The sequence below is a fragment of the Microcaecilia unicolor genome, chromosome 1 (genome assembly GCF_901765095.1).
Source record: "Microcaecilia unicolor chromosome 1, aMicUni1.1, whole genome shotgun sequence".
In the NCBI taxonomy this organism is placed as follows: Eukaryota; Metazoa; Chordata; class Amphibia; order Gymnophiona; family Siphonopidae; genus Microcaecilia; species Microcaecilia unicolor.
The window spans coordinates 698,418,139-698,689,860 of NC_044031.1; the positions used below are offsets into that span (position 1 = coordinate 698,418,139).

At 43.8% G+C, this 271,722-nt stretch overlaps 1 protein-coding gene across 1 annotated transcript; it reads right to left on the reverse strand.

The window, feature by feature from the left end:
- Window positions 1-7,277: 7,277 nt before the first annotated feature.
- On the reverse strand, window positions 7,278-239,616 carry TJP1 (tight junction protein 1). Its single transcript, XM_030191641.1, has 27 exons — window positions 239,500-239,616; window positions 239,115-239,239; window positions 226,325-226,427; window positions 204,232-204,508; window positions 181,865-181,968; window positions 178,586-178,754; window positions 177,800-177,944; window positions 160,643-160,785; window positions 151,583-151,688; window positions 151,080-151,230; window positions 147,602-147,710; window positions 145,601-145,820; window positions 139,480-139,664; window positions 138,334-138,429; window positions 124,247-124,329; window positions 112,202-112,412; window positions 111,286-111,386; window positions 91,987-92,340; window positions 90,909-91,151; window positions 88,160-89,053; window positions 84,909-85,003; window positions 68,263-68,487; window positions 54,325-54,488; window positions 51,308-51,788; window positions 45,004-45,221; window positions 35,179-35,283; window positions 7,278-8,772 (listed from the first exon to the last, which is right to left on the reverse strand). Exons 1-27 carry the CDS (start codon window positions 239,614-239,616, stop codon window positions 8,678-8,680), a joined length of 5,319 nt encoding a protein of 1,772 aa, XP_030047501.1. The 3' UTR covers window positions 7,278-8,677.
- Between the last annotated feature and the right edge of the window lie 32,106 nt (window positions 239,617-271,722).

Consider the following 271,722-nt stretch of genomic DNA (forward strand, 5'->3'; position numbering starts at 1 on the left):
GCTCCAATTGTGTGTGTTCAAGTGGTAATTGGTAGAGTGTAGTATGTTACGCTGTTATCAAGCATAGTGAAATAAGTTTTGCTGTGCTTGGCTAGTGCTCCAATAACATTGGCATATCATAGTGTGATGTAGGTTGTCTTGGAAAATCTGATGATATTGAAAAGACGGGTTAAATCTATAGTTATTGTGAATGGTACTATAACCCAACCAAAGCATGCTGCTGTTCTAGTGTGGGCAAGACTTAATTTGTGGTAACCAATGCGGTATCTAGTAATTTATTCACGAGTTGGTAAAGTTTATGCATGTCTTTGTAATCTGGCCCTATTTTGGTTTTATAATAAGACCTTTTGGTTTATCTTATTGCATATTTGTATTTTCTTTGCATTTGTTTCCATGCGTTGAGTGTGTGTACATCTTTTATTTTTGCCCATGCTTGTTTAAGCCTCCTGGCTTGTGTTTTTAGTTTTTTCAGTTCTTCATTATACCATGGTATCGAGTTGTTTTACATGAGGTTCTTGTTTGTAGTGGTGCTATTTTGTCTAATATGCTCCTGAATCTGATATCCCAGTTTAGGAGATAGTGTATCGAGTCCGTTTGTGTTGTCCATTCGTTGTTGTATTATCTGTTGCCAAAATATTTCCGGGTCTACTTGGCCTCTCGTGGTGTAGGCTGTGCATTCATGTATATGGTATGAGCCTTTCTTTTGCCATTGTAGGGATAGGTTTAACTTGTGGTGGTCTGACCATGGTATGTCAGTCCATTTTGTATCTAATAGTATAAGGTTCTGGTCAGAAGACAATTTGTCTTCACCTTTGCCGCCACCAGTTGTCTGCACATAAGCTTTCTTGTCTATGGGTTCTGTACTGCTTCAGTAGTGCAGTCCCGGTCATGCTCCACTCACAGTTCCTCTTCATTCTTCTTCATTTTCTCACCTCACTCTGTCTGACTGCAGTACCATTCCTGTGCTTGTTACCACTCGGAAAGCATCTCGCCTCTCTACCCATCTCTCTACGGCTACTCTACCTGGCCACCACCCCAGCGCTTTTCAGCGGCTTACTTTGCACCGCAGTTCCACCCCCAAGCAAAGTCATCTTCAGTATATCTGTTGTACTGACATTCATCCGGATCCGTACCTCTCCATCAAAGTGGGCTACATTAATGCACGGTCTGCGGTCAACAAGACGGAAACTATCTCCGACTGGCTCACCACTGATGAACTTGACCTTCTCTTTATCACGGAAACGTGGATACGTGACTCTAAGGACCCTATTCTCCTAGACCTCTGCCCCCCTGGCTTCAAAATCGTGCACTGGACCAGGCCGGGGAAAAGAGGTGGGGGCCTTGCTGTGATTTATCACTCGGGCCTCCGAGTTGACTCTCTGGCTGAATCCATATCGCCTAGTCTCGAGATCGCTTCCATCAAGGTCCACAGCAGCTCTCTACAAGATAGTCTCTGTTGCATTCTGTTCTACAGGCCACCAAACAATTGGGCTGCCAGTCAGGCGGATTTCATGGACTTTCTCTCCACTTCCTGCACCAATTATTCCAGCATCCTTGTTCTTGGCGACGTGAACCTCGATTTAGAAAATCAGCACTCTCCCAGCGCTTTCCAATGCCTGAGCTTCCTCAAACTCCTGGATCTTCATTATCCTGATCTGCACCCAACACACTTAAAAGGCCATACCCTTGATCTGCTTGCCTACAAGCTCCTCAATGACTCTGTCCTCAGTGTAGCTAATCCTGTATGGTCAGCTGTCCCTTGGTCTGATCACTACCAACTAAGGTTTGCACTCCGCTGGCGGAAGAATTGCCATCCACTTCCCTTACCGCCTACCACTTACTATACAAGGGGGGAGGGTGACCTCAAATCATTTTGGGAGCAAATTTATGGGTGTGCCTGGCATGCAAACGCAGACTCCTTTGATTACCTCACTCGTTGGGAGAGCCGGTGTCAATACATCTTAGATGGGCTTGCACCTTTGCAACTTAAATCCTCCTTTCACTGCAAATCTAAAGCTTGGTTTACTCTTGACCTTTAAGCGCTAAAACAACAGACTAGGAGACTGGAAAAGGCTTGGTATAAATCTAAAGGCAATCACACCTTATCAGCTTGGAAGCTCTCACTTCGCACTTACAAATATGCAATCAAACAGGCCAAAAGAGCTTTCTACCAGAAAAAAATTCAAACGGCTATGTTGGATGCACGGAAGCTCTACCGTCAGCTGAATTCCTTACTTGACACTACCCCAGTTACTTCTCCAAGTGAGAGCATGCCATCAGCGATCCAGTTGGCCAACCATTTCAGGGACAAAATCCTTCTACTTCGGAGCTCGCTCCCTCTAAGCTCCTCTAGTGCTGCTGCCTTCCTTCACAGCCTTACGCCCACACATGGCCCTTGCCCAGCTGATCGTCATTGGTCCACCTTTGAGCCAGTCACCACAGAGAGGGTCTCTCTGGCCCTTCGCAAATTTTCACATATGCACTGCAAGCTGGATTGCTGCCCTAACTACCTGCTACAATTGGCGCTGGAATGTTTTGTTGATGATTTTACATCCTATCTTAACTACATGCCCCAGCGCGGGCGCTTCCCCGTGGATCACGGCCATATTCTCCTGACACCAATCCTGAAGGACCCGAAATGTGAGCCTAGTATTATTCATAACTACCGCCCTGTTGCTACTATACCATTGCTCGTCAAGACTATGGAAAACTTGGTGAATTTTCAGCTTGCTGATTATTTGGACAAATTTTCGATTCTTCATGCCTCCCAGTCTGGATTCTGACCTCACCACAGTACCGAGATAGTACCAGTTACTCTCCTGTCCAACTTTAGAAAAGAGCTGTCTTTTGGTAAAAACATCTTACTTCAGCTTGATATGTCGAGCGCATTCGACATGGTTGACCACAATCTCCTCCTCATGTTACTAGCTGAAAATGGTGTTGGCAGTACTGTCTTGGATTGGTTCCGGGAATTTCTGTCTTGCCGATCCTATTGGGTCAAAGTCCAGTCCTCTATTTCACCTTCCTGGAAATCTCGTTGTGGGGATCCTCAAGGCTCACCCCTTTCGCCTACCCTGTTCAACATCATGCTGATACCTCTAGCAATAGCCCTTCACAACCATGGCCTGAATCCCTAAATCTATGCTGACTATGTACATCCCCTTTCAGTCTTCCATAGCTGAAATCTCAGCGGAAATTCAGGACAGTCTAGCCATCCTGGTCAATTGGGCTAACACATTCAAGTTTAAGCTTAATCGGGAAAAAACGCAGTGCCTCATCCTCTCCTCCCAGTTCAACAAGTCTATACCGGGCACGGTTACTGCACAGAACTTCTCCATTCCTGTCGCAGCAAGTTTGAAACTCCTTGGGTCATTCTGGATCCCCACTTGGCTCTTTAACTTCAAGTCTCGTCAATTATGAAGCGAATGTACCTGTCCATGAAGTCCCTCAGGCGTATTAAGCAGTCCCTACCATTTGCCCTATTCAGGACACTTATCCATTCCCTCGTCTTGAGCTATTTCGACTACTGCAATGAAATTACACCGGTTGTAAGGAGCATGCCCTTAAGAAACTCCAGACAGTGCAGAACACGGCGGCGAAGCTACTATTTGGCAAATCTCGATTTGAGGCAGCAACGCCCCTTAGTGAGAAGCTCCGCTGGCTCCCGATCAAAGAGCGGATTGAATTCAAAGTCTGTGCTCTTACCCACAAGATTATATACGGGGACGCTCCAGCCTACATGTTCAGCCTGGTCGACCTCCCACCCAGAAATTCTGTGCAGTCATCCCGCACCTATCTCAATCTCCACTATCCTAACTGTAGGAACTTAAGATACAAGCTGCTCTTTGCCTCTTCATTTTGCTTCCAGTGTCCCCGTTATTCGAATGCTCTGCCATCAGCGTTAAAAGAGACCACTGATCACAGTCTATTCAAGAAATCCCTGAAGACCTACCTATGTGATCGATCACTCTCCTCAGCTGCTTGATCTTCTGCATTTCCGCCTTCCTTTCCCCTTATCTACTTTATCCTCTGCTTTGCACTACTGCTATTATGTTGTACTTTTCTCCTAACATTGTACGCCACATAAGAGCCTGCCTTGGTGGGAATATGTGGGATATAAATGTTCGCAATAAATAAATAAGGTCAAGTGTGTGCCCTTTGACATGGGTTGCTTGCATATGTGGCCACTTAAGGCCCCATAGTTGGAGGAATTCCATGCATTCACGTGCATTGGTAGAGTTGGGGTCTTCTAGGTGTAGGTTTATGTTCATTATGAGCAGATTGGAGTTAGATACACAAGTGTTTGTTATGAAGTCCATGAAGTGTGATTGGCAATCGTACCAGTTACCTGGAGGTCTATAAAATAGTACACAGTTTAGGTGATCAAGCAAGGTTGTATGGTGGATGCTGAGGCAATTTCAAGTTGGGGTGTTATGGCCCCGGCTACGGTTTCTACGGTGAAGTGAGATCTATGAATTATTGCTATACCTCCTCCTCTTTTTTCTTTCCATGTCCAGTGAGTGATTTTGTAGCCTGGGGGGGCATAGATCTAGAATTATGGGGTCCTTTTGATCATGGATCCATGTTTTGGTTATGAGTAAAGGTCAAGGTTGTCTGCCGTGATCCAATCTGTTATGGTTGTTGCTTTAACTGCTGATCTGGCTATGTATCCCACTAACTTTTTGGTATGGGTCATCTGTGTTTGGCGTTGTGTTGATTTTTGTTAGTTGTCTATTCTCTTGTAGTTTGGGTTTGTTATGGCTTTTCTTTCCTTTGTGTTGATTTTGTCCTCTTGGTGGAGGTCTTCCATTAATTTGGTTGTTATTATTTTGTTGGGATGTATTGAGTCTGGACAGTCTGTTGAAATTGTGTGCTGTGGGTGTGATGCTGGTTTCTGTGAGAGGGGAAGTTAATGTAAAGTGGATCAGGGATAGGGAGTAAATTATTAGGAGCAATTTGACAGTGTTCAATGTGTTCGCTTTGGGCTACTAGATGACCTCTTTGATGGTTGTTTTGCTGGCTTTGTCCTTAGGATATTATCTATGGAGGTCAGAAGTGGCTCCGAGGTTCTATTATATAATCATCTAAATTTTGACATGGTAATAAGTAGCCTGCAAATTGGTGGGAAAACGTGGGATACAAATAAACAAATAAAATAAATAAATTATGTTGTTGAGCAGGTTAATTAGTTAGGAATGATTAATTTGCTACTCACAGTTAGGTGTTCAGGTGTTTTCCTATAGATCTGAGTTTACTCACAGTAAGATGTTCCGCAGTTTTTATGGCTCTGATAGGAAGCGTTGTTTCGGTGATTTGACGTAGATGTCTGGTGGAGAGGTGGCCTGTTGATCCCGCTGAGCCAGTTAAGTAATTCCAGCTAAGTGTTCGGCACGTGTAGGTTTATTATCGCCAAGCCTCAGTTCCACGAAGAAAGTCCTCTATGGACGTTGAAATCTTCAGCTCAATGTGCTGCGGCGGCTAAGAAGGCGAACAGAATGTTGAGTATTATTAGAAAAGGGATGGAAACCAAGCATGAGGATGTTATAATGCCGTTATATCGCTCCATGGTGCGACCACACCTGGAGTATTGTGTTCAGTTCTGGTCGCCTCATCTCAAAAAAGATATAAAGGAATTGGAGAAGGTGCAGAGAAGAGCGACAAAAATGATAAAAGGGATGGGACAACTACCCTATGAGGAGAGGTTAAGACGGCTAGGACTGTTTAGCCTGGAGAGAAGGCGGCTGAGAGGTGATATGATAGAGGTTTACAAAATAATGAGCGGGATAGAGCGGACAGATGTGAAGCATTTGTTTACGCTTTCTAACAATAATAGAACCAGGGGACACAAGATGAAATTAGAATGTGGTAGGTTTAAAACAAATCAGAGAAAAGTTTTTCTTTACTCAGCGCGTAGTTAGACTCTGGAACTCATTGCCGGAGCAGGTAGTGACGGCAACTGGCCTTGCTGAGTTTAAAGGGGGGTCTGGACAGATTTCTGAAGGAAAAGTCCTTTGATCGTTATTAAATTTTTGTTTTTTTGCCAGGTTCTTGGGGCCTGGATTGGCCACTGTTGGAGACAGAGTGCTGGGCTTGATAGACCTTTGGTCTTTTCCCAGCGTGGCAGTGCTTATGTACCTTAGATTCTCCTTATTTATTATCTTGCCATCACTCCTTCTCAGCACTCGGTTTGAGGCTCCAGCTCGTGAGGTCTCAACCGCGCGCTCCAGTGCGTTCCTAGGCCTGGGTGAGGCCCCAACTCCTCACTTCTCCTGGTTGGGCGGCCGAGCGAGGGTCTCTAACTCCCGTGCACTCCCGACCGGGGCGATGTCTCGATGCTGGCTTCCTGTCGACTGGACGGTCGAACGCCGACATCCCTCGCTGCGTGTCCATTTTGGGTCCAAGACCTTACTGCCAGCCATTGACCTAGCGGTAAAGAATCCAGGTGGTAATGACCTATGCGTGTCAAATGCCACTTGGCTCGCGCCCGTTATGCGTGCCAGAAAATAAAAAATAGTTTTTGGACGCGCACCAAAATTGAAATTACCGCAAGGGCAATGCTGTAACTCCAATTTGGCATGTGTTTGGCATGCGTGGGCACCGACGCGGCTTAGTAAAAGGACCCCACAGTTCATATCTAGCTCTCCCACATTTGCATGTCTATCTGCAAAGCTATATAATCATCTAAATAAAATCAAAATAATAATTTGGAACACAAGAGACACAATCTACCACCTTGATATTGTAACAGCTGTAGTAACTTTACAATAACCCTCCACAACAAACCCACATACACTACTGCATTTATCATTTCAACAGCAGATATAAAACCAAAAGCTCACCTATGCTGTGCAAGTTAGTTACATAATCATTTGTGATGTCTGTACTAAAGCAGCACATTAGAAAAAGAAGTATTTAAAGGAATTTGAAAACTGCCCAAATTTTGACATGGTAATAAGTAGCGGTTCTCACATCTGTCCTTGGGGACCACCAGCCAGTCAGGTTTTCAGGAATTCCCTAATGAATATGCATGAGAAATTTGAATGCCTATCACTCCCTACTGACTTATGTGCAGCATACTCAGTAGTCATGGGCAAAGAAGGTTTCATCAAGCAAGATGACAAACTTCTCCCAAACAACGGAAATGAATTACAAAATAAAATTCCAACAGAGAACGAGAAACTGGTAAGGGATTCTACACAAAGAAGTATAAGTTTTAAAAAGCCCGAAGTCCACTTAAGTACAATCAAAATATTTTATTAAAAAGAAAAATACTGGAATCCTCCATTTTAAAAACAGCTTTATTCTGTATATTTAGAAATGTGTAATTTTTTTTAATAACTGCAAAGAAAAAAATAATCAGTCACATGTGAATAGCTAGGAACTGATTAAACAGAACACAGTGGTATTTCATCTAAACAGAAACAGTGCCAATGTGCCATAATAAACTATTAGTAAAAAAATACATTTTAGGGCACATAGTACAGCATCTTATCACAAATTACAGTAGGGATACTTCAAGATTCTAATCAAACTAGAGAATTCTGAATAATGCAGCACTTAAAAAGATAAACTTTTGTGCATGTACTTTTATGTATTGTAGAAATGCTGCTTTATTGCTGATGTTATAAAGTTCAAGGCTCAAAAGGTATATGAGAATACAAAGATATCCTTAAGAAACTTTGCTTTTGTTTTTATACAAAAAGTAAGCTTAAAAAAGTTAATTTACAAACCAAGAACAAAAGTGGTATGCACGCTTTATATACAGGCATTCTTGTAACATTCTAGAAATTTTCAATGCATAGCAGGAAACATACCATCATTTTCCTCTGCTTCTCTTCTGGTTAATAAAACAAACATGTTCTCTCCCCCCCCCCCCTCAGTCAATAAGTTCACAGACTCAGTTTCTCAGTCTGCCTCATGATTTATCATCTAGATTAACACAAAAGCTGTAAAAATGTAGTAGCACAGAGAATTCTGAGTACTAAGACTATTAAAACATGAGGGTAAGGCATCCCTGCTGGTTAATATGTCTGGAGTAGTGTAGTTAATTTACAAATCCACAGAGGCTACTGAACCATAGACTTATCACACTTACTTTCCTTACCAAAGGATCAGTGGCTTGAAATAGAAAAAAAAAAAAAAACAAACCCACAGCATTTTCACATAATGGAATATGTGCTCATAACCATCTTCTAGGAAAGAGTATAATTTTTTGTTAGTAGTTTGTATTACTCTTTGCCCAAAAACCATTTTGACATGTAAAGAGACATTTTAAAAAAGTGTGTAATTTTTTAAAATAAAAATTATGAACTTGCTTATCTTTACTCACAAAAGCACCACAGAATATCTGTTCCACTTAGGGCTATAGACCATGTTTGTTTATTTAACTTTTAGATTTCCCTATTATGTATATGCTGCTGGTCCCTTATGAAAAGAGGAACACAAGTGAATTGCCATTATTAAAAAAGTAAAATAAATCCCACCCTACATTCCCAGTCTGTGGCATATATTCTGACCATGGTTCAAAAGTCTACACACTTGCAATGGTAAGTTCAAGCAAAATGCTTAATTATGAGTCCAATTATAACTTAAAGAACACTTAATACTTGATAAATGGTTCTGTTTAACAGGTAAAGTCCAACCCATTTTCACATTATTGACTCAGCAAGTTCCAGGATTAAAAATGGTCAATCAGGACTGAGACACAATTCGCTCCAACCAGATAGTTTGGATCCCCAGGTAGAGACTTGTGCTGCCAGTGCTTAGGGTCACCTGTGGGGAGAAGAACCAGAGCTCCGCGTTACATATGTATTTTTAGTGTTGATTGCATCTTGACAAGGTATCTCAATAGAAACAAATATATAAAACAAGAAAAGTGAAGATAGTACAACATGTTACCTTACTGTCTCATTTCTGATGGAAGAGTCATATGAAAAGGGACTGAATGTAGATCATGTTATATATAAGTACAAGTATTGCCATACTGGACAGACCGAAGGTCCATCAAGACCAGCCTCCTGTTTCCAACAGTGGACAATCCAGGTCACAAGTACCTGGCAAGGTCCCAAAACAGTACAATTTATGCTGCTTATACTAAAAATAAGCAGTGGATTTTCCCCAAGTCCATTATAACAGTGGTCTATGGACTTTTCCTTTAGGAAACCATTCAAACCTTTTTTCAACCCCACTAAGCTAACCGCTTTTACTACATTCTCTGGCAGCAAATTCCAGAGTTTAATTACATGTTGAGTGAAGAAATATTTTCTCTGATTCATTTTAAATTTACTACTTTGTAGCTTCATCGCATGCCCCCTAGTCCTAGTATTTTTGGAAAGAGTAAACAAGTGATTCACGTCTACCCGTTCCATTCCACTCATTATTTTATAAACCTCTATCATATCTCCTCTCAGCCATCTTTTCTCCAAGCTGAAGAGCCCTAGACGCTTCAGCCTTTCCTCATAGGGAAGTCGTCCCATCCCCTTTACCATTTTTGTCACCCTTCTCTGTGCCTTTTTAAATTCCACTATATCTTTTCTGAGATGATGTGATCAGAATTGAACACAATATTCGAGGTGCAGTCATCCAATATGTAATTTATATAATTTCATTATGTTTGCGTTATAAACCACTTAACAGCCAAGTTTGATAAACAAAATATTTTTCTACAAGTACAAAAAAAAACCCATTTCCTTCTGCATTTTAATTCTTGCCACTAAAATGTACTCCTAGAATCACAAATGGGTGGTCAAAATGCTAATGGCCCTGTTTAAAAAGCCAAACTATATGGCATGCTAGCATTTTTAGCGAACACTAAAAATTAGCATGCGCTAGTGCTAGAGACACCCATAGGAATATATGGGTGTCTCTAGCATTAGTGCATGCTAAAAACGCTAGCGCACCTTAGTAAACAGGGTCCTAAATGTAATCCATTATAAACTACAAAAAACAATATAAAGGATTACTTCAACTATGCTTCAAATACATTGAACTATTTTTGTGGACTTGGATGGTTTCTTTTCAAATGTGAGGCAGACACTTGCAATTCAGCAACCTAGATTCTCATCAGTCCATTATTTTACATAAATAAAATACGTTCTTTCCAATAATTAAAACTTCCAAGTCTCTTAAACATAACACTTAGCTTTAGCAGAATAAATCTTGTTACTTTATGTTGTCACACTTTGAACAAATGATGCAATAATCCAATGTCTTTCTGATCAGAGCTTGAAACATATAATGCATTAGCCCAACACAGCGCTAAGTTTTATTGTCATAGCTGCATCAGGGAAATTTAGTCATTCAACTTCAACACTCTTCTCAGCATACAATGTCCCATCATCTTTTCAAAGTTTGACAGCATAAAGTAAGAAAGATTTATTCTCCCACTAAAGCTAAGAGTTATGTTATTAAGAGACTTGGCAGTTCTAGTTATTAGGAAGAAGGTATTTTATTTATGTAAAACTAGTAAAAAAGGCCCGTTTCCGTTAGAAATGAAACGGGCGCTAGCAAGGTTTTCCTTGGAGTTTATGTTTCAGAAAGAGCGTGTGTGAGAGATGGAGCGTGTGTGTCAGAGAGAGAATGTAAGAGAGAGAGACAGAGTGTATGTGTTTGTGCGAGAGAGAGAGTGTGTGAGAGACAGTGTTTGTGTTTCTGTGTGACACTGTGTGAGAGAGAGGGACAAAGACAGTGAGTGTGTGAGTGAGAGTGTATGTGGCAGACAGAGAATGAGTGACTGCGTGTGTGGTGTGAGGAACCCCCTCACCCCCTCCCTCTCCCCTGCCCCCTTGCAGCCAGGCATGTGCAGCGACCCTCCTCTCCCCGTGTTCCCCCTGCAGCCACCCATGCCCATCAACCCTCCACTCCCCCTGCTACGTCCTTCCTGTCTCCCCTGCTCTCCCTGCAGCCACCCATGTGGTCTCAGGCCCCCCCCCCTCAGCATCCCTCCTGTCCCCCTGCAGGCACGCATGTGCAGCGTCCCTCCTCTCTCCCCTGTCTCCCCTGCAGCCGGCCATGTCCAGCAACCCTTCTGTCCCCCTGCCCCCCCTGCAGCTACCCATGTCCAGCGACCCTCCTCTCCTGTGCAGCCACCCATGTCTGAGGACACTCCTCTCCTTTTTCCGTTTCTCCCCTGTGGCCAGCCATGGCCATCGACCCACCTGTCCCCTCTGATGACCACCATGTGTGTTTATGTGTGTGTGTTTGCGTGTGTGTTTATGTGTGTTTGCGTGTGTGTGTTTGCATGTGTGTGTTTGTGTGTTTGTTTGTATTTGTGTGTGTGTGTGGGGGGGGTTGCGGGTGGCTTTTGTGGTCGTGTGGTTGGGGAGTTTGCCAGCAGTCTGTAGCGATTCCTAGGCAGGGGGAGGAGTACGGAAACACCCCCCCTGCCTGGGTCGTTGTTTGTTGGAGGGGGTTGCCAGTTGGTAGGGGTGCCTTTGTGGATCCCTTTACTCTGTGTGTTCCACCCTCGAGGGTGGGGCAGAGAGACATGGTGAGTTGGATGGCTTCACCACCATGAACTTACGAACTGTTTAGGGATTTTGCAGATGGCTTCAGCAGGTTGTCTTCAGAATGTTGAGGTAGCGTTTTATGTACAGATGGGGCGTGGCTGAGGGCGGGTCTATGAGTGAGGGTGACTGGTCCTAGCCTATGAAGACTACAGGATTTTTGTGCTTCTCTGCCTTGGAGTGAGCTTCTCTGCCTTGCAGTGAGCTTCAGAACGTTCAAGGTGGGATTTATTAATGTAGATGACAGACTGATGAGGATCTAGGATGCTGAATTGCAAGTGTCTGCCTCACATTTGAAAAGAAATCATCCACTATTCTGATGGTCCACAAAAATATTTCAATGTATTTGTAGCAAAGCTGAAGTAATCCTTTATATTGTTTTTTTTCTCCTAGAAACACAGCATCTCCCCACCCCTAAAAATACTACAAACACAAAAACCAACTTAGTTTAAGAATGAAATCCTGCTGCAGTTTCCAGGAAAGCTTCGACTGTCATTTCACAGATCTGTTAGGTCACTTATCCTATTAAACTAACAAGTTAATATTCCTTATAGAAAAAGCTTATTTACCCACTCAGATTAGAAAGGCGTCCACAGTGAATCCCAATACCAGAGGGTCAGAGATATTACAAAAAACCAGAACTGTGTGTTTGAAAAGGTTGGGTTTGGGAGGTCAGACAGTGGTAAATAGGCACATAAGTATATAATAGGGTATGACTGCATTATCCATTTCACTATAACATACATGAACTTCTGAAAAAGATGCGGAACACGCAGAGTCCAAGGTAGTATCAGTCTTTAGATGAAAAGTCAGAACATACAACCTAGAACAGAGGAGGAATGGGGAGCCGTGATACAAAAGGTATTCTACTATATAAATGAAGAGTGACTGACGTGCCGCGCATGCGCAGAACAGCGCGGCATGTCACAGGTCTCTCCTGATGCCCCCTCCAGCACGAGTCTCCCGACCACATCGCTCACAAGAACAGCCTGGGGCGGGGCGGTGCAGGGATGCGATGCCTGGGGCCTTCAGTGGTGTTGGGTTGAGGTGGGCGGCGGTTCCCATCGTGCAGATTGATGACGGGAGTTGGGGGGATTGGGATCACTGGGGGTTTTGAGGCGTTGGTACAGAGACAGAGGGGGGGAAGCCCAAAAGCTTGGGGAGTGTTCTGGGGCTCTGATTGGCCCTGCGTTGGTGTCTGACGTCGACATGATGACGTCAGACACATGTTTCGACGCAGGGCCCGGGAAATCCATTCTTTTAAAGGAACCGGCTCCTTTTAAGGAGTAGAGCCGGTTCTGAAGAGAGAAAAGGTCCGGCGTGGGACCGGAGGATGTGGGAGAAGTGCTCCAGCTCTGTGTACACAGTAGTGCTGCTCCCAAGGTTCTCTGTGTCAGTCACAGCTCTGCGAGAGGGAGAAAAGAGGCGCCGGTATTCGAGAGGAGGGTCTGCATGGGAGCTTGCTGTGGTTTCTGACTATGGATGTTGTTGAGCTGCGTTCATAACCCCTCCTACACCCCCGGGTCTATTCCTTCACCCCGCACCTAGAGGCTGTCTCGGCACTGCGTGCAGGGAGAGGGCTTCTTTGCAACTGTTCGGGGGAAGGTCGCAAGCTTTGGTCACGGTATGCATGAGGTAACTGCGTACATTACTCAACCTGTGTATGCAGTTAATCTCATTCACTGAGAATAGCCACCGGAATGGATTTCGGAAGCTCTGTTCGAGCCACAGATTAGAAATGCGTGATTTATGGAGGAGGGATTCGTGCAATAGTAAGCATAGCAGTTAACTTTTCAGAACGATTTGGGGGGGGGGGGGGGGTGCTAACAAAATGGAAATCACCCTTCCCTGGACACAGTCAACGAGGTTGCTCAGTTTGAAGGGGTGGGGGTGCTTGACCACACACAGAGTTGATTCCTATGATAGCAAGTACTGTAGTTATGACCAAAGGTTTATGATGCTGTAGTACTTGGAACGGTTGGTACAGATTTGAGGGAAAATGATTTGTCACACTCTCTCTCTCAGACAGATGCGCACGCGCACACACACACAAACACACACCATATTAGAACAATAAAAAACTGCCTATAATCTATGAAAGTTACATTAGGAGTCTTTATGTATTAAGCAAGTTAATGTGAGAGGAACCTGTATGATAAGTGTCTGTAAAGCTTTGAGTTGTACTTTGTGGTTTCCCTCAATAAAGCTTCTTGTTAAAATTTAAAAAAAAAACCTGCCTATAAGGAGCAACTGACCCTCCACTGTCAGAGGGACTCCTACCAGCTGTCTCTCTCTCTCACACATATACACACTCTTTCTCTGTCTCTCTCTGAACTCACTTTCACACTCTCTCTCTGACAGACTCTGTCTCTCTCTCACACACACACTCTCTGTCTCTCTCTCACACACACACTCTCTGTCTCTCTCACGCACACACACTCTCTCTGTCTCTCTCTCTTTCACACAGACGCACAACACACACACATATACACACTCTCTCTCTGAACTCACACTTCACACACACACTCACTCTCTACTCACTGTCAGTCTCTCTTTCACACAGATGCATACACACACATATATACACTCTCACTCTCTCTACATTTCAGAAACAAAACAACTTGCCCGTTGTAACGGGCTTTACGGCTTGTTTATAAATAAATGAATATTATCCAAAGAAGGGTATAATGTAAAACAGAAAACATGAAATGATGCATCAAGCAGGTTTACTTAAAAGCAACACCAGGAAATATTTTTTGACAGAAAGGGTGATGAATACCTGAAGAAGATAAACACAATGATGGAATTCAAAAATGATTGGAATAAAAACAGAGGATTCTTAAATAGCAACATAAAATACAACATAAAGAAATTCCACCCAAAGCAAAGTTAAATGACTTTCTGCACTGCATAAAAGGCACAGGGTTGGGGAGTAACCTGCAGAAAACAGCAGTTAAAATCTTAACTGCTTTACTGGACAGACCATGCTAGTTTTTACCTGTTGCCATTTACTAGCTCACTACATTGCAAGTTTAAGCTGCAATGTCGTGGCAGGAAGCAAAATAAATCCTTGTCCACATCTCAGCAGCATGCCAGTCCACTTGCATAATGGTAAAATTATGTATCATACCTGATAATTTTCTTTCCATTAATCATAGCTGATCAATCCATAGACTGGTGGGTTGTGTCCATCTACCAGCAGGTGGAGATAGAGAGCAAACTTTTGCCTCCCTATATGTGGTCATGTGCTGCCGGAAACTCCTCAGTATGTCGATATCAAAGCTCCATCCGCAGGACTCAGCACTTAGAGAATTACACCCACAAAGGGACACTCTGCCCAGCTCACCACCGCCGAAACGGGGGAGGGGAATTAACCCAGCTCATCCCCACACAAGTGGGGGAGGGGAATCCGTCCAGCTCATCCCCGCGGAGCGGGGGAGGGACACCACCCCGCCGATGCGGGGGGATCTGGCTTATCCTGCAACCGCAACCGCGGGAGGAGCTGACTGACCCTAACACCGCCGAAGCGGGAGGGGTACAAAGCTGCCCTACAGCCGCACGAAGCGGGAGGGAGTGCCGGCAGAATTTAAGTCTCAATCCAGCCCCGTAAAACGGAGGGGAGAGGAATGCAGCAGCTCACTGTAACACAAACTCGTCTCAACTCTTGAAGAATCCAAGTAAAAAAACTTGAACACGAAGTCCTCCTGAAGTAACTGAAGACTAAACTTGAACCTAAAATTCAACCAGAATATAAACAGTACAGATATCTGGGAGGGGCTATGGATTGATCAGCTATGATTAATGGAAAGAAAATTATCAGGTATGATACATAATTTTACCTTCCATATCATCATGCTGATCAATCCATAGACTGGTGGGATGTACCGAAGCAGTACTCACCCAGGGCGGGACATTGAAATCCCTGACCTCAACACTGAAGCTCCAAACCGGGCCTCCGCCCGAGCAGCCACAGTCAAGCGGTAATGCTTGGAGAATGTATGGGCCGATGCCCAAGTTGCCGCCTTGCATATCTCTGCCAAGGAGACGTACCCGGCCTCTGCCATCGAGGCCGCCTGAGCTCTAGTGGAGTGAGCCTTCAGCTGGATAGGCGGCACCTTCCCCGCGGCCACATAAGCCGCTGCAATGGCTTCCTTGACCCATCTTGCCACTGTAGGCTTAGCAGCCTGCAGACCCTTACGAGGACCTGCAAACAGGACAAACAGATGATCCGATTTCCGGAAATCATTGGTCACTTCCAAGTATCTGATGATAACTCGTCTCACATCCAGATATTTGAGAGCAGAGAATTCCTCTGGGTAGTCCTCCCTACGAAAGGAAGGGAGACAGAGCTGCTGATTCACATGGAAGCGAGAAACAATCTTGGGCAGGAAGGAAGGCACTGTGCGAATAGTCACTCCTGCCTCAGTGAATTGCAGAAAAGGCTCTCGACATGAGAGTGCCTGGAGCTCGGAAACTCTTCTGGCTGAAGTGATAGCCACCAAAAAGACTGCTTTCTACGTCAGGTCTTTCAGAGATGCCCTCGACAAGGGTTCAAAAGGCGGCTTCTGCAAGGCTCTTAGTACCAGGTTGAGATTCCACGCAGGCACCACAGAGTGCAATGGAGGGCGCAGGTGATTAACTCCCTTGAGAAAGCGCACCACATCTGGCTGCGAAGCCAGGGAAGCACCCTTCAGGCGGCCCCTGAAGCAAGCCAGAGCCGCTACCTGGACTTTAAGGGAACTGAGCGACAGGCCTTTCTCCAGACCTTCTTGCAGGAACGCCAACACTGAAGAAATTGGAGCAGTGAAGGGAGAAAGTGCGCCCGCTTCACACCACGCTGCAAAGGTACGCCAAACCCTGGCGTAAGCCGTAGAACTAGAGCGCTTCCTCGCTCTCGGCATAGTGGCGATGACCTTGTCTGAGAAGCCCTTCTTTCTCAGACGCTGCCGCTCAATAGCCAGGCCGTAAGACCAAAGGGGGAGGGATCCTCCATCACCACGGGACCCTGATGTAATAGGCCCTGCTCCACTGGCAGCCGCAGAGGATCGTCGACTGAGAGCCTGATCAAGTCCGCATACCAGGGACGTCTGGGCCAATCCGGACCCACCAGGATTATCCGGCCTGGATGCTTTGCCACCCGGTCTAGCACCCTGCCCAACATGGGCCAGGGCGGGAACACATAGAGAAGCTCTTGTGTCGGCCACTGTTGGAGAAGAGCATCTACTCCCAGGGATCAAGGGTCCCGTCCTCTGCTGAATAAGCGCGGCACTTGGCAATTGGCCGATGACGCCATCAGATCTAGGCTCGGCTGGCCCCAGCGCTTCGTGATGTCCAAGAACGCCTGAGCAGATAGCTGCCACTCTCCGGGCTCCAAGGTATAGCGACTGAGAAAGTCCGCCTTGACACTCATGACTCCGGCAATGTGGGCCGCTGACAGCTGTTCCAGGTTCGCTTCCGCCCACTGGCATAGATTCATGGCCTCCTTGGCTAGAGGGGCGCTCTTGGTACCTCCCTGGGGGTGACATAGGCCACAGCCGTGGCATTGTCCGACAGGACCCGTACTGGCTTCAACGCCAGTACCGGGATGAACTCCAAAAGCGCCAACCGAATGGCTCTGAGTTCCAGGAGGTTGATAGACCACTTTGCCTCTGCAGGAGACCAGAGCCCCTGCGCTGTCCTTCCCAAGCAGTGGGCTCCCCAGCCCGACAAAGAGGCGTCCGTCATGACGACAATACACTCCGGGGTCACCAGAGGCATTCCTGCAGACAACTTGTCTGTCTGCGTCCACCAGCTCAGCGCCTTGCGCACTGCTGGGTCCAAGGGAAGGCGCACAGCATAATCCTCCGACATCAGAGTCCAGCGCTGCAGCAGAGAGTGTTGTAGTGGTCTCATATGAGCCCTGGCCCAGGGCACTACTTCCATCGTGGCCGTCATAGAGCCCAACAGCTGCACATAGTCCCAAGCCCGAAGAGGAGAGGCTAGTAGGAACTGGTCCACCTGAGCCTGAAGTTTGACAATCCGATTGTCTGGCAGGAACACTCTGCCCACTTGGGTGTCGAATCGAACTCCCAGATACTCCAGGGACTGAGTTGGGCACAGCTGGCTTTTCTCCCAGTTGATGATCCACCCCAGGGAGCTCAAAAGAGCAACCACCCGGTTCACAGCTTTGCCGCACTCTGCATAAGAGGGGGCTCGGATCAACCAGTCGTCCAGATAAGGATGGACTTGTACTCCTTCCTTCCTCAGGAAGGCTGCGATGGCCACCATTACTTTGGAGAAGGTCCGCGGAGCAGTAGCCAACCCGAACGGGAGGGCTCTGAACTGGAAGTGTCGGCCCAGGACTGCAAAACGCAGAAAGCGTTGATGAGGAGGCCAGATGGGAATATGCAAGTACGCTTCCTTGATGTCCAAGGATGCCAGGTACTCCCCTGCCTTCACTGCCGCTATAACAGAGCGGAGAGTCTCCATGCGAAAGTGCCGAACTTTCAAGGCCCGATTGACCCCTTTGAGGTCGAGGATAGGCCGTACAGAACCTCCTTTCTTTGGTACCACAAAGTAAATGGAGTAACGCCCCTTGCCAAGCTGATTTTCTGGCACCAGAACGACCGCACCCAGGCGGATCAGATTGTCCAAGGTCTGCTGCACTGCCACAGCTTTGACCGGAGACTTGCAGGGAGAGAGTACAAACCCGTCTCTTAAGGGTCGGCAGAACTCTAGCTTGTAGCCGTCTCTGATGACTTCCAGCACCCAAGCGTCTGAAGTTATTGTGGTCCACTCGCCCAGAAACGAGGACAGCCGTCCTCCAATCTGCACTGGGGCGTGGACCAAGGCCCCGTCATTGGGTATGAGACCCTGGGGGAGGACCAGAGGGAGCACCTCCGGGACGGCGGTCTCTGCGAAAGGAATGCTGCTTGGGGGAGAAGTTCCTCTTGAAGGAAGAGGGGGCAGAGGAGCCCGACCTGCCCGGGCGGTACCGACGGGCTTCCTGAAACCGTCCTCTGGAGGTACCGGGGCGAGTACTAGCCCGAGCCCTGACCTCTGGTAACTTCTTGCCCTTAGACGTGCCGAGATCGGTCACGATTTTGTCCAGCTCGACCCCAAAGAGCAGCTTGCCTTTAAAAGGCAATCTAGCCAGGCGGGATTTAGAGGCGTGGTCAGCAGACCAATGCTTCAGCCAAAGCCACCGCCGCGCAGAGCTTGTCTGAGCCATGCCTTTAGCTGAGGCCCTCAAGACATCATACAGCAAGTCTGCCAAATAGGCTAAGCCCGATTCCAGGGCCGGCCAATCAGCCCTCAAGGAATGATCCGAGGGGGAAGCCCGCTGCACCATAGTCAGGCACGCCCTGGCCACATAGGAGCCGCAAACTGAGGCCTGCAAACTTAAAGCAGCTGCCTCAAAGGACGACCTTAAGGCCGCCTCCAATCTTCTGTCTTGGGCGTCCTTTAGGGCCGTGCCACCTTCCACCGGCAACGCCGTTTTCTTAGTCACCGCAGTGATTAAAGAATCCACGGTAGGCCACAGATAGGCCTCACGTTCACTTTCAGGCAAAGGATAGAGGCGGGACATAGCCCTAGCCACTTTAAGGCTCGCTTCCGGGACATCCCATTGAGCCGAAACTAAGGTGTGCATGGCATCATGCACGTGGAAGGTTCTAGGCGGGCGCTTCGTCCCCAGCATAATGGCAGAGCCAACAGGGGCTGAGGGAGAGACGTCCTCCGGAGAGGAAATCTTCAAAATGCCCATGGCCTGCACTAACAGGTTGGGCAAATCCTCTGAGCTAAAGAGCCGCGCTGCAGAGGGGTCATCCGCTCCATCCGAGCGGGGATCCGTCTCCTCCAAGGAATCCGCAAAGGACCGTTGGGAGAACTCAGATACGCTGCCCTCATCTACATCGGAGGAGACAAAGTCCTCCAAGGCCTGGGAATCAACCCGAGGGCGTTTACCTCCGGGGGCCTCAACCGCTTTACCAGACGAGGGAGCAGGGGCAGCGTTTTGCATAAGGAAGGCCTGATGCAGCAGCAAAACAAACTCGGGGGAGAAACCCCCCAGACTGTGCACTTCCGCAGCCTGGGCTACAGCCCTAGACGCACCCTCAACCGGCGCTCGCAAGAGCGGGGGAGAAACATGCTGCGCATCCAAGATGGCGTCCGGCACGACACTCCGCGAAGGAGCCGTGCGGGAAGAACGGCGCTTAACTTTAGCCGCTTTTGTGCCGTCGCCCAAATTAAGGGCGTTCATGGCATTAATGTCTCCTACCTCAAGGGCGGCCCAAGAAGAAGCCGTCCGAGCCGCGTGGCCGGCCAAGATGGCGGAGGCGAGCAGCGGGGGATGGGCATTTATGGCGGGAAAAACCGCCACACCGGAGGAAGGACCGGGACACTCATCGGTCACGAAACTGTCACCCAACAAGGGCGAATCAGACTTTAAGACCCCCGCATCCCCTCTAGAAGCGCCCAAGCGATCCGGGGAGCGACTCTTTGCGCCCTCGCCCTCCGACGCCATAGGCCACGTGGAGATCAATCGGGGAACCCCCTGCCCGCTATAAAAAGGTAAAAACTACCTGCTTTACGCTCCGAGCTGTAACGACCTGGTGTCCCAGTGAGTAGCTGCAATAAACGTTTAAATAAACGTCGAAATAAACGCCTTTAAGGACGTTCAAAAATTATTATTATTATTTTTTTAACGGAGCCAGCGGGAGGGGGGAGAAAAGGAGGGACCTGGCGCCACCAGGTTTGCACTTGCTCAAGAAGAGCCCTCAACCCCAGGCACTCAACAAAACCTAAAAATTAGGCTTGGAGGCCTAGCCAGAGCTGCTGCTGTGTGTGACCACCACCTGCTGAGATAGAGAACATACTGAGGAGTTTCCGGCAGCACATGACCACATATAGGGAGGCAAAAGTTTGCTCTCTTATCTCCACCTGCTGGTAGATGGACACAACCCACCAGTCTATGGATTGATCAGCATGATGATATGGAAGTTTTCAATATTTATTCAACTTGCTTTGATGGGATATAATAGGAGTTGGGGGGGGGGGGTGGGGGGAGAGAATAGACTGTAATCAAACTCATTAAAAAGAAAGTATGAATGATGCTAATTTCCACATTAACGTACAACACTAACTATACTATAGTCAAATGTTCCTTTTCTCAAGTCAGTATTGTATGGCAATGATTAACACCAACAGAGTAACAACAAGGCTAAGGCTACTGGCCAATAGACAAAGTCATGTGTTGCAAACAAAGGCTCCAGTTCTGCACCATCCTCTGAGCAGGGCTCTACACAAAGCATCCCCACTAGTCATATAATTATATAGGAGGGAATCTACCTTCACAAACGTCATCTATTTGGACCACTTGTGCTGTCCATCACAATCATCCATATTAGGAAAGAGACCAATGAGTTCAGAAACCCTGCTCATTTGCCATTATGCCTGATCTCTACAGATAGTCAAGTCTCGATTATCCGACCTAAACTGAACTGACCCATTGTTGGATAAATGAAAAGTCGGATAATACAGAAAACAATGATAACCCCTCAAACAATGCAGAAATAAAGGCAGCAAAAGAGGGTCCCGGCTCACAACAGTGGTAAAGTAGGATCCCAGGTTCAAAAAATAGAAAGAGAAGCCATGTGATGTCACTGGGGGTCTGTCAGATATACCAGATGATCACATCAGTGAAGGTCAGATAAGCAAGACTGAACTGTATATAGATCAGCCATATTGATAACTATACTACCGTGTTTCCCCGAAAATAAGACACTGTCTTATATTAAATTTTGCTCCCCAAGACCTGCTAGGTCTTATTTTCAGGGAAACATCGGGGTCACTCCCCCCCCCCCCCCCCCCCCCCCCGAGATCGCCGGCTCCCCTCCTCGATCGGTGGCTCCCCCTGCCCTCAGTCGCTCCCGGAAGTAACTAACCTCTTAAATGCTTCCTTTCACCATTCATCTTCGCACTCGCCGCAAGCAGCAGGGCAGGCCACTCCTTCCTTCCGTGTCCCGCCCTCGCCTGACGTAACGTAACGTCAGACGAGGGCGGGACACGGAAGGAAGAAGTGGCCAGCCCTGCTGCTTGCGGCGAGTGCGAAGGTGAAAGGAAGCGGTTAAGAGGTTGGTTCCGGGAGTGACTGAGGGCGGGGGGAGCCGCTGATCGAGGGGGGGAGCCGGCGATCTCGGGTGGGGGGGTGACCCCGATGTTTCCCCGAAAAATAAGGCCTCCCCTGCTAGGTCTTATTTTCGGGGGATGCCTTATATTTTCAAATTTAAGCAAGACCTCTACTAGGTCTTACTTTCGGAGGATGTCCTATTTTCGGGGAAACACGGTATATACAAACAAAAGGACACATCTGAAGACAGAACACTGAGGATTACCACTCACTATTCCTGCCCACTTTCCTAAAAGCTGATAAGGTCGCCCATGAAATATGAGTAGTAGTTATTTCAGTTGTAACTTGAAAGGCTAACAAGATATGGTCCCTTTAAATGGCTATTATTCACCACACTAGCAAATTGCACCCATCACATATTCAATGCCCGCAGAACCAAGGGCCCGATGTACAAAGCTTACCGTGCTTGCAATGTTTGCTTTAGACCAGTTGTAGCCAGTCTAAAGCAAATGTTATTTAGCATCTAATGCACAAAGGGGTTCTGTGTCCCTTTTACAATTTGCTGTAGCAGCTACCAATGCAAGTGTATTACAACAAGCTCATCAGTATTAAAATGAGCATTCTGAGCAATGCACAGACATTTCCGTGTCTGAGCGCCTACCTTTAACATGCAAAACTTTACCACAGGTCTGGAGCTGTCATTATGGGAAGCAGTCTGCTTGCACTATACAGTGCAAGCGGACTGGACCCCCGATACCCTTGCCGCCAAAATTATTAGGTGTCCTTGGTATTCCGGTAGACGCCTTCCTGAACTCCCCCTTCCAAAACCTTGCAAAACTCCCTGGTGGTCTAGTGGACACCCCCCTGCACCAAGCAAAAAATCCCTGGTGGTCCAGTGGGCCCACCCCTCTCAATCCCCCCCCCCCCTACCAAAAAACCTTCATGGTGGTCTACTGAATCCCAACCCCACCACAAACTTTGACCGTTGGAGACAGAAGCAACGCCTACTCCCTCTTGCTTCTGGGCCCACCCTTGTCAAAACAACAGCACCCAGCCCCTGCTCAGTGTAACCTGGGATGCACTGGGAAGGGGTTAAGTATCATAACATGGGGAAAAAAAACCCTCCCTTGTATGGTGCTAAGCCCTTCCCAGTGCATTTCAGGATGAACTGGGCAGGGGTTGGGCGCTGCCATTTTGACCAGGGCAGGCCCAGAGGCAGGAGGGAGTAGGAGTTACTCCTGCCATCCTGTCTCCACTGTCAAGATATGTGGAGGGGAGGGGTCAATAGACCAGTGTTTCCCAAGTCAGTCCTGGAGTATCCCCTTGCCCAGTCAGGTTTTCAAGGTATCCACAATGAACATGCATGAAAGATTTGTGTACAATGGAGACAGTGTATGCAAATCAATCTCATGTATATGCATTGTAGATATTCTGAAAACCTGACTGGCAAGGAAGTACTCCTGGACCGACTTGGGAAACAATACACTAGATGAGGTATGACCACCGAAGGTGGAGGGACCCTCAAAACCTACGTAAGAGTAGTATAGCAAAAAAGTAGTAGGATGGTCTGGCTCTTTCAATAACCCAGGGAGATGTATGTAGTTACAAAGTCTTTATTAATGGTCATCAAATGACTCGACACAGCAGCCGTGTTTCGGTGCTTGTGTGCCTGCCTCAGGAGTCTTGTGATGTTCCAAAAGGATACAAGAGAAAAACAAATTTTCTTGTGTAATAAAATAATGGGATTTCAACAATCCAAATCAGTCGGAAAAGGTACTTCCAAAGCCTGCAGCGGCCAAGTTTGTACTCGTTGCTGATTTTGCCGCTGCAGGCTTTGGAAGTACCTTTTCCCGACTGATTTGGATTGTTGAAATCCCATTATTTTATTACACAAGAAAATTTGTTTTTCTCTTGTATCCTTTTGGAACATCACAAGACTCCTGAGGCAGGCACACAAGCACCGAAACACGGCTGCTATGTCGAGTCATTTGATGACCATTAATAAAGACTTCGTAACTACATACATCTCTCTGGGTTATTGAAAGAGCCAGACCAAACACTATACTAGAGCACCATGGAGATTTTTTGCTTGCCTGCAGCAGGGGTCAGGAGGGAGTCCACTAGATCACAAGGGATTTTTTGATTCTGGCAGGGGGCCAGCTGGACCACCAGGTAGCTTTGCAAGGTTTTAAAGGGAGGGGTCAGGAAGGGATCTGTTGAACCACCAGAAGTTCTGAGAGAAGAGGACATTTCTGTGGGTAAGTGACGTTATTTCATTCTGTGCTTGGTAACTTAAAGATTGGGTTTTTAAAAGGAATTGAAGGATATTGATAAACATAGAATTAAAAAAAAAAAACAAGCAAACTTTAGTAGCTAGTCTCCATACCCTTTCCCCCGTAGTTTTGGAACTTGAATTTTCTGTCAGAGCATTAACAGATAGTCTCTAGAAGGAACAGTAGGGCCTAGTTCGGTCCTCATTCCCACCCACCCTCCCCAACTCTTCATTTATAGTCAACTATTCTAATCAGGACAACAAGAAGGGAGTTTTTCATTAGAGTTTTAATTACATTTAAATAGTTTCTGAGAAGCAAGCACTAAATAAATTACAAATTACACCAATCTTAAGACACTTTATTATTCATCTGATATCTCTAGTACCTCAAGAATACAAATCAAGGTAAGGTATACACAAAAAGTAGCACATATGAGTTTATCTTGTTGGGCAGACTGGATGGACCATGCAGGTCTTTTTCTGCTGTCATCTACTACTAAGAAGTTTTTATTTATTTATTTGTTGCATTTGTATCCCACGTTTTCCCACCTATTTGCAGACTCAATGTGGCTAACAAGCACCAATCAAGAGTAAATAAACAATTGGTTACATAAATAACAAGTGTAACATAATGGATATAATCAATTCAATAAATCAGAAAACAGATTATCAAGTGAGTAGTGATGTGTTGGAGTTCCTATTAATAATTATTATGTAAGTCTTGTTAAAAAGCAAAGTCTTTAATGATTTTCTAAAGTTGATAAGGTCATGAATATTTTTCAAATCTAGTGGTAATGCATTCCACAGCTGCGTGCTAATGTAAGAAAAGCCATCTTACATTACAATTTAATTTAACAACTCTATAATACTAAGATGCAGACAGTAGTCCAACAACTAAAGGGGTGCTATCTAGTCTTTTGCATTGAGTGCCACATGTATTACTATAAGTACATAAGTATTGCCACACTGGAAGAGATCAAAGGTCCCTCAAGCCCAGCATCCTGTTTTCAACAGTGGCCAATCCAGGTCACAAATACCCAGCAAGATCCCAAAAAAGTTCAACATATTTTATGCTGCTTATCCCAGAAATAAGCAGTGTATTTTCCCCCAAATCATTTTAACAGTGGTCTATTGATGAGAGGTCATATGTGTGTGCTCGATGCAAAGAGCTCCTAGCTCTCAGAGAACGAGTCCATTCTCTTGAGACTAGAACAGCAGACTTGGAGGAGCTGAGGGAGACAGAGAGGTACATAGAGGAGGCCTAAAGGGACATTGTAGAGAAGTCACACCTCCAATCTAGCAGCCCTTGTGCTGCCTTAGAGAAGGGAGGTCTTCTAAAAGGAGAGCATCACTCTGGTGCAGGAAGTAATCCTGTAGACAGGACCAGCACACCAGGGGATACAATATCCTCTCGCACCGAGAATGTGCCTCCAGGAGCTACTGCCCAGGAGGAAAGGGTTAGGATGGCTGTTGTAGTTGGTGATTCAATTATTAGGCATGTAGATAACTGGGTGGCTGGTGGACATGAGGATCGCCTGGTCACTTGCCTTCCTAGTGCGAAGGTGGCGGACCTCACGCGTCACCTAGATAGGATTCTACATAGTGCTGGGGAGGAGCCGCATGTCTTGGTACATGTGGGTACCAATGATATAGGAAAATGTGGGAGAGAGGTTCTGGGAGCCAAATTTAGGCTCTTACATAGAAAGCTCAAATACAGAACCTCTACAGTAGTATTTTCTGAAGTGCTACCCATTCCATGCGCAGGGCTCAAGAGACAGGCAGAGCTCTGAAGTCTCAAGACATGGATGAGGCGATGGTGCAGAGAGGAGAGTTTTAGATTTGTAAGGAACTGGGCAACATTCGGGGCAAGAGGAAGCCTATTCCGGAAGGATGTGCTCCACCTTAACCAGGGTGAGACCAGGCTGCTGGCATCAGCATTTAAAAAGGAGATAGAGCAGCTTTTAAACTAGAACCTGGGGGGAAGGCCAACAGTTGTTCAAAAACGCACGGCTCAGAACAAGGTAGCTTTCAAAAATATTGCCAAAACAGGGAAGATAAGGTATCCCGATAGTGAGGTTGCAAAAGAGACCATAGTAGATCAGGTGTTCTTAAATAAAAATCTAACAAAAGACTGCAAATTAACACTGTCAACTAATGAGCAAGATGTAAATAAGAACAACAGTTTGAAATGTCTATATGCAAATGCTAGAAGCCTAAGAAATAAGATGGGAGAGTTAGAATATATTGCACTAAATGAAAAATTAGAAATAATAGGCATCTCTGAGACCTGGTGGAAGGAGGATAACCAGTGGGACACTGTCATACCAGGGTACAAATTTATCGTAGTGATAGGGTGGATTGAAATGGTGAAGGGGTAGCATTGTACGTTAAGGAGGGCCTTGAACCAAATAGATTGAAAATTATGCAGGAAATAAAACACATCTTGAAATTCCTATGGATTGAAATGCCATGTATAAAGGGGAAAAGGATAGTAATAGGAGTGTACTACCGTCCGCCTGGCCAGGATGAACAGACGGATGTAGAAATGTTATCCGAAATTAGGGAGGCTAACAAACTGGTCAACACAATAATAATGGGTGATTTCAATTACCTAGATTTTGACTGGGTAAATGTAACATCAGGCCATGCTAGGGAGGTAAAATTCTTTGATGAAATCAAGGACTGCTTTATGGAGCAGCTGGTATAGAAGCCAACAAGAGAAGGAAAAATTCTAGACCTAGTCCATAGTGGAGCGCATGATCTGGTGCTGGGCCGCTTGATAACTGTGATCATAATATGATAAGATTTGATATTGGCTTTGCAGTAAGTACAAAAAGGAGACTATGATAAAATGAGAAGAACAGTAAAAAAAAAAAAAAAAACACAGAGGGGCAGCTGCGAAGGTCAAAAATTTACATCAGGCATGGATGTTGTTCAAAAATACCATCCTCGAAGTCCAGGCCAAATATATTCTGTGCATTAAAAAAGGAGGAAGGAAGACCAAACGACAGTCAGCAAGGTTAAAAAGTGAGGTGAAGGAAGCTATTAGAGCTAAAAGAAAATCCTTCAGAAAATGGAAGAAGGATCTGACTGAAAACAATAAGAAACAGCATAAGGAATGTCAAGTCAAATGCAAAGCGCTGATAAAGAAGGCAAAGGGAGACTGAAAAAAAAAAAAAAAGATTGTGTTGGAGGCAAAAACGCATAGTAAAAACTTTTCTAGATATATTAAAAGCAAGAAGCTGGCAAAAGAATCGGTTGCACCACTAGGCGAGGGGCAAAGATGGCATTTAGGGAAGACAAAGCCATAGCTGAGAGATTAAATGAATTATTTGCTTCGGTCTTCACAGAGAAAGATTTGGGAGACATACCGGTGACAGAAATGGCATTCAAAGCTGACGAGTCAGAGAAACTGAATAAAATTTCTACAAACCTTGAGAATGTAATGGCACAATTTGACAAATTCAAGAGTAGCAAATCTTCTGGACTGGATGGAATTCATCCCAGAGTACTGATAGAATTGAAAAATGAACTTGCAGAACTATTGTTAATTATAAGTAATTTATCTTTAAAAATCAAGCATGGTTCTGGAAGATTGGAGGGTGTCCGATGTAATGTCAATTTTTATAAAAAGGTTCCAGAGCAGATCTGGGAAATTATAGACCGGTGAGGGTGACAGTGGTGCCGGCCAAAATGGTAGAGATTATTCTAAAGAACAAATTTACAGAGCATATTCAAAAGCATCGATTAATGAGAAGAAGCCAACATGGATTTAGTGAAGGGAAATCTTGCCTCACTAATCTATTACATTTCTTTGAAGTAGTGAACAAACACGTGGATAAAGGTGAGTCGGTCGATATTGTGCATTTGGATTTTCAAAAGGCATTTGATAAAGTACCTCATGAAAGACTCCAGAGGAAATTGGAGGGTCATGGGATAGGAGGTAGTGTCCTATTGTGGATGAAAAACTGGTTAAACGGGAGAAACGCCAAAGGCGGGGGGCGTGGCAAGATGGCAGCCTGATCCTCGTTGCTGAGCGGTCTTAGTTCTCTGGCGTTTTCTTCTTACAATTTCTTCTTTTTCGATGCCTCATACCAAGAGGAAGGGGATGGTAAAAGGCCAATCGCCGCTGGCCAGAACTTCATCTCCAGTCCAGCAGACACTAGACTGATACGCGACGAGCCGCTCACTAACAGCTGGGACGAGCCCCACTGAGAGCATCGACGGAGCAGTGTCGCCCTCCTGGGGTCAGAAACAACTATCATCCCCGGAACTTATTCCACCACCATGTCCTGCGATTTTTAGGAGTGAAGCAGGAGGCCTAGCTGAAACAGAATCAGTCAACAGCAGGGCCCAAGTCGGCGCTGCAGCACCCAAACTCACAGAGAAAGTAAATCAGGAGTCTTGAGCTCCCGTGATGGCCACATTGGAGTCCATTTGGAAGGCAATTCAGGACCTAACTGAGGCCAAGATGCACTAAAGACTCGTTAAAGCCCTTCCCTTACCGATTCCCTTAGCAAATCGGTAAGGAACGGGCATGCATTAAGGAAAGGGAATGCAAATGAGCTGCTCGTTGTGGCTCACTTGCATTCTCTATTCCATCATTAAACAGTCGGCCAATCGGCAGGTCGAGCATGCGCAGAGCAGCCAAGCGTTATGGTCAGTATTCTCAATGGAGAAGGGTACATAGTAGGGTTCCCCAGAGGTCTGTGCTGGGACTTCTGCTTTTAAACATATTTATAAATGATCTAGAGATGGGATTAATTAAGGAGGTAATTAAATTTACTGACAACACAGTTATTCAAAGCTGTTAAATCGTGATAGGATTGTGAAAAATTACAAGAGGACCTTACGAGACTGGGACACTGGGCATCTAAATGACAGATGATGTTTAATGTGACCAAGTGCAAATTATAGCTAAGAAGGGCATATGTGGTTCCTTTGCACAAGAGTGGAAGTAAGGAGGTGGTTGGGAATTACAGACCTGTCAGTCTGACCTCGGTGGTGAGTAAGCTAATGGAAATGCTTCTAAAGAGGAGGATTGTGACTATCTTGAACTACATGGAATGCGGGACCCGAGGCAGCATGGCTTCACTAGTGGCAGGTCGTGCCAGATGAATCTGTCTTCTTCGACTGGGTGACCAAACAATTGGATGTGGGAGGGGCGCTTGATGTGGTATACTTGGATTTCAGCAAATACTTTGACATGGTTCTGCACAGGCAACTGATAAATTAAGTATTCTCGGTATGAGACCTAGAGTAACGGATTGGGTTAAAAATTGGTTGAATGGTAGGATACAGAGGGTAGTGGTAAATGGAGCTTGCTCTGAAGAAAAGGATGTCGTCAGCGGAGTACCGCAGGGATTGGTCCTAGGGCCGGCTCTTTTTAACATCTTTGTGAGCGATATTGCAAAAGGGCTGCCTGTTAAGGTTTGTCTCTTTGCAGATGATACTAAACTCTGCAACAGGGTGGACACCCTGGAGGGTGTGAATGACATGAGGAAGGACCTAGCAAAACTGGAGGAATAAATCGATATTTGGCAACTAAGGTTTAATCCCAAAAAAATGCAGGGTCATGCACTTGGGTTGCAAGAATCTGAGGGAACGGTACAGTATAGGGGTGAAGTGCTTCAGTGTGCGAAGGAAGAGCAGGACTTGGGGGTGATTGTGTCTGATGACCTTAAAGCTTCCAAACAGGTAGAAAAAGCAACGGTTAAAGCCAGAAGGATGCTTGGGTGCATAAAGAGAGGTATGACCAGCAGGAAAAAGGAGGTGCTAGTGCCGTGGTACAAGTCTCTAGTGAGGCCTCATTTGGAGTACTGTGTGCAGTTCTGGAGATCACACCTACGGAAAGATATAAACAGGATGGAGTCGGTCCAGAGGGCGGCTACAAAATTAGTAAGCGTCTTGAACGCAAAAATTATAAGGCAGGCTTACAAACCTCAACATGTATACGCTGGGAGAGAGGAGACATGATAGAGATGTTTAAATATCTCAAGGGCATTTATGTATAGGAAGAGAGCCTTTTTCAAATGAAGGAGTGCTCTGGAATGAGGGGGCATATGACGAAGTTAAGAGGGAATACGGCTTAGGAGTAATCTAAGGAAGTACTATTTCACAGAAAGGGTGGTGGAGGCGTGGAATGGCTTCCCGGTGGAGGTTGTGGAGTCGAGGGCTGTTCCAGAATTTAAAAAGGCATGGGATAAGCATGTGGGATTGCTTAGGCACAGGAAGAATTGGTTACAGAGGATGGGCAGACTGGATGGGTCATATGGCCTTTATCTGCCGTCATGTTTCTATGATTTGTACTACATTCATCAGCCTTAACTAGGACAGACGCTAGCTGCTCTTGAGCTTGTGTAGGAACAGCCAGTGAGAAGGCTTGTGCCTTACAAAAGATGGTCTGCATATATTTTACCATAAAAAGCAGGCAAACATAGTTCATGGAAATACTTTTCCATACGATCCATCAAATGAGAATCCTTTTTTTTTTTGTTGTTGTTACATTTGTACCCCGCGCTTTCCCACTCATGGCAGGCTCAGTGCAGGGACTATTAGAAAAACCTCTGTTTTTTGGCTTTCTGAATGGCTGCTTCCACAACCACTGAAGATTGAGATAGATGGACCTTGTTAAACCCCCCCCCCCCCCCCCCCCCAAAACAGGAATTATTTTTGTATTTTTCTGCCACATAGCCAGGAATTGATACAACAGATAAATTATATTATTACCTTATGCCTATATGGTAACATATTGTGCTTATATTGTACAATTCTGGAGACCACACCTTCAACAAGGAACACAATAAAGTCAGTCCAGAGGGCAGCTACTAACACAGTCAGTGGTCTTCATCAAAGAGTATAGGGACAGACTTAAAGATCTTAGTATGTATACTTTGGAAGAAAGGTGGAAGGGGGGAGATTTAAATACCTATGTGGCATAAATGCACGGGAGGAAAGTCTCTTAACTGAAAGGAAACTCTGGAACAAGGGGGCATTGGATGAAGGTGAAAGGGGATAGACTTAGAAGTAACCTGACATAATACTTCTTCATGGAGAGGGTGGTGAATTCATGGAATGGCCTCCTGGTAGAAGTCATGGAGACGAAAACAGTATCTGAAATCAAGCGAGCTTGGGACAAGTACATAGGATTTCTAAGTAAGTGGTAGGGAAAGTAGATGGCATAGATAGGAAGACTGAATAGGCCATATGGTCTTTAACTGCCTACATTGTTCTCTAAGTACATAGTTATTCACAGGACTGCATGATACAAATCTGGTATTACATTATTCATGTCCAAGGACTTAGAACATAATAAGTATTGTCATACTGGACAGACCAAATGGTCCATCAAGTCCAGTATCCTGATTTCAACAGTGGCCAATCTAGGTCACAAGTACTAAATAATGTCCCAAATGTCTTGATGCATGGGAAAAGTTCTCCCTGAAGATCTGGTGCCTTTTACCAAAAGGTCAACCTTGCGAACCTCGGGAGTTGGATTTGGATGTTCCTCAAAATGCAGAGTGGAGGAAACCAAGGAGATAAGCTCCTGTAAGTCCTCCTTATGAAATATCCTAGCCAAAGGAGGATCTTCTCCCTGGGGAAAGGGATCTTCAGCCGGATCCGTAAGAACCTGGTCCTCCCAAAACTCCTATGCAACACCTTCTTCCTCTTCTAGGAAGGGCACATCCTGATCCTGGTCAAACAATGAATCCACTTGAGAATCCCAGCATCTACTACTTACTACTTAACATTTCTAGAGCGCTACTAGGGTTACGCAGCGCTGTACAATTTAACAAAGAGAGACAGTCCCTGCTCAAAGAGCTTACAATCTAATAGACAAGTGAACGGTCGGTCCGATAGGGGCAGTCAAATTGGGGCAGTCTGGATTCACTGAACGGTAAGGGTTAGGTGCCGAACGCAGCATTGAAGAGGTCTTTTAGAAGAAGGAAAAGACCTGGAGGACTCCCCTGCAACTTCTGCCCCAAAACCAGACTTCTTCATCAGGAACGCCTGGTACATCTGGAGGACAAACTCAGGGGGAACCCCCCCCCCCCCCCCACTCCTGAGTCCCTCCAGACACAGCTTCTGCCTTCTTCTGCCCTCCAGAAGGCTGAGAATCAGAGGAGAGCTCCTGTGCTGAAGAAACTACAGCTGCAGGCAAGATGGCGACCTTCCGCATCAAACTCGACGAACATGGAAGATCTGAAGCAGAAACAGAGGGCGCTGAAGCAGATGCGACGGACCGGGAAGACAAAGAAGCAGGCGGAATCACTGATGCCGACGGAGGAAGAGGCACAGAAGAGACGTCTTGCGCCATACAAAACTTGCAGGAACTCCCCGGCACTGACAAACAACGCAGTGCTTTAGTTTCTCTGCCATAGCAGAGCACTCCCTGCCCTCAAAAGATTTTTTTTAAAGACGCAGCCGCCACTGCGAAAAACGCGAGGGAAAAGAGGAAGGTTAGCCCGAAGTAACTTGCTCGTTCAGGCCTCGGGGCACAATATTCTCTTTTTTTTTTTAAGCAACAGCTGAGAAGAAAAAAACCACAAAAAATAAATAAAGCCGAACGGAGCTACCTGCTCGTTAGCACTCTGGAGAGAGAAAGGCTTCTCCTCTTTTCTTTTTAAAGAAGTATGGCTGCCTCTCCCAAAGGCAATACACCTTTTCACCAAAAGGGTAGCCCTTCCCAATAAGAAAAGGGAGATGGGGAGGAAGGGGGGGGGGGGGGGGTGAGGGACCCGGGGACACCCGAGTTTAACACCCCAGAGGCTGGAGAGGAAAATAAATTCCTATTTGCCAAGCCTCTAAATTAGACTCCCCAGGCACAGAAGGAATATTATTATTATCTTTTAAATGAGAGAATGAAAGAGATAGAGAGACTAATGGGCTCACCTCATACCCTGCTGTAGACTGAGAAAATACTGAGGCTAGGGTCACATAGCCAGGGCTCTTATTGGCTCTCTAGAGTCAGAACTTTCTCTGTCTCCACCTGTTGGAAGACGTGCACGACCCATCAGTCCAATCCTGGGCCAGTCCGGAGGGATGCTAAGGAAGATGAGAAAACATCTTCCATACAGAAGTGTTATTCACTTTCAGTCCTTGAGGACAGAAAACAGGTCATGGTTTTAGGTCATCCTTAATGAAATTCCAGGAGACAGTATACATGCAAATCTCTCTCATTAATATTCATTAAGAATATCCTGAAAACAGATCCTGTTTGCAGCCCTCGAGGGCTGCTAGTGAATACAGCTGCCATGCAGTAACTTGACACCTTTGACCATTGTGCCAGCCTACCTTTCAAGAACTATCACTGTGGATGTTCCTTTTATTTCTAATTCTTTCCATGTTTTAGCATTATGGGTTAGATTCTATATATGGTGCCTTAAAAATTGGCGCAGAAAAAAAATACGCCTAGGCGTATTCTGTAAACTATGCCTAAAGTTAGGTGCAGTTCATATAATATGCCTACTGCCCGTCCACAAAACTAAATTTAGTCGCGGGCATCTATGCCTATATTAGGCGCAGACTGGGTGTATTCTATAACAACGCACAGCTTTTGTTTTTTTTAGACATGCCCATGAATCACCTATGGCCATGCCCCCTTTCCAAATATGTGCCTTCAAATTTACGTACAGTACTTTAAAGAATTCACTTAGACAGCTGTGTGTGTAAATTCTAATTAATGCCAGTCAATAATTACTTGCTAAGTGGCAATTATCAGCACTGACTGACTTAACGTAATTACGTTGTGCGCACTAAGAATATGACCTGATTTGCGAACACAACTGAAGTTACACTATATAGAATCTGGCGGTATGAGGCTTATCCTGCCCGTACTCAACAAGAGCTGGAATCAAGCCTTCACTGCAACTAGGATTGTTGTACTTATTCTATCTCTCTATTCCCCCCCAAAACATAGCACCCTTCTTTTTCTTCATATGGATCCCTTGGGCTAACCTGCAGCTCTGGCGCAGGAAGTTTGGTCTTGGCTCCTTCCCACATTTACCCGCAGTACTGCTGTAAGTCCTCTTTTTGTGGGCAGCCCAGGACAGGGGCAGTCTTCACCACGGCAGAGGCAGTGCTGGCTGGAGGCTTACTGAGTGAGCGTTGGGACACTGCGTTATTCCAGGGGGCTGTAGAAATTCTTGTGTATTGGACGCTGTGGAGGCCAGTCCATGGCAGACACTGTTCAGGGCCTGTTATGCAAACGCCCTGGAACTTTCCCCTACTGAGCAGCACGTTAAGTCCATGCTGCTCATTAGCATCAGATTTTTTTTTTGAGCATCGCTCATTATTTCCACCTTGGTAGTTTTTACAGAGATGAAAATAGTGAGTTCTTTCCAGGCACTTTTATGCATCGGCCCCTAATTCAGCTCAGTCACTGCTACAGCAGCCCTCATTAGGGTGTCAGATATTTGTGCTCTTTCGGTAACTCTGCAATCATGGACCCTAAATACAGTCACTAGGTGTTGCCACTGCATGATGAATGGCACTGAACCCTACCCTGCTGGCCAGGATAGATGAAAACCTAATCTGGGAATTGAACCCAAGTTCTCTGAACCACTAGGCCAGGCTAAAACCTTACTTCTGTTCTGCATATGGGCCCCAACCAAAGCAACTGGCAACCTTCTCCTATATTCCTAATTAAATTGAAATATACAGAAGAAAAAAAAAAAAGAAATTACCATATTTATTTGTTGTCTTCAAAGGGTATAAATCTAAATATGGCTAATTCAATGATTCATACAGTCAAACAACAACACACCTCTCCACAAAACAAAACTGGAATCTCACAGAAAAAAAAATCAAATGCTTTTTCATGGCATGCATTAACATTTCTAACCTCAATATAATCTTATTAGATTTATTCAGTGGCTATTCAAAAGTCTGATTTGCATATATTCATCACAGATGAGAAATATCTTATGATATAATTTGCAATATAGTAATTTTTGAACGTAACGTATTTTAACAGTAATTTAAAAATGTGTACAAATGCTTCTCTACATTGTAGCCACATAATTATTAAGGGAAAAAGGTTAACATCAATTTCATCTTGAAGTTGTAAACCTTTACTTTAAGTATCATGGCTATGTGAGCAAGGCATGCATGAAAAAAAACCCATTTGAAAGCAAGATAGAGAATATGACATGAAAATGCAGTGATTTGTCATTTATAACATGCAATGAATGTAATTCCAACTCAAATCACGATAGCACCAAAAGCCCCAAAAGGACAGATGAAGGACATCATACCCGACGAGGAGTCGGATGATTTTAGAGCAAAAGACCAACCATCAGGAGTCATAGACGCACAGTGTGGTAAGCGCAGCTCCACAGGCTTCAGGAATTTTAATCCGTGGGGTCCACACATTACTAAAGGGCTCAGCAGGGTTTCACCTACAAGGAGGAACAAAACGTTCATCAATAAAATGTGTTATCTTCATCAACTAATGCCAAAACATTAGTATTGTGCAATTTCAGTTTTGATTCTTTTCAAATGTGATGAATTCTCTTTTTAAACATCTGTTAAGAACATGTCTAAAATAACATCCAGAGTTCTGCTTGGTGTCATGCTTAAAAAAACAACCACAACCAAACAACAACAAAAAAAAACTTTGCCAGTTTTAACCCCATAGTAAATGCAATCCAGCACTTGGATAAAATCCTTGTAGGCAGTACTGTCAAATATACATAAACTTTAAACTTAATGACACCGTAGCATCCTGTTGAAAATTTTAGCAACAAGAAATGTTTTAGCTGCTTTGGATCAAAGTAACATTAATAAAAATATTAGCTAAAATTGAGAGTTCTCAAAAAGAACTGACCCTTAAAGTCATAACATATGACCACATCTGCAAAATTATTTTCTGTTCTGTGAAAGTTTCTGTTCTGTAATGGAGCAGAATTCTTTTACTCCATTACAGCACTGTGATGTTCCTCAAGATAGAACTGAGGCGGAAGAAAAAGCAATGGAGGTGGAACAAAAAGATATGAAGGTACCCAAAGACAAAAAACACCCCCAAATCACAAATGTTGAAACACATACCAGAAAATGTAGATGGAAAGCGATGACCACAAATGCTCGCAGTCTAAGCAATAAAGTTCATGACCTTCAAGCCCTGATGTTGGAGGCAGACTTAGACATTGTTGCAATCACGGAGACGTGGCTAAATGGTTCCCATGAATGGGATGCAAACATACCGGGCTATAATCTATTTAGGAAGGATAGAGAGGGTCGAAAAGTTGGAGGAGTAGCTCTGTATGTGAGAAATGACAGAGGCAACTGAATTGTCAGGGACCTGGGGAAAGGAAGAAGCGATATGGATCACCTTAAAAAGAGATGATAAAACCTCTGTACACATGGGTGTTGTCTACAGACCTCCGACACAATTGGATGATCTAGATAAAGATCTGGTCACAGATATCCATAAGTTGGGAAAGAAGAGAGAGGTGCTGTTGCTGGGAGATTTCAATCTGCCGGATGTAGATTGTTAAGTTCCATCTGCGGAATCGGAAAGAAGTAGAGAGATTGTGGATGATTTTCAAAGTGCTCTGCTCAGACAAATGGTGACAGAACCCACGAGGGAGGGAGCGACACTGGATCTGGTGCTCACAAATGGGGATAGTGTGTCAAATGTCCGAGTGGGTGCCCACCTGGGCAGCAGTGACCAAACGGTTTGGTTTGATATGACGGCTAAAGTGGAGGGCAGCCACTCAAAAATCAAAGTCCTGGATTTCAAGCATGCTGACTTTAGTAAAATGGGGGAATACCTGAGGAAAGAGCTGATGGGATGGGAGGATGAACGAGAAGTGGAAGGACAGTGGTCCAAGCTGAAAGAAGCTATAAATAAGGCCACAAACCTTTATGTAAGGAGAGTAAATAAAAGCAAGAGAAAAAGGAAACCGATATGGTTCTCCAAACAAGTGGCTGAGAATATAAAGGCTAAAGAGTTGGCGTCCCTGAAATATAGAAAAACTCAAGAAGAGAAACATGGGGAGGAATACCGGATGAAGCTGAAAGAAGCCAAGAGAGAGATACGTCTGGCGAAAGCACATGCGAAAGAACAAATGGCTAGAAATGTAAGGAGGGGTGACAAAAATTTCTTCAGCTATATTAGTGAAAGGAGGAAGACTAAAAAGGGAATTGTGAGACTGAAAGATGCTGCGAACCGCTATGTAGATAATGATGAAGAAAAAGCAAATTTGCTAGATACTTTTGTTCTGTTTTCACAGAAGAAAATCCAGGAGCAGGACCGCGATTGACTGGTAAAAGTACGTGAGAATGGAGTGGATATACAGTGGTGGAAATAAGTATTTGATCCCTTGCTGATTTTGTAAGTTTGCCCACTGACAAAGACATGAGCAGCCCATAATTGAAGGGTAGGTTATTGGTAACAGTGAGAGATAGCACATCACAAATTAAATCCGGAAAATCACATTGTGGAAAGTATATGAATTTATTTGCATTCTGCAGAGGGAAATAAGTATTTAATCCCTCTGGCAAACAAGACCTAATACTTGGTGGCAAAACCCTTGTTGGCAAGCACAGCGGTCAGACGTCTTCTGTAGTTGATGATGAGGTTTGCACACATGTCAGGAGGAATTTTGGTCCACTCCTCTTTGCAGATCATCTCTAAATCATTAAGAGTTCTGGCCTGTCGCTTGGCAACTCGCAGCTTCAGCTCCCTCCATAAGTTTTCAATGGGATTAAGGTCTGGTGACTGGCTAGGCCACTCCATGACCCTAATGTGCTTCTTCCTGAGCCACTCCTTTGTTGCCTTGGCTGTATGTTTGGGTCATTGTCGTGCTGGAAGACCCAGCCACGACCCATTTTTAAGGCCCTGGCGGAGGGAAGGAGGTTGTCACTCAGAATTGTACGGTACATGGCCCCATCCATTCTCCCATTGATGCGGTGAAGTAGTCCTGTGCCCTTAGCAGAGAAACACCCCCAAAACATAACATTTCCACCTCCATGCTTGACAGTGGGGACGGTGTTCTTTGGGTCATAGGCAGCATTTCTCTTCCTCCAAACACGGCGAGTTGAGTTCATGCCAAAGAGCTCAATTTTTGTCTCATCTGACCACAGCACCTTCTCCCAATCACTCTCGGCATCATCCAGGTGTTCACTGGCAAACTTCAGGCAGCTGGGACCACTGTCACCACGAAAACCATTGGTAACACATTACGACATAACAGATTGCAATCCTGCAGTGCCCGCAAGGTCCCCCTGCTCCGGAAGGCACATGTGACGGCCCGGAGCAGGGGGACCTTGCGGGCACTGCAGGATTGCAATCCGTTATGTCGTAATGTGTTACCAATGGTTTTCGTGGTGACAGTGGTCCCAGCTGCCTTGAGATCATTGACAAGTTCCCCCCTTGTAGTTGTAGGCTGATTTCTAACCTTCCTCATGATCAAGGATACCCCACGAGGTGAGATTTTGCGTGGAGCCCCAGATCTTTGTCGATTGACAGTCATTTTGTACTTCTTCCATTTTCTTACTATGGCACCAACAGTTGTCTCCTTCTCGCCCAGCGTCTTACTGATGGTTTTGTAGCCCATTCCAGCCTTGTGCAGGTGTATGATCTTGTCCCTGACATCCTTAGACAGCTCCTTGCTCTTGGCCATTTTGTAGAGGTTAGAGTCTGACTGATTCACTGAGTCTGTGGACAGGTGTCTTTCATACAGGTGACCATTGCCGACAGCTGTCTGTCATGCAGGTAACGAGTTGATTTGGAGCATCTACCTGGTCTGTAGGGGCCAGATCTCTTACTGGTTGGTGGGGGATCAAATACTTATTTCCCTCTGCAGAATGCAAATAAATTCATATACTTTCCACAATGTGATTTTCCGGATTTAATTTGTGATGTGCTATCTCTCACTGTTACCAATAACCTACCCTTCAATTATGGGCTGCTCATGTCTTTGTCAGTGGGCAAACTTACAAAATCAGCAAGGGATCAAATACTTATTTCCACCACTGTAGCACCGTTCACGGAAGAGAGTGTGTATGAACAACTTAAAAATCTAAAGGTGGCCAAACAGTGGGACCTGCTGGGATCCACCCCAGGATACTGAGGGAGCTCAGAGAGGTTCTGGCGGGTCCTCTTAAAGATTTGTTTAATAAATCCTTAGAGACGGGAGAGGTTCCGTGGGATTGGAGAACGGTGGAGGTGGTCCCTCTTCACAAAAGTGGTGATAGGGAAGAAGCCGGAAACTACAGGCCGGTAAGCCGCACTTCGATTATTGGAAAAGCAATGGAAGCGATGCTGAAGGAAAGGATAGTGAATTTCCTAGAAGCAAATAAGTTGCAAGATCCGAGACAACATGGTTTCACCAAAGGGAAATTGTGCCAAACAAATCACATTGAATTCTTTGACTGGGTGACCGGAGAATTAAATCAAGGACATGCTATGGACATAATCTACTTAGATTTCAGCAAAGCTTTTGACACAGTTCCCCACAGGAAGCTCTTGAATAAACTAGACAGGCTGAAGATAGGACCCGAAGTGGTGAACTGGATTAGGAACTGGTTAACGGGCAGACGCCAGAGGGTGGTGGTAAATGGAGTTCGCTCGGAGGAGGGAAAGGTGAGTAGTGGAGTGCCTCAGGGATTGGTGCTGGGGCCGATTCTATTCAATATATTTGTGAGTGACATTGCTGAAGGGTTACAAGGTAAAGTTTGCCTTTTTGCCGATGACACCAAGATTTGCAACAGAGTGGACACCCCGGAGGGAGTAGAAAACATGAAAAAAGATCTGCGGAAGCTAGAAGAATGGTCTAACGTTTGGCAATTAAAATTCAATGCAAAAAAATGCAAAGTGATGTACTTAGGGAGTAGAAATCCAAGGGAGACGTATGTGTTAGGCGGGGAGAGTCTGATAGGTACGGACGGGGAGAGGGATCTTGGGGTGATAGTATCTGAAGAACTGAAGGCGACGGAAACAGTGTGACAAGGCGGTGGCCGTAGCTAGAAGGTTGCTAGGCTGTATAGAGAGAGATGTGACCAGCAAAAGAAAAGAGGTTTTAATACCCCTGTATAAGACGTTGGTGAGGCCCCACCTGGAGTATTGTGTTCAGTTTTGGAGGTCGTATCTTGCGAAGGATGTTAAAAAAATGGAAGCGGTGCAAAGAAAAGCTACAAGAATGGTATGGGATTTGCGTTACAAGACGTATGAGGAGAGACTTGTTGACCTGAACATGTATACCCTGGAGGAAAGGAGAAACAGGGGTGATATGATACAGATGTTCAAATATTTGAAAGGTATTAATTCGCAAACGAACATTTCCGGAGATGGGAAGGCGGTAGAACTAGAGGACATGAAATGAGATTGAAGCAGGGCAGACTCAAGAAAAATGTCAAGAAGTATTTTTTCACGGACAGAGTGGTGGATGCTTGGAATAGATGAAAACGGTAATGGAATTCAAACATGCGTGGGATAAACATAAAGGAATCCTGCTCAGAAGGAAGGGATCCCCAGAAACTTAGCCGAGATTGGGAGGAAGAGCCGGTGGTGGGAGGCGGGGCTAGTGCTGGGCAGACTTATACGGTCTGTGCCCTGACAATTGCAGATACAAATCAAGATAAGGTACACACAAAAAGTAGCACACGTGAAATTATCTTGTTGGGCAGACTGGATGGACCGTGCAGGTCTTTTTCTGCCGTCATCTACTATGTTACTATGTTCTGTCTTTCTTTGCAAATGCTAGGGACAGCCACACCCTCTGATCACAAAACAAAAGCTACTAAATAATATATATCAGAATCTTCATTTGACTCTTACACAAATGACACTAAGAGGAGCATTTTCGATATGACGCACAAGTCTGACTTTGGACGTTTTGCACAAAATATCCAAAATCCGAATAGAAAAGAAGGTCATTTTTGAAAAATAGAAAACGTCTTTTTTTTTTTTTTAAATACTATTTTGCACAAGGTTTTGTGCTTTGTATGGTTTTTTTTGTTTGTTTTTTTACCATTTTCAGAAAAAAAAAGTTCAAGTGAAAAATATAGAAAATCAAGCCATGGGGATGTAGGAGGGGGCAAGCATTCTTAGTAGACTGGTCCTTCAGACATCCTAGGACAGCAATGGGACTCCCAGGTACACATCTCACCACTGCTCCCTTATCTTGTCTGCTGAGCCCCCCAAAATACACTACCCCCTACTGTACACCACAACAGTTCTTATGGGTGAAGGGGGCACCTATATGTGGGTACAGTGGGTTTCTGGTGAGCTTTGGAGGGCTCAGAGTTTCCAATGGGCATAGGTCCACCTGTCTACAGTCCAGTGCACCCAGCACTAGACTATTCCAGGGACCTGCATGCTGCTCTAATGGAACTGAGTATAACATATGAGGCTGGCATAGAGACTGGTAAGTGATGTTTTTAATCATTTGTTGGGGGTAGGGGGGTCAGTGACCACTGGGGGAGTAAGGGAAGGTCATCCCTGATTCCCTTCAGTGATCATCTGGTCATTCAGGGCACCTTTTTGTGCCTTAGTCTTTCCAAAAACAAAGTTTAGCTCAAAATGTCAGTTTCAGTCCTGGACAGTTTTGTTTTGTTCCATTCCATTATGGCTGAAAAAAGTCCTAGGAACACCCGAATGTCGCTCTTAACACTCCTCTGACATGCCCACTTGAGATCTGGATGCATTGCAGATGAACAGCATAGAAAACATCTAAACAATAGGTTTCAAAAATACTGATTTGGATGTTTTTGTGAGAAAAGTGTCCAAACCCCGTTTTATGCCACTTTTTAGATGTTTTTCTCTTTCGAAAATGAGCCAAGTGAGATAAGCTGCACCTTTACTGTATCTCTTAAAAAGAAATCCTGTACAATCTCAACTGCATATGATGGTTTTTAACCTTTAAAAGACTTCTAGCCCTATTATAAAAAAATCTGTGCAAATCTAAGTCTCTTATAAAAAAACTGCAAATCTAAGTCTCATCACCAGCTGTTAGCATTGTTTAACCACTAAAACTCTTTCCAAGGTGCTATGAATGTTGTCCTGCATCATTACCAATCAAGAATTAGAAATCTGACTGACTGTAGAGTTACTGAGGGAGACCTGGTACAGGGTCTCCCAGCTGATAATAGTCTTGCCTTGGATATCCAAATCCAGATTGATCTTTGGAAGGGCAGATTGAAAGACTGAAAGAGAAGCTCAGCTACTGCACAAGACTTGCTACCTTGACTCAAATATACTGGGTTCTAGAGGGCACCTTTGTCTGTCGCTCCTTCCAAAGTGCTGCAACAATAACTGTTCAGGTGCAGGGGAGATGGTTATAAATGAAAACTCATGACACTACTGCCTAGAAGCCAATTCCAACTGATATGAAAACCTAAAGAAGAGCATACTGACTAGCAAACTTCCCCACCAAAATAAAGGGAAAGTCATCCATTAAAGAAATGTGAGAACCAGTCAGAGTTGGTGCCAGCAGTTTCAAAAATGGCAGAGCAATACTGTGCTAAGAACTACCTTAGGCTGCTGCTAAAATCATCAACAATTTAGTGTCAAAACAGCAAAGTGTGCCTTTCTCAATGATGAACATAATGCCAATCCAAGATGACAAGGGATTTGAAAAGGAATTAAGGTTTTCAACAAAAGAATGAATGCTAAAGATTTTAGCTGAGATAGCACCAATACATACGAAGACCAGAATGGATAGAAAAAATTGTAAATGGTTTGATGATTAACTTTTAAAATGGAAGCGAGACTGTAGAAGACTAGAACGTCAGTGGAACAAAACCAGAACAGCTGAGAATAGATTAAGTTGGAGAAAAGTTGTTAATAGCTATAAAAGGCTGTTAAAATCTAAAAGAAAAGATTACTAAAATATAATAGGCACTAAGGTTCCTGATGTGAAAGTTTTATTTCATTTATTGAATTCCTTTTTAGATACTCAGCCAATACAGGCTCAGGTATCTGATAAACTGCCTCTGGCTTCTCAAATGGCAAACTTGAGAGATTAGATTTTGAATATTAGATCTCAGTTCAACAATTCATCACTTTTAGGAGTTTTGTGAAAGTGTACCTTCTTTGATACAGACCACTGGTCTTGTTAGTTCGGCAGATAGAGTTTGGTTTGAATTCAAACCTTTTACCTGGGATCTATTCAATACTCAGAAATATAGTTGCTCCTACTGTTGTGTGGACATCTGTCCTCCTTGTATTATGAAATTGGCATCAAAGGTTTTTAGGTTACATCAATTTGATTGGATACAATCACAACTAAAATTGGGATAGTTTCCATTAGATCTAGGGGAAATTATAGTCACTCCAATCCCTAAAGATAAAAATATGGCTTCCATCCCATTGTTTACAAAATTAATGGACTGGTGGCGAATCAATTATCAACATACTTGGATTTACATGGTATTCTGCACATAATCAGGATTTCATCCATTGTTTAGTATGTAGACAGTTGCAGGAGCATTAATGATATTCACTCTTGCTTCATAGGAAAAACATGCTCTTCTCTTGCAGTTCAATCCCTTGAATCACAACATTCTGCTGATGATTCTAGCAGATATGGAAACTGGAAGGGCATACAAATGGTTCAAGGGCTTTTGAATGGAAAATCATACAGAATTAAAATGAAGGTTAGTTTAAGGGTGGAAAAATCCGTGCCGAGTACCTCTTTTAATGTGTTTCTATATTCTTTGGGTGTTAAATTTGAAAGAAATTATTATGTATATTTATGCAGATGATATATCCATTTTAATACCCATTGGGAATTTGGATTCTGAATTGTCAAGGGTTCAGAAGGGTGTGAATATAATAGAAAAAATGGATGAGTCAAATTAAAACAACACAGACAAAACAAACATTTTTTTTTAAATATAAAGTTCTGTGTGGCCTATTACCTGCTTATTTTAAGGTAGTGATATTAAGAAGAATTTTAGAAAGGGAAATACATTTTTTTTGCTTTCCCAAAGGGTATGAAAACGATAAAACATTTTGATTATTTTGTGGCATTTCAAGCTACTAGACGTGGGAAAGACATTTCACCTATAATTAGTTGGCCTGCCTCATATGGTGAATTTATTTATTGAAATATTAAAACTTTTTCATGTAGGAAATAGGTTTTAACTGCTGCATAATTTTAAGATTGATAAGGCTTTTTAAAATTTTGATCTGTTGTAAATTCTGAACATGACCACTCATTTCTTTTTGTTAACCACTTTGAACTGTAAGGCCTAAGTGGGATACAAGCTTTGTTATTAATAAACTCCCTTATAACACTTGTTCATTCTACAAGACAAGTGGCTCCTCCTGAAGTTGCTCAATATGTTTGTGAGCGATACTGAAAGAGTAGAAAAAAAAAATCATCCATTTGATGACATGAAGACGAGCATTAAAAAGGACACCCTCAGGAAGCAAAAGAAATGAGATGCTATCTAAACTATCTAGAAGACTGGTTGAATGTTTGGCAAAGAAATGAAGAATTATGCACTCAGGGTGCAGAAATCCAAGGAGTTGTATATGACCTAAGGGGTGGGGTGAAAGAGAGAAAGCAAATGGTACAGACCAGTAAAAAGACATCAGTGTCTGATGACATCAAATATACCTAAACTATGTGAAAAGGTGATAACCAAAGCAAGAGGAATGCTAGGCTGCACGGAGGGAGGCAAAATTAGAAGGGGGGTGGAAAGAATGATAATGCCCCTGTACACATTGTTGGTAAGATTGCATAGGCAGAATATTGTGTCCATTTTGGAGGCTACATTGCAATAAAGATATATAGAGACTATTTTGAAGTTAAAACTTTTGGGTGACATGTTGGATTTGGATTTAGTTCATGGCTTGTTACATTCAGGTACAGTAAAACCAGTTCTTCTACAGCTGCTAAAGATTGATGGATAGAAGTGAAGATCTACTTTTGGAGACCTGTACTGTTGTCAAAAGATACTAACAACAACAAAAAATCCATATTTACTCATTACACCAGTATCAATGAAAACACCTCTTCCCTCCCTGCCCATTGCAGAGATGTACTGTGCAGAGAATCATATGTGTTTCCAAAAAATCAATGAAAAATTATAATTTAAATATGAAACTAGAACTTATAGAAAATGGCAAATGCAATAATAAATGTGGTAGCATTAATAGTTTTTACCTTTCTCTTTATCTAAGGGTGGGAGGATACTGTTATCTCTGCAGACCTTGAAGTAGATTTCTTGCTCTATTCCATCAGGGATAGCTCCTTGCGGGATAATGATACTAACTCCAGTCTCAATGGAGCTTAAAACACCACCATTGCTGTTAAAAACTCCTCTTGCTGTGGCTACAACAGTGTGACCATCATCATCGTCGTCATCTTCCAAAGCAGAAGGGCTAAGATATTAAAGGAATACTTAATTAATAAACATTTCAACAATACCCAAGACCAGGGCTTGGGACTAGGGGGTGCCAAATGGGCAGCTGCCCTTAGTATGCAATAGGAGGGTGTTGCCTGATGTCCTTTAACTCCCTACTTCCTTCTCTCCCTCAGTTCTTCAGCCTCCCTTGTCCCTCCCAGACTCCCTACTTCCCATAATTCTTTACCCTCCCTGTCCTCCCAGGATGCCATGGTTTACCCCCACTCAATCCCACATGTGCTGTGCGTCCACAAAGACTGGCAGCAAAAGACACGTTTAGTAGGTCATCTGCTGCCTGAAGACAAAATCTCACCATAAAGGCTGTGAGATTTAGTCTCAGACAACAGATGACTTCAGATAAATGAGCCTCCTGCTGCCAGTCAATAGGGATGAATGGGGTGGGGGGGGGGGGGTTATGTGTAGGTAATCTCACAGTGGTATGTTCATCATGTGAGGATGGAAGGGTGGAGAATCAAGGGAAGGAGGAAGTTAGGGGAAAGAGCTTGGGAAGAACAAGCCAGGGTTGTGGGGGGTGGGAAAAGCATTTGGAGGGAAGAATGGTGCTAGAAGGAGCAAAGAGCATTAGGAAGGGAAAAACTGCTGTAGAAGGGGGTGTAATGTCCTCTGGAGGGGTTAAGTGTGTCTGGAAGGAGGTGCTGACAAGGGTGAATAGCATTCAAAGAGGGAGATGTAGAAAGGGACACAGCGTTTGGAAGGAGGAAGGGAACAGGTACAAAGAGGTGTAGAATGTCTATAGAGAGGAAAGGTGCAAGTGCAAAGGCAGAAAGCATCTTGAATGATTATTTAATATTGGAAAAAAAATCCATCAAGTACTTTTAAATAGTATCTGGTCTATTACTGTAAGATAGTCTGTCCAAACTAAACTACTCAACTAAATATTGCCTTGTTAGGAACAATTCATGAATAATGTATTTAAATAAGTACACATTCCAAAACAAGTCTGAAGTCACCCAGTCCTTCTGTTTTATTACTCTTCCACTGAAAATGGAATATATGCATGGCCCTAGGTTCTAAGCATTTTTCTCCACAGACCTAAAGTGGGAGAAACATTTACAGAAACATAGTAAATGACAGCTGATAAAGACCTGCATAGTCCATCCAGTCTGCCCATCAAGGCAGTCAGAACTGCACCTGCCACTCTGCAAGTTACACTCCTTCATGATTGAACACTGGCATCACAATCAGGGCAGCTGGCAATTTTTTTTTTACCATGCCTATCACCATATAGACAATTCTATTTAATGTCACAGTATCATAAAACCACGCATTAGTATGAAGAGTGGTTTTATTATGGCCTAACATGATCATTTTCATTGTTAATAATGATTAAACCAAAAATCCAGCCATATTACTAATACTGTACTCTCTAATTTCAACCTTAAGCTGCCTTTCCCTCCCCCAAAGAGAAACAAAAACCCACACAGGTGATATAAATTACGCAAACTTGATCCTGTCCTGTCTTTTGCCATTTTTGGTACAGGCTGTAGAAATTTGCCTGGCATTGGCCTTACTGCCCAACTATTCAAACTATTGGAGCTGCCATCAAAGCGCACTCTATGGGGGCTTCTTAAATTCATCCTAAGGACGCTGCAAACAGTTGTATTTAACAGGGTAAGGGGGAAGGATGAGGGAGAGGGGGAAGGAGAGAGAAGAGTGTCTGCAAAGAAGAAGATTAGGAGGGCAATTGTGTCAGAAATAAGAAGGTGTGAAAGAAAAAGAACCTTTGGAGATGGAGCAAGGGGATACGAAGAGGGGAAAACTGTCTAAAGAGGAACTGATATAGGGTATGAAGGTTCTGGAGGGACTAGTAAGGAACAGATAGACTATAACAGGACAGGGCACTGAGGAAGCATCTGGAAGCAGAAGGAAAGTCTTACTGTTCCCGAGTTAACACTTTTTGTTTTTTGTATGGCGAGTTGTAATGTGAAACCTTAGCTTAATTATAGAACTGAAGGTACACTCTGAGCTACTAGGTCCAAACAGTAAGCTCCACAGCCTCAGACTGGAATTCATAGTTACCACAACCCAATCCAATGGGTCTAAAAGAACCTCTCTCAAACGGTGGTGTGGGACTAACCACCATTAGTTGATCCTGACGAACCGCTGGCAGGGGAAGCCAATCTTTGAACTAGTGAGACTACTGGAACAGGAAAGCCCACTTCTGAGACTGCATGTGGGGCCCTTGACTATGAACAACCTCCCGGGTTGAGGTCATGTTCCAAGAAACTACAGGAGGTCCCAAACTCTTGGAGCTGGGAGCACAGAGAAGGCCTGGAGCTAAGACCAAAGCTTGCTCACTTGGGGGTCTGGAAGAAGAATGACTCTAGATGAATAACAAATTGAACTCCCAGATACCTGATGACCTGAACTGGTTCCACCTGACTCTTGGCTCAGTAGGCAGGAAACCATCCGATCCCTTCCTTATGAAAAAACCCTGCAGCCCTGACCATTACACCCTAGTAAAGGTCCAAGGGGTTGTGGCCAGTCAAATGGAGTGCTCTGAGCTCAAAAGTGCCCCGTTAGGGCACAAATGCAGAAAACACTCATGAGCATTCAGAACAGCAATGTGGAACTATGCCTCTGAAACATCGAGACCAGAAACTCCTTGGGACACACCACAGAGATCACAAACTGAAGTCTCCTTTCAGAAATGCACGACCCGCAAGAAAGTGTTGAGCCCCTTGAGATCCAGAAACAGGCTGCAAAATCATCCCCCCACCCTTTCCAGGAAAAACTGGCGTTGACAGTTTCCCCGAGTAAGAAGGTGACTGAAGTTTCCTTTATTGTGAATTGCTAAGCCCTGCCCTGCACAGTAAGGGGGCACCAGAAAGGCTACAAAGAGGTTTTGCAAACATGCACAGCCAACCTGAACCACCTGCAAGATCCAATGATTGGCAGTAATGGGAATCCACTCCTGGTGAAACAGGTAAAGCCTGCTTCTAGCTGGTTCCACTGTGGAGGGGACTCCCTGAATTTCACAGCTGTTGGTTGATAAGGAGCCTCAACCTCATGACCTTCTTGCCCCAAAAAGGCAGGCCTTCATTTTGTGCCTCAACAGGAGTCCACTCCTGGTGAAACAGGTAAAGCCTGCTTCAAACCGATTCCACTGTGAAGACTCCCTGAATTTCACGGCTGTTTGCTCAAAAGGAGCCTCAACCTCATGGCCTTCTTGCCCCAAAAAGGTCAGGCCTTCATTTTGTGCTTCAGCTGGTTCACGGAGACTTTTCACTAGAATAGGGATGGCCCCGATCTCTAGACCAAACTCTCCCAGCAGATATCCTAAAGAATCCTGCCCTGACCTCCAGGAGTTGCTGAGGCCTGATTACTCTCAGGTCCTTAATCTTCTACCAATCTTTGTTAAAGAGCAGATGCAATAGAAGAAGCACCAGCTAGTCAACTTCTAAGCAATAGCTAATCATAAGCCATCTACCATGCTCAAAGGCCAGTGAGTGTAAACAGATGCGAATGGGGTAGCTGCTGCGGACTCCAGCCCTGAAGAGGGGAAAGGCCTTCAGAAGCCCCTCTGACTCCAGTTCTGAAGAGGGGAAAAGGCCTTCAGAGGCCCCTTCAGGCCCTCTAAAATACAGTCTGCCATAACCAAGGGAATCTCAAGAGCTGCCAACAACTGGTCTATGAGAGAGACGACAATTGCTCTAATAAATCAAGCACACTACTGGGGACACTGAGGCCTTGTCAAGAGAAACCTCTCCAGACTCGAGCCCCACTGAGGAATTCCTTCTGGGAAATACAATTTGCCCCCCCCCCCCAAATATCCTCCAACAAGGAAGAGGACAAGAGGATAATGGATAGACCAGCTGTATCTATGCCCTCAGGGGATCAAGGCTGCCTTATCTGAGGGCTAGAGGTACCTGGGATCTCTGGGACCTAACCCATGGGACTGCTGTGCCTCTGGAGCCCTGAGAGTGCTTACCTAAGGCACTCAGTAAAAAGGATTAAAAAAAAAAAAAAAGAGTCCCTATCAGGACCAACGGGCCCCTCAATGACCCCAAGCCCAGCAAAAGGAAAAGTCTACCCATCTCAGGCTACATGCTTAAAATGTGGCCCGCAGACAAAATGGCTGATCCCACCAAAATTATCGTAGTCATAGTGGGAATGGAAACCTCCTCAAAGGTGTGCTCTGTCCCCTGTGAAAGACGTAGATGCTCCCTTCACCTTCCCTATGCAATGGAACACTATCCCCACTGCACACATGACAAAAGGATTCCGCCCCTATGCGTGTGTGTGCATGCATTGGGATGGGGCGGGGGGAATAATTCTGAATATCTGCCCATCCTGGTTTTGCCCCAAGTGCTATTCCAAAAACCATTCAAGCTTTCACTTCAGTTCTTTGAGGAAGTCACACAAATGAAAAGTTGTGTGCAGATGAAAGAAGAATGAGAGACACAGACACCTCAAAAGATATAAAAGCACAAGAGAAACTTGTTTAGGAACATAGGACCATAGTATGAGGTTGAAAGAGGATAAACTCATCATCATTAAACAAACACCAAACAGAAAAAAAACTGGGATAATTTAAATTTAGCTCATACCTTTCCTCAGTAGTTTAAAGGAAGCTACATTCATGTATAATAGGTATATTCCTATTCCCAGATGGCTTACAATCAAAGTTTCTACTGCAATGAAGGATTAAGAAACCTGTTCAAGATCATAAGGCATGGCAGTGGGTTTTGAAGATGATTCTCACCCTGCTGCTCTAAACCATTAGACTGCTCCTCCATTCCCTTTATGTTGCTACAGAATGGGTGTTGAACGCATGGAACAATTTCCCAATGAAAGAAGTGGAAGCAAAGAGTACTGGAACGTAAGCAGCAACAGCAGTGGTAGTTAAGCGAAAGGAAAGTTGAAATATGCATAATTTAAGGTCCTACACCATGCTGAATATCACTTATCCATTGACATCTATACAAATTTATTTTAACTAGTCTTTGGATGGAAACAAGCTACTGCTGCATAAGTGAAAGTGTCTGACCAGAAGCATTTACCTGGCTTATTATGAACATAAGTGAATTCTCCATATTGCCGAAGATACTTGCATACAAATCACACCCTAAATTTCATATCTGATAGCTCACATATAGGTCAACATGGTCAGCATCTCACCTTCCCCTCCCTATCCCCTTGGAATCAAGAATCATCTCCTGTGGTCTTCCCCTGGTCCTGCCCCCCCCCCCCCCCCCAAACAAATATGGTTACTTTCCTCTATACCTCTTCTAGTGTGGGGCCTTCCTCTGTAGGCCCACACTTGGGTGCACTGCTTGTTTCTGCCCTCTGCCTGATAGAAAATTCATCATGGGAGCTCTAGTGATACATTTCCTGTTGAACAAAGGGTGTAATGTGACAGCACATTTGAGCACAAACTGTTGGAGGAAGACCCTGTGCAGAAAAACAGATTTGGAGTGCTGGGAAGAGGTATGAAGGAAAGCGGCAGCATAGGGAAGGCTGTTGCCCAGGAAGGGGGGGGGGGGGGGGGGCGGGGTGGCGATGACCTATACACGAGTATATTTTTACTTTTATTTATGCTTGCTAGACTGTTCTAGCCACCAGGGTGGAACAGAGCGGTGTACAGACTAAAATAAAGAAAAATAATCTTATTTCTAATTTTATTTTAGTGAAGGAGATCAAGTATTTGAAGTGCATGAGAAGTCCTGTTAACACAGACACTTCAGATTTCTTAAAGCTGTAAACAGATTGTGTTGAGTATGACACAACTGTGGCAGCACTGCTTGGGTAGATATATACTACAATCAGCTAGAAGTAGGTTTTAACTACAGTGCATTATCAATATGAACATCTTAGTCCAAATAAAGCAGACAAATCTTTGTACAGCAAGACTCTCAGAATACACAGTAGAATAAAATTCCAACTCTAAAATTATATATTGCTTAAATATAAAATGCAAAAAATAAAAAGTAAACACCTGTCCACATTTAACATTTCTAGAAAATAAATTGTGACACATGTCACACTAACTCTGTTTTGCTTAATAAGTAGCATCACTCTTAAAAGCATACAGTCTTTTACCTGACAGGAATGGCTTTAGGCACTGTAGTAACATTATTTGGCTGATATTTAGGCTTGCTGTCAGCTTGCATGGAAAAGGAATCCATTCTTCCGTCAAACTCAGGCGGCTGGGCTGAACTGTTTGTTTTTAAAATAGGGTGAGGCAAATTCTGAGGCTTTGTTGGCAGCTCTGTTTTAACTGGTGATTCATTTGGCAAGAGATTGTGGTTGAATTTGGGACTTTCAAATTTGCGCTCAAATGGCCGGGCAGAACTAGTATAAGGTTTTGGTGTAAACCGGTTAAAAGAAGGGGCAACTGTTTTCTGCATCTGTTCATTTCCATTAACTGGACCTTTCTCAGGAAGAGTTTTTTGAGTATAGAAGTTGCTTTGTACTGTGTCCTCTCTGTTTGTAGATCTGAACATTGCTGGTTTACTCTGGGGTGGTGGTGGTTCAGGCTTGGACACAGCAGTATTCTGGATTTCTTTAGAGAATGAATTTACTGTAAAAACAAACAAAATAATCACCACTTTTGTGTATGGAACCAACTGATACATAAATATACTTTCTTCCAAAATACGGCCTCTACTGTGCAGCTCAATATAGCATCAACTGTCAGTTCCAGTTACATCTGTGGAGAAACACTGGTAGCGTATGGCAGTGAATGATGGATAAATACATGCTATTAAAGCAAGTTTGTAAACTACTGTAGGCCTCACTTTATTAATATGTATGAAAGCATACCTGTTACATATGCTCTCTGAAGGGCAACAGTTCAGCAGGGCCGGCGTTTGGGTGGGGGGAGGGGGGCAAACAGGGCAGTTGCCCTGGGCCCCACAGCCCGGGCATTTTTTCCTCTTCTCCCCACAACAGTCCATCTCTTCCTCACTTCCCTTCACCTTCCTGATCTTCTTTAAAAATGTATTTACCTTCTCGTAGGGCCCCCGCACAGCAACCATCCTCTCTGCTGCGATCCACCCCCCTCTGATGCAATTTCCTGTTTCTCTGCCCGGGCAGATTGCAACAGAGAAGGAAAGCTTCAGAGCAGCCAGAGGCAGCTTGTGAGGTTGGATGCTGCATCGGGGGCCCTCTGAGAAGGAAAATAAAAATTGTAAAGATCGCAAGATGAGGGAAAGAGAGGAGGAGACGGACCCCGATGGGAAGAAGGGTAAGATGCCCGAACTGTGTAGTAACAATGCAGGTGGGGAGATCGGGTGAGGGGGAAGGGAGGAGAGGGGATCAGGGTCCCCCTCCTTAATTTCTGCCCTGGGCCCTAGCATGCTTAAAATCGGCCCTGCAGTTCAGTCACAAGTGAGTTATGTGGCCATGTATTTCACTTGGTGCTACAAATTTTCAGCATTTTCTGAAAAAAGCTAGAATTCTCCTGTGTGTGAATAGAGGTCTAAAATGACTAGAATGTATTCCGTTGTAAATTGCTCCAAGTCTGCAGCTCTGTTGCTTCTCACAGTTCAATATTTCCCAAAAAGAGATGGAAAGGCTTGAGAGACAAGGAAGCATAACATATGCAGAAAAAATCTCCAGTCCTTCTCCATCTCCTCTAGGAAAGTTCAAGAATTGATTTGGCTCAGTACCATCCCCCAAATTCTATAAATGGCACTTAAAATTGCACAGGCAATTTTGGGCACGCACCCAATTTGCATGTAGTTTAAATGAATAGTGAGTCAATTGGCACCGATAATTGGGTCCTATCATTGGTGCTAATTAGCATTAAAATTTACACACACATTTTTAGGCACTAGGATCTGCGTGTAAATTTTATGCGCAGCTCCAAAAATGGACTGCAGCTATGGGAGGGTCATGAGCAGATCAGGAGTGTTCCCGCAATATATGTGGGCTGTTATAGAATAAGGGGGATCTGTGCCTAATTTAGGCACAAGGCTTTACACCAGGGTTAGCTGGTATAAATCCTTGCATCTAAAGTTGGGTGTGGTTCTTAGCACTAAGCGCTATTCTATAAACGGCACCTAATTTTGAGCACCATTTACAGAGTAGTGTTTAGGACTGTTTTTCTTTGGTGCAGATTTTTCAGTGCCATTTATATAATTTAGTCCCATATACGATCACATTATTGACTTGTTCAATACAGATAACCTGCTTAACTTCAGAGGAGAAAGAAAATGTAATACTGCGAAAACCACATCATTAAGGGTTAATTTTCTAACAGCCTACATAAATCTGCAAGTTACAAATTACTTCATGTTAGCAATTTAATTTCCTCCTCCTAACAAGTTTAGTACTAGAAAGAAAAGCCTAAGAAGTTACAAAAAAACCCCAAAATAAACAACACCACATTAATATACTAAGAATAGTTTGTCATGCAAATGGATTTAAATTAACTTTGGGATGGATTTTCAAAGAGATTTAAACAGGCAGAAGAGGCTCCTGCCCGCTTAAACCCCAATCAGTAGGCCATCCCCAGATATTCAGCGGCACTCAACTGCACAGAACCACCAACTATCCCCTCTGACCACCGCAGTAACGTGCAGTTAGTGCTGGGGTGATCCATGGATGTAGTCGAGGAGTGAGCAGCTATGCAGGGACTAACGATATTTACTGCCAGTGTCCACATAGGTAACAGGCAAGTAGTTCTGCACAAAAAAAAGTCCTTACTTTGCCCGTTATCTATGCGGGTGTCAGCACTGAATATCGTCCAGTATCCACATAACTTCTGGGTCCATGGCTAACCCAGATATTCAATGCTGGTAATGAGACATGGCTCAGTATTCAATAATCAAGAAGGAGGTTCAGCCTTTAGCGGTTTTGCTTTTATGTTACATCTAGATGTGGAACAATTTATAGGCTGTATAGGTTGGTTCAAAGAAAAATTCAATAAAGTAAAAAAAAAAAAAAAAAAAAAACCTACCACCGTTGCGGGCTGAATATAGAGTTAATTTTTTTTTTCATCAGCATTGTTAGAGCTACCAGAAAGAATTTTCACTCTGTACAGCTTTTAAAATAAACGACAGAACTGTGTAATATTAATCAAAATACTTAGAACACATTCAGAAAAATTGTACCTTCAGAAAGTGGTTGCTTGTGGTGTACAGGGAGGGAAACTGTATTGTTCACCATAACCTGAGAAGACTGGTTATACTGAGATGGAGGAGGAGTAACTTGAGAAACCACTTCGTAACGTTTTTCACCTGTGAGCCTATCCACAATTTCAGTGTCCGTCTTTCCCCTGTGTGAAATTTAAGAAATTTATGTTTAAATGCCGCAGTTTCAAATTCCACAAACAAATTTTATACTTCATCTTCAAAGCCCTGTGCTGGTATGTCCATAATATGTTCTTTTAAACATTAAGTACAAGAACCACAAAGTACAAAACAGAATCTAACAAGATATTAGTAAAACAAAGTAGATGAAAAAGAATTGAAGGCAGATGACATTTTGGCTGTACCTTTCAGCATCTACTTTTCAGGTTTAATTCCTGATGATTTTGCCTTGTTTTCCAGTGAAAAGAAAACCAATTACTATTGGTGTGGACATTCAGTGTCATGATGGAATCTCTGCTGAGATTTTTTAACAATGTGCCAATTAGTAATGTTGGCACTAATGCAGGAGCTCTCAAAAGGTAAAATTATGTATCATACCTGATAATTTTCTTTCCATTAATCATAGCTGATCAATCCATAGACTGGTGGGTTGTGTCCATCTACCAGCAGGTGGAGATAGAGAGCAATCCTTTTGCCTCCCTATATGTGGTCATGTGCTGCCGGAAACTCCTCAGTATGTCGATATCCAAGCTCCATCCGCAGGACTCAGCACTTAGAGAATTACACCCACAAAGGGACACTCTGCCCAGCTCACCACCGCCGAAACAGGGGAGGGGAATTAACCCAGCTCATCCCCACACAAGTGGGGGAGGGGAATCTGTCCAGCTCATCCCCGCGGAGCGGGGGAGGGACACCACCCCGCCGATGCGGGGGGATCTGGCTTATCCTGCAACCGCAACCGCGGGAGGAGCTGACTGACCCTAACAGCGCCGAAGTGGGAGGGGTACAAAGCTGCCCTACAGCCGCACGAAGCGGGAGGGAGCGCCGGCAGAATTTATGTCTCAATCCAGCCCCGTAAAACGGAGGGGAGAGGAATGCAGCAGCTCACTGTAACACAAACTCGTCTCAACTCTTGAAGAATCCAATTGAAAAAACTTGAACACGAAGTCCTCCTGAACAGGAACTGAAGACTAAACTTGAATCTGAAATGCAACCCGAATATAAACAGTACAGATATCTGGGAGGGGCTATGGATTGATCAGCTATGATTAATGGAAAGAAAATTATCAGGTATGATACATAATTTTACCTTCCATATCATCATGCTGATCAATCCATAGACTGGTGGGATGCACCGAAGCAGTACTCACCCAGGGCGGGACATTGAAATCCCTGACCGCAACACTGAAGCACCAAACCGGGCCTCCGCCCGAGCAGCCACAGTCAAGCGGTAATGCCTGGAGAAGGTATGGGCCGATGCCCAAGTTGCCGCCTTGCAAATCTCTTCCAAGGAGACGGACCCGGCCTCTGCCATCGAGGCCGCCTGAGCTCTAGTGGAGTGAGCCTTCAGCTGGATAGGTGGCACCTTCCCCGCGGCCACATAAGCCGCTGCAATGGCTTCCTTGACCCATCTTGCCACTGTAGGCTTAGCAGCCTGCACACCCTTACGAGGACCTGCAAACAGGACAAACAGATGATCCGATTTCCGGAAATCATTGGTCACTTCCAAGTATCTGATGATGACTCGTCTCACATCCAGATATTTGAGAGCAGAGTATTCCTCTGGGTAGTCCTCCCTACGAAAGGAAGGGAGACAGAGCTGCTGATTCACATGGAAGCGAGAAACAATCTTGGGCAGGAAGGAAGGCACTGTGCGAATAGTCACTCCTGCCTCAGTGAACTGCAGAAAAGGCTCTCGACATGAGAGTGCCTGGAGCTCGGAAACTCTTCTGGCTGAAGTGATAGCCACCAAAAAGACTGCTTTCTACGTCAGGTCTTTCAGAGATGCCCTCGACAAGGGTTCAAAAGGCGGCTTCTGCAAGGCTCTTAGCACCAGGTTGAGATTCCACGCAGGCACCACTGAGTGCAGAGGAGAGCGCAGGTGATTATCTCCCTTGAGAAAACGTACCACATCTGGCTGCGAAGCCAGGGAAGCACCCTTCAGGCGGCCCCTGAAGCAAGCCAGAGCCGCTACCTGGACTTTAAGGGAACTGAGCGACAGGCCTTTCTCCAGACCTTCTTGCAGGAACGCCAGCACTGAAGAAATTGGAGCAGTGAAGGGAGAAAGTGAGCCTGCTTCACACCACGCTGCAAAGGTACGCCAAACCCTGGCGTAAGCAGTAGAAGTAGAGCGCTTCCTCGCTCTCAGCATAGTGGCGATGACCTTGTCTGAGAAGCCCTTCTTCCTCAGACGCTGCCGCTCAATAGCCAGGCCGTAAGACCAAAGGGGGAGGGATCCTCCATCACCACGGGACCCTGATGCAACAGGCCCTGCTCCACTGGCAGCCGCAGAGGGTCGTCCACTGAGAGCCTGATCAAGTCCGCATACCAGGGATGTCTGGGCCAGTCCGGACCCACCAGGATTATCCGGCCCGGATGCTTTGCCACCCGGTCTAGTACCCTGCCCTGCTGAGATAGAGAACATACTGAGGAGTTTCCGGCAGCACATGACCACATAAAGGGAGGCAAAAGGATTGCTCTCTATCTCCACCTGCTGGTAGATGGACACAACCCACCAGTCTATGGATTGATCAGCATGATGATATGGAAGCAACAATTTGATACCTGATGTACAAACAATGTCATCTGGTCCTAAAATGCAAAACGCATCAGCCTCATCAGCTTTATGTGCACAAAGTTGCATGTTAAAAATTTTCAAACAAATATATTTGCGTACCAATAGCATTTCAGCTAAAAGATACATTTTTGAAATGATTTGACAATAAAAGGACTCATTCAAATCATGCATAATATTTGCAAAACGTGGCCCACTTACAAAGTCAAGATAATTTTCTTAATTCCCATTTACTTTCAGTTGAAGATAAAATCATTTTACATGCACATAATGCTTGCGATGAACAACAGGTATGACACCTCAAAAACAGCCTCACATTAAAAGTCTTACCACTTTATGTTCCTTTTCAGGTAGTCATAGCTAGTGTAAGAGCCAAGAAATCTACATGATGGCAAAGCAAATGTGACAGAAGAATGGGAAAAAAGGTCATTCTATCTTAGGCAAATTATTTCTGTTAGCTTTGTTAAGTAACATTTAAACCCCCCTTCTCCGAAATAAAGTAAAATAAAAATCAAAGAAAGCTCCAAACACTTCCTGACAAGATGCTGGATGAAAAAGGGACAGCATATTATTAGTCATCATGTAACACAGCATATTTTAAAGCTGGGAATAATTTTATTCTATGAATTGTTTAACTCCCGAGATCAAAACCAGCAGCTTCAAATAAAGTTGCACCCTATTTCTTATCCTGGCAATGCCTGCTCTCTCTATGGAGTTCATTTATTTTCTAGTCTATACAGTATATATAACATTCAGGACAATGTCAGTGGATGTCAAACATGTATTTAGAATTTTCATGGAAGAGTCAATCGGACTGCTATAGAAGTTAATGTGGAGGGGCATTTTCGCTATGATGTCTAAATCAGATTTTGGACTGTTTGCTGAAAACATCCAAAAAACAAGTGGCAAACAATGATTTTCAAACCAGAAAAATGACTATCCTTTTTGTTTCCAAAATGGCCATTTCATAGCTGTTTTTTAAATCAGTGTGTCTATCTTTTTGGACCATTTTAGAAAAAGAAATTCTAGTTCACATGAAAAATGCACAAAAACAAGCCATTGGGATGTATGGGGGCCAGCATTCTTAGTAGACTGGCCACACAGACATCCCAGCAGAGCATTGGAGTACCCTACGGGGCATTGTAGTGGACTTCATGTAAAAGGTCCCAGATACTCATCCTACCGTTACCCCATTATACTGTATAATGAACTCTCCAAAATCCACCAAACACCTACTGGACCCAACTGTACACCACTACAACAGCCCTTCTAGCTACAGGTGTCACCTACACATGGGTACAGCAAGATTTTGGTGGGTTTTGACGAGCTCACACTTTCCACCACAAGTGTAACACAGTAGGATATGGGCTTGGGTCCCCTTCTCTACAGTCCACTGCACCAACCACTAGGCTACTCCAGGGACTTGCTTGCTGCTCTAATAGGTCTAGCCATAACATCTGAAACTGTCAGAGCCTAATATGTACCATTTCTTTCACATCTTTCGGAGCTGGGGTCAGTGACTATTGGAGGGGGGGGAAGAGTCATGCCTTAAATCCCTCCAGTAGTCACCTGGTCATTTGTGACTTAGTCGTGATTGAAACAGGTCTAGAGCAAATCTAACATTTTGCTCTGGTCATTTTTGCTTTGTTCCGTTATGGCAGAAAGATGTCCAAGTTTTGGGAGCACCTCCCACCCCCAAAATGCCTCCAACAAGCTCCCTTGTGATTTGGATGCACTGTATATGAACTGTACAGAAAAACATCTTTAAAAAGAGTTTCAAAAATAGTGGACGTTTTGGGGAAAAAAAAAGTCCATCTGTTGCTTTGCGCCACTTTTTGGACATTTTTCTATTTCAAGAATGAGCCCCATAATACAGCTTGAACTGATGTAATGAGAACTTTCCCATTAAACTATCCAGCTGTCATAAATGGTAGGATGTACGAACAATCACACATTCAGGCTTAGCATCTCTTCCATACTGGGGCGGCAGCAAAGTCACATAGTAAAATTTTTTTTAGGTGTATTAAAAGGAAGCCAGCAAAAGAATCGGTTGGATAACTAGATGACCGAGGGGTAAAAGGGGTGATCGGGGAAGACAAAGCCGTAGCAGACAGATTAAATGAATTCTTTGCTTCGGTCGTCACCGAAGGAAGATTTGGGAGAGATACTGGTGCCAGAAATCGTATTCAAAGCTGACGAGTCGGAGAAACTGAATGAAATCTCCATAGACCTAGAGGATGTAATGGGGCAATTTGACAAATTGAAGAGTAGCAAATCTCCTGGACCGGATGGTATTCATCCCAGAGTACTGATAGAACTGAAAAATGAGCTTGCGGAACTATTGTTAGTAGTATGTAATTTATCCTTAAAATCGAGCGTGGTACCGAAAGATTGGAGGGTGGCCAATGTAACGCCGATTTTTAAAAAAGGTTCCAGGGGAGATCTGGGAAATTATAGACCAGCGAGTCTTATGTCGGTGCCGGGAAAAATGGTAGAGACTATTATAAAGAACAAAATTACAGAGCATATTCAAAAGCATGGATTAATGAGACAAAGCCAACATGGATTTAGTGAAGGGAAATCTTGCCTCACCAATCTATTACATTTCTTTGAAGGGGTGAACAAACATGTGGATAAATGTGAGCAGGTTGATATTGCGTATCTGGATTGTCAGAAAGCATTTGACAAAGTACCTCATGAAAGACTCCAGAGGAAATTGGAGAGTAATGGGATAGGAGGTAGTGTCCTATTGTGGATTAAAAACTGGTTAAAAAATAGAAAACAGAGAGTTAAATGGTCAATATTCTCAATGGAGAAAGGCAGTTAGTGGGGTTCCCCAGCGGTCTGTGCTGGGACCGCTGCTTTTTAACATATTTATAAATGACCTAGAGATGGGAGTAACTAGTGAGGTAATTGAATTTGCTGACAACACAAAGTTATTCAAAGTAGTTAAATCGCGGGAGGATTGTGAAAAATTACAAGAGGACCTTACGAAACTGGGCATCTAAATGGCAGATGACATTTAATGTGAGCAAGTGCAAAGTGATGCATGTGGGAAAGAGGAACCTGAATTATAGCTACGTCACGCAGGGTTCCACTTTGGGAGTCACCGACCAAGAAACGGATCTAGGTGTCGTCGTTGACGATACGTTGAAACCTTCTGCTCAGTGTCCTGCGGCGGCTAAGAAAGCAAATAAATGTTAGGTATTATTAGGAAAGGAATGGATAACAAAAATGAGAACTTTATAATGCATTTGTATCGCTCCATGGTGCGACCGCACCTCGAATACTGTGTTCAATTCTGGTCGCCACATCTCAAAAAAGATATAGTGGAATTAGAAAAGGTGTAGAGAAGGGCGACGAAAATGATAAAGGGGATGGGACGACTTCCCTATGAGGAAAGGCTAAAGCGGCTAGGGCTCTTTAGCTTGGAGAAAAGACGGCTGAGGGGAGATATGATAGAGATCTATAAATTAATGAGTGGAGTGAAACGGGTAGACGTGAAGAATCTGTTTACGCTTTCCAAAAATACTAGGACAAGGGGGCATGCGATGAAGCTACAAAGTACTAAATTTAAAACGAATCGGAGAAAATATTTCTCCACTCAACGTGTAATTCAACTCTGGAATTCGTTGCCAGAAAATGTGGTAAAGGTGGTTAGCTTAGCAGAGTTTAAAAAAGATTTGGGCGGCTTCCTAAAGAAAAAGTCCATAAACCATTATTAAATTGGACTTGGGGAAAATCCGCTATTTCTGGGATAAGCAGCATAAAATGTTTTGTACTTTTTTGGGGATCTCGCCAGGTATTTGTGACCTGGATTGGCCACTGTTGGAAACAGGATGCTGGGCTTGATGGACCTTTGGTCTTTCCCAGTATGGAAATACTTATGTACTTATGTCTCTATTGTGTACTTTTTTGGAGGGTTTTTTTTCCATTTTTTCATTTGAGCTTTTACTTGGCGCACCTTTCCTGCAGTAACAAAACACTAGTCTCACAAGCCAGTTGTAATGTAATGGTTAGTAATTCAGGTGGCTAGCATTGTGAACTGCCATAGAGAAAGTCTCTGGCTCAGTTCCAGCGTTAGATCTTCCTGGTTCACCTTGGGATGCTATGAAAGCAATGTTCACAATTCCAAGAAGGTAGAGAGAGGGCCATGATCACTGCTCGAGGGTAGCACGTACTGGCCAGATTCACAGTCCATGAATGCATAGTTCTGGAAGGAGCCATGTGCATGGCTTCTGGCAAAGGACCTTTACTGCAGTGCCAAGATTTTGTTAAAGGGGAAGATAACATATTCCTGGACAGCTGTGAATGAAGTCTCATGGTATCAGAACCCAAATGATTCCAAATGAGACAAGTATAAAAGAGAATGAGGAAAAATATCAGGTGACGTTTTAACCAAACAGCTCAAACCTGGATGTTTAACATTATCTTAATACCTACAAAGCCCATACTGAAAATAAGTCAAAATTAGCTGTCAATGAGGGAAGAGACTCAACGTTTAGGGGCAACATATTTTTTGACATACCCTTGTAAATGTGTTATTAAGTATTTGGGAATTTAAAATGTTTTCTTTAGTCTGGAATATATTAGACCTTTTTTGGACCTTAAGATGATATCCAGCATAAGCTTATCTAGTTAGCTGGTATTGTATATTAAGGTTTAGACTATTGCAATTTGCTTCTTACAGGTCTCCCACTAAGCCATCTCTCTCCCCTTCAATCTGTTCAAAATTCTGCTAATGACTTATATTCCACCAGTGTCACTATGCTCATAATAGCCCTCTTCTCAAGTCACTTCACTGGCTCCCTACCGTTTCGGCATACAATTCAAACTCCTCTTACTGGCTTACAAGTGCATTCACTCTGCAGCTCCTCAGTACCTCTCCGCTCTTATCGTTCCCTACACTCCTCCCTGGGAACTCCATTCACTGGGTAAATCTCTCATCTGCACCATTCTCCTCCACTGCTAACTCCAGACTCCATTCCTTTTATCTTGCTGCATCATATGCCTGGAATAGACTTTCTGAGCTGCTACGTTAAGCTCCATCTCTGGCTGCTTTCAAATCTAGGCTATATTCCCACCTTAGTAATTCCCTTATACCTTATTTGTCCTGTTTGTCTATCCTAATTAGACTGTAACCTCTGTTGAGCAGGGACTGTCTCTTCAAGTCCAGTGTACAGTGCTGCATATGTCTAGTAGTGCTACAGAAACGATAAGTAGTAAGGCAGGATGAAAATCTGGTTAGGCCTTGTAGATTGCTACTACTACTACTACTATAAATCATTTCTATAGCGCTACCAGTCGTATGCAGTGCTTCACAATTGAACATGAAGAAGAGACAGTCCCTGCTCAAAAGAGCTTACAATCTAAATCAGGACAGACAGACAGGACACATAGGGAAAGGGACTACTGAAGAGAGGAAGACAAGATAAAGGTTACGAGCAAGTGACAAGTTAGGAGTCAAAAGCAGCATCAAAAAGGTAGGCCTTTAGCCCGGATTTGAAGGCGGCCAGGGATGGAGCTAGACGTAACGGCTCAGGAAGCCCATTCCAGGCATAAGGTGTGGCGAGACAAAAGGAACGGAGTTTGGAGTTAGCGATGGAGGAGAAGGATGCAATTAGGAGAGGTTTGCCTAGTGAACGGAGTTCTTGGGAAGGTGTAGGGAGAGATGAGGGTGGAGAGGTAGTGAGGGGCTGCAGAGTGAATGCACTTATAAGTCAATAAGAGGAGCTTGAATTTTATACGGAAACGGATAGGGAGCCAGTGAAGTGACTTCAGGAGAGGGCTGATATGGGCATAACGACTGGCAAAATATTAGTCGTGCAGCAGAATTTTGAATAGATTGAAGAGGAGAGAGGTGGCTGAGTGGAAGACCTGTGAGAAGCAAGTTGAAGTAATCTAAGCGAGAAGTGATGAGAGTGTGGATGAGGGTTCTGATAGCATGATCAGAAAGGAAAGGGCAAATTTTGGCGATATTATAAAGGAAGAAACGACAGGTTTTAGCAATCTGTTGAATATGTGCAGAGAAGGAGAGGGAGGAGTCCAAGATATATTTTTTTTCATATTAGTTACCTTTATTTATTTATTTTGGGTAATCTAATTCTGTGTTGCTGTAACAAGTATGTACTTGTGATTTATAGTTGAAAATATAAAAAAAAAAAAAATTAGCTGTCAATATGACCCACCTTCCACAATACAACTTTTAGGAGCCATCTTGAAAAACCTAGAAATCTGATTACCTATTGAAGATTTGGCTTTGATGGACTAATCATCCAAAAATTAAACTTGTGCACTGCTACAAAGTAACTCACCATTAAAAAAAAATGATATCCACAATAAAAAGTTTGCTAATGCCTCTTGCTTTAAGCCTGAATTACAAAGCAAACAAATCAAAAGTAACCTATAAGCTACCAACCCAACAGCTGCTCAATGGTGGTTATTCTTTACTCCTGGGATAATTCTGCACAGTGGAAAATTTTTATAGAATTTTCCTTCCAACAGAATCTTATATTTTCACATAAAGGGGCCCTGTTACTAAGCCACACTAAAAAGTGACTTATGCTATGTTTAGAATGTGGGTTTCCCACGCGCTGAGGCCACTTTTAGCATGGCTGTTAAATGGCCACAATTTCTTTTATTTTCAATAATGGCCACGCACTAGTTTCCCAATAAACGTGGGAGCCCTTACTACCACCTATTTACTAGGCAGCAAGGGCTCCCACGCTAAACCCACGCTAATTGGCAGCATGCAGCGATTTGCTGATTAGCGCAGGACATGCCTACTTTCCATCCCAAAACACAGTCCCATATTTAATAGTTTTTAGCACGGGATTGGTGTGTGCCGATCCCAGAACTATCACGGGACACCGGAGTGCAGCCCATGGTAGTGCCTTTTAGCGTTCAGTAATCACGTGTTGGTGCTTACTGACACTTAGTAAAAGGGTCACAAAATTTGGAAGCGCTTACCTGGGATGTTTGTGTTTATTTCAAAGCTTGTTATAGCACCCTTCATGGAGAGCATCAGAGCAATTTACATAGACAAAAATCCAAGAAGAAAAAAGTAGGAAAGGGAATAAATGATAGAGCAGTGACCACAGGAATAGCTTAATACCAAAGACATCTCTGCTAACCAGTCCCGCTAATATTTACTCCAAGGTTTGTGTACAGAAGTTAGCCTTCAACTCCAACAAACTGTCAATCCACACCCATCTTTCTCCACTCTTAGCAGTCTCTCCTGGTATAATCCCAAGCACATCTGATGCTGGCTTGCATGGCACAACTTTCAGTGGCCGAGCTATGTGGAAACTGCTTGCATGTATGTCTCGCGAAACAAACTGCAAATCTAGTGAAGTAAGAGAGAGCTCTTGTCTCAACAAGTTTGAGCTGTGTGGTATCAAGAGTGATTCTGGAGTTGCAAAGGAACGTTGGAAGGAACTGACTGGCTGGAGTGCAAGCTTGACAACAGGAGAACTGCAGAATAGCTGGATGTGGAGTAGAGACCAGCAAGTTAATTGGGAGGGCAGATTGGGAGGAGGAGAGAAAAATTGAGAATGTTTATATGCTTGAGGTGGGGGGGGGGGGGGGGGGGGGAGATAAGCTAGAGGGATAGTGACATGGTTAGGGCTTCTGCGGTTTCAGTATTTCAATTTGGTAATCCAGAGCCCCAAAAAGGAGTTCTGAACTAGCAGCTGCACCAGATTCTTGCAACTGCTATCATCTGCATCAACCACCAGACAGCTGTGTTCTCACATAGTGGCTGCAAAAATATTTTAGTACTACAGTGTAGTAAATTTAAAACAAATCGGAGAAAAATTTTCTTCACCCAACGTATAATTAAACTCTGGAATTCGTTGCCGGAGAAAGTGGTGAAGGAGGTTAGCTTAGCAGAGTTTAAAAAGGGGTTGGACGGTTTCCTAAAGGACAAGTCCATAAACCGCTACTAAATGGACTTGGAAAAAATCCACAACTCCAGGAATTACATGTATAGATTGTTTGTACGTTTGGGAAGCTTGCCAGGTGCCCTTGGCCTGGATTGGCCGCGGTCGTGGACAGGATGCTGGGCTCGATGGACCCTTGGTCTTTTCCCAGTATGGCATTACTTATGTACCTGCAACTGGGAGCTCCCAGTAGCTTCTGCAAATTGCAAAATTAAAGTCCCAGAAAATCAGAAGTCCTTGGTATAGACATGATTGCAATACTTCTGGGGAAATTCTGCACCAAAATCTTAATGCTGCATCTTTTTTTTTTTTTTTAAATTTGTAAGAAATATTTCTTTTTCTGTACTGTATTAAACAGATTATATTGAGTTATTTTGCAAATATAATTTCATAAACCATTTTGTGTGCCCTTACAAAATTTGGTCATGCCTACAGGTATGTGTAGTGCAAGACCGCACGTACCTTTACAGTATCAGTGCATAAAGGTGGTGGTTTATTGTTCATTAGTTATTTACTACTAGTAAAAAAGGCCTGTTTCTGACACAAATGAAACGGGCGCTAGCAAGGTGTGCCTCTGAGTGTGTATGTTTGAGAGAGTGTGTGCAAGTGACTGTGTGGGAGAGACAGAGTGAATGTGCGAGTGTGTGTGTGTGACTGTCTGTGTGAGAAAGACAGAGTGTGTGGCAGGAGCCCCCCCTCCGTCTCCCGGCCTCCTTCCCCCTCCCCCGTCTTCCTTCCTCCCCCCCCGTCTTCCCTCCCCCTTTCCCGTCCCCCTTCCAGCTTCAGGGTCGTGGCCTCCCCTACCTCCGCCTGTCATGGTCGTGGCCCCCTTCCTTCCTCCCTCCCACCCACGTTCAGGTTCCCACCCTCTCTCCCTCCTACTCCCACGGTCAGGCTGGCTCCCTCCCACCATCGTTCAGGCTGGCTCCCTGGCTACCTGTCTCCCTCCCTCCCACCCTTCAACGTTCAGGCTGCCTGCCTGCCTCCCTCCCTCCCACGTTGTTCCTGGATCGCTCCATGAAACGCTGATACCCTGTTTCTTCTTTTGTTCGCAACGCTCTTTTTGTTGGGATGCTCTGTTTTTGTTTGTTGCTCCGCTTCCGCGCCTGTGCCTTGTGTGTTTCACCACTCGAGAGGCTGGCTAGCTGTGTCCCTCCCTTCCCACCCTCCGACGTTCAGGCTGCCTGCCTGCCTGCCTCCCTCCCTCGCACATTGTGGCTGGCTTGGTCCGTCAAATGGTGATACCCTGGTTCTTCTTTTGTTGGCGACGCTGGTTTTGTCGGGATGCTTTTTTTTGTTGTTGCTCCGCCTCCGCGCCTGTGCCTTGTCCGTTTCGCCACTCGAGTGTCAGTGCTCCGCCCTCGACGTCATTACGTTGTGACGCGAGGGCGGGGCCGACACTCATGGGCAAACCGGATATCTATGCCACTTCAAGTTTCCGGCTTGAGGCTTCATTAGAACTTTGGAGGTGCGTTTTATATATAGAGATATTGCTTTATCAGGGATCAGGTCAAAGCAGTTACAATAAAAATTTGCATAAAATAACAAGAAAGGAATGCCATAAAATTAACACTAAGTCCACTCGACTAGTAAGGAAAAGGAAGGGCAAGGGAGGAAGGGAAGGGAACAGAAAGTGAGGGGAAAGAGAAAGGAGAAACTGCTCGAGTTCAGTCAGCGTCACAAGAACATTTAGGTACCAGAGATATAAAGACTCATAGGCCAGTTCGATGTAAAACATTTTTAGAGGAGTCTTAAATCTGATAAAAGATAACTCAGATTTAATGTATGAAGGCAGGGCATTTCAAAGCTTTGGGAAAGAACTTCTAGTGGACTCATAGTGAGCTTTTTTGGGTGCTGAGAGAAAAAGACGGTGGCTGTCAAGGGATCACAGAGAGCGACTGTAATTATACAGAATGACTAATGACAAATACGTGGGAATAACCTAAATGGGTAAGCCTTATATGCAAGGCATAAAATTTTGAACTCAATTTGAAGATGGATCGGCAACAGTGTAAAGAGATGGGGTAAAACATGGGGTAGAGACATGATTTATGCACTTAATTTATAAATTATGGGGGTAAAGCAATGGTTCCCAAACCTGGTCCTGGAGGCAGCCTAGCCAGTCAGGTTTCCAGGATACCCACAACAAATATTCATATGAGATCTGCATGCAGTGGAGGTAGTGCATGCAAATCTCTCTCAAGAATATTCATTGTGGATATCTCGATAATATGACTGGCTGAGGTTCCTCCAGGACCAGGTTTGGGAACCACTGGGGTACAGTATTTGCTGACATCTGTTCTTGAGCAGGCATTAACATCCATGCTTTCAACATAGGTGGCTGCTGGATCTGTACTAAGATTTTATAAACTCACATAGGCATCTATGTGCCTTTATAAAATTGTGCCAAAATAGCCACTTTTCTGCTCAGCCTAGGCACCCTGATATAAAATTAATCCCATTGTGCACAGATTGTAAATTTGGTGCTGAATTTTCCCAGTAATTCTTATAGTGAAAAATGTGCAAAGAAATCGGTCACCATGGCCTGTAATTTCTTCCCCTATTTCTTAATTTAATATTAAATTCTTACTACACAAAGCAAATTAAGGGGCACTTTTACTAAATTTCATTGAGTGCTAATACACACTTTATGCAGAAAAAAAGGCTTACCACAAAATACATTAAAACATTTTATGGTAGTTTGCAGTCAGCACGTGCTAACTCACGTGTTAAGCTATTTTTTTAATAAATATTTTTGTGCCTGAATGTGTCAGGGGCAGAGAACGGGTGTCAATCAGCTAGCATTAGCATTAACTTTTTTTCAGGTAATGCACACCAATGCGAACATTATTACACAACTTGATGAAAAAACATTGAAACACGGTTATAATACTGCCATGTTAGAAATGGGCTTAATGTGCAAGAAAATCCCGTGTTAAAACGCGATAAAACCATATTCTCCTGCAGCTTAGTAAAAGGGCCCCTAAGTGCTGCTAGGTTTACTTAACATTCATTAGCCAAATCCCTGATCCCTATCATGCCAATTAACATGTACTGCAGCTTGTGAGGAAATATCGTCCATTTAGGTTTATTTTTTTCTTTTTAATGAAGTTTGCTGGTATTTCATTTCTGTGGAGAACAAAAACAAACATACTAAATCTACACAAAGGTAGATTATTTTAATCCTAAACATCTGAAAAATCAAACTATAAATTAAACACTCACTTGGATGTGTAGTTTGCGAAGGTTAATGAACTCTGAGGAAGTGCTGGTTTGGCTGCCTCTGGGAGGTTGGCAGAAAGCTGAGATTTGGGTTTATTATCTAAATTTCTACGATCAAAGTAAGAGAGTTGTTTTCGATAGTACTCTTCATCTTCCTCTGGATCATAGTGATTTGAGCGCACAATATCTTCTGGTGGCTTTGTCTGAGGTTTCTGTGGTTCTGGTATCCTATATTAATTAAAAAGGTATTTTATTAATTTTGTTTGGTTAACCACAAAAGAATAAATCATATACATGAATATAAAATGGTCTCTTTCTTCATGAAATCAGTTTATTTTTTAAATGTATCTATTACAAACTAATTCATAGCATAAAACTGGAGACAATATAAAAAGTATGTTTGCCAATTAGTGACATTGTTACTTTTTGTATACCACTTTCATTTACCCTTGGTTATAGAAATCAGTATATAAATGTCAGATTATAAATAAATGTAATCCTTTCAAGAATCCACTACATTAAAAAACTGTAGTACTTTAATGTGTTAAGATGGTGTAGGTAAAGCGAAGATACATACCTGTAAGCAGGTATTCTCCGAGGACAGCAGGCTGATTGTTCTCATGAATGGGTCGACGTCCATGGCGGGCCCACAAACAGAAATCTTCCATAGCAACAAACTTTTGCCAGACCCTTCCAGTGCGCGGGCACATGCACCGTGCATGCGCGGCCATCTTCCCGCCCGTCGCGCAACAGTCCCGCTCAGTTAGATCAAAAAGCAATAACAAGGAAAAGGACAACACCAAAGGGGAGGTGGGCGGGTTTGTGAGAACAATCAGCCTGCTGTCCTCGGAAAATACCTACTACAGGTATGTATCTGCGCTTTCTCAGAGGACAAGCAGGCTGCTTGTTCTCACGACTGGGGTATCCCTAGCACCCAGGCTCACTCAAAACAACAAAGAGAGGTCAATTGGGCCTCGCAACGGCGAGGACTTAAGAACTGACCTACAAACTAGAACATCTAACTGAGAGTGCAGCCTGGAACAGAATAAAAAAGGGCCTAGGGGGGTGGAGTTGGATCCTAAACCCCAAACAGATTCTGCAGCACTGACTGCCTGAACAGACTGTCGCATCGGGTATCCTGCTGAAGGCAGTAGTGAGATGTGAATGTGTGGATTGATGACCATGTCGCAGCCTTGCAAATCTCTTCTATAGTGGCTGACTTCAAGTGGGCCACCGACACTGCCATGGCTCTTACACTATGAGCCGTGATATGACCCTCAAGAGTCAGCCCAGCTTGGGCGTAAGTGAAGGAAATGCAATCTGCTAGCCAATTGGAAATGGTGCGTTTCCCGACTGCGACTCCCCTTCTGTTGGGATCAAAAGCAGCAAACATTTGGGCAGACTGTCTGAAGGGGCTTGTCCGCTCCACATAAAAGGCCAATGCTGTCTTGCAGTCCAAGGTGTGCAACTGACGTTCAGCAGGGCGGGTATGAGGACGGGGAAAAAATGTTGGCAAGACAACTGACTGGTTCAGATGGAACTCCGACACCACCTTTGGCAACAACTTAGGGTGCGTGCGGAGGACTACTCTATTGTGATGAAACTTGAGATAAGGAGCATGCACTACCAAAGCTTGAAGCTCACTGACTCTACGAGCTGAAGTAACAGCCACCAAGAAAATGACCTTCCAAGTCAAGTACTTCAGATGGCAGGAATTCAGCTGGGTGAGAACACTGAGATCCCATGACACTGGTAGAGGTTAGACAGGGGGCTCTGAAAAAAGCAAACCTCTCATGAAGCGAACACCTAAAGGCTGTCCTGAGATCGGCTTACCTTCCACACGGTAATGGTATGCACTGTCCAGAGATAGGCTTACCATCTACACGTTGATGAAAAGCACTAATCGCACTAAGGTGAACTCTTACGGAGTTGGTCTTGAGACCAGACTCTGACAAGTGTAGAAGGTATTCAAGCAGGGTCTGTGTAGGACAAGAGCGAGGATCTAGGGCCTTGCTGTCACACCAGACGTCAAACCTGTTCCACTTAAAAGAATAACATTTCTTTGTGGAATCTTTCCTGGAAGCAAGCAAGACTCGTGAGACACCCTCAGAAAGACCCAAGGAAGCGAATTCTATGCTCTCAATATCCAGGCCATGAGAGCTAGAGACTGGAGGTTGGGATGTAGAAGCGCCCCCTCGTTCTGAGGGTTGGAAAACACTCCAATCTCCACGGTTCTTCGGAGGACAACTCCAGAAGAGGAGGGAACCAGATCTGACGTGGCCAGAAAGGAGCAACCAGAATCATGGTTCCGCAGTCCTGCTTGACTTTCAGCAAAGTCTTCTCCACCAGAGGTATGGGAGGATAAGCCTACAGAAGGCCCTTCCCCCAATGAAGGAGAAAGGCATCCAACGCTAGTCTATCGTGGGCCTGAAGTCTGGAACAAAAAAGAGGGACTTTATGATTGACCTGAGTAGCAAAAAGATCCACCAAGGGGGTGCCCCATGCTCGGAAGATCTTGTGGACAACGCCCATGTTTAGCGTCCACTCATGAGGTTGCATTATCCTGCTCAATCTGTCGGCCAGACTGTTGTTTACGCCTGCCAGATAAGTGGCTTGGAGAAACATGCCGTAACGGCGAGCTCAAAGCCACATCCTGACGGCTTCCTGACGCAGGGGGCGAGATCTGGTGCCCCCCTGTCTGTCTGAATTTGGATAATTTGGTTGGACAGTCGATCTCTGAAAGCCTTTAGAGCGTTCCAGACCGCTCGCAACTCCAGGAGATTGATCTGAAGATCCTTTTCCTGGAGGGACCAAACTCCTTGAGTGTGAAGCCCATCTACATGAGCTCCCCATCCCATGAGGGACGCATCCGTTGTCAGCACTTTTTGTGGCTGAGGAATTTGAAAGAACGTCCCAAGGTCAAATTGGATTGAATTGTCCACCACTGAAGGGAATTCTGAAAATCGGCAGACAGCTGGATTGCATCTTCTAGATCCCATGCAGCTTGATACCACTGGGAAGCTAGAGTCCATTGAACTGATCTCACGTGAAGACGGGCCCATGGGTGTCATATGGACTGTGGAGGCCATATGTCCTAGAAGTCTCAACATCTGCCGAGCTCTGATCTGCTGAGACGCCCTGGCCCTGGAAACTAGAGACAGAAGATTGTCTGCTCTTGCTTCTGGAAGATAGGTACGAGCTGTCTGCGAGTCCAGCAGAGCTCCTATAAATTCCAGTTTCTGAACAAGGAAAAGATGGGAAAATTTATTACAAACCCGAGTAGCTCCAGCAGTTGAATAGTCATCTGCATGGACTGCAGAGCTCCTGCCTCTGAGGTGTTCTTCACCAGCCAATCGTCGAGATAAGGGAACACATGCACTCCCAGTCTGCGTAGCGACGCTGCAACTACTGCCAGGCATTTTGTAAAGATCTTGGGCGCAGACGCCAGACCAAAGGGCACCACACAATACTGGAAGTGCTGTGCTCCCAGACGGAATCAAAGATACTTCCTTGTGAGCTGGAAGTATTGGGATGTGCGTATAAGCATCCTTTACTACTACTACATTTCTAAAGCGCTACTAGGGTTACGCAGCACTGTACAATTTAACATAGAAGGACAGTCCCTGCTCAAAGAGCTTACAATCTAAAGGACAAATAGGGGCAGTCTAGATTTCCTGAAAAGTATAAAGGTTAGGTGCCGAAAGCAACATTGAAGAGATGGGCTTTGAGCAAGGATTTGAAGATGGGTAGGAAGGGGGCTTGGCGTAAGGGCTCAGGAAGTTTATTCCAAGCATAGGGTGAGGCGAGGCAGAATGAGCGGAGCCCGGAGTTGGCGGTGGTGGAGAAGGGTACTGAGAGGAGGGATTTGTCCTGTGAGCGGAGGTTACGGGCGGGAACGTAAGGGGAAATGAGGGTAGAGAGGTAATGAGGGGCTGCAGACTGAGTGCATTTGTAGGTAAGAAGGAGAAGTTTGAACTGTATGCGGTATCTGATTGGAAGCCAGTGAAGTGACCTGAGAAGAGGGGTGATATGAGTATATCGGTTCAGGCGGAATATAAGACGTGCAGCAGAGTTCTGAACAGATTGAAGGGGGGATAGATGGCTAAGTGGGAGGCCAGTAAGGAGTAGGTTGCAGTAATCAAGGCGAGAGGTAATGAGAGCGTGGACGAGAGTACGTACGGGTGGTGTGCTCAGAGAGGAAAGGGCGAATTTTGCTGATGTTAAAGAGAAAGAAGCGACAGGTCTTGGCTATCTGCTGGATATGCGCAGAGAAGGAGAGGGAGGAGTCGAAGATGACTCCGAGGTTGCGGGCAGATGAAACGGGGAGCATGAGGGTGCCATCAACTGAGATAGAGAGTGGAGGAAGAGGAGAAGTGGGTTTTGGTGGGAAGACAATAAGCTCGGTCTTGGACATGTTCAGTTTCAGGTGGTGGTTGGACATCCATGCAGCAATGTCGGATAAGCAGGCCGATACTGATCCTTTAAGTCTAGAGAGCATAGCCAATCATTTTCCTGAATCATGGGAAGAAGGGTGCCCAAAGAAACCATCCTGAACTTTTCTCCGACTAGGAATTTGTTCAGGGCCCTTAGGTCTAGGATGGGACGCATCCCCCCGTTTTCTTTTGCACAAGGACGTACCTGGAATAGAACCCCAGCCCTTCTTGCCCTGGTGGAACGGGCTTGACCGCACTGGCGCTGAGAAGGGCGGAGAATTCCTCTGCAAGTACCTGCCTGTGCTGGAAGCTGAAGGACTGAGCTCCCGGTGGGCAATTTGGAGGTTTGGATATCAAATTGAGAGAGTATCCTAACTGGACTATTTGAAGAACCCACCGGTCGGAGGTTATGAGAGGCCACCTTTGGTGGAAAAACTTTAACCTCCCTCCGACTGGCAAGCCGTCCGGCATGGACACTTCTACAGCGGCTATGCTCATCTGGAGCCAGTCAAAAGTCCGTCCCTTGCTTTTGCTGGGGAGCTGCAGGGGCCTGCCCTGGCGCACACTGTTGACGAGAACGAGCGCGCTGGGGATGAGCCTGAGAAGGTTGTTGAGAAGGAGGATTGTACCTACGCTTGTTATAAGCATAGGGAGCATTCTTCCTTCCCTGGAAAAAAAACGTCTACCTGATGAGGTAGTAGCAGAAGGCGCCCGGTGGGAGAGATTGTCCATAGCGGTTTCCCGCTGAGTGATCTGATCAACCACTTGTTCAACTTTCTCACCAAAAATATTATCCCCCCGGCAAGGAACATCCGCAATCCGCTGCTGGACTCGATTGTCCAGGTCAGAGGCACGCAGCCATGAGAGTCTGCGCATCACTATACCTTGGGCAGCGTTTCTGGATGCAACATCAAAAAAATCGTAAGCACCCCTGGACAGGAATTTATGACACGCCTTCTGCTGCCTGACCACCTCCTGAAAAGACTTGGCCTGCTCCGGAGGGAGCTTATTGACCAAGTCCGCCAGTTGCTTCACCGCGTTCCTCAAGTGAATACTTGTGTAGAGCTGGTAAGACTGAATTTTAGCCACGAGCATAGAAGACTGATAGGCCTGTCTCCCAAAAGAGTCCAGTGTTCTAGATTCTCTCCCCAGGGGTGCCGAGGCAAAGTCTCTAGAACTCCCGGCTCTCTTGAGAGCAGAATCCACAACCATAGAGCCGTGAGGTAACTACGACTTCATCAACTCAGGTTCTCCGTGAATCCGATCTTGGGACTCAGCTTTCTTGGGAATGGTGGGATTACTTAGTGGTTTCATCCAGTTCCGCATAAGAGTCTCCTTGAGCACATTATGCAAAGGAACCGTGGATGACTCCTTAGGTGGCAACGGACAGTCAAGGACCTCGAGCATCTCAGGCCTGGGCTCATCCTCAGATACCACAGGGAAGGGAATAGCCACAGACATTTCCAGGACAAATGAAGAGAAAGAAAGACTCTCCGGGGGAGAAAGCTTTCTTTCTGGAGAAGGAGTAGGATCAGAGGGAAGACCACAAGACTCCTCAGAAGAGATATACCTGGGATCGTGCCCTTCATCCCACAAGGCATCATCATCGGTATCAGACAAGAATTCTTTAACTGCAGTCCGAAACCGGGCCCGACTCGACGCCGAGGAGGTGATGTCGAGAAGTCGACTCCCATGCCGGCGGCGATGAAGCTCCCTCCAGCGATGTCGACGGGGAGTCGACCTGGGTGGCAGCCGAGGCCGCAGGTGACACCGGCGTCGGAGACCTCACCACAGGCAGAGAGGCAGCTGCCGCTTCCATCGACGGTACGGAGGGCGCAAGCACGCCCCGCACCAGAGCAGACTGATGCAGCAACCCTTCCAGAAGACCTGGAAGAATGGCTCGGATGCGCTCGTCCAGAGTTGCTGTTGAGGAAGGCTGTGGGGTCGGCACCGGCACTGGCGTTCTTCCCGGCGTCGACGCTTAACGGGTGCCGAATCCCACGAAGCCCCGGAGCTCCCGGTACCGACGAGGAGGATGTGGAATCCACACACCTCCTCGGGGTCGGGTCTGAGAGTGGTCGGTCCCGGTGGGCCTGCACAGCAGGAGTCTTCGAGGCAGGTGGAGACCACTCGATGGCTGACTGCTCCCAGCGTGTGATGGTCTTCAAAGAGCCACTACCTGCGCTCCTGAAGTTGATGCAATCTCCAATGCCGATATCGACGACGACGACCTCGACGCCGAAGAACCAGGCGAAGCTCCAAAAAGACGATCCCAAAGAGCTTTTCTCAACGCCTGTGTCCGCTTTTTAAGGCTAAGACACAACTTACAGGCATCTGGGCGATGGTCGGACCCAAGGCACTGAAGACACCACGCGTGGAGGTCGGTATCTGAGATCGCCTGGTTGCACCGAGTACACTTCTTGAAGCCGCTGGGAGTCCTCGATGACATGGACGGAAAAATAGCAGCGGCGAAGTCAAAATTCTCGATTGTGCCAAAAGTAAAGGGCACAAAAATGAGAAACCGCGTATGCGCGGCAAGCAAAAGGAAACTTAAAAGGACAAAAACTAGGAAATAAAGGATTTTCATTTTTTTTTTTTTTTTTTAAGTGTGAAGGGAACAGGGCAAACAAAAGATAGGAGGAAAAAAACCTCGAAAAGCGAAGGCTCTTTTCGGGCCGAAACGAGAGAGACGAACAAGCAGTCACTCCCTAACCGCGGAAAAGAAACAACTGAGCGGGACTCTCGTGTGACGGGCAGGAACATGGCTGCGCATGCGCTCTGCGCGTGGCCGCACGCTGGAAGGCTCTGGCAAAAGTTTGTTGGTATGGAAGATTTCCATTTGTGGGCCCGTCGTGGACGTTGACCCAGTCGTGAGAAAAGCAGCCTGCTTGTTCTCAGAGAACATCTGTTTATTGCCCTTAACAACAAAAACCACCTGGTAGGTCAAAAGAAATATCTTTAATTTCTGTTATAAAATCCTACAGCATGCAAGGCTAATAAGTTTCTATTGCACTAATATTTCCCCATCAAAAGTTGGTAAGTCATATTGTTGTGGCTTGACACATGTATCCCTCCCCACACACCCCCCCCCCCCCCCCCACCCCACCTGCTTGCCTTTCTTCAGCATGTCCATTCTAATTGGGCACTTTCCCAGTAAAGAGAGCAGGAAAACACTTCTCAGGTGTTACTGATGACCCTACATAGACTGCAGATACTAGCAACTGAGAATATTTTTAAGAAGGACCATCCAGATCGTCTGGTAGCGCTATACAAATGCTAATAATAATAATAATAATTATTATTATTATAGGAACTGATAAAATAGGAACTGATCATACTCTGTTACACACCCCAACAATCGGAAGTTGTGAAATGTAGTTTAGTAATATTTTATAGGATGGGATCAACCTGGTACAATCAATGGTACTAAGCCGCGTAGACTACTGCAATGGAATTTAAGCGGGATGCAAGGAACAAACATTAAAGAAACTTCAGACCACTGAAAACACGGCAGCTAGGCTTATCTTTGGAAAAATGCGATTTGAAAGAGCAAAACCCCTCTGCGAAAAACTATACTGGCTCCCAATCAAAGAACGCATTGCTTTCAAAATCTGCACTCTGGTCCACAAAATTATCTATGGTGAAGCCCCGGGATACAAGACAGACTTGATCAACCTACCAACTACAAACACATCCGAATCTACACGAACGTACCTAAATCTGCACTACCCAAGCTGCAAAGGACTCAAATACAAATCAACCTACACATCCAATTTCTCCTACATAAGCACCTAACTGTGGAAAGCATTATCAAAAGCCTTGAAAACCACGTTTGACCACCTAAACTTCCAGAAAAAAACTAAAAACTAACCTGTTTAAAAAGGCATACCCTACCAATCCAACATAAATGCCTGATCTCTGCAACACAACAAACCTAAAATACGAAATGGACATAACACAAGTCTTCCGTTGAATGATTCCCGAATGTGGCTGTGCCACATGAACTTTTATCTTACTACAACATCACTTTGTATTTGTTTACACCGGAGTATGCAAACGCCTCTCCGGTACTATGTAAGCCACATTGAGCCTGCAAATAGGTGGGAAAATGTGGGATACAAAAGTAACAAATAAATAAATAAATGACTGAGAAGCATTCTCCAAGAGTAATGTTCTGCTTTGTTCATTTGGTAATGATATGTGAAGATATTAACAGAACCCCCTTGATACCTTGCACGTATCTTCTACAGAAGAATGTGTCTCCTTGGCTTATGAGAAGGGTATGTTTGGAAGAGATGATGGACTCTTAAGACTGATACAAAACACAATCATATGAAAAACAGATATCTGAAATGAGGTACTATGAGAGGACTTCTAGAGCAGGACAGAAGTTCACTAAGGGGCCCTTTTACTAAGGCGCGTTGGCGCCTATGGGCATCCGATGTGCGTCAATTTGGAACCACCACCCAGCTACCGTGTGCCCCAGGCAGTAATTCCATTTTATACATGTGTCTGATAAGCGCGGCAGAAAATATTTTTTATTTTCTACTGCGTGGCGCTAACTGGGCGGTAATCGGCAGTGTACATTCGCTGATTACCACCTGGTTAACGCGCAAGACCTTACCACTAAATCAATGGGTAGCGGTAAGGTCTCAGGCCCAAAATGGACACGCAACAATTTTTATTTTGCAGGCATGCTGAAAAATGGACTTGCGAGCGTCCAATACATGTGTCTACAATAGGGAAGGCCATTTTTCAGCGCACCTTAGTAAAAGGAAACCTCAGAAAGTTACCTTTACAGAGAAACTGTTACAAAGGGTCTCCCTGTTAGGAAGTAAGAAAAACCATGATAGTGTTCAGTTATCTGTGAATCAAGTCACAGTGACTAAAGAGGAAAGTTGAAAAAGGCCCTGTTGTCACACTGATGAAAATGTGGGAGAGGAAGGAGGTTCTAGGAGTCAAATTTAGGATCTTATGTAGAAAGCTAAAAATCCAGAACTTCCACGGTAGCATTTTCAGGTCTCCCCATTTCACATGCAAGACAAAAGAAATAGGCAGAGCTCCAAAGTCTCAATAAGTGGATGAGACGATGGTGCAGGGAGGAGGGGTTTAGATTTGTTAGGAATTGGGCAACAATCTGGTGAAAAGAGATTCTACTCCAAAGATTCTACTCCAAAAGGATGGACTCCATTTTAACCAGGATGGAGCCAGGCTGCTGGACTTACATTAAAAAATGAGACAGAGCAGCTTTTAAATTAGAAAGGGGTGGGGGAGGGAGCTAACAGTATCTCAGGAGCTTATGGTTTGGAGTGAGGTATCCTTGAAGGATACTACTGTAACAGGACATTTAGGGAATCCCAACAGAGAGGTTCCAACAAAGGTGAAAGAAAGCCAGCAGCATTCAAGGGTTGAACAGAGCAAAGGTTGCAAATTATCCCCGTCAACTTCTATGCAGCTTGTAGATGCAAAGAAAAAACACACTATGAAGTGTCTGTATACAAATACTAGAAACCTAAAAAATAAGATAGGAGAGCAGAGTATACAGCACTAAATGAAGAGGTAGATATAACAGGTATCTTAGAAATCTGGTGAAAGGAAGACAATCAATGGAACACTTACCAGGGTACAAATTATGTCGCAATGATAAGAGTGTATCAAATTGGAGGGGGGAGGTGCGCAATATGATAAAGGGAATTGAATCAAATAAATTAAAAATTCTGCTTGAAAGACAGCAACGTGGAATCCTTATGGATAGAAATTCCATGTGTGAAAGGAAAGAATATATATGTAGGGCTATACTACTGTCCGTCAGGCCAGAACAATCACAGAAGTAGATATGTTAACAGAAATTAGAACAGCTAGAAAATCTGGCAATATAATAATGGGTGATTTCAATTACCCCAATATTGACTGGTTAAATGTCACATCAGGAAGTGCTAGGGAGATAAAAGTCCTAAATGACTGCTTCTTGGAGTAACTGGTCCAAGAACAGACAGGAGGGGGAACTATTTTAGATCTAGCCCTTAGTGGAATGCAGGATTTAGTACAAGAGTTAACGTGTTGTGTCCGCTGGGAGATCATACATGATCAAATTTGATTTAATAATTGGAGTGATTTCAATTACCCCAATATAGTGAAGATACATACCTGTAAGCAGGTATTCTCCAAGGATAGCAGGCTGATTATTCTCACAACTGGGTCGTCGTCGGCGACGGCCCAGGAGACCGGCAAAAAACTTGCATAGCAAAACAAAGAATTCTCGAGAACGCGCCGTTGTGCGGGCCAAACATACCGCGCACGTGCGAGCGTGCCCTCTTTACTTTGATAAAAGCAAATAGAGAACTGGAACAACTCCAAAGGGGAGGAAGGTGGGTTTGTGGGAACCATCAGCCTGCGGTCCTCGGAGAATACCTGCTACAGGTATGTATCTTCACTTTCTCCGAGGACAAACAGGCTGCTTGTTCTCACAATTGGGGTATCCCTAGCCCCCAGGCTCACTCAAAACAATGAACATTGGTCAATTGGGCCTCGCAACGGCGAGGACATAACTTAGAATGACCTGAAAAGAAACACAACTAAGTGAGAGTGGAGCCTGGAACAGAACAGAAATGGGCCTAGGAGGGTGGAGTTGGATTCTAAACCCCAAATAGATTCTGCAGCATCGACTGCCCAAACCGACTGTTGTGTCGGCTATCCTGCTGAAGGCAGTAGTGAGATGTGAATGTGTGGATTGATGACCACGTTGCAGCCTTGCAAATCTCTTCAACAGAGGCTGACTTCAAGTGAGCCACTGACGCAGCAATGGCTCTGACATTATGAGCCATGACATGGCTCTCTAGAGTCAGCCCAGCTTGGGCATAAGTAAAGGATATGCAATCCGCTAGCCAATTAGAGATTGTGCATTTTCCGATGGCAACTTCCCTCCTGTTGGGATCAAAAGCAACAAACTGGGCGGACTGTCTATAGGGCTTTGCCCACTCCACGTAAAAGGCCAATGCTCTCTTACAGTCCAAGGTGTGCAACTGGTCTTCACCAAGGCGGGTATGTGGACGGGGTGCCGAATCCCTCAACGCCCCAGAGCTCCCGGTACCGTGTCTCGAGGGAGACTGATGCCGATGCTTCTTCGCCTTCACTCGAAGCACATCACTGGTACTCCTTGGTACAGTCGAGGCGAATGTGGAATCCATATGCCTCCTCGGGGTTGGGTCCGAGAGTGGTCGGTCCCAGTGGGCCTGCACAGCAGGAGCCTTCGAGACAGATGGAGACCCACTCGACAGCTCACTACTTCCAGCTACAGGGGAAGTTCGGACAGCCGTTACCCTGCGCTCCCGATGTTGATGCCATCCCTGGTGCCGATGTTGACGCCGAGGAATCAGTCAGAGCTCCGAAAAGGCAGTCCCGAAGAGCTCTTCATGACGCCCGTGTCCGCTTTTTCAAGCTAAGACACAATTTGCAAGCGTCTGGGCGATGGTCGGGCCCAAGGCACTGACTGCACCAAGAGTGCGGGGTCAGTGCCCAAGATCGACCGCTGGCACCAAGCACACTTCTTGAAGCCTGTCACGTCTCTGGCCGTGACCACTCTCAGTCCTACCTTGTTTCTGGGGGTCAGCTTTCTAGCTGGCTCCTGCTTCTTCTGTCTGTCCTTTCTGAGCTAGCTCTGGTTCTGTGCTGGCTGCATCCAGCAGCATGACACTAATTGCCTCACTATACTGCACCTGTGGGTGTTGCCTGGGTTAGCTCTCTCTCTGTGTGCTGGCTGCTGCCAGCAGGACTCTAATTGCTTCACTACACTACACCTGGGTGTGGGAAGCCTCTGTGTTTTACTGTGCTTTCTGCCTGCTCTGTGGCTTGTGCCTAATCAGCCTCCGTAGTTTCTGGAGATTGCTGCAGCTGTGCCTCTGGTGTGGAAGGGCTTTATTAAGCACTTAGAGACTGCAGTCTTGGCCTTTGCATCGTATAAGGTCCCTGGTATGCTAGAGTGCTCTGTGCACTGCTACATTGTCCAGTTCTGTGTGATTGCCTAGTGTTTGACTAGTTAGCTTGGGCACAGCCTTGCTTGATAGCCTGTGTACAGCTTTACTAGTTCTTCTGTGTTTGCTCTGTGTGAGTTCCTAGTGTTTGCCTAGTTAGCTTGGGCACTGCTCTGCTTGTTAGCTTGTGTACAGCTTCTAGGTCTCCTGAGTTTAGCCTCTGGTTTTCCCCGGTGGGGTTTTCCTTGGTTTCTGGAGCTTCAGCCCTAGTCTTGTCCTTTGCCAGTTCTCCTTGTTACTGGAGCTCCAGCCCTAGTCTTGCTATTGGTTCTGACCCTTGCCTGTACCTATCTACTGCTCTGCTAGCCGCCTGCCCAGAGACTCCTGCTTTGAACCTGACCACGCCTATCTCTGCCTATTGCCTGTACTCAGATCTTCTCCGCCAGCCACCTGTCTCGGACTATTGCCTGAACCCGGACATTCCCTGCCTGCCTGTCTCACGTTAGCCTAGGTATCTGGGAGCACTGCTGGATCCTGACTCCGGTTGTTCCTGTTGCTGGTTCCAGTTCTGGTTTTCCTGTAAGCCCTACCAGCTGCTCGAACCTGAGGGCTCAACCCTCGGGGAAAGGCAGCTAAGCGTAGGTGAAGCCTACTCCAGTGTGTTCCGGTCCGGTGCGTTCCAGTCCCGAGTGTTCCAGTGCAGGACTCCAGTCCGGGGTTCCAGTCCAGCCTTGTCTCTTCTCTGCTCCGAAGGTGATCTTGCCTGCCACTGCCGCTCCTCAGCCGTGGTCCAAGGACTCACGTACCCAGGGTTCCCGGGGAAGAAGCCTGACAGAATGCCAAGGTCCTCGAGAACATGACAAAGCTGCTGGAAGGCTTCGATGACATCAGTGGAAAAATCGCAGCAGTGAAGTCAAATGGCTCGATTGCGCCAGCTAAGGGCATAAAAAAAGGGAACCACGGACGGGTGGCCCAAAATTGCCGCGACGGAACCGAAAGGAAACTTATAAAGGGCCAAAACTAAGGAAAAAAAAGAGGGATTTTCTTTTTTTTTTTTTTTTTACTAGAAAAGAAAAAAATCAAGAAAAAGGCAACGGGAAACAAGAAAAAAGCAGCAAACAGCACGCGACAAGGCGCCTACGTTTTTCCTGGGACTTAAGGGAGAGAGACCGACAAGCAGCCACTCTCCACCACGGAAAAGAAAAAACTGAGGCGGGAACGGACGCATGCGGGTGGGAAGATGGCCGCGCATGCGCAGTGCGTCCATCCTGTGCTTTGCTGGCTGTTGCAAAGCTCTTCAGATTTTACTAGAAAAAAATCTTCATTCCTGGGGCCGCTGTGGACGCCGACCCACATGTGAGAACAAGCAGACTGCCTGTCCTCGGAGAAGAATATTTACACCGAGATGCATTAACTATATCAGGAGCAATGGTTAAGTTTAATATCTTCAATCTGGCCATGTTAGTTTGAAATCCCAATATCCCCATAACACTGCAAAGTACAGATCATCTGATCCATGTACCTCGTTAGCACAGGTTGAGTCAATAAAACATCATATGTGAACATGTCTTCTCCCTCCCCCCCCCCCCCCCCCCCCCCCATAATATACCCTGAATAGATTCATTTGTCTGATCAGTTGGGCAAGGGGTTCAATAAAGCAAAAAGTAATGGGAAAAGTGCGCAGCCCTAAAGTGTGCCCGGTGCAACTCAAATTCCTCCGTATGCAATCCACTTATGTGAAGGTTAGCTAATGGCTTATATAAAGAGCGCACCCATCCCAAATAGTTATCTGTAATCCTCAGCTTCCCTAGTACAGCAGAGAGATAAGGCCAGTAGACTATCAAAAGCCTTTTCTGTGTCAACAGATAGCACCAAAGGAGGATCTAGTTTATTCCCCGCACCATGAACAACAAGTAAGGCTCTGCGAATGTTATCAAAGGTCTGACTACCAGTGATAAAGCCCACTTGGTCCTCTGCAACCAGCTAAGGCATTAGGTATTGAAGTCTGGCTGCCATTATCTTAGTACAAATTTTATAAATCAGTTTCCAAGTAGATATATGGGCCTATATGACACACAATCCAGAGGATCCTTGCCTGGCTTAGAACAATGGTAATAGCAACCAGCCTCCAAGAATGTGCAGACCACTTTGGGTCTTGAGTTCAAAACCTTTGTTAATAGGCAGCCAAATATTTCTTAAAGCATTTGGAAAATGTGTGTGTGCGCCAGGAGCTCTGACCTGGGGCAGATTTTTAATGGCCCAGAGTGCTTCCTCAAGCGTAATGAGTTTTGAAAGGTGAGCAGCCTCTGAAAGTATTAATTGAAGTTTATGCCCCACACGAACTGGTCAGTAGAATCACAGGAAGGCATGAACTCAGGTGCATAAAGGTCAGTATACAAGTGGACAAATTCATGCTGTATCTCCACCTTCTCATGGCAAAAAGACGCGCTCTGGTCCACAATTTTAGGAATATAATTTTTTTAATTGTTGCTTCCTCAGCACATGGAGGCAACTAGCTCGGTTGCCAAACTCAAAATTCTAGCTCTTGAAGCTCTTCTCTAGCCTCATGGAGTCTCTGATAAAGAATAGTGATCCCCATTCCCTGTTTCTTCCCCCTTCCAATTCCACTATAAGGTTCCGCAATCATTTCTACCGAGTCAATTTAGTCCTACATATGTAAGCTTGGAGAGATTTTGCCTATAATAACTACTTTCATGCCTTCAGGCTGACATCAGGTGTATCGCTAATAGTCAAATATTCTACTAGATCTTTTTCTAGCTGTTCTACATTAGCAAGATCCAGTAACAGGGATCACTGAACCCCCAGTGTCTAGATCTAGTATAGACTAAGGGGAGAGCTACAGTCATTTTGAGTGTGGCATGGTCAGACCATATATGGAGATATCTTGCAATTGTTGAAGATTTATAAAATCTTCCAACCAGAGATCAATACAGAAGTAAGTGTGATGGGTCTGAGAGAAGAAAGTGTAATCCCTTTCTCGCAGGTGGGATGATCTCCAAAGATCCATCAGATCCCAATGTGTTAAGAATTCTTCTATCTGCTACCTGTCTCATTGTGTATACTGGACCTCAGGTGCTGCACTATTAGGGGTCAGGTTGAAGTCTCCCCAATTACTAACTGTCCCAACCTTGTGTTTAGTAAGAACAGATGTAAGTTTATCATAGAACTCCCCTTGGCTAGTGTTTGAGGCATAGACATTTAAAAAGGTGTATGTGGATTGCTTAAATGTCTTTAATAACAAAATATGGCATCCTCACCATCTGTAATCACCCTCTGCAGTTACCATGTTAGAGTATGGGAGACAAGTATTTCCACCCCATTGGTTTTCTTCTGCTGTGAATTGCAGGGTAAGGGGTTCAATAGATAAAGGTAGGATGTTTCACAGGAGATAATAAACAAACATTCATGGTGCTGCAGAAGGTGACTTTCTTGAACAAAGCAAATATCAGCTTTCAGACGAGTAGCCTCCTTAAAAATAACGTGACACTTAAATGGGGAGTTAAGCCCCCTCACATTAAGAGACAAAAACCGTGCATCACCCATCAGCCTTCATTAAAAGGTGACATAAGCAATAGTTATAAACAACCCCACCCAAAAAATATAATCAAATCTGCTACAAAAAAAAATACTGCAACACCCTCCCATCTTCCCCCTCCAATGTATAGGAATATAAATTCCAGCTTTTCAATCCCAAAACAGAGGAAGAGAGCCATGCATCCTTAAGGCCCATAATACTCAAAACTAGAAATGTAAACCCTCTTCCGGCCCAAAGACTAAGCATGCACTGTGAGGGAGGTGATCCGTCAGAGCGGCCCATAGAGAATGCTATTGGCTGCAGTGAGTATGGGAGCATTCTGGGCCACTGGAACAGGACCTCTTTGGCTGGCAGGCCTTGGGGATCCCTGCCAACCCTAACAAGGGTGCCACCCGACTACACCACTGCAGTAAATAAAACAACAAAAAAAATCTACCAAAAGCTCTGGCAAAATCATTCCACTCACTGTCACTCAAAAGTCATGAAATTCACTTATTTATGGTGAGCTCGGTCATCTTTACAGAAAGACTGTCATAAAAGAAAAGGGATTTAAATTACCCAACAATTTTTTGTGTGAATACAAATGATGTACCCTTGAGAAGTAATTTTAACTGCTGGGGTTGTGCATCAGAACTGCTGATATTTTATTACAAAAACAATATCCTGTTCAATGTTCAACAATACACCTACCTGTAAACCGTTTTTTCTTGTTCAAAATGAGGTTGAGGAGCTAATTTTGGAGCATTCACTGGTGCTACTGCAGGCTTGGGAGGAATTTCTAGGGGCTGGGAATAAAAAAAATATATTTTTTCATCTTATTCACAAGAGTTGCAGATCAACAGATTTATTTACAAAGTCGAGGAATAAATGTTGAAAGCCTCATGTAAGGAAGTATATTATTGATTACATCCAAAAATTTCCTCATCCCTCATAACTAGAAACAAAAAAGCAAATCTCACAATGAATTTTTGCAGATCAATAAAAAGACTTTTCTATTTTACAGAAAGAATACAGAAGACATTAACAGAGAAGAACCACTTGATCCACCTAGCTTGCCAACTGTGCTGCTGGTCTTACATTGATCTATGACCTTCACCCTACAGCTAGGATACCTTTGTGTTTTGTCTCCTGAATTCTTGAATTTTGAACTCTTATAGCTTCTATAACCTCCACTGGAAATCTGTTGCAGGTATTTACTTCTCTCTCAATGAAAACATAAGGCCCTGTTTACTAAGCCATGCTAGCGTTTTTAGCACGCACTAAAACTTAGTGTGCGCTAACACTAAAGACAACCATATACTCCTTTGAACGGCTCTAGGGTTAGCATGCGCTAAAAACGCTAGCGCCCCTTAGTAAACGGGGCCCATAATGTTCTTAACATTCCTTTTCAGCTATCCTCTCAAATTTGAAATGATGACCCCCTAAGTAATAAAGCTTTTTATTTTATAGAAAATGCTATATCCTGGTACTTTACTGAAGTCTGCTACATATCTGAATGTTTTTGGCTTCTTCAGTCTTTCTGTGGAGTGCATGCCATTTTCACGGCCCTTCTTTGAAATGTATCTTATCTAATGTTCTTTTGTAGATGTAGTAGACGTAATCTCCAGAAATGAACACAGAACTGGATAAGGTCTCAGAGACCTATGGAGATGTGTTATAAATTCCTTCTACTAGTCCTACCTTTATGTATTCAAATATACTTTTAGATTTTCCAACTGCTTTATTACACTAATGGGCTAGATCTTCACCCCCCCCCCCCCCCCCCCCCCAAAAAAAAAAAAAAAAATGTATTTAGCCTTAGAATTCTGTATCTCAGAAACATGATCCTACATTTTTTTTTTTAATTTAGTGTAGTTGCCATAGCTTTGACCATTTGTCTAATTTTACATTGCCTTTTACCTTATTAATTCCCTCTGGCATGTCTACTCTGCTGTAAATTGTTACATCTGCAAACAGGTACACTTCCCCTTCTAATCCATTTTCAGTATCACTTATAAAACTAATAGACTAGCAATGATCTGTGTGTCATCCAAATGATCATCTTCCCTTCAGAGTCGACCCCATGGACGATAACTGTCTGTACTATTGCTCAACCATGTAGTTCTCATGACGTTTATCAATTTTAGGAATTTTTATAGTTATCCTTATCCCCCTACTTCTATAAAGTTGGGTGCCCAACTTCACATAAAGTTGTGCACACAATGTATAACATAAGGTCTGTTACATTCCTAAAGGAAATGTTTAATTAGATGCCAATAGGCTTAATCAAATGCCAATTATTAGTATTAATAGACTAATTAGCCACTAGGTGCATAACTGACATTACTTGGTATTCTATAAACTGGGCTTACAATTTCAATAAGGAGCAACTGCAAGGGTGTATGGACCTGGGAGGGACATGAGCAAATCAGGGGCATAAGTGCTTGTGCCTTAGGTTTGACAAAAAACCGTGGACTTAAAGCTAGTGTTCTATAAACAGCAGTTCTATGTGGAACTGTTACAGAATTCACACTTAGTGTGCATCATCCTGGTGCCTAACTTTTGGCCGCCTTTTGAGAATTTATCCGTGTCTGACAATTTTTCTATGAAAGTTCTCATCTGGGCTCTCATGGAAAGTTGCACAGCTAAGTTTCTATACAAGCATACATGAACACACAAAGAACTGCAGAAGTCTGGGCTGCAGGGTTCCCTAGGCCTCACCAGTCAAGACAAGTATTGTTTCATGCTTCCCTTCAAACCCATGTGGGGTTAAAAAAAAAAAAGTGGATGCCCAACAAGAGGCCAGGTCCTTGCCCTACATTGTGATGGGAGAATGAAGAGCACTACAAATTACTCAATTAGAGGGTGATCGCAGCAGCACACATTAGTGCATTGCAAACCTGGTGACTAATTGTTGGAGGTAAAGAATATCTTTGGAAATTTTTATGCCATAAAATATATCACTTTGCAATCTTGTCTTACAATGGCTATTCTTGATCAGAATTTTCTGTACTAAGCAGTGCCAAAGGCTTTATTTCCATCTAGGCCACATCTAGTGTCTAGTGTGTGGTGTATGTGTGTATATATATATATATATATATATATATATATATATATATATATATATATATAATTTTTAACTTTATTGCCCTTTCCATTCTTTTTCCTAACATGCTTTAAACAGTTTCTTAGATCTTGTTATTTACAATGAACCATATAGCACAATGATCACTGGAATCCAGGTTTTCCCCTATTATAGCCTCAGTGATATTATGACTGACTGTCAGGACCACGTTCAGTGTTGCTTCACTAGGATTGGACTTCTCAACTAATTTCTTTCGACAGACTTCAGAACATCTCAACTTCTATTTGATATGGTAGATTTAAGATCCCCATTAACAGTATTTCACCTTTGCTTGTTATCTTCTGGATAGTTGCTATAAAAATCTGCTTCTCTTTAAGAAAGTGACCTAAAGGTTACACTTCTGTAGATCCTAGATCTCTTAGGTTTCTCCTAGGTGACCCACAGCAATTCAGCTGCTTTTTGCTCAGAATCTCTATGGTTTTGTATTTTTTGTCCCAGTCCTGACTAATATCAAGCCAGGATTCACTTAAAGCACACACAATGCCCTCTCCAACCATCAATGATTTTATTAGCTTGACTCATGTCCTACCTGGTCCTTACTAGGAATTGTAGAAATCCTCCCTCTGTCATTTAATCTGCTGTCTTGCTTTTAACAGTTGAATTTTCCAATTCCCACCTAGTATTTTAAATGCCTTTCAATTAACTATTATTTAAGCAAATTCACCTGCTAATACAGGATCCTGTCTATATCTACCCATTCCCAAGGTTTCATTCTGAGCACTATGTCCTGTTTACCTGTGCACTTGCATCACTAAACAGTTAAAGCACAGAGAAAAGCACAATTAAGTTCAGCATAATTACTTTTAAGTGTACATACTTTAATGGCTGGTGTATCATTAAGGTCCTTGTTCTTTTCTATTGAAGCCGACCTTTTATTTTCAAACATTTTCACTCTGGTAAGAACAGACTGTGGTTTCATGGCTGGATCTTCTTCTTCTACTACAACTGGAGGTGGAGGCAGTGGTTTATTGTTGGAAGGCAGCAGTTCAGGTTTTATTTGTGATGGGGGAGGGGGAGGGGGAATTACTTCAACACCATGAGAAGATTTGTACTGTACTGGTTTAGAATTAAACCCTCGTTGAGGACCTTGATCATAAACCCGTGTTTGCTGGTCAAAATATTGTTTAGGTTCAGGAAGTCTAGAAGTTGCAGGAGGAAAACCCTGAGGCTCTTGTTTATATCTAACACGAATATCAGGCTCCGCTGGTGGATGTTCATCATAATTTAGCTGTGATGGACTGAAGTTTTTAGATGGGTGTTCATAGCGAGGCCCACTGTCATACATCATTGAAGGAGATTCTTCATAGCGAGGCTGTGGTGCAAAGTAGTTACGTTCAGGGTTTTCATCCATATGTTGCCTTGGATCTAGTTCTTGAGGAAGTTTATCATCATAAGGTGGTGTAGGCTGGTAGGGTTGTTTTTCATCATAATAGGCCCATTTGTCTTCATAAGGAGCTAGGCGCTCATCATAATGTATTTGAGGATCATAATTATGAGAAAACTGATCAACATAGTTTGCTGTATCATCATATCTATAAGAAGAATGTTCATATTCTCGATTTAATTGCTTCTCTGGATAAGCAGTCTGGGGCCCATAGTTCAAGTGGGGCTCTTTTTCATGTCTCTGCGTTGGATGACCAACAACTGGTTGTTTCATAATATAATTTTGACGAGGAGGATCCGCCATAATATATCCATCCTTCCTGTATACCTGTGTGAAAAAGTTATCGTAACTGAGTTTATCAAAAGAAAATCTACACGAGTACTTACTTTAATTTTTGTAAGCTTTCCTCAATTTCATTATTACTAATTTTACCAGTATATGTTACAGAATAAACTTACAAGTGTTTCCCTGGTATAAGTCACAAAGCACTCAATTCGAGATAAACATTCATTGGTTTTCCCTTGTTAGCCATACTTTCTTAAAGCAATAGTACCTTCTGTGTGAAACTCCCCTGCTGGGGAAGTACAGGGAAGGGAGAAAAATAAAACGTACTCTGTCTTAATTAATAGAAAGCTAAAGTTAAAAGGAACATGCCTGCACCAAGCTACAGTATATATGTTCCCTTCTTGGTTGCTCGATGGTTCCTCAGGAGGAAACCATAACAGCCTTTTAAGTGGCATATATTTGGTCACTTCTTCTCTAACCAGTCACTAAAGAAAAGCCAAGAAGAGTGAGATATTGCCAGACAAATCTGAAGAGAGAATATGTTAGAAGATAAGCAGAAGACAGGCTTACCTTGTCTTGGTACATGCTATAGACTGGTTTCCAAACCTGGTCCTGGAGGCTCCCCAGCCATTCAGATTTTCAGGATATCCACAATGAATATTCATGACAGAGATCTGAATATCAAGGAGGTAGTGCATGCAAATCTCTCTCATGAATATTTATTCTGGATATCCTGAAAACCTGACTAGCTAGGGTGCCTCCAGGACCAGGTTTGGGAACCACTGCTATAGAGAACGGTTGATATCTGGCTTTTCCTTTGCTTGTTAAGCACTAGGGATCCTCTGTGCTTCACTTTAATTTTAGCCTCCACCTCCTCTCGTAAGAGATGATTTTAATACACTCTCTCCATGAAGAAATATTTTCTAAATGTTACTCCTAACCCTTCGAGTTTTCTAGCATAACGTTATTCTAAAACTGCTATCATTTTCCATAGCCACTCCCTTAATTAACTGGATTGCTAAATTTATTATTACCAACATTCTTTTATAGACAGGAGAAATGTTGTTTGTTTCTTTAATTTACTCTCCCCAGTCGATCACTTTGCATGAAACTAAAATCTGCATACAGAAGACATTGTCTTGAAGCATTTAACACACTGGCAAAATCTTAAAGAAAAAGGTCGAGGTGAACTGCATTTCTTGATTTCCTTAAGACATGCAAATATGACACCTACTCATATTCCTGTATTGTGTATCAACATATTCAACAATGGAGGAAGAACAGAAGAAATAGAAAGTGTTTCCCTACTTGTTGCAAATTTACATTTCCTAACGAGAAGTGAGGCTTGCTGCATTAGGCAGTGTTAGACACTGGGCACTATTTCAATAATTTTATCACAGAAAAAGAACAGGACCAATATTTATAATACAAAAGCCTGCAGTATTATAGCTTTAACACCAAAATATGTCAGGGTACATTAAACTGCAGTCATTTAAAAAAAAGAAAAAGCAATATATAAGTACATGAGTGACACCAAGTTCTCTCACACATTCTTTACAATACCTTTTCAAACAAGCTGAAGATCAAAGCGGACATACCAAAAAAAAAAAAAGTTTCTATACCAAACACTTTTAAGAAATGTCTTTAAAAAGCTGGTGACAAACATTACAAATCATTCTTCAAACCAACCAAAATGCCATCCAATTTCAATTAATTTCTGCAAGAAACTAATTGAACCGATTCTTAAGCCATGCAAAAAAAAGAGGGGATGTAACACCTATTGATTTAAAGGCACTACTGAATACAACATAAATCAAAATTTAGTACTGAGAAAGAGCAAAGCAAAATGTGCAGGCAGGAAAGATAGAATCTTAGTGCAACAATACAGCACAAGTACCTTTGCTGGATCTACGTGCAGCGATAGTGAAGATGGCTCCTGATCTAGGAATATGTGCATGTCCTCAGAGCCTGGTGATCTTAAGGGACCAGCCTGTGGTGGAAATGAGCTGTAGAGGCCTGGAGTGGGCTCCTCCATTCTTACAGTTAGATTTATATTAGGATTAACAGCAGCTGATGTGATTGCAGTGTTTGTTTCAGACGACGGGGAAAGGTAAGGAATTGCAGGTAAGGCTTCTGCTTTCTGTGAAGTATTTAAAATATCTGGTTCATTTGATGCTTTTAAAGAGAATGCCATCAAAACAGACACATTTTATGGTATTTCATTCATCCCTTAAACAAGGTCAAACATTAGCTTTTTATAAACCACATAATTTTTTATACTATATATGATGAACTGGCCATTATTTAAACAATGCAGAATAAAGCTCCTAGATTTCAACTTCTGCTCCTAATCTTACATAACGCATGCATACTACAATATTTAACTTATTATCCTTCCTTGGCTCTACTGTGTGTGCTATTGGACTCTCAAGAGCTCTTTTTTACCTTTTCTCTTTTGGAATAAAATCTGTTTACATTTCAGCAATGCTATACGCCCTGTAAATTTCATCTTTGAGCCCACTATTGGGTTGTGTATGCTAATTCTGGCTGTACATGCAACATGATGTTTGTGTACGTTTCTCATAAAAGTTTATAATCAATAAATTCTAGACTCAAAATGGAGACAGAGGGGTTTGACCAAGATGAAAAAGCTCTCAAAATGCTTTAAATATTTGGGATGTGCTTTTGTTCAATCTAATTTTTTTTTTGTTTAAATAAGTAAAAATTGCATTTTGTGTGTATAAATACCACTTTATGTGCATAAGGTAATAAACTGAATACCCCCAATCTCCTCAAAAATGGTCCCTGCAGATCTCTAATACTAAAATATCCTTAGGAATAAAACATAAAAACGATCCGTAAGGGGTTGTTTTTTTTTTTTTTTAATTGTCAAATGAACTAAATAGAAGATACATACATTCTCATACATTTTTGGCAGAATCACTGCTTTACATGGTTTAATATTTGGTACTTACTTGCTGAGATGGTACTGTTCTAAATCCTGGAGAATTTGTGGTAACAACTGGCTGTGGTTGAGACTGTGGTGGATAAGAAGGATATGCTTGATTTTCATGATGCATTCCTGAGGCATCTTCTCGTACAGGCTCTGATGATCTTGTAATAGCAGACTCTGGTGGAGTCCCAGCCTCATCATTAAGGGTTTCATCCAATTCCTGATCAGTGTAGGCACCCCCTTCCGTATCTGTGTCTTCATAGTCAGATGTGTGTCTACTGTCAGTACTGTACATGGAGTATTCACTACCTGGTGCTGACAGGTAGGATAGACGGTCATCGTGCAAATCAAGGTCATCCTCCGCAGCACCTTCTGCCTGCAATGCAAAAACTTAAAATTAAAATTTATTGTAATTAATTTATTTTTCTCAAGACAATCCAGATTCTAGACTTTACCTTGCATATTGTTCTATATTCTAATTTAACAGCTGCACTCCAGTATCAGACCATGGTGTTCATTTTCAAAGCACGTAGACTTACAAAGTTACGTGGAGGGGCATAATCGAAAGGGACGCCCAAGTTTTGCTGAGGATGTCCTCGCAAAACATCCCAATGGAGGGGCGGGGAAACCCGTATTATCGAAACAAGATGGACGTCCATCTTTCGTTTCGATAATACGGTCGGGGACGCCAAATCCTGAAATTTAGGTCATCCTTAGAGATGATCGTCCCTAGACTTGGTCGTTTCTGATTTTTTGGCGATAATGTAAACCAAGGATGCCCATCTCAGAAACGATCAAATGCAAGCCCTTTGGTCGTGGGAAGAGCCAGCATTTCTAGTGAACTCATCTCCCTGACATGCCAGGACACCAACCGGGCACGCTAGGGGGCACTGCAGTGGACTTCAGAAATTGCTCCCAGGTACATAGCTCCCTTACCTTGTGTGCTGAGCCCCCCCAAAACCCACCACTATACACCACTACCATAGCCCTTAAGGGTGAAGGGGGGCACCTAGATGTGGGTAGTGGGTTTGTTGTGAGTTTTAAAGGGCTCACATTTACCACCACAAGTGTAACAGGTAGGGTGGGTATGAGCCTGGGTCCACCTGCCTGAAGTGCACGCACCCACTAAAAATGCTCCAGGGACCTGCATACTGCTGTGACGGACCCGAGTATGACATTTGAGACTGGCATAGAGACTGGCAATCAATATTTTTAAAGATTTTTTTTGAGGGTGGGAGGGGGTTAGTGACCACAGGGGGAGTAAGGGGAGGTCATCTCCGATTCTCTCTGGTGGTTATCTGGTCAGTTTAGGCACCTTTATGTGCCTTGGTCGTAAGAAAAACAGGACCAGGTAAAGTCGTCCAGGGAGGCCGTTTTTTTTTTCCATTATGGGTTGAGGACGTCCATGTGTTAGGCATGCCCAAGTCCCGCCTTCGCTACGCCTCCGATATGCCCCTGGGAACTTTGGCCGTCCCTGCGATGGAAAGCAGTTGGGGACGTCCAAAATCGGCTTTCAATTATACCGATTTGGGCGACCCTGTGAGAAGGACACCCATCTTCCGATTTATGTTGAAAGATGGGCGTCGTCCTCTTTCGAAAATGAGCCTGATAGTAACCTATGTAACTTTTTAAGTCTATGTGCATTGAAAACGAGCCTCCATGTGAACTAATATGATTGTTATAAATTACTTAAAAAATGTGCACAGTATGCTGACAACTGCAAACTGACCCACTGGCTTTAATTCTGAAGTTCAAATATTATTCTGCTTTAATACAAGAAACTTGAAATTCTTCATCATCTTTAAAAAACAAAAAATAACAGGGGGATGGGTATGGGTAGGCATGGTGTGGAAGACTTTAAGAACAAAAACACTTTGCACAAGTTCAATAGAGTGGGAGAAGAGATTTAATAGGAGGTGAGGGACGGGAAGATATTAAAGGTTTTGAAATTTGTAAAGGCTGCATTGAAATGTTATGAAAAAAAGTGTTTGAAAGTTCTTGAACAATGGGATGCCCATCACCAGTAAAAAGATGTTCATTTATTAAAAGTAGTCATCTCTTGAAGATTTCACGTTCACAAATTTGTTAAAATAATTTTACACTTTATTCAATATTTTGTAGTGGTACACCAACATGACATCCCACCTTATGCATCAGCTATATAAGAAAATATTCATGTATTCATACATTTATAACACCCAAATAGATTAGATAAGCAGCCATTAACAATCAATTGACTATTATTGATGTTAACTGGCACAAATTTGGATCTGCACGAAGATCTGGTTGCATGCAATGCTATAAAGATCTGCACCTAAACCCTCTTATGTGCAACCCAAAAGGGGATGTGGCCATGGGAGGGACATGAGCGGGTCAGGGGCATTCACAAAAGACGTGCACAGTGTTACAGAATTCTGGAGATCCGCAACCAAATTGCACGCCAGGATTTACACCAGGTTTCACTTGGTCTAAGTGCTTGTGCTTATCTATCTTTATGTTTCATCATTGCTTACACCCTATAGTCTATTAAAACAATTTACTGCGCTTTGTGTTGAATATTTTACTGCTGTTAATTGTGTATTGCTTATGTTTGACTTATTCTTGCTGTACATCACCTTGAGTGAATTCCCTCAAAAAGGTATAAATAAATCCTAATAAATATTTGTTACATTTGTATCCCACATTTTCCCACCTATTTGCAGGCTCATGTGGCTTACATAGTACCGGAGATGCGTTTGCAGACTCCAGTGTAAACAAATACAGAGTGATGTTGAGATAAGATAAAGTTCATGTGGTACAGCCACATAAGGTCATCATACAACAGAAGAATTGTGTTATGTCCATTCCGTATTTTAGTTTTGTTGTGTTGCAGAGATCAGGCATTTATAATGGGTTGGTAGGGTATGCCTTTTTAAACAGATACGTTTTTAGTGATCTCCGGAAGTGTAGGTGGTCGTATGTAGTTTTCAAGGCTTTTGGTAATGCGTTCCACAATTGTGTGCTTATGTGGGAAAAACTGGATGCGTAAGTTGATTTGTATTTGAGTCCTTTGCAACTTGGGTAGTACAGATTTAGGTACGTTTGTGTTGATTCGGATGTGTTTCTAGTTGGTAGGTCGATCAAGTCTGTCATGTATCCCGGAGCTTCACCATAGATAATTTTGTGAACAAGTGTGCAGATGTTGAAAGCAATGCGTTCTTTGATTGGGAGCAAGTGTAGTTTTTCGCGGAGGGGTTTTGCACTATCAAATCAGGTTTTTCCAAAGATAAGCCTGGCTGATGTGTTCTGAGCGGACTGAAGTTTAAGGTTTGTTCTTTATATCCGCATAAATTCCATTGCAGTAGTCAACATGGCTTAGTACCATTGTATCAGGTTGCGAAATGTTTCCCTCAGGAAGAATTGTTTCACGTGTTTGAGTTTCCACATTGAGTGAAACATTTTCTTTGTTGTGGATGTCACTTGGTTCTTTAGTGTTAAGTTGCGGTCCATTGTAACACCGAGGATTTTCAGGCTGTCTGAGATAGGGAGGGTGTAGTCTGGGGTGTTGATAATTGTGTGGTTGTCCACGCTGTGTTGGGATGTGACAACAAGACTGTGTTTTTTCTTTGTTGAGTTTTAGTTGAAATGCATTTGCCCAAGAGTCCATGATGTTCAAGCTGATCTCGATTTCGTTGGTGATTTCTGTCAGATTAGCTTTGTAAGGAATGTATATTGTGACCGTCTGAATAGATGAATGGATTAAGGCCTTGGTTGGATAGGGTCCTGGCTAGAGGGGTCATCATTAGTTTGAAGAGGATTGGTGATAGCGGTGATACTTGTGGTACTCCGCAGTCTGCTTTCCATGGTGATGATATGTTTGAGTTTGATTTTACTTGATATGTTCTTGTGGTTAGGAAACCTTTGATCCAGCTTAGTATGTTACCACCAATCCCAAATTTATCTAGTAATCTTAGTAGTATATTATGGTTTACCATGTCGAACGCACTAGACATGTCGAATTGGAGGAGGAGGAGGTTTTTGCCTATTGCTATTTCCTGCTTGAATTTGGATAGGAGAGTGAGTAGTACTGTTTCTGTGCTGTGTAAGGGGTGAAAACCTGACTGAGATTTGTGTAATATTGAGAATTTGTGTATATAGTCTGTAAGTTGTTTGGCTACCATATGCCAAATATGGTGGACATATCGAATTGGAGGAGAAGGATGTTTTTGCTTATTGCTATTTCCTGTTTGAATTTGGCTAGAAGGGTGATTAGTACTGTTTCAGTACTGTGGAGGGGGCGAAAACCTGACTGTGATTCATGTAGTATTGAGTATTTGTTTGTGTAATCTGTAAGTTGTTTGGTTACCATGCTTTCCATCAGTTTGACTGACATCGGGATGGATGCTACTGGATGGTAGTTAGTGATTTCATTTTTTTTTTTTTTTTTGTGGTGTCTTTTGGTATCGGGGTGAGTAGAATATTGCCATTTTCCTTAGGGAAGAGACCTTGAAGAAGCATGTAATTTAGGTGGGATGTGAGGTCTGCTATGAAGCAGTCAGGGGCGGATTTCATTAGGTAGTTGGGACAGGTATCTAGTTTGCAGTGAGTGTTGGAGAACCTGCTGATCGCCTGTGCAACTGTATCGACGGTAAGGAGGGTGAAGTTTAACCAGGTTCGGTCAGCCGGATATTCTCCAGTAGTTGGGTCCAGTTCATTAAGGAAGTTTTGAATGTCAGTGTTGTCATGAGGTAGTGTGTTGCTTAGGTTTACAATTTTTTCATTGAAATACTTACAAGTTTACCTGCAGATGGAATGTCTGTATTCGTTGTAGTGACCAAGTTGGTGTCTAGGACTTTGTTCACGAGTTGGTATAATTTCTTCGTGTCTTTGCAATCTGTCCCTATTTTAGTTTTATAGTATGATCTTTTGGTCTGTCTTTTTGCGTATTTGTATTTTCTTTGTGATTGTTTCCATGTGTTGAGTGTGTGTTCGTCTTTTGTTTTTTTCCATGCTTGTTCGAATTTCCTGGATTGTGTTTTTAGTTTTTTCCGTTCATTGTTGAACCATGGTATTGAGTTGTGCTTACATGATGTTTTTGTTCGTAAGGGTGTCATTTCATCTAGTATGCATTTGCATCTTTTATCCCATTCCAAGAGATAGTATATGGAGTCTGTTTGTGCTGTCCATTCGTTGTTGTATATCAGTTGCCAGAATGTTTTCGTGTCTACATGATCTCTTGTTCTGTAGGATGTATGTTCTTGGGTTTGGTATGATCCCTTCTTCCGCCAGTGTAGGGATAGGTTTAGTTTGTATTGATCAGACCAGGGTGTTCCTGTCCATTTAATATCTGTTATTATTAAGTTCTGGTCTGTTGAAAGTTTGTGTGAGATGAGATCCAGTGTGTGCCCTTTGACGTGGGTTGCTTTCATTTGAGGCCATTTGAGATCCCATAGGTGGAGGAATTCCTTACATTCTCGTGTGTTGATTGAGTTTGGGTCTTCTAAGTGAAGGCTGATGTCTCCTAGCACTAGTACATTGGAGTTGGCTATACATGTGTTTGAAATGAAGTCCATGAAGTTAGTCTGAACTTCATTCCAGTTACCTGGAGGTCTGCAAAACAAGACACAATTCGAATGATTGCCTAGGATTCTCTCTCTCTATATATTATATATATATAATGCTGGCTTCGGTCTAACCCCTGGTACACTTTTTCTTGGCTGGGAGATGCGTGGTGGAGGTGCCCAACACTCCCACCAGCTGTCTTCCAGGTGCTGTGAAAGACTTGCAGCCCATTTGCATATCCACACAGCCTTCTCTGGGCTGACTCCTCAGGTCCACCCAGATCCTCCCAGGGCCTTTGCTCCAGATGCCGCACGTCAAAGCATTCTCTCTATACACTTTGCATTTTCTCTCAGTTACTTCTTATAGTTCCAGAACACTTTCTCTTCTTGGTACTATCCCTTTCCAATCTCTTTCTCCATCTGAAACCATGTATACTGCAGAAACACATTGCCCACCTTCTGCTTTCATCATCTCACTATCTCTTTTGTCTTCTCCCTTCTTCTCAGCTTTCAACCTTCAACATTTTCTTCTTTCCATTCAACCATCTCCATTCTATGTGAGTACATCTCGCCTTCTTTGCTGTTCACATGCCTCTCCTACTCTTCTCTGTACTCTCTTGCTCTCTGCTGCGGATATCAATCCCAATCATGATCCTCCATTGGGTTAAAAATTGGTTGAATGGTAGGATACAGAGGGTAGTGGTAAATGGAGCTTGCTCTGAAGAAAAGGATGTCGTCAGTGGAGTACCACAGGGATCGGTCCTAGGGCCGGCTCTTTTAACGTCTTTGTGAGCGATATTGCGGAAGGGTTGTCTGGTAAGGTTTGCCTCTTTGCGGATGACACTAAACTCTGCAACAGGGTGGACAACCTGGAGGGTGTGAATGACATGAGGAAGGACCTAGCGAAGCTAGAGGAATGGACCGATATTTGGCAACTAAGGTTTAATCCCAAAAAATGCAAGGTCATGCACTTGGGTCATAAAACTCCGAGGGAATGGTACAGTATAGGGGGTGAAGTGCTTCAGTGTGCGAAGGAAGAGCGGGACATGGGGGTGATTGTGTCTGATGACCTTAAAGCTTTCAAACAGGTAGAAAAAGTGATGGCCAAAGCCAGAAGGATTGCTTGGGTGCATAAAGAGAGGCATGACCAGCAGGAAAAAGGAGGTGATAGTGCCGTTGTATAAGTCTCTGGTGAGGCCCCATTTGGAGTACTGCGTGCAGTTCTGGAGATCGCACCTCCGGAAAGATATAAACAGGATGGAGTCAGTCCAGAGGGCGGCTATGAAATTAGTAAGCGGTCTTGAACGCAAAAATTATAGGGACAGGCTTATGAACCTCAACATGTATACACTGGAAGAGAGGAGGCATGATAGAAACTTAAATATCTCAAGGGCATTTATGTACAGGAAGAGAGCCGTTTTTAAATGAAGGAGTGCTCTGGAATGAGGGGGCATATGACGAAGTTAAGAGGGAATAGGCTTAGGAGTAATCTAAGGAAGTACTATTTCACAGAAAGTCTGGTGGAGGCGTAGAATGGCCTCCTTGTGGAGGTTGTGGAGTCGAGGACTGTTCCAGAATTTAAAAAGGCATGAGATAAGCATGTGGGATCGCTTAGGAATAGGAAGAATTAGGGGTTAAAGAGGATGGGTCATATGGCCTTCATCTGCCGTCATGTTTCTATGTTTCTCCACATCAGCTCTCATCCTATTCATGCAGGTCACACTGTGATGTCTCCAATCTAATTTCTGTTCCTCTCCTCTCCCTTCTTCCCTGCCTCACTCATCTGCTCTCTGGAATGCCCGCTCTGTCTAAACCAAACTTTCCTACATCCATTACCTCTTTACCTCTCATACTGTTCATCTGCTTGCCCTGAGACTTTGCTTTGACCTGAAGACTCTGCTTCAGCCACGGCCCTGTGTCATGGAGATTACCTTTTCTCCCATACTCCTCGCCCAGTTGGACGTGGAGGTGATGTCAGGCTACTACTTTCACCTTCCTGTAGATTTCAACCTCTTCTTCCACTCAGTCTCACTGCTTGTTTTCCTCCGAAGTCCACTTCATCTGTCTATTCACTCCTCTGCCTCTCCGAGTAGCAGTTATTTATCGACCCCCTGATAAGTCCCTTTCTTCCTTTCTCACTGACTGATGCCTGGCTTTCCTTCTTTCTTGAACCTTCGTCTCCTTCCCTCCTTCTTGTGGATTTTAACATTCATGCTAATGATTCCTCTCTTATGCTTCTCAGTTTCTCACATCCTCTTTCAAACTCCAACTGTGCTCCTCTATCCCCACTCACCAGAATGGCCAGTCTTGATCTTATCTTCTTCTCTAACTGCTCACCCTCTAGTTTCTGCGCCTCAGCTTTTCCCCTCTCTGACCATCATCTGATAACTTTCACACAAACACTCTCCTCCCCAGTCCTGTCAAATCTCAACCAATGCATTTATTACTTTATTTATTTTATTATGACTTATTTACCGCCTTTTTGAAGGAATTCACTCAAGGCGGTGTACAGTAAGAACAGATCAAACATGAGCAAAAGGGCAATTACAGCAGTAAAAATATTCAAATACAAAGTATGGCATAGTATACTACTTACAATGTCAACACAATATGTAACAGAACATTTTAATTGATCGTGAAGAGTATAAGCAAAGATAAAACATATAGGTAAGAAGAGTTAAAAAGTAAGGTAACTTTTTTTTTTTGTTACATTTGTACCCTGCGCTTTCCCACTCATGGCAGGCTCAATGCGGCAGGCAAAGGAGGGTTAAGTGACTTGCCCAGAGTCACAAGGAGCTGCCTGTGCCGGGAATCGAACTCTGTTCCTCAGTTCCCCAGGACCAAAGTCCACCAACCTAACCACTAGGCCACTCCTCCACGTTTAAAGAAAGTTGCACATGAGGTCAGAGAAATGGTTAAATATTATCTCAGCTAGGGTAGGAGTGAATAAATATGTTCTGCTGCAGTATGTGCAGCCCGTGTCACTCCTTGTGTGTGCGAGTGAGACTAACAAGTTAGTTACTTCTTCCATTAAAGGCCTGGTTGAAGAGCTAAGCTTTCACCTGCTTCCTGAAGTATGCATAGTCTTGTGTTAAACGGAGACTTTCAAGCAGTGCATTCCAGAGTGTGGGGGCTACTCCGGAGAAGGCTTGCTTACGGGTATCATATAGCTAGTGATACTCCTTGAAAGGACCTTAGTGTCCTTGGTGGAGTGTAAAGGATTATCCTATTCTTCAGGTACTCAGGGCCATTTCCTTTAAGGGCCTTAAAGAAAAGACAGAGTTTTAAATTTAGCCCTGTATTGTACTGGTAGCCAATGAAGCTTTTGCAAAAATGGTGTGATGTGGTCAGGTCGCTTGCAACCTTCTCCGAGTCTTGCTGCAGCATTCTGAATCAACTGGAGTTGGTGCAGGCCCTTTGTAGTCAGACCGTTGTATAGTGCATTACAGTAATCCAGTCTTGATGGTATCATGGCAAACACAACTGGGATAAGATTTACCTTCTCGATGTAAGGAGAGAAGCAGCGTAGCTGTTGCAAATAGTAGAAGCAGCTCTTGAAGGTTGCTTGGATTTGGGGAATCAGAGTAAGTGTTGAATCTAATTGTAAACCAAGGTTCCTGACTTGTGATTTGAGAGGAAGTTTGTACTTCCCAAAAGAGATTTTGATGTCAGGTATGTATCCACTTGTGTTAAGGACCCAGAGAAACTCGGTTTTACTTGGGTTCACACAAAGTTTGTTGTGTTTAGCCCATTCTTGAATTGATGTTAAACATGTAATTAATTTATTTAAGGCTGTAGGTAAGTCAGGCTCAATGGGTATGAGTAGCGGCACATCATACGAATAGATGTAGAACTGAGTGTCCACTGACCGAATCAGCTCAGCTGGTGGATTGAGGTAGATACTGAACAGAATAGGTGACAGTATCGATCCCTGTGGTACCCCATGGGTCAGTGCCCATGGTGGTGATGAGTTGCTGCCAAACATTATGGATTGTTGCCTGATAGATAGGATCTGAACCAGGCAAGTACTGTTCCACTGATACCTGTTTCTGTCAGCCATGCTAGCATAATATCATGATCCAGTTTCAAAAGCTGCTGAGAAATCTAGCAGTACTAACACCGAGGCAAATCCCGTCTCAGGTTCTGTGAAGATCTAGTAGCGATACGAGGACAGTTTCTGTTCCATAACCGGGTCTGAATCCAGATTGACATGGATCTAGCCAATCATTAAGTTGAACACAGACTGTTTGTTTTATAAGTTTCCCTATAAATGGGATGTTGGATACTGGCTGGTAACGTTCAAGTTTGTCCTGGTCAAGGTTGTTTTTCTTTAGCAATGGTTGAACCACTGCCCTTTTTAATGCTGTTGGTAGTAGCCTATTAGAAAGAGAGGCATTCACAATTTTTGTGGCGCCTTCTATGAGGCCCATACTTGCCTGCTGTACTATCTTTAATGGGCAGGGATCAAGGGATAAGGTAGTTGGTCGAAGGTTTCTTAGGATTTTGTCAAGGGTCTCCTCTGTCATTGGGTTAAACGTGCCCCATCTATCTCTATCAGGAAAGGGCGAGTTTGTGTACTCCAGGTTAACTTGTAAATCCTGGCAGAGACTTTTAATTTTGTTGGCAAAGTATGCAGCAAAATCACTGCAGTTCAGTTTAGACTGGGCAGACTGGTTCAGTTGTGGGGGTTGAGTTGTCTATTTACTATACTGAACTGCTGCTAGGTTGAATTGGCAGCCTGTGCAATGCATTGAAATATTTGTTTTGTTGCTGTTAAAGCTTGGCAGTACTTTGTCATGTGCTTCCTACAGTTTATTGACCCTTCTACTCTGTCATCCAGTGTTTCAAATCTCTTCTCAACCGCTAAGTTATCAAAGTCTGTCAATGAGGCTGTCGCTTCCTACACTACTACTCTCTCCTCTACTCTGGATACTCTTGCTCCTCCCATTCCCCGTTCTGTAAGGTGTACCCAAACCCCAGCCTTGGTTGACCTCTAGAATCCGCTACCTACGTTCCTGTGCCCACCCTGCTGAATGCCTTTGGTTGAAGTCCTGTGCCCACGCTGACTTCATACATTTCAAATTCTTGTTGACCTCCTTCCAGTCTGCTCTTTCACTTGCCAAACAGGATTACTACATCCAGTTGACAAATTCTCTTGGCTCAAACCCTCGACATCTCATTGAACTCTCTCCTCAAAGTGATTTCACCTCCAACTCCCCCTTCACTTTCTCCTCAGACTTGGGCTGAGTTCTTTCATGATAAGGTTCACAAGATTAAACTTGAATTCTCAACCAAGTCACCTCCACTTCTTCTTTCCCTTTGTCTAGTCTCACAACCCTCCTTCAACCTCTGCCACACTTTCTCCTTTTCTGAAATCACTGAAGAGGAAACATTTTCTTTCTTCCTTGAAACTAACTACCTGTTCTTCTGCTCTGGCAGTCTTCAAATCTAGGCTAAAAGTTCACCTTTTTGACGCTGCTTTTAACTCCTAACCCTTACTCACTTTTCAGTACCCATGTTTCATCATTCCCACTTAATTCCCTTATTTGTCCTGTTTGACTGTCCTAATTAGATTGTAAGCTCTGTCGAGCAGGGATTGTCTCTTCGTGTCCAGAGTACAGCACTGCATACTTCTAGTAGCACTATAGAAATGATAAGTAGTAGTAATAAGTGTATTTGTTTTGTATGTTTTGTAGATCCTATCATACCTTTGATGCAAGCGGAGGCCAAAAAGTGGCTGTGTTAATTCTTCTGTCTCTACAATGATTTCATTTCCATGTCATCCTTGTGTTCTATTTGATCCTGCTCATTTTTGTACCATCCCGAAAACCTGACTGGTTTGTTGCACTACAGAATTGCAGTTTTGACACTGCTGTTTTAGATACTGGTGGAGCGGTATAAAGGAGCCCTATTCCCTAATTTAGCACTGCACTGCTGAATGATCTCACTCTTGAAGGACCATTCATAAGGTTCCAGCAATTGCAACTTGTCTGTAATCACATTCTGACCACCCAAAGGTATGTCACTGAAAGATCACCTGTTAAAGAGTCCAGATCCAGATCTTTACTGCCTTTCTGCAGATGATGAAAGATTCAGCTCCTTGTTTATATAGAACATTGATTCAGATGACAAAGTGGCAAAGTAAGCTGATGTGAAGGTTTATATGCTACATTTGTTCTACATTCTTCAGCATTGGACTGCTAGTCTAGATATGTTTTATTGTGTTCCTGAGACACAGACTCAGTAGGGTTTGCATTTCTGGGGTCACTGGAGCATACATTTCACTATGAAAGCTGATGAGCTACAATCCTTGAGTTGAGCATTGGGTTTTGAAACACCTTCTTGCTGACAAAATCATGGTTTTTGGATATTTTCCTGGTGGAGTGCTCCTCAGAGTACTTTGCCTTCTTCAGGGCAAACTGCTCCTACACAGTGATGTGGTAGCTGCAACATTAAAAAAATACAAAAAAAATGTGTACTTGTTGGCACCTCATATTGAGGTCTAACTTTCTTGCTACAAAAGCAAAAGATACCAGGTTGCACCATATCGTGGAATAGCCAATGTACATAATAGGTTCTTTGGATCCATCAATAAGCTAAATATATCAAACAACTGCTATAAACTGCTCTAGGTGGAACAGAATTAACACACTTCTCTGGACAATTTCTTGTACAAACTTTGGATACGTGTGTGATCTTCCAGTGGCAAGACACTTTTAGACAAGGCAAATGGAGTCCTGTCAACTCAATCTAGTGAATCTCACATGAATCCTTTTAGAAGCCTGACTCTGAAGAATGATGACAGTTATAAGAGTGTCTAGTGAGAGTGTTATCTTCTGTACTGATCTGGTTATAAATCTATCACCTTCAAAATATTCCTTGCTTTTTAAAACAAATCCTAGCTGGGAGCTACAGTGAGCTGGGTAAATGGCTGATAAACATAATCTAACAGTGTCAAGAAATTAGACCTATTGACCATCCAATATTAATCTTATTTTCAAAGGTGACTTCTCATGCATGTCAAACAAACATTTATTACTAATTTCCGACTCTAGGATGACCACTTGTGAAAATACAGTCCATGACTAGTAGCAAGCAAACTTCTGCACCAAGTAACATTCTTTATTCCTTGACTGCACGGAATGCTTCTCCACTTTGGCTCACAGTAAATTCTCACATACAAGATCCCTGTTTCTTCAGAAATGTGACTTACACATAGAGTCAACCAGCCTTCTGTAAAATAGGCTGCAGAGTCTTCTACATCAGCAGCTTAAGCGTTACAGAGGTGGCGGTCTGTGCCAAGTGTAAGGAGCAATACAGACTACTGCCTCCTACCAGCACTAGTGCAAAGAGGGATACAAATCCCCAGATTCTATACAGCATGACTGAAATTGTGTGCGCATATCTGGTCGTAGTCTGGATTTGTACACACAATTTAATTACTTAATGAGTCCAACACCAATAACCACCATTTAACAAGCAATTATTGATATTAATTGGCATTAAATAGAACTTACGCATACAACTTGTTAGGCATATTCTGTAAAGTGGTACACGTAAATTCTAATGGGTGTTGCCAAAAAGGGGGCATGGCCACGGGCATTCCGAAAAACTACACACAGGGTTAGAGAATACTACTACTACTACTATTAAACATTTCTATAGCACTACTAGACTTACGTAGCGCTGTACAAATTAACATAAAAAGACAGTCCCTGCTCAACAGAGCTTACAATCTAAATTGGACAGACGAACAGACAGCTAGGGGTGGGGAAATTGCAGTGGTAGGGGTGATAAGTGAGGGTGTTGAGTAAGACAGTCATGGTTAGAGTTAGGGTTAGAGAATACATGTGCTCCACGCCTAATTTAGGCACCGGTATTTACAGTTTTACTTGGTGTAAATAGATGCGCCTAGAGTTAGGCACAGGCATGGCCACTAGCTGTATTCTATAAATCTAGGCGCTGCTTACAGAATACGCCTATGTGGAAATATTTTCAATGCCGATTTTTCAGGCGCCATATATAGAATCTAGTCCAAAATCTGTAATGGCATGCACTCTATTTACTTAATGTCCCTCTGACCATTCAAATGAATTCTAAAGCTGACAAGTAATGATATAAGCCAATTATTATAAAAATAAAGGCTAATTTATTTAAGGCAAGTAGAACAGCCAAAGATAAAAACAGAGGTAATTAGAACGCGAGACTAATGCACCAATGCTAGGTAACTCAGAAAAATACAGTAAACATTTCTTTATGTTACTGTGAAAACACTTGTCTTCAGAGTAATCAAACACTTTCCCTACAGGCCTCGATTAATGCCTCCTAAATTATCCACTAGCAACAACATAGCTGGGCGGACAACCTAATAATGAAGTCTTCCCCCCTCCCCCTTGGAGAGGATGCAGGTCCAGAGATGTCACGCTGGCAGGAGAACTCTACGTGTCCCAGTAGTGCAAAGTAGCAAAGTCCAGCAGAGGGTACGAGCTGAGCAGATGCACCGAGACAGTATCACCTTGGATCTGATAAGGTAATCAGATAACTTTTGATCCTCACAGATGCCTCTTTTATACAGTTCTGGTAGAGTCCCTATCTCTGAAGATAAGGTAAACACTTCACTACGGGTTCCATAGCGGCTAATGTTATCGCACCCTTAGTATTTGTCCTAGGCCAAGAGGTTCCTGATGCAATACTTGTCAAGGTCTTGCATCAGGTAACTGTCCATAGTTCTTGCCTTGTGCCTTGACCTGTGCTGTTTCAGGAGCTCGCTTCTTTTTTTTTTTTTTTTTAAAGAGCCTCGATCCTTTACAGGTGTTTTTTTTAATGTGTCTTTCTTAGCAGTGACCCCCGAGGGCTTCCTGGATGAATTTTTCTGTGTCTTCTTTGTATTATTTCAGAGGTATAGTGTGTCTAGATGGAGTTCCAGAAGCATCTTGCCCTTGGTGACATTCTGGTGCACTAAGCACTGCTCCAGATATCACAGTCCAGTACCAGGAAGCAGTAGCACTTCTGGTAGGTGTCCATGACAAGAAGCCTCCCTAGCATATCTAAGTAGTAGTTTGCAAGATTCAGCTCAATTTACTACTACTACTACTACTATTTGACATTTCTAAAGCGCTACTAGGGTTACGCAGCGCTGTACAATATAACATAGAAGGACAGTCCCTGCTTGAAGAGCTTACAATCTAATGGACAAATGTACAGACAATCAAGTAGTGGCAGTCAAATTGGGGCAGTCTAAGGTTAGGTGCCGAAGGCAACATTGAAGAGGTGGGCTTTGAGTAAGGATTTGAAGATGGGTAGGGAGGAGGCTTGGCGTAGGGCCACAGGAAGTTGATTCCACGCATAGGGTGAGGCAAGGCAGAATGGGCGGAGCCTGGAGTTGGCGGTGGTGGAGAAGGGTGCTGAGAGGAGGGATTTGTCCTGTGAGCGGAGGTTTCGGGCGGGAACGTAAGGGGAGATGAGGGTGGAGAGGTAATGAGGGGCTGCAGACTGAGTGCATTTGTAGGTGAGAAGGAGAAGCTTGAACTGAATGCGGTTTCTGATCGGAAGCCAGTGAAGCGACCTGAGGAGGGGGTTAATATGAGTGTATCGGTTCAGGCGGAATATAAGACGAGCCGCAGAGTTCTGGATGGATTGAAGTGGGGATAGATGGCTAAGTGGGAGGCCAGTGAGGAGAAGGTTGCTGTAGTCAAGGCGAGAGGTAATGAGGGCGTGGATGAGAGTTCGGGTGGTGTGTTCAGAGAGGAAAGGGCGAATTTTGCTGATGTTAAAGAGGAAGAAGCGACAGGTCTTGGCTGTCTGCTGGATATGCGCAGAGAATGAGAGGGAGGAGTCGAAGATGACTCCAAGGTTGCGGCCAGATGAGATGGGGAAACGTCCCAAACGTATCTTTTATATCCGGGGGTGGGGGGGGGGGGGAGAAGAACCTTCAGTGACAAGTGACAAATATACTGTGTCTGGGTGAAACGGAGTGAGGGGATTTATGAACTCAACTCTAACCAAATGCTCTCTGTTTTCGCCATCAGATCACATCACCCACTTGTGTGAACGATTTATTCTGCTTGTCAATAGAGAAAGTCTCAAAGTTCTAGAGATTGTTTTCTGGTATTATGCACAAATCTTATCCTATAAAAACTGTTCACTCAGATTTTCTTATTTTATAAATACATAAAATGATACCTGGAAGACTATTTAAATTAATTCAGAATTGTATATACATCTATAGTTACACAAATGCACACACATCCCCTGTTTATGTAGTATGTTAATTAGACAGAGAATATGCACTCTCTCTAAGATCTTGGCATATGAACTCTGCCGAGCATAAAGCTCAGTGCACAGAGGAGCAAAAGCTTTTCATTGAGTGTGTACTTTAGTAGTATAATACTAAAAGCAAAGAACTTTCTGATGATTATAGTCCAAACACTGTCCACCACGCAAGGCTGGAGGACAGCTCGCTTGTGCACAAAATGCTGAACACAAAAAACAATCACCCTGGGACGTGCCTGACCACCTGTCTTAATGATCATCCGACAGGCCCATTTAATTTTAAAAGTGTCCTCAAAAGATGTCAAATTCAAAGACTAAGGAAGCCAAGTCTTGAAAATGTATTCACCAGATCTGCATCCTTCAGGGACTCAAAGGCCAACCAGGTGCAAATTATGGCGCCGAGCTCTGCCCTCCATATCCTCCACTTTGTGTTCTATCTGCTTGAGGTCGATTTGAAGCTGATCCATAGCACGTGATGCATTCTGTGCCCCAGTCTCCAGTACTCCCACACAATGTTGCTGAGCATCAAACTCTTGATCCATGTTACCCAAAAAGTTCATGAGTAGCCTCAATTTGATCACACATTTGCTGTAAAGCAGCTTCCACTACTGCCCACACTTCTGTCACAATTTCCTTACTCCATTTGGAACAAACCAAAGGACTCTTGGCTTCAGCTTTCTGTTTTTTCCAGGGCACTATGGGTCAAATCTCGGCGCCATAACACGAACCAATTCTTAAACTCTGCACCACTCCAAGCTACTAATGCAACTAAGGCAGAGAAGCTTATTACCCATTTCTTACAAAAAACCCATAAAGGATAGATGGCTAAATTGGTGAGGACAAAGAGGAGCTGGGTAGGCAGCCTCCACTCCTGCTCTAGGCATCTAAAATTTAGCCTAAGATTTTAATCTGGCCTTAGTACAACATTCAACAAATTCCAAGCAGCCACAATTTTTTTGAAATTTCTTTTCTAATCACAATCTCTGATCAAGATTTTGTCCATCCCTAAAGAAAATGCCACTTATATAGGGTGTAACAATAAAATACAGAGTTCAGTAAATAATAGTTTTGTTCCCATTCTCCAATCCTGAAATACACTAGGGATGTGTATTTGTTTGAAACATAAGAAATGTAATTGACGTTTCCTAGGTTTCATATTGTTTTTAAAATGAAATAAGAAAACCTCCTGAAACTTTGATGTTCTCTTGCATTGTCAAAAGTATATGCCACTGAGAAATAGCACTCTCTATTGAAGAATAGGGTATGCTATTGGAAATTAGCACACAATATTGATGACAAAACACAATTTTTTTTTTTTTTTTAACAAAAAGTCAAATCCTCAACCAGGAAAGTAAGATGGCAAATTTTTTTCTATACAGCCCTAGACCTCACTGCCCATTACAAAAAGACTTTACCCTTACCTGTCAACAGTGAAAACAGAATATCAAATTAGCAAACTATTATTACTCATTATATAAGTACATAAGTACATAAGTAGTGCCATACTGGGAAAGACCAAAGGTCCATCTAGCCCAGCATCCTGTCACCGACAGTGGCCAATCCAGGTCAAGGGCACCTGGCACGCTCCCCAAACGTAAAAACATTCCAGACAAGTTGTACCTAAAAATTGTGAGAAGACAGTTTAATGAATACAGTTAACAAAAGTATTTGTTTCCGCTGTTTTCCTGAAGGTGCAGTTTGAAATATGTGCATGTACTATCAAAAGTAAGGGGCCAATGGTGTAATGAGATCAAAAGTATTAAAAAAAATAGTTACATAGAAGCACAGTGAAAATGTTAAAAATGTTATATTTGCAATTCCATCCACATTAGTACATGTACTTCAGTGCATGCAGTAATGCATGCCTCATTTGCATCTCATTAATATCAGCCATTAATACACAAGAAACACTATATTAACACAGTAAGTCAGTCCTAAGTTACGTCTTGCTGCATGTGAAGAAAATAAAAGATGCATTCTATTCCTATTCAAGCTGAATGTTTTATACAGTAAACTAGTCAGGTTTGAGCAAGCATGTCATGTGCCTCTAACAAGTTTTCAAAACAATTCAATTACTCTGAAATTGCTTTATTAACCAAACACATGCACAAATACACACTTACATGCAAAATGCAAGCATAGGTTTATCCATCTGCTTATATGACGAGCCTTTTTCATTTGAATGTACTAAGCCATAGGTTTTCAACATGCAATACACTCAGCAGGGAGTTTGCGGTGCAGTATAAGACCTCCATCCTGTTGCCACGCCAACCACTGCTGTTGCTTCACCATACCAACACCAGTAGCGGCAAAACAAAGCAGTTGCAGGACTAAGTATACATGTGTGTGTAGTCGGCTCTGCCTATGCCTGCTCCCTCTGACATCCATTCTGATAGCACGCACATGAAGACTGCAGGCCTGCCACTGATGCTGCTCGTCTGGAGAAGCAGCAGCAGTAGTGGCTGAGGGGGAAAACAGATATGATACAAGGGTAGACAAAGGAGAGAAGAGATATGCTGCATGGAAGGATGGGATGGGGAGAGAAAGGGAGGCATTTGATGGATGGGGAGAGAAAGAGGGGAGGGAGAGAGATGGAAAGCTGTAGAGAGAAGAAGTAAAAACAGGGAAACTGAAGACTGGATAGTAAGTGTGAATTAAATCTGGACAGATGTAGAAAAATAAACTGAAAAAGGCTGAAAGGAAAAGGAGGAGAGAGAAAATGGAGGAAAGTAGAAGCCAGAGCTCAGACCAACACAATTAACCAAAGGCAGAAAAAATAATTTTATTTTCCACTTGATGATTAAAATGTCAGTTTTTGGAATGTCCTTGTCAAAATCTCTGATCGAAACTCAAAGATACTCAGTTGAAATTTGTTAGACTTATGGGGTGTTCGACAAAGTTTAGAAACACTGTACTAATCAATAGGAGCCACACAAGTCCACAGATATATTTACTTTGAAAGTTGTTTAAAAAAAAAAAAAAAAAAAAAAAAAGAACGGTCCCACAGATACTTGCATTTCTTTTTTATGTGGGTACTTTTGAAAATAATTAAAAGAATTGTTTTAATCCCTGCTCTAACCCTGAAGAGCACCTCTGCTAAAATGCAAATGGCAATTTTCAAATGGCCCATTTCTGTGAATAAACCACTATTCACTCATAGAAATGCTTTTACAAATGCCCTCATTAAGGGTAATTTTATAAAGTATTTCCCCACATATAAAGCTGTTTTATATGGAGAAAATGACTATTATGAAAATGTTCCAGTGGAAACTTGCATGAGAGGATCTGAATACTATTAGTGTCACTGTATGAACCTGTTTTATAAAGGCACAAAGGTGTGTGTTGCTCATGTTATTTAAAAAAAAAAAAAATTTTTAAGACATCACACAGAAAATTACTATCGAAGTTTTAAGTCATGATTTAACTTTCCTCATACGTCAAGAAAAATATTTAGCTGTAAATTATTTTAAGTGTATATGCAAATGCATAGCAATATAACACATAATTACCTTGCCCTCTGAGACCCAAACTAATTGGCTCTGTTGTTGCTGAATTGCGTCCTTTAGTGCCCCATACCAACCATCATTCATCGAGTTCATATTAATGTTGGCTAAAAAAATAAAAGATATATATATTACTTTTATATTTTTCAAATGTTGAAATACAGTACAACCAGAGTAGAGGTTGACCACAGAACAAACCAACTCAGGAGATGATGTTGCGAAACACTATTAATTGCACAAAGGACCCGACATGGCCCGTGTTTCGGCGCAACAAAGCACCTGCCTCAGGGGGTCACAAATAGTATTCGCAGAGTACACTGACTAGAATAGAAAACCACCAGGTGTGCACTCTGTGTAACTGGAAACAAAGTTCCCACTGAGCTTAAACTTGAGTAACACTAACAAAACAGCGTGCCAGCAAAGAAATCACTGGTAGTTTACAGGTAGCAAGTTCATGTGGAAGGAGGGCCCAGGGCTACCTTTCTACAGTCTGTCCTACTTACAGCTCCCTAACTCTCCTTCAGCAGGCAGGCCTCACAATGCCCACAGTTCTGGTGGCCTTTTACTCAATAGGCAATTCCCCTCCTGCTGCATACCCTCACCTCTCAGCATCTTTTGTTGGGCAGATACAGGACTCCTGCCTACCTTTGCTCACAGCTTCTAGCACATGGCCTCTTCTCATCAACTTATGAATAGGTTTGTTTGTGCATGTGCATTTATTTTATTTCAGTACATTTATACCCCGCCTTTTGCCACAGTGTTGTGGCCCCAAAGCTGTTTACAACAGAACAGTAATTGCTATACAGTATGGTTATTACAGCATCAATAAAACAATACATCTACACATATTGCTGGATGTCAACCAAACCTAAATTTAAATTGGTCTAATTTTCTTATTACCAGCAGCTTTTCATTTACTCACTTGTGAACAGATGATGATTGTTTTTGCGCAATTTGTGGGAACGTTCATATAGTTTTCTGGCACTTTTCCGTGACTCTGGACACAGTCTCATCCTCATTGTTTTTACACCCTGCTTAGAGTCTGGATTGAGGAATACTACAATAGGATACCATTGAGCATAATTCAAACGGTCAACTGCATTAGGAGTCACATCTAACAAAGCATGCTTGTCCTGCAGAAAAAAATAATATTTTTTTCAACATTTCCCAGCCAAGAAAACAGAAGTTTTAATAGGAGTGCACTAAAATCTGTGTTAACAACATAAATCATATAGAGTCTTGTGAGAACAAGTCCCTCTTACAGTTGCTGTTCTCCAGAAACATTCACTGACTGGCTGTGATCCATAAGTTCATAGTAACCTTCCACAGCTTTCACTTTCAGCTTCTGTGTATGCTAAAACTTCCTCTCTACACGTAACTTCACCAATACTGCCTTTTCTTCCCCTGTAATAAAACATCTTCTGTTCCTCTTCCATTAGGAAGTTTACATACTCCTCCACATACCATCAGGGCCAACTTCTGACAAGCTCACCCTGTGTGACTGTACAGGGCCATCTGACCCTCTACTCCTTGCATTGTTGTATGCCTGCAGGCAGTAATTCAACTACCAGTTGTCAGTCTTCTCCCATCCCTATCCTGGTATATAATCTGCCCTCTTGCTGCAGAAACACAGCCTGCAACTGCCTGCTTCTTCCTCTGCTGGTTCACTGTAAAGTCTGGACAAGAGAGGGGAAGGGAAAAAATGTTCTATCAGTACATCCCAGAGTACTGACAGAACTGAAAAATGACCTTGCAGAGCTAACGTTAGTAATATGTAATTTATCCTTAAAATCGAGTGTGGTACCGGAAGATTGGAGGGTGGCCAATATAACGCCAATTTTTAAAAAAGGTTCCAGAGGAGATCCGAGAAATTATAGACCGGTGAGTCTGATGTCGGTGCCGGGCAAAATGGTAAAGACTATTTATTAAGAACAAAATTATACAGCATATTCAAAAGCATGGATTAATGAGACAAAATCAATATGGATTTAGTGAGGGAAATCTTGCCTCACCAATCTACTACATTTCTTTGAAGGGGTGAACAAACATGTGGATAAAGGTGAGCCAGTTGATACTGTGTATCTGGATTTTCAGAAGGCGTTTGACAAAGTACCTCATGAAAGACTCCAGAGGAAATTGGAGAGTCATGGGATAGGAGGTAATGTTCAATTGTGGACTAAAAACTGGTTGCTGCTTTTTAATATATTTATAAATAACCTAGAGATAGGAGTAACTAGTGAGGTAATTAAATTTACTGATGACACAAAGTTATTCAAAGTTGTTAAAGCGCGAGAGGATTGTGAAAAATTACAAGAGGACCTTACGAGACTGGGCGTCTAAATGGCAGATGACGTTTAATGCGAGCAAGTGCAAAGTGATGCATGTGGGAAAGATGAACCCGAATTATAGCTACATCATGCAAGGTTCCACGTTAGGAGTCACGGACCAAGAAAGGGATCTAGGTTTCGTCGTTGATGAAACTCGTCGTCTTCTGCTGAGTGTGCTGCTGCGGCTAAGAAAGCAAATAGAATTTTAGGTATTATTAGGAAAGGAATGGATAACAAAAATGAGGATGTTATAATGCCTTTATATTGCTCCACGGTGCGACCGCACCTCAAATATTGTGTTCAATTCTGGTCGCCGCATCTCAAAAAAAAGATATAGTGGAATTAGAAAAGGTTATGGACCGTGCAGGTCTTTTTCTGCCGTCATCTACTATGTTACTATATGAATTTATCTTCTTGGGCAGACTGGATGGACCGTGCAGGTCTTTTTCTGCCGTCATCTACTATGTTACTATGTAAAATGATAAAGGGGATGGGACGACTTCCCTATGAGGAAAGGCTAAAGCGGCAACGGCTCTTCAGCTTAGAAAAAAGGTGGCTGAGGGGAGATATGATAGAGGTCTATAAAATAATGAGTGGAGTTGAACGGGTATATGTGAAGCGTCTGTTTACGCTTTCCAAAAATACTAGGACTAGAGGGCATGCAATGAAGCTACAATGTAGCAAATTTAAAACGAATCTGAAGAAAAAAATATTTCTTCACTCAACGTGTAATTAAACTCTGGAATTTGTTGCCAGAGAATGTGGTAAAGGCGGTTAGCTTAGCAGAGTTTAAAAAAGGTTTGGATGGCTTAAAGGAAAAGTCCATAGACCATTATTAAATGGACTTGGGGAAAATCCACTATTTTTTTTTATTTTTGTTACATCTGTACCCCGCACTTTCCCACTCATGGCAGGCTCAATGCGGCTTACATGGGGCAATGGAGGGTTAAGTGACTTGCCCAGAGTCACAAGGAGCTGCCTGTGCCTGAAGTGGGAATCGAACTCAGTTCCTCAGGACCAAAGTCCACCACCCTAACCACTAGGCCACTCCTCCACTTATTTCTGGGATAAGCAGTATAAAATGTTTTGTACTTTTTTAGGACCTTGCCAGGTATTTGTGACCTGGATTGGCCACTGTTGGAAACAGGATGCTGGGCTTGCTGGATCTTTGGTCTTTCCCAATATGGCAATACTTATGTACTTATGAATGCGAATAAGAGGACAGGAGAAATAAGATAGTGAAAAAACAGGAACTTACAGGAGTGCAAGAGTGAACAAGAGATGAGAAGGTGAAAGCAAGCATGGGGATAATAAAGGCTGAATGTGAACATGGGGAGAGAGACAGAATGGGTATGTTTTGAGCTCTGTATTGCTTTTAAATGTTAGCTTGGGCAATACCTCTAAAACTTTGTGGAATTAAAGATCAAACGGTGGGAATTAAGGGCTGTTCTGTCTTTTCTTAAGCACACAACGTTTTAGAAGTATTGCCCAAAAGTATTAGCACCTTATTTGGGCCATTGCAATTCATTATATGGGGCTATTGTAGTAAAATTGTTAAAAAAAAAAAAAAAGCTGCAGTTACTTCAAAATACCATGGCCAGATTAATTTTTTGAGCAAATAAGTTTGAGAACGTCTTTTCTTTGTTGAAGAGTCTTCATTGGCTGCCGTAAATTGCAGAATAGAATTTTTAAGATAACTTGTATGGTTTACACATCACTGACAGGCCAAAACGCAATTGGACTGGTAAATTATTTTATGCTGAACAATAGTACTGATACTCGCTCTGCTCAAAATCTGACACTGGCTTTTCCAAGTTTGAAAGGGGTCAGACAAAAAATATCAGGAACAATCTTATAGATATTTAAGTACAAAAATGTGGACTACTTTGCCCATTCAAATTAGAAAATATAGCTCTTACTTGCTGTTTAGTAAGAATTTAAAAGCTTTATGTTATTTATTATTATTATTTTACAAATGATATGGAACAGTTTTTAGACCATAATTTTTGGCTTAAAATTGTAGTTTATGCCGTACGAGTGAGATTTTTCTATATTGTAACCCGCAATGACCCAATAGAAAAATGTGGAATATAAGACATTTTATAGTACAGTATAGTTTATTGTAACCTGTTTAGTATTATATTAGAAACGTGGGATAGCAATCTTTTATTTAAAAATGTGGGGTCAGGACTTCATCTTTTGATCCATAATGGAAAATTAAAACAGATGTACATTAAACATGCTCTTTCATTAATATTATCAGTATCACGCTATATTTAATTTTTAGGGATTTAGCCTACTTTTTTTTTTAAATACAATTCAGGTGCAGTAAACACATATTGTAAGATTTTATAATCTAATTGGGCATCTGAGGCAATGGGAGATTTATTTATTTTTAACAGGTGATTGAACAGGGGTGCAGATGATCAAAAGCACCATGCTGTTCCAAACAGTGCTCTAAAAATAGCGCTGAACAGCACAGGGCTTTACCACCCCATGATCAGAGATAATAGCATGCAAATTTAAGCACAATCTCTGATCATAGGTGAATTGTGCCTGAGCATCAGTACTTGTTCTCCCTTATATGGTGGTGAAACCTCACCCAGCGCATTCCAGGATGCACTGGGCAGGGCACTGCCAGTTTCATGGCGGCGCTGAAGAGGAGGGAGTGTGCTACTTCCTCCTCCACTGCTATGGTATGGGGGCCGCTAGACCACCAGGTGGGGGGGGGGGGGGGCTTGCATTTGCAGCCCACTGGGCCACCAAGGCTTTTTTTTTTTTTTTTTTTTTTTTTAAGTGCGAGGTGGGGGGATAGGGGGGCTGGACAGGGTCTCCATTCCTCCCAAATGTTCCACAAATCCTAATGCCTGCACTAAGATGGCGTAAGGTTTGACGTGCTGCCCGCTGAGCATTGGGGAGGAATAAAGCGAAGATACATACCTGTAGCAGGTATTCTCTGAGGACAGCAAGCTGATTGTTCTCACTGATGGGTGACGTCCACGGCAGCCCCAGGAACGGAAATCTTCCCTAGCAACAAAAGGTTTGCTAGAGCCATCAAGCGCGTGGGCACCTTCCCGCCCGTCACGTGAGAGTCCCGCTTAGTTAAATTATCAAGCAATAACAAAGAAAAAGGACAACTCCAAAAGAGGAGGTGGGCGGGTCTGTGAGAACAATCAACCTGCTGTCCTCGGAGAATACCTGATATAGGTATGTATCTTCGCTTTCTCCAAGGACAAGCAGGCTGCTTGTTCTCACTGATGGGGTATCCTTAGCACCCAGGCTCACTCAAAACAAAGAAGGTCAATTGGGCCTCACAACGGTGAGGACATAACAAGGTTTGACCTACGAAGCAGATCAAACAGAGTGCAGCCTGGAACAGAATAAAAATGGGCCTAGGGGGGTGGAGTTGGATTCTAAACCCCAAACAGATTCTGCAGCACCGACTGCCCAAACCGACTGTCGCGTTGGGTATCCTGCTGAAGGCAGTAGTGAGATGTGAATGTGTGGATTGATGACCACGTCGCAGCCTTGCAAATCTCTTCTATAGTGGTTGACTTCAAGTGGGTCACCGACGCTGCCATGGCTCTAACACTATGAGCTGTGACATGACCCTCAAGAGTCAGCCCAGCTTGGGCATAAGTGAAGGAAATGCAATCTGCTAGCCAATTGGAAATGGTGCACTTCCCGACTGCAACTCCCCTTCTGTTGGGATCAAAAGCAACAAACATTTGGGCAGACTGTCTGAAGGGGCTTGTCCGCTCCACATAAAAGGCCAATGCTCTCTTGCAGTCCAAGGTGTGCAACTGACGTTCAGCAGGGCGGGTATGAGGACGGGGAAAAAATGTTGGCAAGACAATTGAATGGTTCAGATGGAACTCTGACACCACCTTTGGCAACAACTTAGGGTGCGTGCGGAGGACTACTCTGTTATGATGAAATTTGAGATAAGGAGCATGCACTACTAAGGCTTGAAGCTCACTGACTCTACGAGCTGAAGTAACAGCCACCAAGAAAATGACCTTCCAGGTCAAGTACTTCAGATGGCAGGAATTCAGTGGCTCAAAAGGAGGCTTCATCAGCTGAGTGAGAACAATGTTGAGATCCCATGACACTGGTGGAGGTTTGACAAGGGGCTTTGACAAAAGCAAAGCTCTCATGACGCGAACTAAAGGCTGTCCACAGATAGGCTTACCTTCCACACAATAATGAAAAGCACTAATTTCATTAAGATGAACCCTTACAGAGTTGGTCTTGAGACCAGATTCTGACAAGTGTAGAAGGTATTCAAGGAGGGTCTGTGTAGGACAAGAGTGAGGATCTAGCGCCTTGCTATCACACCAGATGAAAACCACCTCCATTTGAAAAAGTAACACTTTGTGGAATCTTTCCTGGAAGCAAGCAAAGCCCAAGAGACACCCTCAGAAAGACCCAATGAAGCGAAGCCTACACTCTCAACATCCAGGCCGTGAGAGCCAGAGACTGGAGGTTGGGATGCAGAAGCGCTCCTTCATTCTGAGGGTTGGAAAATACTCCAATCTCCACGGTTCTTTGGAGGACAACTCCAGAAGAAGAGGGAACCAAATCTGACATGGCCAGAAGGGAGCAATCATAATCATGGTTCCGCAGTCTTGCTCGAGTTTCAGCAAAGTCTTCCCCACCAGAGGTATGGGAGGATACGCATACAGAAGGCCTGTCCCCCAATGCAGGAGGATTGCATCTGATGCTAGCCTGTCATGGGCCTGAAGCCTGGAACAGAACTGAGGGACCTTTTGATTGATCTGAGTGGCAAAAAGATCCACCGAGGGGGTGCCCCACTCTCTGAAGATCTTGCAAACGATGACCGAATTGAGCGACCACTCGTGAGGTTGCATTATCCTGCTGAATCTGTCGGCCAGACTGTTGTTTACGCCTGCCAGATATGTGGCTTAGAGAAACATGTCGTAACGGCGAGCCCAAAGCCACATCCTGACGGCTTCCCGACACAGGGGGCGAGATCCGGTGCCCCCTTGCTTGTTGATGTAGTACATGGCAACCTGATTGTCTGTCTGAATATGGATAATTTAACTGGACAGCTGATCTCTGAAAGCCTTTAGAGCGTTCCAGACCGCTCGCAACTCCAGGAGATTGATCTGAAGACCTGTTTCCTGGAGAGAAAATCCCTGAGTGTGAAGCCCATCTACATGAGCTCCCCAACCCAGGAGGGATGCATCTGTTGTCAGCACTTTTTGTGGCTGGGGAATTTGAAAAGGACGTCCCAAGGTCAAACTGGATCGAACTGCCCACCACTGAAGGGAATTGTGAAAATCGGTGGACAGCTGGATTGTATCATCTAGATCCCCTGCAGCTTGAAACCACTTAGAAGACAGGGTAACCATTGAGCTGATCTCATGTGAAGACGGGCCATGAGTGTCACAAGAACTGTGGAGGCCATATGGCCTAGAAGTCTCAACATCTGCCGAGCTGTGATCTGCTGAGACGCTCTGGCCATGGAAACTAGAGAAAGAAGATTGTCTAGAGAAACTAGAGAAAGAGCCGTCCGTGAATCCAGCAGAGCTCCTATAAATTCCAGTTTCTGAACAGGGAAAAGATGGGACTTGGGGGAATTTATGACAAACCCGAGTAGCTCCAGAAGTCGAATAGTCATGTGCATGGACTGTAGAGCTCCTGCCTCTGAGGTGTTCTTCACCAGCCAATCATCAAGATAAGGGAACACATGCACTCCCAGTCTGTGTAGCGACGCTGCAACTACTGCCAGGCATTTTGTAAAGACTCTTGGTGCAGACGGCAGACCAAAGGGCAGCACACAATACTGGAAGTGCTGCACTCCCACACAGAATCGAAGATACTTCCTGTGAACTGGAAGTATCAGGATGTGAGTATAAGCGTCCTTTAAGTCCAGAGAGCATAGCCAATCGTTTTCCTGAATCATGGGGAGAAGGGTGCCCAGGGAAACCATCCTGAACTTTTCTCCGACTAGGAATTTGTTCAGGGCCCTTAGGTCTAGGATGGGACGCATCCCCCCTGTTTTCTTTTGCACAAGGAAGTACCTGGAATATAATCCCAGCCCTTCTTGCCCTGGTGGAACGGGCTTGACCGCATTGGTGCTGAGAAGGGTGGAGAGCTCCTCTGCAAGTACTTGCCTGTGCTGGAAGCTGAAGGACTGAGCTCCCGGTGGGCAATCTGGAGCTCTGGATATCAAATTGAGAGAGTATCCTAACCGACTATTTGAAGAACCCACTGATCGGAGGTCATGAGAGGCCACCTTTGGTGAAAAAATTTTAACTTCCCTCCGACTGGCAAGCCGTCCGGCACGGACACATTTACAGCGGCTTTGCTCAACTGGAGCCAGTCAAAAGCCTGTCCCTTGCTTTTGCTGGGGAGCTGCAGGGGCCTGCCTTGACGCACGCTGTTGACAAGAACAAGCACGCTGGGGATGAGCCTGAGAAGGCTGTCGAGGAGGAGGATTGTACCTACGCTTGTTATAAGCATAGGGAGCATTCTTCCTTCCCCGGAAAAATCTTCTACCTGATGAGGTAGTAGCAGAAGGCACCCGGCGGAAGAGATTGTCCATAGCGGTTTCCCGCTGAGTAATCCGATTGACCACTTGTTCGACTTTCTCACCAAAAATATTATCCCCCCCCCCGGCAAGGAACATCCGCAATCCGCTGCTGGACCCTATTGTCCAGGCCAGAGACACGCAGCCATGAGGGTCTGCGCATCACTATACCTTGGGCAGCAAATCAGGATGCAACATCAAAAGAATCGTAAGCACCTGGACAGGAATTTACGACACGCTTTCTGCTGCCTGACCACCTCCTGAAAAGGCTTGGCCTGCTCTGGAGGGAGCTTGTTGACCAAGTCCGCCAGTTGCTTCACCGTATTCCTCAAGTGAATGCTCGTGTAGAGCTGGTAAGACTGAATTTTGTCCACGAACATAGAGGACTGGCAGGCCTTCCTCCCAAAAGAATCTAGAGTTCTAGATTCCCATCCCAGGGGCGCCGAGGTGAAATCTCTAGAACTCCCGGCTCTCTTGAGAGCGGAATCCACAACCATAGAGTCGTGAGGTAACTACGACTTCATCAACTCAGGTTCTCCGTGAATCCGAGATTGGGACTCAGCTTTCTTAGGAATGGTGGGATTACTTAGTGGCTTCATCCAGTTCCGCATAAGAGTCTCCTTGAGCACATTATGCAAAGGAACCGTGGATGACTCCTTAGGTGGCAAAGGATAGTCAAGGACCTCGAGCATCTCAGTCCTGGGCTCATCCTCAGAGACCACTGGGAAGGGAATAGCCAGAGACATTTACCGGACAAATGAAGAGAAAGAAAGGCTCTACGGGTGAGAAAGCTTTCTTTCTGGAGGAGTAGGATCAGAGGGAAGACCACAAGACTCCAGAGAAGAGAAATACCTGGGATCTTGCTCTTCATCCCACGAAGCATTCTCCTCGGTATCGCTCAAGAGTTCCCTAACTGCAGTCCGAAACCGGGCCCATCTCGACGCCGAGGAACCATGTCCTGGATGGCGATGTTGAGAAGTCTACTCCCATGCCGGCGGTGATGAACCTCCCTCCAGTGACATCGACTCGACCTGGGTGGCAGCCTATGCCGATGGCGGTACCGGCGTGAGGGACCTCACCACAGGCGACTAGCCAGCTGCCACTTTCATCGACAGTACCAGGGGCGCAATCACCCCGGCACTGGAGCAGACTGACGCAGCAGCCGTTCCAGAAGACCTGGAAGAATGGCTTGGATGCACTCGTCCAAAGTCGCTATCGAGAAAGGCTGCGGGGTCGGTGCAGGAGTCGGCGCCAGAATCTGTGGAGGTTGAGGAGGCAGTACCGAGCTGCCCAAAGACTGACACCTCATAAATGAAGGGTGAGCACTTCTCCCGGTGTCGGCGCTTCATGGGTGCCGAATCCTTCGACGCCTCGGAGCTCCCGGTACCGTGTCTGGAAGGAGACCGATGACGATGCTTCTTAGCCTTCGCGCAAAGCGCGTCATCGATGCTTCTCGGTACAGACGAGGATGTGGAATCCACACGCCTCCTCGGGGTCGGGTCCGAGAGTGGTTGGTCCGGTAGGCCTGCACAGCAGGAGTCTTCGAGGCAGGTGGAGACCCACTCGATGGCTCACTGCTCCCAGCATGTGGTTGTCTCCAGAAAGCCATTACCTGCGCACCTGAGGTCGATGCCATCTCCAGTGCCGATGTCGAAGTACTGGGCGAAGCTCCAAAAAGACGATCCCGTAGAGCTTTTCTCGACGCCTGTGTCTGCTTTTTAAGGCTAAGACAACTTACATGCGTCTGGGCAGTGGTCGGGCCCAAGGCACTGGAGACACCACACGTGGGGGTTGGTACCTGAGATCGCCCGGTTGCACCGAGTACACTTCTTGAAGCAGCTGGGAGTCCTCGATGACATGGACGGAAAAATAGCGGCGGCAAAATCAAAATTCTCGATTGTGTCAATTATAAAGACACAAAAGGGAAAACCCAGACACGCAGCCAAAGAGGGCTGCGACGAGACCGAAAGAAAACTTAAAAGGGCCAAAAACTAAGGTTTTTTAAGGGACCTTTTTTTTTTTTTTTTAAAGTTCTACAGACAGGGTACAGGGGAGGAAAACACAGGAAAAAGACAGCGAAGGCTATTTCACTGGGTGAGGAGAGAGAACACTATAAAAAAAAAACCTCTCTCTACCGCGGAAAAAAACAAGACTAAGCGGGGCTCTCACGACAGGCGGGAAGATGGCCGCGCCCGCGCGCTCGAAGGCTCTAGCAAACCTTTTGTTGCTAGGGAAGATTTCCGTTCCTGGGGCTGCCGTGGACGTCACCTATCAGTGAGAACAAGCAGCCTGCTTGTCCTCGGAGAATAAAATACTTGTTTATCGTGCATTTGCATGCTACTTGCGGTCAAAGCCCGCAAGCGCGTTGTTTCATGCACCCAGAGGACCTGATCATGGGGCAGTAGCAAACATGGGCGTTAGTAGCCTCTAGCACCTGCGTTTGTTTCTGACCATCGTCCTGCTGGGTAGTACTGGGGGCTGAAAATTGTCATCCCTCTTTGCGGCTTAAAGTAGGTGTATGGGCAGATGGAGGTTGTAATTATCAGACAATGTAGCAAGATTTGTTTTTGAACAAGGGAGGCTGGGGAAATCCCCATGTGCAGAACACCTCTGTTTAACATACATCTATTGTAAAGCAGGTACAAAATCCATGGGTATGAAGGCACCTGGGACACTGGCTGGCACCTAAATTTTCAAAGGAAAACTCTGCAGGTTGTTCCTCCTCAAAAACGCGCTAGTAGATTCTCAAGTATATCAATTCTGTGAGCATGCAAGCAACTACAGGCTGTTTTAAGAAGTAGGGGGAACCGAGATTTGAACCCTGTTTTCCTTGGTTCTCAGTCCAATGCTCTGACCTCTAGGCTACTCAGTTTAATATGGTTTACATGCAACAAGAATGCTTAACTTTAGCTATTAGTTGATGCAAAATAGTCATAGGTGGTTGCACTCCTGCTCCACTTCCTTTTTTTTTGGGGGGGGGGGGGGAGGGGAGGTGCAGGGTACTACTTTTGGCACTTGTATAGGGTATTAGTATCCCTAAAGCCAGCCCTGCATAACAAAGTCCATTTGAAGCAGCCATTGCTTCTTATCTGTCTCCCCCTCCCCCCTCAACCTCCAATGCACATCTTTTGAGGGGAGCAGAATGGGGAACTAGATAACACCTGAGATTGGAAGAGGGTCATTCAAACCTAATCATTCTTTTTCTGGTCATCTACAATGAAAATGCAGAGAGGCATACATTCTTTGGAGATCCACTATATGCAAATCTCCCCCATGCATATTCTCTATGCATAACCTGAAAACCAGCCTGCTTGTTTTTGAAAAAGAGGCTTGCAAAACACTGATGTCTGAGCAGCAGCTCACATTACTTAAAAAAAAGAAAAGAAAAGTTAGTCTTAGTTTAACAGAAACTGGAAATATAACTAACAGTCTCGGAAAACAGGCATAGAAATACCTACCCTCTCACACCAAGGAGGTGCCTTCACTGCAGGGTTCAAGTATTCTAGCAAAGTGTGAAAGTCTGCATTATCTACTAGCTGTGTCTGATTTGTGGACAAATGTAGAGATTTGATCATCAGTACTGTCAGTCCGGTGATTTCATGAGATCAAAGCCTCTACTTACTGTTCCTATCAACACAAGAATGTTTCTTCCAGCATTCTTAACTCCTACCGGAAGGTTTATTACTCCATGCATACACTACACTATGCATAGGAGCAGCAACTTAAATTGCTTGAGGTAAATGTGAATTTTCCCTGGCCTAGCATATGGCATAAAAGTATTTGGAGTCATTCGGGGCTATCAGACTGGAAAATACTCATCTGAAAACCAGCAAGCCTAGTGTAAGTGGTGGCGAAAAAAAAAAGTCACTAGACTTGAGTACATTTTGGCTATTTCCTTAGTTCTAACTCGAGTGGTTGCAATTTAGGGGAAAATATATGAAAACTACGGGCAGTTGTTTGTCCTTACTATACTGAGGATTATTCTATGGCGCAAAAATGCACTTTTCCAAGAATGAGACTCTATTGTACTGTTTATCCACTGAAATATTCTGCATTCAATGGATACCTCTAGGTATCTACTTACCCTGTCAATAATTTGCTTTATTGTGTGAAGACGGATGATACCAGAGCTACGCTGGTCAGTTCCTGCATCTCGTGGTTCACTTCCTGTTGCAGAAAAATCAATCATTTGTCCAAATTACTACCGTGAACAAGTTTATATACATCATTTTGCATTCTTTACTGATTGGGAAAATAAGTTTATATGTACACAGTTATTTTCACTAAATTGCAAACCAACCAGCTAATTAAATTCACCTACTTAATTTTATTAGCAACAGCATTAAAATATATATTTCTGGAAATAAAAACAAGCTCAGGAGAATGGAGTTAAATCTAAACCTAAAAGATATTCTTTAGGATCATGAGTCGGTCCCAACTGTGGTCTTCCAAAACAGTAAGGGGTACACTTCCACACGTGATATTTTACTGAGCAAACTGTTTTGGGACAACATATGGCAGCATATAAGCTCTACATTGAAATTTAAAAGGCCATTGACCTATGCTATTACAGCATGAAGTCTAAGTTACTCAACCTCAATTATCCAATAAATATTGGACTTTCTGCTCGATAGCCCTAAAAGTTATTATTAATAACTGGAAGGATACCTCCTCTACGTGTGTATATCTGGTAGAAATGTGTTTGTCAAGGTCATAAATAGGAAATGGTGGTGGTAGAGAAAAGAGGGGGAATTTAAATCTCTTTAAATGTTTGAGAAATTAATGCATCAAGGGATACCCAAACTTGGAGAATGATGTTGGTCTGTTATGCGCGGCAAAAAGTCATGTTGCATTGTCAAATATAACTTGTTCTAATAAATTCTAATAAAGGAAAAAATGATTCTTCAGGATAAACTAACCCAACCTGCTGTAGTATAAGGAATCACTCTTCTGACACTCATGCATGGTAATGTATGGATGAAAGCCCAAATCATATCCATATAGATTTCTTCCATGAAGACTAACCTGAAGTGCGTTACCGAAGCTACCAAGCTTTGATATGACCTGGACTGGCCACTGTTGGAAACAGGATACTGGGCCAGATGGATCATTGGTTTGACCCAGTACGGCTATTCGTATGTTCTTATGAGTCTTGATATACCCTACTTAGTCTGAAATTATGTGGGTTTCCAATCACATTGTAAATCATAACATTTGACTGATCTGTCTGATCACATATCCAGCTCTTTCCATTATCTTCCCTTCCATCACCTTGCCTCTTTCCCTTCAGTCTATTATTGAAATGGTTTCATAATTCACTTATATTTTCTAATAGTGACATTTTCAGCTCATTTTTTAGACCTGAAGCAACTAATCAAAAAATGTGTTAGTCCAACAAAAGTGAATCAATTTTAGTAAACATTTTTCTCCGAGGACAAGCAGGCTGCTTGTTCTCATGTGGGTCTACGTCTGCGTTGGCCCAGGAATCATCATTTTGCAAGCAAAATAAAAACAAAGCTTTGCCAGAGTCTTCTGGTGTGCATGCGCGGACTGATTTCCCACCCATCGCGTCAGCACATCTCGTCAGTTTTTCTTTCTCCACGTTGAGGTGCGGTAGTTTTTTCTGCGCTCCTCTCAGGCACAGGAAGAGTCTTCAAGTTGTATTTTTCTTCTAATTTTTCTTTATTTTATTATCATCATGTTTACAAAAAAAAAAAAAAAAAACCAGGGTCCCGTAGTTCTGTTTAGTTTAGCCCCTTTTTCAAGTTTTCTTTCTTTTTCGATGCGGCCGTTTTTAGGCCACGCGTTCGGGTTATTCCCTTCTTTTTCTGCTTTTTTTCTTTTATCAGGCACAATCGCGTCCTTTAAATTTTGCCGAAGCAGTTTTTCCTTCCATGTCATCGAAGACACCCAGTGGCTTCGAACGTTGTACTCTGTGCAACCGGACCATCTCAGGTACCGATACCCATGTCTACTGTATCCAATGCCTTGGGCCCGACCATAGCCCAGCCGCCTGTAGTCTGTGTCTACGTATGAAGAAACGGACCCAAGTGTCTCGAGAAGCCCAACGAGAGAAGCTTTTTGGGACATCTAGGGAAGAATCAATGTCGGGAGCGGAGGTAATGGCTGCTGAAAGACCAACTCGCGCTGGGATCAGTGAGGCATCGAGTGGGTCTCCACCTGCCTCGAGGCCTCCTGTTATGCAGGCCCCCTGGGACCAGCCTTCGTCAGACCCGGCCCTGAGAAGACCGCCAGGGTCGCTTTACTCATACTACCCCTCTCCTCAAGACCCTTCACTGGCTCCTTATCCGTTTTCGCATCCTGTTCAAACTTCTTCTACTAACATATAAATGTACTCACTCTGCCGCTCCCCAGTATCTCTCCACACTCGTCCATCCCTACACCCCTTCCCGTGCACTCCGCTCCATGGATAAATCCTTCTTATCTGTTCCCTTCTCCACTACTGATGAAACAAAAAAGTGAGGAGAATGGATGAGGATACCAACTGTTTTATATTTATTCACTTAAAAAATTCACTTAAAAAATTACATGTGCATAAACAGCGACCCGACACGGCCGTGTTTCGGCACAATGGCCTGCTTCAGGGGTCTTTATAACCTTGAATGATGTAGTTTAGAATGTTTGTTCCAAGGGAAATAACAGGAAACAAATCTCTCTGGTCTCCTCTCTTCAAAAATAATATATATGAGATATATATATTTTTTTAAAAACGAGCATCTAAATACTCCTCTCCTATGAGTTATCGGCAAATTGCAAAAATGCTCCATGGATAAATCCTTCTTATCTGTTCCCTTCTCCACTACTGCCAACTCCAGACTTCGCGCCTTTTGTCTCGCTGCACCCTACGCCTGGAATAAACTTCCTGAGCCCCTACGTCTTGCCCCATCCTTGGCCACCTTTAAATCTAGACTGAAAGCCCACCTCTTTAACATTGCTTTTGACTCGTAACCACTTGTAACCACTTGCCTCCACCTACCCTCCTCTCTTCCTTCCCGTTCACATTAATTGATTTGATTTGCTTACTTTATTTATTTTTTGTCTATTAGATTGTAAGCTCTTTGAGCAGGGACTGTCTTTCTTCTATGTTTGTGCAGCGCTGCGTATGCTTTGTAGCGCTATAGAAATGCTAAATAGTAGTAGTTCCTCATCGGTACTGAGGAGTCTCGATGACGGACATCGAGCGAAGGCGAAGAAGCACAGTCATTGTTCTCCTTCGACACACTGTGCCGGGAGCTCCAGGGCATCGAGGGAATCGGCACCCGAGAAGCGTCGGCGCCGAGAGGATTACTTCCCCTCTATATAGGAGGTGCCGATGCATCGGTCTTCTGGCAGCCCGGTAACTGCTCCCGAGCCTCAACAGATTCTGCCACCAGCTCGTTTACTGACCCCACAGCCTTGTCCGACGGCGGCTCTCAACGAGCGCATCAGGGCCCTGCTTTCAGAGCTTCTGGAAGGATTGCTGCGCCAGTCTGCTTCAGTGTCGGGGGTGCTTGCACCTTCCGTACCGTCTGCTGCAGCGGCATCTGGTCCTTTGCCTGTGATGAGGTTCCTGGCCTCGGTACCGCCTGCAGCATCGGCGTCACCTGCCACCCAGGTCGACTCCCCTTCGACATCGGTGGAGGAAGTTTCACCGCAATCCAGGCAAGCGTGGACTTCTCGGCACCACCATAGAGGACGTCGTTCCTCGGCATCGAGGTAGGCTCAGTTTCGGACTGCTCTAAAGGAAGTCTTGTCTGATACTGAAGATGAGCGTTCGTGGGAGGAAGAGGAAGATCCCAGATACTTTTCTTCTGACGAGTCCTATGGGATTCCCTCTGAACATTCCCCTCCACCAAAAAGGAGACTTTCTCCACCAGAGTCTATCCTTTACCTCCTTTGTCAGTGAAATGGCTGCGGCTACTCCTTTCCCTATGGTTACTCCTTTCCCTATGGAGGTTGAGGATGAGCCCAGGGCTGAAATGCTCGTGGTCCTGGACTATCCTTCTCTGCCTAGAGAGGCTGCAATGGCTCCTTTGTATAACATACTGAAGGAAGTCCTTATGCGAAACTGGTCATTCCCTCTGTCTAATCCCGTGATCCCGAAAAAAGCTGAATCCCAATATCGGATCCATGGTGAACCTGGACTGATGAAGTCTCAGCTACCTCACAATTCCATGGGGTTGGACTCTGCCATCAAAAGAGCCAAGAGCACTAGGAACTATGCCTCGGCGCCCCCAGGCAGAGAATCTAGAACCTTGGGCTCTTTTGGGAGGAAGATGTATCAGGCCACTATGCTTGCCGCCGAGATCCAAACATACCAGCACATCACAAGCATCCACTTGCGGAACTCTGTGAGGCAACTGTCCAGCTTGGTTAATGCACGCCCTCCGGAGCAGGCCGAGCCTTTTCGTCAGGTGGTCAGGCAGCAGAAGGCGTGTCGAAAATTCCTGGCCAGGGGTACATACAACACTTTTGATGTAGCATCCAGGATCGCTGCTCAAGGTATCGTGATGCGCAGACTCTCATGGCTGCGTCTCTGACCTGGATCATTCGGTCCAGCAGCGGATGGTAGATGTTCCTTGCCGGGGGATAACCTTTTTGGTGAGAAAGTAGAGGATGTAGTTGACCAAAGAAGCATAATGATGCTATGGATTCTCTCTCCCGCCGAGCGCCTTCTGCTACTACCTCCTCATCTAGGAAGTTTATTTGGGGTAAGAGGAGTGCTTCCTATTACTATCCTAGGTGTAGGGATACTCCTGCTTCTCGACAGCCTGCCCAGACTCAGCCCCAGTGCGCTTGTTCTCATCAACAGCGTGTGCCTAAGGCCCCTGGTGCTCCCCAGCAAAAGCAAGGGACGGGCTTTGGAGTGGCTCCAGTTCAGCATAGCCTCAGTAAAAGTGTCCGTACCGGACGACTTGCCGGTAGAGGGGAGGTTGATGTTTTTTCACCAAAGGTGGCCTTTTATAACCAACCGGTGGGTTCTTCAAATAGTCCAATTAGGATATACCCTCAATCTGGAATCCAAACCTCCAAATTGCCCACCAGGAGCTCATTCTTAAAGTTCCCAGCACAAGCAGGTACTTGCAGAGAAACTCTCCGCCCTTCTAAAGGCCAATGCAGTCGAACCCGTTCCACCAGGGGAAGAAGGGCTGGGATTCTATTCCAGGTGCTTCCTTGTGCAAAAGAAAACAGGGGGGATGCATCCCATCCTAGACTTAAGAGCCCTGAACAAATTTCTAGTCTGAGAAAGGTTCAGGATAGTTTCCCTGAGCACCCTTCTTTCCATGATTCAGGAAAACGATTGGCTATGCTCTCTGGACTTAAAGGATGTTTATACACATATCTCGATACTTCCAGCTCACAGGAGGTATCTTCGATTTTGGCTAGGGACACAGCACTTTCAGTACCGTGTACTGCCCTTTGGCCTGGTGTCTGCACCCAGAATCTTCACAAACTGCCTGGCGGTAGTCGCAGCATCGCTACACAGACTGGGAGTTCATGTGTTCCCTTATTTCGACGATTGGCTGGTGAAGAGCACCTCGGAGGCAGGTGCTCTACAGTCCATGTGGAGGCCTATTCAGGTGCTAGAGCTACTGGGGTTCGTGATAAATTATTCCAAGTCCCATCTCACCCCAGTTCAAAAACTGGAATTCATTAGAGCTCTGTTCAACAGACAGCTCGTGCTTATCTTCCCGAGGCAAGGGCAGACAACCTCCTGTCCCTAGTGTCCATAGTGCGAGCGTCTCAACAGATCACGGCTCAGCAGATGTTGAGACTCCTGGGGCACATGGCCTCCACAGTTCATGGCACGTCTACACATGAGACCAGCTCAATGGACCCTAACTTCCCAGTGGTGTCAAGCTGTGGGGTATCTAGAGGATGTGATCCAACTGTTCACTGACTTTCGGAATTCTCGTCACTGGTGGACGATTCAATCCAATTTGACCTTGGGACGCCCATTCCAAATTCTTCTACCACAAAAAATGCTGACAATGGATGCATCCCTCCTGAGGTGGAAGGCTCATGTAGATGGGCTTCACACTCAAGAAGCTTGGTCCTCCCCTCCAAAGGGACACCACCTTGTAGTGGTGGAGGGGCTTCTGTGTTTCAATGACTCAGAGGGCTATGCTGAAGGGTTACCCATATCAGAGAGGACTCTGAGGAGAAACCAAAGAGTGTCCCAAACTAGGGAGAGTGAAAAGATGGCGACCAAGCTCATACGCTCAACGGCCCAGCTGTCCTCTGAAATTCTGTCTTTATTTACTTGAAATTTCCTCTCTGCATTTGCAGTTCCCTTAACTGAGAGGAAGGGGACAATGGGGGGAGTCAGCCGCCAATGGCAAGCGTTTTGTCCCCTGTGCAGCAAGTTTGGGACCGCTGCGCAACGAGCTGCCCACAGATGACTGGGTTGGTGAGTCCTTTGATTAGTGCCGGCGAAGAAGCGTCGATGCTCTTGGACCTGGAAACAACTTCATCACTCCCGAATCATTTAACCACCATGTCCAAAGGAGTGGAGGAGTGAGTTAGGAGCGTATGCTGAAACGGAAGTCGTTTACAGCTGAACCCGTGTCGGTGGTACCACTCCTAAACCCGTAAGAGCTATCAGCTTGGAGTTTTTGGCTCCCGTGGAGGTTACATTGAATATCATCTGGAAGGCACGCCAGGACCTAACGGGGGTAGCAAATAATTTTGCTTCAGATATAATCTTATTAGTGAGCCACATGGATAATGTAATCGAATCCTTTGAGAATGAAAAATTGATACAGCAAATGAAGTTCTACAGGAGTAGGGAACGGTTAAGATTTTGAAAATGATAATAGACTAGAAAAATTTGAACAAAAAGCGAATGCTACATACCTGTAGAAGGTATTCTCCGAGGACAGCAGGCTGATTGTTCTCACTGATGGGTGACGTCCACGGCAGCCCCTCCAATCGGAATCTTCACTAGCAAAAGCCTTTGCTAGCCCTCGCGCGCCGATGTGCACCGCGCATGCGCGGCCGTCTTCCCGCCCGAAACCGGCTTGAGCCGGCCAGTCTCATATAAAGTAAGACAAAGAGAAGGGAAGACACAACTCCAAAGGGGAGGCGGGCGGGTTTGTGAGAACAATCAGCCTGCTGTCCTCGGAGAATACCTTCTACAGGTATGTAGCATTCGCTTTCTCCGAGGACAAGCAGGCTGCTTGTTCTCACTGATGGGGTATCCCTAGCCCCCAGGCTCACTCAAAACAACAACCATGGTCAATTGGGCCTCGCAACGGCGAGGATATAACTGAGATTGACCTAAAAAATTTACCAACTAACTGAGAGTGCAGCCTGGAACAGAACAAACAGGGCCCTCGGGGGGTGGAGTTGGATCCTAAAGCCCAAACAGGTTCTGAAGAACTGACTGCCCGAACCGACTGTCGCGTCGGGTATCCTGCTGCAGGCAGTAATGAGATGTGAATGTGTGGACAGATGACCACGTCGCAGCTTTGCAAATTTCTTCAATAGAGGCTGACTTCAAGTGGGCTACAGACGCTGCCATGGCTCTAACATTATGAGCCGTGACATGACCCTCAAGAGCCAGCCCAGCCTGGGCGTAAGTGAAGGAAATGCAATCTGCTAGCCAATTGGATATGGTGCGTTTCCCCACAGCCACTCCCCTCCTATTGGGATCAAAAGAAACAAACAATTGGGCGGACTGTCTGTGGGGCTGTGTCCGCTCCAGATAGAAGGCCAATGCTCTCTTGCAGTCCAATGTGTGCAGCTGACGTTCAGCAGGGCAGGAATGAGGACGGGGAAAGAATGTTGGCAAGACAACTGACTGGTTCAGATGGAACTCCGACACAACCTTTGGCAAGAACTTAGGGTGAGTGCGGAGGACTACTCTGTTATGATGAAATTTGGTGTAAGGGGCCTGGGCTACCAGGGCCTGAAGCTCACTGACTCTACGAGCTGAAGTAACTGCCACCAAGAAAATGACCTTCCAGGTCAAGTACTTCAGATGGCAGGAATCCAGTGGCTCAAAAGGAGGTTTCATCAGCTGGGTGAGAACGACATTGAGATCCCATGACACTGTAGGAGGCTTGACAGGGGGCTTTCACAAAAGCAAACCTCTCATGAAGTGAACAACTAAAGGCTGTCCTGAGATCGGCTTACCTTCCACACGGTAATGGTATGCACTGATTGCACTAAGGTGAACCCTTACAGAGTTGGTCTTGAGACCAGACTCAGACAAGTGCAGAAGGTATTCAAGCAGGGTCTGTGTAGGACAAGAGCGAGGATCTAGGGCCTTGCTGTCACACCAGACGGCAAACCTCCTCCACAGAAAGAAGTAACTCCTCTTGGTGGAATCTTTCCTGGAAGCAAGCAAGATACGGGAGACACCCTCTGACAGACCCAAAGAGGCAAAGTCTACGCTCTCAACATCCAGGCCGTGAGAGCCAGGGACCGGAGGCTGGGATGCAGAAGCGCCCCTTCGTCCTGTGTGATGAGGGTCGGAAAACACTCCAATCTCCACGGTTCTTAGGAGGACAACTCCAGAAGAAGAGGGAACCAGATCTGACGCGGCCAAAAAGGAGCAATCAGAATCATGGTGCCTCGGTCTTGCTTGAGTTTCAACAAAGTCTTCCCCACCAGAGGTATGGGAGGATAAGCATACAGCAGACCCTCCCCCCAATCCAGGAGGAAGGCATCCGATGCCAGTCTGCCATGGGCCTGAAGCCTGGAACAGAACTGAGGGACTTTGTGGTTGGCTCGAGATGCGAAGAGATCCACCAAGGGGGTGCCCCATGCTTGGAAGATCTGGCGCACCACTCGGGAGTTGAGCGACCACTCGTGAGGTTGCATAATCCTGCTCAGTCTGTCGGCCAGACTGTTGTTTACGCCTGCCAGATATGTGGCTTGGAGCACCATGCCGTGACGGCGAGCCCAGAGCCACATGCTGACGGCTTCCTGACACAGGGGGCGAGATCCGGTGCCCCCTGCTTGTTGACGTAATACATGGCAACCTGGTTGTCTGTCTGAATTTGGATAATTTGGTGGGACAGCCGATCTCTGAAAGCCTTCAGAGCGTTCCAGATCGCTCGTAACTCCAGAAGATTGATCTGCAGATCTCGTTCCTGGAGGGACCAGCTTCCTTGGGTGTGAAGCCCATCGACATGAGCTCCCCATCCCAGGAGAGACGCATCCGTGGTCAGCACTTTTTGTGGCTGAGGAATTTGGAAAGGACGTCCCAGAGTCAAATTGGACCAAATCGTCCACCAATACAGGGATTCGAGAAAACTCGTGGACAGGTGGATCACGTCTTCTAGATCCCCAGCAGCCTGAAACCACTGGGAAGCTAGGGTCCATTGAGCAGATCTCATGTGAAGACGGGCCATGGGAGTCACATGAACTGTGGAGGCCATGTGGCCTAGCAATCTCAACATCTGCCGAGACGCTCGCACCCGCGAGACGAGGGACAACAAGTTGTTGGCTCTCGTCTCTGGGAGATAGGCGCGAGCCGTCCGAGAATCCAGCAGAGCTCCTATGAATTCGAGTCTCTGCACTGGGAGAAGATGGGACTTTGGATAATTTATCACAAACCCCAGTAGCTCCAGGAGGCGAATAGTCATCTGCATGGACTGCAGGGCTCCTGCCTCGGATGTGTTCTTCACCAGCCAATCGTCGAGATATGGAAACACGTGCATCCCCAGCCTGCGAAGTGCCGCTGCTACTACAGCCAAGCACTTTGTGAACACCCTGGGCGCAGAGGCGAGCCCAAAGGGTAGCACACAGTACTGGAAGTGACGTGTGCCCAACTGAAATCGCAGATACTGTCTGTGAGCTGGCAGTATCGGGATGTGTGTGTAGGCATCCTTCAAGTCCAGAGAGCATAGCCAATCGTTTTCCTGAATCATGGGAAGTAGGGTGCCCAGGGAAAGCATCCTGAACTTTTCTTTGACCAGATATTTGTTCAGGGCCCTTAGGTCTAGGATGGGACGCATCCCCCCTGTTTTCTTTTCCACAAGGAAGTACCTGGAATAGAATCCCAGCCCCTCTTGCCCGGATGGCACGGGCTCGACCGCATTGGCGCTGAGAAGGGCGGAGAGTTCCTCTGCAAGTACCTGCTTGTGCTGGAAGCTGTAAGACTGAGCTCCCGGTGGACAATTTGGAGGTTTTGAGGCCAAATTGAGGGTATATCCTTGCCGGACTATTTGGAGAACCCACTGATCGGAGGTTATGAGAGGCCACCTTTGGTGAAAAGCTTTCAACCTCCCTCCGACTGGCAGGTCGCCCGGCACTGACACTTGGATGTCGGCTATGCTCTGCTGGAGCCAGTCAAAAGCTCGTCCCTTGCTTTTGCTGGGGAGCCGAGGGGCCTTGCTGAGGCGCACGCTGCTGACGAGAGCGAGCGCGCTGGGGCTTAGCCTGGGCCGCAGGCTGTCGAGAAGGAGGATTGTACCTACGCTTGCCAGAAGAGTAGGGAACAGTCTTCCTTCCCCCAAAAAATCTTCTACCTGTAGAGGTAGAGGCTGAAGGCTGCCGGCGGGAGAACTTGTCGAATGCGGTGTCCCGCTGGTGGAGCTGCTCTACCACCTGTTCGACTTCTCTCCAAAAATATTATCCGCACGGCAAGGCGAGTCCGCAATCCGCTGCTGGATTCTATTCTCCAGGTCGGAGGCACGCAGCCATGAGAGCCTGCGCATCACCACACCTTGAGCAGCGGCCCTGGACGCAACATCAAAGGTGTCATACACCCCTCTGGCCAGGAATTTTCTGCACGCCTTCAGCTGCCTGACCACCTCCTGAAAAGGCTTGGCTTGCTCAGGGGGGAGCGCATCAACCAAGCCCGCCAACTGCCGCACATTGTTCCGCATGTGTATGCTTGTGTAGAGCTGGTAGGACTGAATTTTGGCCACGAGCATAGAAGAATGGTAGGCCTTCCTCCCAAAGGAGTCCAAGGTTCTAGAGTCCTTGCCCAGGGGCGCCGAAGCATGCTCCCTAGAACTCTTGGCCTTCTTTAGGGCCAAATCCACAACTCCAGAGTCGTGAGGCAACTGAGTGCGCATCAGCTCTGGGTCCCCATGGATCCGGTACTGGGACTCGATCTTCTTGGGAATGTGGGGATTAGTTAAAGGCTTGGTCCAGTTCGCCAGCAATGTCTTTTTTAGGACATGGTGCATGGGTACAGTGGACGCTTCCTTAGGTGGAGAAGGATAGTCCAGGAGCTCAAACATTTCAGCCCTGGGCTCGTCCTCCACAACCACCGGGAAGGGGATGGCCGTAGACATCTCCCGGACAAAGGAAGCGAAAGACAGGCTCTCGGGAGGAGAAAGCTGTCTCTCAGGAGAGGGAGTGGGATCGGAAGGAAGACCCTCAGACTCCTCGTCAGAGAAATATCTGGGGTCTTCTTCCTCTTCCCACGAGGCCTCACCCTCGGTGTCAGACACAAGTTCACGGACCTGTGTCTGCAACTTCGCCCGACTCGACTCTGTGGTACCACGTCCACAATAGGGGCGTCGAGAGGTAGACTCCCTCGCCCGCATCGGCGAAGCTCCCTCCGCCGACGTAGTCGGGGAGCCTTCCTAGGAGGCGACGGCAGCCGGTACCGCACGCGGTACCGACGCCGGAGACCTCACCTCGGGCGATGGGCCAGCCGGCGCCACGCTCGACGGTACCGGTGGCGCAAGCACCGCCGGTACCGGAGGGTTAGGGCGCAACAGCTCTCCCAGAATCTCTGGGAGAACGGCCCGGAGGCTCTCGTTCAGAGCGGCTGCAGAGAAAGGCATGGAGGTCGATGCAGGCGTCGACGTCAGAACCTGTTCCGGGCGTGGAGGCTGTTCCGGGCTGTCCAGAGTGGAGCGCATCGACACCTCCTGAACAGAGGGTGAGCGGTCCTCTCGGTGCCGATGCCTGCTGGGTGCCGACTCCCTCGGCGACCCAGAGCTCTCGGTGCCGACACGGGAAGGGGACCGATGACGATGCTTCTTCTCCTTCTTGGAACGAAGCATGTCACCGGAGCTTCCCGGCACCGACGAGGAGGACGTAGAATCCATCCGTCGCTTCCTCGGGGCTGAGACCGAAGAAGGTCGGTCTCGGGGGGGCTGTACCGCAGGAGCCCTCAGGGTAGGGGGAGACCAACCCGAAGGCTCACCGCCACCAGCAGGGGAATGGACAGCCCTCACCTGCACTCCAGACGAAGCACCACCGTCCGACGACATCAGCAGACGAGGTCCCGGTACCACCGATGTCGATACAGTCGTCCGATGTCTCAGCGCCGATGCAGAGGGCCGATGCCTCGATGCACTGGCAGCCGAGGATGAAGGTCCGGACGCTGAAGACGTCGATGCACTCGATACCCCCGGTGCCGATGCCGACGAAGAGCCCGAGAACAAAATGTTCCACTGGGCTAACCTCACTACCTGAGTCCGCTTTTGTAAAAGGGAACACAGACTACAGGCCTGAGGGCGGTGCCCAGCCCCCAGACACTGAAGACACGACGCAAGCCTGTCAGTGAGCGAGATTACCCGGGCGCACTGGATGCACTTCTTGAAGCCGCTGGAAGGCTTCGATGTCATGGGCGGAAAAATCACGCCGGCGAGATCAAAAGTCGAAATGGCGAAATTTGGCACCAGAAAATAGGGAGAAGGAAATTTCGACCGGGGCCTAATGAAGGCCTACCCCGACGACGAAAGAAAACTTATCGGGGCGAAAAAACTCGAAGTACAGGAAGGGAAAGACCAAAAGAGGTCTATCCGAAGCAATTTTCAAAGTTTCTCACGGAAACGAGTCGAAAACGACGCGCGAGGTCGACTTTTCGGGGCACGAACGGCAAAACACAACCGTACCGAGCGCGGAGAAAAGAAGACTGGCCGGCTCAAGCCGGTTTCGGGCGGGAAGACGGCCGCGCATGCGCGGTGCGCATCGGCGCGCGAGGGCTAGCAAAGGCTTTTGCTAGTGAAGATTCCGATTGGAGGGGCTGCCGTGGACGTCACCCATCAGTGAGAACAAGCAGCCTGCTTGTCCTCGGAGAATGATTATTACAACAGATGATTAATATCGAGATTGTTGTTTTCCCAAAGTTCCAGGTATGACTCCTAAAGTTTTTTCCTCTGAAATGATTCCTCTTAGTATATTAATTCAAAAGGAGTGAAGCCTGTGAAACTGGGATTACCTTAATCAGTGGGAATTAGATTAGAGACTCAAGTGTTTGTATTGTTAAATAATTTCTGGTTTTAAAAGCGAAGAAAATGAAATCATAAGTACATAAGTACAAATCAGGTGTATTATTTCCACTAATATTGGACATTAAGTATGTTTCCAACAAAATAAATTGTCTGTACACCGTTTGGGGTTTGAAGAAGCCGACCAGATGATCAATATGGAATAATGATTCAGAAAAATAATACCTGGGGATAATCAGGTTAATACCACGTTTTCCTCCTGGAATTGCAGGTGACCTGGAACGCTCTAAAGGCTTTCAGAGATCGACTGTCCAACCAAATCATTTTGATTCAGACAATCAAGTTGCCATGAATTATACCAACATGCGGGGGGGGGGGGGGGGGGGGGGGGGGGGGGGGGGGCACCAGATCTCGCCCTCTGTGTCAGGAAGCTGTGCAGATGTGGCTTTGGCCACGCCGTCAAGGCATGTTTCTTCAAGCCACTTATCTGGCAGGCGTAAACAACAGTCTGGCCGACAGGTTGAGCACAATTATGCAGAGGAAATATAAATGTCCAGTGGCCTCTGTGCAAAAACTGGAACCGAGGCAGCCCTGCCCAATAAAACCGCCACAAGGAGTCCTGCACATGCATGGTACACTGTTGTAAATATGTCTGAAAGCTTTGCTTACATATGTTTGGCCTGGGTTCTATCAGAAGGACATTATCCACTTGTGAGGAGTGCATATCCTGCTTGGCCTCAGAAAATGGCTATTAACCAAATATCTTTCTTCACTTGTAGCTCTCGTGATTAGTGTGTTTGGTTAAAGGGAAAAAGAAAAGGTAACAATGTATTTGGATATTTAAAAAAAAAAAAAAAAAAAAAAAAAAGCAGCCCCCACCCCCCTCATAAAAAAACAAAACAAACATTTTAGTTATTTCATGGAATCAGGGAGAAACAGTGGTTGTTTTGTTTGCCAATAAGCTACAAATCATATCCTTAATCTTGAACTACTTTCACCAGATAAGGGTAGAACAGAAACCTACTTGCCACGTCATAAATGTCTGGCTCTTCTCTTGCCAGTTTCTCTCTTGCAACATCAGCAATTGGGCCAAAGATGACAACAGGCCTTAGAAATCCAGCTGTAAAACACAAACACACTCAGGTAAAACACCACCTTATATACACATAGGATTATCTTTAAAAAGCAGCTACAACTACTACAAGCATCTAGGCATTTGTTCTTGAACTGTAGTGCCTTTTTCAAAAGACCCAGAGAGAAAACACCATACACAGAACTGGAGTGAAACTCCATTCCTTGACAGAAAAAGTTTAGAAAATTCAAAGTTTTATTTGCCATGAAAATAATTTAAATTTACTGGAAAATCAACCACTTGTCCAAATTTAATTCTTAAACTAAAAGGGTAATTTTATAAACAGCTGCACAGTTTTAGGAAACAAGAATGCAACTAAATGCCAGTAATTTGGATTTGTATGTGCTTGTGAATTTACCTGCATAAATGAGCAGTTTTTGTCTAAGTGGTATCCCCTAAGTATGTACCAAGATGCAATGGTATGTACATTGTAGGTGGACATTCACATGAATGGAGTTTGGCAGGGGCATATAATGATGTGCATAGATTAGAAAATCTTATTATCTGTGTGCAGTCTTGTGCAAGCTAGGTACAAGCTCTGTGGCTGGTGTAAATGTTCACGCTTTAATCAGAAGCATGTTTTTGCCCACTTATGCCAATATTCTATAAAGAAAGGTAGACACCCTTATAGAATAGGTGCTTTCCTAGTACAATTAAAGTGAAGCTTATTCTTATTAGGTTTTTGGGTTTTTTTTTTAGTCCTGCTCTAGAAATCATCACAGTCTATAGCCTTGGCTGAAAATTTTCACTGAAACAGCCAACTAGATAACATGTTAAAACAAATTAAATAAGGGTAGTTGCATAAAAAGGCTAACAGCATAGTAGCTTCCAAACAGGCAGACTTCCAACTGAGCCAGAAGTCTGAAACAGTGAACAGAGTATTTGCTTAAACACCTCTAGTCTTAGCAGTGTTTCTTGTGCTTTGAGCAGAATGAAATTCAGTATGAACACCAAATGGAATGCTAAAAGCTTAAAGCAGCTCCAACTGAAATGCTGCTTAAATCAAGAAAATATTTTCATTTTTAATTTTTAAAATACCTTCACGAAGAACAACTCTTTCATAAGCAGGAAACTTGGTCTGAACTGGCTGGGCAGAAAGATCTTCTCTACTTTTCCGAAGGTTCCTCTTGGAACTACGGAGGCCACGGAATCTCCAAAAATCTGCACGATCTCCTCCTGCCGTCTTTGGAAGTGTGTACTGTACACTGGCTAATTGTTCAGCTCTAGATAGAAAAACAGAAATAAAGAGGTTTAACAACAATCAAGGCAATTCTATAACAGGGTGCCTGGTAGAAGCTATTCTATAAAAGAGCACTGGCTCCTACATGCATTACTGAATACTACTTTAAACATATATGCCTAAAAGTGAAGTGCAAGCACTTACAACTTGTGCCAGTCAGAGTTGGTGCAAATGCTTGCACCTAAATGTCGATATGCATGTAACTTATATACTCAAGTTTAAGCTCCACCGCTATGTGCACCCCTTTTGCAAATAGAAAGTACTTAAGTGGACTTTTGGCATTTATTTACAATGTGCCATTATTTTAAACATTTACATGTTTAATGGGTGCACAAATGTTATCGCCTACACTAATGTTTACCACATTCTTAGTAGTTACAATGTATTGAGGAGGACCTTCAGATCTTAAAAGAGAATACAGACAGAGAAGTAAAGTTTATTTTTATTCAAAGGATTTGCTACACAGCTATACAAAAAATAAAAATAAAAAAGTAACACATTAAGAACAGAATTTGCTACACCGCTATACTATATAGGTCACAGTGGTTTACAAAAAAAATTATTAAGAACAAAAGGGAACACCATTAAAAAAAAATTGGCCAGATCTGCAGTAATCGAACTAGAAAGTAAAAAAAAAAAACCCACACATGCAACCATTCTTGGTCAACTGTAAAGATTGGGGGAAGGAGTGGTGTACATGTTTCCCTGAGTTTCCAAAGAAAAGCTGGCATTACAGTCAACATTTTATTAATTCACAAGGGGAAGACTCTAGGCCAAAGGGCAAAATGTGACAATGATAATAGGGTTTTCCAATTAAAAGTCTGAAACACCTCCAGTTACTTAAATGCATACATATACACGAGCGTACACAGCCAATTATATTTTTTGCAAGAAAGGAATTTAAAAAAAAAAGCCTAGGTAAACTATCAAACTTTTTTCAAGACAGAAATTTGCTCAAGTCCCTTAGATCTAGGATGGGACACATTTTTCCACTTTTTTTGTGACTACAAAAGACTTGGAATAAAAATCTGCTTTTTTTTCACTTGGTGGAATTGGTTTGACAATATTTGTCTCTAAGAGGGAGAATAGCTCTTTACGTATTTCCTGATGAGTATTTGCTTACAGGGAATATGAATTTACAGAGTATTATATAAACTACTGTGGTCTCTATTCTCACCTTCTCTTCCCTTGTTTAAACAGTTGGTAATCTGTAACCTGTTCTTAAAGTTGGCCATTGTATCTAAGGACAGCCAAAGTAATGCTAGTATTTTAACAAAATGGCTCAAAGATTTTCCAGAAACTAGAGAGAGGTGAACCTGATATCAGTGCAGAACAAAACAGCATAATCTATTGTTGAAACCAGTCATTCATTTATTTAGGCTGTTCGCAGATGATACAAAGATTTGCAACAGAGTGGGCATTACAGAGGGAATAGACAACATGAGAACTGATCTACAAAGTTAGAATGGCAGTTAAAATTGAATGCAAAGAAGTGCAGAGTGATGCACTTGGGATATAGAAACCTAAAGGAGCTATCTGCCGTATGGGGCGAAATGATGTTATACACAGATCAGGAGAGGGATCATAGGGTGACAGTGTCAGAGGATCTCAAAGTGGTCAACAATGCGACAAGGCAGTGGCCAAAGTATTACATTGAGAAAGGAATCATCAGAAGAAGACAGAAGATGTTAATACTTCTATTAAAGTCATTGTTGAGGATCTATTTGGAGTACTGTATTCAGTTTTGGATGTCATCTCTTGCTAAGAGCATTAAAAATAAATAAAAACATGAAGTTGTTCAGAGAAAGGAAACAAAACCCATATGAGATTTGCACCAAAAAAATGTGCGAGGAGAGACTTGAAAACTTGAATATGTATAACCTAGACAAACAGAGACAGGTGAAATATGATACAGACATTTAAATACTTGAAAGGTACTAATATAAAAACAAATCATTTTCAGAGACAGGGAAGCAGTAGAACATGAACTTAAGGTGCAAGAATATAAATTTAAGAGTAACATTGGGAAACATTTTCACAGAGAGGCTGGTAGATACCTGGAATGCCCTCCCAGTGGAGATGGTGGTAACAAAAACGGTGATGAAATTCAAAAGCATGTGGGATAGAATCAAAGAATACTGAAATGACCAAGTTGGGTGTGGAGATCCATTATTCTGTAACACTGCAACAACTTTTTGGAGCGCCCCTGACCCGCCCATGGCCATGCTCCCTTTTGGGCTGCATATTACAAACAAGGGCAGAAAGGGATGTAACCTGCATGAAGCAGAAGGTACAACTCTAGCCACCCTACTGGGCTGACTAGATGGTCTTTATCTGCCATAATTTACTATGATACTGTATTACTTGGCATATGCATAATCACAGTTTAATTGGCTAGCCTTTTCCTTCAGATCAACCACATTGTCCTCTAACAGTATTAGCCTAATGTTCCAAATGGCAAACCTCACTCCTAGATGATAAATGATACAGCCAAGGATTCTTTACCAATTAAGAACAGATCCTGCATGGAACCAACAACCCAGTCTCTTACCTTTATTGGTACTATAAATAATGTGGGTTATCAATAGTTACCCAAATAAGAATACCTAAAAATCTTTTGTTTCACCTACTAAAGCATCGCGCACCTTTGTGAATACTCTTGGCATCAAACAGGGGCAAAGAACTATACTGAAACTGTTCATCATTCTTTATAAAGCAGAACCACATCTGGTGACACTAAGCAATAAAAATATTGCAGTAAAAATATTGCTATAGAGTGGAGTAGCCTAATGATTAATGTAGTGGCCTTAGAACGAGAGGAACTGGGATCGATTCCCACTGCAGCTCCTTGTGACTCTGGGCAAGTCACGTAACCCTCAATTGCCCCAGGTACAAAATAAGTATCTGTATACAATGTCAACCACTTTGATTGAAACAACAGAAATGATACATACCAAATCCCATTCTATCCCCCTTCCCTCGACAACTGCCAATTCAAGAAGTAAAAAAAAAACCTCTTCAGTAATACATAGTAAATTTGAATTAACACCTGTAAATCTTTCTATTGGTACAGAAATCATAACTCTTATGTATAATGAATGCCTTATTGTTGGCTTTATAGATCATTTGCACTTCCTTGCTTCTTGAGACTCAAGAAGCAAAAAGGGGGGGGGGGGGGGCATTTGCCTACAGATAAAAATTACTCTAACCTTTTATCACACAACAAGAATCTGCATCTTTCATGAATTTCAGACTGCCCAGTATTACCAAAGTCTCTCCCCTCTCTCCTACCTCTGAGCAGGAGAATTAGGTGTTTCAAAGGAACTTTTCTGACTCCTATATCCTTCTCATTCCTTTAATTCTAAAAGAACAGGCGCTATGAGGTTTAGAGTTCCCATAGTAATGTCACCATAATACTTCAGAATGGGTTTGTAAAGAAAGGGCCTTGGAAGGTCATCTTTGCTGTGACATAACTTCTGTCAGATCTTTTATAAACTTATTCAGATGTGCAGAAAGTAAGTTTTTACTTACAGAAGTATATCTTAGATAAGGAATTCTCAACCCAATCATCAGGACATACCAAGCCAGTTTGGTTTTCAAGACATCCACAATGAATATGTAGGATGTAGGTTTTTATATAATGGAGACAGTACATGCAAATTTATCTCATGAATCCTAAAAAATGGTCTGGCTGTGTGTGTCCCAAGGGCTGGGTTGAGAACCGTTGCCTTAATGAGAAAAATCAACTAGTCTGGTTTTAGCCAGAGTCTCATCCTGAGAGAATGAATCCCCCCCCCCTAAAAAAAAACCCCACCCCCCTCAGCTAACACAGACCTTACCTACTAGAAAGAGCCTCATGAAATGTGAACCAACACCTGTCTTCTCCTGCCACCAGCTCCTCTTTCCAGTTAAATGCAATAAGTTACAGCTCTGGAAATTCATCCAGAAGCAGCATACCTATGGTGCACTCCATTAAGCTCAAATTCTTATGTTTCTTTTTACCTGTTCATGTTACCCTTCAGAGATAGTTCTTTCCTCCATAGAAGCTGCTGTGTGCTTTTACAGACCAACATAGTACTATCAGCTAATCAGCTTAGAAAGATTTTGAAATAGGCACCGAGAGGGTGGAATAGGCACTGACTGAGAGGGTGAAAAGAAACACTATCTTGAATTGGGAATGCCTCCTACAATGAGGTCTCCCTTTTTACCTTTCTCAAGCTCCTTTGTCAAGAACAGGACTCTTATACCTGGCCTGATTACAATCCTAGTCCTAATTTCTGGCGTCTTCATCTTCCCGAGTCAAGGTGCAGCTTCTCTAGAAAGGTACTAATGGTCCATCTCTAGAGAGCTAATAGTTAGCAAGACCATAGAGAAGAACTACAACTGAAGCCTTCCATTTCTATTTAATGAGTGACGGTGACTTTGGAGTTGGATTTTTTTTTTTAAGGATTGGTATTGCCTTGAAATGTTCATTGAGCCAGCTAACATTAGCAATTATATTGTGAAAAACCCTCAGACTTGCTACTGACTCCCTACCCCCAATCTCCTAGGTCTTAGCTACTCTTCTCTCCATCTTTTAGCATTTTGGCACTCAGGGGCTTCTCTTCTCTCTCTGAATCTGTTTCTTCACAGATCAAGCATATCATTTAGCAACAAAGGGATACATCATCTCCCCATAACCCAGGAACAGATGACACCTAGCATTTTTGTCCTCAAAGGTCTTCTCTATGAGGAGCATGCAACTTTTAAACTAAAATGTTGGCTATTACAGAACACCTTGGCAACGGATTCATGCTATTACCTATCTCCAGGTTGTCCTCCTTAAGACTAATCCAGGATGACTCAGCTAGTTATTGCCCATTATTTCAGACTGGAAACTTCTGCTTGTAACCTTTGCTGGAAAGGTTCACAGTGCTTTTTAAAACATGCCTGAAATACACTGTGGGAATATTCTTCTCACCCACGGGCAGCACAGAGGCCCGCAATATGAGAATCCTGCTCCCACACACTAGTAGCCCAACCAGGGGCGTATCTGCGTGGGGCCACAGGGGCCAGGGCCCCCGCAGATTTCGCCCTGGCCCCCCTCCCGCCGCCAACCCTCCCCCGCTAATGTTGTTTACCTTTGCTGGCGGGGGACCCCAACCCCCGCCAGCCGAGGTCCACTTCCGCCTGCTTTTAAAAATAATTCTTCAGCTGGCGGGGGACCCCAACCCCCGCCAGCCGCCGAGGTCTTCAAAGTTCTTGTTCGTCGTCCTCCTCCGTGGCCATGCTGTACCCTGTTGATTCGGAGTCTGTCTGACGTCGCACCACGTTGTACAACGTGGTGCGACGTCAGACAGACTCCGAATCAATAGGGTACAGCATGGCCACGGAGGACGACGACGAACAAGAACTTTGAAGACCTCGGCGGCTGGCGGGGGTTGGGGTCCCCCGCCAGCTGAAGAATTATTTTTAAAAGCAGGCGGAAGCGGACCTCGGCTGGCGGGGGTTGGGGTCCCCGCCAGCAAAGGTAAACGTCGTCAGCGGGGGAGGGTTGGCGGCAGGAGAGGAGGTGGAGAGAGTCGTTGGTGGCGGGGGGGGCTCTGGCAATGGCGGGGGGGAGTCGTTGGTGGCAGGGGGGGCTCTGGCAATGGCGGGGGGGGGGGTAAATGTGCCCCCTCCCTCTGGCCCTGGCCCCCCTACTGCCAGAGTCCAGATATGCCCCTGAGCCCAACGTAAAGCAATGAAGGAAAGCAGCTAAAACCATCATGAAACAAAGGAGACATCATGAGCACCGTGACTAGAACGGGTCTACTGAGTTAGCAGATGCTGGTGTCCACTGCAGTCTATACCACATAGGAAATAACCGTTAGAAGAACTCTCAAGATTATAGTCTGTCCTACATTAAAAAAAAAAATAATACAGTAATACAAATCCTACCTGTTTTTGTTAGGAATGATGCCTCTTTCTACTTCTTTGTGGTTTCTACCAATTCTGATAGCCAGCCATGATCCCAGTTTCCCATTATACAGTGTATCCACAACACGGAACACCTCTCCTTTATTGAAGCTTAGTCCATAAGGAGATTCCTTTTCATATTCAAAGTGAGTCCTAATGTAGAAAGAATCTCCAACATCTGACTCAACAATACGTCGATAAACTAGGACAAAGACATTACAGAGTCAGTTTAAACCGGTAGCATGACAAAAAAACCACCTTATTTTACTAAATAAAATACATGCATAAAAGTATAGCAAGCATATGAAGTGATGCTGCAAAACCCAGTTCCCATCCCATCCAGAACGCCTCCATTTAGGCAGCCCAATGCTACGCGGTCAAAGCCTATTCTACAACAGTGTCTGGATGCCCAGATTCTGTTACAGAATGCAAGTGTATCTCAGTATAGGCACACCTAACATTTACACATCCATAGTTATACCAGCCATAGATCTGCTGTAACTGCGTGTACTTAAATGTGGAAGGAATGCACATAATTTGCATCAAATGCTATACCACTTATGAGCCATTGTAGAATGGCATTTAGGTGCTCTGTTGGCATATTTGCAGGTAAGTGTACACTTAACACATGTGCCAATATTTTATATATTTCTGTACAAAGAGTATGTAAATGCAAGCACCGTCCTAGGTAATACAATTGCCTATAAAATATTTAAACGTTCAAAAAGGAAGTTTCCTGGCTTGAATGGAGGAGTGGCCAAGTGGTTACAGCACCAGTCTCGACATCCAGAGGTGGCCAGTTCAAATCTCACTGCTGCTCCTTGTGATCTTGGGCAAGTCACTTAACTCTCCATTGCCTCAGGTATACAATTAGATTTTGAGCCCTCCAGGGACAGAGAAATTATACCAAGTGTACCTGAATGTAACTCACCTTCAGCTACTATTGAAAAAGTGTGAGCAAAACCCAAATAAATAAATACATAAATACATACATACATTTAGAGAGAAGTCATTCTGTAGAATTTGTTAGAGAATTTCATTGGCACTGTTTTCACACACAATTAGAAAATATTTTAGCACCAATTAAATTTTCTTAAAAATTAAATGAAACAATGAAAGTCATGAACAATTTGTGGAGTGGAGGAGTAGCCTGTTAGTGTACTGGGCTGAGAACCTAGGGAACCAGGTTTGAATCCCACTAAAATTCTTTGTGACCTTGGGCATGTCACTTAACGCTTCATTGTTCCAGGTGCAAAACAGATTGTGAGCTCACTAAAGATAGATAAAACACCTACTTTACATGTATGTAATACGTAAGCTACTTTGGTTGTACCACAAAAAGGCACCATGAAGAATTGCAACAATTAAAAAAAAGTGTTTTATGCTACAGATTTTCCTTTTTCTGGAAAGGAAAGGAAAATGGTGGCACGAGCCTCTCAGTTTCCCCCAATGATTTTGAAGTTCCTACAGTCCCTCATGCACGTTATTAACAGGACTGTGGCATCACAGTTGGAGTTGTGAAGTCTGAGTCTGAAGCAATTTTGGTGAAGTCTGAGTCAGTTAGTAAAACTGTACCAGCTCCAGCTTCAAAATAGAAACTTATAACATTCTTATCAATTTATAAATATTTTTCTTTAAGTTCTTTGTTCAAACTTCAAAGGTCTATTACTGCTAATTTTGTACATTAAAAATATCCTATGTTTCTATAATTAATCAAATTTCTCTTAGATTTACTATATATAGTAGGAGTCACACAAAATCTAGGCTTAAATTACATTGTTACAGTTTACTTTTCTAGTCCACATGGGACTTCAATACGTGTTAAGCTGTTTAATAATGGATGAGTAAATGCCATATTTGATATACAATTTTAGCACCAAGTAAATAACAGCACAGGAAAAAGAAAAAGCTCAATATAGAAAGCTTAATTAACAGTCAAGCCTCATATTTTAAGAAAAAAAAAAAAAAAAAAAAAAAACTTACCATCTTTCTTTTTCTGGGCTAAAATGGTTACTTCTTCTCCTTTAGGAAGATCAAGTAGAAACAAAACTGCTTCTTCTCTAATGATGTTTGTGAAGTCCACATTGTTAACCTAGTTCAATAAAATTATTACTTTTTATGTAAAAATACATGTCATCAACCCCCAAATTCTATAAAAGTCAATAAAAACTGCACATGCAAATTTGGGTGCGTGCCCAATTTGCGCATACAATTTAACTTGAACAAGCTAACTAGCACTAATTGGCTTAACCACAGATTATTGGCACTAATTAAATTTAATTGAAATACATGCAAGTAAATTTATGCACAAGTTCAATAGGGGGCATGGAAATGGAAGGCTCATGGGTGGAACAAGGGCACTCCTAACATTAATGTGCATTGTTATAGAATGGGTGGGATATGCACCTAATTTAGGCACATAGATTTGTACCACATTTCAGTTGAAACAAACGACTGCACCTACAGTTGGCCGCGATTCCCAGGCATAAGTGCTATTCAATAAACAACACTATCTTTAAGCACAGATTACAGAATAGCGCTTTTTTGGTGCCATAAATAGAAGTCACCCCAAAATGTACTGGTTATTTTTATCATAAAGTATAACAGAATATGCTAAAACAATAAAATTGCACTGGATAAAGTGAACTTTTGTCTTTGAAAGCCCATGCCTCAATAAATTGGTTAGTCTAAAAGGTGCCACCAGCTTCTGTCAATTTTACTTTAAATAGAATATCTGATTACATTGGCATTAATTTTATCAAGAGTTGCATTTGTAAAGTCTGTTTAACTTGCAAAAAATGGCTTTTATGAAATTGTACAATCACATATGCAGGTAAAAAGTACATGCAAAGGCAGTAGCCCCCAGATTTTACATATGTGCCCACATAAGTGGCTGAGCTGCTAACCATCAATAACTGATTTTAATTGGCACCAATTAGGATTTGCGCATGTACATCTGGCTGCACACTATTTTATAACGCTGAGTGCCTAAATCCCATAGCACACAGCCCAAAAGGGGGCATGGCCGTTCCAAAAAGGTGTGCGCAGTGTTATAAAATAATGGGTCTCCACACCCAACTTGGGCATTAGGATTTACACCAGATTTCAGCAGGTGTAAAGTCTGGTGTACTTACATTTATGTGATTTTCCCTTAGATGTTCCTAGGGGGCATAGTTTAGGTGCATAATTGCTATTATAGAATACTAACCTAAGTCTGCCAACATTCAGGCACAGCTGCTTACACCATGTTAATGGCTAGTATAAATGTCCGTGACTAAATGTTGCAGTTGCACATGTAACCAACAGTAATCTATAACCTTAGGCGCGCCCCAACCCACCTATGCCCCTCTCACATCCACACCCCTTGCAAATACGTGATAAAGGATTTCTATGCTAAGGTTACAGAATTACAAGTGGAGTTGCATGTGTAACTGCAAATTTATGCCAATCAATTGACTCCAATTATTGATTAGTGTCAATACTTAATTTATCAATTGTTATGTGCAGAACTCACACTATTCCATAACCTGCATGCATATGTTTGCATGCCAAATGCAAAAATGTACATGTACAATTATAGAATGAGGGGAACATGAACCTATGTTGCCTTTATAAAAAAGGCAGCTTTTTGGATTTCTCATAGACATCCTGTTATGAAAATTACCCCATATGAATTCTCTTACCTGAACTGTATTAAATAATTGTGTAAAAAAAAAAAAAGTCCTCTTATGCTATAGTGCAATAAGTTATCAAAATAACATAAGGTTCTCCTGCACACTCAGGAGCAGCTAATACCCTCTACCCCAAACTGGGCCCATCACTGACAAGGGATCAATCAATGCCAAACTGAATTAAATTTAAGTACAGAATGCTACCAAACAGGTCTAGTGTTAAATTTTCCATGCTCAGACCAATAAAGTTGCAAAATCTAGGAAATGCTGACATCATCATCCAAGCACTGGACTGTCATTTACTGATGGCATATATAATACATAACAGCATACTTCTATTTGGATATGAAATTATGAATAAGTATTAAAGATAATCATATTTGAACTGCTAAGCAAAATTGAATTAGGCAGCTCAAAGTTTCAGCAACAAAACAGTACTATGTAAGGCACAGACAGTGTTGGTTGGACAAACAACAGAACTGCTATGGAACGTTTATGAACTGGTCTTAACTACTGTTTCGTTCATCCAGACTTACCTACAGCCCTGAAAAAATTGACTACCTGCTTGATAGCAATTCAAAAATGGGCTAACAAACTTTGCCTGAACCCATGGAAAACTGAGCTCCTGTGGGTCCATAACACAGGTGGGCACATACCAGACATTAAAATATCTTTTGGGAGATACAAACTCCCCCCTTAAACCACAAGACAGAAACCTTAAGCTACAGCTATACTTAATACTTGCACTGATCCTATGAATCCTAGCAACCTTCAGCAGCTACTTCTGTCATTTGCGACATCTACACTGCCTCTCTCCATACACCGAGAGGCAAGCCTTTTCAAAGTAGCTCATGCCATGATAACATCAAGACTGGATTACTGTAATGGACTCTACATTGGTCTGACTGCAAAAAGTTTGCACCAGCTTCAACTGATTGAGAACGATGAAGCAAGACTGAGTTGTGTGACGTAATCACATCGAAACCATTCTACAAAAACTTCATTGGCTACCAGTACAATACAGGGACACTTTTAAAACTATGTCTGATCTTCAAAGCCCTTAAAGGAAATGAGGCAGAATATTTGAAACCACAAGACTAAGGTCACTATAAAATCCTCCCAAAGAATATCATGAACCATATCCTCTCCAAAGGACAATGAGCCTTCTCTGGAGTAGCCCCCACACTCTGAAAGGCTTCACTCAATGGAGGATTCTCTCTTTTCAGGAAGCTGGTGAAAGCCTGGCTCTCCTCAAAAGTGGAAGAAGCAATTAACCTGCTGGTTTCACATATACATGGACTAACACTGGCCGCACATACTGTAGTAGAACATACTTATCCACTCCTACTTAACTGAGATTATATACATGCGCCTTTTTGAGTCCACGCGTAACCAAGCTGGTTCCCTTCTCCTGTTACTCTCTCCAAATATTTTTTTTTTAAAGTAAACAAATATTATGCTCCAAGTACATCTATGTTCAGTTTGAAAAGCCTTTTTGAAAAATGGACTAAAAAAAGCTTAACATTTTGGTCTGGTTTTACTGTGTGGCAGATAAATGATTTGATATTGCTACTGGCATATACATTTCTAACATCTGATGGTCCTACACATTTATTTATTAGTTTGGATTTGTACTTTTGTGACATTTATGTATATCAGTTATATATAAACATACATAGAAAATTAACACCAGGTCTTACAGTTTAAAATGTATACCTTGATTTGTATAAACCTACTGCTCTTTTATAGGAGTAGAATTTAACAATTGATGAATCCGCATGCTGACTTACCCTGAGGATCTGATCTCCTTCATCTAATCCTTCTTTAGCTGCTGGACTGTCCTCCAGAACTCCGGCTACAAATATTCCTACATCATTGCCACCAGCCAAACGTAACCCCACACTGTCACCTTTCCTGAATTTCACCAGCTTCATACTTGGCCTAAAAATGTATTACATATTTTCCTTGATTGGATTACAAAAGATAAACTTACATTTAAAATCACTTCACATCAGATCTTCTAGTAACACTATCAATAGCTAAAAATTATATTCTACAAATAATGTTCATCAAAGTATCAGGAGTAGCTGAAGGTATTTGGACCATAACTCATACATTACATTAACTATTTTAAATCCAACACTGGCTAGTATCTCTGAACGCAGTTTATATCCTATACTTCTTGCATCACAACTGGCTCTCAAAACACGCATATAAAAATTTTGACTGTAAAAATTTGCAGCTTCACTAATGAGCTTTCAAGATGCTATTATCTGTAATTATATTACAATACCGAAGCATTCCATCCTCGTGTGTTGAATTAGGAAGTAGACCATCGGATGGACTGACAGGTAGGTCCACATCTGGCTGTCCTGGCTGGGCATACACTGGTTTTGGTTCTATTAAACAATAAAACTTACAGTTAAACATGCTGATTCTGATTATGTGCAAGTGTAAGTGTAGGTACATGGTGAAAAGTCTATGAAATTTTTGTTAAAGTGAAAAAGCAAGCTGTAAATTCTATTTCACTATTATGAACAAATTTACCATATCCTTGTCAATTAATTTTGTGTACAACACCAGAAAAGTTCTTCTATGTTCAGGTAGAAAAAGGTGTACTCAAAACATTGATTTGTCAGCAAAATAAGTATTAGATTATGATTTAGACTTCTAATCATTGTATACCTTTTTTTTAAAAAAAAGCCTCTCATATTCATTACTGTAAAAGTAGTATACTTCACAAAACAGCGTATAGTCCAATTTCTCACAGTGATCTTTACTACAAGAAATACTTGTGTTATACATCTACATAGGTCAACATACTTAAAATCAAGCCTCATCTCAAGGCATTATTCTGGTTATCTCCACAATTTTGTATTACTTTTAAGATCTTACTACTAATTCATAACACACTAGACAGCACATTGATTTGGAAGATTTAGTTTATACATTGCTATTTTCTATAATATTGAAATGATTATTACAATTAAGTCATTATTTTTGGCTGGTACTATAGATTCACCCTGTTTTTGTTTTTTTTTTTTGTTTAAGAGACACCTCCGATTACCTATCAAAGTGAAAAAAATTTGGGAGAACTTTTGGCAAATTAGCAAGAAATCCAGAATATAACCTTGTCTAATGTGGGTTATCAACCTTGTGGGAATTAGTTTTGGTTTGCTTTCACCTCAAGGTGAGTTATTAGAAACCACTGAAGAGAAAAATGACTTTTCAGAGACTGCATCAGACAGACTGTAAAAGTAAAACAAAAACTTTGTAATATACACGATCACCTGCCCATTGCTCTTATATATATTGTGGACATACCAGAAGTAAGAAGTTAAGATTAACAGAACATAAAAGTAGAATTCTAACTAGGAATGGCACAGCCCCGTTGTTTGATGGTTGGTTAAAATACCATCATAGAGTTAGCAATGTTCAATGAACTGTGACTGATCGTGTACCGGAGTTATCTATGAGAGATAGCCAGCAAAGTTTAATTATAAAGAACAAAGAAGGGTTTATAGTAGATACAGATTATCCTAGGGGTTTAAACTGTGTCATAGAATATATCTTCTCGCACCAAGGATGTGTCTCCAGGAGCTACTGACCAGATGGGAAGGGTTAGGACGGCTGTTATAGTTGGTGATTCAATTATTAGGCATGTAGATAAATGGGTGGCTGGCGGACGAGAGGATCACCTGGTCATTTGCCTGCCTGGTGCAAAGGTGGCGGACCTCACACATCACCTAGATAGGATTTTAGATAGTGCTGGGGAGGAGCCGGATGTCTTGGTACATGTGGGTACCAATGACATACGAAAATGTGGGTTTTGGAAGCCACATTTAGGCTCTTAGGTAGAAAGCTCAAATCCAGAACCTCTAGGCTAGAATTTTCTGAAGTGCTACCCATTACAAGCACAGGGCCCAAGAGACAGGCAGAGCTCTGGAGTCTCAATGCATGAATGAGATGATGGCGCAGGGAGGAGGGTTGTAGGTTTGTAAGGAACTGGGCAATATTCTGGGGAGGGGGAGCCTATTCCGAAAAGACGGGATCCACCCTCACCAGGGTGGGACCAGGCTGCTGGCATTGGTATTTAAAAAGGAGATAGAGCAGCTTTTAAACTAGAATCTGGGGGAAGGCAGACAGTCGCTCAAAAGCGCATGGTTCGGAACAAGGTATCTTTCAAAGATATCACCAAAACAGGGAAGATAGGGTATTCCGATAGTGAGGTTGCAAAAGAGAGCATAGTAGATCAGGTGTCCTTAAATAAAAATCAGAGAAATGATTGCAAATTAATACTGTCAAGTACTGAGCATGATGTAAATAGGAACAACAAACACAGGCCAGAAGCCTAAGAAATAAGATGGGAGAGTTAGAATATACTGCACTAAATGAAAAATTAGATATAATTTGAGACCTGGTGGAAGGAGGATAACCAGTGAGACACTGTCATATCAGGGTACAAATTATATCATAGTGATAGGGTGGATCAAATTGGTGGAGGGGTAACATTGTATGTTAAGGAGGGCCTTGAATCAAATAGACTGAAAATTCTGTAGAAAACACAGCACATCTTGGAATCCCTATGCATTGAAATTCCATGTGCAATGGGGAAAAGGATAGTGATAGGAGTATACTACCGTCCACCTGGCCAGGATGGACAGATGTAGAAATGTTATAGGAAATTAGGGAGGCTAACAAACTGGGCAATACAATAATAATGGGTGATTTCAATTACCCCGATACTGACTGGGTAAATTTAACACTGGGGAATGCTAAGGAGGTAAAATTCCTTGACGAAATCAAGGACTGCTTTATGGAGCAGCTGGTACAGAAGCTGAAAAGACAAATTCTAGACCTAGTCCTTAGTGGAGCAGGAGGTAATGGTGCCGCTTGATAACACTGATCGTAATATGATCAGATTTGATATTAGCTTTGGAGTAAGTATACACAGGAAATTCAATACGTTAGCATTTAACTTCCAAACAGACGACTAAGATAAAATGAGAAGAAAAGTGAAAAAAAATAAACAAAAATAACTTAGAGGAGCAGCTGCGAGGGTCAAAAATTTACATCAGGCGTGGATGCTGTTCAAAAATACCATCCTGGATGCCAAGGCCAAATATATTCCATGTATTAAAAAAGGAGGGAGGAAGATCAAATGACAGCCGGTATGGTTAAAAAGTGAGGTGAAGGAAGCTATTAGAGCTAAAAGAAAATCCTTCAGAAAATGGAAGGAACCGACTGAAAATAAAAAGAAACAGCATAAGGAATGTTAAGTCAAATGCAAAGTGCTGATAAGGAAGGCAAAAAGGGACGCTGAAAAAAAGGCTGCGTTGGAGGCACACACACATAGTAAAAAATTTTTTTTTGGTATATTAAAAGCAAGAAGCAGGCAAGAGAATTGACTGGACCGCTAGATGACCAAGGGGTAAAAGGGGCGATCAGGGAAGACAAAGAGATTAAATTAATTCTTTGCTTCTGTCTTCACAGAGGAAGATTTGGGAGAGATACCAGTGCCACAAATGGTATTCAAAGCTGACGAGTTGGAGAAACTGAATAAAATCTCTATAAACCTAGAGGATGCATTTGGGGCAATTTGAGAAATTGAAGAGTAGCAAATCTCCTGGACCGGATGGTATTCATCCCAGAGTATTGATAGAATTGAAAAATGAACTGGTGGAACTATTGTTAGTAATACGAAATTTATCTTTAAAATCGAGCATGGTACCGAAGATCAGAGGGTGGCTAATGTAACGCCAATAATTTAAAAAGGTTCCAGAGGGGATCCGGGAAATTATAGACCAGTGCGCCGGACGTCGGTGTCGGGCAAAATGGTAGAGACTATTATAAAGAACAAAATTACAGAGCATATTCAAAAGCATGGATTTAGTGAAAAGAAATTTTGCCTCACCGATCTATTATATTTCTTTGAAGGGGTGAACAAACATGTGGGTAAAGACAAGCCAGTAGATATTGTGTAGCTGGCTTTTCAAAAGGCGTTTGACAAAGTACCTCATGAAAGACTCCAGAAGAAATTGGAAAGTCATGAGATAGGAGGTAGTGTACTACTGTGGATTAAAAACTGGTTAAAGGATAGAAAGAGTAGGGTTAAATGGTCAGTATTCTCAATGGAGAAGGGTAGATAGTGGGGTTCCCCAGGGAAATAGTAGCTCTACTCTTGTTTAATTTGATATTATAGACACTATCAGTAGAGATCAGCCGGTTTTCATTGACAGTGTTACTGAATACGATGGCAGCCAGTTCTTGGCGAACCGGTTTCAGCTTTAGCGCTGACATGGCTTCAGAATTATTACAAAGTACAACAGAATTTCTATCGTTAAATGGAGACAGTTTAGAAACAGAATGGGAAACCATCTTATCCAACTTCAAGTCTACCTTGAAATTAGAAATGAATTGCTCAGCATTAGTGGAATACTGCAAGCAGGAACAGATCCCAAGAGGATTATCTATATATATATATAAAAGGCACCACTGAAGCCTCCAGCCGGAAGTGTGAAGCGCCAGAGATATCCGGTTTCCCCATGAGTGAAGGAAAACAGCACAGCAGGAAATCCCACGAAACTGTGAAGGACTCAGAGGGGGGAGGGGAGAGAGATGCCCTCACTCTCTCTGTAACAAAAACACAGAACAGCAGGAAACAACACTGAAGGACTGGACTCGGAGGGGGGAGGGGAGGGGGAGGGAGAGAGGGCAGGGACACACACACTCCCACATGCACACTCTGAAGAAAACCTTGCTAGCCCCCGTTTCATTTGCATCAGAAACGGGTTTTTTTTTACTAGTGTTTAAATAAAGCCCCTCAGATATTTAAACAGCAAGAAGAATTTGTGGCGAAATGGAACATGATTTTGAATAAATGTTCATTAGATCTCATGCTCCTCATCATAGAACAATCTCAGATGGCCTTAAAACAGGAGAAAGAATTATTAGATAAGGAATTAGAGCGGCTTAAATAAGGGGTATCGGAGCAAGTGTTCCAGCAAAAACACACACAGTTAAGAGACACACTTGAGCAATTCAAAGAGACCCTACGTAGAAGAAACTGGCCAGAGACAAGCAGGATTACGCCAATCAACGTGTATATCCGTGGATGTATGATAGACAGCATCCCGAAGAGCAAAAAGAACATCGAGATGGGGGTGCGACTGCATCAGGATTAAGGATTCAGAAACCTTTCCAGTTCTCAGATAGCACATCTGGGAGCAGCGATTCTGATTATTTTTTTAGACGAGAGACGGCCACAAGGCTCAAGAGGAAGAGGCAACAAACGAGGAGGGAACAGAGGAGCACCACAGTCACGGCCGAGGACTCGGTCGCAATTCCAATAACATCCTATGTCATGAATCTGTCTAACACTACATTAACTGAAGCAGAAATCACCCTGCTTTCTAAAGGACTTTCTTTCGTACCAACAAGAGGGTTTGATCCCTTTCAATTCAGAGTTGACCTCGAAAAATTCATAAGGGTCTGACAATTGAGATTTTACTTCAAGGGCCAAGATATCCTTGAATCTCGCTCCAGAGTACATAATAAGTCATGTTGGATTCCCCCGATCCCTTTGGATCCGGTGGTGCAAGTAATCAAGCAATTAGTCCTCCGCGATGTACACAAATTTTACAATGAGGAGTACAGGGGATATAGAGACAACCTGAGCAGGGATGAACGCCGGGCACTGAGGTCGTTGAAGAACAACAAAGATATTGTCATTAAGAAGGCCGATAAAGGTGGTGCCACTGTTGTCATGGATAGAAACAGTTATGAAGACGAAGTGAATTCGCAATTATTAGATACCACAGCGTATCAAGAATTATCTGCAGACCCCATGCAAGATCTACAAAGGATTATTTCATAGGTTACACAGACAGGCATAGACAAAAGGATTTTTGACCACGAGAGAGTTCCAGTACTTGAACAACAAGACACCTGTTATACCAGTACTGTATATTTTACCAAAGGTGCATAAGGATGTGCGGAACCCTCCAGGCAGACCCATTATGTCATCACGAGGGTCGCTTCTGGAACCCCTCTCCATGTATGTGGACTCATTTCTACATGAGATAACAATGAGGAGCCCATCATTTATTAAAGACACCATTCATTTTCTTTTACTCCTACAGGATATTCAAGTAGGAGACATCCAGGTGATCATGGCCACGTTGGATATAAAATCTTTGTATACTATGATACCCCAGGATGAATTACTTAGAGAGATTGAAAATGTATTGGAAAACCGTCAAAGACCACATGAAGTACCTTCTGAATTTATTTTGAAAGTGACAAGGATAGCTTTGTGCAATAATTTTTTTATGTTCAATAAGGAACTCTTTCTACAAAAATCAGGGGTTGCCATGGGAGCGACTTTCGCCCCTACTCTTGCCAACTTATATATGGCGGCATTTGAGGAACATTGGTTACATTTAAATCCTTTTTTCTCTAAAATCATCACCTGGCACCGTTACATTGATGACGTGTTTCTATTATGGTCGGGCAGCCCCGAGAAATTATTGACTTTCCATACTTGGTTAAATTGTTGCCCTTCGAAAATACAATTTACTTTGTCATGGTCGTATAATGAGATACATTCTCTTGATGTCAATGTACAGTTACAACAAGGAGTATTCACCACTACAGTGTTTACCAAACCCACGGATAAAAACACCATTTTGGACCAGCAGTTGCCACCCCAAAGCATTACGTGAGAGTTTACCATTCTCACAATATCTGCAGATTATAAGATCCAAGCGCAACAATTCAGTGAGAAACCTATACAGAGAAATTATCCAGTCAAGATCTTGAAAAAAGCATACTGCCGGACAAGACATAACAACAGAGATCTGTTACTACAACCTAGGTCAAACACTTTGAATGAGGATCCCACTATGACGTTTGTAATGAGATTCATAACGGGAGGTGAAGCTGCAGCTCATATTGTTCGGCAGCATTGGGACATTATGAAGTCACACCCCCTTTTTGAGAGTTTCCATTTGAGAACAGCTTTTTCGCGATCAAAAAACCTGAATGAAATTCTCAGCCCAGCGGTATTGCCAGATAATATTGTTAACATACCCTCACCAGCAGTTGGTCATCATAAATGTCACAAATTGTAAAACTTGCGCTCTTACGATTGAAACAGATAATTTTACACATAATAGGGTGGTATATAATTTAAGCCAAAGCACCACCTGTAGATCGGTAAGTGTGATATACTACATACGATGTAATAAGGTTTACTTTGGCAAAACGACCAGGTCATTACATGCTAGAATGACTGAGCACCGGTCCAGGATTTTGGCGCAAAACTTAGGTGCACCATTAGTTCACCATTGTGCACAGCGCCATCATCCATTTGATAGTTTGCAGTGTATGGTGATAGAACAGGTTAGTCCCATGTTGAGGGGTGTCGACCACGATAGAAGATTATTACAGAGGGAGATGTATTGGATGTATCATCTGAATACGTTAGAGCCAGAGCGTTTGAATACATATTTGCATTGGGGTTGCTTTATTTAAGCTAGCAGTGATCAATCAGCTGTTTCTGGAGTACGTGGAGTCATTTTGAGGTGGGAGAAGGTAGCGGGAGGTTGCAATCAGCTGTTTCCAATCTGTTTCCTTTTAAACAGACGCCACCGCCATATTGTATTTTTAACGTATGGCGTGGAGACAGCGCTAGCAAGGTGTAACGGTAAGCCTTGAACTCATTTTTACAGAGTTTGTCTTATAAGTTAGGTATGGCAGAGCTTTACAACGATTTTTTTATTATTGTAGGTCCGGTGCCATTAATTCCCCTTTACAAAGCGTCCTTGCGAAACAGGCACCTGTCGGGGAAACAGGGGCCTGCCCGCCGACACAGATAAGTAAAGCGCAGACATTGATATAAATAAGACCTGGATAAGTCTGCTTTATTAGGCATCCATTGAACAATAGTTGGTTAGCACCAGCATAAGAGGGAGGGGGAAAAAGAGTTGATGCTTAGCAACATAACAGCAATTAAGACTCACCGTTAAGGTGGAGTGAAACTAGCTGTATAAGAAATATGAGACTCCTCCTGAGGTAGAAAATATATGAGATTCCTCCCGCATTAGTAAAGCCTATAGCAGTAGTTATCCCTCTGAATAGTAGCTCTACTCTTGTTTAATTTGATATTATAGACACTATCAGTAGAGATCAGCCAGTTTTCCATGACAGTATTTCTGGGATAAGCAGCATAAAATGTATTGAACTTTTTTGGCATCTTGCCAGGTATTTGTGACCTGGATTGGCCACTGTTGGAAACAGAATACTGGGCTTGATGGACCTTGGGTCTGTCCCAGTGTGGCAGATTAGGGGTTACAGAGTCTATCATAGGCATAAAAAAAACTCTTAACTTATTAATGTAAAAATCAATAAAATGCTCACTGCAAATCACTTTCGGAAGTAGCAGTACTTAGCTTAGAAATCTTCCTACCACCACAATGCTCACTGCAAATCACTTTTAAATGTAACTGCAGTGAGCATTTTGTTGTTTTTTTTGCATTAACAAGGACTACTGTGGTGGATGGAAGATTGCTAAAAAGCTAAGTACTGCTACTTTTGAAAGTGTTTTGCAGTGAGCATTTTGTTGCTTTTTTGCATTAATAAGTTATACAAAGTTTTTTTATGCCTATGATAAGACATTGTAACCCCTAATCGCTATGTGAATATGAACTAACAGGGGTCAACTGAGGCTTTTTCTTCTTTGTTTTTATTTGGTGAAAGTAGAATAATTGGCATGTTATTCTACTTAGATACAAAGAAATACGGTCAAATGCACAGACTCCACAAAAAGGAGTACAATTCTCAAAAGCTAATACAAAAAAGACATTATCTTGTGTTTTGACCTGCATTTCCAAATACCTGTTCAAAAAATTTAAGGGGAGGGGTAAATATTCTCTTCCTTTATTCACCAGCAGGAGATATCCATTTCTCCAATAAGAATACAAGAAAAAGATGAATAAACTCCCTTTTGGCTAAAAAGTGGCATTCAAAAAAAAAAAAAAAAACACTTCAGTTTGAGAACCAAAATTGCAAGTCCTGAAAAGAAAAAAATGCAGAAATTAGATACTCATTTTAAAACCTTTAAACATTGCCATAAAACTGTTTTTTATGATTCTACAGCTGCAAGTAAGAATTATTACAGAAGTCTGACTGAAAACATCACAATATTAGCCTCAACCAAGCTATTTATGAGCTACGTATTTTGAAATCTGTTAATCTTTATCCACCATGAAATATTAAAAGCTCTTTTCCTTATACCTGAAAATTTCACCAATCTGGTCAATTGTTAGATTACAAAATCAAGAATTACACACACCTGGAAGAGGGGGAGTTTGTTTTTCTTCTTTTTCAACCATTGGTTCTTCTGCAGTTCTAGAAAGGGGGAGATCATTTGTTTTCTTTACAGGTGTAGAGACAGCCCCAGGTTTTGAAACCCTCTCATCCTCTCTGCTTCGGAGACTAAACAAAACACAAATTAAAATAAAAAATTGGGTCTACAAAGGTATTTCAATAGTTCATCACAATGAGATTAGTTGCAGAATTAAACGACAATATATAATTCCATAACAAAGGTGGACAAGAAGGAAAGAAGACAAACTTTCAAATGTCAGACAACAAAAAATATGCAGCAACTAAATATTTTGGAATTTCTACACAACATATCTGCATCATCAATCATTGTTCCACAGCAGCTTCAAATGGATTGAGTTATGCTCTATGTTTAGATGCCAATCGGTAATGAAACATAGGCTTGGCCCTCCTTCTTGTGTGCTACAAGTTACTGGGAGACTAGCTTCTCCTAGTACACTGTAATCCTCTGGTCATCTCAGTTGATGGCATCTCATCTGTAAGGGAAGGTCTGCCCTTGTCCTTTACAGCCATGTGGTACCCACCACTAATGGGGACCACAACCACATAGCTGTGTGGTCACTTCCAGATCTAATCTGGCAGACCATGCAAGCCAACGCAACATGTTCTGCAGTTATCCCTTTAGGTTCTTATCAGACTCAGTGACCATGTTTAAGACATGATCACTGAGAGGCTTAGAAAGAAAAGACCAGCCTATATCCCAGCAGCTGCTGTCCCACTCATCACATGTAGGTACAAGTAGTGGATGTTTATATAGAATCAATAATATTGTTATGCAAATACCAATGTTACTTCTAAAAAGTACAACTAACACTATAAACAAATGAAAATGTACTGGTATGGCATGCTTCCTGTATGTCAGTGGGATGCTTAGCTTGACATATAGGAATTCGAGAAGGACCCAAAGGGTATATACTATCTGGCTACAGCTGCTGTATGGTCTGATCAGGATGGCTTGGGTCTGGAGCACATCTAAGCCTAGTCAGAACATTGTATGACAATAACCTGAAAAGGGGGAGGGGAGGGGGCAACTGCCTCATAAAAGTGTGATGATCAAGTGATTTTAAGAGCCGATTACAAACAGGGTCATTTCATTTATTAACATTTATATACGGCCCCTGTCCAGAGCGGTGTACAAATTACTAGTTTAGTGCCTCTTGAGCTCTGCGAGGTCAGATCAGTGCCCCAGAGAGCACCTGCTCCAAAGACAAAAATGGGGCATAATCTCCCATATCTAAAAAAAAATTGTGCCCAATTTATCCCATTTAATCAAACAGCTGTGCCCCTGATTATTGTGGGATCAAATAGAAAGGAGACCATGGACCTGAGGAGTCAGCACTACCAATATTACTTTAAGGGTAATTTTATAATAGGCTACCTAACTTGCACAGCAAGAGTGCACATCAGTTAAAACCAGTTTTAAAAGGCAAGGTATTGTAGGCACATATTTTGTTTTTCAAAAATGACCTCTGCCTCACAGAAAATACTGACACATAGGTTTTTTGTTTTGTTTGTTTTTGTGTGCTTATGAGCACATTTTGTAATACATATGTTCAAGTGCAAACCCTGCTCCCCCCTTACCAGAACGCCTCAATTAAGTCATACAAAGTGATGCACATGTGAAGTATATGCACTTACATTTGGATGCCTATATCCTGCATGGTTTTTTTTATTGCAATTTCTGCATGTAAAGTGCTGATTTACACATACAATGCCTTTAAACATGAGCCCTTTAAGGATTCACTCCCAAATCCACACCCACAGCATAAAATATGTGCAGAACAGTATCTGTAGAAATCTGCTGCTTTTTCTTTTGAGGAATAAAAAATAGCAACAATCAAAAAAACAATTAAAAAAAGTAGTGCCAAGGGGTTACGAGAAGGATGTCCTTAATATTAGACATTCATTTCCCCTGTGACCCAAAATGGTGCTTACTCAGGTTGAGAAATTGCAGGGGCCCTAAGTGGCAACAGCAAATCAAGCGTATGTGTTTAGCTGCAGCTAAAAGTATCATAGCTGCTCATTGGAAGCAGGAGAGGAGACCAACATTGTCCAGCTGGCTTTTGAAATGAGCCCTTTTGGGGGACTTAGATAAATTAACAGATCACGAACTGGGGCGTTATGATTCATCTGTTGAAGAATGGGTACACCTTAACCTGTTACTGAGGGATAATTAATGAATGGGGGGGGGGGGGGCTAGGAACAGAGAGAGAGGGGATGGGAACTGGGGTGGGAGATTTATATAGGGAAGGGCTGAGTGCTCCGAAGAGACCACGGAGTGCTTAGAATTTGTGGATTAATATAGCAAGGGGAGATTGGGGCGGGATTGTTGGGGGCTTGGTTCTGCAGTTGGAAGATTACTAGACAATCCATGCTTATCCTGGTTGTATGTTATAACTGATCTTTGTATTGTTTTTATAAAACTTCAATAAAAATTTAATGTTAAAAAAAATAAAAACTAGTGCCAAAAGTCTATGTTTTCAAAGGATCATTTCCTCAGCCATTTGTTAATATTTTTTATTGAACAGTTAAGAACAATTTCATTTTCATTGCATTTCCATCAACAGCAAGATGGAGTGCACTTTCCACTGTATACAAACAGGAAAATTCTATAAAGGACACTAAAAATGGGAACAGATTGCCACATTTAACTCTAAGTGCCAGACTAATGACTGCTGAAACTCAGTGTAAATGCTGGCACACAAGTTAGGCACACCAAGGCAGTATTCTGCAACTGCATGTGCAATTTTTCAGGATATCCCTGTGTGACACCCCAAGCGAGGGCTGGGCGTGGGCCAATGAAATAATACAGCCGGACTGCGCATTCTGAATCAACTGGGCTTGGTGCAGACCCTCTGTAGTCAGACCAATGTAGATTGCATTACAATAATCCATTGTTGATGTTATCAGAGCCATTGCTCTCAATATCGCTTCTGACTCTGTCCAACCTGAATGCTTGATCCAAGGTGAGAGACTGTTTCATGTGCAAGATGATTGAACATTGCCTCCCTCATGAAAGAAGTACAAGAACTAAGAGGTCTCAAGACTAAGAAGCATCTATGACAACCAGAAATCCATCCTGGAAATGCATCTTGAGGCATTGGGGATCTCCAACAACAGGGAAGGACAGTTGGGCATGGAACACCAGATCCTGCAAAATCAAACCCCAACTCCATCTTCTGTTGAACTGAAGAACCAGTTTGCAGTCCTGGAGGTAGAGCTAACAGTATCTCAATAACAGGAAAAATCAAAGCTCAAAAGTCTCAAAGCTGCTGGATCAGTGGCCACTAAGAAGTGAAAGGTAGTAATGGTTGGTGATTCTCTTCTGAGGGGTACAGAGGCACCCATCTGGTGACCATACCTGATGTCCATGGAGGTGTGTTGTCTGCCTGTTGCCAAGATTCGGGATGTAGCAGAAAATTTGCTGAGACTCATCAAGCCTACTGACCCTTATTCTATGCTACTGATCCATGTTAGCACAAATAATACTGCTAGGTATCCCACTGAGCATATCAAAAGTGACTTCATGGCTCTAGGACAGAGGGTGAAGCAGTTAGGTGCACAGGTGGTATTTTCATCAATCTTTTCTGTTGAGGGTAAAGACCAAATGAGGGAAGCTTGCATTCTGGGGCTGAATGTATGGCTACATGGATGATGTCAACATGAATGCTTCAGTTTCCTAGACCATGGAATGATTTTCCAAAAGCTGCTGAGCAGAGATGGTGTCCATCTATCAAAGGGGACAAAGTGTCTTTCGTAACAGACTGGCTACTGTACTAAAGACAGCTTTAAATTAAATTCGCTAGGGATGCGAGTAGAGGATTGGCCTAATGGTCAGTGCAGTGGGTTTGATTCTTGCTGCTGCTTGATGTTCAGCAGTTGGTTGATTGCCTGGGGAACCAGGTTCAATTCCCTCTGCAACTTCATGTGGCCTTGAGCAAGTCACTTAGCCCTCCATTGCCCCAGGTACAATATATAACTTAGATTGTGTGCCCATTAGGGACAGTGCAAAGTACCTGTAATAGAAATTGTAAACTGCATAGTTGACTCAGGGATCACTTGCTGTATATCAAGTGCTATAAATAAATGAATAAATAAATAAATCATAGCATGCACAACTGGGATAAGATTTGCTTTCACAATTTAAGGAAAGAGGCAGCATAGTTGTCTCAAATAGTAGAAGCAGCTCTTGGAGGCTGCTTGGATTTGGGGAACCAGAGTAAGTGTTGAATCTAACTGTATGCCCCTTTTAAAATGTGAAAGTCAATTCATTATGCTTTGATTCCATGCTCTTTCCAAGAATATAAGAGACATACTGGGTCAGATCAAAGGTCCATCTAGCACAATATCCTGCTTCCAACAGTGGCCAACCCAGGTCACAAGTGCCTAGCAGAAACCCAATTAGTACCAACATTCCATGCTACCAATCCCAGAGCAAGCAGTGGCTTCCCCCATGTCCATCTCAATAACAGACTATGGAGGAACTTGTCCAAATCTTTTTTTAAACCTAGATACCACATCCTCTTGCAACAAGTTCCAGAGCTTAACTATTGAGTGAAAAAAATATTTCTTCCTATTTGTTTTAAAATTATTTCCACGTAATTTAAGTGTCCCCTGTCTTTATATTCTTTGAAAAAAGTGAAAAAAATTCCACTGTTACCCATTCTAAACCACTCGGCATTTTGTAGACCTCAATCATATCCCCCCTCAGCCGTCTCTTTTCCAAAGCTGAAGAGCCCTAACCTCTTTAACCTTTCCTCATATGGGAGGAGATCCATCCCCTTTATCATTTTGGTCGCTCTTCTTTGAATCTTTTCCAATTACACTATATCTTTTTTGAGATACAGCGACCACAATCAAATGCAATACTACTTCTACTTAACATTTCTAAAGCGCTACTAGGGTTACGCAGCGCTGTACAGTTTAACATAGAAGGACGGTCCCTGCTCAAGGAGCTTACAATCTAAAGGACAAATGTACAGTCAGACAAATAGGGGCAATCTAGATTTCCTGAATAGGTATAAAGGTTAGGTGCCGAAAGCAACATTGAAGAGGTGGGCTTTGAGTAAAGATTTGAAGATGGGTAAGGAGGGGGCTTGGCGTACGGGTTCAGGAAGTTTATACTCAAGGCGAGGTCGCACCATGGAGCAATACAGAGGCTTTATAATATTCTTGGTCTTATTTTGCATCCTTTTCCTAATAATTCCTAGAATCCTGTTTGCTTTTTTGGCTGCTGCTGCTGTACACTGTGAAGAAAATTTCTGTGTATTTCTACGACGCCTAGATCTTTTTCTTGAGTGCTGATTCTAAGGTGGACCCTAGCATCAGGTAACTACAATTTGGATTATCATTCCTAATGGGCATCACTTTGCATTTGTCCACATTAAACCATTTGGATGCCCAGTCTTCCAGCTTCTTAAGGTCTTCCTATAATTTTTCACAATCTGCATTTGTTTTGACAACTTTGAATATTTATTTAGATTTTGCTCACACTTTTTTTTAGTAGTAGCTCAAGGTAAGTTACATTCAGGTACTCTAGATATTTCTCTGTCCCAGGAGGACTCACAATCTAAGTTTGTACCTAAGTTTTGTGTTACCTGCAAATTTAATCACCTCACTCATTGTTCCAATTTCCAAATCATTTATAAATATGTTAAATAGCACTGGTTCCAGTACAGTACAGGCACGCCACTATTCACCCTCCTCCATTGAGAAAAAAGCCATTTAACCCTACTTTCCATTTTCTGTCCAATAACCAATTCCTAATTCACAGCAGGACACTGCATCCTATCCCAGGACATTTTAATTTTCTCTGGAGTCTCTCATGAGGAATTTTGACAAAAGTTTTCTGAAAATCTAGATATACTACATCAACCTGCTCACCTTTATCAATGTGTTTATTCAAACTTTCAAAGAAATGAAGCAAATTGGTGATGCAAGACTTCCCGTGGCTGAATCCATGCTGTCTCTGTCCCATTAAACCATGTTTGTCTATATGTTCTGTAATTTCATTCAGAATGGTTTGCCTGGCACTGAAGTCAAGCTTACCAGTCTGTAATATCCCAGAACTCGTTTTAAAAATCGGCATTACATTGTCCACCCTCAAATCTTCAGGTATTATGGATGATTTTAACAGGATATAGATCACTAACAGCAGATCAGCAATTTCATGTTCGAGTTCTTTCAGTATCCTGGGGTGTATGCTATCCGGTCCAGGCGATTTATCACTAACTTGTCGATTTGGCTCAGTATGTCTTTCTATATAAGGATCCTCTCTTTCCCACAATTGTTTTGTTATTCTGTCCCAGTTTTTGTCCCCACCACCTCTACCAGGCGGCCATTCTAACAAAAAGACAAAACTGGAAACGGAACACTGCCCAATCCTCTAAAGCAATCACAATATTAACAAAAACAAGGGAGAGTCAGAGTACTATCAAAGTACAAACAGATCCACAGCTAGTTTTCGGAGACTCTTATGGGACATCTCCTTCCAAGCCCTCCAACTTTAAGGTCACTGTCACTCAATCATTTACTCCCTGTAGCTAGCCAACATACAACTTCACATTTATTATAATCAAAGAATCTTGCAAAAATCTTACAAAAAAGGGTGCAAAACCTCACTTCTAAATTTAATCACAAAAGCGATCCAAAATCAAGAAAAGGCACTTAACTCAAAACATTCATTGGCGGCCACTGTCACTCAGACAATCCTCAATGCCCACCAACACAGACACCTAGGCTACAAAACCATACTGGTGTTTTGGCACTGCAACTGTGCCTGCTTCCGGAAATTTCCAAAATCAAATGATCAGATCACACTACTCAATCACTGGTCAATATAATGTGCCGTGTGCTGCTGCTGTGTGTGTGTGAGGACTGTTTGTTGGTGGGATGAGCGCAAGTGATGTATTGCGCCTGTGTGTAAAGATTGAGTGCTGGTGTTAGGAGGCTGAGTGATTGCTGCTGTGTCTGAGTGTCAGGACTGTTTGCCAGTGGCGTAGGAAGGGGGGGCGGGGGGGGCAGTTCGCCTCGGGTGCACGCGCTCGGGGGGTGCCGGCCCCGCTGGTTCCCTGCTCCCTCTGCCCCGGAATAGGTTACATCCTGTTCCGGGGCACAGAGAGAGCAGGGAACCAGCGGGGCCGACGCAGCTCCGAGTGACGTGCACGCGGGGTGGATCGGCCCTCCCGCAGGTAAGAATGCGATCCGGGGGGGAGGGGCGTGCACCGCAGAGCGGGGGGGGGGGTCGCGCCGTGCTGCTCCCGGGAGGGGGCACAGCGGCGACCCGCCCCGGGTGTCATTAGCCCTCGCTACGGCACTGCTGTTTGCTGGTGGTGGTGGGAGAGTGAGCGATAGGTGTTGTCTGTAGCTGAAGGAATTCACTACACTACTAGGTGCAGTGGGTGAAGGTGCACACAGTCCTTAGTTTGGGATAAGTCAGTTGCACCTATGGTGTTTGATAATGGCTGAACTGTATGCACTGCTGGTGCATGGTTTGATGGAGGTGGAAGAGGGTTTGGAGGAGAGACACCACAGGAGATACCCCTACAGGTATTTAGGCCCTGCTCCAGTTTCCTGGAGCTCACCAATGCTCAATGCTTCACTAGGTACCAGTTTGACAGGGCTATCATCCAGCTCCTGTGTGACCAGTTCCAACCCCTCTTACAAGCCCAGGACTTGTAGGAACAATCCTATCCCTGTCCACCTGAAAGTCTCTGCCTCCGCTTTTCTGGCCACTGGTAGCTTCCTGTCTGTCCTAGTTGTGAATACCTACTACATATAAATGAGCACTACTTAAGGATCCTTCTATTGCACATACTATCACTTTAAATCCTATCAATGAACCATACATATACTGTGTGTTGTAACAGAGGAAAAGCCTCAACAGACTCCTACTTTCCAGCTTAAGAGCTCTTAAGTATGAGTTCTAGCTGTCATCATAGGCTAAAAAAACCTCCGTTAGTGTCTGTATTTAATCTCTCAAGTTCTTAAATTAAAAGCACTTATCTTTGTGCATATCTTCAAACTGCCATTATCTTTCCACGGCCGACCGGAAGCAGGCTGGGAGAGAATAAATACCGAAACCTTGGCCAATCTCTCCAAGCTCCCTCAATATTCTGAGATGTACCCCATATGGCACCATAACTTTGTGCACTCAGGGGTCCTTTTACTAAGCCACGGTAAAAAGTTGCTGTAGTGTGGGTGTGTGTTTTGAGCATGTGCTAGGCCATTTTTTTTTTAACCACAGCTAGGAAAAAGGGCTTTTTCTTAATAGGTTGGGAAATGGGCGTGCGCTGAAATTAAAACTAACATGCGTCTATTTACAGCCTGACCCCTTACCCCCACCCACTGACTTAAGAGGTAAGGGCTCATGCACTACCCGAAGTATCCATGCAGCGCATGCCAATACCTATTTGCCACCAGGAATGCCCCTGTGATAGAAAATATAAAATTATTTTCTACCGTGGGATACCATCGGATGCACGCGCTAGCCCAGCGGTAGTGCCGATTTGGTGCGCACTACCCGTACATTAGCCCTCCCACACCTTAGTAAAGGGACCCCTCAGATTCTCAAGTTGTTCATAAAACACTTTTTTTCTGTGAATGTTACGATGTCTATTCCATTCTCATATATACTTATCAACCATCCAACTAAAATTTAATACAAAAAAAAAAAATCAAACATGCAAATTTATATATTTGGAGTTAAAAAATCCAAGATATTACTACTACTTATCATTTCTAAAGCGCTACTAGATGTATGCAGCGCTGTACACTTTAACATGAAAAGACAGTCCCTGCTCGACAGAGCTTACAATCTAATTAGGACAAACAGGACAAACAAGATATAAGGGAATATTAAAGTGAGGATGATAAAGTAAGGGTTCTGAACAAGTGAATAAGAGTTAGGAGTTAAAAACAGCATCAAAAAGGTGGGCTTTTAGCTTAGATTTGAAGACGGCCAGAGATGGAGCTTGACGTACTGGCTCAGGAAGTCTATTCCAGGCATATGGTGCAGCAAGATAAAAGGAACAGAGTCTGGAGTTAGGAGTGGAGAAGAAGGGTGCAGATAAGAGAGATTTACCCAATGAACAGAGTTCTCGGGGAGGAATGTAGGGAGAGATGAGAGTGGAGAGGTACTGAGGAGCTGCAGAGTGAATGCACTTATAGGTCAATAAGAGGAGTTTGAACTGTATGCGGAAACGGATAGGAAGCCAGTGAAATGACTTGAGGAGAGGGCTAATATGAGCATAACGGCAGAGGCGGAATATTAGTCGTGCAGCAGAATTTTGAACAGATTGAAGAGGAGAAAGATGGCTAAGTGGGAGACCTGTGAGAAGCAAGTTGCAATAGTCTAAGCGAGAGGTGATAAGGGTGTGGATGAGGGTTCTGGTAATGTGCTCAGAAAGGAAAGGGCGAATTTTGGTGATATTATAGAGAAAAATGACAGGTTTTAGCAGTCTGCTGAATATGTGCAGAGAAGGAGAGGGAGGAGTCGAAGATGACCCCAAGGTTACGGAGCTGATGAGACAAAGGATGAGAGTGTTATCCACAGAAATAGAGAATGGGGGAGGAGGAGAGGTTGGTTTAGGGGGAAAGATAAGAAGCTCAGTCTTGGTCATGTTTAGTTTCAGATGGCGCTGAGACATCCAGGCAGCAATGTCAGACAGGCAGGCTGATACTTTGGCCTGGATTTCGGCTGAGATTTCTGGTGTGGAGAGGTAGATCTGGGAGTCATCAGCGTAATGATGATACTGAAAACCATTGGATGAGATCAGAGTGCCAAGGGAAGAAGTATAGATGGAGAAAAGAAGAGGTCCCAGGACAGATCCCTGAGGTACACAAACTGACAATGGGATAGAAGTAGAGGAGGATCCACTAGAGTATACACTAAAGGTACACTGGGAGAGAGAAGAAGAAAGCCAGGAAAGAACAGAGCCCTGAAATCCAAGTGAGGACCGCGTATCAAGGAGTAGGCTGTGATCAACAGTGTCAAAAGCAGCAGATAGATCGAGAAGGATGAGGACAGAATAGAGACCTTTAGATCTGGCCAGGAACAGATCATTGTAGACTTTAGCAAGCGCTGTTTCAGTTGAATGAAGGGGGCAAAAGCCAGATTGAAGTGGATCAAGAATAGCTTGAGATGAAAGAAAGTCAAGGCAACGGCGGTGAACAGCACGTTCAAGTATCTTGGATAGGAAAGCAAGGAGGGAGATGGGGGTGATAGTTGGAAGGACAGGTAGGGTCCAATGAAGGTTTTTTTAAGGAGTGGTGTGCCTACAGCATGTTTGAAGGCATCAGGAACAGTTGCAGTGGACAGTGAAAGATTGAGGATATGACAGATAAAAGGGATGACAGTAGAAGAGATAGTGTTAAGTAGATGGGTGGGAATAGGATCAGAGGAACAGGCAATTAGTTTCAAGGAGGAAATAAGATGTGTAGTTTCCTCTTCAGTGATTTTAGAAAAGGAAGAAAAGGAGGCAGGGGTTGGAGGGTTGAGAGAATGGACTAAGGGAAGGAGAGGTGGAGGTGACCTGGTTAAGAATTCAAGTTTAATCTTGTGAACCTTACCATGAAAGTACTCAGCCAGAGTCTAGGGGGAAAGCGAAGGGGGGTGGGTTGGAGGTGAAGGCACTTTGAAGAGAGAGTTCAGTGTGGCAAAGAGACGTCGAGGGTTTGAACCAAGAGAATTTGTCAACTGGATGTAATAGTCCTGTTTGGCAAATAAAAGAGCAGACTGGAAGGAGGTCAGCAAGAATTTGAAATGTATGAAGTCAGAATGGGCACGGGATTTCAGACAAAGGCATTCGGCAAAGCGAACACAGGAACGTAGGTAGCGGATTCTAGAGGTCAGCCAAGGCTGGGGTTTGGTACGTTTTATAGAATGGGGAATGGGAGGATCGAGAGTATCCAGAGCAGAGGAGAGAATAGTATTATAGGAAGAGACAGCCTCATTGACAGACTTGGAAAACATAGTGGTAGAGAAGAGATTTGAAAACTGGAGGACAGAGTAGAAGGGTCAATAGCCTGAAGATTCCTAAATGTATTGGTTAATATTGGACGGGACTGGGGAGGAGGGTGTTTAAGTGTGAAAGTTATCAGATGATGGTCAGAAAGGGGAAGAGAGTTGAGGCACAGAAACTGGAGAGTGAGCAGTTTGAGAAGAAGATAAGATCAAGACAGTGGCCATTCTGGTGAGTGGGAGCAGTGGAGCACAGTTGAAGACTGAAAGAGGATGTTAAAGCAAGAAACTGAGAAGCATAAGAGTCAGAGGGATTATTAGCATGAATGTTAGAATCCCCAAGAATGAGGGAAGGAGATGAAGGTTCAAGAAAGAAGGAAAGCCAGGCATCAAAGTCAGTGAGAAAGGAAGAAAGGGACTTATCAGGGGGTCGATAAATGACTGCTACTCGGACAGGCAGAGGAGCAAATAGTCGGATGGAGTGGACTTTGAAGGAAGAAAAACAGTGAGACTGAGGTGGAAGAGGCTGAAATCTACAAGAGGGTGAAAGTAGTAGCTCGACACCACCTCTGCGGCCAACCGGGTGAGGGGTATGGAAGAAAAGATAACCTCCATGGTATAGGGCCGCGACTGAAGCAGAGTCTTCAGGGTAAAGCCAAGTTTCAGTTAGGGCAAGCAGGTGGAGAGTACGAGAGATCAAGAGGTCATAGCAAATCGGTAAGGCAGTGATGTGCACAAAATAGGAGAAAGATATCAGGTTGACTTCAAGATAACAATACAATGTAACCAGGCAGTGATGACAGTGATAACATCTTTCTACAAATCACAAAAGAAATCTTATCTTAGACTGTGGCCATAACCTCTAACAGGCAGAGAAAAATACCTAAATGGTGTATTTTGCACTACAAGACCTAAGAAATGAGGTTTAAGGACCTAAAAATGTATGCCATAAAAAAAGGAAGAGGCGTTATATGAGTGGCATTTAACTATCCCCAAGACAAAGTTCAAAGAATAATGGCATCAATACTGTCTTCAAAGAATGCAGACTCAGAACTAACTTAAGAAAACATTCCTTTACAGAAAGGATGGAAGTGGTTAGAATAGCAACACAAATTCAAGTACGTGATTAGTGATTTCTTAAGGTATAAAAATGTGAAAGTGTAGCTCTGGAGATGGTAGTTTCCACAATTCTGAAATAAACAGGCTAGATGGGCCTTGTGGTCTTGATTGGTCATCATTTCCTATGTCTACAATGTACATGTATGAAACATTCCGGTTGTGTTAGCTTAAAATACAATCTACAATTGCATACAAAAACTTTTTAAAGTTATGGCTAGGGTGCATTTTATACAAATGAATTACAGGAAGCTTTTGGAAAGCAAGATATTTATTTTAAAGTCTACTGGGAATAAGTCTGCACTGTAAGATAAAACTAGTGTATTTATAAACATGGGTGGAACCACTCTTATGACAATGGATTGGCAACAACTAGATTTTCATTTTCATGGTTCAACAAACTACCCATTCATTTATATTAGGGAAATGTTATTCAATACCATGTGTAATACGAGTATAAAATCAGGTAATATTTTTAAATTAAGGGGTCCTTTTACAAAGCCGCGCAAGCAATTCCAGTGCGGAAAATGCGACAAACCCCATTCTGCTCCTATGGGCTTTGTCGCATTTGCTGTGCCTGAATTGCTAGCACGGCTTTGTAAAATTAGCCCTATATTTTATTTCTAGCTTAAGCATTTCTAAAATTATTTTACTTATAACCACTCAAGAATGCATTTGCCTTAACTTCAATTTTGACTCACATTAAACATTTGTTAATATGAAAAAAAAAAAGCTTGAATGTTAAAACAGTATTCAATGATAACCTTAAATCACTTTCAATTTGTTTAGTTTAAATTCTTTGACGTTTGAGATTTTTATTGGAGGAACATTACAAAAAGAAGATTAGTCCAATGAAACATAATATTAAAAAAAAATCCAATTTTCTATAGAATACAGCTTCTAAAATTTCTACACCACAATGTGTCATGTGTTTTGTGAGTGAAAAGCCACCGATTCTCATAAAGAGAAAACCTAACCTATATTAAACTTGAAATACTTAAAACAAAAGATAAACTATTAAAACATTACATAGTAAAGATCCTGTCCCTTCAAAACACCATTTCATTTTCTTCAGACATTCTCTTTAGTTTCCCATTCGGCACAAAATGTATTACATTTTCTAGACATTTTCTAGTCATTACAGAAAATAATATATAATGATTTTAATGTCAAAGTATGAAAAATATATTAAAGGCATACTACATAATGGCAGCATTCAACAGCTAAGTGAATATGTCTTTGACTATAAATTTGAAATTTCTATCTGTGCTGTAGCCACGGGGGAGAGGGGGGGGCTTGGACACCTGGCCCCGCAAAATTTAATTTAGATCTGCTGGTTTGGTTGGCAGAGGTCCCCAAGCCCCGTCAGCAGCAGCCTTTCTCCAGCACTGTTCGCCACTGCGCTGCCGCCTGCTTCCTACCTCTGCACATATGCTTAATTTTAGTGAAATTGAGTATGTGCGAGGCTTTCCACATGCGCAATTTCATTAAAACCAAGCATGCGCTGCGGGGGAGGGGGAGGAGCAGGGCAGGCATGGCAACAAACAGCGCTGGAGGTAGGCTTCTGCTGGTGGGGCCTGGGAACCCTCACCAGCCCAGGTACATGGGGTTCCAGCAGGGGCAAGATATGCCCCTCCCACACACACACACTTTGGCCTCAGGCCCACCAAAACTGAGGTCTGGCTATGTGCCTGCTGCCTACAATTCTAAAATTTAGGGGGAAGATTCAGACATGCCCAAAAGCTTTGAACATGCTCCATCCTGAGTCATTTCTGCTTAATTTACATAAACATGTAATTATCCTCCTACCACTAATAAAAGCACTGTATAGCCAATCCTGCCAGCTGACTATTCAACATGCTCTTCTACTGATCAAAAGTAGTTAAAATATATGCTTCTAGGCGCTTGATGAATTCTGCAAGTCCAACCAGTTCATAAGCTGATCTTTATGCAGCTGCGTTAGAATACTCGAGCCCATGCTGGTCAGCAGTTAGGAAACTTGCAGCTAAACTACAGCCACTTCTTAAAATTAAAATTTGTATAATGACCAAAGTAATGCAGTGTGGCAAGTCTCTTTGTAGAGTTGATAATAATTCTCTTGTGCTCTATCTACTGAAACAGCTATGTTTTTGGAAACTTCAGAAATTTCTCTCAATGCACTGTTCAAAAACAAACTCAGGTCACAAGGGCCAGCCCAGAGGGTATGCACTGCTATGGAGGGCACCTGAATTCAACTCCTTGGCCAGTTGCAGCAGGGGATGCTGTAGCAAGTGTTCACTGCCTCTGTGGAGGAGTGAATCCATTATGATACAATGGCAACTTTTACTGGCTGAACATAAGGACCCATTCAGTACCATTCCAGAATGGTCCTTGGTTGAGAATGGTCACCAAAAAAGACATGTCATTGGGAAATTATAAAATTTGACGTGTGTTGTGACTGTGCTCTCTGTTTCCATCATCTGTGCTATGTCAAGATAATTGCATTTAGTTCACAACAAAACAGAGAACACCAGTTTAATGATACTCAATTTTCTACAATTCTCTCATGTGACTTGCAATTCATACGTATCCTTAAGAAATCTACTTTATAAAGCTTCAGAGACAGTTTAGATCAAAGGTTCTCAACCTAGGCCTCTGAGCACACCCAGCCAGACAGGTTTTCAGGACTTCCACACTGAATATAGATGAAATAGATCTCCCTACATTGGGGGTAGTGCATTCAGATCTACTTCATGCATAACCATTACAGATATCCTGGAAACCCAACTGGTTGGGTATGCCTTAGGGAATGGGCAGAGAACCTCTGGTCTAAATTACAGGTGACTTAACTCTAGATCCAGTGTTATAATGTACTTTCAGTAAGTAACAGAAAAGACTACCTTCTGACTTAAGTAATCAAATGTTTTAACTTTTATAAATAAATCTATGCCTATGGAGAAAAAGTTTAGTAGATCAAGCCCTAACAATTTTACCAACAAGACAGGTATAATTTTGTTAAAATCCACCTATTACGTCTAAAATATGCCTATAAGGTAAGTTAGTTTCCATAGGTGGAATGGAGGGTGTAGGGGAAATGAGGGTTTAGTAGCCCTGGACTATATAGAGTTGCTAGCCCTCTCAGACCCACAATCTTGCTTTCTCCTCTCTGTAGTCCCAACCCTTAATCATTTGCATTTCCTTTTACTCTCCTTCCACACACTTCTCTGGCACTCTTCCACTATCACTGCAGGAATTGGCTAAAGTGCTGCTGGCTACTGACTGGTTCTTCTGCTGGCCAAGACCAAATAAAAAACAAGAGGTAGGGAATTACCAACTGCAGTAAGCAGACAGCTTCACACTGCTTTCAAGTAGGTCAAAAGCAGTTAAAAAAAAAAAAAAAAACTCCCACACCCAAAAGTAATTAATTTGCTGTTTGAGTAGTAGACAAAAAACTGGTTACTTGGAAAGGGAACCCATCTATAAACTTATTATATTCCCTCAAATAGAATGGAGTTAGTCTTGGATTCAATTCATTTATCCTAGGTTATTCCTTTTATTAGTATTCAATTTGCCTGTTTCCATGTTTACTTCATTCGTTGTATTTATGCTTATATTTGGTCATTTAACTATTATTATGCTATTAACAAAACTAAGTTTTATGTCAGGCTATACCTGCTGAAAACTGCCTTGGGTGAATCTTTTCATAAAGGAAGCAGATTAAATAGATAAGTAACTAAAAACTCAATTAAAAAAACAAACTCACTAACAAGTGACTTGGTTCCATACATAAGTATCTTCCACACCAAATACCTCTCAGGATCCTTTGGATCCCTTAGTGAATCAAACAAATGTTTTAAATAGAACACTAAATACAAAAGTTAAGGGGATTAAAGCTGTTTAACTTTCTCCGTATGACTTGATGAATATTCCTGCAGAACTACATATTTTTAAAAAATAGTCTTAATTTATTAAATTAACTAGAATGGCTTTTCCTAACTGCAATTCTATAAATAACTCATCTGCATTGGCATCTAAACTTTTGTCCCAAAACATATCTGTAGCTTTGTTTATAAGTGAACATTGCTGATTAGCAGTCCGAAAAAATTCTAATACCTCATTGTGACATGTGAGGTCCTCAGTGAGCCACAAATTAGCATGTGAGGAGAGACAAATTCTGTACAGCAACAGTTGTAGTTTTGTTTGCAGTTTCAAAACTAAAACCACCAGCATTAATATCAAATTTATAAAATTATTTTTGTCCTTTGATAGTTTGTATCGGGTATAATGCAGCACCATACTTATCAGCTCTACTTACATTTCCTCAGTTTTCAGTCTTAGATTTCACTATCTTCCCACATACCCACACTAAACATTCAGAATAGACTATTACATTTCTAGTATTGGTGAGCACATCAAGTTTTTTTCCTTCTGTTCTCTGTATTTCATTTGTGATTTATTTCATTTTGTCTTATTTGAACAAAATAACTACAAAATAAATAGGGGGGGAAAATAAAAAAAGAAACATCCGTCCCATGGGACTCACTCAGCCTGTGTCACTGAGCATCCTCCAGTACCCCTCCAGACCCACAATCTTAACTCATAAGTGGTGTCTCAAAACTCCAATGAGGGGGGCAGAGATAGTGCCAGTTTGAAATATGGCACTAGCACTGCGCAAGGGAAGGACCTTTTCTTCATGGCAAGCGGCTAAACCTGGCTCTTGACTAAGCTGAAAACAATTCTGTTTTCAAATTAGCTTAAATTTCTTATTTTGTTTGAAATAAAAGCACATCTCTAATAGAGGCAATGTAAATACTTATTAATTGTATCTTGTAATAAAACACTATGAAGACACTTGTTATATGGGCAAAGAAAACTGTGCATATTTTATTTAAATCACAAATCAGACTATTACAGAAAAAAAAAAGAATAAACTGCTTTATAATCCGTAAGTGTTCTTTTAAGCACAGATTCATACAGATCATGAGAGTAGTATGACATTAGAAATAAATAAAAATATAAAAGCAAACTAAAAACTCAAAATGATGTCACCTGCCATTGCTGGGCTGCTGTGGAGAATGTCTGGAATGGTCTGAAGGCTCTGATCTCTGATCAGGAGACTGTGAACGGTTGCGACGGGGCCTGTCATGTGACCGGTTAGAATGATCGGATGCCAGCGACTGAATTTCTGAAATGTCTGTTAAATAAAAGTTGTGATTGTTTTATGAAATGGTTATACTAAAATGATGATGTGACCTATGAAGAGTGGAAAACAGGTGCTAAGAAAAACTGCCAGATTCACACAAACAAAAAAAAAACCCTCTCGCACAAATAGCACAATTTCTGTATTTTTAGTATTAAATCAGGGCAACTTGTTCAAGGATGGCTACAAAATCTGACTGATAATAGGATTCCACATACCATTATATTATTTACCTGCAAAATAAAATCTTTAGTTGTTAGCATTCACTTAAATTATCAATGTACTCTGAATTAGCAATTAAAAACCATTGATATATTAGTTTTCTTTAAGACAGACAAAGACAGATGTGTGTCATGACAAGAGGAATCCTGTATGCTTTATAAACACAAAGTCTGTCAACTGTGCAAATCTAGAATATGTACAGCAGTTCAAACACTGCAGACTGGCTTAGTCCAAATCTAGATGTGGGAATGAAATTTATGACAGCATATGCTTCTATAGTAAACATTTCTGTATCTTTCAATACAGATAAAATTGTGCAAATGACAACAAACAAAACAAAACCTGCTTTTAGGGACTTTAAATTCAAATTTATACTTCATTACTATTTTCTTGTTAAAAGATCCTGTACTCACCATCTCTTTCTGATGCATTAGCAGAGTGGAGGCTGTCATCAAGATCTGGGACATTTAGCAGAGTTCCTCGCTCATCTCTTTGAACCACCATTTTCAACTTGCCCTTTGAGCGTTCTATTAATGTCTTTGCATCTGACAAGGACATATTTTCTGTGACTGTGCCATTAATCTAACAGAATAAAAGAAGTGTGTGGAAATTGTGGAGTTTATCAGCTACAAAGAATCTGCTGTATGCAATCAGAAAGATATGCCATTAAGTCATGTAGTTACTTCACTGATTATAAATTCTAGGCTAGAAAAAGTTATTAAAAACTCTGCCATTAAAAGAAATCATGAAAGGCTGCTTTTGGTTCTGACTTGAATTTTATCTTATGGCAACGCTAATGCAAAGATTTTAACACGAAATGTTTTTGTTACAAGGTAAAGATAAAGCAAACATTATCATCTCATACATGTCTGTGATTAAGGACATAATTAATATTTGACTGCTTGCTTATGATGTACACTAATACTTATCAAATAAAGATAGGGTAGTATGTCTTCATATTATTCCACAACTACAACCTTCCGGATCAATATAGCATCAATTGAGTAGAACCTATCTAAATATGCCAATGGTATCAATGTGAACAATATACTTTTCTTGCACAATTGAAGGAACCAAGTCTAATTTCTAAAGAACTATTTCTCAAAAATATGACATTAAAAATAGGGAGAAAGACCTCATAACAACCCAAACCCATACACCTTGCTGATTCAATTCCTCCTTTCCTGAAGTTACTATTGAGGAAACTACACTTCTCCTTTCTTCCTCAAAATGTACCACCTGTTCCTCTGATCCCATTCCCACCCACCTTCTTAATGCCATCTCTCCTGCTCTTACTCCTTTTATCTGTCACATTCTCAACCTCTCACTTTCCACTGCGACTGTCCCTGCTGCCTTTAAACATGCTGTGGTCACACCTCTCCTTAGGAAGCCTTCACTCGACCCTACTTGTCCCTCTCTAATTACCGACCCATCTCCCTCCTTCCCTTTCTCTCCAAATTACTTGAGCGTGCTGTTCACCGCCGCTGCCTCGATTTTCTGTCCTCACATGCTATTCTTGACCCACTACAATGTGGTTTTCGCCCTCTCCACTCAACCGAAACTGCGCTTACTAAAGTCTCCAATGACCTATTACTGGCTAAATCCACAGGTCTCTATTCCATCCTCATTCTTCTTGATCTTTCCGCTGCTTTTGACACTGTCGATCACAGCATACTCCTCGATACCCTGTCCTCACGGATTCCAGGGCTCTGTCCTTTCCTGGTTCTCTTCCTACCTCTCCCTCCGCACCTTCAGTGTTCACTCTGGTGGATCCTCTTCTACTTCTATCCCTCTGCCTGTCGGCGTACCTCAGGGTTCTGTTCTTGGTCCCTCCTCTTTTCTATCTACACTTCTTCCCTTGGTTCATTAATCTCATCCCATGGCTTTTCCTACCATCTCTATGCCGACTCCCCCCAAATCTACCTTTCTACCCCGATGTCTCACCTTGCATCCAAACCAAAGTTTCAGCGTGCTTGTCTGACATTGCAGTCTGGATGTCTCAATGCCACCTGAAATTAAACATGACCAAAACCGAGCTTCTCATTTTTCCCCCCAAACCCACCTCCCCACTCCCCCCGTTTTCTATTTCTGTTGATGGCTCTCTCATTCTCCCTGTCTCCTCAGCTCGAAACCTTGGGGGTCATTCTTTGACTCTTCTCTCTCCTTCTCTGATCATATCCAGCAGATCGCCAAGAACTGTCGTTTCTTTCTTTACAACATCCGTAAAATCCGCCCCTTTCTTTCCGAGCACTCTACCAAAACCCTCATCCACACCCTTGTCACCTCTCGTTTAGACTACTGCAATCTGCTTCTTGCTGGCCTCCCACTTAGTCACCTCTCCCCTCTCCAATCGGTTCAAAACTCTGCTGCCCGTCTCGTCTTCCGCCAGGGTCGCTTTACTCATACTACCCCTCTCCTCAAGTCGCTTCACTGGCTCCCTATCCGTTTTCGTATCCTGTTCAAACTTCTTCTACTAACCTATAAATGTACTCACTCTGCTGCTCCCCAGTATCTCTCCACACTCGTCCTTCCCTACACCCCCTTCCCGTGCACTCTGCTCCATGGATAAATCCTTCTTATCTGTTCCCTTCTCCACTACTGCCAACTCCAGACTTCGCGCCTTCTGTCTCGCTGCACCCTACGCCTGGAATAAACTTCCTGAGCCCCTACGTCTTGCCCCATCCTTGGCCACCTTTAAATCTAGACTGAAAGCCCACCTCTAACATTGCTTTTGACTCGTAACCACTTGTAACCACTTGCCTCCACCTACCCTCCTCCTTCCTGTACACATTAATTGATTTGATTTGCTTACTTAATTTTTTGTCTATTAGATTGTAAGCTCTTTGAGCAGGGACTGTCTTTCTTCTATGTTTGTGCAGCGCTGCGTACGCCTTGTAGCGCTATAGAAATGCTAAATAGTAGTAGTAATGGAAGGAGGGGAAGGGACAAGAGAATTACATTTTACAGTTTCAGTGAAATGCCGATTGCAAGATTAGATTGGTGCGGAAAAGATCGAATGGGAGGTCTTAGGGTGTGAGGTGCAGATGGTTGACTAGGAAATTGTTGAAGTAAAGTCAGCTAGTGTGTTCATTTTTGTTTTCAGTGGGTATGAATTTTTTGAAGAGGTAAGTCTTGAGGTGTTTCCGAAAACTGATGTGAGGAGTTAAGGACTGTAGTGATTTGGGGAGGGAATTCCACATCTTGGAGCTTTGGTAGGGGAAGTTCACTGAGTGAACGGACTTGTAGATTAGCTTGTCGCACATGGGATAGTGAAGGCTTAGGCAGTTCCTCACCCTCCAGGGTATTCTTAAGAGGTAGGATGATCATATCTGACAAGTATGCAGGTGCTTTGCCGTGGACTTATGCGCCAGACCAAGATGCAGAGTTTGAATGTTATTCGGGCTTTATGTGGTGCAATTTGAACAACTTTAGGACTCACCAAGGAATCTTGGTTGTGAGGAAAAAGGGAAAGGCACAAAATAGTCTAGGTCTATGTTACTATACAAGATTTAATTTAGAATAATGTTACTCTTACAAACATCAAAATGTGGAGCAAAAGCTAATGTTACTGCATTCACTATATCTTCTGTTCCAGTGGCATGGTACCCTTACGACAGGCACTATCTTTAATCAACATCATGCCCTTGTTGACTCCCCCCTCCACCCCCCATCTGAAAGAACAAAATTATTACCTTTAGTACCACATCTCCTTCTTGAATATTTCCATCTCTTGCTGCCAAACTCTCTTGAGTTATTTCTTTTACAAAGATATGACTAGCCAAACGTAACCCATACTCTGTTTTGTACAAAAATAAAACAGAACATTAGTGTATTCATATAGTCCATAAAAATAGAAACTTTGAATTATGCAAAACACCAAAAAGTACTGCAGATGGGAGCTATCAGTTTTTAATCCTGGACATCAATACTGTTCTCTCAACTAGAAGCTACATTTACTATACCTACATGATGTTAATATGGAGTAACAGAAAAACTACAGCTTGAACAGCATATTTGATTAACAGTATTAATATAAATGAAAGTAAATGAAAATAAAGCAAGGCAAATCAAATAAACTTTCATTACAAAAGCTTATTAAATAACTAAAAATACTTCCACGGTTTTAAAATTCTTTTCACCAATGTTTTAGTTCTAAGGCCCATTCAGTGAAGAAAAAAAAATACATGGGATCCTCTCAAATTTTGTGTTTTCTGCATTGTGTAAGTTGCTATTTAAGCAGATATTTGCATTTTTCTAATATATTGTGATTAAACATTACAATACAAATTAAATAAATAATGCACAATTTTATGGACATAATGTATAAGCTATTGTCGGCAGGTTTGTTACTGGTAGCGTGAACACATACTAGTATTCAGACATTATGTAACAGCCAAATAAACTGTCAATTTTAGAAGTTATGCTACTGCTCATGACTAACCAGTTGGACTGAAGGGTAAATGGATATTTTTATCTAATTCTGTAACTCGTGATGACATCTCGATTCTTCACAGTCATATTTATTTATTATTACATTTGTACCCCGCGCTTTCCCACTCAAAGCAGGTTCAATGCGGCTTACATAGTAATAGGGATTACAGGATATTGATAGTGAAACTTAATAGATAAAATACAAATTAACGATCCATGCATTATATATTTACAAATGTATTAACTGCCTTCCTGCATCATAAGTACATCTAAAGTGATATAAAGAATTCAATTAAAATAAAAACTAAAATCTTAAACATACAAGAAGATCAGTCCAATGAAACATAATATAAAAAAAAATCCAATTTTCTATAGAATACAGCTTCTAAAATTTCTACACCACAATGTGTCGTGTGTCCTTTTCATCCACCTACAAGAAAAGCTAAGTTTTCAGCTTTTCTCTAAGGCCACATAAATTATCTGCATACCTTGGTGCTTTTGGTAAGTACATAAGTGTTGCCATACGGGAACGATCAAAGGTCCATCAAGCCCAGCATCCTGTTTCCAACAGTGGTCAATCCTGGTAACAAGTACCTGGCACGATCCCAAAACTGTACAATACATTTTAAGATGCTTATCCTAGAAATAAGCAGTGGATTTTCCCTAAGTCCATCCTAATAATGGCTTATGGACTTTTCTTTTAGGAAGCGATCCAAATCTTTTTTTTTAAACCTTGCTAAGCTAACTACTTTTACCACATTATCTGGAAATAAATTCCCGAGTTTAATTACATGTTGAGTGAAGAGATTTTCTCAGATTTGTTTTAAATTTACTACTATGTAGCTTCATTGTGTGCCCTCTAGTCCTAGTATTTTTTGAAAGAGTAAACAAGCGATTCACGTCTACCCATTCCACTCCACTCATTATTTTATACACCTCTATCATATCTCTCCTCAGCTGTCTCTTCTCCAAGCTGAAGAGCACTAGCTGCTTTGGCCTTTCCACATAGGGAAGTCGTCCCACCCCCTTTTATCATGTTCATCACTCTTCTCTGTATCTTTTCTAATTCTACTATATCTTTTTTGAGATGCGATGACCAGAACTGCACACAGTATTCGAGGTGTGGTCACAATGGAGCGATACAAAGGCATTATAATGTCCTCATTTTGTTTTCTATTTGCTTTCTTAGCTGCCACCGCACACTGAGCAGAGGGATTCAACGTATCATCAACAATGACACCAAGACCCCTTTCCTGGTCGATACTCCTAATGTAGAAACTTGCATTACAGCTATAGTTTGGGTTTCTCTTTCCCAAATGCAACACACTTTGCACTTGCTCACATTAATCGTCATCTGCCATTTGAATACCCAGTCTCCCAGTCTCGTAAGGTCTTCTTGTTATTTTTCAGAATCCTCTCGTGATTTAACAACTTTGAATAACTTTGTGTCGTCAACAAATTTAAATTACCTCACTAGTTACTCCCATCTCCAGATCATTTATAAATATGATAAAAAGCAGGGGTCCCAGCACAGACCCCGGGGAACCCCCGCTGTCTACCCTTCTCCATTGAGAATACTGACCATTTAACCGTACTCTCTGGTTTCTATCTTTTAACCGGTTTTTAATCCACAATAGAACACTACCTCCTATCCTATGACTCTCCAATTTCCTCTAGAGTCTTTCATTAGATACTTTGTCAAATGTCTTTTGAAAATCCAGATATACAATATCAACCTTTTGAAAATCCAATATACAATATCAACCCAACTGGCTGATCTTTATCTACGTCTGTTGACCCCCTTCAAAGAAATGTAGATTGGTGAGGCAAGATTTCCCTTCAATAAATCCATGTTGGTTTTGTCTCATTAATCCATGCTTTTGAATATTTTGTTCTTTATAATAGTCTCTAGCATTTTGCCTGACACCGACGTCGGGCTCATCAGTCTATAATTTCCCTGATCACCTCTGGAACCTTTTTTAAAAATTGGTGCTACATGGACTACTGTCCAATCTTCCGGTGATTTTAAAGACAAATTACATACTAACAATAGTTCTGCAAGTTCATTTTTCAATTCTACGGGAAAATTAGGTTCTTACCTTGGTAATTTTCTTTCCTTTAGTCATAGCGGATGAAGCCATTATGTATGGGTTATGTCCATCAACCAGCAGGGGAGATAGAGAGCACTCAAACTTTCACAGTGCCCTCTTGGCCAGCTAGCTCCACTGCCTCTTCAGTATTTGAAGCTTCCAAAGCAGTATGGCAAACCGCAATGGGAATCACAAGAACTTTCCTCACAGCGAACGATGGCCCATCACAAGGGCATGAACTCATAAAGAAGGGAATGCACATCCTCCTGGAGGGAATAAACTCATCCTCCTTATTGTATAAGTGGAGGGGAACACACGCGCCTCCTGGAGGGAATCACACATCCTCCCAACACACTGGAGGGAATGAACTCATCCTCCTATTTATAGAACTGGAGGGGAACACACGCGCCTCCTGAAGGGAATGAACACATCCTCCTAAATTTAAACTGAACATGAATCCTGAAGATTGTTTTCCAACTTTCTCCCAAGGAAGGAACTTCAGGAAATTAGAACAGAACCTGAAAAACAGATTCACAGCATACAGACAATCATACAGGGAGGGCTCATGGCTTCATCTGCTATGACTAAAGGAAAGAAAATTACCAAGGTAAGAACCTAATTTTCCCTTCCTTGTCATCAAGCAGATGAAGCCATTACGTATGGGATGTAACAAAGCAATCCCTACATAGGGTGGGAACAAGCCACACCACGCGCTAGCACTTGTGCACCAAAATGCGCATCCCTCCTGGCAGCCACATCCAGCCTGTAATGTCGGGCAAAGGAGAGCTTAGAAGCCCATGTTGCTGCACTGCATATCTCTTGAAGAGAGAGTGCTCCAGTTTCAGCCCAAGAGGAAGAAATCGCTCTAGTAGAATGTGCCTTAAAGGCTACAGGCGGAACCCTGCCGGCCAGCAGATAAGCTGAAAAGATCGTTTCTTTGAGCCAGCAGGCAATAGAGGCTTTAGACGCTGGAGACCCTCTGCGAGAACCGGATAGCAAAACAAACAGATGATCAGAAGTCCTGAAAGAGTTAGTAACTCGCAGATACTGCAGCAGAGTCCTGCGCACATCCAAAAGGTGCAACTGCCCAAAAGATTCTGGAAACTCTTCCTCTGAAAAAGAGGGCAAGAAAATAGGCTGGTTTAAGTGAAAGACTGAAACCACCTTAGGCATAAAGGAAGGCACGGTCCGAACCGTGACTCCGGACTCTGAAAATTGCAGAAATGGGTCTCTACAGGACAGCGCCTGGAGCTCTGACACCCGTCTCGCCGAGGTAATGGCCACCAGAAAAACGGCCTTCAGTGTCAAGTCTTTCTCCGATGCTCGCCGAAGCGGCTCAAAAGGAGATGCCTGCAGGGTTTTCAAAACTAGCCCCAGGTTCCAAGCTGGACAGGGTGCTTGCACTGGAGGTCGGAGCCGAAGCACCCCTCTAAGAAACCGTGCCACATCTGGGTGAGCAGCCAAAGACACACCTTCCACCTTACCACGAAGGGAGGCCAACGCTGCCACCTGCACCCGCAGGGAATTATAGGCCAAGCCTTTTTGTACACCTTCCTGCAAAAAGTCCAGAATCGGTGAGACAGGAGCCCGCATTGGAACAATGGCTCTGGAAGCACACCAAGACTCAAACAGGCACCAAATCCTGACATAAGCCACGGAAGTGGACCGCTTGCGGGCTTGCAGGAGAGTGGAAATAACTTTATTGGAATAACCTTTATCCCTCAATTGCGCCCTCTCAATAGCCATGCCGTAAGACCAAAGCTGCCGGCGTCCTCCATGGCTACCGGTCCCTGAGTCAACAGGTTCGGTACCAGAGATAACGGCAGAGGAGCCTCCAGGAGCATCTGTCGGAGGTCTGCATACCAAGGTCTCCTTGGCCAATCCGGAGCGATGAGGACCACTTCTCCTGGGTGCAGCCGAATCCGCAAGAGCAGGCACCCTATCAAGGGCCATGGGGGAAACACATAAAGTAGACCCGAAGGCCAGGGTTGAGCCAAGGCATCCAACCCCGCCGAGCGAGGATCTCTCCGTCTGCTGAAGAAGCACGGGACTTTGGTATTGGCGCTTGTCGCCATTAGATCCATCACGGGCTTGCCCCATTTGGCACAGATCTGCAGGAATACTTCATCTGCCAGATTCCATTCTGCTGGATCGATCTGATGCCTGCTCAGATAATCGGCCTGCACATTGCTCTGACCTGCAATATGAGCTGCCGACAGACACTGAAGATGCAGCTCGGCCCAGTGGCAAATCAGTTCGGCCTGCGCGGCTAGTGCTCTGCACCTTGTTCCGCCTTGTCGATTTATATAGGCCACAGTTGTCGTGTTGTCCGACATCACTCTGACAGCCAATCCTTCCAGGGTCACTTGAAAGGCCAGAAGCGCCTGAAACACCGCTTTCAACTCTAGGCGGTTGATGGACCACTCCGACTCCTCGGGTGTCCATAGACCCTGGGCATGCTTCCCCTTGCAGTGTGCGCCCCAGCCCTTCAGGCTGGCATTTGTTACCACTAGGCACCAAACGGGGAGCGTCAGCGGCATTCCTCGCCGCAGCATGCTGTCCGAGAGCCACCACTCCATGCTGAGACAGGCCGCAGGGAGCCAAGTAAATCTGCATTGGTAATCCTGAGAAATAGGAGACCAACTCCGGAGTAGGGAATACTGTAGAGGTCTCAGGTGCGCTCTCGCCCAGGGTACCACTTCCATCGTGGCTGTCATCGATCCCAGCAGCTGGACAATGTCCCAAGCTCGCGGGCGGGGCATCCTCAGGAGCAGATGGACCTGATTCTGAAGCTTGCACCGCCTTAGCTCGGGTAGGAACACATAGCCCGAGACTGTGTCGAACCTGGCCCCCAAAAACTCTAGAGATTGTGAAGGGGACAGGTGACTTTTGGCCATATTGACGACCCAGCCTAGAGATTGCAGTACTGAGACCACTCTGGCTGTAGCTTGTAAGCTCTCTGTTGCAGAGTCTGCTCTGATGAGCCAGTCATCTAGGTACAGGTGAACCCTGATACCTTCTCGCCTGAGAAAAGCAGCTACTACCACCATCACCTTCGAAAAGGTTCGGGGAGCTGTGACGAGGCCAAAAGGCAAGGCCCTGAACTGGAAATGTTTTCCCAACACCGCATACCTCAGAAACTTCTGGTGCGGGGGCCAAATCGGTATGTGCAAGTAAGCTTCTTTCAGGTCTAGAGACGTGAGAAACTCTCCTGGCTGAACCGCCGCAATGACGGAGCGCAGGGATTCCATGTGGAAATGCCGCACTCTCAGGGACTTGTTCACTTCTTTTAAGTCCAGAATAGGGCGAAAGGACCCACCTTTTCACGGCACCACAAAGTAGATGGAGTATCGGCTGCAGCCTTGCTCGGCGGGAGGCACCGGGGTCACTGCCCCTAACTGAATCAGACCTTGTAAAGTCTCCTCCACCGCCGCCCGTTTGACGGCAGAACCGCATCGGGACTCCACAAACACGTCTCTTACTGGGGCGTTGAATTCTATTCTGTATCCATCTCTGATCAGGTCCAGAACCCATTGATCTGAGGAAAACTTGGCCCACTCCTCGACAAAGAGGGAAAGCCGTCCTCCGATGACAGGCATCGAGGAGAGGGCCGGCGCACCATCATTGAGAGGGTCGCCCCTGAACTCCTTGTCTTGAGCCACCGGCTGCGGAACGCTTGTCTGAGCGAAAGGAGTTCCTCTGCTGACCACGGGCACGTGAAGTGAACCCAGCAGAACGCCCCGGGCAGTACCTTCTAGCTTCACGGAAGCGAGGTCTGTACGAGGAGTGGACCACCTGGCCCTTAGAGGAAGGCCTCTGCCTAGCGCTGGGGTTTGGATCACCCAGGCCTTTCACAATTTTCTCTAACTCCTCACCAAATAGGAGAAGTCCTTGAAAAGGCAACTTCACCAACCTTTGCTTAGAGGCCATGTCCGCTGCCCAGTGTCGTAGCCACAGACGACGGCGAGCCGCCACTGCTACTGCCATTTGTTTAGCCGAAGCTCTGACAAGGTCATAAAGGGCATCAGCCAGAAAGGACAAGGCCACCTCCATCCGTGGAGCCACATCCAAGAAGGGCTCCGCTCCATCTCCGGGCTGAGCTACTGCCTGTTGCAGCCAAGCTAGGCAGGCTCTCACAGCATAACAGCTGCATGCAGACGCCCGAACAGTGAGACCTGCAATTTCAAAGGACCGTTTCAACGCTGTTTCCAGCCTACGTCTTAAACATCCTTCAGGGCAACACCTCCTTCAACAGGGAGGGTAGTTCTCTTTGTCACCGCAGTGACTAGGGCATCCACTGTAGGCATTTGAAAACGAGCCATATGTCCCTCACGCAGAGGGTATAACTGCCCCATAGCCCTGGAAACTCTCAAAGGTCCCTCGGGGTCAGCCCACTGAGCCGAAACAAGCTCTAGGATGGAGTCATGCAAAGGGAAGGCCCGAGCAGCTTTCTTGGTACTAGCCATCCTGGGATTACCGAGGAGGCCATGCCACTGTCAGGATCTTCAATCGAGAGGGCCTGCAGGGTATCTGAAATAAGCGCTGGCAGCTCATCACGGTGGAAAATCCTCACCGCGGAGGGATCATCCAGATCCTGTGGTAAATCCGCACCTGACTCTGGTTCCTCAGACCAAGAACGTCTGTCAGAGTTCTCCGAATCCTCACACCCCGACCACGGGGGGGAAAAATGTGCACCACAATCTGAAGGGGAATTAACCCTTCTGCGCTTATCTTTAGGCCAAGCATCCGGGAAAAAAGCCTCACTGGGCAGTCCCAGGCCAGAATCCATCGGGGGGGGGGGGGCAATCAGAGGAGCCTCAGGCGACCCTTGAGGAAGGGCTCTTTTCATCATGTATGCTTTATGCAGCAAAAGCACAAAATCCGGGGAGAAAATCTCACCCTGGGCACCCAAATCCTGTCCGGTGCTAGCCACTCCTGAAATAACCTCATCTGGAGGTGCCCCACCCGGCTCAGGTCTCTCCGTGTCCACGGAGGCCGCGCCATGCGGTGTAAGCAAAATGGCGCCCGCTGCCAGCTCAGAGCGGGAAGAAACATCACTCGCCATGCTCGGGCCGGCTCCTACGCCAATACAGCACGATTTACAGAGTCCTGCTGCTGATTTGCGCTTGCCACAAGTGGAACAGCGCTTTACATTGTCCGCAGCCATCGCCAAAAAACGGCGGTAAAATCCAAAATGGCGGTTTCGTGCCAAAATCGCCCCGATCGCGGGCCCACCCCGGAGGAGTTGGAAAACACTCTTACCTCAAAGGATCTAGTGTACCACTACGATCCTGCTGAAAATCAGGTCAAAAACCTCTGTTCCAGCGTCTCTGCGATTAAAAACGCGACGTGACTTTTTTTTTTTTTTTTTTAAGCTGTGAGGAAAGCAGAGGTATTGAAGACTCCGGAGGCTCAGATGAGTGGGAAAGGCAGGGAAAGGGCAAACCTATATGCCTGCATCCACTGTTGGTGGGTAAGGACAGGGAAAGCAAGGCAATATGTCCACATCCACAGAGGTATGGGTAAGGCAGGGAAAGGGCTAACCTATGTGCCTTTAAAGTGAAGCTGCTATAGCCTCCAACACCCCGGTTAACAACTGGCAAGCCAGGAACCACCTCCCGGCAGATTTTTCTGGAGCTCGAACAAGCTGCAGCCACCCTGCTAAGGGAGATAGAGAATACTGGAGAGTCAGTGGAGCTAGCTGGCCAAGAGGGCACTGTGAAAGTTTGAGTGCTCTCTATCTCCCCTGCTGGTTGATGGACATAACCCACACGTAATGGCTTCATCTGCTTGATGACAAGGAACAGTGGCTTAGGAGTCCGCACAGAAGCGCTCAGGTTGTTACAAGCAGTGCCCTACTGTGAAAACTTGAGGGTAACTTCCCTTGGCTCAACGTTAATCCCTTCCTCTGCCCATTGAATCCTTTCCCACAGTTACTCAAAAGGTCAATGCCAATAAGTAAAACTAGCCCATGTTTAATAGGGAACCAAAGCAGTTGACTCAACAGTGGCAATGCTAGGGTCCACTTAGGTAAAAATTGGCCTAGCTGCCACATTTTTGTTCTTAATTAGACCTACATATCTGCAATATTTTAAATGAAGCATCACTTAGTTCTGAATCACTAAATACAGCAACAACCAGCCACTGATAATTTTCTTACCACCTTCAACTTATGTCCAGTCTCTTCAGTTACTGAGACATCTGAGTCTCAAAGGCATGCCATAATCCAAGTAACCCAATCCTTTAACTATGGGCCATCTTTATTACTAAACATTAGTGTGTACTACAGAATGTTAGCCTCAACTAACCGCCATCATGTCTATGTTCTTCCTACAGGCACAAGTTAACTCTTGTTAGTGTATGCTAATATTTAGTAAACATGGCTCTAAGATAGCTGAATCAGATGTCCCAAAATCCATCAATAAAGGGGTAACAGTTAAGGAAAAAAAATCAGAACCCTTGACACAAAACTTGTTTTTTTGGAGCATTAAGAAGCTATCAATTAGCTAGCAGCCAATTAAACAGAGCACACAGCCCTTGGTTCAATCTCTCCAATGCCTCCTTCCTATCCTCTTCTCATGAAGGGAAAAATGTGTTTCACCTACAGTCCTTGCTAGTAATAAGCAGTAGTATAAGTTGACCGATCACTTTCCCAAAGAGTATAAAGCAAATTAAATGTAAGGAATAGATGGAAGCCTTGCACCACCCATCAAAAAAGCATTTGCTGTTTTATCATTAACCACCACAAGACAAATGCCGATCTGAAAAGACGATCTAATAAGAGTGTTTTATCATTAAACAAGTACCACCATACACTGTTGCCTTAAAATCTTTCTAATCTTTTAAATTTAAAAAAATGGATAAAAATAATGTTTGGAAGTTTACCATATTAAGAGGCTTATTTTAAAAATTACATAGACTTACAAAGTTAAATGTAACTTTGTAAGTCTATGTGCTTTGAAAATGAGCACCTAAATCACATTTCTCGATTACCTTTTTCACTATACAGTCCTACTAGTTTGTGCAAGTCTTCACTCCAATTAGTCTCGTTAAGTCCGAAAGGAATGGCACCAGCTAGATTGGTATTCTGCTCTTTTGGGTTTCAAGTTAAATTGAAATTGGCCAGTATTATGACTAAAGTGCCACGGAATGACATTCAAAGCTATCCAGTTTGCTCCTACCTCTACCCTCTTCTATCCAGCCTGTAAATCAACCCTCTTTCAGGAACCTTTTAGTAAAGTGGTGTGGTAGTAGTGTTAAGTCTACTTTTAAAAGGTAATACATAGAAAAAAAAACAAAAAACATAGAAAAGAAACTAAGATGATACCTTTTTTATTGGACTAACTTAAGGAGAAATTAGATCTTACCTGCTAATTTGCTTTCCTTTAGTCCCTCAGGACCAGTCCAGAATGTGACTGCTGGGTTGTGCACTCCTTCCAGCAGGTGGAGACTGAGAACTCGGACACTAGTGAGAGCCAATAAGCGCCCTGGTTAGCTAGAGTGAGATTCAGTATTATCTTTACAAAGCAGGATAGAAAGGAGAAAACACCTCTTTAAGCCACCTAGAAATTATGGGTTTAGACACTGTAATCCCTTTGAGGGGCCCCCCGATTAGAGGAAAATATGATCTGATCAACTAAACTTCTCAGAGGATAGCAAATATTATTTCAGAACTGTCTCTACGCAGGCGGCGCTGGACTTCCAATCCAGAGGAAGAATCCAAAACTGGCAAAACTACTGTATGTCTCAAATGAAATCTGGAGATGACTTTCAGAAGGAAAGAAGGAACAGGACGCAAAAGACCACCCGCTCCTCAGAAAAAGAACTCCCCAAAAAAGGAGAGCGGCAGGAAAACGTTTGCCACCCCAAAACATGCATAGCAGAAGCAATAGCCCACAAGAAAATTGACGAGCAATAAATCCTACAGCAGACTGACAAAAGCTCAAAAAGAGGTTTAGCGAGGACTGAAAGAACCAAGTTGAGATCCCAATGACCTAGGACGAAATAAATTCACACCCTGAAAGAAACAGACAACATCCAGAAATCTTGCGAAATTCCTCCCCTTGAAATGAGCAGCGAAACAAGAAGCACCATAAAGGAAGCATGCGCCAAGCCTTTTATGAAAGCCATCCTATAAAGATGCAAAAAAAAAAAAAAAAAAACTGCACTACTGAAGCATACAAAGGAGGAATTTGATTCTCGGCACACCCAGAGTTGAGAATGTGCGAAGTCCAAATATAACATTGTGACTATTACTTTAGCAGAATAAGGCTTCTTAAACAACTGTGCCCTTCCAAGAGCCAAGCCATAAGACAAAATCAAGCCGGATCTAGAAGAACCAGTGGTCCATAAAGAAAAAGGCCGAGAGACTCTGGAAGCTTCAACAGAGAGTCCACCAGAAGGCATACAAGATGAGTGTACTAAGGCCTGAAAGGCCAATATGGTGCTATCCAGAATAGAAGACTGTTGTGGACCTTGATCCTTTGAATGCATCTGCCTAGAAGAAGCCATAGAGGAAAAGAACGCAGACGAAGAGCATCTATGCCCTCCACTTTGTGACTGAAGAATCGTGGAAAGTAGCAACCTGATGGGGAGACCACAATGGTGAAGAACTGTTTGAAACACATGTGATCTGAGAGACTCCCCCGGGACAAGGCTGCAACGACTGAGAAATCAACTGGAACATTTGGTGTTCCCACTACTTAAGTCGCCAACAGTTCCAAAAGATGCCGTTCTGCCCAGGCCATGAGAAGCATTGCTTCCTGTAGTAAAGATCGTCTCTTCGTCCCTCCATAATGAGTGACCTAGGCACCTACCACCACGTTGTTCGAGAGCACCCGGACAGATCTGGATTCCACTAGATGTTGGCAACACTGCAGAATAGAAAGAATTGCCCAAGATTCCCACAGAGAGATGGAACAGCGTACTTTCAACAGGAACCACAGGCACTGAACAAGATGTCCCATACAGAGAGCTCCCCAGCCCCCGGAACTGGCATTGGTTGTTATCATTATCCACTGAGGTGGATCCAAAGGAACACCCTTGTTCAAAATTGGAATCTGAAACCACTCATGGAGACTCTCTCTTGCGAAAGTTCCGAAAGGCAGTTTGACAGTCAACGGGTCTGTATATAAAGTCAAGAGGGACATCTGTAGAGATCTGCTGAGTGCTCTGGCCCAAGGCACACCTTCTATTGTTGCTGTCATGAAACCCAAAATTTAAAGATAGTCCCTTGCTCAAGGTAACTGTTAGTGCAGGAGAGAACCAATCTGACCTTGAAGAATGACCATCCTTGTCCTACGGAGAAACACTCGGTCCTGAAGAAAAAAAAAAAAAAAAAAAAAGACTCCAAGATAAGGAGGCTCTGAGAGGACTGCAAACGAATCTGAGAGGGTTTAGTACCCAACCAAGGGACTGAAGGAAGTGGACAACTGGAGTTGTAATTTGCATCCTCTTCTGGCAAGACTGTGCGTCGATTAGCCAATCGTCCAGGAAATGGTGAACCAGAATACATTCTTACCTAAGAGCTGTCACTACTACTTCCAAGAACTTCATGAATTCTCGAGGAACTGTAGGGAGACCAAAAGGCAAAGCTGGAGACTGATAATGTTTGTCCGTGGCCGCAAAGAGAAGAAACCGCTGAAGTGGACGAATGGTTATGGGAAGAAAGACCTCAAAGCCCAGAGCATTCAGAACCCCCCCCCCCCCCCCCCCCAGAATACACTGAGACTAGGAAGGAAAGAAAAGCTTCCCTAAGACAAGAGGAGATCTTGAGTGCTCAGTTGCCCACTTAGAGAACTAAAATTGGCCTAAAAGGACCCTTTTTACCTCAAACCGACAAGCAGAATAGAGTAGGGCCCTGTTCCAATATCTGCCAAAGGTACTGAGCACACAGCATGAAGTTCAAGAAGCCTGTGTAAAGTAGTCCTGACGGCTCCCGCTTGGAGACATGATCGACTGGGAGGTTCTAGGAAGGTAGCTGGCAGCGGCCAAACTCTAAGGTGCTTTGCTTCCATCACCCCAAACCAGCAGCGGGGAAAAAAATAAAGCTGCAATCACTAAGGGTAGCAAAGAGTAGTGAGAAGTGAGGATGACTGAATTAACCAGTAAAGGGAAGGGCACTTGGTTGGTTTAGAAGATATTGGCAGAGAATCTACAGGGCCCTGGTAGTCTGTGATATGCAGGAAGGAAGAAGAATTGCAATTCCATAACAAAGGTAAATAACAGTAATGGAACCAGTGCTAACTAGGGTCTTGCCCCAGCGGTATAAACTCATGCCTAGAGCATGCTACTTGAATGAATGGCAAAGGTGTCTAACTGGCATGTTCTTCTAAAACAGCACCTGTGCTATAGCATATAACTTTAAGATGTGCCTAAATATGGGAGAAACATGGGTAGGAAAAACAAAAAGGAGGTGAAATCCCTCACGGAACGCGAGATATAAGACAAAAAAGTGAGGAGAATGAGTGAGGATACCAAGGAAAATGTTTATTCATATAAAAAATGACCCGACACGGCCGTGTTTCGGCCCAAAGGCCTGCCTCAGGGGTCTTTATAGCATTTTTGTAATCGCAAACGGCTTTCACGAGAGAAGTATAACAAGCTAGTTCCTGGTTAATATCCAAAAATTTGTCTAGAGGAGAGGAGACCCAAGAGGGTTTAGCTACACTATTTCTCAGAGTGCACGTTTCACATCAAACTACCTGAGGTTATAAAGACCCCTGAGGCAGGCCTTTGGGCCGAAACACGGCCGTGTCGGGTCATTTTTTATATGAATAAACATTTTCCTTGGTATCCTCACTCATTCTCCTCACTTTTTTGTCTTATAAGAAACATGGGTAGACCATGGGTATGGCACAGAGAAACACCTGTAACTTAGTTAAGCATAGCACTTGGAACATTTATGTAAAACTGTTTATACATGGCATAAAGCGAGTAGAGGGGCAGCCTAACAGCCAGCGCAGGGAGTTGAGAATCCGGGGAACTGGGCTAACCCCCCACTACAGTCCCTTGTGACCCTAAGGAAGGCACTCAACTCTCTGCTGTCCCAGAACCAAACTCAGAACTCTCCACTGATCCAGATACAACTCAGATTGTGACCCCACCAGGGGCAGAAAAAGTACCTGCATATAAGAAATGCAAACTGCCTTCGAAGTACCCACAGAAAAAGAGGTATATCAAATCCATGAGCTTTTTGTGTGCCAAGATTTGGAACATGAGCGTGTTTTGGGTTTTTTTTTTTTCAAATTTTATTCCTGTGGCATTCAGTGTTCCGAGTCCAAGAGACTGACATCAATGAATGTCTAGGGAGAGAGAAAAATTGAACTGGATAGTCCAGAGGATGGAAAGACATCACTTGAATTGAGTATCTTACTGTAATGTTCTGAAATAGCAACGTTATGAATAGTCATCCATCTACAGGTACTGTAGGCAGAACAAAACTGCTTAAGCAATAGACACAGAATCTGACTCCTGAAGGATCTTTTCCAGGAAGAAGAGCATCACAAACCAAAAACATGGAATCAGTGTCCTCAGAAAACTCTAACATCTCAACAAGTATCTTATAAAAGAGCATATCAGGATCTGAATAAGACACAGGGTCATCCACCAGGTCCCGGGAAACCCTGGGACACTTAACTGAAGACAAAATCCTCTCTGAAATAGCAGGGAGTGGAGCAGCCTCATGTAAAAGAAAAAAGGCTTAGTACAGTTGCCCAAACTCAGGAGAAATTCATTTCTCAGGAAAATCCTGCTGGTGATGGGAAAGCTGAGAAGAAACCCATGAATGAAGCCGGCTTCTCTGCCTCAGCAGTGTGGTTCTGTAAAAATGGCGGCGTTTCCCACCAAAATTGAAGCCGATGCTAACTGGGTTCCCGCAGCGGTAAGAGAAGAAAGCATGGCATTAACAAAAGAACTACCGACTCAGCAGAAAAAGAAACCGTCGGGAGCTGTCTGACCACGAAATCTTTACAAAAAACAACCCTAAATGACCCTGTTTCACAGACCCTGAAGTGCCTCACTTTCTCTGCCATAGCAGAGATCGGTGAGATCGGCTCAGCTTCTCCCCCCCCCCCCCTCCCCCAAACACGATACTCTCCCAAGCAAGGAAAGACAGCCAACTAGCAGCGAACCCAATAACACGGTATGGCTGCTGAAGAAAACCAAAATAGAGCTGCTTTGCTTATCTGTTTCATCTCTTTTTTTTTTTTCTTTTTTTTTTAAATTTCAATATTTCAGAAGCAGCGTGGCTGTCCCTTCTGGCTCTCAGGACACCCTTTCTGCGAAGGGGCTAAGGCAGTGCAAATCCAAAACATAAAGTCAACTGAAGATAGGAGCACTCAAACAAACATTTGCGAAGATTTAGGAGGGGAGGGACCCAGCCACCCGAGTTTAGCACCACCGAGGCTTACTGAGAACCTCCATAGGCCTCAGCCTCCAACTTTCAGAGAAATACCAGAGCACAGAATGTACAAATATAAATAGATTTATTTGTTAAAAACAAAAGGGAGAAAATTAGTAAGAGACTGAAGGGCTCACCTCCTTCCACCTGCTGAAGACTGAATACTGAATCTCACTCTACCTAACCAGGGCTCTTATAGGCTCTCACGAAAGTCAGAGTTCTCAGTCTCCACCTGCTGGAAGGAGTGCACAATCCATCAGTCACATTCTGGGTTGGTCCGGAGGGCTGCTAAGGAATACATTTTTTGATTAGTTTTCCAAGGTAACCCTTCTGCAAATCAGAAACCTCCAGAAACCGGTACATTTATATGTTGAGCCTGGCCAATAGATGCTGCTGCTTATGCCATAGTTAGGAATCTCTCCCTGAGCTTTGAACATAATTACCATTTTCTCTAGTCCTGATTACACTGAGGGGAACAGTAGTGACCACTGAACTTGTGTCCTGCATTAGTGCTCAGGATACCATTCATTCATTTATTTTATGAGCATATTACTTTTACTATTGTGCATATGCTTTTTACTCCAATTTTAGTTTGTAAACTACCAAGATGGATATGCCAACTGGCAATCTAATAATGTGTTAGTTAAACTTGAAACTTTGTTTCGTATATCTTAATAACAGATAGCAATTGAGGCAGTCTTCTATCATAAGCACAATCAGCTAATATGGGTATTCCCAGATGGATGCAAGGATACTCTAAGAGAAGTTCTATGCATCACAAGTGTTTGCCTCTTGAAGTAAAAGTTTTTCTCAATTTTCCTTCTAAGTTGCTATTAAAATGTGTATTTATTTACATCTTGTGACAGAAACTCAGAGTAAGTATTTTATAAGAAATACATCAAATTTTAAAAGGAAAATTAATTCTTTCTTAGACCACCTAATCAGAAAAAGAGTAAGGGTGTTAGGTAACATTGGTGGTATTTATATAAGAAAAGGAAAAGATACTCCACATTTTAAACCATTAATCCAGATTTTCTTAACATTCAGATAACTATCTAGCTACTTTTTTCACTTGCAAAAATTCTTTCAGCTGCTTAGGTTCAAAGAAAACATTTTTTATCTAAGTAATTTACTAGGCATTTACAAGGATATGAAAGAAGAAATCTAGCACCCAAATTTTGTGTCTCTTCTCTAAGCATCAAGAAAGCTTTACGTCTATCCTGAGTGGTTTTCACCACGTCCAGATAGATCCAAATTCTATCTCCAAGAAACAATTTTGTTGAATTTCTAAAGAATATTTTCAATAGCGAATTTACTACTACTAAACATTTCTAGAGCGCCACTAGGGTTACGCAGCGCTGTACAAAATAAACAAAAAAGGACGGTCCCTGCTCAAAGGAGCTTACCATCTAAAGAACGAAATGTCAAGTTGGGGCAGTCTAGCTTTCCTGGATAGAGGTGTAGAGGTTAGTTGCCGAAAGCGACATTGAAGAGGTGGGCTTTAAGCAGAGATTTGAAGATGGGCAGGGAGGGGGCCTGGCGTATGGGCTCAGGGAGTTTGTTCCACGCGTGGGGTGAGGCGAGGTCAGCGCGTTCAAGTATTTTGGAGAGGAAGGGAAGGAGGGAGCTGGGGCGGTAGTTGGAGGGACAGGTGGGGTCAAGAGAAGGTTTTTTGAGGAGAGGTGTGACAACAGCATGCTTGAAGGTGTCAGGGACAGTAGCAGTGGAGAGAGAGAGGTTGAGGATATGATAGATGGGGGATATGACAGATGAATTTAAGTCTTGTTCAAACACCATCGAGACAAGCAAAGTTTTTCTTTCCATAACTATAGTATTAGATTGTTCAAGGAAATCAGTCAAATTTTGTAGATCTTTAACTTCCCTCAATCTTTCTCCACGTTTTTGATCAGGTAGATAATAAGCTTTACTAACAGGGGGTATTAAATCTGAGGAGTATTGAAGGACTTCGACTAAATATTTTTTAAATATTGCAATCACATTTAGTTCTACAGATCTTGGAAAGTTCAAAAGCCGTAAATTCAAACGCCTATTATAATTTTCAAATTGTTCAATCTTTCGATGTATCATCAATTTGTCCTTTATAAGCATATCGGTTTTAACTTTTAGATCAGAGATGTCCGTTTGGGCAGCTGTATTCACTTTTTCCGAGTCCTTCTTAAAAGTCTCAAAACAAAAGTTAATGAATCTAATTTACGCACAATCGGAGCAACTGTAGAAGTAAGTGTTTGTATCACAGCCCAGATAGTATCTAAGGTTACCGCCTCGGGAGCTTGCAGCTCGATGTTAATACTTTCTCCCAGCGTTTCAGTTGGAGTTCCGGCAGAAAGATCTCCCTTCGCGCCAACATCGGACGTTACCAGGGAGTCTACCACACTTCTGAGACCTGCTGGGCAAGGCGGGGGATTAAGTTCCGGCGATGATAGCGTTGTTACACTTCCCTGTGAGAGTGGCGTTTCACCTACATCTCCCACCACGGGAATTCCACTCAAACCCGCTAATCGTGGAGTACTGGTGGCGTACCTATCGAGCGTCGTCTGAAACAGAGCGGTTTCCAAAGCTACTGTCGGTAAGCTCTTAACCGCTTCTTTCCGTTTGGTGTGCGGCATTATGAATGCAGAATTTTGTTCTAATTCAAAAAGCAAGTTACACCAAGGAAAGGTTCAGGAGCTAGAAAGGCGTCCTCCAGTCAAACCGCCATCTTGACATGCCCCCCAGAGTCCTATTAAAATGTGTTAATGACAGATGTATTTTTGTTAATTTTGAACAGCTCAGAATTAGTTTGAATGCAAGGGCTTCACCAGATCATATAGTGGTGGATTTTTATATAGCCCAAGAATGAATACAAGAAAATGTAATGTAGTCAGCCTGTATTCCTTTTTTTTTTTTTTTTTTTTAATATATAAATCAAATTTACTGGATGCAATTTAATTTAATGCTCCAAATTTTTTCTGATAGATCTCCCCTCTTAGTTGTGGGTTATTAGAAAGCAGGTGACAAGAATGGTTTCTATGATTACACCTACTCGGTCTTTGTCTGACCCTTGTTCATCTGGAGTCATTCGTCAAATGGCTGATAAAATCACATTACCTGAGAAATTAGATCCAGAAAGTATGAGTAGTTATAGATCTATTTCTGTTGTCCCTTTTTTGGGGAAATTATTGAGAAGGCTGTTTCGCAACAGCTTGATTTTGTAGAGGAGAATAACTGTTTGAACAAGTTTCACTATGGTTTCAGAAAGGCCCATAGTGTGAAGAAGTTAATCTCAATAAACTGGGTACTTTGAGGAGCGGTATGGATAGAAATCGTTATTGTTTGATTTCTTGAGATGTGTCATCTGCCTTTTGACTCTGTTGATGAGGCTATATTATTGGCCAGATTACAGAAGTTGGGTACAGGGGTAAGGTATATGACTGGTTTGGCTCCCATTTGTCAGAGCATGCTTTGTTTGTTCAAAGTGGAGGAGGGGTCTCTAAATCCATTCCTGTGTTGACAGGAGTCCCACAGGGGTCTGCCTTCTCTGAGCTCCTGTTTAACATTTATATGGCCCCACTGTGTGATGTTCTAGAATCATTAGATGTGGAGTACCATCTGTATGCCAATGATATTCATTTTTTCTTTTTAAAGAATAGTAGCATGGGGAGAGGAGTTGTCTGTGCAATTGACATCTTATATGAATGAGATCTGTAAATGGATGACCATTAATAAGCTGACTTTGAATGAGGGAAAAACTGAAATTCTTATTGTAGGAATAGTGATGGATAATTGTTGGCCTCTGGCTATTCGTGTAGGTGAAATTGATGTTACTGGGTGTGATTTTCGATTCCCAGCTTTCGATGAAAGATCAAATTGTCCATGTGGTTCAGTCAGATTTCATCAACTGTGGATGCTGTTTCGTTTAAAACCTATGTTATGTCTGGTTGATTTTAGGAGTGTTATTCAGGTGATGGTTTTGTCAAAAATAGATTACTGCAACTTTCTTTATTTGGGTGTTCTAGAATATAGGCTTAAAGTATTACAAATAGTACAGAATGCAGCTGCTACATTAGTTGCTGGCATCTCCAAATTTGAACATATATCACCAGTGCTGAAACAACTTCACTGGTTGCCTGTGAAAGAGTGCAGTATAAAGTTTTGACTCTCATTTACAAAGTGGTTCATGATAAAATGCCATGGTATTTTGGGTAAGGTTTTCACTCTGTTCTCATCTGAAGGTCTTTAAGATCGGATTTCACTAAATGTTTGAATTTGCATTTGGTATCTTCTGTGCATTATGCCACTACCAGAGCATCAGCCTTTTCAACTGCAGCAACAATTATGTGGAATGCTTTGCTTGGTCAGTTGCATGTAAGTACTAATATCCAGCAATTTAAGAAAATGTTAAAGACACAGCTTTCTGTACAAGTTTTTTTTTTAATGGGCAATGTAGGGTTGGTGAGTTTGTGACGGCAGCACTTTATGTTATGTATGTTAAATAAGATTTATTTCTATTATTTTTATTTTGGATTTTAATATGTATGTTTTTATGGAAACTGCTTAGTGTATAGGTGCGTTAGAAGTAATTAAAATAAATAAAATAATTTATATTTTGTAAATGATACTTTTTTTTTTGTCATCAATTGTTCCTATTATGTATACTATATGGCAATGGTTTCCAACCTTTTTCATGTAAAGGGCCGCAAAATGGACACGAGAAAGCTCCAAGGGCCACCATAAGATTTTAGGCTTACACGTGTAATTTTAAATACTAATTTTGATTCTATAAGGATTTTTTTTTTAAAGCTCACTTTAATTTGGTTTATTAACAGTTACAAAATCCATGAAATTCCCGAGTAACAGTTAGTGAAGTGAGCAAATGGGTACAAAACTCATCTGTGCTCATGACACCCCAAACTCCTCTCTGGAGCATTCCAACTTTACTAGTACCTATGCAAGCATCATCCTTCAGACAAATCCAGCATCTCAGTAACACTGACAGTAACTCACAAGCAAAAAATCTCCAGTACTGACCATTCCTCTGTGCACGATGTCCCGACAATCTACTCCTCTATTAGGTATATTAATTTATCCATGCTCATACACCACCCAGAGTTCACCCAAACTCCTCTCCAGAGAATTCCAACTCCAATAGTACACACAAAAAAATGAAATTGGCTCACTTGAAGAATGCGGCACCACTGGGTGGCAGTTAGAGAAAAGGCCATACAAAGCTCTGCTGGGTAATGTGTGCCTCATATTCACACGTGCATGCATGTCAATGTGACCATGCATGGCACGCAGGCACATGTGATCCAGTGGAGCTTCTGCAGGGCCTTTTCTCTACCCGCCTTCTGAAAGTGCCACATCCTCAGGTCAGAAAAATTTCCTTTTTTTTTTTTTTCGTTTTGGTTATGGAGCCAAAAAAATGGACTCCCGGGGCCACATGCAACACACGAGCCTCGTGTTAGAGACCACTGCTGTATGGTTATCAATACATTTTTAAAAATTGCTGACATGCAGTAGAATTTTATGGTTCATAAAGCATTAAAAAGTGCAGATCTTTAAGTTCTAACTTCAAAAGTTTTAGAACTGAATTCTGAAAAAACTATGGTCACTTAGAAAAAGTAATCAGGAGCAGAAAAAAATAATACTACAGAGAGAATTGTTACATTTTCTGCAGCAAAAGTGCTTCTGCTTTTAAGTTCTTTTCTTCATTATGCCAACTGGAACACAGCTTAAAAAGGGAAATCTTTATGACTATGCCCTGGCTCTGGTAGCAGATAGAAATGGAGTTTGGTGAGAAGTAATTTATGTATCGTTTTCATTAATTTTCAGCTAGTGGCTATCAGAATGTTTCAGAACATATTTATTTATTTCTTTTATTGCATTTGTATCCCACATTTTCCCACCTCTTTGCAGGCTCAATGTGGCTTACAATACATTATGAATAGTGGAAATACATAAGGAAATAGACATTTAGTATTACAGAAGGATCTTGGGTAACATGAGTGATAAAGCATGATATCAAGCAGATATTATAAGGCAATTCTAGGTATGTGTGGAGGATTTCACATTTGATGATCTTTGTGGTATGCCTTGTTAAAGAGATGGGTCTTCAGTAATTTGTGGAAGTTAGTTCATAGATCGTTTTTAAATTTCGCGGCAGCACATTCCAGAATTGTGTGCTCAAGTACGAAAAGGTTGACGCATGCATTAGTTTGTATTTTAGACCTTTACAGTTGGGGAAGTGAAGATTGAGGAATGTGTGGGATGCTTTTTTAGCATTTCTGGGTGGTAAGTCTATCAGGTCTGACATGAAGGCTGGGGCATGTTCGTGAATGATTTTGTGAACTAGGGTGCATATTTTGAACGTGTTACGTTCTTTAAGTGGGAGCCAGTGTAACATTTCTCGTAGGGGTTTAGCACTTTCAAATTTTGTTTTGCCGAATATGAGTCTAGCTGCAGTTCTGGGTACTGCAGACCGTTCACTTGTCTATTAGATTGTAAGCTCTTTGAGCAGGGACTGTCTCTCTTTGTAAAATTGTACAGCGCTGCGTAACCCTAGTAGCGCTCTATAAATGTTAAGTAGTAGTAATAGTAGTAGTACTGTCTGAAGTTTCTTGATTTGCTCTTTGCAGCAGGCGTATAGTGCATTGCAGTAGTCTAGATGACTGAGTACCATTGATTGTACCAGATTTCAGAAGACGGTTCTTGGTAAGAAAGGTCTTACTCTTTTTAATTTCCACATTGAGTGGAACATCATCTTGGTTGTGTTTTTCGCGTGATTTTCGAGTGTTACGTGTCGGTCAATGATATGATGGTTTAAGTTGCTTACTGCAAAATCATAAAAAATATATGCATTTCAAATTCATGGAGCATTTGGACTGGATCACTTATTTTTGAATTTTTTGTTCATTTTTATTACTCTCTTATTTTTGTGTTTCTCTGGTTCACTGTCCTCCAGTCATATATTGTGCTACAACACTCCCTCCCTGTTGCTAGCTTTAGTTTATTTTGTCTTTTTGTTGGTTTATTGTGTGAACTCTGATTACTATTTTCCAGGACTGTAAACCGATCTGATATTAAATTGTAAGGTAGACCAGTATCTCAAAACCTGTTAATAAATTAAATAAAAGCTCACCTTCATTTTTCCGGGATTTCACCAGTGTTACCTTGGCAGGTTTTGGAGGTTGACTTGAAGTCACAGATCGTCTATCCGATCTTGGTGATAAACTTCTCTCTCTGCTCACACTTCTCTCTCTTACCCAACTTTTCTCATTTCTCCTATTGGCGCCTGGGCCACTACGCCCACTTCGCTGATCATGCACCACTTCCTCCTCATAGCTGTCTTCTTCATTGTCTGATACTGGCTCTGGACGGGCAACTGGAAGCTGGACTTTCTTTTTCCTTCGTATTGTCTGCAGGCAACATATTTTCCATTAATTCTTTTCTAAAATAAATCCAAATTCAACTGTTTTCCTCAACCCAATCCTAAAAATTAGCACTTTTCCCACAGAAGAGTTATTTATAGTTAAGCAAAGCATACTGATATACACACACTTCTTGTATTGTATGGCATTTCGTACCCTTCCGTGTTGTGGTTTTAATGCAGCAATGAATTTGAGCAGTTAACTTTTCATCATAGGCATGCTTCTCACAATTATTTATTCTAAATAATCCTGACATATGCCAAAAGAATGTGACCATCTCAGGGAAAAAATTACTAAAGTCTAGCGACTTTAGTCATGTTTTCCCAGAGATGGTCACACATTATAATGACCAAATATAAACAAAACCTTTGAGTTCTATGGCTCTGATTTACTCACTGAGGCTAATTATAGCCAAAGTTTAGATTTACACTACTCACCTTTCCAAACCAGAGCTCAAAGTGAGTTACATTCCAATGCAAAAGTATAGTTGTATGCAAAAAAGTTTAGGCACCCTGGTTAAACTGTTTACATAACAGAAAATTTTACACAACAGCTTTTTGCAATTTTGTTGATTTTAACAAAGTGAAGCTGACAAGTGTAAAGGTTTGGAAACCCTTCTGATCGATTCAGTCACATATTCAATTTTTTGTAATTATCTTTTGAGGGTATGTACCAGGGGTGGCAAGTGGGTGTTTCTGCACTAACCAGTTAGCACATGAACATTACTGTACACTAACTGGTTAGCATATGGTTAACACAGGAGCCCTTACCACCTCCTAAATAAGTGGAAGTAAACGCTTTTGTAATCATTGTTTTTTGTTTTTTTTTTTTAAATAGCTGAGAGCTATTGGTGGGGTTGAACCAAAAACAACTCTTCAGCCAGAGTGATGAGCAAAAAGTCTTTATTAGGTACCACAAGCAAAGCAAAGACACGATAGTGGAGGAGTAGCCTAATGGTTAGTGCAGTAGACTTTGAGCCTGGCGACCTGGGTTCAATTCCCACTACAGCTTCTTGTGAACTTGGGCAAGTCACTTAACCCTCCATTGCCCCAGGTACAAGGTAAAATTATGTATCATACCTGATAATTTTCTTTCCATTAATCATAGCTGATCAATCCATAGACTGGTGGTTGTGTCCATCTACCAGCAGGTGGAGATAGAGAGCAATCCTTTTGCCTCCCTATATGTGGTCATGTGCTGCCGGAAACTCCTCAGTATATCGATATCCAAGCTCCATCCGCAGGACTCAGCACTTAGAGAATTACACCCACAAAGGGACACTCTGCCCAGCTCGCCGCGCCAGAGGAAGACCCGGGACACTGACCGGCCTCCAAACTTACACCCAACAAGGGCGAATCAGATTTTAAAACCCCCGCATCCCCGCTAGAAGCGCACACGCGGTCCGTTGCCACGTGGAGATCAATCAGGGAACCCCCTGCCCGCTATAAAAAGGTAAAAATTACCTGCTTCTCGCTCCGAGCTGTAACAACCTGGTGTCCCAGTGAGTAGCTGCAATAAACGTTTAAATAAACGTCGAAATAAACGCCCTTAAAGACGTTCAAAATTTTTTTTTTTAACGGAGCCAGCGGGAGGGGGGAGAAAAGGAGGGACCTGGCGCCACCAGGTTTGCACTTGCTCAAGAAGAGCCCTCAACCCCAGGCACTCAACAAAACCTAAAAATTAGGCTTGGAGGCCTAGCCAGAGCTGCTGCTGTGTGGTGACCACCACCTGCTGAGATAGAGAACATACTGAGGAGTTTCCGGCAGCACATGACCACATATAGGGAGGCAAAAGGATTGCTCTCTATCTCCACCTGCTGGTGGACACAACCACCAGTCTATGGATTGATCAGCATGATGATATGGAAAAGATTGTGAGCCCTCTGCGGACAGTGAAAGTACCTGCATATGCCATGTACAGAACTGTGTACATCTAGTAGTGCTATAGAAATGATTAGGAGTAGTACACATATGGGGCTGTATTTTCGTGGGCATAGCACCACTGAAGTAGTGTTTTGCCTGGCAAAACACGGCCCCGTGTCAGGTCTTTGCTTTGCTTATGATGCCTAATAAAGACTATGTGCTCATCACCCTGGCTGAAGAGTTGTTCCTGGTTCGATCCCAATTTTTTCTGCTGTGTATTCCTTGCCCATGGGGTATTTTTCCTGTTTGGATTTGTCCTTGAGATCCAATGGTAATAGTAACATTAGCACATGGCTGTAAGTGAAACTAACAGTAGAAGAAAAACTTGTTTCACCGTCATGGTAAAAAAATAGCCTTAGCGCACAGGAAAGACCCACATGGGCACACACTAAGGCCAATTCTTACCACAGCTTTGTAAAAAGAACTCCTTAGAACAAATACTGACTCTTATGGACTTCTCAGCTTGTTCCAATAACTTTTAACAATCCTACTCCTTATTTATTTTCAAATTTATATACCAGCTCCACCCAATGATCAGGGCGGGTTACAATAACAGCACAGAGAGGGTTCAAAGTACAGAACAAGGTCTACATAGCAAAAAAAGCACGAAGAGCCTTCAAAATCGGGACACAATTAAAGGAATTGTGTCCCGATTTTGAAGGCTCTTGGTGCTTTTTTTTGCTATGTAGACTTTGTTCTGTACTTTGAACCCTCTCTGTGCTGTTATTGTAACCCGCCCTGATCATTGAGTATAGCTCAAACATCAATTTTCTATAAATGACCCGACATGGGCTGTGTTTCAGGGGTCAGCTGTGTTATGACGTCTAATTAGTACAATGTGAGGTGACAGAACTTTCTCCCTTATGCATATATTCAGAGCACAGATGGTCCCTCTGTGATGAAGTCAATGAAACAAACAATAAAACATACATATATCTTTTCCCCTCAAAGACAAAACATTTACAAGGCCAACGTAATTTAAAAAAACCGCTCCTAATGAAAGAGTAGCTTGCCTAAACATCAAAAATCTCTTCCTCCTAAGTTGCATCCATCTCGAGACATCCGGAAATATTCATACTTTTTGTCCCCTAAAAAGGTGACATTAAGCCTAAAGTAAAGTCTTAATACCATCTCTCTTCCTGTATATAAAAAAAACAAGCAAAATAGCTATTCCAGATATTTCTACTTCTGATTATTCTAACAATTAAGATAAATTTAAATCAGAACAAAATTTGTATCAATAATCAACAATATCATACTAATGCACTAGACCACATCACCAGATGCTTGTATAAACAGGACTGTCTTGCGCTCTTTCTTAAATTGGCTAAAAGTGATTTTATGACAATATGCTGATAAATCATCCCATAGCTTAGGAACCATCACTCTAAACATATATATCTCCAGCCAAACTAAACAAAAAGAAAGAACCTCAAGCAAATCACATCCAGAAGAACATAATGCTATAACTGGCTGGTAGAATTTCAGACTGGAAATAACTACCGGTGAAATAGTATTACACAGCTGTCTGAGTATTTGAAATGATTATTCATTTATACAAAACAGAGGAAAGCTATAAAATCCTAAAAACTTCCATCTACCAATTTCAACTGCCAGAAACACTGTTTAGAAATAGAAGCTACAGAAAACTGTTCAAGATCAGCCAAGATCAAGAAGACCAAGAAAAAACAAAGAACTGCCGAAAAACTGGTCAGGTCAGATCACATAACAATCCAGTATTTCTATACTGCAAATACCTCCAAAGTGGTTCACTGCAGTTTACAAAATAAAAAATGGAAACAATCCTATGAATATACAATATAGATATTAAAACAAATGCTTGATATAAAAAAAAAAAAAAAAAAAAAAAAGATTTAAACCTTCCCTAAAAGAATAATCATCATTAATCTGACAGACTACCGGAAAGTGATTTCCAATGTTTAGCAACTTGAAACACCCATATATAATTAAAACATTCTCATTTCTTTTAAAGCTAGGAAAATTAAAATTTGATTGAGTTTATAGCTTCAGAGTTTTTAAAGGTGGAGAAATTTGAACCAAAGGGTGCATATATAGCAGCATATTACCATAAAACAAATCTTAAATTGACAGTGGAGGTGAATTAAATAGGAAGTAATTCTTTCCATCCCATTGCTTATATCATGCTTAACTCAACCAAGCAATCAAAGCGGGTTACATAAAAACTATGAAACAGAACCCTAGTATCTGTAAAACACGATTTCAAAGTCTTTCTAGACATTAAATTAGTAGGAATTATACAAATCAAAACAGGAATATCCCAAATTTTACAAGACTGATATGCAAATGAACTCTCATGGATTCATTTATATTGCACATTAACAACAGAGGGAAAACCAAGTCTTAAGAAAGAGGTAGAACGAACCATCATCCTTTTCAAAGGATAAGCTAATAACTATGAGAATCTGGACAACTACCTGTAAAGTTCTTATAGACTAAACAAGCCACTTTAAAGTCTACACAAGCCCTCAGTGGTAGCCAATGAAGTTCTCTCAAAATAGGTGACACCTAATCACATTTCTTATATCCAAATATCAATCTACCTGCTAGTTTTTCCAACAGCTGTAGTCGATTTAGCAATTTTTGATGCATACCTGCATACAAAGCAATGCAATAATGAATCAGAAAGAAGGGAAAATTAGGTTCTTACCTTGGCAATTTTCTTTCCTTTAGCCATAGCAGATGAATCCATTACGAGTGGGTTGTGTCCATCAACCAGCAGGGGGAGACAGAGAGCACTGAAAAACCATAGTGCCTCTTGGCCAGCTAGCTCCATCTGCCTCTTCAGTATTTGAAGCTTCCAAAGCAGTGTTACACCGCAAAGCATAATAACATGAACTTTCCTCACAGCGGATGATCACCCCAAAACTGAAGCTGTAAGTCAAAGGAGGGAATGGATTCATCCTCCTGATGGGAATGAACACATCTTCCTGTAACTGAACAGAAATCCTGAAGACTGTTTTCCAACTTCTCCCAATGAGGGAACATATCTACAGGAAAAACTGAACATAAAACCACATCAATGAATCACTGAGGGAGGGCTCATGGATTCATCTGCTATGACTAAAGGAAAGAAAATTACCAAGGTAAGAACCTAATTTTCCCTTCCTTGTCATCAAGCAGATGAATCCATTACGAGTGGGATGTATCAAAGCAATCCCTATATAGGGTGGGAACAAGCCACACCACGCGCCAGCACTTGTGCTCCAAAATGAGCATCTCTCCTGGCAGCCACATCCAGCCTGTAATGTCAGGCAAACGTGAGCTTAGAAGCCCAAGTAGCTGCACTACATATCTCTTGAAGAGAGAGTGCTCCAGTTTCAGCCCAAGAAGAGGAAATTGCTCTTGTGGAATGTGCCTTAAAGGCTTCAGGCGGAGGCCGGCCAGATAGCAGATATGCTGAAAAGATAGCTTCTTTGAGCCAATGGGCTATAGTGGCCCTAGACGCTGGAGACCCTCTGCGCGGACCTGACAAAAGAACAAAAAGATGGTCAGAGGTCCTGAAGGTATTTGACATGCACAGATATTGCAACAGAGCCCCTCGCACATCCAGAAGGTGCAACTGCCCATAGGCTTCTGGAAACTCCTCTTTAGAAAAAGGAAGGCAGGAAAATAGGCTGGTTTAGGTGAAATGCTGAAACCACCTAAGGCATGAAGGAAGGCACCGTTCATACCATTACTACGGACTCTGAGAATTGCAGAAATGGGTCTCGACAGGACAGCACCTGCAGCTCAGATACCCATCTCGTCGATGTCACGGCCACCAAAAAGACCGTCTTTAAGGTCACATCCTTCTCCGAAGCTCGCCTGAGCGGCTCGAAGGGCGAACACTGAAGGGCCTTTAAAACTAACCCCAGGTTCCAGGCCGGACACAGAGCCCGCACGGGAGGACGGAGCCGAAGCACCCCTCTAAGAAACCGTGTCACATCTGAGCAAGCAGCCAGAGAGAGGCCAGCGACCTTCCCTCGAAAACATGCTAAGGCTGCCACTTGAACACGCAGGGAATTATAGGCCAAGCCTTTTTATAAACCATCCTGCAAAATGTCAAGTTTCGGCGACACAGAAGCCCGCATGGGTGTAATCGCTTTAGAAGCACACCAAGCCTCAAATTGGTGCCAAATCCTGGCATAAGCCACGGACGTGGAACACTTGCGGGCCTGTAGAAGAGTGGAAATGACTTTACTGGAATATCCCTTGTCTCTCAATTGCGCCCTCTCAATAGCCATGCCGTAAGACCAAAGCGGCAGGCGTCCTCCATGGTCACCAGGCCCTGTGACAACAGGTTCGGTGCCAGAGGTAACGGCAGGGGATCCTCTACCAGCATCCGCCAGAGGTCCACATACCACGGCCTCCTGGGCCAATCCCGGGCAATGAGAACCACCTATCCTTGGTGGAGCCAAATCCGCAGGAGTACTCGCCCTATCAAGGGCCACGGAGGGAACACATACAGGAGGCCCTGAGGCCAGGGTTGAGCCAAGGCATCCAAACCTGCCGAGCGAGGGTCTCTCCTTCTGCTGTAGAAGCACGGGACTTTGGCATTTGTGCTTGACGCCATAAGATCCATTATGGGCTTTCCCCATTTGGCACATATCTGCAGGAATACTTCGTCTGCAAGTTCCCACTCCGCTGGGTCGATCTGATTCCTGCTCTGACCTGCAATATGAGCTACTGACAGAAACTGCAGATGAAGCTCGGCCCAGTGGCAAAACTGTGCGGCCTGCGCTGCTAGTGCTATGCACTGAGTGCCTCCTTGGCGATTTATGTAGACCACTTCTGTCGTGTTGTCCGACAGAATTCTGACAGCCAATCCTTATCCAGGGTCAACTGAAAGGCTAGAAGAGCCTGGAAAATCGCTTTCAACTCCAAGCGATTGATGGGCTACTCCAACTCCTCGGGTGTCCAAAGACCCTGGGCATGCCTTCCCCAGCGGCAATATGCACCCCAGCTGTTCAGGCTGGCATCTGTTACCACCAGGCACCAATCGGGGAGCGCTAGCAGCATTTCTCGCCGTAGCATGCTGTCTGAGAGCCACCACTCCATACTGAGCCTGGCCGCAGGGAGCCACTTGAGTCTGCATTGATAATCCTGAGATATTGGAGACCATCTTTGAAGCAGGGAACACTGCAGAGGTCTCAGGTGCGCTCTCGCCCATGGCACCATTTCCAAAGTGGCAGTCATCGACCCCAACAGCTGGACAATGTCCCAAGCTCACGGGCAAGGCATCCTCAGGAGCAGACGGACCTGGTTCTGAAGCTTGCACCGCCTTTGCTCAGGTGGGAAGACCATCCCCAAGGCTGTGTCGAACCGGACCCCCAAATATTCTAGAGATTGAGAGGGGGGTCAGGTGACGTTTGGCTATATTGACGACCCAGCCCAGAGATTGCAGTACTGAGACCACTCTGGCTGTAACCTGATGACTCTTCTGCAGAGTCTGCTGTGATGAGCCAGTCGTCTAGGTATGGATGAACCTGGATACCCTCTCGCCTGAGAAAAGCAGCTACTACCACCATTACCTTGGAAAAGGTTCGGGGAGTTGTGGCGAGGCCAAAAGGCAAGGCCCGAAACTGGAAATGTTTTCCCATCACCGCAAAACGCAGAAACCTCTGGTGCGGGGGCCAAATTTGTATGTGCAAGTAAGCTTCTTTCAGGTCCAGAGACGTGAGAAACTCTCCTGGCTGTACCGCCGCTATGACGGACCACAGGGTTTCCATGTGAAAATGCCACACGTTCAGAGACTTGTTGACTTGTTTTAAGTCTAGGATTCGCGCCAAAATCGTCCCGAACGCGGGCCCTCCCCGGAGGAGCTACAACATGCTCTTACCTCACCAAACCGAGTCTCCGAGCTCCGGTCACGCTGCACAATCAGAAGAAAACCTCTTTTCTGGGATCGCAGCGCCAAAGCACGACTTTTTTTTTTTTTTTTAACGCTGTGAGGAAAGTTTGAGGCAACAGCGAAAGAGGCAAATTTCCAACTCTGGAGGATCAGTAGCATGGGAAAGGCAGGGAAAGGGTGAACCTATGTGCCTGCATCCACAGTGTGGGCAAAGACAAAGACAGGGCTTGCCTATTTGTCTACTTCCACATCGGGGGCCGGGTAAGGCAGGGAAAGGGCTAAATCTATTTGCCTTTAAAGTGGGTACCATCAACCACAACACCCCTGCTACCACTGGCAAAAGCACAGGAACCATCCCAGGCAGATTTTCTAAAGGAGCTTGAACAAGCTGCAACCACCCTGCTGGGGAGATAGAGAATACTGAAGAGGCAGATGGAGCTAGCTGGCCAAGAGGCACTGAGGTTTTTCAGTGTTCTCTATCTCCCCCTGCTGGTTGATGGACACAACCCACTCATAATGGATTCATCTGCTTGATGACAAGGAATAATCATTTGTACTATCACACAAAACTGTTCTGGAAAAAAAGAAAGAATGCACTGCCCTCAATTGACATAACAAAATAATATTTTTTACACAAGGTATTTATCTGACATTCCATATTCAATTGTTCATCAAGTACAACACCCAATGCCTGTGATGATGTTTTCAACTTAAGTATCTTTCCTGAATTTAAATGAATACTTTTTGGCATATCGAATAGTGTACTACAGAAATAGAACAATTTCATCTGTATTAAGCTTTAGATAATTTTTATATATCCAATTTTGTGTCTTATTTTATTCCTGCCAGAATTCTGTGCAGAAAGTTTGCAAATTCTGCAATATTCTGTGCACAAAATTTGCAAATTTGGCAGAATTTAACCAATATTGCAGCCCATTCTCCCTGTATACAGATACCATCCATATTTTTACCAGCACCCATAGCATCCACCTTTTCTATAGCTCTCCCTCCCTGCACCCACACATAGCATTTTTTATAGCTCCTAATATAACTATATCATCCATAACTATATCATCCACATAAGAGGAAACATAATATAAAGAAGAATCCAAATAAGACCCCAATGAAATCATAAAAATATTAAATGAAATTGGGGATAAGGTGAACCCTGCAGAATTATATAATTAGGAGACGAGCTACTTGAAACGATATTACTCTTTTTAAATCTGTACCTTCTGTTTTTCAAGAAACCTCAAAACCGGTTAAGAACTGCCCAAGACATCCTTAGATCATTTAGCATACTCAACAATGCAACATAGTCTACAGCAGTGATGGCGAACCTTTCAGAGACCGAGTGCCCAAACATCAACCCAAAATCTAATTATTTATCACAAAGTGCCAACAGGGCAATTTAACCTGAATAACAGAACTTTAAAAGCATTTGGCATGCTTTTGAATAATTAATGTGATTTTTGCTGTTGCAAATTAAATGATCCCAGGTTCCAATCTAATTCATGTTTAATGTGGGATAAAATGCCATAAATAAGTAAAATATAAACTTTTAATGTTGAGCACCTGATTCTCAAAGTGCACATACTCCAAACACTATAATGAAAATAAAATTATTTTTTCTACCTTTGCTGTCTGGTGACTTTGTTTTTCTGATAATGCTGGCCCAGTATCCGATTCTGTGCTATCTGTCCTCTTAACTCCGTTTCCAGGGCTTCCTTTCCATTTATTTCTTTATTTTCCGCCTTTCTTCTTCATTTCTTGCCCTACATCCGTTAAGTAAAAGCTGGGTCCTCCGCAGACTTGACTGTCCAATGGATCCAGCTTCTGCCTATTTTCTTCATCCATGTGCAGTTTTTCTCCTCTCTTCCTTTTCCCTCATCTCATCTCCTTCCTCACTCTTCCCTCCCCTCCATCCATGTCCAGCATTTCTTCTCTCTCCCTTCCCTCCCCTCCATCCACCCATGTCCAAACCCTCCTCTCCCCCCTGCCCTCCCCTCCATCCACCCATGTCCGGCAAGCCTCCTCCCCCCCTGCCCTCCCCTCCATCCACCTATGTCCAACGATTCTCTTCTCTCCCCCTGCCCCCCTCCAGCCACCCATGCCCAGCGATTCTCCTCACTCCCCTGCCCCCCCCCCCCTCCAGCCACCCAGGTTGCTGCCAGCGCTGACTCTCCCGTGGCGCTACTGCATCGCTCTTCAAAATGGCCACCGAGACTTACAAGGGCGGCACAGAAGTCTTACGAGGCCGCCGCTGGAAGTCTCGGCGGCCGTTTTTAAGGAGCGATCCGGCAGCGGGGGAGGGTCAGCGCCAGCAGTGGGCAGGCAAGACTGGGGTTCTTTCCTTCCTGCCCCGAAGAATATCTTCTTCAGGTACTCAGAGAGACCCTGTAGCTCGGGGGAGGGAGGAAGGAGAGCCAGCTCACCCTCAAGAACAAACGGCTCTTGCAAGCCGGTGCGAGCCGGCTCCAGCACACCACTGAGTAAAGGGGACTGCGCTGCCGGCCTGGGGAATTTTGTCCCCCCTGCACCCCCATCTCGGCTGCCCTGGCGACAGTGTGCGTGCCAACAGAGAGGGCTCTGTGTGCCCTCTCTGGCACGCGTGCCATAGGTTCACCATCACTGGTCTACAGTGTCTAAAGCACCCGATATATCAAATTGAAGTAGAACAGATGGTATCTTGACTCAGAAACAGTTTCACCCCTGACACTACAGTCATCAACAAAGCCTCTGTACTATGCATAGGTCTAAAACCATATTGTGAATCATGTAAACAGAGAAATGTATCCAAATAAGTCATTGTTTGAGTTACAACCAAAGATTCAACAAAACTGTACCTTCTGATTTTGGAATAAGTGTTAGAATTATTCCTCCTAATTCAGAGGGAAACCTTACTTCCCTAAGTAGTGAATTGACAAAAGTAGTCTGCCAACCTACTACTTCCTTAGGGACACTAACAGATAAGAGAGCCAATAATCAAGCAAACAAGATTTCTTAGCAAGGGAATCTAATTTAGCTTATAGCCTCGCTCTCCAGACTGATTTGAAATGAGGTCCATTTTGATCAACTGGGATATCCCTAACAAAAACCATTTCTATTCTATTCTCAGTATCATATACAGAAACTACACCCTGTAGGGAAGACCTAATTTTCTCTACCTTATCCACAAAAAATGTTGCCAGTACCTCTGCTGGCAGATGCTGTGTTTCAAGGTTTGGAGTAATCTTTGCGGTATTAGTAGACTGCTAAACATACTAAAAGTATCTTCATATTGGAACCATTATCTATTAACTTTTATAACATAACCTCTTAGCTTGCATAATCACTGATTGATAAATCCACCATTAACAAATTTTGTAATCTGGGAATCATTTGACTTATTCCAAGCCCTTTCTAATTATCTGCATGTTCTTTTCAATTCTCCTAAATGATCTGAATACCATGCTGGTTTAGTTCTCCTTGATTTTAATTTTGCCTTTTTTTTTCTGGGATGTGATGCAAAGCATTATACCTGATGTTGTAACCCTATAATCTGTTCAATATCTACCTCAAGCCACTAGCTGAGCTGATTCAGTCAATGGACACTCAGTACTACATCTATGTGGATGACATGCAGTTACTCATGCCCACTGAACCTGACTTACCTACAGCCTTGAACAAACTGATTACCTAACATCAATTCAAGAAAACTTTGCCCGAACCCAAGTAAAACCAAGCTTCTCTGAGTACCTAACACAAGTGGATACATACCTGACATGAAAATCCCTTTTGGGAAGTATGAACTCCCCCTCAAATCACAAGTCAGGAACCTTGAAATACAGTTAAGATTCAACACTTACTCTAATTCCCCAAATCCAAGCAACCTTCAAAAGCTGCTTCTACTATTTGCGACAGCTACACTGCCTCTCTCCTTACATCAAGAAGGTAAATCTTATCCCAGTTGTGCATGCCATGGTAACATCAAGACTGGATTACTGCAATGCACTATACAATGGTCTGACTACAAAGGGCCTGCACACCAGCTCCAGCTGATTCAGAATGCAGCAGCAAGACTCATAGAAGGTTGCAAGCAATGTGACCACACACGATTTTTGCAAAAACTTCATTGGCTACCAGTACAATACAGGGCTAAATTTAAAACTCTGTCTGATCTTCAAGGCCCTCAAAGGAAATGGCCTTGAGTACCTGAAGAATAGGATGACCCTCTACACACTGCCAAGGACAGTAAGGTCCTCTTCAAGGACTACTAACCACACCCTCTCCAAAAGACATTACATGATGTGATACTCGAAAGCGAGCCTTCTCCGGAGTAGCCCTCACACTCTGGAATGTGCTGCCTGAAAGGCTCCGCTTAACACAAGACTATCTCTACTTCAGGAAGCAGGTGAAGGCTTGGCTCTTCAACCAGGCCTTTAATGGAAGAAGTAACTAACTTGTTAGTCTCAGTCACACAAAGAGTGACTTGGGCTGCACATACTGCAGCAGGACATGTTTATCCACTCCTACCCTAGCTGATGATAATATTTGACCATCTCTCTAACCTCATGTGCAACTTTCTATAAATCAGTCACCTTACTTTCTATCTCTTCTTACCTATCTATATATTACATTATTTCTTTACCCTTCACTATCAATTAAAAGGGAAAATTAGGTTCTTACCTTGGTAATTTTCATTCCTTTAGTCACAGCAGATGAATCCATTAACTGATGGTTGTATCCGCCTACCAGCAGGTGGAGATAGAGAACACTGAAAAACCATAGTGCCTCTTGGACGGCTAGCCCCCAACTGCCTTCAGTATTTGAGATTTCCAAAGCAGAGTGAACCATAAAGGTATAGTAACACAAACTTTCCTCACAGCGAAAAACACCCCAGAACAGGAGCAACAAAGTAGAAACGATCTCAACCTCCTGTAGTAGAACATCATGTAGAAATTCTGATAACTGTTTTTCAACTTCTCCCAATGAGATTTATATCTGCATGAAAGATCTGAACAAAAAACAAAGTCAGTCAGAGAGGAACCATGGATTCATCTGCTGTGACTAAAGGAAAGAAAATTACCAAGGTAAGAACCTAATTTTCCCTTCCTTGTCATCAGCAGCTGATGAATCCATTAACTGATGGGATGTACAAAAGCAATCCCTTCTTAGGGTGGGAACAGGCTACACCACGAGCCAGTACTTGAGCTCCAAAAACAGCGTCCTGCTTCGCTGCAAAATCCAGCCTGTAATGCCGGGCAAAAGAGAGCTGAGAAGCCCAAGTAGCCGCACTACAGATCTCTTGAAGAGAGAGTGCACCCGTTTCAGCCCACGAGGAGGAAATGGCTCTTGTGGAATGCACCTTAAACGCTTCACGCGGAGACTGACCTGAAAGCAGATACGCAGAAAAAAATTACTTCCTTGAGCCAACGGACTATAGTGGCCTTAGACGCCGGACCTCCACGCCGAGGACCTGACAACAAGACAAAAAGGTGATCAGAAGTCCTGAAGTCATTTGACATCTGTAGATACTGCAACAGCGCCCTGCAGACATCCAGAAGATGTAACTGCCCAAAGGAGTCCAGGAACTCTTCCCTAGAAAAGGAAGGAAGACAAACGGGCTGGTTCAGGTGAAACGCTGAAACCACCTTAGGCAGGAAGGAAGGCACTGTACGTACCATTACTCCAGACTCCGAGAATTGCAGAAAAGGGTCCCGACAGGACAGCGCCTGCAGCTCAGACATGCGTCTAGCCGATGTCATGGCCACCAAAAAGACTGTCTTGAGAGTCAGATCCTTCTCCGAAGCTCACTAAAGCAGCTCGAAGGGCAAACACTTAAGAGCCTTCAACACCAGCCCCAGGTTCCAGGCCGGACAGGGCAACCGGACAGGAGGACGGAGCCTAAGCACCCCTCTGAGAAATCGGGCAATGTCCAGATCAGCAGCAAGGGACAAGCCAGCGACTTTCCCTCTATAGCATGATAATGCTGCCACTTGCACCCACAAGGAATTGTAAGCCAGGCCTTTTTGTAAGCCCTCCTGCAAAAAGTCCAGCACTGTCGAGACTGTAGCCCGCGCAGGAGTGATCGCCTTTGAAACACCCCATGCCTCAAATTTGCGCCAGACCCAAGCATAAGCTGCGGAGGTGGAACGCTTGCGGGCCTGCAAGACAGTGGAGATGACCTTGTTAAGAGTAGCCCTTGTCTCTCAATTGCGCCCTCTCAATAGCCAGGCCATAAGACCAAATCGGCAGGGATCCTCCACAGACACCAGACCCTGAACCAACAGGTTCGGCACCAGGGGCAAATGCACCGGAGCGTCCATCAACATCCAGCAGAGATCCGCATACCACAGACGCCTTGGCCCATCTGGAGCGATGAGACTCACCAGACCCCGGTGCTGTCGAATCCACAGTAGGACTCGTCCTATCAAGGGCCAAGGAAGGAACACATACAGGAGGCCCGAGGGCCAGGGTTGAGCCAGAGCATCAAACCCCGCCGAGTGAGGATCTCTCCTGCTGAAAAAGCGAGGCACTTTGGCGTTTGCACTTGACGCCATTAGATCCATTCCAGGTGTCCCCCATTTGACACAAATCTGAAGAAAAACTTCTTCTGCCAGTCCCCATTCCGCCGGGTCGATTTGATGCCTGCTGAGAAAATCGGCTTGCACGTTGCTGTGACCTGCTATGTGAGCTGCTGACAGAAGCTGCAGGTGGAGCTCGGCCCAGTGGCAAATCTGAGCGGCCTCCGCGGCCAGGGCCCTGCACTGAGTGCCGCCCTGACAATTTATGTATGTCACCGCTGTCGTGTTGCCTGACAGAATCCGGACAGCAAGCCCCTTCAGAGTCTTTTGAAAGGCCATAAGAGCCTGGAATAGCGCTCTCAGTTCCAAGCGAATGATGGACCACCCTTGTGGGACGGGAGATGGATGGTGCAAGGGTATTCAAAGCAGATGAGAGAGTGGCATTGTAAGCAGAGACAGCCTTATCGACAGACTCGGAGGACATGATGGAGGGGAGGAGACTAGAGATACTAGAGGATAAGGTGGGAGGGTCGACGGCTTGGAGATTCCTGAAGGTGCTGGTTAGTGTAGGGCGGGACTGACGGGGAGGGTGATGAAGTGTGAAGGTGATCAGGTGATGATCTGAGAGAGGAAGATCTGAGGCGCAGAAATTGGAGGGTGAGCAAGTAGAGGAGAGGATGAGGTCAAGACAATGGCCAGTTCAGTGAGTGGGGGTGGTGGAGCTCAGCTGGAGGTTGAAGGAGGATGTCAGAGTGAGGAACTGAGAAGCGTAAGAGTCTGATGGGTCGTCAGCGTGTATGTTAAAGTCACCAAGAATGAGGGACGGAGATGAGGGTTCAAGAAAAACGGAGAGCCATGCATCGAAGTCGGTAAGGAAGGAGGGGAGGGACTTATCAGGGGGGGCGGTAAATGACTGCAACTCTGAGTGGCAGCGAGTAGAATAGACAGATGGCGTGAACTTCAAAGGATGAGAAGCAGTGAGATTGCGGTAGGAGGAGGGGTTGAAAACTACAGGCGGGCGAAAGTAGTAACCCGACACCTCCTCCGTGGCCAACTGGGCGGGGAGTGTGGGAGAAAAGATAACCTCCATGGCATAGGGCCGCAACTGAGGCCGAATCATCGGGGGTGAGCCAGGTTTCAGTTAGGGCGAGCAGTTGAAGAGATTCGGAGATGAGGAGATTGTGGGTGAAGGAAAGTTTGTTGCATACGGAGCAGGCATTCCACAGAGCACACGAGAAGGGGAGGGAAGAAGGGGGAAGGAAGGGAACAGAGATGAGATTGAAGACATCCTGGAAGCGTCTGCATGGATAAGACGGGGACATGTGTGGGGGGCCTGGATTGGGATTGATGTCTCCGGCGGATAGTAAGAGAAGGAGCAAGAGAGTGCGGAGGAGGGTGGGGTAGGTAGGGCGACGAAGGCGACAAAGATGGGTTGAGCTTAGTAGGAATGGGGATGGGCTAATGGCAGGAAGGAAGTGTTGATGGTTGAGAGCTAGGAGGGAGGGGGGGGATAGGAGAGATGGTGAGGTAGTGAGGGACAGGGGTGGGTAGGGTAATGAAGTAGTGAGCAGGACGGGAGAGGACATGGATGGGCAATGAGTACCTGCGGTAGACAGGAAAAGATTAGGAAGGGACAGGGCGATGAAAAGAATGTGTATAGGGGCCATAGTCAGTGAGGCAGGCAGGTGATGGGTGAGCTGGTAGACAGGTGGGTTAATGGGCTGGCAAGCCAGCAGGCGGGGATGCAGTTAGGTAGTTGTGCAGGCTTGAGGCAAGCGGGGAAGCAGTTAGGTAGCTGAGCAGGCTAGATGGCAGGCAGGTAGTTGATGGGTTGATAAGCAGGCAAGTTGACGGACAGGCAAGGAGGCAGGTTGGTTGCTGATAAGTAGGCAAGTTGATGGACTGACAAGCAGGTAGGTTGGTTGCTGGTAGGCAGGCAGGCCGGCATGCAGGCAGATGCGATGTGATTGGAACAGGCTGGAACGAAGGACTGGAACAAGCTGGAACAGATGGACAGACGGATGGACTGGAGCAGCAGGACTGGAACAGACGGACAGGAATAAGCTAGAATAGATGGACTGGAACAAGCCAGAACAGCCGGAATGGGCGGAGTTGACCAAGCTGGAACAAGCTGGAAGAGACGGACTGGAACAAGCCAGAACAGCCGGAATGGGCGGAGTTGACCAAGCTGGAACAAGCTGGAAGAGACGGACTGGAACAAGCTGGAGCAGATGGACAGGAACACGGAATGGGCGGACTGGAACAAGCTGGAACAGACGGACAGGAAAAAGCAGGTGCAGATGGACTGGTGCAAGTAGGAACAGACAGACAGGAAAAAGCAGGTGCAGATGGACTGGTGCAAGTAGGAACAGACGGACTGGAGCAAGCTGGAACGGACAAGCTGGAACGGACGGACCGGAACAAGCCGGAACAGACGGACTGGAGCAGCTGGTACAGACGGACTGGAACAAGCGGAAGAGACGGACTGGAACAGCTGGTACAGATGGACTGGAACAAGCTAAAACAGGCTGGAACAGATGGACTGGAATAAACTGGAACACATGGACTGGAGCAAGCTGGAGCAGAAGAACACGGCGCAGCAGAACTGGGACAAGCTGGGACAGATGAACCGAAACAAGCTGGAGCAGAAGTAAGTGGGGCAGCAGAGCCGGAACAAGCAGGAACAGAAGCAGAAGAGAGTAGAGCCTTTTCCGGATTGGATTCATTGTAGAAACGTGTTTCGGGCCTTTCCACGCTGGTAGGTCACGACCACGTGGTGCTCCGAGCGTTGGGGCAACGGACGGGTTGTTGGGATTGATGTGCTGTGCCTGTGCTGGAGCGGGTTTTTTGATCCGCCAGGCAGGCTCCTCAGTTCTGCATTCCTTATGCTTTCATATTATTTTCCGTCGGATCCTCCTATTTTCTGAAGGATTTTCTTTTAGCTCCAATAGCTTCCTTAAACTCAACTTTTAACCATGCCCTTTGTCATCTCGCCTTTCAAACTCCTTTTTTTTAATACATGGAATATCTCTGGCCTCGGCTTCCAGGATAGTATTTTTGAACAATAACTATGCCCGATGTAAATTCTTGACTTTTGCAGCTGCTCCTCTTAATACTTTATCGTTCTTCTCATTTTATCATAGTCTCCTTTTTGAACGTTAAAATGCCAACATATTGGATTTGCTGTGTGTATTACTCTAGAGCTTATATCCAATCTGATCATGTTATGATCACTTATCAAATGGCCCCAGCACCAGATCATGACCTGCACGAAGGACTAAGTCTAGAATTGTTCCCCTCTTGTTGGTTCCTGCTACCAGCTGCTCCAAAAAGCAGCCCTTGATTTCATCAAGGAATTTTACCTCCCTGGCATGCCCTGATGTTACGTTTACCCAGTCAATATCAGGGTAATTGAAATCACCCATTATTATGTTCACCAGTTTGTTAGCCTCCATAATTTCTAACAACAATTCTACATGTCTGTTCATCCTGGACAGGCGGATGGTAGTATAATCCTATCACTATCCTTTTCCCTTTTACACATGGAATTTCAAGATATGTTTTGTGTCCTGCATAATTTTTAGTCTATTTGATTCAAGGATCTCTAACATATAATGCTACTCCACCACCAATCTGATCCACCCTATCACTGCAATATAATTTGTACCCTGGTATGACAGTGCCCCACTAGTTATCCTCCTTCCATCTGGTCTCAGAGATGCCTGTTATATCTAATTTTTCATTTAGTACAGCATATTCTAACTCTCCCATCTTATTTCTTAGACTTCTGGCATTTGCATATAGACATCTCAAACTATATTTTTGTTTCTATTTACAACTTTCTCAGCAGTTGACAGTGATAATTTGCAATCTTGAAAATCTGTCTGCTTTTTATTTAAAAGACATCTGGTTTACTATGGTCTCTATTACAACCTCGCTATCAGGATACCCTATCTTCCCTGTTACGGTGATATCTTTGAAAGGTACCTTGTTCCGAACCATGTGCATTTGAGTAATTGTCTGCCCTCCCCCAGTTTCTAGTTTAAAAGGTGCTCTATCTCCTTTTTAAATGCTGTTGCCAGTAACCTGGTCCCACCCTGGTTAAGGTGGAGCCCATCATTCCGTAATATGTTCCCCCTTCCCCAGAATGTTGCTCAGTTCCTAACAAATCTCCTCCCTGCGCTATCACCTCATCCATGCATTGAGACTTCAGAGCTCTGCCCGTCTCTTGGGCCCTGCGTATGGAACAGGGAGCACTTCTGAAAATGCTACCCTGGAGGTTCTGAATTTGAGCTTTCTATCTAAGAGCCTAAATTTGGCTTCCAGAACCTCCCTCCCACATTTTCCTTTGTCACTGGTACCCACATGAACCAAGACAGCAGGTTCCTCCTCAGCACTATCTAAACTCTTATCTAGGTGCTGCGTGAGGTCTGCCACCTTCGTACCAGGCAAGAAAGTGACCAAGCGTTCCTCACGTAGACAGCCATTCAGCTATCTATATTCCTAATTATAGGATCTTCAACTACACAACAGCAGTCCTAACCCTACCCTTCTGGTACGAGGATGTTGCATTCCCTGAGGGACAGCTCCTGGCTACAGGATCACTTCCTGTCTCTCCACAGTGATGCTCTCCCTATTAGTGACAATTGAAGGATCACAGCACCTCGACTCCTGCCTCCCACATCATGTCCCGTCATAACATGGCAGGACAAGTGGAAGCTCAATTATGGAGGAAGATAAGGAACATGCATCTATTTAAAAAAAAAAAAAAAAGCCTCAATTAGTTTGATAACTTTTCCTTAATTTTCATAATTATGGGTTATATATAAAAACAATGATCGTGTAAATCAAGAACCCTTTCATTGTCAGTAATATGACAGTCCAGCATTAGAAAACTGAAAATTTTCAATAAAACACAGGCATACAAGTACTAATAAAGAAAATTATTACATCATATATTCTTGCTTTCTTTCATTGCACGTGAGTGTACTTCATACTAGTGCTATCTGATTCTGTCAAAAAGTTTGACTCGATTCACTCAAATGAATTGGTTTTCGATACAATTTGACTTGATTCAACTCAGTTGAAACAGAGAGGCCAATAGCCTCAGGCCTATGCTAATATTATGACAGGGTAACACAAGCAACAACTGAACAAAGACTAACTGTAATATGAACTCCTCTTAGTATTACATAATGTCAAAAGGGAAGTTAGGTTGGGTCCTACATGTTCCAGTTTTTATTGTGAAAAATCATTTTGTCCAGCTTCAGACAACTGTGTCTTGCAGCTATAATTTGTCCAGTACAGAAATAAGTTTCTGATAGCACAGAAGTGGCTGACGTACACAGAAACGTCTGTGCAAGCTGGTTCAGTAGTGGCAATTTCACTTGACTTTGAAGCCAGAAACTAAAAACTGTATATTTCAGGATGAAGTAATTTGCTTTCTTTCTATTAGCCATCTACTAGAATGGCATAAGTTTTGCTTTGACAGAAGCAGATCATCAAAGTCTTTTCTGATACATGATCTTGTGCAGTGCAAGCTTCCATGACGGTACTTCTTTAAAGAGTTTGAGATGTTTGAGATGTTTTGGGTATCTCCCCCCCCCCTTCAGAAAAAAAAACTCTGTAGCAGGTATTATAGCTACATTTCACTGAGATAGCTGGGAATTCTGGTAGATTGCCAACAGAAAGAAAGCAAATTACTTCATCCTGAAATTATACTGTACTGGAGGATGGATCTAAAGATTAAATAGTATGATTCTTTTTACATGTGAAAATCAAGTATGTCACACCTATGCTCTAGTGAAGTGAAAACATAGATCAGATAATGTGGGGTAGATACATACCCCAACCAGCATGCAATCCTAATAGACGTGATGAAGCCATCCGGTGAATTATTAATACAATTAAAGAAATCACTAATAAAAGGTATGTTTCATCTCTCAAACATCTCATAGGAATTTACCCATTGCTAATTGAAGTTCAAAACAATACAGAGGGTTCAGGGACTGAAAATACCAGACATTTAGAACAGAAAGAACAGACAGTGTATGCTGTCTATGTTGTGCTAAAATCTCTGGTATTTTCAGTCCCTGAACCCTCTCAGTGTATGCCATAAACTGGAGTGGGTTCAAGGACTGAAAATACTATGCCATAGAGTGGGTTCAAGCACTGAAAGTATCATAGATTTTAGCACAACATAGAAGAGAACATAAGAGACTGCAATTACCTGAGTAAATGAGCTGAAAATACAGGAAGATTTCAGCCCAATGCAGGTTGCAATGCAAGAGACTGGGATCTTACTACCCGCCAGGCACCAGCTAACAGTGTTCTGCCGTCCTTCCAAAGGCTCAGAAGAGAGGGGCGCCACAGGGAAGGCGGGAAGGTAGCAACCTGGAAAGGGGCAGGCCACCGCATCCTTCCAACTGAAAAACTAGTCAGGCAGCAGTAGCGTGAGGGAGAGTGGCACCACAGAGGAAGGTGGTAGCCTATAGAGGGGTGGGGCACCGCATCCTTCCAATCAGAACATGAGTCGGGCTGCCCTAGTGTGAGGGAGAGGCAGAGGAAGGCTGAGAAGCCTGGAGGGAGCGGGACACCACATCCTGCTTGAGGGAGAGTGAGGGCCACTGTGGAGGAAGGCAGCCTTCGACAAGGAAGATAAGAATTCCTTGATCTACTGCCCCTCCTTTTAAAAGGTAATCATTTCATATACGAAGTTTTCAGTTCTTTAAAAAATGAAAGAAAAGTAGAAAAACGTCAGTACTAAAACCTGAACAACAAAATCAGAAGGACTTCTAAATGAGCATGTGCTTGTATCAGAAGAGGCTTACTGGGTGCTCAAGGCAAAATATGATGTTGAGAGACCACATAAAAGTACTTCTGAGACCATTTCCCTAACATCTCTGGTTCTTTACTTGCAATTTAAAATCTAACCCATAAGGTTTCTTATGAAAATATGAACACACTGTTCATCCAGTTCCTTACAATTTGATGGTGCTTTGTAGCATTCCCTGATCATACAAAAGCTAACAATCTATTATATTTTCCTGCTTTATTCACATTTATTTATGGATGTTATACTCAGTCTGAAAAATATTCTTTTTAGCTGGATGTCCCCATGCATACCTCCTACCCACCCCCACCCTCCCACCCTGTCAAAGTAATGCTTGGATGTTTCACTTATATATACTATCTGCTACCACATTTGTTTATTTCCAATCTGACGAAGAAGGGCAACCTTCGAAAGCTAATCAAGAAATGTATCTTATTTTCTTTTCCATGTTTTATTTTGTTTGATTTCTATTGATAGCTGGAAAAAAAAGCCCACTGAACTCTCATCTAAACATGTCCTCTATTTTCAAGTAGTAATAGTATATGCATTACGGTAACTTTGTCATCTGCAGAGGGTTCCCAGCTCTAACTGCGAATATGCCTCTAGCACATCAGTGCTACTGTCAAGCAGTTGGGCTGAACCTTTTCACATCTTAATTCAACTGTCACTTACGATTTTTGCATTTTTTCCACTTTTTCTCAGCTGCTGAACAGCATAAGCGTGTTCCACATTATCCATTGAAACGCCATTAACCATAGCAACACGGTCATTTTCCCTAAACAAAGCAAACAAAAAGAAATCTTTACAGGCTCTGAAACACCAAAACACTACCTTGCAAATGTATTCATCAACTGAACATGTTAGATAAATACTGGTAAAATATTCAGCAACTTCACACTTTTTAAATTGAGATTTTCAGTATATTTACATATAAGTAAATAAAGTGTCTCAAACAAAAAAGGCAAAATTATCCACAATAGATTCTTCTGAAAAAAAAATGTTAAGAGAGAGAGAGAGAGAGAGAAAGAATGAGAATCACATCCCCTCAAACATGTGAACTTTTAAAATTGCCCTAACTAAATGTATCTCCAAAAGCAGCAAACATTTTAACCTTAAAAAAGGCTCCATGAAAACATATCTGCTTACTTGAAAGATTAACGGACATTCACAAGAACAGTCACTTTTCTAATTTATATGCTGCCAATGCATGAATATTATCAGGCATCTAAACCCAATTGTAAAATTTACTATTTAGAATTACATCTAAATAGCAAATTTTACAATTTACATATCATTCTCTATTTCAGAATTGCATACTAGAAGAATAGCTGTAATATATAACGGAAAAGGGAGGGGGAGGAAGATATCTAATCAACTGTCTGACCAGTTATAAGGAAAAATTAGGTCTTACCTGATAATTTTCTTTCCATTAGTTTGTCACACAGGACAAGTGGGTAGTCATGTCCATTGACCAGCAGGTGGAGACAGAGAATACAGAACTGGCCACCACTACCTAGCCACGTGCTAACAGCCCAGCTCCTCAGTATTGTACTCAAGCAAAGAGAACAGAAACAATGCACTAAGTGAATGAACAGCAACCAACCAGGAAGAAAGAAAACACCCCATAAGATAGGATCCAGAACTGTGCACGGAGCAGCCAGAACAACGCGAACACGGGAGGGCTCCTGGAATAATAGTGTGACAAACTAATGGAAAGAAAATTATCAGGTAAGACCTAATTTCTCCTTCCATTACATTCTGTCCCACTATTCCAGGACAAGTGGGATGTTCAAAAGCATTCCCTCCAAGGGTAGGCCAACGGCCCTGCTGCCTGCAAGACCGATGCCCCAAAGGCCGCAACCGACCTTGCAGCAAATGTCCACCCTATAATGCTTACTGAAGGTATGTAACGAAGACCATGTCGCCGCCCTACAAATGTCCACTGGGGAAGACAAAGATGTCTCCGCCCAAGATGTCGCCACTCACCTAGTCCACTGAGCCTTCAGAACCAGGGGTGAAGCTTTCCTCGCCAGGACATAAGCGGTAGCCACCACCTCCTTCAACCAGCAGGCAATGGAGGCCTTGGAAGCCATGAGACCCACCTTCTGCTTACCAAACAGCACAGAGTCTATCCGATCGATAAAAATCGTTAGTCGCCTCCAGGTAACGCAGGAGAACTCTCCGAACATCCATGAGCCGCAAGGAAGAAAACTGGCTCCCCACATCCTCCCGCCGAAAGGAGGAAAGTTCCACTGATTAATGTGGAAGGCTGAAACAACCTTGGGCAAAAATGACGACACTGTCCGTAGTGAAACACCCCCCTCCAAGAAACAGAGAATGGGATCCCTACATGAAAGCACCTACAGCTCAGAAATGTGACAGCCAGACGTAATAGCCACCAAAAAAAACAGTCTTCAGAGTAAGGTCTCTCAGGGTAGCCTGACGAAGAGGCTCAAACGGGGAGCGCTAAAGAGCTCGAAGGACCAGATTGAGGTCCCATTCCGGGCAGGGCGCCCGACAGGTGACCCACTCCTTTCAAAAAACGCACCACATCAGGATGCGTCTCTAGAAAGGAGTTCTGCAAACAGCCGCAGAAACAAGCCAAAGCTGCTACCTGGACATTCAAGGACCCCAGCGCCAAACCCTTGTGCACTCCTTGCTGAAGAAAAGCCAGAATGCATCCGACCGAAGCACGAAAGGGATCTAGACCCTGCTCACCACACCAACTCTCAAACACACGCCAGACTCTGGCATAGGCAGCCAAGGTAGAGCGCTTCCGGGCTCGAAGCAAGATCGCAATGATGGAATCCAAATAACCCTTCTTCCTCAACTGAGCCCTCTCAAGGGCCAGGCCGTAAGACCAAAGGGGGGGGGGGGAATTCTCCATGGCCACCGGGAAAATAAAGCGGCTGGCCGTCCAGGAGCCTCACGAGGTGCACATACCAAGGACGCCTGGGCCAGTCCGGAGCCACCAGGATCACCCTGCTCCGATGATCCACTACTCTTCGCAACAGACAATGTGTCCTGAAGTGCTAGAAGACGCGCAGCACCAAAAGCAGGTCCAGGCGGGGGAGACGGCACAAGCACCGCCTGGCCAGCAATGTGTCCTGAAAGGCTAGAAGACGAACAGCACCAAAAGCAGATCCAGGCAGGAGATCGGCTACACCGTCCCCTGTGCCATCCACCACCCCAGAGACAGAAGGAGGAGACAAAGGGCTTTCCAGTCCGAGAGACTCGCATCCGTGACCACCACCATCCACTGCGGAGGTGCCAAGGCATCCCTTCCACAGAGAGGAATTGCGAAACCACCAATTCATGTGCCGGTGTACCGAGAACAGCCACCGAAGACACTGCTGACACTCCTGGAATACAGGAAACCACCCGTCGAGAAGCAAGAGCTGTAGATGTTGTCTATGAGCATCGTCCACAGCATTACCTCCAAAGTGTCCGCCACAGAGCCAAAGACATGAATTCATAGCCAGGCCCGAGGACTCAGCGCCCTGAGCAGACTGCGCACCCAAGTCTGAACCTAGATCCTCCAGTCCTTGGTCAAGAAAAAAAAAATCGTACCAGAGCTGTCTGCAATGGGACAAGGTGGCTCATTTGAAGGGTGATCACCCAGCTCAAGGATTCCAAGAAGACCCGGGAAGATAAACTCTCGGATCTCATCTAGAGTGAGGTGCACTCTGATGTTGTGGAAAGAAAAGAAATGCTCCCTAAGGCAGAAGTGCAAAGAAAATTGAAGTGCAGGCTAAATTGAAGTAGTTCTGAATATAGCTAGCTGTCCAATGTAAAGAAAAGGTGCAATAAAAGCCTTAGAGACACTGCAACAAACAGCTAGCTAGAAGTGCCACAGATATAGTGGAAGCTGGAGCTGGAATGCAATACTTTGATCAGAGTCAGACAGCAAAACTAAAAGAGCAGAGCTGCTGTGGGAAACTACCACTGCTAACCTTTGGCACTGTAGCTTAGTGTAAACTGTCCCAGATATGGAAAGAACTGCTTGTCAAGGCAAGCAATATGAGAGAGGGAAGTAAAATATGCCCCATACAAAGGAGCTGAGGGCCACAGTTTCTAATATGATACACAAACCAGCCTTAAACCTGTGACCTTCAGGCTGAAAGCCAACCATCTCCCACAAAAACATAACTATTTTGCTGAAGGTACTGCACCTGGAGCAAAAGCCTCCATGACAACAGCACTGAGGTTCCATAGTTGCCATGGAGACCAGAGCATTTGCCCCAGAAAATAACAATATGTAACATTTCCCACAGAAAGGTGGAGCCAAAGGCATTAAGCCTAGAAACTCCCACTTGTAATTGTAAAGAAGCAAAAGGTGCAGAAAAAAGAAAACCTACTGCACCTGGTATTCCCAGCAGGGTTGCCAGATGGGCGGTTTTCCCCGCCCAATTGGGCGGTTTTCCGCAACCTGCGGCGGGAAACTTTTGCCCACGGCGGGTTGCGGTTTTTTGGGCTTTTTTTTTTCGTGCGGGTTTTCGGCGGTTTTTTGGCCGGCGGGGGGTGGGGCTAATGGCGACAGAGGCGGGGTTTAGTGATGTATTGGGCGGGGCGATGACGGCGGGGCGATGACGGAAGGGGCGGGGTTGATTACGTCGGGGGTGGGGTGTGTGCGGTTTTTGGGCTGTTTTGGGTGGGAATTTTTTATTTTATATGGCAACACTGATTCCCAGGCAGTCTCCCATCCAAGCAGAAACCAGCCAGGCCCAACCCTGCTGAGCTTCCAAGATCAGAGATGAGGCACACTCAGGTGGTGTGCTCATAGGCAAGGCCTGTACTGCCAGTATAAAAAGTTTCATAAAGGAAGAAGGGAAACTTCCAAGCTGTTCAAGCAAGTGCCCTCAAAGAAAAACTGAGGGGACTGAAAAGTCTGTAAATAAACACACTAAATAGGCCCTTTCACAGGCTCAACATGCAAGGAGCCCTGCTCTGATGCTGTTCACTGTTTCCCACACCAGGAACAGCCTTAGCCAACGCAGGAACTATAAGAAAATCTAAACTCACCACAGTGAGGCCTATTGCTATCAATGTACCCCACTTAGGCAAACTTGGCTTTCCAGCTCAGGAGATTCTTGCTGCCTTTGTGCAGAAAGGGACTGCCCTGAAAAGACTCCCTTCGAATAGAGGAAGACAGGGGAGAAATGGACCCTACTGCGCCCCAGCTACATGCAAACAGTTTCTGACTCAACAGTGATTTTGGTTAAAGGAAACCAAAAGGCTGGAGAAAATAAAGAGGAATCCCCTGGACCAGCAGTCTCTAATGGAACACAAGATCCTTTAGGAGAAGCCTCCCCTCCCCCCTGCCCACATCAAGGCCGCAGGGCAGGAAAGGATCAGAGCTGATTATCAGGATAAAAGAGAGCCACGCCAGCAAAAAGGCGCGCGTTACCGCCATTTTAGCACGGGAAAAGGATGCTCAGGGAAGGGGAACTTCAGCATTTCCCTCCCCATCGTTCAAACACGCCACCACACAGAATCCCGCTACGCAGCATCTGCTACTGCAGCGGGAACAGCTTTCAAACGCCAGCGTCACCCATATTAAAGCACAATACCCCCGCGCCGAAAGAGAAAGGGACTCACCGAACAGCAGGTGTCTCCGGAAGAGAAACAGAGTCCCACAGACGCAGCAGCCTGCTGCCTAACCGGAACAGACTGAAAGCACAGCACTAAGAGACAGGGAAACCCTGTACTGCCCGGTCCTGTCAGAAATCTTCTGTTTTGTTTTGGGGTTTTTTTAACACCAAATTAAGGCAAAGGGGCTCTCTTTTTTTTTTTTTTTTTTTACAGGCGAGGAAGGCTAGAGCGCTAAAGACCGGGAGGCAAGGGGGGAAAAGGTGAAGCAGGGACCCAGAAAACTGAGTATGCCCCCAAAGTTGGCACTACCAGCCAGACATCCCTAAACTCAACTGGCCCACAGGACCCAGGAGTATCCCCAACAGACAAATCCAGGAGCTGCTGAAGCGCCATCCACCACCTGCTGGAGATAGAGATGTACTGAGGTGAAGGAGGAGCTGGCCATCTGGTATCACTGCCTTCAGCTTTGTAATCTCTATCTTCACCTGCTAGTAGATGGACACAACCCACCAGTTCTTGGATTCATCTGCTGCATACGCTAAGGAAGGGAGATGTCTGCACTGAGAACACCAACCCTCACATACACCACTGATGTAGAGCGTTTCTGAGCCTGAAGCAAGATAGCTATGACAATCAGAATAAATATTTCATTTCAACCAAGCACTTTCAATGGCCAAGCTATAAGACCAAAGGGGGACGGATCCTCCATGAGAAGTGGACCTTGTTTCAGTAGGTCGTGTACCTGCAGAAGACTGAGAAGAACCCGTCCAGTTGTCAAATCAGGTTCACTTACCATGGCCCCCACAGCCAATCTAGGGCTATGAGAATTATTCAACCCCAGTGCAATGCAATCCTTTTCAACACGTGGCCTACCATGGGCCAAGAAGGCAAGACAGAGTAGATGAGTCTCTGACCACGGCTACAACAGGGCATCAATCCCCATCAATAGCAGTAAAACTCGAGGACTTTGGCATTCCTTTTCGTCGCCAAACCAGAAGCTAAGAACCCCATTGGCCTACTATCAGCTGAAACCTCTGGCTGGATAGCTCCCATTCTCCAGGGTCCAAGAAGTGCCTACTAAGAAAGTCTGCCTCCACGTTCAAGGACCCTGCGATGTGAGACCAACTTATGAGGGAGGGCGCCTCCACCGTCATTGGACAATTGTGGATCCCACATTGCTTATTGATATAACCACCGCTGTCGCACTGTCAGAGAAACTCTGACTGGGGCCGCCACCAGAAAGTGAGCAAAGTAATGGAAGGCATTATGCACTGCCCTGAGCTCCAAGCAATTTATCGACCACTGAGATTCCTGTCCTGACCAGGTGCTCTGTGCCAGATAGAACTTGTAAATAGCTCTCCAAACCAACTTGCTGGTGTCTGTTAACACAATGGGAGGTGAAATCAGAAAAGGAGCTCCGATGGTCAAATTCCTTGGCGACAAATCACCAATACATATCGAGTTTGGCAACTAGTGTCCCAGGAAGACGAAGGTCATACTTCTGTGACATCAGACACCAGCAGCTGAGAAGAGATTCCTGTAACAGCAGCATATGAGCCCTTGACCATAGTACCACTTCCATCGCCACCGTCATTGACCCCAGAACTTGGACAAAATCCCAGACACTGTGCTTGCCTTGATTGAGGAGAAGACGAAATCTGTTGAACCAGCTTCAACCTCTTGTACTCCACGAGGAAGATCCTCTTCCATACTGTGTCAAATAGAACACCCAGATACTCCAGCTATCAACAATGGCACCTAGATCCTTTACCTGGGTGGTCACTCATAATGTGGAACTTTGCATCACATAGCTATAGTTTGGGTTCCTCTTTCCCACATGCATCACTTTGCACTTGCTCACATTAAACATCATCTGCCATTTGGATGCCCAGTTTCGTAAGGTGCTCTTGCAATTTTGTAATTTTGAATAACTTTTGTCACCAGCAAATTTAATTACCTCACTAGTTATTTCCATCTCTAGATCATTACAGAAATGTTAAAAAGCAGCAGCCCCAGCACAGACCCCTGCAGAACCCCACTATCTACCCTTCTCCACTGAGAATAAACCATTTAACCCTACTCTCTGTTTTCAATCTTTTAACCAGTTTTTAATCCAAATAAGACATTAACCTACATTACCTCCTATCCCATGACTAACTTCCTCAGGAGTCTTTCACGAGATACTTTGTTACATGTCTTTTGAAAATCCAGATTCACAATACTGACCAGCTCACCTTTATCCACGTTTATTTACCCCTTCAATGAAATATGGTAGATCTGCGAGGCAAGATTTCCCTTGACTAAATCCATGTTGGCTTTGTCTCATTAATCCATGCTTATGTATATGCTCTGTAATTTTCCTTTTTATAATCGTGTCTACCATTTTGCCCAGCATCAACGTCAGGTTAACTAGTCTATCATTTCCCGGATCACCTCTGGAACCCTTTTTAAAAATTGGCGTTACGTTGGCCACCCTCCAATCTTTCAGTACCATGCTCGATTTTAAAGTTAAATAACATATTATTAATTGAATTGAAAAATAAACTTGCAGAGCTATCAGTATTCTAGGATGTATACCATCCGGTCCAGGCGATTTGGTACTTTCAATTTGTCAAATTGCCCCATTACATTTTCCATGTTTACAGAGATTTGCTTCAGTTTCTCTGACTCATTAGCATGGAATACCATTTCTGGCATTGGTATCCCTCCCACATCTTCCTCAGTAAAAACCAAGTAAATAATTCATTTAGGCCCAGATGATCAAAAGCCCTGCGCTGTTCCAAACAGCGCCCTAAAAATAGCGCCAGGACAGCGCAGGGCTTTTCTGCATCGATGATCAAAGATAATACATGCAAATCTAAGCAGCGCTATTATCTTTGATTATCATGTTGAAGTGCGGGAGAATTGCGCCCGAGCATGCGCTCAGCAGAATCCTCCCGCACTTGTCTGACAGGTCTGGGCTGTCAAAAAGCCCAAACCTGTCAAACAGCCTGGCCCGAGGCCCGAACGAGCCCCCCTCCGCCCAAACCCCCAGAAAACGTCGTGGCCGCCGCCGCCGGCCAAACCCTCTCCCACCCAGCGACGGGGGGGGGGGTGGGGGCTGGAGGATCGGTGGGTCTCCAGCCCCCGAAACCCCCAGTAATTGTTGCTCCATCGACGGGGGGAGGGAGGGGGGGCTGGAGGTCCAGTGGACCTCCAGCCCACCCCAAATCCTCCCCCCAGCGTTGTCCTTCGATTCCCTGGTGGTCCGTGGTGTCGGGGGGGGGGGGGACTGGAGGTCCGGTGGGTCTCCAGCCCACCCCAAATCCTCCCCCCAGTGTTGTCCTTCGATTCCCTAGTGGTCCGTGGTGTCGGGGGGGGGGGGGGGCTGGAGGTCCGGTGGGTCTCCAGCCTACCCCAAATCCTCCCCCCAGCGTTGTCTTTAAATTCCCTGGTGGTCCGTGGTGTCGTGACACCCCCCCCTGGCCCCGTCCCGGCCCCCTCCCAGCCCCCCTACCTTTCTGTTGGAGGAGGGACGCAGCCTGCCTGCCTCCCTCCTCTTCCAGTCAGTCGACGCCCAAAATGGCGGCGCCCAGCACCGCCCACTGCATCCTGGGATGCACTGGGCGGGGCTACAGACCAATATGCAGTGGGCGGTGCTGGGCGCCGCCATTTTGGGCGTCGACTGACTGGAAGACAACAGATAGGTAGGGGGGCCGGGAGGGGGCCAGGGGGGTGTCACGACACCACGGACCACCAGGGAATTTAAAGACAACACTGGGGGGAGGATTTGGGGTGGGCTGGAGGTCCTCCGTCGATAGAAGAACGATTTCTGGGGTTTTCGAGGGCTGGAGACCCACCGGACCTCCAGCCCCCCGTTCGAGTTTTCCTTGGGGGGGGAAGGGGGGCCTGCCAGCATGCAACTGCATGCTGGACAGGGCTCACCATTCCTCCCAAATGATCCGCAAAATCTAACGCCAGCTCAGAGCTGGCGTTGATTTTGCTGCGGCCAGCGACCCAATCTTTGGCGCGCTGGTCGCTGATCATTGGGGATGAATGCGTTAAGCGCCAATTAGCATGCATTTGCAAGCTAATTGCGCTAGAAGCCCTGTTTAGCATGCATTTGCATGCTACTTGCGCTGAGAGCCCTCGAGTGCGCTGTTTCAGGCACTCGAGGGCTCTGATCATGGGTCGGCTGCAAACTCTGGCGCTAGTATGGCGTTAACAGCCTCTAGCGCCAGAGTTTGCTTTTGATCATGAGGGCCTCAATCTCTCTAAGGCCTTGTCTTCCCGGAGTGCCCCTTCTACCCCTCAGTCATCTAGCAGTCCAACCGATTCTTATACCGGCTTTTTGCTTCTAATATAGCTAAACGGGTTTTTACTATGTGGGGGGGAGAGTTTGCCTCCAACACAATCTTCTTTAAGTCTCTTTGCCTTCCTTATCAGCACTTTGATTTGACTTGCCATTCCTTATGCTCTTTCCTATTATTTTCAGTCAGATTTTTCCATTTTCTGAAGGATTTGTTTTAGCTCTAAAAGCTTCTTTCACCTCACTTTTTAATCCTGCCAGCTGTCTTTTTGCCTTCCTTTCAACTTTTTCAATTCATGGAATATATCTGGTCTGGGATTCTAAGATGGTATTTTTGAATAGCATCCAAGCCTGATTTAAATTTTTGACCTTTGGAAGTTGCTCCTCTAAGTTTTTTGTTTTTTTACCATGCTCCTCATTTTATCATAGTCTCCTTTTTGAAAGCTAAACGCTAATGTATTAGATTTCCTGTGTGTACTTACTCCAGACAGTATAGCAAACCTGATCATGTTATAATCACTGTTATCAAGTGGCCCCAGCACCATTACCTCCAGCACCAGATCATGCGCTCCACTAAGGACTAAGTCTGAACTGGTCTAGCAGGATAAAAGGGAAATTTACAGGACCCTTGAGTTTTTGTTCTTTCAGTACCAAATTTTCTTAAAAGGACAACAGCAAGGGTGATAGTAATCAGATAAAATCTCTTAATGCACCCCACTTATTATTTATAATCATATTTAAAGGGAAGAAAAATGTCTCAGATCTGAGGTGTTTCCCTTTCTTTTAAATGTATGAATACACACATTGAGCGAGGTATATAAAAGAGACACTCCACTAGCCTTCCTCTGAGATAGTGTATAATATATAGTAATCAATTAAAGCCACTTCTTCCTTCCCTTTTTGCTCCTCCATCTAGATCAGATTTTCTACTGCCCAGGTGGTCAAGGCAGAGGATTCTGTGAAAACAGTTTTAATGGCCCCTAGAAGGAAGGAGTCTTTTGCCTTGCAACAGTTAACTCCTAATGGCTGGATTTAGGGCCAGGTTCTAGTATAAGCCCTGGTAGATGGTCCATGGTCATGGGCTGTTGCTGCTATGACTGCACCAATCTTAGAAAGGAATATAAAATGTGTGGGGGGGGGGGGGAGGGATATCCCAGGTACTTGCAAAATGGAGGCTCATGGTGCCAGATGTGTTTTCCATTGAGCTGGAAGCCCCAAGGACGTAGAAACAGTGAAATATATTCATACCTGTTCATTTCCTTTCCTTGAATCCTTCTAGACCAGTCTACACAAACAGAATGGAAACTACCCAATTGACATGGAGAAAAGAACTACCTTAGGCAAAAAAGAATGCTACAATCTTAACACGGCCTCTTCTGAGAAGGACAGGTACATGTCTCTGCAGGAAAAGAGCTTGCAGCTCAGAAAAAATAATCTGTCAGAGCAGGTAGCCACCAAAAAGGCTGCCTTCAGCAAATAATCTTTTAATGTGGCTCTCTTCAAAGCCTTAAATAGCAGGCCTGTCAGAACATTAACTACTAGATTAAAGGTCCCATTGTGAAATGACCACCTACAGTGGGGGACTAAATGTACAGTTCCTGTGCAGGGTGAACACATCAGTCTGGACTGCCAGGTTAACACCCTGAACCTTACCTCAAACAAGAAAGGGCTGCAACTGAACCTTAAGGAAGTTAAAGGCCAACCTCTGCTATAACCACATTTATCACATTTATACCCCGCATTTTCCCACATAGTCGCAGGCTCAATGTATAATATATAGTAATCGCTTAAAGCCACTTCTTCCTTCCCTTTTTGTACCTCCATCTTGATCAGATTTTCTACTGCTCAGGTGGTCAAGGCAGAGGATACTGTAAAAACAGTGTTCATTTGCAGAAAAGCCAAGATAGAGTGTAACTGCACCCTCCAATGAGACAGGCCCTGACCAACACACAACTGCTCAAACAACCTTCTACACCCAGACATCGGCCAAGGAAATGGACTTCCAGTTGGTCTCGAAGGGTAGCAAAAACCAGAGATAGGTAGCCCTCATTCTTTAAATGCTTCCATTCAAGGGCCATGCCATATGCCAAGAAAGAGCTGGATCCTCCATGATGACAGGGTCCGGAACAAGCAACCTCTGATCCCAAGTTAACAGGAGTGGGAGACTTGCGAGAAGGTTAAGAAGATCTACACATCAGGGATGGCAAGGCCACTTTGGTACCACCAGAATCAGGACATAAGGATGAGAAATACCTTTGAATGACCTGGCCTACAAGTGGCCAGACTGGAAATATGCAGATGGGCTCCTGATGAGGCCAAGGCTATACCGAGCAATGAGGCCCACCAAACCCCACTCTCGTCAATGGTTGAAAACCTACACACACACACACACACCCCTTGCGTTCTGGTGGGAGGCAGTCAGATCATAGCTAGGGCTCTTCGGCTTGGATAAAAAAAGGCTGAGGGAAAATATAATACATATCTATAAAATACTGAGTGGAGTGAACAGATAGATATGAACCACTTATTTACTATTTCCAAAAATACTAGGACTAGGGTGCACGCAATGAAGCTAGATAGTAGTAAATTTAAAACAAACCAGAGAAAATATTTCTTCACTCGATGTATAATTAAACTCTGGAATTCGTTGGCAGAGACTTTGGTAAAAGCAGTTAGCTTAGCAGGGTTTACAAAAAGGTCAGGATAACTTGCTCTTCCTCCGATATTGCAATACCAAATCCCACCCCCCACCTCCCCCCAAAAAAGGGCCTACAATAAAACAAATACAATTCAGAGGAATGTATGGAGAAGGTGGATTATTTTTTTTCTGTAGTTCCTAATCTTATATCCTTGCTATTTACTCCCAGTCCTTCAGGTTCATCAACAGGTCGCTGATTTGTTATCCCACCAGTGTTGCAATGCAAAAGTTAACAACAGAATTCCATACGCCAGTATTAAGATGGACTTCGAAAAATCCACTGCTTTTTTTTCTAAGATAATCAGTATAAAATCTGTTTTACTGTTTTTGTGACCTGGATTGGCCACTGTTGGAAACAGGATACTGGACTTGATTGACCTTCGGTCTGTCCCAGAATGACAATGCTTAATGTTCATATCAGGGGGCTGCAGCAGGCCACTACCAACTGAAAGCCTGAGGGGTTCATCTCCCATTCCCCTGGGTCCAGCAAGTGACCAAGTCTGCCTGTATAATCTCTGACCCAGCATTGTAAACTGCTGAGATCACTCCATTTGTGTGGATTGGTCTAGCAGGGTGAAAAGGAATAACAGATTAAAAACGTCTTCAAAAATAAATAAATAAATAAAATAAATAAATAAATCTTACACTGTCTTTTGTCTACTTGGCTAGCACCACACTACTAAATACTTGCTACCTATTCTTGAATTTTCTGTTGCCTTTTATATTGTTACCACTCTGTTCTCTTTTAATATAGTATCCTCTCTGCATTTTCCTGGTTTCTTAAATGATTCTCTTCCCACCTCCATGGTCTGAACTTCCATCACTCCACCACAAATACACAAAGAAAATTAATATTTACTAAAAGATAACATGAAGATACATACTGTAGAAGTCCTTCAGCTGGCCCTCCTTTTAACACGTCAGAAATAACTATTGATGTTTCTCCACTCTGAAAATGAGGGTTGTCTCTTCCTCCCGATATTGCAATACCAAATCCAAAACCAGGAGCCTACAATAAAACAGATACAATTAAGAGGAATGTATGAGGAAGGTGGATTATTTTCTTTTATAGTTCCTAATCTTAAAATTACTACTACTACTACTACTACTACTATTTAGCATTTCTATAGCGCTACAAGGCATACGCAGCGCTGCACAAACATAGAAGAAAGACAGTCCCTGCTCAAAGAGCTTACAATTTAATAGACAAAAAATAAAGTAAGCAAATCAAATCAATTAATTGATAATCTTAAAATCCTTGATATTTACTCCCAGTTCTTGAGGTTCGTCAACAGGCCAGGTTTTCAAGATATCATGAATGAGTGTACATGAGAGATTTGCATGCCTGCTACCTTCAGTGTATGCAAGCTTCTCATCTATATTCATTTGGATCATCACAGAATCCTAGCACTTAAGGACTGGCAGTGAACAACAAAACTGATCTTGCTTTAGAGCAATACCTGTTTATCTACATATAACTTAAAACTCAATCCTTGCTATACTACCTACAGACACTATGTACATATAAACCTCTACCCCTATACCTGCCACCAGTTCTGGAGTGTGACTGGGGAGGCGGGGGCAAGGAAAACAAGAAAGCTTTAATTTTATATAATGTAAATTAGATCTACATAAGGTGCCTACCCTGCCTTGTGTGTGATTTTAAATCAAAATAAGAAATTAAATGCTTTAAATGTCTTCAGTAGCTTAGCCAGAAAGAAAAGAAATCTTCCCCAGCTAACAAGATTTTAAAGTTTGATACAATAGTCTTGGTTGAAAATTGGGTTTCCCACCTACATTAGGACAGCCAGCTGACTTTATACTACTGTTTAGATTATCTACAGGTTTTTAATATACCAACATCTGGAACATTCAGTAAAAATTACTGAAGGCAAAGGGTTACAATACTGAGGATTCCATGCTTGTACAATACCCTCTGACAAACAGCCTATGGTTAGTGCCTCAGTGTGTATTCACCTAACTTGTAGATTACACAGGTTTTTTTTTTTAATTACTTAAGGGCCCTTTTATTAAGCAGCACTAAAAAGTGGCCAGCATCATCCCCAGTGTGGGTCTTTCCCACATGCTGAAGCCACTTTTAGAGCAGTGGTAAAAAGGCCCCAATTTTCCATTTTTCCTATTAATAGCCACATGCTAATTTCCCCATTAGCACATGAGCCCTTACCACCACCTATTTTGTAGGTGGTAAGGGCTAACACGCTAACCATGCACTAATTGGTTAGCACATGGCGATGTAGCTGTGCTAACCGATTAGCGTAGAACACGCCTACTCTCCATCCCAGACACGCCTCAGCACTAAATAAATCAATTCTATTTTTTTTTTAGCATATGGGTAGAGTGCACGGATTCCAAAACTACTGCTGGACACCCGAGCATGCCCCGCAGTAGTGCTTAACGCAGCTTAGTAAAAGGACACCTTAATTTTCCAGCAAAGGAGAAATTAGACCTTACCTGCTAATTTGCTTTCCTTTAGTCCCTCCGGACCAATCCAGGTTGGACTGATGGGTTGTGCACGCCTTCCAACAGTGGCCTCCCGGTCTTCTATATACGTTTCCTCCATGGCCTCTCTTGGGTCGTCTCTTACAAAGAACCACCTGCTGGAAGGCGTGCACAAACCATCAGTCCAACCCTGGGCCGGTCCGGAGGGACGCTAAAGAAATGTGTCCAGAATACATGAACACACTATTAAATGCAGATGCCAGTCTGCATTAAGTTTACAAATAGTACTGGAAAATGTAATCCAAACAGAGTCTACAAGTCAGTAAATGGAAAGAAATGCTGGAAGATAGAATAGTATTGTTGCCTTCAGAAGCTCAATGATGAAATCAGCATCACTAGCTCTATGATCTCCAGGGGTGCCTGCAGAAAACTTCAGAGGAAATCAATCCAAGCAATACAAAAGCCCTGAACCAGCTTCTCAAATAAGTTCAAAAGTATTAAAGTTGTGGAAATTATCCTGCAGACCTCAGCAGTAACTCGTTTCATTCTGGGTCACTGCCCAGTGGCTCACTACAACAGTCGGTCTTCCAATTTTAATAAATTCTTAGAAACATTTTATAATTTTATAGTTTTTAATTTGTAAGAAGTAAAAGCTACTTAGATTTAATCGAGCATCACCTAGACAGGATTTTAGATAGCGCTGGGGAGGAACCGGATGTCTTGGTACATGTGGGTACCAATGACATAGGAAAATGTGGGAGAGAGGTTCTGGTAGCCAAATTTAGGTAGAAAGCTCAAATCCAGAGTCTCTAGGGTAGCATTTTCTGAAGTGCTACCCGTTCCACACACAGGGCCCAAGAGACAGACACAGCTCTGGAGTCTCAATGCGTGGATGAGACGATGATGCAGGAAGGAGGGTTTTAGATTTGTTAAGAACTGGGCAACATTCTAGGGAAAGGGGGAGCATATTCTGAAAGGATGGGCTCCACCTTAACTAGGGTGGGACCAGGCTGCTGGCATCAGCATTTAAAAAGGAGATAGAGCAGATTTTAAACTAGAAACTAGAGAAAGGCCAACAGTCGCTAAAAAAGCGCATGGATCGAAATACGGTATCTAAAGATATCACCAAAAGAGGGAAGATAGGGTATTCCGATAGTAAGGTTGCAAAAGAGACCATAGTAGATCAGGTGTCCTTAAAATAAAAATCAGAGAAAAGATTGCAAATTAATACTGTCAAGTACTGAGCATGAATTAAATAGGAACAACACAACAGTTTGAAATGTCTATATGCGAATGCCAGAAGCCTAAGAAATAAGATGGGAGAGTTAGAATATATTGCACTAAATGAAAAATTTGATATACTAGGCATCTCTGAGACCTGGTGGAAGGAGGATAACTAGTGGGACACTATCATACCGGGGTACAAATTATATCGTAGTAACAGGGTGGATTGAATTGGTGAAGGGGTAGCATTATACAGAAAATTCTGCAGGAAACACTTCTTGGAATCCTTATGGATTCAAACCCCACGTGTAAAGGGGAAAAGGATAGTGATAGGAGTGTACTACCATCCGCCTGGCCAGGATGGACAGATGTAGAAATGTTATTGGAAATTAGGGAAGCTTAACAAACTGGACAACACAATAATAGGTGATGTCAATTACCCAGATACTGACTGGATAAATGTAACATCAGGGCATGCTAGGGAGGTAGAATTCCTTGACTGAATCAAGGACTGCTTTACGGTGCAGCTGGTATAGGAGCCAAGAGAAGGAAAAATTCTAGACCTAATCCTTAGTGGAGCGCACGATCTGGTGCAGGAGGTAATGGTGATGGGGCCGCTTGATCATAGTGATAATAATATGATCAGATGTGATATTAGCTTTGGAGTAAGTATACAATGGAAATCCAATACGTTAGCACTTAATTTTCAAAAAAGAGACTATGATAAAATGAGAAGAACAGTGGAAAAAAAAAAACCTTGAGAGGAGCGCCTGCGAAGGTCAAAAATTTACATCAAGCATGGATGCTGTCCAAAAATACCATCCTGGAAGCCCAGGCCAAATATATTCCACGTATTAAAAAAAAGGAGGGAGGAAGACCAAACGACAGCTGACATGATTAAAAAGTGAGGTGAAGGAAGCTATTAGAGCTAAAAGAAAATCCTTCAGAAAATGGAAGAAGGACCCGACTGAAAATAAGAAACAGCATAAGGAAAGTTCAGACAAATGCAAAGCGCTGATAAGGAAGGCAAAGAGGGACTTTGAAAAAAAAATTGCGTTGGAGGCAAAAACACATAGTAAAAATGTTTTAGGTATATTAAAAGCAGGAAGCCGGCAAAAGAATTGGTTGGATCACTAGATGACCGAGGGATAAAAGGGGCAATCAGGGAAGACAAAGCCATAGTGGTGAGATTAAATTAATTCTTTGCTTCAGTTTTCACCAAGGAAGATTTGGGAGAGATACCAGTGCCAGAAATGGTATTCAAAGCTGACGAGTTGGAGAAACTGAATGATATATCTCTATAAACCTAGAAGATGTAATGGGGCAATTTGACAAATTGAAGAGTAGCAAATTTCCTGGACCGGACAGTATTCATATCCCAGAGTACTGATAGAATTGAAAAATGAACTAAAACTATTATTATTTATTTATTTATGGGTTGCTTATATCCCACATTTTCCCACTCAAGCAGGCACAATGTGGCTTACAGAAAGTTAAGTAAAAATTACAAAGGTAAAAGCGCAGAAAAGCATACAAGAAGCAAAAAGGGAGAGGAGAATCTAACAGTGTGAGCTAGGCAGGGTAAGGGACAAGGGGGTGCATTAATCTACAGCGGAAATTAGGGAGTAAGTCTTGGCAAAGAAGTAGGTCTTTAACAGCTTCTTGAAGAGGGTATGGTCCTCTTGAGTTTTAAGATGGCGAGGTAGAGCGATCCAGTGTTTGGGACTCCAGTAGCAGAAGGACGAGGTGAAGATCTTCTTTGTACTTGACACCCTTACAGCTCGGGAAGTGGAGGTAGAGATAGGACCGAGCAGCAGGGTTGGCATTTCTAGGCGGAAGATCGATCAAGGGGAGCTTGTAATCCGGGGCAGCCCCATAGATGATTTTGTGTGTCAGGGAGCAAAGTTTAAAGGCAATGCGCTCCTGTACTGGCAGCCAATGGAGTTTAAAGCGCAAGGGTTCGGCAGGAGCAAAGCGTCGTTCTCTAAGGATGAGTCTCACCGCAGTATTCGGAGCTGTTTGGAACTTTTTCAACAAAGAGGCCTGGTAGCTCGCATAAATTCCACTACAATAATCCAGATGGGAGAGGACGAGCCAGTGAACAAGGGTACGGAACAAATCTCTGGTAAGGAGGTGTCTTATGCGCCGAAGCCTCCACATTGCCTGAAACATTTTTTTTGCAGACCAAGTGCACGCGATCAGCCAGCTGGAGATGTGAGTCCAGTTGCACTCCTAAAAGTCGCAGGCTGTTAGCAATCGGAAGGGCAGAGCCCAATACTGGAAGCACTGTGTCAGATATGTGGGCGTGAGCGGACGAGAGGATAAGACACTGGGTTTTTCCCCTGTTCAGCTTGAAGTGGAACACCCGGGCCCAATGCTCCAAGGCGGAGCAAATACATTGAAATTATGATTTACCCTGTACGTGCTACATGAATAACCAAATTTTTTTAATCAATGGCACATGGGTTGATCTAATGTATTATAGTGTCCTTACTGTGGTGGTTTATTTTAGGTTAAGCACAGACATTGTGTACCAGTTAACTTCTGGTGCAGGAACTGTTAGCACACAAAAACATTCTGTGCTGAACACCTACACTAATCTTAGCACATCAGACAGAGTAATAAATGTTAAAGAGCTAAGTACAAAATTACTTTGGTAGAGCAGTATGCTAAAATGCAGCTTTTTTTTTTTTTTAACTTCACATTTAATGATAAATCTTGACTTCACCTCTGACGGCTACGTATACTTTTAACTTCAAATTAATTTCAATGAAAAATAAATTGAAAGTTAACAAAAACCAGTCAAAGACCCAAAAATGCAAGTTAAGGACTCACAGGAGTAGGACCCCCCCCCCCCCTTCATTGAAAAACTTGCTCACCAGGGTGAGGCAAGTCTAAAATCCCTGCACACCTACTCACCTACCTTATCTCTCATCCATCCACTAACCAATTCCCCAGCCATTCCACTCATCTATCCAACCCCACCACCCATTTACTTATCCTAGAGTTGTTTGTAGATGGATGATGAAGGGTGGATAAGGTTGTAGGAATTGTTTAGAATGGGGGCAGAGGCATAGTGGGCCAAAGGTGTATAATTCTCTCTGGGCCCTGGTCAAAGTCTCCATGCATTAAAGTCCCAGGCAATTTGGGACTGGAACAGAGAGCTACAAACTGTTAGAAAGTGTTAAAAGTTGATTCCATTTGTAAACCACTGAAATTAAAATGGAAATGAAGTCAATGTGAAATATGGTCATATCTGTTAATTTGTTTTCCTTTAGTCCAGCCATACCATTCTGAACAAATACAAACCTCTGGATCTGGGAGGCATGGTAGTTGAGCCCGGAGGCCTTTCAGTTGAGAGTGGACTGATGTCTGATTAGTCCGGGTTGACAAGAGAGGGGTGCTGGGCACTCTACGTAACATCCTCCCAATCAATGGCCAAAACAAAGCAGCTCCAGTCAGGGCCACTCAAGAAGGGAAAATTAGGTTCTTACCTTGGTAATTTTCTTTCTTTTAGTCATAGCAGATGAAGCCATTACATATGGGTTGTGCCCATCAACCAGCAGGGGGAGATAGAGAGCACTCAAATTTCACAGTGCCACATGGTCAGCTAGCTCCACTGCCTCTTCAGTATTTGAAGCTTCCAAAGCAGTATAACAAACCGCAATGGGAATAGCATGAACTTTCCTCACAGCAAACGATGGCCCCATTACAAGGGCATGAACTCAAAAGGAGGGAATGAACACATCCTCCTGGAGGGAATAAACTCATCCTCCTCTTTGTATTTATGGAGGGGATGAACTCAACCTCCTACACATGAACTGGAGGGAATGAACTAACTCATCCTCCTATAAGTGAACAAGAATCCTGAAGACTGTTTTCCAACTTTCTCCCAAGGAAGGATTAGAACTTCAGGAAACAAGAACAGAACCTGAAACAGATTCACATCATACAGACAATCATACAGGGAGGGCTCATGGCTTCATCTGCTATGACTAAAGGAAAGAAAATTACCAAGGTAAGAACCTAATTTTCCCTTCTTTGTCATCAAGCAGATGAAGCCATTACGTATGGGATGTATCAAATCAATCCCTTTATAGGGTGGGAACAAGTCACACAACGCGCTAGCACTTGTGCTCCAAACACGCATCCCTCCTAGCAGCCACATCCAGTCTGTAATGTCGGGCAAATGAGAGCTTTGAAGCCCATGTTGCTGCACTGCAAATCTCATGAATAGAGAGTGCTCCAGTTTCAGCCCAAGAGGAAGAAATCGCTCTTGTAGAATGTGCCTTAAAGGCTACAGGCAGAGGTCGGCCGGCAAGCAGATAAGCTGAAAAGATAAGCTTCTTTGAGCCAGCGGGCAATAGTGGCTTTAGACGCTGGAGACCCTCTGCGAGAACCTGATAGTAAAACAAACAAATGATCAGAGGTCCTGAAAAAATTAGTAACTCGCAGATACTGCAACAGAGTCCTGCGCACATCCAACAGGTGCAACTGCCCAAAGGATTCTGGAAACTCCTCCTTAACGAAAGAGGGTAGCAAAATAGGCTGGTTTAGGTGAAACACTGAAACCACCTTAGGCATGAAGGAAGGCATGGTACGAACCGTGACCCCGGACTCTGAAAATGCAGAAATGGGTCTCGACAGGACAGTGCCTGGAGTTCTGACACCCGTCTCGCAGAAGTAATGACCACCAGAAAAACGGCCTTTAGCGTCAAATCTTTCTCTGAAGCTCGCCATAGCGGCTCAAAAGGAGAACCCTGTAGAGCCTTCAAAACTAGCCCCAGGTTCCAAGCTGGACAAGGTGCCTGAATGGGAGGACGGAGCCGAAGCACCCATCTAAGAAACCGTGTCACATCTGGATGAGCAGCTAAAGACACGCCTGCAACCTTACCATGAAGGGAGGCCAATGCTGCCACTTGCACCCGCAGGGAATTATAGGCCAAGCCTTTTTGTACACCATCCTGCAAAAAGTCAAGAATCAGCGAGACAGGAGCCCGCATGGGTGTGATCGCTTTTGAAACACATCAAGCCTCAAACTGGCGCCAGATCCTGGCATAAGCCACGGAAGTGGACCGCTTGCGGGCCTGCAGGAGAGTGGAAATAACATTGGAATAGCCTTTGCCTCTCAATTGCGCCCTCTCAATAGCCATGCCGTAAGACCAAAACGGCAGGCGTCCTCCATGGCCACTGGTTCCTGCGACAACAGGTTCGATACCAGAGGTAAAGGAAGGGGAGCCTCCACTAGCATCTGTCGGAGGTCCGCATACCAAGGCCCCCTGGGCCAATCCAGGGCGATGAGAACCACTTCTCCTGGGTGAAGCCGAATCCGCAGGAGCACACGCCCTATCAAGGGCCATGGAAGGAACACATACCAGAGGCCCAGAGGCCAGGGTTGAGCCAAGGCATCCAACCCGGCCGAGCGAGGATCTCTCCGTCTGCTGAAAAGCACGGGACTTTGGCATTTGAGCTTGTCGCCATAAGATCCATTACGGGCTTGCCCCATTTGGCACGTATCTGCAGGAATACTTCGTCTGCCAGTTCCCATTCCGCTGGATCGATTTGATGCCTGCTTAGATAATCGGCTTGCACGTTGCTCTGACCTGCAATGTGAGCTGCCGACAGAAACTGTAGATGCAGCTCGGCCCAGTGGCAAATCTGTTCGGCCTTCGCAGCCTGCGCTCTGCACTGAGTGCCGCCTTGTCGGTTTATGTAGGCCACTGTTGTCGTGTTGTCCGACATCACTCTGACAGCCAATCCTTCCAGGGTCACTTGAAAAGCCAGAAGCGCCTGAAAACACCGCTTTGAATTCTAGGCGATTGATTGGACCACTCCGACTCGTCGGGTGTCCCAAAGACCCTGGGCATGCTTTCCCCTTATAATGTGCGCCCCAGACTTTCAGGCTGGCATCTGTCACCACTAGGCACCACTCGGGGAGCACCAGCAGCATTCCTCGCCGCAGCATGCTGTTTGAGAGCCACACTCCATGTTTGAGTTGGGCCGCAGGGAGCCAAGAGAGTCTGCATTGATAATCCTGAGATACTGGAGACCATCGTTGAAACAGGGAATACTGCAGAGGTCTCAGGTGCGCTCTCGCCCAGGGCACCAAATCCAAGGTGGCCGTCATCGATCCCAACAGCTGGACAATGTCCCAAGCTCACGGGTGGGGCATCCTCAGGAGCAGACGGACCTGATTCTGAAGCTTGCACCGCCTTTGCTCGGGTAGGAATACATATCCCGAGTCTGTGTCGAATCATGCCCCAAATATTCTAGAGATTGCGAGGGGAATCAGGTGACTTTTGGCTACATTGACGACCCAGCCCAGAGATTGCAGTACTGAGACCACTCTGGCTGTAGCTTGATGGCTCTCTGTTGCGGAGTCCGCTCTGATGAGCCAGTCGTCTAGGTACGGGTAAACCCGGATACCTTCTCACCTGAGAAAAGCAGCTACTATCACCATTACCTTGGAAAACGTTCGGGAGCTGTGGTGAGGCCAAAAGGCAAGGCCCGAAACTGGAAATGTTTTCCCATCACCGCAAACCACAGAAACTTCTGGTGCGGGGGCCAAATTGGAATGTGCAAGTAATCTTCTTTCAGGTCCAGAGACGTGAGAAACTCTCCTGGCTGTACCGCCACACTAACGGAGCGCAGGGTTTCCATGTGAAAATGCCGCACTCTTAGGGACTTGTTTAATTCTTTTAAGTCCAGAATAGGTCGAAAAGACCCACCTTTTCACAGGCACCACAAAGTAAATGGAGTAGTGGCCGCAGCCGAAATCGGCGGGACGCACCGGGGGAAACCGCCCCAATGTGAATCAAGCCTTGTAAGGTCTCCTCTACCGCCGCCCGTTTGGCAGCAGAAACCGCATCGGGACTCCACAAACACGTCTCTTATCGGGGAATCGAATTCTATTCGGTATCCTTCTCTGATCAGGTCCAAGACCCACTGATCTGAGGTAATCTTGGCCCACTGATCTGAGGTAATCTTGGCCCACTCCTCGAGAAAGAGGGAAAGACGTCCTCCTATAACAGGAATCGAGGAGGGGGGCGGCGCACTCTCATTGAGAGGGTCGCCCTGAACTCCAGGTCTTGAGCCTGCTGCTGCTGCGGAACGTTTGTCCGAGCGAAAGGAGTTCCTCTGCTGAAAACCGGCCACGAGAAGTGGACCCAGCAGAATGCCCCAGGCGGTACCTTCTAGCTTCACGGAAGCGAGGTCTATAAGAGGAGTGAACCGCCTGACCCTTGGAGGGATGGCCGCGGCCTATCCTCGGGTAAGAGCTGGGGTTTAGCATCTCCCAGGCCTTTCACAATTTTTCTCCAACCCCTCACCCAACAGGAGAAGGCCTTGAAAGGGCAACTTCACCAACCTTTGCTTAGAGGCCATGTCCGCCGCCCAATGCCGTAGCCACAGAAGACGGCGAGCCGCCACTGCTACAGCCATCTAGTAGCCGAGCTCTGACAATATCAGAAAGGGCGTCAGCCAAAAGGACAAGGCTGACGTCCATTCGCGGAGCCACTTTAACAAGGGCTCCGCTCCATCACGGGCTGTTCCACTGCCTGTTGCAACCATGCCAGGCAGGCTCCAGCAGCATAACAAGTGCATGCAGACGCCCGAATAGTAAGACCAGCAATTTCAATGGACCGTTTAATTGCTGATAAAGGATAATATGGATTTAAGAGGAGATAGAGCAAGTGGAGAACTATAATAGGAGATTAAATCTCCAAATACTGAATTTTTACTAGACTGTTGGGAGTGTCCCCGAATGACATGTTTTGCAGGATTTAAAAGAAATTTGAAATTTCCCCAAGAAGTGTTTCCACCGTCTGAACAAATTTATTAATACCATCTACAATGAAAAAAAATGATTCAGAGAAGTCAATAACCTGCAAACGTCACAGACATTTTGGACAATCAATTGAAGATGTAACTGAAAGAGGGACACTAATTGTTTCATTTGTATTTCAGCAGGACCTAAATGCAATAATGCGTCTGTATTTTAAATCAACTGACCGTTTGTTTGCTGGTCAAAAATTTGGCTTTACCCGGACGTGACTAAGTCCACTCAAGAAAGACGAAAATATTTCTTTCTATGAGACCAAAAGTCTTGGAATTGGGGGCTTCATTCCTCCTGGCCTACCCTTGTAAATGTATTATTAGACTAAATCAGATAAAATATGTCTATTATTTGCCTAACCAACTCCAGACCTTCCTAGACAGTAAGCAATCTGTAGAGTAATAAAGAAGTAAGGAATGACAGAACCATAATTAAGATTATAATGATTTATGTATACTGTGTTTAACTTCACTATATTCCTACCCCCCCCCCCCCCTCTTCTTTTCATATTGAGGTCTAAGGAAAGCCATGTTATAAGAAGAGAACTTTTTCTTGATTTCCTGATTTGTAATTTTATTACTTAATGGCTGTATTATACTTTGCAGTATTATAATATCTGTATAAGTATTAAAATCTAATAAAATTATATATATTTTAAAAAAAAAAAAAAAAACATGTTCTACTGCATGTGGAAATTGAAAAAGGATAAGACCATTCTTCCCAAGATCCGTCTTTCGCAGCCTAGTGCAATCCCTCGTACTCAGCCATCTGGATTACTGCAACTCACTATACGCTGGTTGCAAAGAGCAAATACTGAGGAAACTTCAAACAGCCCAGAATACAGCAGCCAGACTCATCTTCGGAAAAACCAAAATATGAAAGTGCAAAGCCATTACGAGAGAAACTACACTGGCTTCCACTCAAGGAACGCATCACTTTAAAGTATGCACATTAGTCCACAAAATCATTCACGCGAAGACCCAGCCTACATGTCTGAGCTAATAGACTTACCACCCAGAAACGCCAAAAGATCATCTCAAACTTTCCTCGACCTTCACTTCCCCAATTGCAAGGGCCTGAAATACAAGACGCTACATGCGTCACCTTCTCTCACATAAGCACGCAGTTTGGAATACACTGCTGCGCAACTAAAGACGATCCACGACAAGCTTCCTTCCGCAAATTATTGAAAGACCCATCCTTTTTGAAAAAATATAGCGGGCAAGAGCCAAACACAAAGTCCACACTCACTGTTCACTAATGCATCATACATCCACTTCTGCAATCTCATCCCAGTTACTCTCACATCACTCATACCTCCCTCAGAGAAATATGTTATACCATAATGTCTTCATGCCTAAATACTTGCCCTTTAAGCCTACCATTGTCCCCTTCCAATGTTTCAATGTCTGTGTTCCATTGTTATATTCCTTAACGTTACTTCGACTGTCTCGCTTAACTCTACACAATGTAATCCATAACCAAGTTGTAACAAATTGTATTTCCATCATTTATATCATATTGTAAGCCACACTGAACCCGCAAAAAGGTGGGAAAATGTGGGATACAAATGCAATAAATAAATAAATATATGCAGATGATGTCACGATTTACATCCCATTCAAACAAGACTACTACTACTACTATTAAACATTTCTATAGCGCTACTAGACTTACGCAGCGCTGTACAAATTAACATGAAAAGACAGTCCCTGCTCAACAGAGCTTACAATCTAAATTGGACAGACGAACAGACAGCTAGGGGTGGGGAAATTGCAGTGGTAGGGGTGATAAGTGAGGGTTTGAGTAAGAGTCATGGTTAGGAGTCGAAAGCAGTAGCAAAGAGGTGGGCTTTAAGCCTAGACTTGAAGACAGCCAGAGACTGAGCCTGACGTACTGGCTCAGGGAGTCTATTCCAGGCATAGGGAGCAGCGAGATAGAAGGAACGGAGCCGGGAGTTAGCAGTGGGGGAGAAGGGGGACAAGAGGAGACATTTAGGAAATTACCAACGAAATCAACCAAAGCTTCCAATCATGCACTCCTGGGTGGATGCATTCCTTAAAACTTAATGCAACCAGGTTCCAATTAAAACATTGAGTCCCTAAAAAAAAATATAGGAACCACTGCTTGTTTTCTTTATTCCACTTTAATTTGTTACGCCAACTTCCTTTGGTCTACAATCCATCTTGAATCCACTACAGTTATTTGTGGACTATAAATCCATTTTCAGTATATAATTCTGTATAGATTATTTCTTTCTGAATGTGTCGTTTTGAAATGGATGTATCTATTCAAAGAGGTTTATCTTTGTTTAATATGAAAATCAATAAAGAAATTTAAATATAAAACTTAATGCAGAAAAAACACAATGTCTTATTCTCACATCACAACACAGTACAAATCAATTCACCATCATAGCTACCCCTAACTTTTCCCTCCCATCTCTAACAATCTGAAAATTCTGGTTGTCAACCATTGACCGAAATCTCACACTCGAAAGCCACGTGAAGAATACAACGAAGAAGATGTTCCACTCCATGTGGAAACTCAAGAGTTAAGCCTTTCTTCCCAAGGGCTATTTTTCGAAACCTAGTGCAATGTCTAGTACTAAGTCACCTGGACTACTGCAACTCACTATACGCTGGCTGTAAAGAACAGACCATCAAGAAACTCCAGACAGCCCAGAATACTGCAGTCAGACTCATATTTTGGAAAAACAAAACACAAACGTGAAAAAAAACCCCTAAGAAAGACCTACACTGGCTCCCACTGAAAGAACGTACCACGTTCAAGATAACACGATTATTCATAAAATCATTTATGGAGACGCCCCGACATACATGCTAGACCTCGGGACCTTCCATCCAGAAATGCTAAACGATTCCTCCCGCACCTTTTCTCAACCTACCACTTCCCCAGCTGTAAAGGGGTCAAATACAAACTAACACATAATTCCAGCTTCTCCTACATGGGCACGAAGATGTGGAATTCACTACCAACTCACTTAAACGATCAACGAACTAAATAGCTTCCGCAAAACTCTGAAAACCTCTCTCTTTAATAAAGCCTACCACGAGAACCCTTAATGACTAGACTACAACCCTTACACCTCCTTTACTCAATGTCTTATGGTATAGCTACATGACTGATCCTCATACCTTCTTCCTATCACTTTGTAACACCAACTGTATTTCTTCCCTGTTACGGCGATGCCATAACAGATCTTTGTAAGCCACATTGAGCCTGCAAATAGGTGGAAAAATTGTGGGATACAAGTGCAATAAATAAATATATATATAACAAGCACCAACAACCAATTACATAAGATTTTAAAGTGGACAGAATCTATTCCCAATGTAGAAGGGACAGGGATCAGCCCAAGTGTCTAATATAAGTGTCAAATTACTTTGTACAGTACAAACACTGAATACAATACCACCTCCTTTTCCCACTCTTAAGCCTCACCTAAGCCCTTCCAGTCTCTGAAGGCGACGAAAACACTGTGACAAGGCGGTGGCCGTAGCTAGAAGGTTGTTAGGCTGTATAAAGAGAGGTGTGACCAGCAGAAGAAAGGGGGTGTTGATGCCCCTGTATAAGTCGTTGGTGAGGCCCCACCTGGAGTATTGTGTTCAGTTTTGGAGGCCGTATCTTGTTAAGGATGTAAAAAGAATTGAAGCGGTGCAAAGAAAAGCTACGAGAATGGTATGGGATTTGCGTAACCAGACGTATGAGGAGAGACTTGCGGACCCGAACCGTATACTCTGGAGGAAAGGAGAAGAACGGGGTGATATGATACAGACGTTCAAATATTTGAAAGGTATTAATCTGCAAATGAACCTTTTCCGAGATTGCGAAGGCGGAAGAACGAGAGGAACTGAAATGAGATTGAAGGGGGGCAGACTCAAGAAAAATGCCAGGAAGTATTTTTTCACGGAAGAGAGTAGTGGATGCTTGGAGAACTCTTTTATTGAAAAAAAAAAACTAAAAACAAATTACACACATGAAAAAAAACAACCAACCCTCCCCTCAACATCCCCTCATCACATCCTACCTATACACAAGCAACCTACCTATATACAAAGCACCCTCCCCCCACATTATAATACATTTATATACCAAATAATCCCAGAGTCCCCAAAACCCCTGCAAACAGCCAACTGAAAGCCCCTCATGGGGGTTTTTAGCCTGACATGCTGCCACCACCTTGCAGGATTTCTCCACCCCCTTCTCCACCCTTTCCCACTTTGCCGCTTCCTGCACCGCCCTCACACATCCCAGCTGACTTCTTGGAATGCCCTCCCGCGGGAGGTGGTGGAAACGAAAACGGTAACGGAATTCAAACATGCGTGGGATAAAACATAAAGGAATCCTGTTCAGAAGGAATGGATCCTAAGGAGCTTAGCCGCAGATTGGGTGGCAGAGCCAGTGACGGGAGGCGTGAGATGGTGCTGGGCAGACTTATACAGTCTGTGCCAGAGCCAGTGGTGGGAGGACGGGACTGGTGGTTGGGAGGCGGGGATAGTGATGGGCAGACTTATACGGTCTGTGCCAGAACCGGTGGTGGGAGGCGGGGCTGGTGGTTGGGAGGCGGGGATAGTGCTGGGCAGACTTATATGGTCTGTGCCCGAAAAGGACAGGTACAAATCAAGGTAAGGGTATACACAAAAGTAGCACATGTGAGTTTATCTTGTTGGGCAGACTGGATGGACCGTGCAGGTCTTTTTCTGCCGTCATCTACTATGTTACTATGGTTGGACTTTCAGTGCTTCTCTAGCTTTTTTGTTTTGAACAATGAATTCTCAGGCATTCACACTTACTGCTGTGCAAAACTTGGCATGTTGCACTTTTTTCTTTTTTTTTGCTGATGTAGGATGTGCCTGTCATTTGAAAATGTTGGCAAACACTAGTCTGAAAGCTGCATAAGATATAGATGCCAATGATGGTTGTCTCAGTCCAGTTCCAGCGGGCCACAAAAATATTCACACTGTAGCTCCTATGAGATCCCTATAAACTTCTAGTTCTACTGCAAACCTTACACTTACCTGTGACAGGGATAAGAATAAAATGAAAAAAAATAAAAATAAAAAAGATTTTGATGTTGTTTAGAGTGCTGTTCTCCAAATAAAACAATGAGGTCACAAAAATTTTCAAGTTATGCAGAGTCACCAAAATAAAGTAAGGATAGGAACAGAATGAGAAAAAAAAAAAAAACTTCATTTAAGATACCTGAACTCCAAAAACTAAATACTACAATTTGTTGAAAGATATAAGATCAGCAGGGTAATGAATAAGTATGTTTTCTCTTTACTGAGGCTATAAACTATAATTAGTTTTTTTCTTCTGCACATATAGCTTGTCACACATCAAGAGGCCTAAAATGAGTCACAGTTTCATAATGTATGCTTAGATTTCCAAACTAAATTGAATGGTGAAAGTAAACATGCACATGGTCCAAAGTTCAAACCAGCTCTCATAACATAAGAACAGCCATACTGGATCAAACCAATGGTCCATCCAGTATTGTTTCCAACAGTGGCCAATCCAGGTCACAAATACCTGGCAGAAACCCAAATAGTAGCAACATTCCAGGTGTGTCTCAATAGCAGACTATGAACTTTTCTACCATGAATTTATCTCGCTACTCAAAATAAACTTTCAGACTGAGCAGACTATCCAAGAAATGTACTTAATGGGTATTTAATACTAGCATAACTTGATAACTCAAAGTCTGAACTGCTAAAATAAATGCTGCAGAAGAATATGGCTTTCAAAATTTTAGGGGTTTGTTTTGTTGTTAATTCAAACAGAAAAATATATACAAACTTTAGGATAGTTCTCTATTAAATCCAGGAAGGCATCCTTCTACCAGAAAAAACACAGTACTTAGACTGCCGAGCATGAAAACAGCTATTAAAGTCTAGCCTAGTAAAAAAAATTACATACAATCATTCCAGCTCAGATTGATAATAGTTCTATACATGACTGTAAACAAAGTTAATTACACAGCAAAAGAAATTTTTAAACTAAGAATGAAGGAGAAATTGGTAAGAGAAATACTTGCAAATACTGTCTTCTGTTTAAGTTTCCACATTTGTTTTATTGGTCTAGAATAGTCTTTTTAGCAGAATCAAAGACTGCAGATTGGCTTATAATTAAGGCTGCTTTCTGCCTATTCATCTTCAAAAGAAAAATATCAAAAGCACAAATTCTTTCCTGACAAATCAGCTGATCTGTAATATCAGCCAAAAAAGATTCTGTGAAGAATACAAATTATCTTAAAAAGCACAGCTAACTTGCTTCTAAGTACTTTGCATGCATGCTGTAAAGTGTGCCTTCATAACAATTAAAATGCTTCTTTCAGCAGACCACTTCTGCCTCATTTTAGCATACCCTGGAAAAGGTTAACATGTTCTTGGGCACCGAATACAAAAATGGCTTGATGCTGTTTCTCCACTGCCTTTTTTTTTTTCCTTTAAGGCAACATTAGGTTAAACGTACTCCAGTGTCTAAACTAGAAACAGTTTCTCTCAGTACTGTGATAAGTAATTGTGTGTGCCCTTAACTGTTTATCAAACATAATAAATGACAAGTGACCGACTCACCCGCAAACGGTGCAGTAGAGACTTTCCTCTGTCCCGCCCCGCATCAAGACGTGATGACGTCAGAGGACGGACAGAGAGGGAAGGAACGCTGCGCTGAGAGCCAGCTGACGAGACGACAAGTCACAGCAGGAGGGAACGAAAGCAGAGGAGTTGATGGACACCATACACATCCTTGCCTAGCAGGTCAGGGTCCTGTTACAACCTGGCGCTTCACGACCATCCCAGACTCACTATCTCCTGCACATTCGCTGCATCAGGAGCTCCGCGGCAGGAGAAAGTGGAGGAAGCCCGCTCCCGGCCAGAGCTCCCTTGTGCCACCTCCTAGCAGCTCCCGCTCCACAACAAATGAAGATAACGCAGGGGATCAGACTCAGATGCCCCTGGTACTGATCCCCCACCACCACCAACAACCGAGCCCGCAGCCACTGAACAGGAGCAATGATTTAAGGCCTCCTTCCCCGACATTGCCGCCGCGCCTCCCACACCCCCCTCCGTGATGGGCCCCCTGCACTGACATGACAGCACTTCTCACCTCCGTGTGAAAGTGCTGTCATATCAGTGCAGGGGCCCAGCATGGAGGGGGGGGAGGGAGTGGCGGCAAGGAGGGTAGCTGGGCAGGGGAGAGAGCAGCGTTGGTGGACGGGGGGGGGGGGGGGGGGGAGGCCAAGGGAAAGAGGAAGGGTTTCTGGACATGGGGGAGGGCAGGGGAGAGAGCATGGTTTGTGGACGGGGAGGCCACATAGGAGAGGAGGGTTGCTGAATATGGGGGGGAGGGGCAGGGGAGAGGAGGAGGTTTGCTGGATATGGGGGGAGGGAAGAGGAGAGAGGAGGGTTAGTGGACGGAGTGGGGGAGGCCAGGGGAGAGAGGAGGGCTGCTGGACATGGGGGAGGGCAGGGGAGAGAGCAGGGTTGGTGGACGGGGAAGGTCATAGGAAAACAAAAAACTTGCCTTTTTTAACAGGCTTAACGGCTAGTCAACACTATAAACCACAGAGGTCAGTCAGAAAAACTAATGTCATACCACACAAAATTTAGAAATAGCCACCAAAAAGATGGTGCCCTTAAATGAGTCTTGTGTACGTACTGAATGATAAAACTTGGCAATGTGAACTGGTAAAACAACTACAGTAAAAAGTACAGAGTACAAACTGGCAGGCATATAAAAACACATTTTAACAATGCCGGTTAAAAAAAAAAGCCATTTCATAAAGAAGCTGTACACTGCTTTGTGTGAATCTCTTCATAAAGGTGGTTAATAAATTCCAATAAATAAATAAAGATACATAGCTAAGTCTGACCTTCACAGGTAGCAGCCAAGTTGTCAAGCCATTTGCATCACCATATCTATTTCCTATATAATAATTTGCACCTCCATCTGGTTGCCTGGGTTTGTAACAGCTTTAAGAGGCTGACAGCCAGCCTCCAGGGTTAAAGGAAAGGGGAGGGGAAGTAGGTTTCGGTTTCTGAAGTTGAACAAGAAAAGGGGAGGAAGGGAAGATAACAGGTTTAACAGAGCTGTTCCCATAATAGAGATACTGAGAGCAAAGCTTTGATGGTGTCAGTATGGTCCATTCCTGCTCTCAGCTACTGTATGAGCCTTCAAAAACCTTTGCTGCAAACTCTCTCTCTCTCTCTCTCCCTCACACACTTGGGAGGGGAAGATAACAGGTTTAACAGAGCTGTTCGATAATAGAGATACTGAGAGCAAAGCTTTGATGGTGTTAGCATAGTCCATTCCTGCTCTCAGCTACTGTATGAGGCTTCAAACCTTTGCTGCGAACTCTCTCTTTTTCTCTCTCTGTCACACACACATTCGGGAGGGGAAGATAATATTTATTTTATTTGTAGCATTTGTATCCCACATTTTCCCACCTATTTGCAGGCTCAATGTGGCAAAGCTTTGATGGTGTCTGCATGGTCCGTTCCTGCTCTCAGCTACTGTATGAGGCTTCAAACCTTTGCTGCGAACTCTCTCTTTTCTCTCTCTCACTCTCTCTCTCACACACACTCGCACACAGTCTCTCTCTCACACACTCTCTCTCCTAACGGTTCCCTTAAAAACAATCACCATTACATGACAACATTGCTAGCACCCGCTTCATTTGTTGAGAAACGGGTCTTTTTTTACTAGTTTTTCATATACTGGGCAAAAAATGTTAGTGATTTTGGTGACTTTTACTAAGCTGCGATAAAAAGTGGTCTGCGGTAGTGTGGTCACATGTTTTGGGCACACGCTGAGCTATTGCTTACCGCTGCTAGGAAAGGAGAAATTAGACCTTTCCTTTAGTCCCTCCGGACTGGCTCAGGTCCCTCCAGTGTTCTTTGAAGAGTGGTTGCTTGTACATAGTTCCGGAGTTCTAGGACGGAGTTGCTCTGCGAGTTGACAGTTCATTTATTTATTTATTTTTAAAACCCCTGTTAAGCCATACCTCTTCTCCTTGGCGGAGTTGGTGAGCTTTACTGCACGGCTTTGCCATCGTTCAAGCATGTTTTATGACTGCTTGGTGGCTGCTTAGATTCCACAGGCCACAGAAGGTTAGGTCTTTCTCTTTCCTGCTTTGTTAGTCAAATACTGAGGCTAGGGTCACATGGCCAGGGCTCTTATTGGCTCTCTAGAGTCAGATGTTTCTCAGTCTCCACCTGCTGGAAGGCATGCACAACCCATCAGTCCAACCCTAGGCCGGTCCAGAGGGACTAAACGAAAGTAAATTAGCAGGTAAGGTCTAATTTCTCCTTCCTTAGCGTCCCTCTGGACCGTCCCAGGGTTGGACTAATTGGAAGTAACAAAGCAGTAGACATAAGGGAGGGACCCCAGCAAACTCGCTGTGAGCACTTGAGTTGCTAAAAAATCGCCTCCTGCCAACACTGTACATCCAGTCTACAGCGTCTAGAAAAGGAATGCAGCAAGGCCCACGTTGCCACCTTACAAATGTCTGCTGGTGGCACCAAGAATCGCTCCACCCAAGAAGCTGCTTGTCCCCTTGTGGAGTGAGCCTTAACACCCTCCGGGACCACTCTCCCTGCAAGCACGTAAGCAGAAGCTATCATCTCTTTGAGCCACCGAGAAATAGTGGGCTTAGAAGCGGCCAAACCCTTATGCAAACCGGCTTGGAGTACAGACGATCTGTGCGCCGAAAGTCATCAATAACCCTAAAATAGTGTTAAGAACTCTTAATGTCCAACGTACGCAACTTCCTCTGAGACTCCGTACCTGAGGAAGACCCCAGGACAAGGAGGAAGACCAACTGGGAAAGATGAAACCGTGGCAGTACCTTAGGCAAAAAGGAAGGCACTGGGCGCAAAACCACGCGCTCCTTAGAAAACTCCAAAAACAGAGGTCTACAGGAAAAGGCTTGCAGTTCAGAGACTCTCCGAGCTGAAGCAATGGCCACCAAAAACACGGTCTTAAGAGTTAAGTCCTTAAGGGAACAAGAAGACAACGGCTCAAAGGGAGGACCCGTCAGTGTGGAAAGCATCAAGCCGGAAAGGAAGTTCTGACTTGTGGACAGTCACTGTCGTCGCATGACTCAAACTGAATACTTTCTATTTCTGTTGCCTCTTTGAGCATGCTGTATGCCACTGTTGTTATTACATCTGTCCGTACTGATGCGCAGCTGAGTAATTCATTCTGTCCACTGAAATGGCTTGAGGAATCCGAGAATGGCTTCCTGGTGCTGTTATCTATTTTCTATTTTTACATGGCTGATACAGAAGCATCATCATTACCTGACATTTCATTTTGCTCTCTGGATTATTTCTTCTCCAATCCTCCTTCATTGCTTGAAAAAAAAAAAAAAATATTCAAATCTTTATTTTCAGTATATTAATTTTTTGTATAATGCCCAAATTTCTTGCAGTAAACACATTTTACTTTTGATTTGTACTTTTCTCTGAAGTTTGGAAAAAATACTGCTTGAGCTATATGCTGATTCATAAAACAAAAGAGGGATCCAAGGTACACAAACCAAACAAGAACAAAAAAAAAAAAAAAAAGGCACACAAGGCCCTTCAAGTCTGGGACAATGGAAGAATAATTCAAAATATGACCCGACACAAGCCGTGTTTCGGCATGAATCCGCCTGCATCAGGGGTCAGAAACGTCCCAATTGGTTCTTTTCAAATAAATTGATAAAAATCTAACAAAACAGCTGGTCTTACTGTGACCGCAGGAGATGAACCCAAGAAATGCCATTGGTAAGCGCTATTTTCCTACCGACAGACCACAGAGTTTCCATGTGAACATAGTAACATAGTAGATGACAGCAGAAAAGACCTGAATGGTCCATCCAGTCTGCCCAACAAGATAAACTCATATGGGCTACTTTTTGTGTATATCTTACCTTGATTTGTATCTGTCATTTTCAGGGCACAGACCGTATATGTCTGCCCAGCACTATCCCTGCCTCCCAACCACCAGCCCCGCCTCCCACCATCGGCTCTGGCACAGGCCGTATATGTCTGCCCAGCACTATCCCTGCCTCCCAACCACCAGCCCCGCCTCCCACCACCGGCTATGCCACCCAATCTCAGCTAAACTTCTGAGGATCCATTCCCTCGGAAGAGGATTCCTTTATGTTTATCCCACACATGTTTGAATTCCGTTACCTTTTTCCTCTCCACCACCTCCCATGGGAAGGCATTCCAAGTATCCACCACTCTCTCCGTGAAAAAATACTTGACATTTTTCTTGAGTCTGCCCCCCTTCAATCCCATTTCATGCCCTCTAGTTCTACCTCCTTCCCATCTCCGGAAAAGGTTCGTTTGCAGATTAATACCTTTCAAATATTTGAACGTCTGTATCATATCACCCCTGTATATCTTTCCTCCAGGGTATACATGTTCAGGTCCGCAAGTCTCTCCTCATACGTCTTGTAACGCAAATCCCATACCATTCTCGTAGCTTTTCTTTGCACCGCTTCAATTCTTTTTACATCCTTAGCACGGGCTCCAGAACTGAACACAATACTCCAGGTGGGGCCTCACCAACGACTTATACAGGGGCATTAAAACCTCTTTTCTTCTGCTGCTCACTCCCCTCTCTATAAAGCATAGCAACCTTCTACTTATGGCCACCGCCTTGTCACACTGTTTTGTTGCCTTCAGATCCTCAGATACTATCACCCCAAGATCCCTCTCCCCTTCGGTACCTATCAGACTTTCACCACCTAACACATACGTCTCCCATGGATTTCTACTCCCTAAGTGCATCACTTTGCATTTCTTTGCATTGAATTTTAATTGCCAAACCTTAGACCATTCTTCTAGCTTCCTCAGATCCTTTTCATGTTTTTCCACTCCCTCCTGGGTGTCCACTCTGTTACAAATCTTTGTATCATCCGCAAAAAGGCAAACTTTACCTCTAACTCTTCAGCAATGGCACTCACAAATATATTGAACAGAATCGGCCCCAGCACCGATCCCTGAGGCACTCCACTACTCATATTTCCCTCCTCCGAGCGAATTCCATTCACCACCACCCGCTGGTGTCTGTCCGTCAACCAGTTCCTAATCCAGTTCACCACTTCGGGTCCTATCTTCAGCCCGTCCAGTTTATTCAAGAGCCTCCTGTGGGGAACCGTGTCAAAAGCTTTGCTGAAATCTAGGTAGATTATGTCTATAACACATCCCTGATTTAATTCTTCAGTCACCCAGTCAAAGAATTCAATGAGATTCGTTTGGCATGATTTCCCTTTTGCAACTTATTGGCTTCCAGGAAATTCACTATCCTTTCCTTCAGCATCACTTCCATTACTTTTCCAATAATTGAAGTGAGGCTTACTGCCCTGTAGTTTCCAGCGTCTTCCCTATCACCACTTTTGTGAAGAGGGACCACATCCGCCGTTCTCCAATCCCACGGAACTTCTCCCATTTCCAATGATTTATTAAACAAATCTTTAAGAGGACCCGCCAGAACCTCTCTGAGCTCCTTTAATATCCCGCAGAGGATCCCGTCCGGTCCCATGGCTTTGTCCACCTTTAGCTTTTCAAGTTGTTTATACGCATTCTCTTCCGTGAACGGTGCTATATCTACTCCATTTTCATTTGCACTTTTGCCAGTCCATCACAGTCCTTCTCCAGGATTTTCTTCTGTGAAAACAGAACAAAAGTATATATTTAGCAAATTTGCTTTTTCTTCATCATTATCTACATAGCGGATCGCAGCATCTTTCAGTCTCACAATTCCCTTTTTAGTCTTCCTCCTTTCACTAATATACCTGAAGAAATTTTTGTCACCCCACCTTACATTTCTAGCCATTTTTTCTTCCGCTTGCGCTTTCGCCAGACATATCTCTCTCTTGGCTTCTTTCAGTTTCCTCTGGTATTCCTCTCTGTGTTCGGCTTCTTGAGTTTTTGTGTATTTCAGGAACGCCAACTCTTTAGCCTTTATTTTCTCGGCCACTTTCTTGGAGAACCATATCTTCAGGAATTGATTCACCTTGCGAAGATAGAGGATAGAATGAAAGGACCCTCCTTTTCGAGGCATCACGAAATAAATGGAATGCCGCCCCACACGAGGTTTTGTGAACAGCACTGGCACCACAACCCCAATCTCCAAAAGGGAGTGCGGCGTGGCTACTTGGAGGCGGTGAAACAGCGGGACTCCAAAAATGTATCGCCTATGAGTGAAGCAAATTCTAGTCTATAGCCTTCTTTGATAGCATCCAGAACCCATTGATCCGAGGTGACTTTGGCCCACTCTTCGTAAAAGAGAGTCAGCCGACCCCCTATTCTGAAAATCAGAGAGTGGACTGGCGCCCCATCATTGGAAAGAGCGGCTTGCAGCTGCTGGACTTGTGGAGGCAGCCACTGGGTTTTTATCCCCTCAAAAAGAAGGAGTGCTGTTGAAAACGGGGATGCTGGAAATTTGCCACAGGATGGCCAGGCCTGTAACGAGGTCTCGCAGACGCAGTCCACGGGACCAATCTGGGCTTATCCTCCGGGAGACGTTGACATTTGGGGTCCCCAAATCTTTTACTATTCACTCTAAATCCTCTCCAAAAAGGAGCTTGCCAGGAAAGGGCAACCTAGTGAGTCACTGCTTGGACGCCAAATCCGCCGCCCAATGGCATAGCCACAACTGGCGAGAAGACACCGCCAATGCCATCTGCTTGGCTGAGGTGCAGGCCAGATCATACAGGGAGTCAGCAAGGTAAGCCAATCCAGATTCCATGTAGGGTACCAGGGACTAACATTAAGAACACCTCCTGATCCTGTTCCATAGACTATTGAAGCCAACTGAGGCAGGTCCTGGCCACATAGGAACTACAAATCGAAGCCTGGAGAGCCAATACAGATACCTCGAAGGCACATCTGAAAGAAGCCTCTAGATGGCAGTCTTGAATGTCTATAAGCAAACATAGCCTAGATACCTTGAGGGCTACGTCAGGGTGTGACCACTGAGGCAAGATAAGCTCCTGGACGGCCTTGTGCACTGGAACAGGCTTTCTCGTGCTAGCCATCTTAGGACTGACTGAGTCAGCAGCCTGCACTTCTGGGTCATCAATACTCAGAGCTGATAAGGTGTTAGAGATGAGAGCCAGCAACTTGTCCCTATGGAAGACACAGACGGCAGTACGGTCATCAAGATCCTCCATGCCCAACTCGGCCTCCTCTAGCTCATCCACCCAGGATGGATGGAGGGAATCTGCAGAGAATGCAGCAAGCGAAGGGGAGGGGGTACCTGGACCCAACAACACCATCTCCGAAAGAGAAGTGATCCGCCTCCTCTATAGAGTACAATCCTCAGGAGGGGAGTGAGATTCAGGGCTTAATAACTCTGTCATACTAGTAGAAAGCATAGGAGAAGACTGAAGTTGAGACTGAGGAAAAGCCCTCTTTAACAGGAGTACAAATTCTGGAGAGAAAGCCTCCCCAGTGCCCCCCCCACCCCTCGGAGGGCCCTAAAGCAGCCAGTAAAAACAGAGAAGGAAGGTCCACAGGAAGGGCTGCAACCTCTGCTGAACTACGTACTGGCTCTGAAACCGCCATCAGCTAGTAGGCAGGAGCTGAATTGGAGGAAAGAAACAAAATGGCACGCACTAATCCCATCAGCACAGGAAAGGGACGTCTCTAGTGCAGAAGCAGAGTCTCTCTGCCAAGGCTCTGAACAGCCCGCCAAGCACATCCCCTTCACACAATGTTGGTTGCCACAGCAGGAACGCCGTTTCACCGCTTCCGTCAACATTACCGCAAGTCCCACCTTGGGAAGAGAAGGAGAAATTAGATCTTACCTGCTAATTTGCTTTCCTTTAGTCCCTACTGACCGGCCCAGAATGTGACTGAGGGGTTGTGCACTCCTTCCAGCAAGTGGAGACTGAGAGCTCTGACTCTCGTAAGAACCCATAAGAGCACTGGTTAGCTAGAGTGAGATTCAATATAATCTTTACAAAGCAGGATAGAAAGGAGAAAAGCTTCTGTGCAACTGGAGAACTCAAACAGCCACTGTGTGCATAAAGGAAAAGACTCAGAGATAAGGAGGTACTCAGAGGGCTCCAAATCGACTCAACAGGATTTACTACCTAACCGAGGAACTGAAGAAACTGGACAACTGGAGATGTACCTTGCAGCCTCTTCTGGAGAGACTTTGCATCAACCAACCAATCGTCCAAACAAGTGTGAACTAGAATACCATCAAACCTGAAAGCTGCTGCTGCTATCTTCCCACAATACACAAATCACCCACGCAGCCTATATACAAGCAGCCTAACCAAACAATCAAAAAATGGCACAAAAAACTTACCACTCACAGACACCATCAACAGAAAGGAAAGAAAGGACTTAAACTCACATATCAAGAAGACAGACAACGGATAGAAATCATCACTACCTCAAACCCTACTGACCCCACCAACTAATACAAATAGGTTACATCAATGCTAGTTCGGCAGTTAATAAAACCATGTAACCGACTGGATCACAGCTGACCATCTCGATCTCCTACTTATTAGCGAAATTTGGATCCATGACTCCAAAGATCCCATAATCCTACAGCTTTGTCCTCCAGGATACAAAATTACCCACTGGACAAGGGACGGAAAAAGGAGGAGGAGGCATAGCTATAATCTATAAATCTCAATTCACAATCACAACAGCAGCAGAATCTATTCTCCCCCAACTTGAAATAGCCTCAGTCAGAATCAGCCACCCTGCCCTATGTGACCACCTAAACCTAATCCTATTTTACAGACCCCCGGGGCAATTGGCAAGATTCACAAACGCACTTTATGGATTTCATATCGAACACATGCGTTTCCACCCAGAACCTTCTCATAGCAGGAGACATCAATCTTCACCTTGAAGATACCAACTTAAGCAACGTATGCGAATGCAAGGACTTCCTCTAACTATGGGAGAGCCACTGGCCAAACATGCAACCCACCCACAACGAAGGACACACACTAGATATCATCACCCACAAATTCTCATCAGAACCAAATTTCACAATAATAGGTACAAAATGGACAGCCACGCCATGGTCCGATCACTACAGAGCAAACCTCTCCCTTCACTGGAGAACAAAAAAGGCACAACAAAAACAAGAACAAACCTACACTACGAGAGGCAAAATAGACCCATTAACATTCTGGCAACAAGTCTACATCGACGAATGGACAACACCTATAGACTCACCCCAATTTCTTCAAGAATGGGACAACAGATGCAGAACAGTACTAGACAATATAGCGCCACTTCAAACCAGAACCTCACATAGAAAAAACTCAATACCGTGGTTTAACGAAGAATTAAAAGAACTAAAAACACAGGTCAGAAAACTAGAAAGAGCATGGAACAAGAAAAAAAGACGAACACACATTCAAAGACTGGAAACAACTACAAAGAAAATACAAATACACTATCAGACAAACTAAAAGAACGTATTATAAAACCAAAACAGGACCAAACTACAAGGATACACACAAACTACTAAACACTACACCGGTTACCTTTAATAACATGGACACCCCCACCTGCAACCAATCTTGCGAACTAATTCAATGAAAAAATTAGAAAGCTCCAACTCACGATACCTACCAACATTATTGAGTACACAAATATCCTTGAATGTCTAGACCCAATACCTGGGGAATACCCAGCAGATCGATCATGGACCAACTTTGACACGCTCGCGCTAAATGAAATCTCACAATGGCTCGGAAAATACGCCAAGTCACAATGCAAACTAGACATCTGCCCTATTAGCCTAATAAGATCTGTACCTAAACAATTCAAAACAGACCTCACGAAACACGTAAACTACAGGCTTCAAAATGGTCTCTTTCCCACGGATAAAGGAAACATCTTACTTACTCCTCTGCCCAAAGATGCTAAGAAAAGCACAATGGACCTAACCAATTATCGCCCAGTGGCATCTATTCCGCTCATAACCAAACTCATGGAGGGCATAGTGCCGAAACAACTTAATGAATACCTAAATAAACACTCAATTCTGCACGAGTCTCAATCAGGATTTCGGTCGAATCACAGCACCGAAACTGTTCTAGTGTCTGCAATGAACTCATTCAAACAAGCAATTGCAACTGGCAACAACATACTCCTCATACAATTCAACATCTAGTGCCTTCGACATGGTTAATCATGGAATACTATTACATATACTAGAATACTTCGGAGTAGGAGGTACAGTTCTCAAATGGTTCAAAGGATTCCTAACCACAAGATCATAAAGTAACAACGAACGCGGACATATCAGTCCCATGGATACCTGAATGTGGAGTCCCCCAAGGATCCCCCCTCTCACTAACCCTCTTTAACCTAATGATGATACATTTAGCCAAACTACTAGCCAATCAAAACCTCAAACCTTTTATATATGCAGACGATGTCACGATTTACATCCCGTTCAAACATGATCTAAATGAAATCACCAACGAGATCAACCAAAGTCTCCAAATCATGCACTCCTGGGCGAATGCATTCCAGCTAAAACGTAACGCAGAAAAAAGACACGTCTTGTACTCACCTCACAACATAACACAAACAACTTCACCACCATAACCACACCATACTGCTCTCTTCCCATCTCACAAAATCTGAAAATTCTTGGAGTTACCATTGATCGAAACCTCACACTCGATGCCCATGTGAAAAACACGACGAAAAAGATGTTCCACTCCACGTGGAAACTCAAAAGAGTAAAACCTTTCTTCCCAAGATACATCTTCCGTACCCTGGTACAGTCAATGGTAATAAGCCACCTGAACTACTGTAATGCACTGTACGCTGGCTGCAAAGAACAGACTGTCAAAAAACTCCAAACAGCCCAGAATACCGCCGCCGGACTCATATTTGGAAAAACTAAATATGAAAGTGCAAAACCCCTAAGAGAGAAACTTCACTGGTTACCACTTAAGGAACGCATCGCGTTCAAGATCTGCACGATTGTACACAAAATTATTCATGCAGACGTCCCAACCTACATGCTAAAACTCGTGGACCTGCCTCCCAGAAACGCCAAAAGATCATCCCGCAAATTTCTCAATCTGCACTTCCCCAGCTGTAAAGGACTAAAATATAACCTGATACATGCCACTACCTTCTTACACGAGCACGCAGTTGTGGAATGCATTACCTACTACCTTGAAAACTACTGACGAAACAACCAACTTTCGCAAATCTCTGAAGACATATCTCTTCAACAAGGTCTACAAAGAAAACCCACAGCCTTACTAAATTATCTCGCCAACCCACCCAGTTATGAAAGTCTACCTACTATACTCACCCGCCTCACACTATCCTTCTTTCTTTTCCCTTACTTAATCTTTGTATTTCACTAATTGTATCTGACATCCTGGAATGACAATGCCATAACAGAACTCTGTAAGCCACATAGAGCCTGCAAATAAGTGGGAAAATGTGGGGATACAAATGCAATAAATAAATAAATACTACTACCTTGAACTTGGTGAAAGGTCGAGGAACTGTAGCGAAACCGAAAGGCAAATCTCGAGACAAATAAGTCTTGCACAAGACCACAAAGAGAAGAACCCGTTGATGAAATGGATAAATTGGGACTTGAAGACAGACCTCCATGAAGTCCAGAGGTGTTAGAAACTCCCCTGAATGCATTATGACTATGATGGAAAGAAGTTTCCATAAGAAAGAGGAGATCTTGAGTGCTCAGTTGCCACCTTGAGAACTAAACTGGCCTAAAGGACCCTTCCTTCTTTGGAATAGCGAAGTAACTAGAGTAGCAACCTGTTCTGATATCTGCCAGAGGTACTACTACTACTAATCATTTCTTTTTCTTGTTTTTTTAACTTTATTAATTTTAAAACAATACAATGCTTATAGAAACATACAACAGCGTATATTATTGGAATGAAGGAAAGAAATAGTAAATTAAAAAAAAAAAAAAAATATATATATATATATATATATATACACACACACACACACACACACACACACATAATGCGATTTTAAGCTTTACCATTTGGCCTTTCAGGTGTCTCAGGCTAAACAATGGTATTCATCTCTCTCAGATGATACCCCCAGATGGGTAATCTTTGAAAGAGAACAAATATTTCCTCTACCATTGAATTTACTTCCGACCATGAATAGATTCCGCTATTCATCACATCATCTGGTGATAACAAATTCAGCACAATCAATACATTCTGTGTGTTCTCTCATCAAAGTTTAAATGGTCAAACTCTGTTGATATTTCTATTTGGTATAACTCTACTTTTCCACTCAAAGCTTCTCTTAATCTTCTCAAAATATGGTATTTTGCCAATATTTGGTCACCAATTCATTTGTCTGTCAGGTAGTTAATGTTACCCCTTTTCAGGATCCTTGTGCTGTCACAACATTCCTCAATTACATAGAACTTTTTGGGAAAATCTGCCTCAGATCATTGATCGTCTCTATCCTAGATCATCAGACCGTCAATCTACAATCTCAAGTTTCAGCAGTCTATGTCAATCTCTCATGAATCCAAAATCTGCATCTAAATTGTATAAACTCATGCAATCATCAAAACCTAACATAGTTCTGACCTTACTTCTGCATGGGAAAATGAGTTAAAATGTCTCGCTGTCCAGCAAGGAGTGGGATCTTTTTGGACAAAAATTATGTGTGCCTCCTTTTCAGCTGCCCTTCTACAGTCCTACCTTTTACATTGTTTCATAAATCCATACTGGACACCTGTAAGTTTGTAACGTAAAACGAAGTGCATCAAATCTATGCTGGTCATGTCAGTCCTGAAGTGGTTTCACTGATCATTTGCTTTTTCCTGTTGTAACCTCCAGTCATAATGGCATTCGGTTTGGGGCACCACTCAGAAAATATTTACAATTCAAGATACTCTGTTCTTTAAATACTACTCCTTAAGGCTTCAAACACCTGGCCTGTTAATTCCTCAAAATATGTTAATTGTTTAATTTAATGATTTCTCTTGCTGTCCATCTGATTGCATTGCATTGGAAAAATAATCAGCTTGTTTCTTTTCATGAATAGTGGAACTTGCTGTGTTCATATGGTGATATGAGGGAATAGCTGCCATAACATCTGGTCACATATCGTCTTTTTATAAAACATGGTCGCTGCTAGACTGCTATGTACCCTTGTAAAAGGAATTCAACTCCTAAATGTATATTGCATGTACTGTTCTGTTTTACTTTTACTACTCATTTCTGAAGTGCTACTAGACGTACACAGCGCTGTACATTTGAATATGAAGAGACAGAGCTTACAATCTAATTAGGACAAACAGGACAAACATGTACTGTACAAACAGCTTGAAGGCTGAGAAGCCTGTGTAAAATAGTCCTGACAGCTTCGTTTCAAATGAGACCGACAAGGAGACTCCAGGAGAGTATCTGGCAACTTCCCTGCAAACTTGAAGGCGCTTTGCTTCTGCCTCCCTCCAAAAGAAATGTGCACCGTCTCATCGGGCCTTCCCTCCCTCTAGCTGTCCCGCCCTCCGCTGACACAACTTCCTATTTCCGCAAGGGCAGGACAGACAGAGTGAGAGAAGGTCCGATGAGACGGTCCACATTTCTTTTACGTGCAGGCGCTGCGCCTCGGATTCCGATATTTTTTTTAAAGGTAGGGAGCTGGTTGCACGGAGGAGGGTAGGCACTGGGTCGGGAGGGGGCGTGTCATCGTGCTGCACCCGGGGGGGGGGGTGCAAAAGCAAACCACCCCTCCCTGGGTGGCAGTGTGGAGAAAAATGAAGCTGGAATTACTAAAGGTATCAAACAGTAGTGAGAAGACTCAGTGCAGTGAGCCGAAAACCAGGAAAACTGGGCTAGACCCCCATTGCAATCCCTTGCAAACGCGGGCAAGGCACCCAACTCCCCATTGCCCCAGCTACAAACTCATGCCGAGATCCCAGTAGGGGCAGAACAGTACCTGGATATAAGAGAAGCCAACCACCTTGGTTGTACCCACAGAAAGGAGTAATATCAAATCCATGAGCTTCTTGTCTCTTAAGATTTGGCACATGAGAGTAGGTTTGCACTAGTAAGCTTTAACTTAGTGCCTATATGCCATGCTAGAAATGAGTACCAAATGCAACGCACCCTAAATTGAAGTACCACGGTACAGAATTGACCCCCCCCCCCTTTTTTTTTTTTTTTTTTTTTTTTTTTTTTTTGAGTCAAAAGGGAGAAATAAGAAAGAGACTGAAGGGCTCACCTCCTTCCACCTGCTGGAGACTGAGAATACTGAATCTCACTCTTGCTGGCCAGGGCTCTTATTGGCTCTCACGAGAGTCAGCATTCTCGGTCTCCACCTGCTAGAACGAGTGCACAACCCATCAGTCACATTCTGGTCCAATCCGGAGGGACGCTAATGAAACAAAAACACGGGCACTCACCAAGGCGACTTGGGCACTAACAAACGTCTCCCAGTGCAGGCCTGCTACCAAACAGGCTTAATCGGGCAGAAACTCACCCCGGTGGAAAACCGTGTGTGCAGTTTCTGCTGCTCCCTGGCTCAGTAAAGCGGTCATTTTTTATTTTTTTTTCATTGGTAAGGAAGAGGACAGCCAGGAAAAACCCGCAGGGAGGAATGGGGACAAGGGGTGAGGCAGAGAACTAGAGAGGTATGCCCCTGAGAATAGCTCCAAGTGGCCAAACACCCTAGACTTAACTGGCCAAAATTAGCCCAGGAGTAGCCCAGTCTCAAAAAATCCAGGAGCTGGTAAGAAGTCATCCACCACCTGGAGATTGAGATATACTGGCTGATGGAGGGGCTGGTCGTCCAGTATCACTCACTTCAGCTTGAAATCTCTATCTCCGTCTACCAGCAGGTGGACACAACTCACCAGTTCCTGGATTCATCTGATGCCTGCGCTAAGGAATGATTCTACATGCTTAAGGTTCTTTTCTTTTCATCTATCTCCTC

Coding starts and splice junctions, on each gene's coding strand:
- TJP1 (XM_030191641.1), bottom strand. CDS start 239,616: ATGAATATAGATGAGAAGCTTGCATACACTGAAGGTAGCAGGCATGCA. Junction 89,054..90,908: donor TGCACGTAGATCCAGCAAAG/GTACTTGTGCTG, acceptor TTTTTCACACAG/GTATACAGGAAGGATGGATA. Junction 8,773..35,178: donor TGCGTCTATGACTCCTGATG/GTTGGTCTTTTG, acceptor TTCTCCCCACAG/GTGACCCTAAGCACTGGCAG.